A 217,474-nucleotide genomic window follows, 5' to 3' on the forward strand; every position below is an offset into this window, starting at 1 on the left:
GGCATTGTATGCATATATATATATGTGCATAGGTTTATCATAAATTTTACTGATGTGAAGGATATATAGCACACAATTTACGAATGATAATAATAGTATGCAATTGCAAATGCTCTATAACCAACTGATTCTCAGGAATCCTCGCATTGGTTTTGGTCAAACTCTTGTATGGGTAGCCAACCTCTGGTTTCAATTGACCAAGGAATGCAGCATGAATGTTAGCTGATGTTTTCCTCAATGTCAGTGTAAGAGGAAAGTGAAAAAAATAAAGACGGTCTCAACTGTCAATTATGGGAGTGACTTGCTTGCTGAATCAGAAAACGGTTTTCAAATACTGAAAGAATATTGCCTTAATTTTTGTGCTATTCACAATGTGATGGCTATGGCATAACACATTAAATTTAAAGCTGAATTGCTAACTTTTCCTCTCTCGCTTTCTTGGGGCGCCTGGGTGGCTCAGTGGGTTAAGTGTCTGCCTCCAGCTCAAGTCATGACCAGTGAGTCCTGGGATGGAGCTGCAGTGGGGTAGTGGGGCTTCTTGCTAGGCAGGGGGTCTACTTCTCCCTCTCTCTCTGCCCCTCTTCCCCAGTCGTGTGCTCTCTCTCCCTCTCTCTCCCTCAAATAAATGAATAAAATCTTTAAAAAATATATTTCCTTATTTTTTGTGCTATTCACAATGTAATGGCTACAGCCATAACACATTAAAACTGAATTACTAACTTTTCCTCCATCACTTTCTTCAATCTAGATAATCGACAAAACAATAAATCAAGGCACTGATTTGTAGCATTTGCTGACGTCCGTGGTGTAAATGCTGCCACCATGGTTGATTTCAATCTTCAGAACACAGTTACTGAATAAGGAGTCAGAAAGAGGGGGCGCCTGGGTGGCACAGCGGTTAAGCGTCTGCCTTTGGCTCAGGGCGTGATCCCGGCGTTATGGGATCGAGCCCCACATCGGGCTCCTCCGCTATGAGCCTGCTTCTTCCTCGCCCACTCCCCCTGCTTGTGTTCCCTCTCTCGCTGGCTGTCTCTATCTCTGTCGAATAAATAAATAAAATCTTAAAAAAAAAAAAAAAGGAGTCAGAAAGAGATGAGCGGTAGCATACCCTTATGTGATAGTTTCATTGTACAGATACAATAACAACCCCAGAAACAAAGGTAAATAATAAGAGTAAAATTATTCGAAAGTGATGAGTTTTGAAACTGTTTTCCCTTTGTTTTAAACATCATTTGATTATAACTGTGTGTAATTTAATTTTGAATAGTGGCTGTGTTTCACAACTGGCTAGCAAAATTCCTGAAATTTTAACAGTTGGCTTTCACAGTCCTGTATGAGCCTGCTCCACAGCACCTTCATACCTCAGTTTTCTCATCTGCAAAATGGGAACGAGGTCGGCTGCTTCACTTCCTTGCAGACATGCTGTGAAGATCAAATAAGTTAAAGCCTGCTGCATAGGAGGGGAGGGAGAAGACTGGACTGGAGACAGCAGGCAAGGAGATCAGTTAGGAAACCATAGCAGTTGTCTCCTGAGAGATGTCGAGGGATGCAAGAGGTAAGGAGGAAGGATCAGCCAGCAGAACTTAGCAACTTTGTACTTGAGCGTGCATTGGAGCAAGGAGGGTGTGAGTCCTGGAGCCAGAGAGAGCTTTTTATTTTTATTTATTTTATTTATTTATTTTTTTAAAGATTTTATTTATTTATTTGACAGAGAGAGAGACAGCCAGCGAGAGAGGGAACACAAGCAGGGGGAGTGGGAGAGGAAGAAGCAGGCTCATAGTGGAGGAGCCTGACGTGGGACTCGATCCCGTAACACCGGGATCACGCCCTGAGCCGAAGGCAGACGCTTAACTGCTGTGCCACCCCAGGCGCCCCTAGAGAGAGCTTTTTAAAACGGAAATTTGTCGGGGTGCCTGGCTGTCTCGGTCTGAAGAGCATGCAACGCTTGATCTCAGGGTCATGAGTTCAAGCCCCACGTTGTGCGTAGAGATTACTTAAGAATAAAATTAAAATTTAAAAAATAAAATGGAAATTCATCTATAACCCGTGATTATAACCCTTTGTGGTTTCCCATCGTCCTTAGGCTGAAGGGAAAACTCCTATGGGGTCCTGTGTGATCTGACCGCTGCTTCTGTCTGGCCTCATCTCTCACCAGCCCTCACTTTGTTCTCTCTCCCCTGAAGTTCCGCTAGCCCCGTGCAAGGCTCACACACACATGGCCATTACGTAAGCTATTCCCTTTTCTCGAAGGGCTTTTTCCTTCTCTTTTTGCTTAGTAAATGCCTACAAATCCTTAAGTTGAACTCACTCCTCACTCCCTCAGGGAAATCTCCCTGCCTGGGTCCTTAACGTCCTCCTCACCCAGCTCCCAGACCACTCCTTTGTCGCACTTACGACACAGCTGTGAATTTGCATCTCTCCATGGGGTTATTTGATTAAAATCTGTCTTCCCTACTAAGCTGTAAATGCCACAAGGACAGGAGCCAGGTTTGCTTTTTGCCCATCATGGACTGCCTGTCCATCGAAGACGCTGCCTGTCACAGAGTGGACCATTGAAATATAAGCGTGGGCCGGTTGTCCAGCCTCATGCTTTGCAAGGGGCTCCTGACACAAGTTCATGTCTAATTCTGCACGGCCTGAAGAAGCTGAAGCTCAGAGAGTTATTTACCTAAACTCACACGATTTGAAAAGGTGCAGTAGCGTTCAAAACCACTCCCTCTCCTTCACCTACTTTGCAGGTGTCACTCAGATTTCTGAGAAAAGAAGAGTAATTGCTATGGGATCAAAGAACACCTGAGGCTTAAGAAGACCACCCAAGACCCCTGGCTGTCTCTGGAAAACCTCCCTGGCCTCAGAACAGAGGAGCCCACGAATGCAAGGTCTGTAGCTCTGCAGCGCCCTCTGCTGTCCAGCTACTTCCTTGGCCTGGGAGGGAAGCTACGTCCCCTCCTGCCGTGTCCCCATCTGGGGTATCTCCACTGCGCCAGAGCTCACGGAGGCACGGGAGAACACACACAAGCTCTTTCAAAGGTAGAGCAAGGAATACTGCCTTTCTCCATTTCCTTAAGTGTCCGGCCTGTAGCCCACGTCCTGGGAAAAAGCACTGAAAATGAAGCTTCAAGCGCAGAAGTATTATCTCTGTATGAGTTGGATTTGTGTGTCTTTGTTGAACGGGTGTTGTGCCTACACATATTTCTTTCACTGAGGCCTATCTAGGTGGTGCCTGAAGTGGTAGGGCCCTAGTTTCAAAGGTTTGGGGAGAAAAACTCAGAACCGAAACCGGTGCTCAGCAGTGGCCGTTCAGCAATGGGCTAGGCCTTGACGGTGCAGTGATGAGGGAGACAGGGACCGTCCCTGCCCCCTGGAGCTTGCCGGGTACTTGGAGTCCTAATCACACCATTTCCTGGATGGATGACCAAGAGCAAATAATCTGGTCTTTTTGAACCTGTGTTTCATTGGCGAAAAGGTTTCAATAACAATCCCCCTCCAGGGGCATTTCTGGGGTTAAATGAAAACTTACACAGAAATGCTAAAACACAACACATACGTTAATAGTTATTATTATGAAAAGCTTCTCAGGGGACCAAAACAATTATTATTATGTCTTCGTATAGTGTGTTTGTGGCCTTCCGCTAACAGTAACCAGTAAGACCAAGAGCTTGGAATGGGTGTCCTTTCCCCTATGTCCCTCTCTCTCAGCACACAGAATCACAGGGGCCGAGGAGAGAGCTATGCATGCGCCATATGGGTCTGACTCCGCTCACCGGCGTCGTGGCTTTGAGAAGGTCAACTGTGCCAGCCTGCAGTTTTAGTTTTAGTTTCCTTCTCTATCGGAGAAAGGTCCGGGCTAGAACCCATTCCAGTTCTGCCATCACAGGGGTTCTGCTGGGGGGCTGCCCTCAAGCCCCTCCTCTCCCTCCCATTCTGATGTTCCCAGTTGGGATCCAACGCAGAACTGTTTGCAGAGCCCACCGGTAAAGCAAGGCGAGTTTCTAGACACCATCACCTGTCCCCTCCTCCATCTAGTCAGGGCTCTGGGACGTCCAAGGTGTAAGGGAGTGGGCAGAGCAAGAGAGGAAGAAGCCAGGAGACAGCTTGTGTATGTGGGACCAGATCTCCAGGGGGTGGGGAGCACAGCAGGGATGGAAGACGGCGGGAGAGGAAGGCGGGAGCTTTGTTCTATGGCTACCTGAAAAAAATCCACACCTTCTGGGGCGCCTGGGTGGCTCAGTCAGTTAAGCGTCTGCCTTTGGCTCAGGTCGTGATCTGGGGGTCCTGGGATCGAGCCCCACATCAAGCCCCACGTCAGGCTCCTTGCTTGGTGAGGAGTCTGCTTCTCCCTCTGCCTCTACCCCTCCCTGCCGCTTGTACTTCTCTCTCTCTGTCTCAAATGAATAAATGGAATCTTTAAAAAAAAAAAAAAAAGCACTGACACCCTTCTGGACCCAAGGAGGTGCTAACTCGACCCCCGACCACCAGTTATTGTGTCCGACGAAGGGCAGGATGTGGGGGATAAGAAAACTGGGGGGGCAAGAGAGATTAGGCAGCACCTTGTCATGAAGACAGGAAGACAGGACTTAGGACGACAAAATAAATGTGGAAGAAGCAGAAGCAAAACTTTGTTCACTCTCTTCTCCCTGTCCCCACCACACACACACACACACACACACACACACACACACACCATTGCTGTGGTTGTTACCCAGAGCTCTGGGTTTGAGTCTCAACTTAAAGTGAGCCGCTAGGTGATCTCGGGTGAGTCTCTGAGCCTCAGTGTCTGCATCTGTGAAATGGGGACAAGAATATTGAGCTTCCATACGTGTTCGTGGGGAAGAGTCATTGAGTTAACGCACACGAACAACGGTTCATAAACTGCCACAGTTTGTACAAAGATTGGTTGTGGTTATATGAGGCTCCCTTCCCCACCCTTGCCACCCCCAATCTCAAATTCCAGTTTGGCAGCACTGTGTCAGGGGGGGTACCGGCAGCCAGAGCGGATTGCCAGGAGCCACAGCTTGGCCCTTCATCATGCCCGTCGCAATTGCTGCCAGGAGGCTGAGTGGAGCAGAGGGGTGGAGAGAGGGGCACGAGCTCATCCGCGGTTGCTATGGCGCCCCATCCTGGATTTGCCCATCTCTCCTAATGGAGCAAAGGGCAGAGGGAGGGAGGGAGGGAGGGAGAGGACGACTGGTCTCTTTCTCTCCCCTCCCATTTATCTCTCTCTGGAGCTGATGTGGGGTGGGGAGTGGGGGAAGGGAGTCTAGATGCTGGATGAGAGGCGGAGGGAAGAGGGGTGGTGCCAGGATTAAGAGGGTTTGCAATGAGGGGGTCACACTGAGAGAGGAGGGGCAGAGCCCTCATGCCTCCATCCAGAAGCCAGCTGATGACGTTAGAGAGAAGGAAAAACAGGCAAGACGGCACAGCGTGAGAGACAGAGAGAGAAAGGGAGAGAGGAAGAGAGAAAGCGAGGATAGGCGGCGTGGAGCCAGCCAGCCTCTGCCTGGGCTCTCCTGAGCCACCAGATCCCCCAGGCAGCCTGGACCCCTGGGGACCCGAGAGCTGCCCTGAGGATGGGCACCAGGGCATTGGTCATGCCCCACCCCGTGTGGGGGCTGCTGGGCTGCTGTTTCCTCTGCAGCTGGGCTCTGGGGGGTCCGCGGCCCCTCCGTTCTCTGCCACCTCTGTCCTCCCAAGTCGAACTGGGGTCTGTGCCCACGGGAGTGCCCCCAGAGGGGGCTGAGGCAGCCCTGGCTTTTCTCTACTCTGGAGATGCCCAACAGCTGTGGGGGGCTAATTGCAGTGAGCGCTACGAAGCCCTCGGCGCAGGAGCCAGACCAGGGCTCCCCCCAGTGCTATGGAGGGCAGCAGGCACCCTTGCCCAGGCCGCTAATTTCCTCAACATGCTGCTGCAGGCCAACGACATCCGCGAGTCCAGCGTGGAGGAAGATGTGGAATGGTACCAGGCACTGGTCCGCAGCGTGGCCGAGGGGGACCCAAGGGCATATCGGGCTTTTCTGACCTTTGACCCTCCACCAGGGGCCAGCCACCTGCCCCTGGCCCTGCAGGCCACCCGGAAGGGGGAGGAGACCATCCTTCAGGACTTGTCTAGGAGCAGAGCACAGGTGGAGAGCCCAACCGGGGCCCCGGACACCTCTGCCCTACAGAAGCGCGTGCTGACCAATGACCTAGGGAGCCTTGGCAGCCCCAAGTGGCCGCAGGGGGATGGCTACGTGGGGGACATGCAGCACGTGAAGCTGTCTCCTCCCTTCCTGGAATGCCAGGAGGGCCAGCTCCGTCCTGGCTGGCTTATCACACTTTCTGCCCCCTTCTATGGACTCAAGCCAGACCTCAGCCCAGAGGTCAGGTAAGTAGGTTTGTGCAGGCCTTGACGCATTGGCGGGTACGTGGGGGTGGGGGCCCCGAGTCCAGCCAGCTGTGCGTGGGCCATTTGGCACGCACACATGTATCTGGGGGGCACAGATGCGTCTATTTGCATTCAGCTGTGTCTATTTGCAGTTGACTCTGGGAATCCGTAACTGTCTGTTAACACATTCAGGTGTGAGTGTACATAGTGCGTAGGACTCGATCCACTTTTACGGAGATATATCCATATGTGTGCGTACAGCCGGCCATAGGTCTTGGCCCCAGGTTTGGGTGGTGGGTAGAAGGCAGGAGAGGGCTTTAGTGTGGGTGACAGGGACAGGCCATGCACAACATCTCGGAGGAACCAGGTGGGCATTCCAGGAGTCAAGCCTGCTGCTCTCTAGCAACCGAGAACTATGAAGGGAGGCTTCTCCAAGGGAAGAAAAGTTCTCAGGGTGGGGGAGAAGCTTGGAACCACTCATTGCCCTTTCTGTCTAGGAGTTGACCAGGTCCCCAGGGTCACTCCCAGTGGCTATATTCTTACATCAGGTAGGTTCCAGTCCTGCCCACCCTGACTGGTACTCTTCAAATAACTGACTTCCTCCTTCAGCCGGAATAAAGAGGTGATTGGGAGCCCTGGTGGGAAGGGGCAGCAAATGGGCACGGAACTGCAAGGCAAGGCGACAATCAACATCCTTTCTCCAGCTATGTGTCCCTATTCATTGCTCCCAGCAGGCTTTCCCTCCCGCCAGCCAGCAGCCTGGCCCCTAGTCAGCTCTCCCCACTCAGCCCAGAGCAGGGGTTGGGAGCACTTTGGCCACACAGCTCCATTCCACAGTCCCTTTGCTGTGCTCAGTTCAGATCTGGTTTGGGCAGAGTGAGGGGGTGGTTAATAGCTGAGTTCAGTGCCTTTGCATGTGTGTGTGTGTGTGTGTGTGTGTGTACACGCAGTGGATAAGTGTGAAAATCCATTTCAGACAGATCATCCAAGCCCCAGCTCTCACATGTCTTGACATGCCCCCCTCCGTTTTCCCATTAATAGAAACAGGAAATGCTAGGATGTTGGAAAGCCGAGGGATGTCGGGGAACAACCTACAGAGAACAGTGTTGCCCACAGGAACGGTGAGGATTAGGAGCACTGGAGAAATGGAATGCAGGTGTGTCCTCTTTCCGGACACACTGCAACCACTTTGCTAAAGCTTGCAAAGCTTGCATTGCTCCCTGGTCTGGGGCCCAAGGACACATGTCCACCTCGGCATCCTTCACTGTACCCCTAACTGCCAATTCTCTGCCCTAGGGGGCAGGTGCAGATGGACGTAGATCTTCAGAGCGTGGACATCAATCAGTGTGCCAGTGGGCCAGGCTGGTACTCTAACACACACCTGTGCGACCTCAACAGCACCCAGGTAAGGACGGTGGGGTGGGGCACTCGGGTCCTGCCTCCCTTCGCCTTTCCTATCCCTGCCACCACCCAGCTCCCAGGAGCAGCTGACCAAAACATACCAGCCTCAGGGCTTCAGGGGAATCCCTAGTGATGAGAGAGTCGGAAATGAGATTCCAGTCTTTTAAATTTTTTTATTTTTATTTTTTAAAGATTTTATTTATTTACTTGAGATAGAGAGTGTGTGTGTGCACGGGGTGGGAGGAGGGGCAGAGGGACAAGCGGACTCCCCACTGAGCAAGGAGCCCATCCCAGGACCCTGAGATCATGACCTGAGCTGAAGTCAGATGCTTAACGGACTAGGCCACCCAGGCGCCCTGAGATACCAGGCTATTTAAAAGTGAGGACACTTACTGTCAAAAAAAAAAAATACTTCAATAAAAAATAAAAACTGAAAAAAAGAAAATTCAGAAATGATATGTTGATGGTCATTTCTGAAAAATTCCCAACTCCTCCTGCTTGATACATAATAGGCACTTAAAGTTGAAGAAATAATAAAAAATATGAATCTTGGGGAAAAAAAGTCAGGGGCGCCTAGCTGGCTCAGTCCATACAGCATGTGACTCTTGATCTCTGGGGGCCTTGAGTTCAAGCCCCACATTGGGCGTAGAGCATACATTAAAAAAAAAAAAAGTGAGGACACTTACAGCCTACTCCCCAGTCCCCCCTGGAGATAGCCCCCCACATTCCTTGGAAATCTCAGTATGCCTCCCTGCCTGCTCTCCCTTTTGGTACTGGGTGCTCTAGGATCCACCCCCGGACCACTTCCTGAGCCCCTATTAATCATTCCCTTTCCTTTTCCTGGACCACATTCTCTGTGTCGACAGAGCTGGGTTCCTAAGTGTAATTGTTGGCTGGGGTGCGGGAGGAATCTAACCAAACAAGGAGCTTGAAGAGCTCTGGGACTGGTAAAGGTGATAGAACCCAAGCCAGATGCCAACAGACTCAAAGCCATGGATGCAAGAGAATCTGGATAATGGAAAGCAATGGCTGGTAATCCTGCAAGCCCAGGACTGAGAAACTGGGAGGCCAGTGAACTAATCTACTCCACGGCTTCACTTGACCGCATGTCGTTCCTGAGCTGAACTGAAGCCAAGGCGAGCCCTGCAGCCTGCTGGGAGGTGGGGCGGGTTTGGGCATCTCTGGCTCTTTAGGGCACATGTTTTTGGAACTTTAAGTCCAGGGATGGAGAAGGGCTCCATTATTCAGTGCATTATTAAACCCAGCCACATCACGTCTCAGTACACATTGGTCTGATTGTGCAGACGGTGGCAGGAACATAGAGCGTTCTAGTGCTCCAGGCGAGAAGGGAAGCTGGGCCACAATTTCAGAAGTACCAGCCTGTAACTTTTCTAGGTGAAGCCAGGTGCTTGATATGGAACCTCCCAGGGCGAACCCCTTCCTTTGTCCCACTGTTAGGTCTGTCCCTAACCACTGCCCACAGCAGAGCTGACCTCATCCATGTGCTCATCTTCCCTGCCCGGCTCTGAGGTCAGCTCCGTCCCCTGCTGGGCAAACATCAATGGACGGAGGTGGAATAAAGAGCTGGCCTCGGCATCCCACCAGCCTGGCATTAGCCTGGCATTAGGGCTGGGGAAAGCAGTCCTGTGCCAAAGCCAGATGGCCCCTGGTAGGGGAAGCTGCTCCTCTGTGGGGGCCTTTTCAACCCACCTGCGAGCCAAAGAAGGAGGCTGATGGGGACCCTTTGAAGCAGGACGTTGGCACACAGGTGTGATTGGACTCCAAGTTCTCCCTATTTCCACCTCCCCCAGCACCTCGGCTTAGCAACAGCTGGGCACTGGGAAGTGGGACCTGTGAGGCTCCTGTCATTGCCGGTCAGAATAGAAGGGTGATCTATCCCCATACTCTGTTGAAAAGAGGTAATGGCGGGGATAGAGTAGAGTTTCCAGAGAGGGAAGGCTTCCTAAGGACTAGGGAGGCTTTCTGGTGGGGGTCCCTCGTACGGAGCAGGTGCCGTGGATAGGAAGGTACATGGACCCTCCATGTCTTCCCAGGAGGGAAAGCCCCATATAAATACCTGTGGTGTTTGTCATCCCCACAGTGTGTCCCCCTGGAGAGTCAGGGCTTTGTCCTTGGCCACTACATCTGCCGCTGCCGACCTGGCTTCTACGGGGCAGCCCGCTCTGGGGGTATGTTAACTGTCGTGAGGGCCAGGCTGGGCTGGGGGAGGGGGCATCTGGGGAGAAAAGGCTGGGGTGAGACACTGGGAGGGGTCTTGGGGGGCAAGGGCAGGAGGTCAAGAGAAACAGGAGAGGCAGGCAGGGCAATGAGAGGTGTCCGCGCCTTCCGAAAATGAGCCCATAACACGCCAGTCTGATGCAAGTTGAGCCTGCAGTGAGCCCTCGCCGGGCATCAGCTCTTCCTGCTACCCGGTCCTCCCCTGGGAACACCCACTTCCTCATTCTTCCCCCTCGCCAGCCTGACCCCGGTGGTGACAGACCGTAGGAGGGCAGGGAGGGGGCCATGGTGACCAGTGGGAGAAGACGCTGCCTCGCCCCGCCACGACTCTCTCCTTGCACCCACCTTGCTCTTTATAGGGTCAGAAGACGGTGCCGCCCAGCCTCCTGGGCAATTTGGCTCCCCTCGCGGCAGCTCGGGGAGGCTGCTGCGGTGCGAGCCGTGTGCTGAGGGCTGCCCCAGCTGCATGGACGCCACGCCGTGCCTGGTGGAGGAAGCCTCGGCCCTACGGGCGGCGGTGCTGGCCTGCCAGGCCTGCTGCATGCTGGCCGTCTTCCTGAGCATGCTAGTGTCCTACCGCTGCCGCCGGAGCAAGGCAAGGAAGGCCTCGCATCGCTCTCCTACGTGCGTCCTCCCTAGCTGGGGTCCCTAGCATTGACGAGGGGCCAGAGTCTCCCTAACACTAGAACTCAGAAGAAATGGGTTCTGGTCTTAATTCTACCCACTAGGTGGCACTGGGCAAGGGACCCCACTGCCTTAGATTTGTTTCCTCACCTGTAAAATACAGGCATTGGACTTGATTTGAAACACTGTGTAGGTGCTAGGGAGACGTGATCTAGAGCTCCCAGGCTGGACGGAGGAAGCAGGCGTATAAAGAAAATAACAACCCAGCAGAACAGAGGCAAGGATGGAAGTGTGTGTTGGTTGCCATGGCAGCTCAGAGAAAGGACCCAGTTGTCCTGCTTGAAATGGCCTGGGAAAGCCTGTCTGGAGAACGTGACATTTGAGCCAGGCTTGAAGGTCAACGGAATGGTTACCAGGCAGAGAAGAGGTTACCTAGACAAAGAAGCAGCCTGACTCAAAGTTTGGGGGAACGCGTGAGAGCCCTTCTAGCTCCAGCAGCTTGTGTTGGAGCCCAGGTCTGCAGCCAGGCCCCGGCTGGGGGACAGATGCTATGTGCAACCTTGGTCTTAGCCTGGGGTGGGAGTGGGGGGCGTGGCTGTGGACGGAGAGGGCAGAGCTGATATTACAGGGTGAGGCCTCAGCCCAGGGCCACCGAGTGACCCCTAAAACAGGCCTGAGATTCTCCCCCACCATCGTCCAGGCTCTGCCCTCCCACTGCCCTGCTCACATGCCTCTCTTTCCTGGGTTCACAGAGGATCCGGGCCTCGGGAGTCGTCCTGCTGGAAGCCATCCTTTTTGGAACCCTGCTGCTCTACTTCCCTGTGAGTTTGTGGCCAGAGTCTGACCCCACGTGATCCCTGCCTTGCACCCTCCAAACCCCGGAATCCTTCCTCCTTTCTGCCCTCTTAGGGAGATTCAGAGACCTCAGCATCCCCGTATTCATATCTACAAATGGCAGGCTGGCCTGGTGAGCTCTGGAGCCAGAGTCCGGGCTGTAAAGAGCTCTATGGCCTACTGTGTGACTTAGGACAAATGACCTAACCTCTCTGATACTTCAGCTGCTTCTCTGAGGAATGGAGGTGATGACACCTCCACGGGAAGGCTGTTAGGAAGATCAGCGGATCGGATAGGGGAAGTGCATTGGAGAACAGCAGCTTTTGTTCCCCGCCCCCCCAGGTCTTCATCCTGTACTTCAAGCCCAGTGTATTCCGCTGCATCGCTCTCCGCTGGGTCCGGTTGCTGGGTTTTACCACTGTCTACGGCACCGTTATACTCAAGCTTTATAGGTAGGGTCTGGGGCAGACCTTGCCCTGGTGCTGCTCACTCCAGGCGGCCCCAGCTCGTTTGCAATGCAGTGGAGTTCTTCCCAGCCAGACCCTTAACTGCTCTATTCCCCTGCGCACGACCCCCTGCCCGCCGCCCCTGCCCCAGGCCTGCCCCATCACCATAGCCCTCCCCAGCATGTAACATTTTGGGGGGCAGAGAGACAGCCAAACATGGAAAAGACAGGAGGACAGGCACGTGTGGCGGAGACCTGGCCCCCTCTCCTTGGTCCTCCGCCTACGCCCCTGTCCGCCACCCACACCCTTGCAGGGTGCTCCAGCTGTTTCTGTCTCGCTCGGCCCAGCGGGGGCCCCACCTGAGCAATGGGCGGCTGCTGCAGCGGCTGGGGCTGCTCCTGCTGCTCGTGCTGGGCTTCCTGGTGGTGTGGACGGTGGGGGCCCTGGAACGAGGCATCCACACGCCCCTGGTGACCCGAGGCCACACTCCCACGGGCCGTCACTTCTACCTCTGCCATCACGACCGCTGGGACTACATCATGGTTGTGGGTGAGCTGCTTCCACTGAGCCCGCCTCGCCCTGGCCCTCCACTCTGCGCCTCCAGGCGCCCTCCCGACCTCCCGGTCCTCCTGCCTCGCCGCCGGTCCCCGGCCCAGGCTCCCCACCCCCGGCTCGCCACCCCCAGCACAGCCGGCACAGAAAGGGGCCGCGTGGCGCCTGACTCTCGCCCCGGGTCCCACAGCCGAGACGCTGCTCCTGTGCGGGGGCAGCTTCCTCTGCTGCGCCACCCGGGCCGTCCCCTCCGCCTTCCGCGAGCCGCGCTACCTGGCCATCGCCCTGCACAATGAGCTGCTGCTCTCTGCCGCCTTCCACGCGGCCAGGTGAGGACAGGCCCTCCGGCCCCCCGCCTCTCCCAGGCCGGGGAGCCCCATCCCACAGCCGGCCTCGCCACCCGGCTGCCCTGGCAGGACGGGGCAGGCAACCCCCTCCCCCATCTGTAGCTCTCTCCCTTCCCCACAGCTACTCTTCCTGCACCCCAAAAGAGGAAGCATGCCCACTCCTAATTCTTCTCTTGTTCCTAAGCCACATCTCCAGCACCTCCACCATGCCCCTTCCCACACATGCTCAATTCTCCCTGCCTTTCACCCTCTCACACCTCAGCCGATGCAGCAGCAGGTCCGCTGAGTGTTCACAAGGACTTGGCCCTGTGGTGGGGGCAGAATCAACCCCCAGGGCGGTCTATAACAGAACTGGGGAGCACGAGTCTGTGCTCTAGGCAACCAGAGAAGAGTAGTCTAGGACTGCTTCTCGGAGGTGGGGGTTAATGGGAGCCTTGAGGTAGGACCTACATCCTCCACAGGGCAGGAAGAAGGAAAAGTGCCCTTTTCAACCCACCCAGAACCTCCACAGAGATCAGGGCTGGGGCTGGGGCTGGGAGGTGAGCCAGTGAGACAGGTGAGGGGGAAGGGCCACTCCCACCCACAGCTAACGTCCCCCTACCTCCCGCCCTCAGGTTTGCGCTGGTTCCCTCCCTGCACCCAGACTGGACCCTGCTCTTCTTCTTCTTCCACACCCACGGCACCGTCACCACCACACTGGCTCTGATCTTCATTCCTAAGGTGAGGTCTTCCCCCTCCTGGTCGTGAGCCAGACTCCAGCCCCTTCGCAAGGGCACCGTGGATCCGCTGCCGCCGCAGCGCCCTCCCCAGGCCAGAGTGAGGATGACACCCTGGGGTGAGCGGGCTGAGCCACAGGAGCCTGAGCGAGGAGCTGGCTGGGGGGCGAGGGTGGGGAGGAAGCCGCTGTTACCTCTCTGCCTCCCATCTCAGGGCAAAGGAAATCAGAGCTAGGGCTGGAGGGTCCTTGTAACCTGGCTGGTAGTTTGGTTTGGTAGCCTCTGAAAAATCAATTTAGAAGCAGTTACAGAGAGGTCAGGGAGCTGAAGCTAGGAATTGTGGGGGCAGCTGCATGGGACCCCACACTCCCCGGTCTCTGAACTAAAGAAAATCAGGGAGCATGAGGAGGAGCAAAACTCTTCGTGCCCTCGGAATTGCACATTAGAGAGGGGGTGAAGATTCCCAAAGTAAAGATGGATTCCACGGGGCAAGTGGCAATAGGAGTAAACAGGAAGCCAAGCTGACTCTTTTCCCCTCCATCACACCCACCTGGCCAGTTCCAGAAGCCGGGCGCTCCTCCCCGAGAGGAGATGGTGGATGAGGTGTATGAGGACGAGCTGGACCTGCAGCGCTCAGGCTCCTACCTGGACAGCAGCATTGCCTCAGCCTGGAGCGAGCGCAGCCTGGACCCCGGAGACATTCGGGTATGGGCCGCCCTTTGGATGTTAGCTTTGGGGGACTGGGCCAGATCACTGCTGCCCTGCCACCTGGGCTGTGCACCACCGCAGGGCCCCTGAGCTGCCCCTCGCTTTCCCTCTCTCCACGACCTGCCTCCCTCCCTTCTCCGCCACTGCCCCAAGCCTCGTCCCCTGACTCTGTTCAGATGAGGTCACACATCATGGAAGTGGAAAGACTGCCGGAGGCCCAGAACCCAGATCCCTGAGGCCCAGGCCACTTGGCAAGTGAGAGTCAGAGCCGTGGGTGGAGCTCCAGTCCCACCCAGCAGGGGCATCATGAGGGGCAGCACACTGGGGCAGTTGGTGACCCTAGGGCCAGCTATGGGGTGTGGAGTTCAGGCGGTTAGTGACTACCAGAGATTTCCACAGCGGGATACCTGTTCCCCGGACTCGGCAGTCTTAGAGAAAGGAAGTTTTTCCTGAGTCTTATGTCAGGAGGGCATCTTTACCCTCCTTTTCCTGCTTAGGGGTGTCATAGTCACGGACCCCAGATCAGAAGCTCAGTGGGTAGGAAATAAGGAAACCTGGTGGTCTCAGCCTGTTGTTTGATAAAATCTAAGGTGTGGGACAACCTCGGGAAGTCATTTTGTCCCTTCCCTCCATCTCCACTGGGGCCTCCCTGTACACCTGACTTGTTTACATCTCCCAACTCCCTCCTTGTCCCAACTGCCTGCGCCTGTCTTTCCCCCACGTCCTCCTCACCATCTGGGCTCTGCCACCCCCCCCACACCCGGGAAGAGGCTGAACCGAGGCCTCAGTCGAGCAGAGAGGCCAGGGAGTGTGGAGGCGCCCAGACACAGCAATGTCACCCTGCACCTCCTACTTTCTGGAGCAGCACCCAGTCTCTCTCCCGCCGCTGGCTCTGGGGAGAAATCCAAAGGAGAAGCCTCTCAAAGTCCCATTCCCTCACTTGCACCTGCACAGGGCACTTTTCACACCATCGATCTCATGTGGTCATCCTAAGGAAGCTAGCGGTAGGCAGCCAGCTCTCGTCAGTTCAGAGAAGCAGAGACTCTGAGAGCTCAAGAAAACAGCCTTCAGACACAGGCTGGGTGAGCAGCCTCGAAGCCAGGCGTCCTGCCCCCCAAGCGGGTGGCTTCCCCAGAGAAAGGAGCGCACCCCGCATCCTCAGAGCCGAGCAGGTGTGGCTCGGAGGGGAAGGGTGGATTCTGAGAGTTTTCCAAGCAGGGAAGGGACACAACCTGGTGGGAAAGAAAGGCTCCAGAGAAAATGGTCCAAGTAATGGCCGGAGGGCAGGCGAGGCAGGGCAGCCAGGGACTGGAGAGAGCTTCCCCATCCAGCTGACAGGGGGCTCTGCTCCCCTCGCGCCCCCCCACCCAGGACGAGCTGAGGAAGCTCTACGCCCAGCTGGAGGTCCACAAGACCAAGGAAATGGCTGCGAACAACCCGCACCTGCCTAAGAAGCGGGGCGGCTCGCGCCAGGGCCTGGGCCGCTCCTTCATCAGGTACCTGGCCGAGTTCCCCGAGGCCCTGGCCCGGCAGCACTCCCGGGACTCGGGCTCCCCCAGCCGCAGCAGCCTGCCCGGCTCCTCGCGCCGCCGGCTGCTCAGCTCCAGCCTCCAGGACTCCGAGAGGCCCCCGGCCCTGCGCAAGTCCCGCAGCACCTATGACCACGACCGCCAGGGCCACCGCCGGGAGCAGGACCCGCCGCTCCTCGACTCGCTGCTGCGCAGGAAGCTGGCCAAGAGGGCCTCGAGGGAAAGCAGGGAGAGCCGCGAGTCGGTGGAGGGGCCCCCTGCGCTGGGTTTCAGGTCAGCCAGCGCCCACAACCTGACGGTGTGCGAGAGGCTCCCCAAGGCCCGGCCCACGTCCCTGCAGAAGTCGCTCAGTGTGGTGGCAGGCTCCAGGGAAAAGGCCCTGCTCGTGGCCAGCCAGGCCTACCTGGAGGAGACCTACCGGCAGGCCAAGGAGCGAGAGGAGAGAAAGAAGGCCGAGGCAGCCTTGGCGAGCCCAGTGAGGAGGCCGTCGGCCAGGAGGCTGGAGCGAGCTCAAGGGCCCCCCCTGTCAGCCCCACCCTCCCCAGCCAAGAGCCGCAGTGTGGACAGCTCCCACACGGCTGCCAGGAGGCTTCAGGAGGAGGCTGCGAGAAGGCTGCCTCACCCACCGGTCCAGCACCAGGTCTCCACACCCATCATGGCCCTGTCTGGAGCCTGGCCCGGAGAGCCAAGGATGCTATCCCCCACCTCCACCTTGGCTCCAGCTCTGATGCCAGCTCCAGCTCCAGCCCCAGCCCCAGCCCCAATCCCAACCCCGGTCCCTGCCCTGGCACCAGTCCCCGTACCCCCGCAAAGCCCCAGCTTACTCACCTTCATCTGCCCCTGGGAGAATGCAGAACTGCCAGTCAAGAAAGGAAGCGTGGCTCAAGAAGGCCCCTCAGGGCCAGAGCGAAGCAGCCTCTCCCCTGCCCCAGCTCGGGCCAAGCTCTGGAGAGCCCTCTCTGTTGCAGTCGAGAAAAGGGGCACTGGGGAGAATGCAGTGGACACAAAGGATGGACGTCTCCAAGGGGGAGCTGATGAGGGGGACGAGGACAAGCCCAAGGTCTTCTCGAAATCCCACAGCCTCAAGACCCCTGCTCAGCAGGGTTCCATGCACAGTCTAGGCCTGGCTATCAAAGCTCTGACCCGTTCTCGGAGCGCTCACAAAGAGAAGGAGAGCGGGGAAGGGAGTCCTGAGACAGAGGAGAAGGGCAGAGCTGCAGGAGAGGGTGTGGGGGCATGCCCCAGATCCCCCAGGCTAGGCCGGCCCAAGGCGGTGAGTAAGCAGGCCGCCCTTGCACCCTGTGACGATGAGGAGTCCCTCCAGAACCAAGAGAATGCTCACACCAGCAGAATGCTTCAAGTCTGCCACAGGGAAGGCAGCAGGGAACAAGAAGACAGGGGCAGGAGGACATCCCACAGTCGAGGGGAGGGGAAAGTAGACAGAGCAGGTAAAGCAGGGTCTCCTACACTGAGGCAAGCCCGGCAGGGCACAGTTGGGGACAAAAGTGCTGAGAGCGCAAAAGAAGCCCCTGTTGGGTGGCAGGAACTGCCCCAAACTGGCCTCCAGCCCCTGGGCGGTGCTGACCGTGGGATGGCAGAGATATGCCCCAGGGAAGTCCCTGAGTCAGAAGCGGGGCAGCCTTACTGTGGCTACAAGGCCCAGATCTGCCCCTGGGAGGTGAGCGAAGGGGCCCCTGAGAAAGGGGCTTTACGACAAGATCTAGACGACTCCCGGGAGAGAGGGAAAGCCTCGGAAAAGTCAGAGCCCCAAAATGTGGTTGTTGTTGCTCGGAAAAAGCCAGAGAGGCTGGTCAGGGGGCAGGAGGCCGTGTGTCCCTGGGAGGGTGCCGATCCCGGGAGTCCGTCCCCTCAGTCAGCCTCTCAGGACTCTGACAGAACCAGGGGCAGGTCTGAGGCGGTGGGCACGAGAGAAGCTAGAGAGGTGGAGAAGCATCAGCGGGAAGCCACAGGCCCTGACATTGCCAAGGCAGAACTCTGTCCCTGGGAGGCATGCGAGGGACAGAATGGGAAACCATACCAGGAGGGAGTGAAGAAGCTTCCCCAGGAAAAGCGGGAAACCTCCAAGAAAGCAACCTTCTGGAAAGAACAGAAACTGAGTGGAAACTTGGAGTCTTTTGGTCCATGGGAGAGGACAGACTTCCGGGGCCCCTCAGCAGTCTCTACTCCGGCCCCGGGAACCCCTGGGTGCTCCGGGAGTTTGGGTAGTAGCATCTCGGAGGTGTGTCCGTGGGAGGCAGGAGATGCTCCTATCAGGAAAGTAGAGATCTGTCCCTGGGAGCTGGGTCATGAGGTAGTAGGGAAGGAAATGCTGAGTCAGGGGACAGGGGGAGAATTTCTCCAGGAAAAGGGGAAAGCCTCCAGAAAAGGGCCCTTTGGAGGGATGGGAGAACAAACTGGGAAAGCGGTGCAGAAAAGTGGTCAAGAGCAGGAGTCAGTGTGTCCCCGGCACAGCTCAGGCCCTGGGCCCTCCAGCCCATGTCTAGATAATTCCTCAGCCAAAGCTGGTGGCCAGGTCCTTAGCAACGGAGGAAGCACAGCAATGCAGGTAGGTCCCCGGGAAGATCCCAGGCCACAGCTGAAGGAAGTAACACCTGCCAGGGCAGAACTCTGTCCTTGGGAGGTAAACGAAAGAATAAGAGAGGACTGGACATCGGGCCAGACAGCCAAAGCAGGAGAATCTCAAAAGGACAAGGAGAAAGCGCCTGGAATGTCAGGGATCAAAGATGGCACAGCTGGGGAAAAGCCCGAGGGACAGATCCAAAAGCGGGAAGCAGTCTGTCCTTGGGAGAATGTGGACCCTGGCAGCTCCTCCGCCCAACCAGGTCCTCAAGACATAGACGGACCCAGAGCCAGTTTCCACATGTCGGGCAGCGTGGGAAGCAAACCCGCCGAGATCTGTCCATGGGACATGGAGGACACCATGCCTGCTGAGAAGGCTGAGGTCTGTCCCTGGGAGGTGAGTGCTGGAGCAGGGCAAGAAAGGGCTTTGGGAGTTGAGGCCATTAGGAAATTTCCAAACGACACAGGAAAGGCTTCTGCACGTCCTGGACCCAGTGAGACAGCTGTTACGGCTCCAAAGAAGCCAGACAGGCCAGCCTGTCCCTGGGAAAGCTTGGATCCAGGCGGCTCCTCTTGGCATTCAGACACGCTGGGCACAGACAGACCAAACGCTGGATTCCAGGAACTGGACCACGTGGGCTGCAGGGCAGCTGAGGTGTGCCCCTGGGAAGTGGAGGAAGTGCCGACCAGTGAGAAAGCCAAGATCTGTCCCTGGGAGGTGAATGAAGGAGCTGCTGGGATGGGATTGGAACAAGAGAGGGGCGGTGACTCAGCACGGCAGGGGGAGAAAACTCTAGAAAAGGACAGACTCACCTCCCTGGGAGAAGACACATCAAAATGGGAGACAAAACTGAGTCAAGGGCAGGAAGCTATTTGTCCTTGGGAGAAGGACTTGAGGGAACCTTCTGCACAGGGCCCCGAGGTCTCAGACTCGTCCCTCAGCATGAGTAGCAAAGCGGCAGAGGGACATTCCTTGGAAGTGAGGGATGAGGCAGCAGAGAAAGGGGGCCCGACACAAGACCCAAAGACGGGCTCCCTCCCAGAAAAAAACCCATCTTCAAAAGCAGGAGAATTCACTGCTGAAGACGGGGGGAAAGCAAGCAACGAGCTACAGTCTATCTGTCCATGGGAAGGCACGGCCCCGGCAGACGCTTTCTCTGACCCGGACGGTCAGGGCTGTGACCAACCTAAAGCTGGCTCTCAGGCACCGGCCAGCGTCAGGGGCGGGCTCGCTGAGGTGTGCCCGCGGGATGCTCCCGCCTCGGATGCGCCGAAACCAGACGGCGGCGCCGAAGCCGAGATCTGCCCCTGGGAGGTGACCGAAAGAGCCCGTGATGAAGGGACAGCAAGCCAGGATGGAAAAGGGCAACCTCAAGAGAAGGGGAGAGCCCCCGGAAGACCAGAGCCCAAAGCTGTGGCGGTTCAGAAGCCAGAGAAGGCAGATGGGAAACAGGAGGCGGTGTGTCCCTGGGAGAGTCAGGATTGCAGGGAGCTGTCTCCACAACCAGCCCCGCGAGCTCCTGACAGAGGCCGTTCTGAGGCAGCAGGCAGTGTGGGGGCCAAGGTGGCAGAAGTGTGTCCGTGGGAAGCAGAAGAGGCTCCATCTGCTAAGGAAGCGGAAATCTGCCCTTGGGAGGTGACTAAAGAAGCTGCAGAGAAAGGGGGACTGGAACAAGAGGTGGACAGAAAGTCCCAAGGGCAGGGAGAAATGATCCTTCAAAAGGCAGCATCTGGAGGGACTGAAGAACACTTTTGCAAAGAAGCAGCAAAAGCCAGCGGAGAGCAGGAGACAGTCTGCCCCCGGGAAGGCACAGGTTCGGGGGCGCCCTTCCCCCAGCCAGATGCTCCCAACACTGGCCAACCCATAGGCAGTCCCCAGGGAGCAAGCGGGGTGGGGAGCAGGATAGCAGAGCTGTGTCAGTGGGAAGTCACAGACCCAGAAGGGAATAAGATAAAGGGCACCATGGCAGACATCTGTGATTGGGAGGGAACTGGAGCCCCATCTGAGGAATCCGGCCTTCTGGCTTTAACAGCAACTCAGACAGAGATATTTTTCCCCACGGTCCCTGAGAACCCGCCATGCCTTTTAGTCCACAGACCTCCAGGTAGCTTCCTTCCAGAAAGCAAAAGCCCCCGCCCTCAGGTGAGCAAGGCAGCCAGTACTTTCACTTTGGAAGGTGTCAGAGAGCTCCAAGGAGCCTCAGGACATGGGCCGAGGACCAGCTCAGCCCCAGAGCCACGTCTCCAAGAAGGGGAGGCGCAGGAGTCCTCCTCCTTAACTGAAGACCAAGGAGAAGGGGCTTCTACAGCTCCACAAGAACTCTCCCCTCCAACTGTCTATCCTTGGGACTGCGAGTAACAACTCCATCACATGAGGTCAAACGTCGGGTGGCTGGTTTTTAGGAGCCAAGGTCCTTTCCAAGTCCTACGTGTTCCCGGAGAGCTGAGTCAGAGACACTGGGCCACTTCCCCTCTCCAACAAGGCCAGAAGTCAACTCATTCTGAAGACGACCTATACGAGACGGGTGCAGCTCAGACCCCAACAGAGTCTCATCCTCTCTTTACTTCCCACTTTTGTTCCTGCTCCAGAGAGCAAAGACCAGACCCTCTGCTTCTAAGGAATCCTCCCATCCAGCTAGAGGACTCAGCACGAGCTGTGTCTGGACACCTGCCTGAGCAGCCAATGTTAGGGATGAAAGGAGTCAGCAGGCCCAGCCCACATTTTCTCATAAAGAGACCTCCTTTTCTGACTAGTTTTTGAGAAGAAACCAAACCACGCAAGGCACTGGCAACACTAGGGACTGAGGAAGTCTGTAAAGGTGACCATAGGCAGCTTGAGAAGCCACTTAATTCAAGCTCAAAGATAAATCCCGGGAAAAACTTAAATGGCTCAGGAGGGGCCTGAAATGCCTTAACGACCTTGCCATCTTGACTTTGGATCTCCAGTTCCTGACACATTGATCCTCACACCTGTCCCGCTCGGCTGCTGACGCAGAGCCAATCAAGCACTCTCACTTCCTTATCAACACGTGGCATCCAAAGCAACACCAGAGACGGAGAGCACAGGAGGAAAGGCAGCGGCTCCAAGTCCTCCCCACGCTGGCCCAGGGGGTGCCCTCCCTCCTAGACACCCTCTCCATTTAAGGAGTGTGTCCCTTGCTAGCTTTTTCAGATGGTTCCTCCCCACTTCTGCCCCATCTTTTGCATCTCGAGTTCACCTCACTGGCTCGTTCTCCTCCCAGCCTTCCAGGGCTGTCATCTAAGGGACCCCTCTCTCTTGTCAGTGCAACCAGACCCAGGGGAGTTTCTGGTTCTGATGTGAGAACCACTCCAAGTCATTCGCTCAGTAACAAGAGGCCCATGTACTCCCAAGAAGCAAGCCAGCGGGTCCTGTTTACAGCCGGCACAAGAACTGCCCTCTGTGGCATCTCTGCTTGATCCTCTCAAGGCCGTTCAGGCTACCCTGGCTTAAGCGGTCCTGGAGAACAGTGCTGGAATGAGAGGATCTATCAGAGGGAAAGGAGGAAGGAGAAAAGCGCTGGTCAAAATCCCGGCATTGGCAGGGGTGAGGCGGGGGGAGGGAGCAGGCAGACTAACACGGCAGAGCTTGGCAGGGGCCCTGAAGACGGCAGTAAGCCCACCCTCTAACTGCATAGATCCTGACGCCATTCACGGGGAAGAATAAGAAAACAAGGAGACCAAATACCAATGGGGAAAAAAATGAGTCTGCATATAAATACTCTGGGCAGCTTCAGGACTTCGCCAGAAAAAGCAGCAAAATGCTCCATTTCCAAAAACAGGGAATGGAAAAATCCAGTCTTTCAGGGACCAGATGCCCTTGTTCCCGTATCTAGCCCCTCCCACTTACCTGGTCCCTTGCCCTGGGATTTCAGAGCAGTAATTAAAGCGTACTGTTGCTCTGGGCTCTGGCTAGTTAACTTCACCGCTTCTAAGCCAATGAGAATTTTGCTGACCACACATCAGAACAAGTTAATTGGGTCTGGTCTAGCTGGGAACAGAAAAGCTGTTCCTATAACCCCTGCTGTGAAATAAACCATGGAGAAAAAAATAAAAAATGCTTTTCCTTGACCACTGCAGTTAGTTCTAGCTTATTCATTATGGTGATTTTCTTTTTCCAGCGTTTTTAAGCGGGCACAGTAGATAGGTAGGGGAACAAGAGTAAGCCCGAGGTAACCACACTGCAGCCTTCAGGCCTTCGGGGTGGTCTGCCTAATTCTCAGCTAGTCCCCAGCTCTGTGGCTGGCACTGCAGACGGTCTCTGCCCGGCCCTTCGAGCCAATCCTCTACATCTGGGCCATTTGCTCCGCTGGATCTAATCCCAGGGGGAAATGGAAATTGCACTTATCCTCTGGCTCCCGGGGTGGCAGCTAGTACTTAGCTGCTATTCAGGATTATCCGGAGACCCCCGAGACAGATCTAGGGGAGTGGGGGCAACAGATCATTTGCAGCACTGTTTTTCCATATTCAGAGAAATCAATCGGTCATGTGCCCGATAAGTGCCGTCTTTTCATTTCTCCGCTTCCCTACCCTCCCTGGATCACTTCCCCTTACTCCGTACTCCCCAGCTGTGGGTCCTGCCGAGAGCACTTGCCTTCTCATTTTGCCTTAATCCAGGGCTCAGGCAAATAGGATGTGGCCAAACCTCACTTCAGCAGAAATGCTGCAAACTGATGTACATTTTAAGCCAAAAGGGTTGAGACTTAAGTAGTACGATCAAGAGTGGCTGGCTGCTGTGGACTAACCCACCAGTGCTGTCTCTCCCCTAGGCATACACATCTCGTTCCCGTAGTCTGCACTCAGTGGCTGTTGTAAAAACATCAGTTTTCCCCAGTGAGGACTGGTCTGTTGGCTGCTTTGCTGAAATGGTAGTTTCAGAGAGACTGAGGAGTTGGTTCTTCTTTTTTTAAAATTAACTTATTTGAGAGAAAGAGTAAGAGTAAGAGTGTGTAAGTGGGGGGAGGGGCATAGGGGGAGGGAGAGAGAGAATCCCAAGCAGACTCCCTGCTCAGTGTGGAACCCAACTTGGGGCTCGATCCCAGGACCCCGAGATAATCACCTAAGCTGAAATCAAGAGCTGGATGCTCAACCGACTGAGCCACCCAGGCACCCGAAGGAGTTAGTTTATTCTTGACCTGATTCTAGTTTCTTTGGATTCTGCTCTCAGGATAAGGTCAGAACAGATTAATCCTGGGGCGCCTGGGTGGCGCAGTCGTTAAGCGTCTGCCTTCAGCTCAGGGCGTGATCCCGGCGTTCTGGGATCGAGCCCCACATCAGGCTCCTCTGCTGGAAGCCTGCTTCTTCCTCTCCCACTCCCCCTGCTTGTGTTCCCTCTCTCGCTGGCTATCTCTCTCTGTCGAATAAATAAATAAAATCTTAAAAAAAAAAAAAAAGAACAGACTCATTAAGTGACAGACTCATTAAAAGAAAATTCTAGGCTGGGAAGATAGAAAGTATGACAATAAAGGTCCTGTTTTTTAAGGGGCGCCCACACTGGGCTGATTAAAGTAATAGTACAAGCCAAGCTTGCTGCTGGTACAGAGTGATTTCCCTTGTCATACCTCAGATCACCCAGGACACACAAGCAGGTGAAGTCCCACACCCTCCTCCTGACAGCCCAGCTAGAGCTCAGAACAAGGAGGGGCGAGGTTGCTTCGCTCAAAACAGGTTCATATTCCAGTACATTTGCCTTACCAATGGGGGCTGGAAAGAACAGTCACCATCTCCAAGAGGTGCTAGAAATCAGGGAACAAAGTCTTACAGATGGATTTCCCAAATGCATCACCTCCCCCATGGTCCCTGCCTCCTCCCAGGCTTCCTGGGACCACACTAGGACGCAGCTAATTGAGAACACAATCCAAAGGCTGAAGAATAAATGACAGCTTTGGATTTACATTCTTCTATGAAATACAAATGCTGATTAGGTGAGTCAGTATACGAGAAAAGACCCTGAATCTTCAATGAACACTAATTATGTTTCCCACGTCTGGATTTCTTGGAAGCCACATCCCTCACAGTTCAGCCCATCTTCCACTTCTGCCCTCTGGTCTACTTCTAGCCTAAGCCCGGGGACAGGTACACAACCCACCACAGTTTGTCCAACACCCTGACAGTGTTTTATTTTAAACTCTAATCCCTGCATTGTAATTAAAAAGAAAACTCTGCCAGTTTGCTCCTGACAGTCTCTGCTGCAGAAAAAACAGGTATCCGAAACATACTTTCCATTGAGACTCGGAAGGTAGATATACAATTTAAAAAGGAAGAAGTAGTGGGTTCACGGCTGTATCAGCCACCCACCCACCTGGGCCCAGCCATCAGCCAAGGTTGCCAAGGAGACGGCTGGAAACACCCAAGCAGGACAGGAAAGGACAAAGGTAGATCTTTCTACAGCATGATGGAGAGATGATGGACTTCACAGCTCCAGACTCCACAGCGTCCAGCCACCTCATCCCCATGCTTCAACCCTGGAGTCATTTTTGCAGGATAGCTGAAGCTTATGGGGCCACTCTCTGTGGCTCTTCATAGTCTTCCCAGGGTTTCAGCTGGGGCCCAGGAATCATCACCGTCTGAAAGAGCAGGAAGCTGAGTTACCTACCATCCTAGCCCATGACTTACCCAGAAGAGATTCACCCTCACCTCCTCCACGGAGGATGCCCCTTCCCTGGTGCTGCATCACCACCTCTCTCCACTAGGTGGAGCCCAACAGGAGTGGCTTAAGATGGCATAAGCACAGCCCCAGCTCTCTTAAATTATGCTTACCTTAAGGATGGGCTGCTTAGGGGGTGCCCATGGGGGAATGATCTTGCCATGCATTCTCCAGCTCCCATAGGGATTTACCAGGTGCTTTTCAAACACAACATACTCGAGGACATCCTTGGGCACATCTTCCTGTCCGTACATCAGCCGGCCAAACCGGTCATAGATGGCCAGAGTCTGCAAGGATGAAAGCAAATCTGGCCTGTTAGTACTCAGAGCTGGTTTTCTTGTTTTGTTTTTCCTTTCCTTTGTTTTTAATTCGTTTTTTATGCCACACAACCATTTTATTTTATTATTATTTTTTAAAGATTTTATTTATTTATCTGACAGAGAGAGAGCACAAGTAGGCAGAGCGACAGGCAGAGGGAGAGGGAGAAGAAGGCTCTCCATTGACCAGGGAGCCCGATGCGGGGCTCGATCCCAGGATCCTGGGATCATGCCCTGAGCCGAAGGCAGCCGCTTAACTGAGCCACCCAGGCGCCCCCCACACAACCATTTTAAAACAACCATAACAAAAGCTTTTAATGGGTAGAAAAATTTATTTCAGAATTCTGAATCTAGACTAAATAAGTGATGGACTACAGACACTTTACTCTTGGAGGGTTTTTGACTAGGGCTGGGGAGATGGGGGAGGATCAGGAAGGGTGCGAGAGAGTACGCTCACACCTGTCTTAGCCGAGCTAACATCTAGCAGTGGGTAGAGCACGCTGACTGAGCAAGGAAGACCACAGTGAACCTTTCCTTAGAGCCCAGTCTTGGGAAGCTGTCCCCAGGACTCCGGAGATAGGTACCCAACCTGAGAGTGCAGAAAAGCTAGGAAGAAAGCAGACGGGTGCCTCTACCTGCCGGGTGTGCATGCGGACAGTGACCTGGCCATATATGTTGCCCTGGTTCAGCATACTCGAACAGCGAACCTGAACCACCTGCGGTGGCTCTAAAGATTCTATGAAGCTCCAGCGGACGGTCTTATAGGTGATGTCCCAGACCATGTCCTGAGGGCAGAGGAGAACAAGGTCAACTGGGGTTTCCCTTTCCTTTAGGAAAGCTGGTGCGTCCTTCCACACCTGTTCTCACCTCCGGCAATAACTACAGCTATCGTGCAACATATCCCACCAAAGGCTTTCTTGTGCCTGTTGTTTCTCTCCTTCCCAAGTTTTGATCAAGCTATTGCTTAAGCCAACCTCGAAATGACCCTTTTCATCCAAATCAACAACTCAAGACCCACCTACCTTAAGGAACCTTCCCCAAATCAGTGAAAACCAGACTCCAAAATGCCAGCTTATCTAATATACCATTACCCCCTACACTTTTTTTAAATTTTTTTCTTTTTTAAAGATTTTTTTTTTTTAAGTAATCTCTACACCCAACACGGGGCTCGAACTTACAACCCTGAGATCAAGAGTTGCACACTTTACCGACAGAACTGGCTGGGCACCCCTCCCTTACACTTTTATAACCTGCTAGTTATTGCACATATTATCTGTTGACTGCATATATGTTGTTTTATCCCCCCTCACCTGCTAGCACTGAAGAATGGGATTTCACAGGAATAGAAAGGCTAGCTTGCAAGGACCAGGGTCCATATGTGGACCACAGGGAGATGACGCTGAACTGATAGAAACTGAAGCTCTTCTTGAACCACAAAGTCCCCATATTGGGGCATGGCCCCAAGTACCTAGCAACCTGGTTAACACACTATGTGAGCCTCGTGAACGCTTGCTAAACCCTTTATCATACTGTAGGCACACACAGGGCGACCTAATATGGTCCACGCCCTGACCTCAGCCCCCATAGCCTGAGGTTTCAGCACTGCTCGCTGTGGGACTTCCTCCTTCCTCATCCGCATGGCCCTTACCAAAGTCCAGGTCAAGTCCGTACCATTCAGTCAAAAACAATGGGACCTCAGCTTTTGCCTTAAACTTCCTGTACTCGCGAAACCAATCCTTCTTAAGAAACCAGAGGTGATGTCTAGAATCTGCCCATTCAGGCATCCCACCGTTCGAAGGAGGCTGAGGACCTACCGGAAAACAGTTTTCAGTTACCAAGGTATGAAGCCGGTCGTGGTCTGAGCTAAAAAAGAAAAAGATATAGATCACTGGCTGCTGCTTTATGATACCCCTTCCAAAAGTTGAAAATGACCCTCAAAAATGGACAATTCTTTTTACAAACATTTTTCTGCACACTTACAGTAAGCCAGGATTAATATGCTAAGCCCTGAGCACACAAAGATGAACAGGGTTAAAGGACCCTGAGCTCTAACTGCAGAGTGAAGTTATGTTTGAATCTCAGGAGCAGCAACAAGTTCCTCGGAAGTTACCATACATTCTCAGAAGGGCAAGAGACCCCCCACAAATCTACCACAAAAAATCAAAAGCTCATCTCATCTCCTCTTACCACAGACACATCATCAATACCAACTGGATTGGCCTTGCACCTTATACTTTTTTTTTTTTTTTTTTAATAATTTCTACCACCAACATGGGGCTCAAACTCACAACCCTGAGATCAAGAGTCACATGCTCCACTGGCTGAGCCAGCCAGGTGCCCCACATCTTACACTCTTTTTTTTTTTTTTAAGATTTTATTTATTTATTTGACAGAGATAGAGACAGCCAGCGAGAGAGGGAACACAAACAGGGGGAGTGGGAGAGGAAGAAGCTCACAGCAGAGGAGCCCGATGTGGGGCTCGATCCCATAACGCCAGGATCACGCCCTGAGCCGAAGGCAGACACTTAACCGCTGTGCCACCCAGGCGCCCCCCCACATCTTACACTCTTATCTGTGAGCTTAGCCAAAGATAAGCAGCTGTCTTTTCTGGTTCTTTCCTTCCAGCCCACCCCACATCCGCCAGTCTTTACTGCTACCAGAATGACCCAGTCACACTGATTCTATGCAGTAATAGTAAGAAAACTGACGGCAAACCCCAAGCTCCTGGACATACAGGATTTTAGAAGGTTCCTAGCTGAGGGGTTTCAAATAAACCTAAGATCAGGCATGAATTAGTGAATACCTTTCAGATACACATTCAGGACTTTTCCCCCACAGTTTAATACCTCCTGGGAAGTTTAAATCTTTGTTCCTTCAAACAGTCCTGTCCCTAATCCCAGAGTGGGTAAGGGATTAGTTCTGTCCGCGTGCTTCCCTTGCACCTCTACTCCTAACAGAAAAGGTCATTTCCCCCCCTGTAGCTCTAGACTAGACTAGACTGGACTAACCTGAGTGGTGATGACAGCCACCATGACCACCGGGCCTGGCACCTCCCAATGAACTCTTCCTCCTCACTACCCTGGCCTAGAGATGTTCAGTAGAAATAAATTTCCTTGTCTAGGAGTTCATTTACCATTTACAATAGAACTTACAACGGAAAATAAAAGGAAGACATCTGTTTCTGGCAACATAATGGACTGAGCTCATGTGAAACTACTCCCACTATGAACATCTAGAAATGTTGGACGGAATATAATACACACAAACACAGATACATTTTAAAATGCTCTAGTCCCCAAGAAAGGTAAGTTTCCTAGATGCTAAAAGGAAAGAGAACTAAAACCAGAATGGAAAGAATACAACCTGACATCATGACAGCATACGGGGTGATTAAAGGGAGGTAGAAATAGGATCTGATGGTTAGGAACAGACTCTTCCTAAACCCTTGAACCCTCAAAGAGCAGGGAGTTGGAATTGAGATCCCTGCACAAAGCTCTGACCCTCAAGTGTCCTGTACCTGCAACAAAGGAAGATTACAAAAATAGTAGAGAGATAAAGCTTCTCTCTAGGGCTGAGTGGCAGGGGACTAAAAAAATTAAAGTCCTAAGCCCACGTTATACACAGATGTGGACACGGAATTTATGATACCTGTATGATGTAAGACTTCCTAAGATAAGAAATTAACATTGAAAACTGAACCTGGGGCCGACTGGCTGGCTCAAACACACACCTAGCCCTATCTAGGTCACTCTAGAACTCTTAACCAAAGGAAAAAAATCTGTGCCTAGAATAACAGCCACTGAAAACAAAACAGGTATAAGATAGAATTCACTTACTTGTTTAGACAAAGGTGAGCTTCAATAAAAATATCCTTAGCCTTTTCAGGGAAGTCCTTTATTTTAAAATTTGGATCATGTTCTCTTATCTTCCGGATTCTGTAAAATTAAGTATGAGAATCATTTCTTTTTTTTCTTTTCGTTGTTTAAGCAAGCTCTATGTGGGGCTTGAACTCACGACCCCGAGATCAAGAGTTGTATGCTCTACCAACTAAGCCAGCCAGGCACCCCAAGAATCATTTCTAAAGACTTCATATAATATCCATAATTCATAGCTATGTTAACTGTCTTTAACGTCTGTCCACTTATTCAATCATCGTTTTCTGAATGTGCCAAGTCCTATAAATTCGACCTTCTAACTCACACTTAAATCATTCTAAAGAAAGACCAAGGCTTCTCATTGTGAAATTTCATAATTCTGGCATCAAAGAAAACATCCTATAAACACTAAGAAAGAAAACACAAGTTTTACACAAAGGCTCAAGAATCAGAATGACATCAGGCTTCTAACTAGCAACATTAGAAGTTACAAAAACAATGGAGCAGTGCTATTAACTGAGGAAATTATTTTTAGCTCAGAATTGTACACCTGGGCAAATTATAAATGAAGTGGGAGAGTAAAAGAGTGTTTCTTAGACTTGAATGATCTCATGTATCTACTATGCGCCCTTTCGCAGGAAGCTGCCGAGGAATGTTCTCCACCAAAATAACAGAATAAACCATGAAAGACAGACATAAAATCCAGGAAATAGGGAATACAACACCAGAGGGACAGCAGGAGTTATCAGGAGGATGAGAGAAGTAGATCCCAAGATGTACAGTGGGCCTGAAGAGCAATCGGTCCAGATAGAAACAGGTAAGAAAGGTCCAGGAGGGATTTCTTCTTGAAGATGAAATTAATAAAATACTTAATGTTTTCAATGCACTGAGAAGAAATTTATACAACTAGAGGCTCTGTAAGCAAATGAGAAAAACAAAAACAAAAACACACTTAACTCCAAAAAAAAAAATAATACGCAGGAAAAGTCATCACCATGTACTGCACGACTCAGCTGTCAGCAGTATTTTCATAGTTACAATAACGTAAACAGGGAATTCTAATCTCTTCAAAGTGTTAAATATATTGGAGGATGAGAAATACTGTAACCAACTGAAATTTATTCCAGGAATGCAAGGTTGGCTTAACATTCAAAAATCCATTAATGTAACACAACGTATCAATAGAATAAAGGACAAATATCACATGATCATCGCAATAGACACAGAAAAAGCATTTGACAAAATCTGACACTCCCTTCGCTCTCTTTCCACCTTAGAGCCTTGCTTGTGCTGTTGTCTTCCTAGAATGTTATTCCTCACTACACCCCTCTACCTAGCCAACTGCAAGCAATCCTTTAGGTCCCAGCTTTAAATGTCATTTCCTCAGGGAAGCTTTCCCTGAACTCCCAGATCAAGTTATCTTTCCCTGTCATGTGATCCCACAGCACTCATACTTCACCATACCTGTAATTATTTAATTGTGTGCAATCAGTATTTAATGGCTGTTTTCCTCCCCTAAATGATAACTCCATGATAAAGCCACATGTGCTGTGTTCATCATCATGGACCCTACCACCAAAGAGGTCACAGTCCCAGAGAGGAATACATGAGAGGAAATCATCGCAGTACAATTATTGGAAATAGTAAGTGCACAGTTAGAATTACAGTAAAAGCAGCTCGAGGGAGATGGCTTAAAAGGGAAGGCTTAAAAGCAGACATGATGCTCAACTGGTTCTTGAGAAATGCGTTGGAGTTATCAAGTAAAGGAGGAGGAAAAAGACATTTTCAAGGCAAGGGGAAGAATGCACAAAGACACAGAGTCATAACACAATACTGTCAAAGAACTGGCAATTAGTTTGGAAATGCTGAAGTTTAGGACGAGAAAAGTGGAATAAGAAGATGACCGTGGAAAGGAAGACAAAAGCCAGATTTACAAAAAGCTGTGAATACCACTGAAGTCTGGATTTTATTCTTCAGGTAACAGGGAACCAGAGAAGAGGCTTAATGGAAAGGTGATATAATATCTGTATTTAGAGAAATAAATTATGGCTACATGAAGAATTAATAAAGACTAAATATGCTTCTACACAGAAATCTATAAACAATCCCACAGAACCGCTGAATAGTAAATACTAAATGTTCCCATCCTTTCAACTAAAAAAGAGACTACGAAGGTTTTGGCTTCTGCTCCTTAGTTAAGACCTAGTTAGCTCCATAAAACACGTCTGTCTTTTTGACCCTTTTTGGCTTTTTACTCTCTATAGTTAAACTTTAAGGTACTTCCCATATAAATATGCTTTTATTATTATTTTAAATTTTAAAATATGTGATCAAAAAAGTGTTCTACAAACTTCCAAGTCACCTCCCTGATATGACAAAAATACCAATGAAGGCTGAGAGGCTAAGAATCAAAAAGCCCACATTCTTCTACATTAACTAAATTCTACTACAGAGAAAAATATATTGTCAAGTTATCAAAGGAGTTATGTCCAACCCAATGCACCTAAGATGGCCTGCCGGGAATAAAGCAGCAACAAGATATTTGTGTTCTAATACTGATTTCCAGTTTTCTCCGACACCTACGACAATTGTGATGCCACCTTCTTCTTCAATCGCTCACTTCTCTGTGCCAGTCCTTCCTTCCCAAGAGATGACAAGCGAGCATCACCTTCTGGAGGAACATAGGCGTCAAAGATACCAGCTGTAATGAAAGAAGAAAAGAAGGGGTTCCTGGGTGGTTCAGTCGTTAAGGTCCGCCTTCGGCTCAGGTCATGATCCCAGTGTCCTGGGATTGAGCCCCATATCGGGCTCCCTGCTCGGCAGGGGAGCCTGCTTCTCCCTCTCCAATTCCCCCTGCTTGTGTTCCCTCTCTGTCTCTCGCTGTCAAATAAATAAATAAAATCTTTAAAAAAAAAAAAAAAAAGAAGAAGAAGAAGAAAAGAAGTCATTGAAAAATTGAGGAAAAAGTCATCTTGAGGTCATATAAAATTGAGAGGTACATGGCTATAAAGTAGACTTCCACACAGAGGGAACTATGTTACATTAGAAAAAGCAGAATAAGATAATTTAAGTCTTCTCTCAGACCCTCAATTTCTTCTTGTACAAAATGGAGAAATTTCACCCTTGCCTTCTGAGAACAGGTGTGTAAGCAAGATCAAAGATGACCTCAAGAGAGGCGCCTAGGTGGTTCAGTCGGTTAAGCAGATGAGTCTTAATTTTGGCTTAGGTCATGATCTCAGGGTTGTGGAATCCAGCCATAAATCGGGCTCTGAGCTCTCTGGGGAATCTGCTTGAGATTCTTTCCCTAAGACCCTCCTCCCACTCATGTTCACATGCATGCTCTCTAAAATAAATAAATAAATATTTTAACAATATAGTATACATAAAGTAAATCATTTTGGGGGCTGAGCTGATTTTGTAGTTAGTTAAATACAGTCAATCATAGTCCAAATCATTCCATTTTCCAGAATATCTCTGACAGGAGGAGATTCGGCCAGGGTCTCAGAAATACCATGCCTCACCTGTACAGGCCAGATGTAAGGGACGCTCCAAACGTTCTGGAGGAATGACCAATCCTGCTTTCCGGGCAAATTCCATAAACTCCTTTTCTGAATTGAATTTGGGTTTATAAGCAGGAGGTGTGAAACGTTTCTTAGTTCTCACTGGAACTACAACTGTGGACTGAGTCACCAGGACTGGCTGTAAGAAAGGGAAAGGTTAGGATAAAGGTGACCTGGAAAGAAATCTATCTTGAACAAACTCTAAGCAAAGATAGAAAGGGCACATCCAAAGAATGACTTAGGAACAATTATAAAGCCACATATCAGGGGGGAAACACTCATGGATGTCTTAACTAGAAGCCCCTAAGCAACCTTTACTAACACCACTCAACATTTACTAAAGGCTTTCCTCTGGTACGTTCCATAGTACACGACTATGCCAAGTCCCAGGGATGCAGAGTTGATTAAAGCAAGGCTTCTGCTTTCAAAGAACCTTCAGTCCATGGGGAACTGAAACATCAACCCAACACTTAAAAGAGAGGAATGCTATTATTAAAGCATAAGAAAAGTCCTCTTCTTGGCATCTCCTTATATTTACTCGGATTACATCCTGCTCATTCTATTGGGAGCCTAACTGTAAACTTTATTCTGTCATTCTAGCTCCCAAAAGATCAATAACGTCTTTAAAGGCCAGACCTCTTTTCTCTCTGATCGTGAGTTTTGCTCAGTCAGGTACACTGACAATACGAGACTCCCTCCTTTCTAACTGTTCAATTTAGAGCATGCATAAGAACCACGGGGAAGCAAGCCCAGCTTCTAAACCATGACTTCTTTCCCCTTTAATACCTCCCCGCCAGACAGACCCAGAGCAAACTGTAGAAACTTCATCCCCGAGAACTTGCTTGTCCTCGTGGCCTTTACGGGCTCTCCGCACGCCGCCACTTAGCTTAGTAGCTGGGTCCCGTGGACCACAAACTCTTCCGTAACTGGGTGTGACTTGGATCGTCCAAGCCCACGAAGGACAACTGCAAAGCGAGTATTCCCCTCTACTCTGTGGTCCTCCTCCAGCCTCTAGAATCCTACCCACCCGGTCCCTACCCACCTGACGAGACCACCATCCTAAAGCTTTGGATAAACAAAACAACCCCCGCGGCATGGGGGCTGCCATTTTGTTCCCGCAAAGGCCGCTGGGATGGGGACTAAGAGTTAAGTGCCGAGGGCACAAGAGAGGGCGCATAGGGGTGGAGCTTCCCCGGGTGTGGAATTTTCCAGGGCGCGCGCCCTCCGCCAAAGTGTGAGCGGCGCGAACGCGCTCGTGCGCGTTGTGGGGTGAATGGGTGGGTAGAGAACGGGCTGCGCGCGTGCGCACTAAGAGTCGTTGGGGGTGGCGTGGAGCGCACGGCTGTCACGCGCCGGAGAGCGCTGGAGCGCGAGCTGCGCCTGCGCTCCAGGCCTTCTGGCTGCTAGGGGTTGCTGCATTCTTGTAAGATTGGGGTGTTGCTGCACCTTGCTTGCATTCCCTAAAGAATGAAAAGGTATTGCCCTTCGGAGACAAATGTTTTTCTTCAGTGCCTACTTTGGTCACAGAGAGAACGAAAATGACTAGTTTCTGGATCTGTATCTGACCTCAATATGCTGTGTAACCTTAAACAGCGCTACTTTTCCCAATCTGAACCGTGGGAAGAAAATTCTTACTGTCAAATTAAAGAGATTAATGCCTACAATGTTTATTAAACAAACATAATACTGTGTTTTTGAAGAAAAAGACATATGGACTGACAAAAACATTTCTTGTTTTCCTTTTGGGAAAGAAGCACGGGTTTAATCATAACAAATGATAGCTTATACTTAGAAATGTTTACCAGGTGCCAAGCAATTTTCTAAGCTTTTTGCATATATTAACTCAATCAGCCCTCACCACAAACAAGAGTAATACTCTTAGGTATGAGGTTGGGTCACAGAGAAATTAAACACGTAATTTATTTAAGGTCACACGGCTAATAACTGTCAGAACTGGAATTCAAATCCAGGCAGACTGAATCCAGAAACCATGCTCTAATTACTATGCTGTACTGCTTCACGTTCAGTTGTTAAAGGATTTATAATGTTGGGATCATCCTGGAAAATCCAATGCTGTAATCATTCCTGAATGCCAAACACTTTCCACACTTAGCTGTAGGTTCTTATCTTATTCCGCCAATTCGTGTTTATTGAGCACTTACCTAGAATATTTTGCAATGAGTTAAGCGCTTGTGGTATGCACATACAAGAGCTTACAGGCTGGAATAGAACTGTCACGAAAGTCCAGATAAAATGCTATGGACTATCAAAGGAGAGCGATTACTTTTGGGTTTCAGGATTGCCTTAAATCTCAGCTTCTCAATTATACTGTAAATTATTCAAGGGTAAGATTGTCCCTTCCAGCCACAGCCCTGAACTTATAGCCTGACACATTAATAGTGACATGCAATTAGGTGCTATATGTATGTGTTAAAGAATGTATATTATTACGCATTTAACTGAGAGCGAGCTCTTTATTTCTTAACAGACTCTATGCCCAGAAAATAAAATGCGATTTTTTTTTTTTACTGGTCTCCCTACCAAAGTGAGGAAACTCCATTCCATGATGAGTGGTTATTAATACAGAATACTGAGATGGTCTATCCGAGATTATCTCCTACATCACTGAGTTTTATATTGGCTTTACATGGTAGCCAATACATCCCAGATCACCTCTGTCTGCCCTTTGATCAGTTTCTTTCTTTTTTTTTTTTTTAAGATTTTACTTTTCTTTCTGTTTTTTCTTTTCTCTCTCTCTCTTTTTTTAAGGTTTTATTTTTAAGTAATGCCTACACCTGGGGCACCTGGGTGGCTGAGTCAATTAAGTGTCTGCCTTTGGCTCAGGTCATGATCCCAGTTGTTGGGCTCTCTGCTCAGTGGGGAGTTTGCTTCTCCCCCTCCCTCTGCCTGCAGCTCCCCCAGCTTGTGCACTCTCTTTCAAATAAATAAATACATAGATATCTTAAATAAAAAAAAAGAAAGTAATGTCTACACCCAACATGGGACTTGAACTTACACCCCCTAGATCAAGAGTCACATGCTCTACTAACTGAGCCAGCCGGGCACCCCTGTGATCAGTTTCTCAGGGAATGCAAACTTATTCTATATCACCCTGGATGAAATAATAAGGGGAGTTGATAGCAATTAATTCATTCTGAGAGGAATCATAAGTGGGACTTTTTAAATAGCTGCTCATTTGGAAAATTCATATTATCTTCCTACCTCATTAACTCCCTGGAAAATTGGGAGCTGTCTGTCAGAGAAATAACACCAAACACCGAAAGGATATTTTTGAATCCTACAACCCTAGTAGTTCGCATTTCTAAAAAGGCAAAATAAGAGCAACTAGAGGAAGGAGTAAGGTGGTTGGGAGCTCAGCCTTGCAAAAAACAGTCTTGCACTTAGTAGATACTCAAACATTTATTTATTTTTAAGATTTTATTTTGTTTATTTATTTGACAGAGAGAGACATAGCAAGAGAGGGAACACAAGCAGGGGGAGTGGGAGGAGGGAGAAGCAGGCTCCCGCTGAGCAGGGAGCCCAACGAGGGGCTTGATCTCAGGACCCCGGGATCATGACCTGAGCCAACCTGAGCCAAAGGCAGATGCTGAATGACTGAGCCACCCAGGAGCCCCTCAAATATGTATTTATTCAATAAATGGATGAGTGGAATCCCAGATGGGATATGATAAGGCAGAGAGCAAAGTTGATTTCCTGTTTCTCCAAATACAGGGGGTTCCTGGAATCCCTTGTTTTCCTATTGAAATTTTTCAATGGAGCCAAAGAGGTTGGGATCTCCCTTGAGCAGTGGGACATGTACTTGCATTTTTTTTCCTCCTCCCAGTGGCAGATGACATCAGAGATTGGAACTTCTGCAATTGTGCCTGGTGACCTACATTCTAGGAGAAGCACAGTTGAATTGAACGAAGAAAATCCTTCTGGAGAACTGGAAGATTCTGATTACAATATTTATTGATTACAGTAAACAATGTGATACTTGGATTGGAGCAAGTAATAAGCTTGCCATGTGTTTATATTGTACTTCCCTCTCTTGAGTGAAAGCATGAAAAGCAAAACAAGTGAGTTGTTCAAGATAAAGTGACAGAGGAAACCAAGATTTCTGACTTATCAAGAAATGTTCCCAACTAATCTTTAGCTAACAATGTTAGCAAAGCTTCCCTGTCATTCTGAGAGTTAACAGTCTACAGATTTCACATAGTACTTAAGAACACTATAGTGCCTGAATTTAATCTTAGCTCCACCCCTTTTTCTTACCTATAGAAAGGGAATAATTAAATACCTAAATCACAGGGGTGCCTGGGTGGCTCAGTCCTTAAGCATCTGCCTTCGGCTCAGAGGGGAACCTGCTTCTCCCTCTGCCCCTCCCCACCCCCTCCCGCCCATACCCTACCTATCTGTCAAATAAATAAATAAATAAACAAAACCTTTAAAAAATAAAAATAAAATAAATACTTAAATCATAGAATTGTTAATAACTCATTAAATGAGCTAATGCACGTTCCCACTCTGGTTAGTTATGGCCGCTGCTCCCAAGCCTCGTGTTGGTCCCGGAAGGTATACACAGAGCCTAGCAGAGTCCTGGTAAGTGTAATTGCCCTTTGTTCTGGACACAGGCAACATCCCTGCCCCCAGAGTCCATCCCAGGGCACTGTCCCTAAAGCAAGGATATGACACGATGTGTCCCTTAACCTGGATATGAACTGGAAATCCTCAGGCGAAGCCCTGTGTGTTAGCTCTTTTCCCCTGGGTGTCGGTTTTCACCTCTGTTGAAGCTAAGACCACCAAAATGCAGGTAGTTCCCAAGCCCACAAGTGACCTTTTCTTTCTGTGCTGCCCACCTTCTGCTCGCTGTTCTTTCTCATCCATCCTCCGCTCATCCCCGCTGCTGAGGACAAAGGCCGTTTCCTTTTACCTTTTTCTACCCGCCTCAGACTCTGTATTTCTAAAGGTATGTTTAGGAAGAAATATTGCTCATCGGGCTCCTCCAGAAAAGAAGCCCCTGTATCCTGCTGTTCAAGCTCGATCTAGGAGTAATACCTTGCCTCTTCTTGCTCCCCTTTCACCCCAGCTGGCTAAATCAAGCAATAATCCTAAAAGGGAATTTCAGGCTATTTGTGACTTGCCCCTCTACCCGCACCCCCCCCCCCCCCGAGTGCCACGTTCAGGGAGGAGAGGGTAAAGCCCCTGGATCAGAGTAATCTGTTTCTAACCCACTTCCGTGCTCAGGGATTACCTCTGCAGGAGGAGGGAGACAGAAATATATCGAACACCTTAGCGTCGGGAACCCGGGGAAGACGCCCCAGGAGGGCTGCCTGGAGGGCCATAAGCATAGGGTTCCGGAGCTTGGGAGCCTATTCCCCTGTGCCGGGGCACCCTGGGGAAGGGTCCACAAACTTAAAAAGCAGTGCCTAGAGTAATGTTTGGCAATAATTGGCACTCTATACACGTGATGAACAAAAGAAGGCAAAGTGTACAGATTGCGGGCGGGAAATAAATTGTGGGCAAAAGCAATTCCCTGATCATACATACAACTTCATATCCTTGTATGCACACTGACTTACGGCTAAAATCAATCAACCCACAAATAGGGGAGCATGATGAAGTGGAAAGAAGGCAGGGTTGGGAGGCAGGAGACAAGGATATAGCCCCACCATTGCTGACATCGACTTCCGCTGTGGCCTCAGGCAAGTCATTTGGTGTCTCTGATCACTAATTTTGCCCATTAAAAGAAAGTCACTTTCTAGAGCCATTAAAGCCAAAGTCCCATGCGCTGTGTACTGAGCTCCTATTAATAATGTAAAGGTCTGCGTTCTTTATATACCAGCGAGGACTCCCTTTAGAGCCCCCTGTCAACCAGGAGCTCAGGACCCCTCCCCTCCAGCCTGGATTCTTTCCTCTGCCCCCCACAGACCCTGACATAGAAACATATATCTTCCCGCTGACCATTCTTCTGGGACGCTCTCCAGGGACTGAATGAGGGCTTCCCTCCCAGCAGTTTGGGGTTGAAGCCAGGGAAGCTGTGTGAATGCAGAAAACTTCCACTAGAGGGTACCAAGGCTGCGCTGGGATCTCAGGCTGCGGGGAGGCCTAGCAATCCTAACTGTTGCAGGATTTTCAAATACCTACGTTCAGAGATTTAGAGATCTCTGCTCACTGTTCCTTACCTGTTCTGCGCCTGCCTGCTCCTTGGAAGGCTTCAGAAGCCTCCACTCCTTTCACATCATTTTGATTCGATTTGACTTCAAATCGAAGGCAGCTTGGGGTAGCGGAATCCATGAGGGCTCTGGCAACTGATACAGACCTGGACCCACCACTTCCAAACTCAGTGCACCCATCTGTGAAATGGGGATCATAGAACTGACCTCGTCGGACTGCTGTGAGCCCTGAGTGAACTCACACAGGGAAACGTGACTGGTAGACAGTAGGTGACTAACACTGCTCTCGCCCTGGAGGAGAGTTCTAAGAATTGCCACAAACTGGAAATGGCGCTGAGGAAAAGAGAGATGGATTTGTCAGAGCTGAGTACCTCCAAACGAGAAATGTCACCATTTGCCATTTTGCTTGGAGGCTTGCAGGTTTCCAGGCAGGTGCTGCTGGGTCTTCCTCAGGCTTAGCCCTCAGTCGCGTTCTAACTACAGCCCCCTCCCCAAGACTCCCGTGTCAGCCCACGGTTCCCTTCTGCCCTCTTGTTATCCTGCTTTCCCTGGAGGTGAGTTCAGTTTCTGCTTCCCGCTCACCTCCGAGACCAAAGCCTCTTGTATTTTGCCCTGTGTCTTCTGGAACATCACTTCTCCACCTGGTTCTGTTCTTCCCTTTTCCTCTCTGTTCTCTCATAGTCACTTCTAGGGTGGGACGTGCCATCTGGTTCTGGGCCGGAGCAGAAGTCTGGGAAAGGGGGAGGGAAGGCCTGTCAGGGCTTGCGTGTCAGCAGACACGTTACAGCTGCAGGGCAAACCAGGGTGAAACCGCAAGCCAGAGGCCTCAGGGCAGGCGGCCGTGAGGCCCGCCCCTCAGCAACTCTCTCATCTGTCTCACCCCAGAGCTTTCCTGGCAGGAGTGGGAGAGGTTGGTATCGAGTCCTTGAGCCCTGACTCATTCCCTGACCTACTTGGGTGTTACCCAGTTATCTCCCAAATCTCTTTCCAGAAGCCCTCTTTAGCAACAGGACCGTGTCATCCCAGGAGGCAGAAGGGACAGAAGAGGAAAGCAGACCACCTACTTACTTCATCCTCATCTGAGGATCCCCAGAAACAAAGAAGAAGGTCTTCATGGCTTTATGTTCCCCCCAGGAGGTTACATTGGTTATAAAATGAACAAAATCCTCTCACATTGCTACACTATGGGATTGGCTATTTTCCAGATTGCTTTTATAGAAATAATCACACTTCGCTTTCTCAAGAGAGAAGAAAATCATTCTTTTGTTTTATTCCGACAGCGACAGGGACAGGGGAGAAGGGAGAAGGGGACTGGAACGCTGAGCCAGGAAGTGACTGGTCATTATCACATAGTGAGTCAGGGGCCTATCTGGGGACTGAAGTCAGGTTTCCTAACCCCACCCCAAATTCCATTCTCTTTCCCTCAGCCTAGTTACTGATGCAACGTTCTGGGCTTTCTGGACTATACGAAAGTTCTTATAACCCCCAAATTCCCGAGGGTTCAATAGGAAATCAATGGTAATGTGCTTCTGGGTGTCATACGTGTCTCTGTCACTACCTGTCCTGTGGAAATGTGAGTGGATTTGTTGCTGCCTCCACAGGCTGTTGGAAACGCTCTGAGAGTTATCTAAGACTCAGAGAAGACCAGCGTGGTCGTCTGTGTGAGGTTACGTCTCAAGACCGAAGATTCCATTTTTAAATCATTTTTTTTGGTATTTAGATCCTAATATCCTTGTGAGTCACTGTGCCAGTGGACGCTGGACATTATTTTCTTACCCTCCCCTTTATTCAAGGTTCCCAATCTCTCCCTAACTAGGGTCATGCTTCCTAAAGACATTAGCTGGTTTCCAAGAAAGCAGATTTTAGCTCTATCCCTTGGCAGAGAGAACGGAGTCATTGCACACAGGCCAGAACATTCTGCCAGAGCTCCCCATCTGGAAGAAAAGAGAAAAAGAGTTTCAGAGTTTCCATAAGGGCTGCCTACAGGGGAGGAAGGGAGAGTGAGCCATAGGAAGGGAAGAAGAAAGCTACAGGGCTATTACCCCAAGCTCCATAGTCTGAAAAGAATATCAGATCTGCAAACCTAAAATCCCAGCCCAGCCGCACCACACCTTCCCCTTCCTCCTAACCCTGAGCCAGGATTTATTTTCCTCCCCATTCTTATATCTTTCTCGTGTACTTATCTGTCCTGGCTGTCCCACCTCAGAATTTTCTCTTTATTCTTTGTTCCCGGTGTACCTCCCCCCTCCAATTTTGTGCTCTCCCTTAAAGATGTCTCAGAATGCAGGATGGCCAGGGCACTCAGGAATCTTGTACGTTGTGCCTGTACTGGGTGTCTAGCTGGAGAAGATGGAGACTGAGGCTGGTTCAGGGAGAGTCTCCCACTAAATACAGAAAACTCTGCATATCCCCAGTAGACTGTCCGCCCGGCTCTACCTGGGCTCTCTCAAGGACAGGGAACCTAGAACTGGGCAAGGCAGTGAGCATCTGATTGTGACAATTGCCTTCCTATATTGCTGTTATATTTGCTTCCCCTGGTCACCCAATGACTCTCGTTGGCTCTCTTCTACATTATAAAATGAGGCTACATCCTCTGCTACTTAGGTTGATGCACATGAAATTGCCGTTTTTATAGATTACAATGGTCGAACATTGTCAGTTTCCTATTGTTAGCCTTATACTTGACAAAGTAAGCTATTTGAGGACAGCTATTATTTATCCACATAGCTGATATCTCTCAACTCCACTAATTCTTCCTCCCCTGGTAAAGTTACTGGGTCCTTCTCCAATCGGTTCTCTCAGTGGGCATATACTAGTTCATTGATGTCTTTTTCCGTATGGGGCATGTAGAACTGGCCAGTTTGAAACACGGTGAGACTGTCACCTCTCTTGAGTTGACATGGTGTTTTTTCATATGAAACTGTGACCGCATTGGGTTTGGTGAATCCTAAACCTTTTTCACATAAAATGCTGCCAAGCTTGGGGCGCCTGGGTGGCTCAGTCGTTAAGTGTCTGCCTTCGGCTCAGGGCATGATCCCGGTGTTCTGGGAATCGAGCCCCACATCAGGCTCCTCCGCTGGGAGCCTGCTTCTTCCTCTCCCACTCCCCCTGCCTGTGTTCCCTCTCTCGCTGGCTGTCTCTCTCTCTCTCTGTCAAATAAATAAATAAATAAAATATATTTTTTTAAATGCTGCCAAGCCAGTACCACTACTTCCTGTACAATTGATTTTTTTTTTTTAAACCTAAATGTAAGTCTTCACTTGATCCCTGTCAAATTTCATCTTGTCAATTTGGGCCCTTCGCTCCAATCTGTCAAGATGATTTTAAATCTCACTGCTGTCATCCATTCTATTAATTATCTCTCCCAGCTAGATCATCATGCAAGTTATTGATTTTTAAAAATGTTTAATAGGACAGTGAGGCCTCTCTTTGTTGATATCAATCTTTTAATCAATATCCTTTGAGTTCAGTTGAAAGGCTAGTTAAAAATCTACATAACTGTTTATCTACGCACAACTCCTTTGCCTCATTTTCTTAGCCCCATCTTCCTGCTCCTTTACCACCTTTCTCTGATGTGCCCCTAGCCCATGAAGCAAACCAAACCCACCCAGGCACCACACAACCACAAATTTCTATATGGATAGCCACAAGCACCAGCTGTTTTTAAAAGGAATCATCAAAGACCTTCCCTCTTGCTAATACCCCAGCTGCTCTCATGGGGATCTTTCCTCCATGCAACTCTTATGGGAGGTTTTGTGATACCCAGTCCTCATCACCCCCACCAGCCACTCCAAACATGATGTGTCTATATTCCTCTAAAATGTAGACTCTAGCTTGGACTTTGGCATGGCTCCTCCCATTGGCTCTTGGTGCTTCCACTCTGCCCACAATAGAGCTGTCTTTTTTAGCTTGGGTACTATTCCACGAATAGTGTTATAACCTTGCCTTTTTCTTTGTAGTGGCTACATGATATTCCAATATTCCATTCCATTCCATTCCAATGTAGATATGCTATGTTGATGGGCACTTAGGTGGTTCTGAAGCTTTTGGTATTACAAACAAAGAGGCCATGAATCTGTTTGCAAGTACTAAGGTAGGATAAATTCCTGGAAGTAGAATTGAAGGGTCAAAAGATATGTACGTTTTAATTTTGATAGCACCAAATTGCTCTCCAAGGAGTTGTACCATTTTACTTTAGTGGTGGTTTAGATCTCAGCAACATCAGGAATTTCAAATCAAATAGGCCTGTTCTTAAAAGATACCTTGCGATTCTACTGGTGAAAAATTGAAATTGCTTTTAATTTTTCCCTTCTCCCTCATTTCTCCTCCTTATGCTCTCCTGTGATTGCTCCCCTACCCTGCACTCCAAATTCTTCTCATTCATTTGTGCTAAGTAATTCTGCTATCTCCAGACTCCCTACTTAATTCTGCCCCAGCCCTGCATTTGCACGCACAAACCTCGTCAGGGTAAACTTGTTACTATCCAAAGCCATCTTCCTTAGTCAGAACACTACGGAGCACTAACATGTAGTAACCTATTTAATACTTTCACCAACCTTATGATGCAGGTACCATAAGGTATCATGAGGTATCACCTACTTCTTGGGTGAGAAAATTGAGGTATAGAGAAGTTGAGTAGCTTTTCTAAGATCACATGGTTTAAAAAGTGCAAAAACTGTTTGAACCTAGACAGGAGACCTCTAGAGATTATGCTCTTAACCCCTGCATACAGATAGATACCTCTCTTGGGAGATTAGTCCTACTTAGGTCCTCATCAAATTCTAACCTTTCTTAGCAATGCCCGTGATACAATTCAGGCTCCGGTATTTACCCTGATCCCTATCTAGCCCACAGCCTGTCCTATTAGCAGCTCTGCCCCCACAGTAGTGCCTGGAAAAAACTAGTTTCAGGACAGCTTTACTTCGCCTGCAGCAGAGGAAAAAGTATGGGGTGGGATCGCAGGCAGAAGGGGACATCAGTCAAGCCCTTTCCCTTTGCAGAGGTGTGGCTGCCCGGTTCTGGTCTCTGGGTGGGTCTCCCCAGACAGGAAGGGAGCAGCTGGCTTAGTGAGTCTCATTTTCCCTGGAACTCAGCGCACTGTGAAATTCAGGAGATGCCTAAGGCCAATTTAGGCAAGTTCCATTCAACAATCATTCATTGAGTCCCAACAATGGGCCAGGCGCTGTGCTGTGTTTGGGTACAACATGAATGAGTCACATGCTTTAGAGGTGAAGATAAGCTCTTCCATTGCCGGTTACTACAGTGTGATAAGTACCCCAGTACTAAAGACCTGAGTGTATTGTCTGGAGTGAGAGAGGACAAGAGGAGAAAGGGAAAGTATGGACAAGGCGCTCATCCCTGGGAGTTTTGATTTTAAGAACACAATCCTAGATTAGGGAAAGAAAGATCACTCGGTCTCCGTAAGGATTTCTGGCAGGATGGAGGCACCTCCATGAGTGCGGAGTTCTTCAAACGCAAGTGAGGTCAAATACCTTGCCTGTTTATCTGGAATGATGGAGTGGGGGTGAGGGCACGAGGGCAAAGGGCAGTTGGGAAACGTTCCAAGGTCCATAACAGCGCGGGGGAGGGGGTTCTATGAAATGTGAATTCCTGCGTTTTCTTGGCAGTTTTTCTGGAAATTGTGATGACAGCTGGTGATGGGAAGAATCCCGGAAATCTCGCCAGGGCCTGCAGCCATTTCCCTCCTCTAGGTGGCTGGCTATCACCTGAGCCATTCCAGACGGTAGGCCGCTATAGATTCTTTATATTTTTTCTCCTGCTTATTTAATAAAGTGAGGGTAGTACTGGCTTTTTTTTTTTTTTAAGAAGTAAAAGGTGGGAAGGAAGAGAGAGGTTCTTTTCCAAGAGCAGTGAATAAGCAAGCCACATCCTCTACACCAATCAGACGGCTTCTTGTCGGAGGATAAAAAGCTCCGGACGAGAGACTCGGCCAGCAGAGAGACCCAGTTTCTGGTTTCAGATCTGGCCCAACTGACTGAAAGCTTTGGAAATTCAAAACCGATCTGTACATCCAGTTGCTCTTTCACGCTGTGGGAATAATACATTCTTGTCTCTCAATGATATTGTGAAAAAGGAGAGACAGGAATGACAGATAAACATTTAAAGGCCTCAGGAAGTAGTACTCTGTAGAGACGTATTTTATTGTTTTTAATAATTTCTCAGACTGTTTCAGAAAAAGTAAAAAGGCCATGGCTGATATGCTCTTTTTTAAATGGAGGATGAGTGGTGCTAAGGGGCCTCTCTTGAGTAACTTCCTCCTCTTAATTGGGACAGAAATTCTGGCCGTTAAGAGACACATAGAAGGGCCAAAATAGAACTGAAATGTTCTACAACTTCTGGTTCTCAATAGACTCCACTTAAGCATTTGGTTCTGTCTGCAAAGTTTAATCCTTACAACAAAGGCCAGTTCTAATGAAAAGCGTACTTACACGGGTAACACAGAGAGAAGAGGCAAGGAAAAAAAATCCCTTGAACTACAAGTGGCCATGAAACCTGGAAACATAGGCGAATATACATAACAAAAGGCTTCTAGATATTATCGTACATGCTGTGTTCAGTAACATTACATCATAGGGTCAATAGAATGCTTACTTCAATGTCATGGGCCAGTCCACAGTGCATGCAGTGCTGAGTTCCCTATCAATGCCTGAAATGAGTCTGTGATGCCTTGTCTTGTGTAATTTAACTTTGACTTTCACTTTCACTGAATACCCCAGAAGAAGTAATCAAGGGGGTTCAATCTGTCGCAAGGGAGCTTTAGCTATGTTTCCAGGCTTTATAGCTATCTTGTAGCTTCCACAGAGAGGAACATAGAGAATAATGAAGAACAGTAAAGCAAGGAGGATGGTAAAGAGTCTAGAGAATGATAGAGGGTAAAAGTAGAAACACAGAATGTGACCATGGAAACAAAACTGGGGTGGGGAGGGGCGGATATCCAAATCCAGGGAACAGAGAGACAAAGAGAGAAACATCCTCTGGAAAATAATGCAACATATCAAGGGGAAAGGAAAGGACAGTGAGAACAGAAAGGCAGGTCAGAAAGGAAAAAGCATTCTTTTTTTTTTTTTTTTAAAGTAATTTAGGATTTACTTTTGTAAAAGCAAGTTGAAAAATATTAAAATGTTATACTTGCATTTCGAACATCATAATATAAATATAAAACACAAAACATCCAAAGTTAAACACTGATCTCTCATGCTGACTTAGATTTAGATATTGAGTATATCACATTTCACAGAAAGAAACTTTTAAAGTTTTGTCAGAGCTTGCAGTAGATACTATTATTAAGGGGAATTTCCTAGACGTCACAAACTGTTAGATGCAGCCCTCATTAGCCAAAGCTGATAGATGGGAGCATAGTAACTTTTTCTATAGAAAAATATAATTTAAGAACTAGAAAGAACTTGGGGCACCTGGCTGGCTCAGTCAGTGGAGCATGCAACTCTTGATCTTGGGGTTGTGAGTTCGAGCCCCACGTTGGGCATAGAGATGACATAAAAATAAAATCTTGAAAAAAGAGAACTAGAAAGAACTTTAAGATTTTAGTTGTTTATTTGAGAGAGACTGAGAGAGAGAGAGAGCACAAATGGAGCAGAGGGAGAGGGACAAGCAGACTCCCAGCTCAACAGGGAGCCCAATGCGGGGCTTGATCCCAGGACTCTGGAGCCAAAGGCAGATGCCCAGCTGACTGAGCCATCCAGGTGCCCCTAGGAAGAAATTTAAAGATGATCCAGTCCAACACCTAATTTTACAAATGAAGAAACTAAGGCATTGAGAGCCTCTAGAGACAGATAAAGAATTTGGGTGGGACTGCTGGAAAACCAGAAGATTCTGATGACCATCAAGAGAAAATCCATGCCTATTAATAAGTTTTTAATATTTAAATGAAACAGGTGATGAAAACTTGTCTGCTCTTCAGTGGGCCAAGTTATGCATCATGTGTTAGGGAAGAACGAAATGGGAACTTGAGCTCTGGTCTTTTCTTGATCCAGCCATTCTTTGGGTTGAATTCTATCAGCCCTGGAGTTGACGGAAAAAGACCACGAGAAGCTGAGGAGAAAAGATGGCCCGTTCAGAGTCAAGCTGACTCGGGTACTTGCGCTGGTTCTGCCAGTCACCAGCCACTGAGATCCCAGGCAAGTCAGTTAATCCACGCATTTCTCAGTTTTCCAAAATGAGAATAGTAACATCTGCTTCATGTGATACTTGGGGGTGTAAGTGAAAGAATACAGAGTGTAAAGTGCACAGCGATTCACCAAAGCAATAAAAATGGCCAATAGGAAAAAAAAAAAATTCTTCCTGAATTGCATTTCAAAGAAATGCAAAATAAAGAGCGATGAGGTACCATTTTCACCTACCAAATTGGCATAGATGAAAAGAAAACAGAGCTAATAACACTCTAGGGTGTGGAAGCAGGTATTCTCATACATTGCTGAAAGGAATGTAAACCGGTACGTTTCCGGAGGTCAGTTGGGCAATGTGTATTAAGACCCTTAAAAACGGTCATGCTGCTGGGGCGCCTGGGTGGCACAGCGGTTAAGCGCCTGCCTTCGGCTCAGAGTGTGATCCCGGCGTTCTGAGATCGAGCCCCGCATTGGGCTCCTCTGCTGTGAGCCTGCTTCTTCCTGTCCCACTCCCCCTGCTTGTGTTCCCTCTCTCGCTGGCTGTCTCTATCTCTGTCAAATAAGTAAATAAAATCTTAAAAAAAAAAATGTTCATGCTGGGGTCCCCTGGCTGGCTCAGTCGGTCAAATGTCCAACTCTTTTTTTTTTTTTTTTTTAAAGATTTTATTTATTTATTTGACAGAGATAGAGACAGCCAGCGAGAGAGGGAACACAAGCAGGGGGAGTGGGACAGGAAGAAGCAGGCTCATAGCGGAGGAGCCCGATGTGGGGCTCGATCCCATGATGCCGGGATCACGCCCTGAGCCGAAGGCAGGCGCTTAACCGCTGTGCCACCCAGGCGCCCCAAATGTCCAACTCTTGATTTCGGCTCAGATCTTGATCTTCTGGTGGGGATTGAGCCCCAAGTTGGATTCCACACTCCGCACAGGGTCTGCTTGAGATTCTCTCCCTCTCCCTTTGTCCCTCCCCCCAATAAATAAATAAATAAATTAATTAATTAATTAATTAATAAAATCTTTAAAAAAATGTTCATGCTCCTGGGGTACCTGGCTGGCTCAGTTGGAAGAGCATGTGACTCTTGATCTTGAGGTCATGAGTTCGAGCCCCACATTGAGAGTAGAGATTACTACAAGAAATAAGTAAACTTAAAATAAAATAAAAATAAATAAAATCTTTTTAAAAATGCTCATGCTCTTTGATTTAGGGTTTTACTCTAGACATTTAGCCTAAGGAAACAATCACATGTGTGTGGGGGGAGATATATCTGTCTATAAGTTTGCTCATATGGGTGCTTTATATGTAAGGAAAAAATACAATAAGGATGAGTTTTCACAACTTTCCTCTCTCCCACGTGGCAAGAAGAATGTTTTGCTGCTAAATGAGTAAAATGAGGGTCCTGGAGAAAATTAGATACAGCTTTAATTTAATTGACATTGAAAAAGGTAGATATTTACAGAAACGTGACACGAATCGTACCAGAACATTCTGGGGGTGGGGAGGAAGAGATGATGGGAAAAGGAAGGAAGGGAAGGGGGAAGCGGGAAAAAGGGGCTGGTTGAGGGAAGTTTCAAACAATCAACCTGTGCATAAGGTGTTAAAAAGGAGAGAGGAAAAGAGGATTTTGAGAAGTGCTATGTCTTATTAATGCAATCTGGTTTCATTTTGTCTTTTTTTTTTAAGATTTATTTATTTTGGGGGCATCTGAGTGGCTCAGTTGGTTAAGCATCCAACTCTTGGTTTCAGCTCAGGTAATGGTCTCAGGGTTGTGAGATTGAGCCCAATTGGGCTCCACGTTCTGCAGGGAGTCCGCTTAGGATTCTTTCCCTCTTCCTCTCCCTCTCCCCACTTGTGCTTACGTGCTCACTCTCTCTCTCAAATAAATAAATAAAATCTTAAAGAAAAAAGATTTTATTTTTAAGTAATCTCTACATCCAATGTGGGGCTCAAACTTAAGACCCCGAGATCAAGAGTCATGAGCTCTACCAAGTGATCCAGCCAGATGCCCCCCACTTTGTTTTCTTATTGCTCATCTAAAATTCCTGAATTCACTATGTTGAGCAAGTAATACTTTTATACACAGAAACTCCCTCACAATAAACTTTGTTTTTGAAAGTGAGAAGCACAAGAACCACACAGCTTCTAGAAAAAATGCAGAAAAACATCTTTGCAACCTTGAGAGAGGCAAAAATTTCTTGGCAGAACACTGAAAACACTAACCATAAAAGAAAAAATTGAAAAATTGGACTTCATCAAAATTAAAAATGTCTATTCATCAAAAGACACCATTAAGAAAATGAGTAGATGGGGCACCTGGGTGGCTTAGCTGGGTAAGTGTCCGCCTTCGGCTCAGGTCATGATTTCCAGGTCCTGGGATCAAGCCCTGTGTCAGGCTCCCTGCTCAGTGGGGAGTCTGCTTCTCCCTCTGCGCCCCACCCCCAGCTCATGCTCCTTCTCTCTCTTTCTCACTCTCTCTCTCAAATAAATAAATAAATAAATAAATAAAATCCTTAGGGACACCTGGGTGGCTCAGTCAGTTACACGTCTGCCTTTGGCTCAGGTCATGATCCCAGGGTCCTGGGATAGAACCCCATGTCAGGCTCCTTCCTCAGTAGGGGAGTCTGCTGCTCCCTCTCCTTCTGCCCCTCCCCCTGCTCATGCTCTCTCTCTCAAATAAATAAATAAAATCTTTTTTAAAAAATCTTAAAAAAAAAAAAGAAAACAAATAGACAAATGAGAGACTGGGAAAAAATATTCATAGTATATATACTTGACCAAGGATTCATACCCAGATAATATAAGGAATGCCTATAAATCAAAAACAAAAAAGATAGACTACCCAATTAAAAAATGGGCAAAAGACATAAGTAGACACCACACAAAAAAAGAAACATAAATGGCCAGTAAGCCATGAAAGGGTGCTTGTGGTAAATGCTGTGATATATCACCCAGATTTTCCTTTGGGAATGAAGGGCTTATTCTTCTGCTGTTAAAAAGGCTGCCAACGGATGGCCCTCAACTATCAGTTCCTCTCAGGGCTTGATTGGCTCAGCTGAAGAGCCCTGGTCTGCCTAAGGTCACTCCTTCTTTACACAGTGGCATGCATCCAATGACTCATCATCCTGGTCACTTGCCCAAACTCGAAACATTTTTGAAGGGTCACCCCAGTTTCAGCGCTCTCTGTAGGGTTAGCTGAAGCCTCTGAGACTACATCACAGCTCAGCTCTTCCTCTGCCCAATCATGCTTTCGTCTTCCATGCCACCAGGGTTGAGCCCTGAAAAAACCTCCTGCTGACTAATCTCCCTCTCAGTCTGCTTCCAAGGGAACCCAAACCATGACAATGCTCAACATCAGTAATCATCAGAAAAACGCAAACGAAAACCATAGGGAGATGCCATTTCACAACTAGAAGGGCTTTGAAGAAAGACTGATAACACCAAATGTTGGTGAAGAGGTGGAAAACCCGGAGCTCTCATACACTGGTGGTGGGAGTATAAAATGGTACCATCATGTGGGAGAATTGTTTGGCAGCTTCTTAGAAGGTCAGATATACATCTAACCTATGACCCAGCAATTCCATTCTTAAATATGTACCCAAGAGAAAAGAAGGCATGTAGCCAAAAAATGGTACAAGAATGCTCATAGCTAGCCTTAGTTATAATAGCCCCAAGTTGGAGGGGCGCCTGGGTGGCTCAGTCATTAACCATCTGCCTTCGGCTCAGGGCGTGATCCCAGAGTCCTGGGATCGAGCCCCGCATCGGGCTCCTATGCTGGGAGCCTGCTTCTTCCTCTCCCACTCCCCCTGCTTGTGTTCCCTCTCTCCCTGGCTGTCTCTCTCTCTGTCAAATAAATAAATAAAATCTTTAAAAAAAAATAGCTCCCAATTGGAAATAACCCAAATGTCTATGAATAAGAGAATGGATAAATAAATTATAGTCCTATAATACTACTTGGAAATATAAAGGAATGAACCATTGATACATACAATATGTGTAGACCAAACCATTAGGTTGTATAAAAGAGGCATGTGCGTGCACACACGCACACAGACACACACACACACACACACACACACACCCCAAACACATACTGACTGGTTCCACTGATAGGAAGTACAACAATAGGCAACACAAATCTATGGTGATAGAAAAACAGAAAGTAGTTGCTTGGGTGAAGTGGGGGCAGGGGTGGGGATTGACTGAAAAGGGCCATGAAGAAACCGTCTAGGGTGATGAAAAGATTCTGTATCTTATTTTGAGCGGTAGTTACGTAGTGGTTACAACTGTCAGTAGGCACCGACCTGCAAGTTCAGGATTTGCCCATTTTTGTGTCTGTACATTATACTTCAGTAAAAGCTTACACACAGCAAGGGGAGCACACACTCACTCAATAAATGTTTAATAAAACAAGTGGAGATGATTTTTCTGAGGAACCAAATGATTAATTATTATAGAAAAGATTTCCTTTTCCTGGGTTATGGTAAAATGTGAGAGTCTCTTGGGATCCTCCTTGATTAAAATCTTGTGAATATTTATTCTTCACAGTGGGTTTTTTCCCCCTCCCCCATTAAAATGGTTAAGCTTTGATAGCTACAGGAGTGGCAGAATCAGGTCTATAATGTCTGCCTGCATCATTTGCAGGTGAGTGGCAACGCTCAAAGTATATCAAGATAGTAACAGGGCGAGAGAAAGAAGTCAAACACCCTCACCGCTTTCCCAGTGCGGTAGATCCGCATTTGGCTGCTCTTCCGCACCATCCTGCCAACATCACTCTCCAAGCAATTTCTCTTATAAAATATGGCACAATCCCCACCCTATTCTGAACATGGGTATTTCATCTCAGAAAAAAGTATTTAAAGTATTTGAAATGTTTGAAGAGACCAGTTGATTTTAATGGAGCCAGTCGGTATGAACCTATGCTGTTTTCCATGAAGGTTAATATCTTAGGGTACGAGGAAATGAGAAGGGAGACAGAGAATCCTTTTGGGGGTTTCATAGCCTAAAAAACTAAACATGACAGAATGCCGATCGGCTCTCAAGAAAAAAGATTTTTGCAAACACACGAAGCTATTTTAAAATTCCCTTTTATAAAATCAAACAGTGCAAAAGCCGTTGGCTGCCATCTTCAAAATCTGAAAGTAGACTGCTTGGTGGGGTTGCCAGATTTAGCCAATAAAAATACAGGATGTTCAATTAAATTTGACTTTCAGATGAAACAATGAATAGTTTTTAGTATAAGCAGTCCCTCCAAATATTGCGTATTTTTAGCATGAACATGTCTCACGAAATATCTGAGACAGATTTATACTAAAAAAACTATGTATTATCTGAAAATCAAATTTAACTAGGCGTCCTATACTTCATCGGCAACCCTAGCCCTGGGCAGAACAAGAGACCCAACCTGGCTGAGGCAAATGTGTCTTTAGGGTTACTACATGGAATTACAAGGTTAATAGTAGTTATGAGAAAAGGAGAAGGACTGAACTTTTCTTGTGCTCCTGGATTTCTACTTTCTCTGTCACACTTTTTGAAAAATATTGTGAAAAGCCTTTAAATGCACTTCCAATTATTTCAAGTGGTCATGAATTAGTTATACTAAATACAGGGTATACTTGATATTGGGTCTCTACGGTTTGTGTGGGGGCTAAGAGCCTAGGATTAACCAGATGGATGTGTCAACCCCGAGAACTCATTTCCCTTGCTGGGTTTGCTTTTCCTAGTGAGGAACGAACAGACCTGACTTTGTAAAGCAATTGGAAGACTGCAAAATTGCTGTGTGAAAGTATTTTTGATTACCCCCACCCCTTTCACTAAAGGATCACCCACACTGTTTTGCTTTATAAGACTAATATTATGTCAGAGAGGTCTCAGCTATTAGGTTTCCAAGGTAGGAAGCCTGCTTCCGATGGAGGCTGGAGTACTAGTACTCCAGAGGTGGGTTGAAAACAGCAACATTGCTGAGTCTGTTTTAAACGCTCATGGAGAGAGCATTCTTTTCAGCATCAGCTGATCCTCTGCGGCACAGGATTCTGTTACCCTCATTTGAGCTGCCTGGTTATTCTAGCAATCAGATCTTTCTGTCTCCTTCCTGTTACCCGGGCTTGACACCAGCTATCATGTGCCCTCTTCTCCTTGACTCCCAGACACATGATTCTTTCATTTTCTTTCTTTTTTTAAAATAAATATTTGATTCCTCTTTTTTTTTTTTTAAGATTTTATTTATTTATTCAACACAGAGAGAGACAGCCAGTGAGAGAGGGAACACAAGCAGGGGGAGTGGGAGAGGAAGAAGCAGGCTCCCAGCAGAGCATGGAGCCGGATGCGGGGCTTGATCCCAGGACCCTGGGATCAGGCCCTGAGCCGAAGGCAGACGTTTAATGACTGAGCCACCCAGGCACCCTGCTTCTTTCATTTTCTTAAAACTCAAATGCCAGAATATTGGAATTTCTAGCACAGTTACATGGCTGCAACAACACGAGAGAATAGGTGAAATCAGGACTGTCCTGTAAAATCTAGGACATGTGATCTCTCTAATATTTCAACACTTGTCCTCTGACAGTTACCCACGACGGCAAGGATATTTGGCAAGGAGGTGGGAACAACAGTCAGGCTTCTCATCGTGGCTTTAATCTCTGCCTTGCAGTTAACCTTGGGCAAATATTACCACACCTATCTCTGTCCTGTGCCAGTTTCTTATCCCCTTTTATTTGAAGCCCCCTCTACCAATAATAATAAAAAAAATGAGCAAAAAGGAACTCATATCCAACTTACTTTGCCTATCCTTAAAACTTAAGTTCGAATCCTAGTGTGCGTAACCTGGTTTATTGGGTTTCTCTGTCCCTTTACCATGAAGGGGGAGAAGTTTTGGAAAACAAAGGTCTTAAAGATTTTACCATTCTATTTCCTTGTTTAGGAGAATGAAACTTGTGCCTGCTTTCGGGACAAGTAATTTGTAAACTTCAAGTCTGAATCTAACCTGGCTAGAACCCATAATATTCTAATTCCTGGAAAATATTAAAAGGGGCTTATAAATTAAAGAAAGTGATTTACCCCCTCAGACAGTAAGGACAGTACTTTCTGTGAGATAGTGACTTGTTTTTTTGCCCTGCACCTTCTCATTTCCTTTGATCCTGTGACCACCCCTCCATATAGCGATGTCCTCTTAAATTGACACAGGACAGTCACGGATCACTTTAGCAAAAGTACATAGGGCTAAACAAAGATGTCATATTTTGGCATCTCTTGTCACTAAGACATATCAGGAGAGGGCACAGCAAGAGTTCAGGGTTTCCTGACGCAGAGTACCTAAAATTGTGGTCTCTGCTTCATAGTTAATGTATGTTTGGGGCAGGAAAAATATAAATGTCTCTTGAATGTTTGAATGGTGCCTTGTTGCCCAAAGAGTTTTGTCTTTTTTTTTTTTTTTTTTTTTGGCCTGCCCTAATTCCTGATGTCAGGTCCCTAGGGTATCTGTGCTCTGTCTCATTCTCAGTGAATGTATATTTTATACAGTGTGATCGCACTTTGAGCTAAAATAGATCATATCTAGAAATCTGCTGGTATGGTTTCCCAGGATGAAAGAATTTGAGCAGTTTGAATTGCTTTTTGTCTCTTTGGCTTCTTCCTGAGTCAATTCACAATACAGAGATGTCACCATATAGATTTTATTTGGGGGGGGGGAAGGCACCATAGCCCAAAGGCTAGTCTCTACACTGAGACTATTTTCCCAGAAAATACAGAATCTCTGAAAATGAAAGAGGCTTAGATACACTCCTTAAAGTCTCCCTGGTATTACTTGTTTATTGGGGACTAGATGACTTTCAGTTCAGTCCTATGCATAAGCAGGCCACAAGCCAATTTCTGGCTCTCCCTACACTTTTTAAGTGTTTCTTAATCTTGGTTCCTATGCAAATTCTGTAGGGAGGCTGGCAGCAGCAGATTTTTTTTTTTTCATCCTCACTCATTTAAGATTTGTGGCTAAAACTCCAAAGCAAATCGCTCTCATAAAATCTCACTCCACAAGATATGATTCCAACAGATTGGCAAACCTTAATGTCCTGGGTCTCTTTTCTGCACCCCACCCTTAACCTAGGGCTGGACAGAGGTTGAGATTATGAATCTCTTCGGTAGGCACAGCATCAAGTATTGAGTGAAGACCAATCCTTTTGTACATTCTTTTTGTCAGGGATTTGAAAAGCAAACAGAAATAGAGCCAAGGGTGGAGAAACTGAGTCTGACTGATGCCAAGCTGCTGAGACTTCTAATCCTCTTGGCTACTCCACCGGTCTCGTTCAACCCGAGCCTTCAATTATTTTTCTGGATGTGAAGTCAAGGCAACAACATTGCTAAATCAATTCCGGCATGCCAGCTCTAGAACACTGTAACCTTTAAAGACTTGGGATTCCATGAGACAAGTTGCAGCATTCCAGAGATCCACGCATCAGACACAGACATCTGCATTCTTACCTGCAGCAGAAGGTGTCGCTTTTACTCCCTAACTCATATTCCTGTGGGACTGGTGGCTAACCCTTCCTAAGAGCACACGGCCAAAGAGGCTCATTTCAATATGAAGATCACCAACGAAGGGCTTAGGTTTAGTCATGTACTTGTCAGTCACTTGGGATTGGTAATTAATCCTTGAGTAGTGCTTGGGGAAAAGGAAGTTGAAGTACTGGAAAAAAAAAAAAAAAAGCTGGGAGGAGCTAGGAAAGAAGTTAGGTAGGTGGAAAAGTATGACATTTTCAACTTCCTGATGGAAAGATACCAAGAGAAATAAAACTCTTTCTGACTCCGAGGACCTTTTCTGGGGGCCATACTTGGATGGACATAATGTCATATTGCCACCCTCAAATATATATACAGTTGACCCTTGAACAACACAGGTTTGAACCGTGTGGGTCCACTTACGCATAGATTTTTTTTTCCGATAAATACAGTACTAAAGTGTATTTTCTCTTCCTTATGATTTTCTTAATATTTTCTTTTCTCTAGCTTTATTGTAAGACTACAGCATGTAATACATGCAACATGCAAAATACGTGTGAATCGACTGTTTGATATCAGTAAGGCTTCCAGGCAATAGTAGGCTATTAGCAAACTTTGGGGGGAGTCAAAAGTTCCATGCAGACTTGCAACTCACTGGGTTCTGTGCCTCAATCCCTGCATTGTTCAAGGATCAGCTCTATTTAGATACATATGCAGACACACAAGCACATCACCTGTTATATATAGTATCCATCAGGATAGTATACATTTTTTTTTAGTCTAGTGTACATTTTAAAGCATATGGAATTAATCTGCTTTCCTCAAGAAAAACACAGGATGGGTAGGCAACATTCCATCTACTCCCCACTTTTCCAACAGTCATTCCAACAGTCATTTTAAGTTACAAAGAGTCAAAGCTGGGATCTCATGGCATCAGCCTCCTACGGATTGCTTTCTAGCTTTTTGTGTCCCTGGCTTTGGGAACCCCCTCACTGTCTTCTACAGGTAAGATTCACATTAGTGAAATTGCAGTTATAATTTCCATGCTTGAAATTGACATTGAAGGCCATAATTTCTAAGTCAGGGAGGCTATATACTAGCAGTAATGCTTAGTTTTGACCTAATATGGTGGGTTTTGTAATGGTCTCCCAAATTCTTCCACATCTTTCTCTTCCCCTTTCAATGTTCCACAGCCAGGATGTATTTCCCTCCTCCTTGAATGTTTTGGCTTCCTGTCCCAATTCCTTTATATTCTCTTTGCTTCAAAACATCTCTTTCAACGATTTACATTTGTTCTACATATCCTTTACTCCAACTCTATCTAGCACTCCCTGCTATGAAGACCATTCTGACACCAAGAACATGATAGACTTCTTTTAGAAATTCCTAAACCACAGGTCACGTAATATTTTTCTTTGAGGAGAGCGTGCATTATGCACTTAACTGCTTTATAAATGGAGAAACTGCAGCAGGGAAATTATAAGACTTGCTCTAGGCCATAGATAAAATCAGTGGTAAGATTGGGACTGTGTCCTCAGACTCTCAGACTAGTTAGTGCGTAAAAACTAAAGACAAAAGTGCCTAAGATTAGAACAACTTTATTCTTTTTAAGATTTATTTATAAGTAATCTCTACACCCAATGTGGGGCTCCAACTCACAACCCTGAGATCAAAAGTCACATGCTTTGGGGCGCCTGGGTGGCACAGCAGTTAAGCGTCTGCCTTCGGGTCAGGGCGTGATCCCGGCGATCTGGGATCGAGCCCCACATCAGGCTCTTCTGCTATGAGCCTGCTTCTTCCTCTCCCACTCCCCCTGCTTGTGTTCCCTCTCTCCCTGGCTGTCTCTATCTCTGTCAAATAAATAAAATCTTTAAAAAAAAAAAAAAGTCACATGCTTTACCGACTGAGCTAGCCAGGTGCCCCTAGAATGACTTTAATTAGTTTTTTCTTTCTTAACTTTTTTATTGAAGTATGCAATTTGCATAGGATTTTTAATTGAGATTTTCAAGGGCTTCATTAAACAAGAAACCTAGAAATCTGTTAGAAGTAAGGCTAATGACCTTGAGACATTACTCAAATCCCCCCATTCATTTTTTTTATTTTGAAGAGTTATTTATTTGAGAGAGAAAGAGAGAGTGCATACTGGGGAGGGGCAGAGGGAGAGACTCTCAGGCACATTCCAAGCTGACTTGGGACTCGATCTCATGACCCTGAGATTATGACCTGAGTCGGTCCTTAAACAACTGAGCCACCCAGCTGTGCACCGCCCTTCCACCGCCCCCCCCCCCAACTCCTTTTGAAGCATCATGGGGGAAGTGAATTTCCAAGAGCTCTTGTGTTCTTCATTTCAGTTATTCCAGAGAAGACTGCCTGGGGTATATTTGATTGTTAGCCAGTCTTCTTTATAAGAACTGTATATACAACCTTCCATTCCCTAATCCCAAGTTACAGGTAGTATCCGGGTTCATTCCTATCTTGCTGAGTTGGAATTTCCTGGGTCATGGGACTAGGGATAGGGCCAGGTAAGGTTCTCCCTTTTTTTCTCAGCAGGGTGACATTTAATGTTGTTATGAAGTCTATGGCCTTGGTGATTATTTTTTATTATTTATTTATTTTTTTTTTAAGTAGGTTCCATGCCCAACGCAAGGCTTGAACTCACAACCCTGAGATTGAGAGTTACATGCTCTACCGACAGAGCCAGGCAGGTGCCCCTAGGTTTTCTTTTTGTTTTTTAAATCGTTTCTTACCTCTAGTCTTAGGTTCACATAATTTCTCTGTGGGACACAAATCTTGTACATAAAGGAAAGGCTACAGACTGGGTAAAATATTCTCTTGATCAATTGGTTAGCTGGGTCAATAACAGTTGAGATGTACTTTGTTCAGAACTCAGTTCTGACAGTTATAAAGGAATTAGAAGTACATCTTGAAAAGATATCCATATAAAACAAATTAAAAGTATAATTACAGTAGGATGCCTGGGTGGCTCAGTTGGTTAAGCGTCTGCCTTTGGCTCAGGTCATGATCCCAGCGTCTTGGGATCGAGCCCCACCTGGGGCTCCCTCCTCAGTGGAGAGCCTGTTTCTCCCTCTCCCTCTGCCTTCCACTTTCCCTGCTTGTGCGCTCTCTCTGTCAAATAAATAAACAAAATCTTTTTTTTTTAAAGTATAATTACAGAACAAGTACAAATAAATCAGCAAAAGCCAGTACTTGGGAGCTGACAGGAAAGGGGTTAGAGTTGAATGGAGTTAGTCAATGAGGGCTTACTGGAAAAGGTGAATTTTGAAGGAAAGGGTATGGGTTTGGCCAAGAGGATAAGGGGTCTTTCCAGCAATAAAACATGACAATGGTAGAGAAGAGGGAATGAGCAAACTCTAAGGGCCAAATGGCATACAGGTTAGCTTGCTAAGACTGGAGAATCTATGTTAAAGGGTAAGAAAAACAAGTCTAAGAACAGTTCATGGAGAGCCTTAAATGGTAATAAATCAAACATGCTTTAACAGACAAGAGGTAACCTTATGGGTACTTGCATAATGAGAATAACTTCGTAAGAAGCTGAGATACAGATGGACTAGAATAAAACGAAACTGGAGAGTTAGAAAAATAGGGAAGCTGCCGTGAAATTTTTGGGGGGAGAGAGCTGCTGGGTCCTGATGCCAGCACTGCCATTAATTAGCTGTATGATTTTGGGCAAGTCACTGAATCTATGTGTGCCTGTTTTCTCATTGTAAAATGGGCATTATGGTGTCTGCCTAAAAGAGCTGTTGAAAGGATTAAATGAATTAAAATATGAAAAGTGTTTAGTAAACATGCAATACATTATCATTCAATTATTAATTCAATTAACATATTATTAAAATTATTCTTATTATTATTTCTATGACCTAGAAGTGGTCATAGAGATGTGTAACAAAAGGCCTCACCTCACATCTTAGTTTCAAAGGATTGCAGCTGTTCAGTATGTCCTAAAAGGTATGCAAGATTCAGAAGACTAGAGGGGAGGCCCAGTGTCCAAGACAACGGTCCCTGGTCTCACAGGGCAACTGAGCACCAGAAATGTGGCTAGTCAGAATTGAGATGTGCGATGAATATAAAATACACACTGCATTTCAGAGCCTCAGTATGGAAAAAAAAATTCATTATTTTTTATTTGATTGCATGTTGAAATGATAGTTTAGATATGTTATGTTAAATAAGATGTGTCAATTTCACTTGTTTCCTTTTTTTTTTTGATGTTTTACTAGAAAATTTAAAGTTACTTAGTTGGCTCGATTGTATTTCTACCATACAGTGCTGGTCCAATATATCATTCAGCATTGAGCTTTGGAAATTCAGGGGTTCTACATGAGAAGGTTCTTTAAAGGAATGTGGGGATTATGGATTAATGTCTTGCCCTTGACACTTAAAAAAATATAAACATCTGATACATATTTATATATAATTAATATACATTTATGTTAAAATATGTATCAGCCCAACTTGTGAGATATCTACAGAACTAGCTGAACCACAGTTAAAGAGGCCATAATTGGTAAAGGGTCTTTTAGTTTAAAAAAGCAGAAATAAAGATGAAACGGGAAAAAGGTGAAACATACCTTATTTTGAACATTAAACTATGGAAACAAAAATCTTCCTCACTTCCGAAATCACTCCCTCCAAGGTCCAGATCGCATTGGTCTAAATAACCTGGATTATTAAAGGTTTTCTGACAAATTTTTTCATAACCATCTCTTGAAGTTGCTACTTAAAATAGGAATAATTACTGCCAAAGAGCCTCCAGTCAGTGCTTTCTGCTGATCTGGAGGTAAAAATCTAGTTTGGGGTTTTGCTCCCAATTGATGTTTTAACATTTTACCCTGACTTGTATCGGCCAATTGCATAGGCTTCAACTTCCAAGTACAGCTGGGGGTGGGAGTGGGTCCTCACACGCCTTCCCTCCGCTTCTCAAATCCTTCTGGGCTCCTTCCGGCTCGCTACGAGTCCGCTCTCCCCAGTGGCGCCGACAGGTGCAACGCAGGGAGCCGCCTCCCGCCCCCAGCACGCGCCCGCGACCCCGCACCCTCTCGCCCAGCCGGCCGCGCCCTCGCCGCTCCGCCCCCTGCCCCGGCGCGCGCGCGCACACCGGCGGGGGCGCGCCCGGCCCGCGGGGCCGCGCACGCAGCTGCCGCCGCCACCGCCTCCTTCCCTCCCTGCAGGCCCTCCTCCCCTGCCCTCCCCTCCGCCCCCTTCCCCGTAGGCAGCCAGCCCGCCCGCCCGCCCGCCCGCACTGCCTCCCTCCCGGCCCCGAGCGCTCCGGCTGGGTCTCTCCCCCGCCCCCTCCCCCAGGCTCCCCGGTCGCTCTCCTCAGGCGGTCGCCCGCGCTCGGTGGATGTGGCTGGCAGCCGCCGCCCCCTCCCTCGCTCGCCGCCTGCTCTTCCTCGGCCCTCCGCCTCCTCCCCTCCTCCTTCTCCTCCTCAGCCGCTCCTCTCGCCGCCGCCGCCGCCTCCACAGCCTGGGCCTCGCCGCGATGCCGGAGAAGAGGCCCTTCGAGCGGCTGCCTGCCGATGTCTCCCCCATCAACTACAGCCTTTGCCTCAAGCCCGACTTGCTGGACTTCACCTTCGAGGGCAAGCTGGAGGCCGCCGCCCAGGTACGGCGACCCTTGGGCGCCGAGGGCGAGCTTCGGGGCAAGCAGTTAGGCCGCGGGCTGGGCTGGGGGCCCGGCCGGAGGGCGGGCGGGCTGGCGGGCCTGGGCGCTGAGGGCCTGGGGCTGGCGAGGCCGGCTAGGGGACCGGCGCGCCCCTTTGGAGCGGCCGCGGGGCGCCCGGGCCGATGTGCTCTGCCCTGCTGGGCTGGGGCCCGGGCCGCGCTGCGGGGAGCGCCGAGGGAGCAGGCGGGCCCTGCCCGAGGGCCCCCCCGATCCCCCCCCCCCCGGGAGGGCACACCTGTGCGGGGCGTCCCCTCCCCGACCCCTGGCCCTTCCGGGCTTGGTAGTGTTCTGGGCGAGGCTGGAGGCTGTTGGGGGAGGCCAGAGGGGTCATCGGAGTCCACGCTCTGTCTCAACCTCCTGACTCAGTTCTTTTCTCTGGTTCTCTCTACGCCCCACGGAGGACACATTGGAAGGGGGCGGTCATCTGGGACTCCGGCCGCCGCGCGTTAGCGAGGAGGGGAGATTCTAGAAGGGGGGAGAGGGTGAGAAGGAGAATGCTAATCCCAGGCAGCCTTGCTGAGTTCTCCCCGCCTGCTCCGGCCCAGGGGCTGGGTTTCCAAGATGATCCGCCCCCTCCCCCTTCCCCTTCCCCTCAAGTGACAGTGCAGCAGTGACTTTGTTCTCTCCTAACCTCTAGAGAAGCTGAAGGAGGACCCCATCTCCGCTTTTCCTCCCATCTTCCTAGCTTTGCAGCCTGTGAAGCAGGTGGATTTATTGTTACAGCGATGGTTGCTTAGCAGTACTCTCCTCTGAAAGAAGCTGCTAGTTTTAGCATACCACTGTTGAAAATATTCCATTACTCTCCATTGCAGTTTTTGGTGAATCATGCTCCCCCCCCAACATTATCTGAAGTATTATTTGATTTTGGAGACTATTAGTACTGATGCCCCATAAAGATCCCGAACAATAGACATTTGTGACATACTATGTTATATGATGTATTATGTGAAGTCGGTGATGAAAAATGGGAACTATTTAGTAGTTATTTTTAAAAAGAATGATGGTAAATATATTGTTTCATTTCTTTTTCTACTGCAGTCAGAGAGGAAAAACCAGTAGGCCTCAACCTTAAAGAACAGGGTGTATATAGCAGTGAAATGAAAGAAATGTATAGTGTTGGAATGAATTGAAAGTTTGAAGTTGTCTTTGAAAGCTGAGTACTCAGATTGAAAATATGTCTGAAAGTGTAGAATTAAAAAGTGTACTGTCATATATGGAGTGCTTGTGTGAAAACGTGAGGGCCCTAGGGTCCGGCTGCATCAAAAGGCAAAACTTACCCCTTGGAAAGTCAAGTGATTTTAAAAATTTCCATTAAGAATATGAATCAGAATGAGTGTATCTTCGGTCTAAATTAGGATTTGAGAGGGTTATTTGGGAGACTTTATTTAAGCCAAGTGACTAGAGTGTTTGATATATATTGGCAGGGGGCAGATGGGAGGAATTGTAAACAGTAGTGTGTCTTGTGACTTGGCAAGCCTTCGGGAAGAAGGACCTATGATGAATGAGTTCGCATTATGTGAAAAGACTAAGAGGAAAAAAATCATTTATTTCTTTACCTCATTAGTTAGTGTCACCGGTTCATAATTTTGAGAGGTATATATATTTAGAGAAAATTTTCAGGAAAAAAATTGTCAATAAAGATTTTTAAGTGATTATTAGGAAGTGATGATTTTAAGTGTTAGGACAGAACAAGATGTAGTGACATGCTTCTCCTTACCCGGTTTCTCCTTGTTTTTCCAAAGTAATGAGAAATATGTGGAAGGCTGCTTTGGGCCATTGAGGGAGCACATGGTAATATACTAGATATTAACAGGGAATTGTTAATTTGATATAAGGAAATAAATCTTTTTTAGTAACAGGAGCTTTTCAGAGCAGTTCTTTTCAGAAATTCTTTTCGGGCTAGGTGGCCACACAAATGAAAGATGGTATGAAAGTGAATTCTAACAGGTTTTATTAAAGAATGATTGGACTTTTTAATTGTGCAGATTGCCACCTTTGGGAGAGTAAAGGAGTTAATGTTGGTGAAAAGTTAACAGTAGTAAAAAGCATATATTTGTGTTTTTGAGATCCATGGATTGGAGCAGTAAGTTTGAATTGTGGCATTAGATGGTGTCTTATTGTGGAAATCTAAAAATGTGGACAGGATTATATCTCTAGAAATCTAGATTTATAACTGGTGTTGGGTCAGTTTCCTAACAGTTGGAATCGTATTACACAAAGTATACAAGTTGCTTGGTTGCTTTAGCTGCAAAATTTTATGATAAGCCCAGAGTATTTGTACAGGTTACATATTAGAAACTTAGTGGATTTTTAACCTGGTCTGGGGTGTGGACTCCTGGGGAAGGTGAAGAAATTAGTCAGTGTGCATTGACTTTAAAAGTAGTTGCCTTTTACATAAGTGTGTGTGGTCTAGGTCAGCAAGTTTTGCAAAAGTGTTACCACGGGCCTAGAGAAATAGGACATTGTCACCCTTCCCCTGCACCCCCTTTACGTTAGGATACTTGAGAGCAATGAATTTTTGTTAACTATTTTGAATTCAGACTCTCTTGCTTTGTGGATAATTCATTAAAAAACAGATAAGATGTTTGTATGAGAGTGGCTACAATTCCTTGTTATGAGTGTATTGTGGTTGATGCAGTAATTGGGCTTTCTCTTATGGAAATATTTAACCTGTGCCAAAAAAATTAACTTCATCCTTTAAGGCCAGAAGTCAGGATATAGTAGACAATCCCTGGCCTTTGCCAACAGAATATTCATGTTGGTGATGACTAAATTGGCACTTAGAGGAGAGTTATAGATATAGTAGTTTGTTTGGCAGGCTAAAACTTGGCACCTAAATGGATGTTATTGTCAACCCTGTGTTATGGCATTTTCTGCCCAAATTCTGCATATTTTCTTCTTCTTTTTTTTTTTTTTAAGATTTATTTATTTATTGAAGAGAGAAGGGGGTATTGTAAGTGTGTGGGGGCAAGGGAGGAGGGGGAGAGGAGAGGGAGAGATAAAGCAGAGTCTGCACTGAGTGTGGAGCCCCACATGGGGTCGATCCCATGACCCCGAGATGACGACCTGAGCCAAAACCAAGAGTTGGTGCTTAACTGACTGAGCCACCCAGGCACCCCTTGCATATTTTCTATGCAGTCATTTTGGTTGTTTATTACTTAAAAAAGTGATAAAATTAATAACTTGTGCAGCATTGTGCTAGATCACTAAATGGTCTTAAGTTAAATTTGAGGGGCGCCTTCTGGGTGGCTCAGTTGTTAAGTCTGGCTTTGGCTCAGGTTGTGATCCCAGAGTCCTGGGATCAAGCCCCTCGTTGGGCTCCCTGCTCAGCAGGAAGCCTGCTTCTCCCTCTCCCACTCCCCCCACTTGTGTTCCCTCTCTCTCTCTGTCTCTTTCTCTGTCAAATAAATAAATAAAATCTTAAAAAAAAAAAGAAAGAAATTAAATTTGAAAGATTGGTGATAAGAAATTGAACTTGTTCAGATCTTCTGTTGTTTCTTGAAATGTGTATGAGGAAACACCTCAATATAAGAAACTTTCATATGTTAAGCTTTATCTACTATTCATCTGGCAATGAGTTTTGCAGTGAATTTTCTAGATAAATGAAGCTTACCCTTTGAGGTACTTAGACTTTAAAAAATATTTACTGATTTGGATGGAAATGTTCCAAAAATGTATTATTTTTTTTAAACTGTAGTTCCTTATAATCTAGGCTTATTTCATTTCTTCTTTTTTAAAATACTGGACATCATCCTGGACATCTGTCACTGATACTTGTAACCACAGATTACCCAAAACTATGCACTGTAATTTATTAGTTTCATATCTGTTCTTTAGAGTTTTTTTGTTTGTTTTTCTTACTGTTAGGTTATTACTTCTTGCTGCTTACTATGCCTTGTTGCTGCCTATTGTGCAATTTATTCCCTCTTCTGTCTTAGTGAACTTGATCTGAAGAGGTCTAAGTAACCAGATAAAAAGCTTGTGTGGCCTTAAAAAGAAATTTCTAAATGAGGGTTTGATGGACTCTCTTCTGTGTGAAGGGAATGAGCTTTATTGTATGGACTTTGTATCATCTATTCTGGCTTTTATACAGGCCCTTTTCTTTCTTTCTTTCTTTCTTTCTTTCTTTCTTTCTTTCTTTCTTTCTTTCTTTCTCTAACTTCCTGGTTCTGGATAATTGATATTGTCCAATACAACCTGGACAAATGTGATCATGAGTAGTAAATTATCTATGAAACTTCTCTGAACTTTGCTACATAAACAAGCCTGTTCTTACTATAAAGTAGATCTTATTCTAATCTGTATGTGAGTCAGTGGCAAAGGACTGAGTCCTTCTGATAGCTCTTTTATTGTTAACTGAGATTAGTTCTCTTGATCTTGGAGATTCAGTTTTGAACATCATTTAAGCATATAGCTCCTGGTTTATTTGGCTACTTGTAATCACTTTAAAAATTTACTTCAAATTAGGAAATATTTAGAAATACAGAAAAGTAACCCACCACACAGATTTAGCAGATATTAATGTTTTCCCCCCATTTGCTTCAGAGTGTGCCTGATGTTTTTTGGGTAATAAAATGTCACAGATACCACTAAAGTCCATTTCTATCTCTTCCCCCCCCCCCCCCCCACTCCCAGAGGTAATTTCTCTCTTTAGGTAGGTGAGTATTATTCCTGTATCTAGTTTCAAAGTTTTACTGCACATGTAAGTAGCCACAAACAATAAATAGCAATGTTCTGTATGTTTAAAATTTTTACATTAGTGGTACTATGTTTGACTTTCTGCAACTTGCTCTTTTCAATGTCTCTTTTGTTAGAAAACTTGGCTCAGTTTGTGTTTACTAATTATTTGCTCCTTATTGTCTTTAGAAATTACAGCCCTAGTCCACAAAGGCAATGATTATTACAAAATTTTAACGGTGAAATTGCTTGTAAGGCAAAGTGACTCAGGCTTCAGACTGACTGGTATTTGGAGTTGTCACACTGGAGATTTCCTTTCACTAAAATTCGAGGGCTTTGACAGAGAAAAGCCTCATGGGTCTTACTTACAGTACCCATAAGATGTATTTCTGAGTGATTATAATAAAGACTCATTCAGGAAAAAAAAAAATCTCATATTGCTGCCTTCCTAACTCATAGGAAACTTCCATTGTAAGATTGTTACCACTGGTCAAGCTGCCTTCAGTAGAGCCATTGCTTAGTGTTTGGTTCAGTTGAAGTGCAGTCTGTATGGGGCTCCAAGAAGACTTACCCCTGGGTTTGAAACAAGGAAAGGAGACACTGTTGTTCCATTCTTTAATAGCATCAAACAGAGAAGTTGAAAATGAGCTTGTTATCCAGTATATATGCAACTTTAACATTTTGCTTCTATTTTAAGCTTGCAGATCTTAATGCTGAAATTCCTTTGAATTATTACCTGTATTTTTGGTAGTGGAACACATCACTAACATGATGATGTTAATATGTGAGAAATCATGTACTGAATCATCAGGTCAGTGCTATTGTTGGGAAAACGTCAAAAAGAGCAATGTTACAGTGTGGTAGCGAAGCACTGAAGTCCATAGATATTTTAAATCTGTACACGTATGCTGATATCCAAAGTACTATATAATATAGCACATAGTTTTTAAATTTTATATCATTCTGATAGACACTTTATAAACTGTTAGGTGAATGCTGTTAGATGATATTCAGAGGAACATCTTTATGATTACAGCACATTTAATCTTGGTCTCTGTATGTCTTTTTTTTTTTTTTTTTAAGATTTTATTTATTTATTCAGAGACAGAGAGAGGCAGAGGCAGAGGGAAAAGCAGGCTTCCCGAGGAGCAGGGAGCCCGATGGCGGGTCTTGATCCCAGGACCGCGGGACCACAACCCAAGCTGAAGGCAGACACTTAACCGACTGAGCCACCCAGGCGCCCCTATGTGTGTGTCTTAATAACAATATCTATTAACTGATTACTGTGAATCAGGCACTGAGGGCTAAAACAAGCACTTTCTGTCCTGTTTAAAATGCATGTCTAATATGAGGCAAAATGTACTGTCAGATTTTTAACATTTGAGTAGCATTCTATTACTAAGATAAGTATTTTTGTTCCGTTGGTTCTTCCCTCCTACCCTTCCAGAAATGGCAGCATCTTAAAAAAAAAAAATTAGTAGCTATTCAACAAGCAGCTTAATTCAGTAGTATAAACAGGTGGGTTTTCCCTAAACACAAGAGGAGTTAGAATGTACTTGTAAATGGATGTTGTAGACTGTGTCTTTCCAAAGTATGCAAACACTTTCCCTCAGAATGTTATAGTAGCAGGGAGGCGAATGTCATTTGGCATATGTAGTGTTGTACAGGTATCTTGACACTGGAGGAAGCAGTTACCATTAACTTCACTGTAGATGTTGATGGATGGAAATACGGTTGCCTAGATAAAGATGAAGATGTGTAACTAAACTACTGTTATTATCCTGTTGGCATAAACTTCAAACCCTGGAAGGTTTTTATTCATTTTACCTTTTGGAGACACCTCCCTGCAGCCCACCCCAGCCTCATTAAGTGCTTCATTTCTCTGCATTGCTGAATTTTTTTTAAGTGAATTTATAAATACGCAGAGGGGCCTTTTTTGTTTGTTTGTTCAAATGTAGTGCTATAAATGGCCGGTTGGGACAGAAGAGTTTTAGTGCTATTTAGAAATGTTCCTAATGAAATAAACAGTATGAAGGAATATTACCACTTACAAAATTATTTGTTTGTTTGTTTATTTATTTAAAGATTTTATTTTTAAGTAATCTCTGTACCCAACATGGGGCTGGAACTCACAACCCCAAGATCAAGAGTTGCACGCTGTACCGACTGAGCCGGCCAGGTGCTCCTACCACTTAAATTTTTTTTTAAATTCATTAGGGGCGCCTGGGTGGTTCCCTCAGCTGAGCATCTGCCTTGGGCTCATGTCATGATCCCTGCGGATGGGATCGAGCCCTGTTGGGCTTCTTGCTTAATGGGGAGCCTGCTACTCCCCCTCCCTCTGCCTGCTGCTCCCCCTGCTTGTGCAAGTGCTCTCTCTCTGTCAAATAGATAAATAAAATCTTTAAAAAAAATTCATTAAATGGCATTTTTGTTCAGAAACAGAGATTTATGAAAAAGATTTTTTTTTTTTTAACTAAGCTCTACACCCAGTGTGGGGCTTGAACTCATGTCCCCTAAATCAAGAGTCTCACGCTCTACCAACTGACCTAGCCAAGTCCCTGAAAAGGATTTTTTTTTAATGAGCCAAAATAGTTCCACGTTATGTGTTAGTGATTTTGACAGTCTGTTACAGGCTTATAAACATACTATCTGTAATTTAGGTCAGGTAATTTTAGTTTGAGATTAATCTTGTTTATTTATTGGTTATTAATAAAATGATTACTCTTCGGTATCATTTTTTCATACAGATATTATATTACTCATGTGTCCTTAACCTAGTTCTGTGGTCTGTTAGTGATCTCGAGGCACTATTGACCTACATGTGGGTTTTGTTTGGACTGCACAGTGTTTTTGCAAATTTTCTATTAGTTGCCATCAGTTACAATTTGGGAGATGGCACATAAAATCTAAAATTTGTGGCTTTTCTTTTTTCTCCAAGTGATCTGTCCAGTATGGGTCTCGAACTCAGACCCAGAGATCAAGAGTTGCGTGCATTACCAACTGAGCCAGCCAGGAGCCCCTGTGGCTTTTTTTTTTTTTTGTAATTGGAAGATCTGTCAATACTAAGTCTGCTTCTCAGTATAGCAATAAATTGATTGGCTCCAAGAAGTGGCTACTTCCCCTTCTTTTATGCATAGCCTTCACCTGGCCTACTCTACTCACCTGTTTGGCTGGCCTCTGTAGACATTTGTTTGTGACTTAGGGTATCTGTACTTTATTTTATTTTATTTTAAAATTTTATTTATTTATTTATTTGAGAGAGAGAGAGAGAGGGAAAGAAAGAGCACTTGCGTGTGAGCTGGAAGGGGCCGAGGGGGAGGGAGAGGGAGAAAGATCTGAAGCCCACTCCACCTTGAGCAGGGAGCCCCATGCAGGCAGGACTCCATCTCACAGTCATGAGATCATGACCTGAGCCAAAACCAATACCCGAAACCAATACCCGACTGAACCACCCAGGAGCCCCAGTATTTTTGTTATTTTAAATTTAGATCATTCAAATGAATGGTCTGCAAATGAATTTGAGGTTCTGTTTAAATGCAACAAGTATATAAAACCAAGTCTACCACCAAATTTGAAAAGTGGACAAGGGTTATGAATGAACAATTTGCAGAGAAAAAGCAATGGCAAAAAAAAAAAAAAAAAAAAGGAAGAAAGAAAGAAACTAAAAAGAGAAGATTCTTAACCAGTGTTACCAGTAATCAGGAAAATTCTAATTAAAGCAATGGTGGAATTCCATTTAATACCCATCAGATTGTCAAAAATTTTTAAGTTTTTTAGAGGATGATGAACATTATTCTTTGCTCACGGGAGTGTTAATTGAAATTACTCTAGAGCATAATTGGGATATTCTCGGTAAAGAAAAATGTGCATAAGAAAACATGGACAAGATATTATGGTACTATTTTATTTTATTTTATTTTAATTAATTAATTAATTTATTTATTTATTTTTTAAAGATTTTATTTATTTATTCGACAGAGAGAGACAGCCAGTGAGAGAGGGAACACAAGCAGGGGGAGTGGGAGAGGAAGAAGCAGGCTCATAGCGGAAGAGCCTGATGTGGGACTCGATCCCGTAACAGCGGGATCACGCCCTGAGCTGAAGGCAGACAATTAACCGCTGTGCCACCCAGGCGCCCCTATGGTACTATTTTAAATAACAAAAAAGTGGAAATAATCTAACTTCCTTTAGGAAGGAAATGGATGAATAACTGTGGTTGTTTATAGAATGGAATACTACTCTGTAGGAGTTAAAATTAAAAAATTAGATCTACATCTGTTTGCATTTACCCATCTTGGAAACAATGTTAAATGAAAAAAGCAGGTGTAAAGGTTATATACACTTTGATACTATTTGTATAAAATTAAAAACATTGTTTGCTGAACTTTATATATGTAGCAGAAGTACTATACATACATGAGAAAGAGCTACATTAGCCTTAGGAGAGTGGTTTTCTCCATGTAATGAGGAAGAGAGGATGGGGCTTTTTTCATTATATCTGTATTTTATTTTGGGGCATCTGAAGCAAGTAAGACAAAATCTTAAAAAGTTTATTTAATTTTGGTGGTGAGTCATTAGTGTCTGTTATATCCAAAATGTTACTTTGGTAAGAGAAAAAATTGAAAGAGTGTCTTACGAAGTTTTGACATGGTTTATGATATCACTTTTCTTCCTCTATCCTTAAAGGTCTTATGATGGGTTTGATGTGTAGGTTGAAATACATAATAAATTGCAACATATGAGAAATGTTTCCTAATTAATTTTTAATTTGAAAACTTTTAAATGCTTTCATTTAGCTCATTGGTCAGATGTTTAAATTCTGTAAAATACTTAAGTGTTTATTTTTGCTTTTAATACAATTTGGAAAATGTGAATTGCCTTGGATTACTTAAAACTGCGGATTTATTTTTACCATTGATGTGTAAATACTCAGTCTAGGTTTTAGTGATGTCTGGGTTTCAAAAAAAATTCCCTGTGACATACATTAGGCCAAGATGAAGATGTACGTGTTATTAATCTTGGCTATTTCTGACACTGCTGGTTTTTCTTTTCCCCTTAGGTGAGGCAGGCAACCAATCAGATTGTGATGAATTGTGCTGATATTGACATTATTACAGCTTCATATGCACCAGAGGGAGATGAAGGTAAGAACTGTTTTCCATTTAATTTGCTGTGTGTATGATGTGTGTGTGGTGATATATACATTTTCAGATTAAGATATCAGTGTTTGTTACTTTAGAAATAGGAAACATTTTTAGATGTTCATGGGAAATATTTTAGTAATCTGTACTATGAGATAAAGGAAATGCCACATTCTAGTTCTACTTCAAACATTAACATATTTTGTAACCCTAGGCAGATTACATTTTCATAACTGTAAAATGAATATAATACCATGCATATAAAGCTGAAGAGTTATTTTTTTAAAGATTTATTTATTTATTTTAGAGAGAGATAGAGCATGAGTGGGAGGGGCAGAGAGAATCCCAAGTAGACTCTGCGCTGACTGTGGAGCCTGACGCAGGGCTTGATCCCATGACCCCGAGATCACAACCCGAGCTGAAACCAAGAGTCAGTCACCCAATCGACGGCACCACCCAGGCACCCCCAAGCTGAAGAGTTATTTTTAAAATAAGTGCTTTGAACATGAAAAATTGGTTCATCAAGGCGGGTTAGTTCGTATGTGGTTTTCTTAAAGTTTCTTTTTTTCCCTCTTGAACAATAGATTAAAATTGGGGTTATGAATCTTACTCATAATTGAGAGAAAAATATTTGCCTTATGGGATGGAATGTGGAGGTTAGAAGCTTAGAAGTTAGTTACAGAGTAAGAATATGTTAAAAAGAGACATTCTGTAGAATGTGTGAGAACTCAATTAGCATCTTTTAAAATGAGAACTATTTTAGACATTGTAATTACAACAAGGATTAAATTGAGTAGTCAGTTTTGGCCTGAAATCTTATTCCCACCTAAGCTACATTTTAAAAAGTTGTCATGTTTGGCATGAACTCGCAAGTGTATTAATATTGGAACTGAAGTGCTTTTTACTTTTGACAAAATGATTTTTTTATTAGTCTGCACTACTCTGAGACTTCCTCTGAGAAAATTTTTTCATTTGATATCAGGATGCCCGGCTGGCTCAGCTAGTAGAGTATGCAACTCTTTTTTTTTTTTTTTTAAAGATTTTTTATTTTTATTTATTTGACAGAGATAGAGACAGCCAGCGAGAGAGGGAACACAAGCAGGGGGAGTGGGAGAGGAAGAAGCAGGCTCATAGCGGAGGAGCCTGATGTGGGGCTCGATCCCGGAACACCGGGATCACGCCCTGAGCCGAAGGCAGGCGCTTAACCGCTGCGCCACCCAGGCGCCCCTAGAGTATGCAACTCTTGATCTCAGGGTCGTGAATTCAAGCCCCACGTTGCATGTAGAGCTTACTTTAAAAAAAAAAAAAAAGAAAGAAAAGAAAATCTTTTCATTTGATATCAAATAAGTTACAAATTTGACCTTTTAGTTTGCATTTTGTATTGCTCTTTCTCCTCTCCTTTACACTGAAAAGAAGCATACAAGTAACATTTTAAGGCCGGGCAATATTTATTTCATGAATTTTTCTTAAATTATCTTGTCCATAGAAAGACAAAAAAAAAAAGCAGTTGAGCAGAGTATTGCCAAGAAGTACTTAGGTTCCATTGTTTGTAAATGAGATCAAACTGCTGTGATTTTAAGTTAGAGGAACAGATCCTTCAAGTGGACTTTGAGGGAGTGCCAATATTAAAAAAAATGTTTGGTAAATGAAAGAGGGGTTATTTAATTTCTTTACCTGTGAAGAAAAATATAAGCACCTTAGCCAAGCATATCAAGACAAGCTTGCTTTGTTGTAGGTAGAGAACATTTAAATTTGATACAGAGTTTTAAGATGGTGCTGAGTATAGATAGGAAGAGATAGTAAAATACATGGGTGCCCTCCGGTTGGCACGGTTTCAGCTCAGGTTTGTTTTTATCTCCCTTTACTAAAATGCCAGGAAAGAATTCAGAGAACTCAGATGCTTTGAGTATGCATAACTGAGTTGTGCCAAGCTGATAATAGTCAGAATAGCAGTGTTTGCGTTCTGACTAACAGGGTCGGAAGAGAAATGAAAGCTTATAGAAGTGAAGGGGATTTGGGGAGAGATTCAGAGAAAACATTACTCTTTTTTAGGTACATGAAATATTTTCTTCAAAACTAGCTAAGGGATATTTTCCAACTCATTTCTCCTGCAGCAATGGGAAAAACCTAGAGTCATGTGTAAGCTTATCTAATTTTAGAGTAAAAGAGAATGGGAAATTGTATTAATGTGGAATTTTAAGGTTTCAGTCAGAAACAGATTTGGCCTTCCAGACACATACACAGTGTAATTTTATCCTTGGGCATAGTAGCATTTCTTGATTTTTACCTTATGGAAGAGTACAGCATGTTGTTTCTTTAGAAATTAGTAGTTGCGAATTTGACCGCCAGCTCCTTCCTGGGCGGTATGGTTTGGCAGGGGAATAATTGAGTCAATAGGAAAGGTACCATTTTTTAACTCAGCTAATCTCACCTAGTACAGTACCCATTCATACTTACTATTGCCTTCTGCAAGACCGAGTTACATGTGTGTAGTCACTAAATCTTGGTACCTTAAGGTAAAAATCAGAAAATCATTCGAAGGCACAAAATTGTTGCTTCTTTGTGTAAGTTTTTAATTGATGGGAAAAAAAGCCATCTTGTGGTTTATGCAGTGACCCAGAAAGACCTAGTGGCCTGTGTCTCTTTAAACTAAGGCACTGCCTTTTCCACAGAAATAACTTATTTTAAAAACCGAATTGAGTCTTTGTAATATTTAAAAAATGAGAAATCGGTAAGAAAAACGGCTGAACACTGTTTTTTTACTGTTCTGCACTTCAAGGGTTGGTGAAATCAGTAGCACCTAAGCCCCAGTGCAAGGAGTGCACCTCCTACACAGTGCAGGGCTTAGTGCGGTCACCAGCTTCCGCAGGAGTGCCTGGACTCAGGTCCTGACAGGTAAAGAGACTTTTAATTTGTCGTGAATAGATGGCTCGGGCATAACCACACGGAGAACGATCACTTGAAAGTTTTGTGCCAACTTCCCCCTTAGTGTATACTGTGTCAGGTGTGTTTGTTGCATTAGCTGTGGAAGGAACAACATCTTCGCTATTGCGTACGGAGTTCTGATACATAGCTTCGGATCCACCAGCATCACCTTGGCTTGTCCGCGTGAGGCATGTAAATCTTAACACGGTTATTCTTGAAGCAGAGTTACATTTTTCAGTGTGTGCGGATGAACGCATGCATGTGTTCATTGAGAGGCTGAGACGGCTGGTCAGAAATACTGCCAAATACTAACAATTTGGAGCAAAACTGTTAACTTGAGAAAAAGGAGTGGTGCCTCACACTTGATCATAGACCTTTATCATAAGCTTCCGTAGGCCTTTGTAAGCCTATCAGTGATATAGATTCCGTCATGCAGTTAAGTGCGGATTAGGAATAACAGTAATAAACCACCATCTCTTTCCCATAGTTGTTTTTGTTATCGTTCTGAGAGTACATGCATGACTAATTAAGTGCTAGCTCTCAAATCTGGAAAATGGAAAGAGGAGAGAAAATATCCATTTCTCATACAAATGTATTCAAATATGATACAGAATTTCATAAGGAAATTTTAAGTGAAAGGAGTCAAAGTATAAGTTTAGTTGTACAAATAACAATACAGGGTAGGGGGCCTCACCCAAAGTTACTGAGCGAATTGGACTGGATGTAGGAAAGCAAGAATGTTGGGACAGAGGCCAGACTAAAGAATGTATGTCTCACATAAACGTATTCAAATTTTACAGAACTTCTCTGGCCAACAGCACATTTTTTTGAGCTACATTGACTTTTGTTGAATTTGTAACCTACCAGGGAACTGTGTGTTATGCATATTCTTTATCACTTGGACATGAAGATAAGACTTGAGCATAGCTGTCTCATTAAAAAGAGCAAAACCCCTTATGAGATTCTTCTAGATTCTTAATTGAAACTGATGTATAAAATGCCGTATTACTATTAAGTATATTCAGCAAATTGTTTTAGTTTGTCATGCGTGTTCCAGTGTATATCCTTTTTAAAGATTCAGAATACCTGTTTTTAGGTAGCTTTTAGAGTTTTTGAGCACTATGATGGCCTTATTTCTGAGCTCTTGTTTTTATTTTGTCTCTACTTTATTTACGAGTCCTGAGTATGTTGAGCTTTGGGGATTTTGAACATAAAGTCTGTTACGTGCGATTCTTCTTCATGTTAATGCATAGGCTAACCACTATTCCAGGCTATATTGAGGAACCAAATATTTTCTCAGGTCTTTGGTAACTTTCAGGGTATTCTGTTTTGTGAATTAAATGGTGATTTTAGGGGCACCTGGTGGCTCAGTTGGTTAAGCGTCTGCTTTGGCTCAGGACATGATCCCGGGGTCTTGGGATCGAGCCCCGCGTCAGGCTCCTTGCTCAGCCTGCTCTCCGTCTGCCTGCTCCCCCTGCTTGCATGTGCGTGCTCTCTCTCTGTCAAATAAATAAATAAAAATCCTTTTAAAAATGGTGATTTTATTTTTCATACTAATAAACTTTATTTTTCAGAGCAGTTTGGAGTGAAAAGTACAGAGATTTCCCATGTATTCCTTGTCGCACCCATCCCCCTCTTCCCTCATTATCAACATCCTGAACCAGAGTGGTACATTTGTTGCAGTCAATGAACTTACCTCAGCACCTCATTAACACTCGAAGTCCATAGTTTACATTAGGGTTCACTCTTGGTGTTATACATTCTGTGGGTTTTAACAAATGTAAAACGGTATGTATTCACCATTACAGTATCACACATAATTGTTTCACTGCTCTAAAAATCCTGTGTTTATCCAACCCTCCTTCCCAACCCCTGGCAACGACTAATCTTTTTACTGTCTCCACTGTGTTGCTTTTTCTAGAATGTCCTATAGTTGGAGTCAGACTGCAGTATGTTGCCTTTTCAGATTGGCTTCTTTCACTTAGTAATAATGCATTTAAGTTTCTTCCATGTTTTTTCACCATTGCTTGAGAGCTCATTTCTTTTTAGCTCTGAATAATATTCCATTGTCCGTATATACCAGTTTATTTATCCATTTACCTACTGAAGGAGTCCTTGGTTACTTCCTGGTTTTGGCAGTTATGAGTAAAGGTGCTGTAAATATCCATGTGCAAGTTTTTGTGAGGCCATGTTTTCAGCTCCTTTTGGTACGTACCAAGGAGCATGGCTGCTGGATGCTATGATAAGAGTATGTTTAGGATTGCCTGGCTGGCTCAGTAGGTAGAGCATCCAACTCTTGATCTTGGGGTCATGAGTTCAAGCACCATGGTGGGTGTAGAGATTACTTAAAAAAAAAAAAAGTGTTTAGTTTTGTAAGAAACTGCCAAACTGTCTTCCAGAATAACTGTATCATTTTGCATTCCCACCAGCAATGAGTGATGTTCTTGTTGCTCTGCACGCTCCCAAGCATTTGTTAGTGTTTTGGATTTTGTCCATTTTAATAGGTGTGTAGTGGTATGTCATTACTGTTTTAATTTGCAGGTCTCTAATGACATGATGTTGAAACCCTTTCATGTGCTTTCTTGTCATCTGTATATCATCTTCAGTGAGATGTCTGTTCAGGTCTTTGACACAATGTTAATTGTTCTTTTTCTTATTGTTGAGTTTTAAGAATTCTTGTATGCTTTGGATAACAGTCCTTTATCAGATGTGTCTTTTTTTTTTTTTTTTAAGATTTATTTATTTATTTGAGAGAGGAAGAGCAAGAAGGGGGAGAGGCAGAGGGAATCTTCAGGGAGGCTCCCTGCTGAGTGCAGAGCCTGACATGGGGCTCAGCCTCACAACCCAAAAGATCGTGACCTGAGCTGAAACCAAGAGTCGGACACTTAATCTACTGAGCCACCCAGGTGCCCCCAGATGTGTCTTTTGCAGATATTTTCTCCCAGTCTGTGGCTTGTCTTCTCATCCTATTGACATTGCCTTTCTCAGAGCAGAATTTTTAAATTTTTATTAAGTCCAGGTTATCATTTATTTCTTTCCTGGATTATACCTTTGGTGTTTTATCTGGAAAGTCATCACCCATACTCAAGATCAACTAGGTTTTCTCCTATGTTATCTTCCAGGAGTTTCATTTTACATTTAGGTCTGTAATCCATTTTGAGTTAATTTTTGTAAAAGACGTGAGGTCTATGTCTGCATTAGTTATTTTTGCATATCGGATGTCCAGTTGTTCCAGCATCATATGTTGAAAAGATAGCTCCATTGTATTGCATCTTCTCCTATGTCAAAAGTCAGTTGACTGTATTTATGTGGGTTTCTTTCTTTCTTTCTTTCTTTCTTTCTTTCTAAGATTTTACTTATTTATTTATCCAAAAGAGAGCGTGCACATGTACAAAAGCAGGGGGAAGGAGAAGCTGGCTCTCTGCTGAGCAGGGAGCCTGACGTAGGGCTCGATCCCAGGACCCTGGGATCATGACCTGAGCCGAAGGCAGCTGCTTAACCAACTGAGCCACCCAGGTGCCCCTGCATATAAACTTTAGAATCAGGTTTTCAGTATCCATAAAATAACTTTCTGGGATTTTTATTTGGATCGGGATTGGATCTCTAGATCAAGTTGGGAGGAACTGACATCTTGACAACATGGAGTCTTACTCATGAACATGGAATATCTCCGTTTATTTAGTTCTTGGGTATCTGTTATGAGTTTTGTAGTTTTTCTCGTATGGATCTTGTATATATTTTGTTAGATTTATACCTAAGTATTTAATTTTTTAATATGATAATGTAAATGATAAAGTGTTTTTAATTTCAAATACCACTTATTCATTACTGATACATAGAAAAGTGATTGACTTATGTATATTAATCTTGTATCCTGCAACCTTACTATAATTGCTTATTAGTTCCAGGAGTTTTTGGCTGAGTCTTTTGAATTTTCTACATGACCGTGTCATCTGTGAACAAGGACAGTTTTATTTCTACCATCCCAATATGTATACCTTTTATTTCGTTTTCTGGTCTTACTGCATTAGCAGCTAGGACTTTTCAGTACAATGTTGAAAAGCAGTGGTGAGACATCTTGGCTTTGTTATTCATCTTAGCTGGAAAGCTTGGAATTTCTCACCATTGAGTATGATGTTAGCTATAGGTTTTTTTTTTTTTCCCCAAAGATTTTATTTATTTGTTCATTCGACAGAGATAGAGACAGCCAGCGAGAGAGGGAACACAAGCAGGGGGAGTGGGAGAGGAAGAAGCAGGCTCATAGCAGAAGAGCCTGATGTGGGGCTCGATCCCATAACGCTAGGATCACGCCCTGAGCCGAAGGCAGACGCTTAACCACTGTGCCACCCAGGCGCCCCAGCTATAGGGTTTTTGTAGATGTTCTGTATCAAGTTGAAAAAATTCATCTTTATTCCTGCTTTGTTGAGAGATTTTATCATGAATGGGTATTGGATTTTGTCAAATGCTTTTTCTACATCTTCTGATGATTGTGTGATATTTCTTCTTTAGACTGTTGATGTGATGGAGTATATTGATTGATATTTGTATGTTGAAACTGCCTTGCATACTTGGATAAATCCCACTTGGTCATGGCATTTAAGTCTTTTTATATACTGTTGGATTCGATTTGCTAATATTTTGTTGAGGATTTTTGCATTTATGTTCTTTAGAGATATTGGTCTATAGTTTTCTTATATGTCTTTTGTTTTGATATTAGGGTAATGCAGGCTTCATAAAATGAGTTAGGAAGTATTCTTTCTGCTCCTATGCTCTGGAACAGACTGTAGAGAATGCATATCATTTCTTAATGTTTGGTAGAATTCACAAGTGAACCTATCTGGGCCTGTGCTTTCTGTTTTGGAAGATAATTATTGAGTCAATTTCTTTTTTTTTAATTTTTAAAGATTTATTTATTAATTTTAGAGAGTGTGTGTTTGTAAGTGGGTAGGGGAGGGCCAGAGAGAGAATCTAAAGCAGACTCCCCACTGAGCGTGGAGCCCAACGCAGGGCTTGATCTCACGAATCTGAGATCATGACCTGAGCTTAAACTAGGAGTTGGACACTCAACCAGCTGAGCCACCAAGGTGCCCCTGATTCCATTTCTTTTAATAGATATACAGCTATTCAGATTATCTGTTTCTTCTTGTGTGTGTTTTAGTAGATTGTGTGTTTCAAGAAGTTGGTCCATTTCATTGAGGTTTTTAAATTTGTGGGCAGAGACTTGTTTATAATATTCCCGTATTATTTTTAAATTTAATTTATTCATTTTTTGAGAGGGGGGAGGGGCAGAAGAAGAGGGAGAGAGAGAATCTTAAGCAGGCTTCACACCCAGCACAGAGCCCAATGCAGGACTCAGATCAGGACCCTGAGATCATGACCTTAGCCGAAATCAAGAATTGGTCACTTAACTGACTGAGCCACCCAGATGCCCCTCCTGTATTATTTTTTTAATGTCCATGGGATCTGTAGTGATGTTCCCTCTTTCAACTCTTTTCTTTATTTTTTTTTTAAGATTTATTTATTTATTTTAGAGAGAGAGAGGCGGTGGAAGGGGCAGAGAGACTCCCAAGCAGACTCCATGCTGAGCATGGAGCCCTATGCGGGGCTCGATTCCATAACCCTGAGATCAAGACCTGAGCTGAAACCAAGAGTCAGGCACTTAACTGACTGAACCACCCAGTCACCCCCCTCATTCAATTCTGATTTTAGTAATTTGTGTTTTTTCTCTTTTTCTCTTAACCTGGCTTGAGGCTTATTGATTTTGTTGATTTTTTTTTTTTTTTTTTTAAGAATCAGCTTTTGGTTTTGTTGATTTTTCTTTACTGATTTTCTATTTTAAATTTCATTGATTTCTACTCTAATTTTTTAAAAAAGATTTTATTTATTTATTAGAGAGAGTGAGCGAGAGAGAGCATGAATAGGGGGAGAGGCTGATGGAGGAGGAGAGGCAGACTTCCCCGCTGAGCAGGGAGCCCGACAAGGGGCTCAATCCCAGGACCCTGGGATCATGACCTGAGCCAAAAGCAGCCTCTTAACTGACTGAGCCACCTAGGCATCCCTGCTCTAATTTTTTTTTCTTCTGCTTCTTTTGGATTTAATTTGTTCTTCTTTTTCTAGTTTCCTAAGATAGATGCTGAGATGATTTATTTGATTTATTTTTATTTATTTATTTTTTTAAGTATGCTCTATGCCCAGTGTGGGGCTTGAACTCAAGCTCTACTGACTGACCCAGCCAGGTACCCCTAGATGATTGATTTTAGATCTTCTTTTGTAATATATGGTTTCAGTACTATAAATTTCCCTCTAAGCACTGCTCTCCCTGAATTTCACAAACTTTGATAAGTTGTATTTTCATTTTCGTTTAGTTAAAAATATTTAAAGATTTCTCTTGAGGTTTCTTCTTTGACCTATATGTTATTTAGAAGTATTATAATTATTTAATTTCCAAATATCTGAGGATTTTTCCAGCTATTTTTCTTTTTCTTTTTTTTTTTTTAAGATTTTATTTATTTATTTGACAGAGATAGAGACAGCCAGCGAGAGAGGGAACACAAGCAGGGGGAGTGGGAGAGGAAGAAGCAGGCTCATAGCGGAGGAGCCTGATGTGGGGCTCGATCCCACAACGCCGGGATCACGCCCTGAGCCGAAGGCAGGCACTTAACCGCTGTGCCACCCAGGCGCCCCTCCAGCTATTTTTCTGTTACTGATTTCTAGTTTAATTCCTTTGTGGTCAGAGAGCAGGCATTTTATGATTTCTATTTTTTAAAATTAGTTAAAGTGTGTCTGTGACCAAGAATATGGTCTGTCTTGGTGAATGGTCCAAATGAGCTTGAGTAAAATGTGTAACACAAGCTGTTGTGTGATGAAGTCTTCTATAGATGTCAATTATATCCAGTTGATTGATGATGCTATTGAGTTCAACTATATCCTTACAGATTTTCTGCTGCTGAATCTGTTTATTTCTGATGGAAGGGTGTTAAGGTCTTCAACTCTAGTAGTAGATTCATCTGTTTCTCCTTGCCATTCTGTCAGTTTTTGCCTCATGTATTTTGATGCTTTACTGTTAGATAGGTAGACATTAAGAATTGTTATGCCTTGCTGAAGTATTGCCCCCTTCTCATTATGTAATGTTCCTTTTAACTTTTCTTGCTTTGAAGTCTGCTCTGTCTGAAATTAATACAGCTGCTACTCCCACTTTCTTTTGATTAGTGTCAGTGTATCTTTTTCTATCCCTTTACTTTTAATCTGAAAAGTTTTTTAGTGGTTGCCCTAGAGTTTGCAATATATATTTATAATTAATCCATTCACTTTCAGATAACACCATAGTGCTTCACAAGTATTACAAGTATTTTATAATAACAAAATATTTCCGGTTCCTTCCTGCCATCCCTTGTTTCATTGCTGTCATTCATTTCACTTATGCATAAACACACACATACACAGAAGCCAACATAATCAAATACATTGTTACTATTAATATTTTGAACAAACTTATCTTTTAGATCAATTAAAAGTGAACAACCATTTTTATTTTACCTTCATTCATTCATTCTCTGATGCTCTTTCTTTATGTAGATTGGAGTTTCTGACCTATATCATTTTCCTTTTCTCTAAAGAACTTCTTATAACATATCTTGCAAAGCATGTCTACTCAACAAATTCCGTCAGTTTTTGTTTGTCTGACAAAAGTATTTCTTCCCATTTTTTTTTTTTTAAGATTTTATTTATTTTTTTGAGAGAGAGAGAACGTGAGCAGGGGAGGAGCAGAGGGGGAAGGAGGGGAAAGAATCTTAAGCAGATTCCACATTGAGCACGGAGCCCCATGCGGAGCTCCATCTCATGACCCTGAGCTCATGACCTGAGCTGAAACCAGGAGTTGGACACTTAAAAACTGAGCCACTCAGGCGCCCCTCCCCCTACTTTTTTAAAAAGACTTACTTTTTTCAGAGCAGTTTAGGTTCACAGAAGGAATGAGAGGAACATTCTCTTTCACTTTTGAAAGATCATTTTGAAGGATACAGAATTCTAGTTAGTTTTTCTTTCTCAGCCCTTTAAATTTTTCATTCCATTGTCTTCTTGCTAGCATGGTTTCTGAGAAGTTGAATGTAATTCTTATCTTGCTCTTCAATAGATAAAGTGTTTTTTCACCTCTGGCTTCTTTCAGGACTTTTTCTTTATATTTGATTTTCTAACGTTTGAATATGATATGCCTAGGTTTAGGGGTTTTGGCATTTATCCTGCTTGGTCTTCTGTGAGCTTTGTGGATCTGTGGTTTGGTGTCTGACATTAATTTGGGGACTTCTCAGCCATCATTGCTCCAAATATTGCTTCTGTTCCTTTCTTTTTCTTGTCCTTCTGGTATTCCCATCATGTATATGTTACACTTTTTGTGGTTTTCCCACAGTTCTTGGATATTTTATTCTGGTTTTTTTTTTTTCCCCCAGTTTTTTTCTTTCTTTCTTTCTTTCTTTCTTTTTTCAGTTTTGGAGATTTCTTTTGTCATGTCTACAAGCTCAGAGATTGTTTCCTCAGCCCATGAAGGCATTCTTTATTTCTGTTACTATGCTTTTGATTTCTATCATTTTTAAAATTCTTTTTTAGAATCTCTATCTCTCTACTTACATTATCGATCCATCCTTGATGTGTCTGCTTTTTTCGTTAAAGCTCTGAGCATATTAATCATAGTTCTAAAAAAATCTAGTCTGAGAATTCCAACATTCCTGCCGTAACTGACTCTGGATTTGATGCTTGTTTAGTGTCTTCAAATTGCATTTTCTGCCTTTTAGTATGCTATCCAGGATTTTTTGAGAGGCAGGCATGAGGTGCTGGGAGAAGGAACTACAATAAAATAGGCCTTTATTTTATTTTAAAGATTTTATTTATTTATTTGACAGAGAGAGACAACAGCGAGAGAGGGAGCACAAGCAGGGGGAGTGGGAGGGGAAGAAGCAGGCTTCCAGCAGAGGAGCCTGATGTGGGGCTCGATCCCAGGACTCTGGGATCACGCCCTGAGCCGAAGGCAGACACTTAACTGAGCCACCCAGATGCCCCTAAAATAGGCCTTTAATAACGCTATGGTAACGTGAAGGGGTAGGGAAATTATTATATAATTCTATGACTAGGTCTCAGTCTTTCAGTGTCCCTGGTCTGTGAACTTCACTAGTACTTTCAGGTTTTCTCCCCCACTGGTGGGACAGGATGGCTGGTGGGGCTGGAGTTTGTTCTTTCCCTTACCCCAAGTAGGTTAGGCTCTGATAAAAACCAGCAGGTTAAGCTCTGGTAAAATAGTTTCTCTTGAAGGCAAAGTTTATTAAGAACAGAATGCCCTAGCATATTTCAGAATAGCTCCTTTTCCTCTCCTCCTGCCAGAAGCATGAAGGGATTTTTCTCTGATATTCACTGTTAAGACCTGGTAACTCCCAGAGGTAAAACTCACAAGAGTTTGTCGGGGGGGAGTCCCCCTTCTGACCAGGTTCTTCTGGAATTTTTTAACTCTCTGACTTGTCCACACTGCTCCTCCTGGACTTCACCAGTTACAGCACAGGTCTACTTACCCCAGGGTAGGAAGCAAAAACCTATGGGTTTTTGCCCAAGTAAGTTGTGATTCTTTGTGTCTGCCAGTCACCAATCCTTTTGGCAGTGGTTTATCCCGTGACCTCACCTCTCTGACAGATCTAAGAAGAGTTGTTGATTTTTCAGTTTGTTTAGCTTTTTACTTGTTGGTAGGTTGAAGTAGCAACTTCTGAACTTATTATATGCAAGACCAGAAATTCTTCTGGTGATTTTATTTTTATTTCCAATATAAAAGGTTGTGTTTTATTTTATTTATTTTTTATTTTTTATTTTTTTTAAAGATTTTATTTATTTATGTGACAGAGAGACAGCCAGTGAGAGAGGGAACACAGCAGGGGGAGTGGGAGAGGAAGAAGCAAGCTCATAGCGGAGGAGCCCGATGTGGGACTCGATCCCGGTACGCCGGGATCACGCCCTGAGCCGAAGGCAGACGCCCAACCGCTGTGCCACCCAGGCGCCCCTAAAAGGTTGTGTTTTAAAAATACACAAGCAATTTATGCCTTTTTGTGGGTGTATGCGTTCATTTCTTTGGGTAGATCCTGGGAATACGATGGCTGCATCATATGGTAAATGGAGAATTTTTAAACAAACTGTCAGTTTTCCAAAGTGGTTGTATCATTTTATATTCTCATTAACTGTGTTCCAGTTGCTCCACATCCTTGTTATTTTTAAGTGCTAACACTTTTTAATTTTAACTATTCAAGTGATTATGTAGTGGTATCTTGTTATGGTTTTAATTTACATTTCCCTAATAGCTAATGATGTCAAACATCTTTTCATGCCCTTATTTATCATCCTTATATCTTCCTTGTTGAACTATCTATTCAGACCTTTGCCATTTGTCTGGGGGTTTGTTTATGTGCTTATTGAATTTTAAGAGTTCTGTATGTATTCCAAATACAAGCCTTTGTTGGACAAATGTTTTGCAAATATGCTTTCCCAGTTTTGTGGCTTTTCTTTTTTTTTTTTTTAATTTTTTGTTTTTAAAGATTTTATTATTTGTCAGAGAGAGGGAGAGTGAGCACAAGTAGGGAGAGCGGCAGGCAGAGCAGGCAGAGGGAGAAGCAGGCTCCCCACTGAGCAAGGAGCCCAATGCGGGACTCAATCCCAGGACCCTGTGATCATGACCCAAGCCAAAGGCAGATGCTTAAATGACTGAACCACCCAGGTGTCCCTGCCTTTTCATTTTTGTTGCAGTGTTTTTTTATGAGTATTAGTTTTTAATGTCAGTGAATTCCAATTTATGCATGTCTGTATGTATGTATGCAAATTCTACTCTGAATGTGGGGTTCAAACTCACAACCCTGAGATCAAAAGTCGTATGTTCTACTGACTGAGCCAGCCAGGCACCTTGATGAATTCTGTTTGATTGAATTCTTCTTTTATAGTTATATATATCTTTTGAAGATTTTATTTATTTGTCAGAGAGAGAGAGCAAAAGAGTACAAGCAGGGGGAATGACAGGCAGAGGGAGAAGCAGGCTCCCCGCTGAGCAAGGAGCTGGATGAGGGACTGGGTCCCAGGAGTCTGGGATCATGACCTGAGCCAAAGGCAGACACTTAACCTACTGAGCCACCCAGGTGTCCCTAGTCATATTTTTTTGTGACCTGTTTAAGATGTTATAAAATTTAAGAACATTAAGGTTATTTTCTGTGTTTTCTTCTAGAAGTTTTATAATTTAAATTTTTGCAGTTAGACCTTTGATCCATTTTGAGTTAAATTTGGCATATGGTATGAGATATAAAGATAGAGGTTCTGTTTCTTAATACTTTATTTACTGGTATACAGCTGTTCACTTTTTCTAGCACATGTGTTAAAAAGATTACTCTTTCCCTTTTGAATTTCTGTACTCTCTGTTCTGTTCCATTTTAAGTCTTGAAATTAGGTAATATAGGTCCTCTATCTTTGTTCTTTTTAAAAATGATTTTGGCTATTCTAGGTCCCTTTAATTTTCATATGAAAATTTTCATATGAATTTTAATTCAATCTTAATTTAATTTTTCATATGAATTTTTGTCAAGTCTTACAGTAAAAGCTATGGGTATTGTTATAGGTATTGCGTTGAATCCATTGAGGAGAGCAATATTGAACCCTCTCATTCATGAAGAATATATATTTTTCCACTTACTCAGATCTTTCTTAATTTCTGTCAGATTGTAGGAGTTTCTACTTTAGCTCATTCTAGAGAAGAATTAATTTTCTGCTTTTTTAGGGGGAGAGGACAGACAGAATACAGCCAGGTCAATTTTTTTTTAATTGTGGTAAAATGCACGTAACGTATAATTTACCATCTTAACCATTTATAATTGTACGGTTCACTGGTACACATCCACATTATTGAGCATCCATCACCACCATCATCTCCAGAACTCTTTTTATCTCGCAAAACCAAAACTCTGTTCCCATTAAAAATAACTAATTCTTCCCATCCCTCTGCCCCTGGTAACCTCCATTCTACTTTTTGTTTCTATGAATTTGACTATTCTGGGTATCTCACTTAAGTGGAATCCTACAGTATTTGCCATTTTATATTTTACTTGTTTCATTTAGCATAAGTTCAAGATCATCCATGTCGTAACATGTTTCAGAATTTCTCTCTTAAGGCTGGATAATATTCCATTGTATGTAATAGATTGCATTTTGTTTATCCATTTATATGTCAGTGAACACTTGGGTTGCTTCCACCTTTTTTCGTTTAAAGATTTATTTATTTATTTTAGAGAGAGAGCACGGGTAGGGAGGGGGAGAGGGAGAGGGAGAGAATCTCAAGCAGACTCAGCTGAGCACGGAGCCCCACACGGGGCTCAATCTTACGACCCTGAGATCGCAGCTGAACCGAAACCGAGAGTTGCACACTTAACCGGCTGCACCACCCAGGCACTCCCGGTTGCTTCCACCTTCTAACTGTTGTGAATAATGCTGCTATCAACGTGGGTATACAAATATCTCCTTGAGACTATTTCAGTTCGTTTGGATATATATCCGAAATGGAATGGCTGGATGATATGGTAATTTTATTTTTAATTTTCTGAAGAATCACCGTACCATTTTCTGTGGCAGCTGCACCATTTTACGTTCCCACTGATTGTACAGAAGGGTTCCAGTTTCTCCACATCTTTGCTATAACTTGTTATTTTCTTTTTTTGATAATAGCCATCCTAATTGGTATGAAGTGGTATCTCATTGTGGTTTTGATTTGTATTTCTCTAATGATTAGTGATTTTTTTTCATGGGCTTATTGGCCATTTGTATATCTTAGGAGAAATGTCTAAGTTCTTTGTCCATTTTTTCAGAAGATTTATTTATTTATTTTAGAGAGAGACAGAGCATGTGCACATGTGCAGGGGCAGGGGGAGAGAGAGAGAGGGAGAGAAACAGACTCCCTCTTGAGCACGGAGCTCAGTGTGGGGCTTGATCCCAGGACCCTGAAATCATGACCTGGCCGAAATTAAGAGTCAGACGCTTAACCGACTGAACCACCCAGGTGCCCCATTGCCCATATTTTAATTGGGTTTTTTACTTTTTTATTGTTGAGTGTGGGAGTTCTTAATATATTCTGGATATTAACCCCTTATCAGATATATTATGCAGATATTTTCTTCTTCTGTAGGTTGCCTTTTTACTCTGTTGATTGTGTCTTAATGTACAAGTTTTTTATTTTTTATTTTTATTTTTTATTTTTTTAAAAAGATTTTATTTATTTATTCGACAAAGATAGAGACAGCCAGCGAGAGAGGGAACACAAGCAGGGGGAGTGGGAGAGGAAGAAGCAGGCTCATAGCGGAAGAGCCTGATGTGGGGCTCGATCCCGCAACGCCAGGATCACGCCCTGAGCTGAAGGCAGGCGCTTAACCACTGTGCCACCCAGGCGCCCCACAAGTTTTTTATTTTGATGAAGTTCAGTTTGTCCATTTTTTTCTTTTGTTGCCTGTGCTTTTGATGTAATATCCAAGGAATCATTGCCACATCCAATTTCATAAAACTTTTGTATTTTCTTCTAAGAGTTTTGTAGTGTTAGTTCTCATAATTAGGTCTTTGATCCATTTTGAGTTCATTTTTTTTAAATTAAGTTTTTAAGTTTAATTCCAGGATAGTTAACATACAGTGTTATAGGGATGCCTGGCTGGCTCAGTCCAAAGAGCATGCAACTCTTGATCTCAGGGTTGTGAGTTCGAGCCCCATGTTGGGTATAGAGATTAAAAAAAAAAAGTGGGGGAAGGGAACCTTACAGTGTTATATTAGTTTCAGGTGTACAATATAGTAATTCAACAGGTTCAGCTTTATTCTTTTGCATGTGGATATCCAGCTTTCCCAGCACTGTCTCTTTTTTAAAGATTGCCCGTTCCCTGTTGAATGATCTTATTGGCACCCTTGTTGAAAATCATTTGACCGTATATGCAAGAGTTTATTTCCGGGTTCTCCATTTTATTCCATTCATCTGTATCTCTTGCTTTATGCCAGTACCACACTTTTTTTGGTTATTGTATCTTTGTAATCAGGAAATGTGAAACTTCCAACTTTGTTCTTTTTTCAAGATTGGTTTGGCTCTAAAGGGACTTTTAAGATTCTATATGAACTTTTAGTGGACTTTTCAATTTCTGCAAAAAACATTGTTGGGCTTTTGAGAGGGATTGTCCCGAATCTATAGATTACTTTGGATATTATGAACAATTTTTTCAAGTTTTTAAACTTTTTAAAAGATTTTTTAAATTTATGGGGGGGGGGCATGAGTGGGGCAAGGAGCAAAGGGAGAGAATCTTAAGCAGACTCCTTGCTGGGCATGGAGCTTGACTCGGAGCTCAGTCTCACAACCCATGAGATCATGACCTGAGCTGAAACCAAGAGTTGGATGCTCAACTGACTGAGTCACCCAGGAGCCCCAAGTTTTAAAAAAATTTTTAAGTAATCTCTACACCCAACATGGGGCTCAAACCCACAGCCCTGAGATCGAGTTACATGTTCTACCAACTAAGCCAGCCAAGCGCCCCATGGATATTATGCACACCTTAATATTGACTTGTAATCCATAAACAAGGGATGTCTTTCCATTTGTTTCTATCTTCTTCAACTTTTTTCAGCAACATTTTTTAGTTTTCAGCATTCAGGTCTTTCACTTCCTTGATTAAATTTGTTCCTGGGTATGTTATATTATTTTTGATATTATTGCAAATGGGATGGTTTTGTTAATTTCCTTTTGAAATTGTTCATTGTTAGTGTATAGAAATGCAGCTAATTTCTGCATGTTGATTCTGTGTCCTACAACTTTGCTGAATTCATTTATTCTAACAGTTTTTTTTTTTAGAACCTTGAGGTTTTCCTACATATAAGATCATTTTGTCTGTGAACAGAGATAATTTACTTCTTCCTTTCCAATTTGAATGCTTTTTATTTTTCTTTCTTGCCTAATTACTCTGACTAGAACCTCTAGTACTGTGTGATTAGAAGTGGCAAAAAACAGTCCTCCTGTTTTATTCCTGATCTGAAGGAGAAAGTTTTCGTTCTTTCACTAAGTGAGATCATCTTGATCCAGTTGAATCTGTTTGTTTTTTCCAAGTTGTTCTTATTCGTGGTTTGTAGTCTGGTCAAGGGTGTTTACTAAGGTTTTCCCTTCCCTTCTGGGCCCTGAAATCCAGTATTTAATTCCCTCCCATCATAAAACTGCTGAAATATAGGAGTCAGCAAATGTGTTGAAGGAAAATTGAATGGAGAATCTTAGACTTTATCTGTTATTCCATTTTTCTGGGATGTTGGCCATTTGAATCCTGGCAGCTTTGGTAGTCCTGAATTCTAGTTTTTGTGTCTTCAGCCCCATAAGACTACCACAAGCTTTATGACTCTTCTTTCTTCATTGGCCTCTGTGTTCTGCTTAGAAGTCAGAAAATGCAGCAAGGGAATAAAGAACCCATGAATACAGAGCTGATCTTTTTGTGATTCCCATTCAAACACTTAAAAAATTTTTTATCGGGTTTTTATAATTGTTCTGATACCACCTAAGCTGTCATAGCCAGAAGCAGAAGTCTAGATTAAAAATGTGAAACATGGGGGGCGCCTGGGTGGCACAGCGGTTAAGCGTCTGCCTTCGGCTCAGGGTGTGATCCCGGCGTTATGGGATTGAGCCCCGCATCAGGCTCCTCCACTGGGAGCCTGCTTCTCCCTCTCCCACTCCCCTGCTTGTGTTCCCTCTCTCACTGGCTGTCTCTATCTCTGTTAAATAAATAAATAAAATCTTTAAAAAAAAAAAAAAAGTGAAACATGGGCCGCCTGGGTGGCTCAGTCAGTTAAGCATCTGCCTTTGGCTCAGGGCATGATCCCAGGGTCCTGGGATCAAGCCCCATGTGGGGCTTCTTGCTCAGTGGGAAGCCTGCTTCTCCCTCTCCCTCTGCCTGCTGCTCCCCTGCCTGTGCACGTGCTCTCTCTCTCTCACTCTGTCAAATAAATAACTAACATCTTAAAAAAAAAATAAAACCATTCTTTTAAAAAATAAATAAATAAAAATAAAAATGTGAAACATAATTGGGGCCTGGCTGGCTCAGTCCATTGAGCATGCAACTCTGGATCTTGGGGTCGTGAGTTCAAGTCCCATGTTGGGCATAGAGCTTGCTTTAAAAAAAAAAAAGGTGAAACATAATTCATTACCAGATCTGTAGTAGAAGATGGTATTTCATTCAGCTATTTGTAGGTATGGAGGTAAGATTGTTATTAAAGCTTAAAATGCTTTTGTAAACATTTTACAGGAATGCTTTTTAAAATGTAAAGAATTATAAAACAATGACAGGTATATATTGTTTTGCTTATTTTTTTTTTATTACAAAAGAAATACATGTTTGTTGTCATAAAATCAAACAATATAGACTATAAGATAAGAAGTCTCTTTTTGGGGCGCCTGGGTGGCTTAGTCGTTAAGCATCTGCCTTCGGCCCAGGGCGTGATCCCGGAGTCCTGGGATCGAGTCCCACGTCGGGCTCCTCTGCTGGGAGCCTGCCTCTTCCTCTCCCACTCCCCCTGCTTGTGCCTCTTCTCTCGCTGGCTGCCTCTCTCTCTGTCAAATAAATAAATAAAATCTTAAAAAAAAAAAAAAAAAAGTGCTCTTTTTTCCCTGCTGTCATTGTACCATCTACCCCTCCAGACCCAGAAGTAGCCTCTGTCAGTAATCTGATATGAATTCTTTCATACATGCAAATTTTTCCATTTAATTGCAGAAGTGAGATTGTGATATACTGTGTTTTGCAACTTGCTTCTTTAACCTAATGTGATATTCACTTTTTAGACTATATACAGATATGTCTCATAAAGACCTAGTATAAATTTGTCATTTTATGAAGCCATTTCTTTTCTTTTTTCTTTTTTTCTTAAGTAGGCTCTGTGCCCAGGGTGGGTCTTGAACTCATGACCCCAAGATCAGGAGTCACATGCTGTCCTGACTGAACTAGCCAGGCACACCTAAAGCCCGCCCTCCCTCCCTCCCTCGCTCCCTGCCTTCTTCCTTTCTTTCAAACATTTACGTTTATTTTTTTAGTAATCTCTACCCCCAACTTGGGGCTCATACTCATGACCCTGAGACCAAGAGTTGCATGCTCTTCCACTGAGCTAGCCAGGCACTCCCCTAAAGCCATTTCTTAATGCACCTTATTATCCTTCCCTTTTTTGACTGTTGTGAGCAGTCGTGCAAAGGACATCTTTTGTGCACCAAATAAATTGCATCAAAAATAAGAGAACTGTTTTAAATTTTTAACATATTAAATTATCTGTTGTAGATATTATTATCAAATATCCTTGCTAAAAAGTTGCATCATTGTACATGCCCATCAAGAGTGTGAGACTGTTCATGGGAAACCTGGGTGGCTTAGTCTGTAAAGCATTCAGCTCTTGATTTTGGCTCAGGTCATGATCAGGGTCGCCAGATTGAGCCCTGTGTTGTGCTCTGCCCTGGCTGTGAAGCCTGCTTAAGATTCTCTCCCTCTTGGGGTGCCTGGGTGGCACAGCGGTTAAGCGTCTGCCTTCAGCTCAGGGCGTGATCCTGGCGTTCTGGGATCGAGCCCCACATCAGGCTCTTCCGCTATGAGCCTGCTTCTTCCTCTCCCACTCCCCCTGCTTGTGTTCCCTCTCTCGCTAGCTGTCTCTATCTCTGTCGAATAAATAAATAAAATCTTAAAAAAAAAAAAAAAGATTCTCTCCCTCTCCTTCTGCCCCTTCCCCCCACATGTGCTGTGTGCTCTCTCTCCCTCAAAAAAAAAAAAAAGTATGCGACTATTTACATCCTTATATAGCCATTTGTACTGAGTGTTGTTATCAATCTGTACTACCATTACACTAAATATTATCAATCTTTCTGTTCTAAGAAATGAAAAATACATTGTTTTTATTTGAACATTTTATTGTATATCTACAATATATAAAATGTATGTTCAAAAGCAACATAAAGTTGGTCAAAAATATCGCAGGGGCGCCTGGGTGGCACAGCGGTTAAGCGTCTGCCTTTGGCTCAGGGCGTGATCCTGGCGCTGTGGGATCGAGCCCCACATCAGGCTCCTCTGCTATGAGCCTGCTTCTTCCTCTCCCACTCCCCCTGCTTGTGTTCCCTCTCTCGCTGGCTGTCTCTGTCTCTGTCAAATAAATAAATAAAATCTTTAAAATATATATATATGTATATTGCAGATATACAGTTGTTACAAAAAAAGCAAAAGGCCAATAAGTATGTGAAAAGATATTCAACCCTATTAATAAAAGGTTCATGGAAAGCAGAGTCTCATACTCTTGTTTGGGCATGTAAAATGATGCAACTTTTTAGGAAGGGTATTTGAGAATCATATCTATAACAGATAATTTGATATGTGTTAAAAATTTAACAGTACTCTTACTTTTGATGCAGTTTATAAGATTAAAATCTTAAATTTCTAATTCCTGATATTAGTGGGATTTCTAAGTTTATCTATGAAACTGTGATGCTTTCTATGCAAAATGTATGTATTTTAAAATAAGTAATTTGTAAATATAATTAGTTCAAACTGACATCAGATTGAATATATCCTTGCCTTAGAAGGAACAAATGATACTGTTAGTCAACCCTTTTATTCGTTTTTAGCACAAGTCAGAGATAAAAAAAACATGAAGTTTATAATTGTACATACTTGCATTCTTTCACTTTCACTTTAGTTGGATTTGAATGATAACAAAAGGTTCTGATAAGGAATAGTCACGTTTCCATAAGGTTATGTACAAATAGAAAGTATATGAGTATATAATGGTTTAAAATTTATCTTATTTGTATTTAGTAAATTTTTTTAAAGATTTATTTCCTTGAGAGAGAATGAAAGAGTGTGGGAGGGGAGGGGCAGAGGTAGAGAGAGAATCCTAGAGAGGACTCCTCACTGAGCATGGAGCCCGACTTGGGGCTAAGTCACAGGACCCTGAGATCATGAACTGAGCTAAAATCGAAAGTCTGATGCTTAACCGACTGAGCCACCCAGGCACCCCTGTATTTAGTAAGTTTTTAAACATTAAACAGCTTTAAGGTGGTATGGATTGCTTTAGTGACTGTTTTCACACATTTAGATGACTTATCATTTGATTATAGAAGATACACTGGTCTTCCTAAGTTAGGTTCCCTAACTTAACCAGCTTAGAGGCCCAATCCTGTGTATCATTTTTTATAATAATGATAATGTTTAGTAGTAATGATAAAAATAATGAAGAATTCACTGCCAGGAACTTAAGTGCATTACATATTCGTATAGACAGCAACCTTAGGTACAGAGAGGTTGTGTAACTTAGTATAGGTCGCAAGACTGGTAACTGATGCAGATCCAGGTAGTTTGACTTCTAGGGTCCATATGCTGATCACCATAGTCTATTGCTTGTTATTAATTTAACCACACCATGTTATAATTACTTGTTTGTATCTGCACTTCTTACTAGAATCTAAGTTCCTTAAGAACCAAGAGCCATGATTCATTCTTTTTCTCCTGTGGTCTTTGATGGTATCTGATGTAGAGTAGGGGTTCCATAAATATTCATTTAGTAAAATAAAGTAATATCTAAAGAGATGGAGTAAGTCTGTCATATTTGTTAGGCCTGAATTTCTTCATATGCTTATCCTATTGACTTTTATGGGTAACAAACAAAATTACATTATATTTGGGATTATTTTGTCATTAACTTTAATTTGTGTTTTATTCCCTTTGAGGAATACATCAAGGTATTTACTAATTGTAAAGATTCTGTGCAGTGTTTTAAATTAAGAAAATGAAGAGCATAAAAATTGTAAATCGTGTTATTTTTAGATTAAATGGAAAAGAAGAAGGGATTCCATAATGTATCATAATACTGTATTATGCCAGGTTTCTTCCCCCAGTTTTAGTGAGGTATAATTAACAAATAAAAATTATATATATTTAAGATAAACAATTTGATGTTTTACTATACATATACATTGTGAAATAATCATAACAAGCTAATTAACATATCTATCACCTCACATAGTTAATTTTCTTCATTTCTTTTTCAGTTGTTTTTTTTTTTTTTTTTGTGGTGAGAACACTTAAGATTTACCTTCTTAGCAAATTTCAAATATACAATACAGTATTGTTAACTGTAGTCACATTGCTATATATCAGATCTCCAAAAGATCTTGCATAACTGAAACTTTATACACTTCGACTAATGTCTCCCCATTTCCCCATCCTCCTAGCTCTTGGCAGCCACCATTCTGTGAATGGTTATTTACTTTGATTATTTTAGGTTCCACATACAAGTGATAATTGTATAGTACTTGTCTTTCTGTGTCTGGCCTATTTCACTTAGCATAATGTCTTCCAGGTTCATCTGTGTTGTCACAAATGGCAGGATTTCCTTTTTTAAGGCTGAATAGTATTCCATTGTGTATATACACATGCTTGCAACCCCCCCCCCCCCCCATTTTCCTATCCACTCATCCAGCAGCAGATATTTATGGTTGTTTCCATATCTTGGCTATTTTGAGTAATGCTGTAATGAACATCAGAGTTACTCATTTCGTGTCCTTTGTGTATATATCTAGAAATGGGATTCTGGATCATAAGATAGCTCTATTTTTAATTTTTTGAAGAACCTTCATAACTGTTTTCCATAATGGCTTTAACAATTACATTCCTACCAGCTTTATACAAGGGTTCTCTTTTCTCCACATCCTCGCCACCACCTGTTTATTATCTTTTGTCTTTTTGATAATATATGTGCTGTTCTTAAATGCAAAACTGGTGGAGTTGTTCTCCAAATCAGTGCTTCTTAACTTTCGTCCCAAGACATTCATAGAAAATGATTATGTTTTCTTGGTACACTGGAAAGAAGAGGCTCACATGAGGAAGGTGACAGAAGTATCTCATTGTTCAAGTGCTATCTGGCCCAAGGGCCAAGGAAATCAGCATCTTGGTAGACCTGCAATTCATATTTGGAGCTGCCAGAGAACACTGGGAAAACTCTGCTGTAAATAGTTTCGACGTATTAGCATTACAAAGGATCTTAGCTATCACATCTCTTATAACAAAATATCATTTTACTTATTTATTTTTACTTCTATATATTTTACTTCTATATACATAAGTAATAACTTTATGAACTTATTACATTTATATGTAGTTGACCCTTGAACAATGCAGGGGTTAGGGGCACTGACCCCCTGTGCAGTTGAAAGTCTGCATATAACTCGACTCCCCCAAAACTTAACTACTAGTAGCATACTGTTGACTGGAAGCCTTACCGATGACATAAAGAGTTGATTAACACATACTTCGTATGTTATACGTATTACATACTATACTCCTACAATAAAGAAATCTAGAGAAAAGGAAATTTATTAAGAAAACCATAAGGTGGGAATGCAGTGTGGTGCAGCCACTGTGAAAAACGGTATGGAAGTTCCTCAAAAAATTAAAAATAGAAACAAATCTTTTTAAAAAATTAAAAATAGAGGGGCACCTGGGTGGCTCAGTTAAGCAACGGGCTCTTGGTTTTGGCTCAGCTCATGAGCACTCACCAGGAAGCCTGCTTGAGATTCTCTTCCTCTCCTTCCCCCTCTGCCCTTCCCTCTGCTTGTGTGCTCTCTCTAAAATAAATAAATAAATCTTTTTTAAAAATTAAAAATAGAATTATCATATGATCCAGTAATTCCACTACTGGGTATTTACCTAAAGAATATGAAAACACTAATTCAGAAGGATATATGCACCCCTATGTTTATTGCAGCATTATTTACAATAGCCAAATTGTGGAAGCAGCAAAAGTGTCCATTGATAGATGAGTGGTTAGAGAAGATGTGGTATTTATCTACAGTGGAAAGTTACTCAGCCATAAAAAAAAAAAAAATGAATTGTTGCCATTTGCAACACGCATGGAGCTAAAGAGTAAATGCTAAGCAAAGTCAGTCAGTCAGAGAAAGACAAATGCCATATGATTTTACTCTTACGTAGAACTAAAGAAACAAACAGAAAAAGGGGGGGAAAGACAACCAAGAAACAGACTCTTAACTCTAGAGAACAAACAGATGGTTACCAGAGGGCAGGTGGGTAGGGGGGTGGATGAAATAGGTGAAGGGGATTAAGAGTACACTTACCTGGATGAGCTATATATGAGAAATGTATGGAATTGCTGAATCATTATATTGTACATCTAAAACTAATAGAATGCTGTGTGTTAACTATACTGGAATTAAAATAAAAGTTAAAAAGTTAAAAATAAATTAAAAAAGAAAACCATAAGAAAGAGAAAATACATTTAGAATACTGTACTGTATTTATAAAAAAAAAAAATCCGTGTAGAAATCAACCTGTATGGTTCAAACCTGTGTTGTTCAGGATCAACTGTATTTTATTTACTTGTGCCTTCTCTTTTTTCCCCCTCAATCCCCAAATCTTTATCAATTTTATTGGTCTTTTCAAAGAACCAACTTTCGATCTTAAGTTCTCAGTTGAATGTTTATTTTCTATTTCCTTAACTTCTGCTCTTAATATTAGTGCCTTCTACTTTCTTTGAGTTTGTTTTGCAGTTATTTTTAAACTTTTTGAGATGAATACTTGGCTTATTAATTGCTTTTATAGTATATTCTTTTTTTTAATTAAAAAATTTTTTTAATTTATTTGAGAGAGGACGAGAGAGATAGCACAAGCGGGGAGAGGGCCAAGTCAGAGGGAGAAGCAGATTCCCCGCTGAGAAGGGAGTCCGATGCGGGGCTCAATCCCAGGATCCTGAGATCATGACCAGAGCCGAAGGCAGAAGCTTAACCGACTGAGCCACCCAGGTGCCCCTAGTATATTCATTTAAAGCTATAAATTTTCCTCCAAAAAATAAACCACTTTTAGGTCACCCCACACTCTTTCTGGTTTGTTTTGGGGAAAAAGTCTCCAAGCAGCAGCTGTGACTGCTGCTGCTGCAGCTCCTCTGCCTCCTCTTCTTTTTTTCTTTTTTCTTTTATATAGCTTTATAAGGGTTTATATAATATTTAACATGTAATAAACTGTATATATTAAAATGTATGATTTGATACTTTTTGACCTATGAATACAACCAAGATAATGAATATATCCATCACCCCCACAGTGTTTCCTTGTGGCCCTTTGGGATCCATCCTTCCTGTTCTCTCCCATTTCCAGTCAACCACTGATCTGCTTCCACATTTTTTGATATATCTTTATCATTCAGTTCAAAATATTTTCTGATTTCTGATCTAGGGAATATTTAGATTTACCTGGAGCTTTTCTAGTTTAAAGATTTTATTTTATTTAGAGAGAGGGTGAAAATGCAAGCAGGGGAGGGGCAGGGGGAGAGAGAATCTCAAGCAGACTCCACACAGAGCACAAAGCGTGATGTGGGGCCTAATCTCACGACCCTGAAATCATGACATGAGCCAAAATCAAGAGTTGGACCCTTAACCGACTGAGCCACCCAGGCGTTCCAGCTGTTGTATTTTCTTAAAATAAGAGAACGATGAAGTTTGCTGCATTGGTTGACTCTTCCATTCATGGATGCTTTCTTTGTAGCTCGTGATAACTGTTTGATAGCATTTTACCCGCAGTAGAACTTCTTTCAAAATTGGAGTCAGTCCTATCAAATCCTATTGTTGCTTTATCAGTGAAGTTTATGTAATATTCTAATCTTTGTTGTTATTTCAACAGTCTTCAAAGTATCTTCACCAAGAGTAGATTCCATCTTAAGAAACCACTTTCTTTGCTTACCCATAAGAAGCAACTCCTCAACTGTTCACATTTCATCATGAGATTATAGTGGTTCAGTCATATCCTCAGGATCCACTTCTGGTTCTTTGCTATTTCCATCACGTCTGCATTCAGAATATACACAACATTTATTAAGTTTGTGGTCTTATATGGGCACAGTTAATGGTACCCCAAAACAATTACCATAGTAGCATCAGAGATCACTGTAACAAATATAATGATAATGAAAAAGTTGGAAATATTTTGGGAATTATCACAATGTGACACAGAAACATGAAGTGAGCAAATGCCTTTGGGGAAAAATGGTGCCAATAGATTTGTTTGACACAGGGTTGCCACAAATCTTCAATTTGTAAAGAAAACCGATGAGTATACCTATATGATTTCAGTCCTTTGGAATTTAAGACTTGCTTTTGCATTATGGCCCAGGATTCGGTCATTTTTAAAATGCTTGTGTGTGCTTGAAAAGAGAGTGCTTTTTTGGATGTAATGTTTTATATATGTCTTACTAAATCAAATTTGTTCATTCTGTTTAAATCTTCATTTTTACTGATTTTTTCCTGTTTTTATGAATTATTGGTTAGTGTTTGCATGTCACATCTTTTCACATTCTTTACCTTTAACCTCTCTGAATTATTATGTTTTAGGCATATCTCATGTAAACAGCTCATTGTACTCTTTTTACTTTTAGTTCTAATCTGAAAATCTTTGTCTTCTAAGTAAAGCATCTGATCCATTTACATTTAATGTAATTGCTGTTATTTGTCTTTAAATCTACCATATCTTATGTGCTTTTTCATATTCTTTTAATTATAAAGGTTTTGTTTTATTTATTTATTTATTTATTTTTAAAGATTTTATTTATTTATTCGACAGAGATAGACACAGCCAGCGAGAGAGGGAACACAAGCAGGGAGAGTGGGAGAGGAAGAAGCAGGCTCATAGCGGAGGAGCCTGATGTGGGGCTCGATCCCATAACGCCGGGATCACGCCCTGAGCCGAAGGCAGACACTTAACCACTGTGCCACCCAGGCGCCCCATGGTTTTGTTTTATTTTTATTTATTTATTTTTTTTAGAGAAGGGGAGGAAGGGTGGGGTGGAGGATGAGGGAGAGAATCTTAAGCAGGCTTAATGCCCAGTGCAGAGCCTGATGCGGGGCTCAATCTCACAGCCCTAAGATCGTGACCTGAGCCAAAATCAAGAATCTGATGCTTAACTGACTGAGCCACCCAGGCACCCCTTAATTAGCAGTGCTTTAAGCAATTTTTTTTTGTTGTTGTTGTTTGGGCATATGTCAGTACCCCAGGAATTACAACAACCATCTCTGACTTCAGAAAATCCAGTGTTAATCATTTTACCATTCTCCTGTATACTACAAAGATCTTAGGAGCACATAATCTTCATGTACCTCCATCTGATTTACATGCTATCATTGTGGCATAGTTTAATTTTCTTTTATATATTCTTTATTTTTATTTTTTATTTTACTTTATTTTTTTTTAAAGATTTCATTTATTTGAGGGGGGGCATGAGTGGGAGAAGGGCAGAGAGAGAAGGAGAAGCAGACTCCCTGCTGAGCAGGGAGCCCGATACAGGGCTCTATCCCAGGACCCTGGGATCATGATCTGAGCTGAAGGCAGATGCTTAACCGACTGAGCCACCCAGGTGCCCCTTTTTTTTAAGTCATAAGACATTATTGTGTTATATAGTATAATGTTTATTTAGCTTTACCCAAATATTTGATATTTTTGTTCTTCATTACAGCAATCCTTCTAGAATCATTCTCTTTTTGTTTGAAGAATACCCTTTGTACTGTTTAGTATGAGTCTTTTGACGGCAAAGTCTCTGTTTTTGTTTCTTAGAGCATATTTTTGCCTTAACTTATTTTGTAGCCTTTGCTTTAAATTCCTACTTTATTGACGTATAATTCACATACAGTAATATGTATTAGTTTTTGGTGTCCATCTTGTGTTTCAATGAGTTTTGACAGATGTGCATACCAGTGTTATATCATCCATTTAAAAAAAATTTTTTTTTTAAGTATGGTCTACTCCCCAACATGGCACTTGAACTCATGACCCCAAAATCAAGAGTCTCATGCTTTACCAACTGAGCCAGCCAGGTGCCCCATAACATTCATTTTTGAAGATTATTTTTCGTTGTCATAAAATTCTAGATTGACAATTATTTTCTTTTAGTAAACTGGCTATTTTATTCCACCATCACCGTCCTTCCATTGTTACCCTTACAAAGTCAGCTCTAGGCTATTATTTCTTAAATAGCAGTCCTCCCCTCAAACTCTCTGAGCCCTCAGTTCCAAGTTCTCTGTAGGCTACCCTGTAATTCCTCCAGAATGGTGTATTTTCTTTACCATTGCAGAACAGTTTTAGTTTTTGTGAAGAAACAAATTATGTTCCAGGTAGCAGGTGGCTATTGCAAGCCTTTGGTGAACTTTGAATTCTTTTTCGTTGAACCAAGAACTGCTATCTAAAACCACAGAAACTATGGTAGGTAGGCTGCCATCTGAATAAATGAAACAAAATAAAACTGAACCACATATTTGATTCAGTATTGAACTATACAGGCATATGTGGGTTATCTAGAGTTATGTGGGCTAGGTTGCCTGTTACAATACAGATGTGGCTTGGAAGAAATGACATTCTGAGTTCCAAATAGACCTTTTTTTCCTTTTTTTTAAAGTTTTTATTTAAATTCCAGTTGGTTAACATATAGTGTAACAGTCTCCGGTGTAGAACTTAGTGATTCAGCACTTACATACAACACCCAGTGCTCATCAGAACAGTGCCCTCCTTAATTCCCAGCACCTATTTAACCCATACCCCCACCCAACTCCCCTCTGATAATCAGTGGTTTGTTCTCTATAGATAAGAGTATAGGGGTGCCTGGGTGGCTCAGTCAGTTAAGCATCTGCCTTTGGCTCAGGTCATTATCCCATGGTCCTGGGATCCAGCCTCGCGTCTGGCTCCCTGCTCAGTGGGGGAGCCTGCTTCTTCCTCTCCTGCTCCCCTTGCTTGTGCATACACTCTCTCTCTGTCAAATAAATAAAATCTTAAAAAAAAAAAAAGTTTGTTTCTTGGTTTTCCTCTCTTCCCCCCATGTTCATTTGTCTATTAAATTCCACATACGAGTATTTGTTTTTCTCTGATTGACTTATGTCACTTAGCATAATACTTTCTAGCTCCACCCACATCCTTGCAAATAGCAAGATTTCATTCTTTTTATGGCTGAGTAATACTCCATTGTGTATATGTGTTTGTGTATATATGTGTGTGTATACACACCACATCTTCTTTATCCATTCATCAGGCAATGGACATGTGGGCTCTTTCTATAATTTGGCTATTGTTGATAATGCTGCTATAAACATCAGGGTGCATGTGTCCCTTCAAATTAGTATTTTTACATCCTTTGAGTATATACCTAGTAGTGCAGTTGCTGGGTGGTAGGGTAGTTCTATTTTTAACTTTTTGAGGAACCTCCATACTGTTTTCCAGTGTGGCTGCACCACTTTGCATTCCCACCGACAGTGTAAGAGGGTTCCCCTTTCTCCACATCCTTGTCAACACCTGTTGTGCCTTTTGTTTTTAATTTTAGCCATGAGGTATGAGGTGATATCTTATTGTGGTTTTGATTTTTGTTTCCCTGATGATGAGCGATGTTGAGCATCTTTTCATGTGTCTGTTGGCCATCTGTAGGTCTTCTTTGGAAAACAGGTCTCCAAATGGACCATTTACAAAGGAACTTTTGAAGTACAGTTCAACTGGAACTCGTGTTATTAGAATTTTTAGAGGATTGTATATTTGTATCTCAATATAATACCAAAGCAAAATCCACTAGAAGCTTGTGTAGATGATGTAAGCTATAACAACTTTGATGACTATGTAACTTTTTTTCTATTTCAGTCTTTTTAAAAATGTTGCCTTCTGAATATACTATCTTGTATTTCTCTGTACTTCCTTTCCTGCGATTAAATTTCATAACGTTTAAACATAAAGAGGAAAAAAAGTGTTTCATGGCCTAACTAATGGTATACCTTTCAGTGCACAATTAACATGCTCAAATATTAATATAGGATGACTTTTTTGATAGAGAAAGAGAAGGCACATATAGAGGGCTAACATTAAAAAGTTAAATGGAGTGGGGTGCCTGGGTGGCTCAGTCGGTTAAGTGTTGTACTCTTGATTTCGGCTCAGGTCACTATCTCAGGGTTGTGAGATTGAGCCCGTGTTGGGCTCCGTGCTCAGCAGAGTCTGCTCAAGACTCTCTCGCTGGGCGTTGAGACTGCTTAAGATTCTCTCTCCCTCTGTCTCTCTCTCTCAAAAAAAAAAAAAAAAAAAAAAGTTAAATGGAGGGAAGAAGAATGTAGCATTTGAAGAAAAACTGTACTTTGCTTTTTTGGAGCTTGTTATAAATAGCACATATAGAGCCTCCTCATTTTTTTATGGTTAATTCGTATTCCATGCAATTAATTTATCATAATTCATTAAACGGGTCCACTGCTGATGGATATTTAAATGGAATTCTCTGCTGCAGTGAGTAGTATATATCTTGCATCATTTTGCATATGAGAAGGTATTTGGGATAAATTCCTGGAAATTAAATTGTTGGGTCACAAGGTGTGTATATTTGTAATTTTGATTGATATTGTCAGATTGTACTTTTAGAGCCTGTACCAATATCCACAAGCTTGTTAAACACCCTATTCAGTACCATATCATCTCAGTTTTTTTTAAGTTTTTATTTATTTATTTGAGAGAGTGAGCAAGAGAGCACACAAGCAGAGTGGCAGAGGGAGAGGGGGAAGCAGGCTCCCCATGGAGCAGGGAGCCCGATGCAGGGCTCGATCCCAGGACCCCAGGATCATGGCCCGAGCCAAAGGCAGATGCTTAATTGACTGAGCCACCCAGGTGCCCCTGCTTTTTGCGTCTTAAAAAAAACTTTTTCTAGGGACACCTGGGTGGCTCAGTCAGTTAAGTGTCTGCCTTCAGCTTAGGTCAACATCCCAGGGTCCTGGGATTGAGTCCCACATCAGGTTCCTTGCTCAGCAGGGAGCCTGCCTCTCCCTCTGCCTGCCACACCCCCTGCTTATGCTCCCTCTCTTTCTCTGACAAAATAAATAAATAATTTTTAAAAATCTAAAAAAACCCACAACTTTTTGTGTTCCAACATCATGAAGATATCATCCATATTGTCTTTGAGAAACTTTGTTTTGACTTTCATAAACTACTCCTTAGGTACGGTGTGACTCCAGGTCCAGCTTGGTTTTTACCCCGCAAAGGAAATTCTGCCGTCCTAGTACCACTTATTAGAACATTATCCTTTCCCCACTCCTGTATAGTGCTCCATTTGGTAGTTCATGTAATAGTAATGATACTTCTAGTATCTGTTGACTAAGATTTTGGTCAACTTTCTATGAGGTTAGTACTACATTAAAAATAGACTTGATTTTTTTATTAAGTTTTTAAATTTAATTCCAGTATAGTTAACATACAGTGTTCTCTAAGTTTCAGGTGTACAATATAGTGATTCAACAGTTCTGTACATTACTCAGTGTTCATCATGATAAGTGTATTCTTCAGTCCCCATCACCTATTTCACCCAACCCCCCACCCACTTCCCTTCTGGTAACCATCACTTTGTTTTCTGTAGTTAAGAGTCAGTTTCTTGGTTTCTCTCTCTTTTTTTCCTCTGCTCATTTATTTTGTTTCTTAAATTCCACATATGAGTGAAATCATATGGTATTTGTCTTTCTCTGACTGACTACTTCGCTGAACATTATACTCTCTAGCACCATCCATGTTGCTGCAAATGACAAGATTTCATTCTTTTTTTATGGCTGAATAATACTTTCTTTGTCCATTCATCTATCAATGAACTCTTGGATTACTTCCATAATCTGGCTATTGTAATAATGCTGCAATAAACATAGGGGTGTATATATCCCTTTAAGTTAGTATTTTTGTATTTTGGGGTAGATACCCAGTAGTGCAATTCCTGGATCATATGGTAATTCTATTTTTAACTTTTTGAGGAACCTCCATACTGTTTTCAGCTGTGGCTGTACCACTTTGCTTTCCTACCAACAGTACACGAGGGTTCCTTTTTCTCCACATCCTCACCAACACCTATTTCTTGTGTTTTAGCCATTCTGACTGGTTTTGGGTGATGTCTCATTGTACTTTTGATTTGTATTTCCCTGATCATGAGTGATACTAAGCATCTTTTCATGTGTCTGTTGGCCATCTGTATGTCTTCTTTGGAGAAATGTCTATTCATGAATAGTCTTCTGCCTGTTATAGAATTAGATTATTTGTCTTTTGGGTGTTAAATTAAAATAGGTTTGATTTTTATGACTACTAATATTATTTAAAATGGAGAAAAATATGAGATACTTCAATATGTAAATAGTGTTTTATGCTGATGTTGTGAATGCAGGAGATCAGAAAATCAGTGAGACCTACAGGAGACCTGTGGTTCACAGGAAGGAAATACTGTTTTATTTATTCTTTATATTTTACACTTATTGCTATATGTAGCATAGTACTGATTGAATAAAGTTGAATAGAGATGTTAGGATTGTTAACATATACAAACATATTTAGCAAATTTTCACTTAGGAAAATCAGAGCTAGATTTTATTAAGGAAAGCAGGAGTTACCTTATAATTACCGATTGTGTTAATCATTGATAATACAGATTGGCTTTCGTAACAGAAGCTCCTTCATGGAGGTATGTGCTTATTACAGAAAAGATATCAGCTACGTAAGTTGGCGGCCATCATGGGCTCAGACAGTTTATGAAAACTGAATATACAGCCTTAAAATAAAATATGGATCTGAATACCCAGAAGCACCCCCATTTGTAAGATTTGTAACAAAAAATTAATGTGAATGGAGTTCAGAGTTCTAATGGAGAGGTGGACTGAAGAGCTGTATCAGTACTAGCAAAATAGCAGAGTTCATATAGCATCGAAGGAGTCCTGCAAGAGCTTCGGCACCTGATGTCTAAAGAAAGCATGAAACTCCCTCGGCTGCTGGAAGGACAACGTTACAGCAGTTAATCAAAAGGAAGAACCACAGCCTTAAAATTTGATTCAAGCAGTCTTCATTTTCCACAGTGGTAAATTTTCTAGATATATCTTGTAGACCTCAAAGTACTAGAAAGAAAGCTCCCATTCAAAGGCAATTTGTGTTAAGGTGCTATCAATGATACTCATTTTTTTTTTCAATTTGCAATATGTAAGTTGTGCTATAACAAGCAAAAAAGAAAGAAAAGAAAAGAAAAGAAAAGAAAAGAAAAGAAAAGAAAGAAAAGGTATTATATGCATCTTGAGGCCTGTAATGGCAGAAGGGAAGAACCACACTTAACATAAAAAGTGACAAGCTGTGAAAGGTCAGCAGAGAGAGGCATAATGACAATGAGCAAGTAAGGCAGATGCCCGAAGGGGCCGTGGAAGCTGAAGCATTTGTTGCCTGAGGACCCTGGCGTTCTTTGTGGAAGGGAGTGGGGTAATTTAAAAGAAATCTACTGGACCAAATAGCATGCTTGCACAAATGTTGAACAGAAAACAAACTGTAGTCTGGAAGAATGCATGTAAGAGAGGTTCTGAAATTTGGGCAGGGCCTAAATGGCACAATGATTAAGAGTGCTTGCTTTCTTTTTGTTATAGTTAGAACATTTTGCGCATCAAGGACTGTCACCTTTCTGTGGAAAGACTGGCCAATTTTACAAATAAGATGAGCCACTTCACCTTCTGTGTTCTCTAAGGAAGAGTATGTTTTTTAAATTATGGCTAGTCCAAATCCTAGAGACCTAGGCAAGAGTGCCTCCTTGTCTGTAAACCATACTCGGAAAACCCAGAATTGGAATACATATTCATTCGATTTATTTGATAAATAGGCTTGCCATAACAATGTGACCAGGATCTCAAAAGAAGTACCTTTAAAAAGATTTCTTAACATTTAAAAAGTTTTCATACTTAATATATACACAATGTCAAATTCAAAGGGTGTCAGTGGTATACAGTACAAACTAAGCCTCCTTTCTTAGCTCCATAAAAGAGAGAAAGTTACCAGTTTCATATGTATCCTTCCTCAGATGTTTTATGCATTCACAGACATGCATGTTTATGTATGTACACATGTAGAGTGTATGTGTGTGTGCTCACAAATGATAACATGCGTATACATAGGACATAACTTTTTTAACTTATAGTCAAAATTATATCCTAATTACTTTTTAAAAACAAGACATTTAAAACTCAGTTATAGGTCTATCTTGTTATGAAATTTGTAGGTCTGTTTTGTCATGAGTAAATTTTTATTATCAAAATGAATCTGTTTGCAGTAGTTTTGAGTAAAAGATTTTTCTTGTCACAAATTTATACATACTTTGGTTACATTCAAATTTTGCTTCTGTTTGGTATACTGCTAACAAACACACGCATGCTTATACCCAGAAATGTGTATTTATATCCATAGATTTGAAAATGCCAATTATATTTAAAATATTTTTTTTATGTGTAGCACTCTATAAGTAATTTCAGCAAGAGTCCTTATTTATACATATATAATGAATTAGTTGCAGTTGATCAATACAGAATTGTGTTAGATACATTATCTAGAAAAGAGTATTATTTTATAATAATCATGACCACACACTGTGCTAAACATTTTACATAGAGAATGTTGTATAATCTTCAAATGACTAAGAAGTAGGTAATGATTTTAATTTTATAGCTGTGGAAACAGGCTCAGATTGTTGAATAACCATATATTCTCTCCTGTTCTCTCATATATTTTTTAAAGATTTTATTTGTTTGTCAGAGAGAGAGGGAGAGAGGGCACAGGCAGGGGAAGGAGCAGAGAGGCAGGCTCCTCGTTGAGCAAGGAGCCTGATGTGGGATTTGATTCCAGGTCCCTGGGATCATGACCTGAGCCCAAGACAGATACTTGACCAACTGAGCTATCCACGCATTCCCTTAAAAAAAAAAATGTGGGGGCGCCTGGGTAGCGCAGTCGTTGAGGCGTCTGCCTTCGGCTCAGGGCGTGATCCCGGCGTTCTGGGATCGAGCCCCACATCGGGCTCCTCCGCTGGGAGCCTGCTTCTTCCTCTCCCACTCCCTGCTGTGTTCCCTCTCTCGCTGGCTGTCTCTCTGTCACATAAATAAAATAAAAAATTTAAAAAAAAATGTGTATATATGTGTGCGTTTTAAAGATTTCATTTGTTTATTTGAGAGAGAGAGAGCAAGTGAGCATGAGCCCGCATGTTGCGGGGAGGGGCAGAAGGAGAAGCAGACTCCCTGCTGACCAGGGAGCCTGATGCAGGGCTCCATCCTGGGACTCTGCTATCATGACCTGAGCTGAGGGCAGACGCCTAACCAACTGAGCCACCCAGGTGCCCCTCTCTAAAATTAATTAATTAATTTTTTAAAAATTTATTTATTCATTTGACAGAGACAAGGCACAAGCAAGGGGGAGTGGTAGACAGGGAGAGGGAGAAGTAGGCTTTCTGCTGAGCAGGGAGCCAAGTGCGGGGCTCGATCCCGGGGACCTGGGTTCATGACCTGAGCTGGAGGCACACACTTAACTGACTGAACCACGCAGGCATCCCTAAAAAATAGTTTTTAAAAATAAATAAAAATAAAAATAATATTTTTAAAAGATTTATTTATTTGACAGAGAGAGTGTGGGGGGAGGGGCGGGGGAGAGGAGGAGAGAGACTCCTCAAGCCTAGTCCCAGCTGAGCACAGAGCCCAGCCCTGGGTTCCATTCCAGGACCCTAGATCATGACCTGAGCAATGATCAAGAGTGAGCCACTCAACTGACAGCCACCCAGGAACCCGAAAAATAAAAAATATTTTTAAAAGTTTTTTGGTCGGGGGCGCCTGGGTGGCGCAGTCGTTAAGCGTCTGCCTTCGGCTCAGGGCGTGATCCCAGGGTCCTGGGATCGAGCCCCACATCAGGCTCCTCCGCTAGGAGCCTGCTTCTTCCTCTCCCACTCCCCCTGCTTTTGTTCCTTCTCTCGCTGGCTATCTCTCTCTGTCAAATAAATAAATAAAATCTTTAAAAAAAAAAAAAAAAAGTTTTTTGGTCAAGATGCCTGACTATCTCAGTTGGTAAAGCTTGTGATTCTTGATCTTGGGTTTGTGGGTTTGAGCCCCACATTGCACGTAGACATTATTTAAAAAAAAAAAAAAAAGGTTTTTTGGTCAAGGTTAAGTTTGGTCAAGTTTAATTTTATCATTTCTTGATATAGTAAAATGTCTATTTATAATGCTTAATTTACATATATGCATCTTAAATGTTCTATAAAACATTATATTGACATGTTAGTATTAGACTAATCTAAACATTAATTTGAAAGTATAGCTTTTTCTTTTCTACTTCTGTGAAGCATATTTATTCAGACTTTTCATGTGTATCTTTAGTATATAAATGGCTTTCCACTCTGAATAATCTAATAGTTCCACAGCAAATAGTATCTTCTTAAGTATTTGAGATAGATCCCTTTTTGAATCTATATACTGTGTTGTAGCTGAAAATTTTATCCCTAGCCATAAGTCCCTATTTATATAACATTAGTAAAGGTGGTATTTTGTTAATATATCTAATATGGGCGGTATTGATGATCTCCATGACACAGTCACTCAGTGTATTGCTTTTTGAAGTAATTCATTCATTCTGCTAATACTTGACTGGGCATATTATGTGCCAAAAACCATTCTAGCATTGGAGGTAGAGGACAAAACCAAGAGTCAACATTCCAGACACACATATCTGATTTGGAAAGATAGACAATAACAAATATGTAAAGTTGTGGTAAGTGCTCAGAAATCACAATAAGAGGATGTGGAGTGAGGATTGTTCTTGAAGTTGATGAAGCAGATCTCTAAAGAAGCGATTGACATAAAATATGTAGATGTTTGAGGAAAGAACCTTCTAGGTAGCTGTAGAAACCACGAGGCTAGAGAATTGCAGCAGAATTTGAGGAACAACAAAGGCACTGGCAGCAAAATACCAGTTGTAGATTCTCTATCCTCGATAACATTTTTGTTTTCATGCCTTTTAGATGTACCCATTCTTGTGGGTGTGTGGTACTATGTCATTGTGGTTTTAATTTGCATTTGCCTGATGACAAATGATGTTGGGCATTTTTTTGTTTGGTTTTTGGCCATTTTTCCTTTGTGAAATTGTTTGAGTATTCTGCCCATATTTTAATAGGATTGTTTTTATTCTAATATGCTTTATTTAATAGAATTCTTTTTATCAGAGAGATGTAGAAGTTCTTAGGTATATTCTCTGTAAAATATTTTCTCTTGGTCTGTGGTTTGCCTATTCATTTTTAGTGTCTTTTGATAATCACAAGTTTTAAATATTAATGAACTCTGATCTATCAGGTGTTTTTTTTTTTTTTTCTTCTTTTATGGTTTGTGCTTTTTTGGTCCTAAGAAATATTTACCAACCTCAAGCAGACCTGGCTTTTCATTCTGAATATTTTGGGACTCCGTGAAAGGCTTTGATCTCACTGATTACCCTGGCTGCTGTGCGAAGAATAAATTATAAAGCAGCAAGTGCGGAAGTAGACTAGTTAAGAGGCTACGATAGTGGTCTAGGAGAGAAGTAATGGTACGTTGGACTGGGATTGTAGTGATGGGACATGGAAAGATCTGGAGGTAAAGATAACAGGCTACTGAATTTGCTTATTTGGAATGTGTTATGAGAGACAGTCATGGAGGGAAGCAGTTAGGATGATTCCGTATTTCTGGTTCGAGCCACTGGATGAATAGTGGTGCCATTTACAGAATATCCAAAGCTACAGTTGACCAAGGTTATTTTAAAGTCCAATGTATGTTTGTCAAGTAGTATGTTGTTCAATATAAAGTAATTGGAAGAGTGTCCCATAGTACAAGAGACTTTTTAAAGAAATTCAGATATACGATTATGGAGCACCCTGGGGGCTCAGTCGATTAAGTGTCTGACACTTGGTTTTGGCTCAGGTCGTGATCTCCTGGTCATGGGATCAAGCTCCAAGTCGGGCTCTGTGCTCAGCCCAGAATCTGCTTGATCCTTTTCCTCCCCCTTTGTCCCTCTCCCTGCTCAGGTGCACACACATGCTCTCTCTCAAATAAATTTTAAAAAAAATTCAAATATTTGATTACTACCCTCATTTCTAAAGGAGAATTTTAGAGGAAATTTTACTCTTTTTTTTTTATACATGTAATAGAGTTGATATGCATATTTGGAAGCATGTGCTAGAATGGAATCTAGCAATACAATACTTGTTTCAATTTAAAAACTGCTATTCTTGGGGCACCTGGCTCACTCAGTTGGTGGAGCATGTGACTTTTTTTTTTTTTTTTTAAGATTTTATTTATTTACAGAGAGAGAGCGTGCATGTGTGCACAAGCAGGGGGAGAGGGAGAGAGAATCCCAGGTAGAGTATGTGCTGAACATGGAATCTGATGCAGGGCTTGAGGCAGGGCTCAATCTCACAACCCCGAGATCATAACCTGAGCCAAAATTGAAAATTAGGCACTTAACAGACTGAGCCCACCAGGCACCCCACATGTGACTCTGGATCTCAGGGTCCTGAGTTCAAGCCCTACATTGGGCATGGAGCCTACTTAAAAAAAATAAAATTAAAAAAAAGTTGGGGCGCCTGTGTTGTTCAGTTGGTTAAGCATCTGCCTTCGGTTCAAGTCATGATCTTAGGGTCCTGGGATTGGGCCCTGCACTGGGCTCTCTGCTCAGCAGGGAGTCTGCTTCTCTCTCTCTCACTCTGCCTCTGTGCTTTCTCTCTCTCTCTCAAATAAATAAAATCTTTAAAAAAATTTTTTTTAAAACTGCTATTCTTTTGTTTTTTTTAATCTTCATTACCAATTTGAAGCCTTTTTGTGCATTTATAAAACAAGTTAGTTTTACTAATCCTTTATGGAGATGGTCTTTGATTATAGGCCATAATGCTATTTTATATCTTTGTCAGAAAAGTACATTCTTAAGCATTAAGGTGATTCTTGGCTTCCCTGTAGGCTTAAGTATGATTCTATATGTGGGAATCAAGTCGGAGCAAATCTTGAGTTCTTGCCATCAAAAGTCATTGTTTCAGTAGTGATTTCATCAGTATTGTATATATGCCAAGTTGTGAGTTTCTTTTCAGATTTATAGGAGCTAGTTTATGGTAGTAGAAAGAATTTTGGAATAGGAAGGGAACTGAATTCTAGTCCAGCTATGTGAACTTAGGCAAATCATTAACTTTATATATCTCATTTCTTCATCTGTAAAATGAGGAATAATTGATTAAAGTTCTCTTAAAATCTGAAATTATAGTTTCTTATTGGTTTTGTAAAGATTTAGCTTTATAAAGATGTTTGAACCATAATGGTATTAGAAACATTGAAAATTCAATCTTAGGATGTTTCATAAAAAGAAATGAATTGTGGACATCTTGCCTGGCTCATAGAATGTTATTAAATCTGAATCACTGTTACCCATATCAAATTTAAGTCCATGACGAATAAAGCTACCTTTCTCTTTTAATAACAGTTTCATTGAGATACAATTCACATACCATACAATTCATTCATTTAAAGTGTACAATTCAGGGGGCATCTGGGTGGCTCAGTTGGTTAAGTGTCTGCCTTTTGCTCAGGTCGTGATCTCAGGGTCCTAGAATCAATCCTTGTGTTGGGCTCCCTACTCAGCAGGGAGTCTGCTTCCCCTCTGCCCCTCCCCCCACTCATGCTCACACACACTCTCTCTCAAATAAAATCTTTTTTAAAAAGTGTACAATTAAGGGCACCTGGATGGCTCAGTTGGTTAGCGTCCAACTCTTTGTGGTTTCAGCTCAGGTTATGATCTCAGGGTCATGAGATCGAGCCCCAAGTTGGGCTTTCTGCTTAGCCCACAGAGTCTGCTTGAGATTCTCTCCCTCTCCCACTGTTGTACACGCCCGCACACATGTGCTCTTTGTCTCTCTCTCTAAAATAAATCTTAAAAAAAAATAAAGTGTATTATTCAGTGGTGTCTAGTATATTCAGAGTTGTGTAGCCATCACCAGAATCCGTTTTAAACATTTGCATTACCCCATAAAGAAAGTACCTTTCTCCTTGAACTGCCAGCCCTAGGCAACCACTGGTCTACTTTTTGTCTCTATAGATTTGCCTATTCTGAACGTTTCTTATAAATACGTGGCCTTTTGTGTCTGGTTTCTTTCACTTAATATAATATTTTCAAGGTTTATCCCTATCGTGGTATATATCAACGCTTTATTTCTTTTTGTTGTCAGACAGTATTCCATTGTATACCACATTTTATCTCTTCATCATTTGATGGACATTTGGGTTGTTTCCACTTTTTGGCTGTTATGAATGCTCCTACGAACATTGGTGTATACATTTTTGTGTGGACATACATTTTTATTTCTCTTGGATATATTTATATATCCCCACCAGGAGTGGGAGTGGGATTTCTGGGTCCTCTGGTAAGTCTATTTAATAATCATTTGAGGAACTTCCCAGGCTGTTTTCCTAAGTGGCTGCACAGTTCAACATTCCTACCAGCCATGTATGAGGGTTCCAATTTCTTTACATCCTCCCTTACGCTTAGCATTATCTGTCTTTTTGATTATAGTCGTCCTAGTGGGTATGAAGTGGTGTCTCATTGTGGTTTGATTTGCATTTCCCCGATGGTTAAGAATGTTGAGCTTCTATTCTTGCACTTATTAAGGCTGGCTCTTTCCCTAAAGTGTCAGCTGAGCATTCTGAAATATCAGATAAGCAATGTCTTCTCACTCCTGCTGGAGAGTAAATAAAAGCCTAATTTAATCCACACATCTGTTTTCACCTTTATTTCTGTAAAATGTAACAACGAAGAATTTAATTGGAAGTAAGTATGACCTGTATTTTAGTTGGAATTGTTACCTGTGTTTGGTTGGGGGACAGAACTTTCATTGATATATCTTTAACACTGAAATTTTGGCAATTTGCTCAATCTTTCAAATGTTCATGAGTAAAACTGCAGCATAGAAAACAGTATCTTAGTCACACAAAGATGGGAATGAATTACATCTGGAAATCTGGCAGAAAACCTTTTCACATTTATAGTAGCCCTATTTCCCTTGTATCGTAAAAGTTTTGTGGGGGGAAAAAGGTTTTGTGAATTAATACAGGATGTATAATTGTGTTTCAGGAGCATATTTAACTTAGGATGTGAACTAAAATGGGTTAGTTTGAAATGACACTTTTGTTAATAGAAACTTAATTTATTAAATTAAGAATATTCAGTTTTAGGGGCACCTAGCTGGCTTAGTTGGTAGAACGTGTGACTCTTGATCTCAGGGTCTTGAGTTCAAGCCCCACTTTTGGCTTGGAGCTTACTTAAAAAGCAGGTGGGGGGGAGGGCGCCTGGGTGGCTCAGTTGGTTAAGCATCTGCCTTCAGATCAGGCCCTGGGATGGAGCCCCACATCAGGTTCCCTGCTCAGCGGAGATCGTGCTTCTCTGTCTCCATCTGCTGCTCCCCCTGCTTGTGCTCTCTCCCTCTCTCTGTCAAATAAATAAAATCTTAAAAAAAAAAAAAGAATATTTAGTTTTAGTAGAGATTTTGCTCTTAAAAATGTTAATTGCTGCAGTCTGGATTTTGTCTTAGTCCAGTCAGATTTGTGAAGTAATGTTTTTTTAATTTCCATTCCAGAAATACATGCTACAGGATTTAACTATCAGAATGAAGATGAAAAAGTCACCTTGTCTTTTCCTAGTACTCTCCAAACAGGTAAGAGTCATGGCTTTTGTAAAATCCCATGATGAATAGTGACATCTTATTTCTTCCAAAGAAATTTGTTGTATGCCATTTTAAGACAGAGCTTTTGAAAGAGGTTCATTGCAGCTTTTAGGCCACCAGGAAAAAAGAAGACCAAAACTAATGATCATTCTACCCTAGAACATAATGCATTGTTTTTCACCTTTTCAGTCTCAGCTTTTTAAAATATAGTTACCCAGCTCCATCTTCCAGTAGTTGAGTCCACATTGAGATGAATGCCCCACAGTTGATTTTGATGTATAAAAGTATAGTGAGGGCATGGAAGGAAAGATTTGTTGATGTAATACTTTTATTAGGTAGGGGCGCCTGGGTTGGCTCAGTTTTTTGTGTCCACTCTTGATCTCAGCTCAGGTCTTGATCTCAGGGTCGTGAGTTTTCAAGCCCAGTCCTGGGCTCCACACTGTGTGTGGTGCCTACTTAAAAAAATAATAATAATGATAATAATCCAGATTCTGTTATTAGGTATAAAAGCACAAAGGAAAATGAAGACTTTCTGGCTTAATGTAGAATAAGAAATTGTATACAAATCAATTGTTAAAGCACTAAGACTTTGATTAATGATCAGTTGAAAAGCAACAAGTGGAGTGCACTTGTCATGATGAACACAGGGTGATGTATCGAAGTGTTGAATCACTGTATTGTACACCTGAAACTAATATAACACTGTGCGTTAACTAACTGGAATTAAAATAAGTAGTTGAAAAAAAAGTAACAGGTAATTTGTATGAAAGGAAATGCAAATGACTAAAACACGTGAAAAGATATTTGGCTTCCTAGTAATGAGAAATGTGAGAACAGCAGTTACTGATATACCAGTTTTTGCCTGTGTTGTAAGCTAAAGTTAAAAAGTTCTCAGTGACTACTTTGATATTACTGGTAGGAGTGTAAATCCATGCAATGTGTTTGGAAGGCAGTCTGGCAGTCTGTATCAAAAGCCTAAACATATTCATGTCTTTTGACCCAGCAATTTTGGTAATAGGAATATATCCTAAAGAAAAATCATAAATGCAGAAAATGCTTTATGCCTAGAAATGTCTATTGAGACATTACTTAAGGTAGTAAAAAATTAGAATGGATGTATTTGTCCAACACTAAGGGAGTAATTATGACATCAGTATGGTGGAATATATATATATAGCAATTAAAAGTGAGCTTTATGAATTCTTAACACTGTGAAGTGCTTATTATAATGTAAAATTGAAAAGCAGAATACAAAATTACATATACAGGGTGATGAGTCATATCTCTAAATTGATATAAATAAAACGATATGTCTGGTTTTTGACATAATTGAATATACCTTATGCTTATTTATATCTTAATATAATAGTTTTAGAAAAATTTTAAATTGGAGTTTTATCTTTTATTTCAGTTCTCTTTCATTTTGCCTTCTTTGAACTAGGATTTCTTGTAGGATTTCTTGTATGAAATTATTATAAAAATAAATGTTTTTCCATGAACATGTATTAAAGATACCAAAGAATATAACAATTTAGATTTCTGTTTTTCTGACCCCTTCCACTTCCATTGTCTTGTGAACCCTTCCAGAAATATTTTGTGTGTATATAAGTATACCCATACATTTAATCCACAAGTGGGATCAAAAATCTCCGTGGCTTACAACAAATATTTCCTGCTCACACCTGGCCCTGAGGACTCCAGCGGCCATATCTCCACCTTTGCTTAAGAGCTCTGCTTAGCTCACAAGTCTTCTCATTCCAGGAGCTGTAGTGAGCAGCTACTGTCCATAGCGTGCTGTTCTCTCCCATGGCAGAGGGCAGAAGCTCAGGGATGGGGACAGAGACAAATCACAAAGATACATTTAAGGCTTCTGCATGGATGGTGGTAGACTTGATGTCCATTCACATTTCATTGGCCAAAGTAAATTGCATGGCCAAGCCCAGAGTCACTAGGGCAATTACCAGAGATTTGAGTAAACTTCTACCATGAAAGATAGAGTAAAAAAGCCAAACAATAATAGAAATATAGGAACTTGTTTAAAGCAAAGACAAATGAAAAGAAAGTCTCAAAAAAAAAAAAAACCCACAAAACAAATTAATATTCTTAGAAATACTGTTAATATCACATTCATTAAACAAGAACAGGACAGGGGAGCCTTGGTGGCTCAGTCAGTTAGCGTCCAACTCTTGATTTCTGCTCAGGTCATGATCTCAGGGTCATGAGATGGAGCCCAACATGGGCTCCACACTTAAGATTCTCTCCCTCACCCTTTGTCCCTCCCCCCACCACTTGTGTGCTCTCTGTCTCTCAAAAAAAAAACAAAAACAAGAATAGGACAGAACGTTATCAAACAGAAAGAATTAGAGCAAGAAAACTTTTGCTTTACAGTAGATATAAATTCTATTTCATGAATTTCTATTACAATACAATAGAAATAAAAAAACCTAATAGGAGTTTTGGAAGATGAAAAAGAGGAATCTTACACATCGTAGGAAAATTTGAGGACCAATCTAGCAGACAACATCCATCTAGTAAAAGAAAGGACAGAGAAAATGAGAAGAGAAAATTATTAAAGATACAAAAGAACATTTCTTTGAACTGAGGTGATTGGAACCTTTAGTTTGAAAAGGTGCACCACTAAAAAAAAAAGAGAGAAAGAAAAGAAAGTTAAGAAAGTAAAAAAAGAAAAGGTACACACCACTGAGAGGAACTAACTCAATAAATGTAAAAAATCCCATACCAAAGCAAATTTTAGAACTTTCAGGGATAAAAGTGAGGCTCTCGAGAGGAGCCTGGGTGGCTCAGTTGGTTAAGCATCTGACTCTTAATTTCATCTCGGGTCATGATCTCAGGGTCGTGGGATTGAGCCCAGTGTCGGGCTCCACACTCAGTGTGAAGTCTGCTTGGGATTCTCTCTCTCCTCCCTCTGCCCCTATCTCTTCTCAGACTTGCTCTTGGATGAATGGATGGATGGATGGATGGATGGATGGATGGATGGATGGATAAAGTGAGGCTCTCAAAGAGTTTTTTTCTCAAGGGCAGGGGGTTGGGAGGAAGGAGGGGAAGCTAGCAGGTTGCCTTCAAAGTTCAGGGATCAGAATAGCAAGAGAGTAGGCTGGCGGGTGGGGGGTGGGAAAAATGGGTGAAAGGGAATGGGAGATACAGGCTTCCAGTTATGGAGTGAGTAAACCAGGGATTAGAAGTACAGCATAAGGAACACAGTGGTATTGTAATAGTGTTGTAACAGGTGGTATCTGCACTTATGTTGAGCATAGAAAGGGTATAGAGTTGTCAAATCACTATGTTGTACACCTGAAACTAATGTACCACTGTCTATCAACAATACTTGAATGAATTTTAAAAAAAGGAATAGCAGTAGACTAACCATCAGGAACAATGGAAACTAGACTCTAATGAAGCCATTCCTTCAAAATTCTGAGTTTATATGATTTTCAGCCTAGAATGCTATGCTTAGCGAAATTGTGAATTTAAAGAGGAGGTAAAATAAGGATATTTTCAGATTCGCAAGGTCACAGAAAATTTACTTCTTTGTAAAAGATGTAGGAGGGAGAGATGTCGTTTGGCTAAAACTTCACTTTCTATAGTAAGAAGAAAGTAATGTGTGAAATTGAAAAATGAAGAAATAGCTATATAAGCAAGGTATTTAGAAATCACAGAGTTGCTACTGGGGGCATTGTAGGGAGTAAGGTAGCTTTGGGCAGGGGCCTGCAGCTTATATATAAGCCTATATTACTTTATGAGTTTTAAAGTATGAACTATTACTTTGATAGAAATAAGGTAAATTTTTTAAAAAATTTAAAATATGGCTCATTACAGACCACATTCTATGATCATACTGTGCAAAGATTAAATTCAGTTGCAAAAGAGAAACAAAAAAAATCCCTTCTCATATATTTGGAAAAATTACACCTCTGAAAATTAATGTCAAAGAAGATTTGTTATGGAAATTAGAAAATATTTAGAACTGAATAATGAAGTTATTACATAACCTGTAGGATGCAAGTAAGACATTACTCAGCACTTTTAAGAAAGACTGAAAATTAATTGAGCTAAGCATCAGGATCAAAGTTAGACAAGAATGGGTAAGTTGAAAAAAGCAGAGGAGAGAAATAAAGATTTAAGAGCAGAAATTAACTAAAAAATGGAAAGAAGCAAAAATATCTTTTTTTTTTTTAAAGATTTATTTATTTATTTATTTGACAGAGATAGAGACAGCCAGCGAGAGAGGGAACACAAGCAGGGGGAGTGGGAGAGGAAGAAGCAGGCTCATAGTGGAGGAGCCTGATGTGGGGCTCGATCCCGTAACGCCGGGATCACGCCCTGAGCTGAAGGCAGACGCTTAACCGCTCTGCCACCCAGGCGCCCCAAGAAGCAAAAATATCTTAAAACAGGTTTTTAAAATCATCCCAGAAGATACATAAACCTAGTGTTTGTGTGTGAAGATAATAGATTCAATTGTTCAGCATTAGGAAATATGACATTATTTATTAAGTCAAAAATTTCAAGATACTAGATTTATCAAAAGAAGTTAGGATGTATTTGCTAGAATTGAGCAGGTAAGAATAAATAGAAACTCCTAGAAGGTGCATGTGTGTTATATGTACACATGTGTACATGTGTATGTATATATGTGTGCAGGTATAATACATGCGTGTTTCTGTTGAATGCTTAATTTGTGCTAGGTACTCTTTTATGTGCATCACAAATACTAATTTATTTAATCCTTTTTGAGATAGTTTCTGCTCCCTGTACTTTATAGATAAACTAAGGCACAAAGATGGTCTAATTAAATAACTTGCCCAAGGTCAATAGGTATTAGGTGGCAGAGCCTGGATTTCAAACCCAAGCAGTTTAATCCAAAAGTCTATACTTCTAACCACCATATTGTGCTTTTTATTTTCTTATTAAATATTATAAAAATATAACACATGGTTTAAAATACAAATGATGGGGCGCCTGGGTGGCATAGCGGTTGAGCGTCTGCCTTCGGCTCAGGGCGTGATCCCGGCGTTATGGGATCGAGCCCCACATCAGGCTCCTCCACTATGAGCCTGCTTCTTCCTCTCCCACTCCCCCTGCTTGTGTTCCCTCTCTCGCTGGCTGTCTCTATCTCTGTCGAATAGATAAATAAAATCTTTAAAAATAAATAAATAAATAAAATAAAATACAAATGATACATAGTGGAAATGTGTTTGCCATCCTAGCCCTTTCTTCCTCTCTCAGCTCTTCTCAGAAGCAACCAGTTTTCTATGTATCCTTTTAAAACTATTCAATGGTATTGTAAGCATTTCTGCATATACTGTTTAAGAACACAGGAACTAGCATGCCATGTATCATATTTTGCACCCTTCTTTCCCCCGTGTGTGTGTGTGTGTGTGTGTGTGTGTGTGTGTAAATAAAAGAGATCAGGGGCACCTGAGTGGCTCGGTTGGTTGAGCATCTTACTCTTGGTTTCCACTCAGTCCATGATCTCTAGGTTGTGGGATCAAGCCCCACCTTGGGCTCCGTGCTCAGTGGGGAGTCTGCTTGCGATTCTCTCCCTACGTCCCCCCCCCTCTCAATCTCTCTAAAATAAGTAAATAAATCTTTTTTAAAAATGGGTCAGTTATCAGTATATAAGAGCTTTGTCCTTCTTGATAAGGACTATTTACAGCAGACATTGTAAATCGTGAAGTCATTTCTAATAAAAGCAGGGACAGGTCAGAGAAGGTTATGACTTTTCGTATACTATAATTCAACAGAGTTTTGGAGGTTTTTAGTTAATATAGCAGTATAAATAAATAACTGATATAAATATTAGAATTAGAAGTTATCTTATTTGAGGGGCACCTGGGTGGCTGAGTCGTTTGGGCTCTTGATTTCAGCTCAGGTCATGATCCTGGGGTCGTGAAATGGAGCCCTGAATTGGGCTCCATGCTCAGCACGAAGTCTGCTTGTCCCTCTCCCCCTGCTCCTCCTCTTTCTGATGCTTACTCATTCACTGTCTCTCAAATAAATAAATAAAGTCTTTCTTTAAAAAAGAAATTATCCTATTTGAGATAAGACTAATATTGATTATTGAACATCTATAAATGACTGTTTGAAAATTATTGGCTTTCACATTTTTCCCAAGATTCTCTGGAGCACAATTACCCAGTCATTCTTTGCTTTAAAAATGACGTCCTTATTTTTTCAAGTTTCAGTAGGTTGTACAAGTGTTCTACCTTGTAAGGGAATAAATATGGAGCATATATTGAAAAGACATTAGTAACCTTTGTGTTAGGCTCACCAGACTTAACAGTCATGCCAGCTATTTCATAGCTAAGCAAAAGATTTTCTTTTCTGAAGTTGGCACATTCTAGAACAGTGGTTAAATTACCATGATCATTGTAAGCTGACAACAACTTCAGAATCATCTGTTAAGGATCCTACGGAGTGGTGTTCATTTGGAGAAACGCTAGGTGATATTGACATTTCTAAGAGTGAAAAACCGGATCACAGGAAATGGTGACACAAAGGCAGAGACCTTTACTCCTTTTTTATACAAATTAATCTGTCTTTAATTTTTTTAGCATTTAGAAGGCTCATTAAATTTTTATTGAAGTATTTCAAGATCTGCTTCAGGTTTTACAGCAATTATACTCTCCTAAGCTTTAAAGAAAGAAAGTTTTTGGTAGAAGTTGCAATTTTCCAGTTGTTTTAATTTATAAATGAGCTTATTGTATGTTTTAAAGGTTTATCATCCCAAGCAGATAAATATTGCATACAATGGATATTGAAATAAGGTGTCTAATGTGAGGAGGCAATGTAAATTAAGTGGGCAAACAGGTGTAAAATTAGACAGTCTGGCAATCAGTTCTTCAGTATGGTGTAAATTTGATAAGTTGACGTTTACTAAATCTTTTTTCTCCTGTTTTTGCCCTATAATTCTACTATATTAATAGTAAATATTTTGTAATTAGTATTGTATAATATAACACTAGTTAAATATATTAATGATTTTTTTTAAACTTTAACTTGTGTTTTGTTTGAATTTCAGGTAATAACCTTTTCCAATACTTTGTATTTTGTTTAGTATGTCACTTTTTTGGAAGTGGCCACTATCAATCAGTATCTTGTTATGGTTTGATGGCCTTGGAGATTTAAAACCGAGTAAAAGTGTAAGCAGCCTTTCTTATTTAGTTATGAGTTTTAAATCATTTTATTCCAAATAGGAAAAGGCAAAAGTAGATTCCCCATGGAATGTTAGTTGTGTAAAAGAAATCTTAAGATGTTAGTTGCTTTAGTGAAAACAGACTGGCCAGTTGCATTTATGGAATTGCAACATAAAATTCCATCAGACACTTCTCTTTAAAGGTAGTGGGTTTTTTACAATCTACTAGATACTCCTTGTAAACTTTATTAATGTGAATATATCTGCTTTTTTAAGGATTAGTGAATTCCTAACGAAAATAGGGAGAAATTTTATATTCTAGTTAAATTCTTTAGTATCAATCATTTTCACATTCTTTTACTATATTCTTATTTACTGTTCCAGGAATCTGTCATTCTCTTTAAGAAAGTATTCATTGTCCCCTTCAAACAGAATGTCTGATTTTAAAAAAATAAGATTCACAAACACTTATTCAAATGAGCTTCAGTTTTTTTGTTTTGTTTTTCCCCGGTCATGATTACATTAATATGGCCCTTTTGGTGCCTGGCTGGCTCAGTCAGTAGAGCATGCAACTCTTGATCTCAGGGTTCTGAGTTCAGGCCCTACATAAGGCACATTAAAAAAAAAAAAAGAATATGGCACTTTCTTTAGTGATGATGACTTCGCTACAGAGGTCTGAAATTTTCTCTTGAAATTACTTTCAGAACCAGTTTGAAGCACATATGAAAATCAGTTTAATTACTTAATTGGCATACTTAATAGACAACAGCATTTTGTCTAGAAACAATTTGCAGTTTGTCTATTCACTTTTTCTGTAGACTTGGACTCTTCGTGACTTTTGGCCCTTTTCAAAAAAGTCAATTCAGTTTTGGAAGGTGAAGATCTGACTGAGAACATCCAAAAGGATATGTCAGAAAGAGAGAGAGTTAAGAACATTTTGAACAATGTTAATGTCATTGCTCTATGGCATTCCAAAATGACAGTTTAAAACAGTATATAAAAGTTTTGGAATGATTGCCTAATTACTTTATAGTCATACTATGTCTTTGATTTGTTAGATTCCCATGCTCTAGATCCTGTTATAAATAGGCACTTTAAAAGGATCAGTTAAAAGTCAACATTTTTCTGGCTGGTGTTTTGGGGGGATTTAATTTGTAAAATGTAGTATGGGATTATTGTTTTGTCATGCATCTGAATTTAGTAGATGATTAATAGTTATAATTTTTTTCTGTTATGAAAGAAGGTATATATACTCACAAAACTCCCATTTTGGTTTTGCCCTCATACAACAATAGAATATATATTCAGGTTGCATTTTTATTTGCGTTTAGTAATTATTGAGTAAATGTGTTTCTTTAATATTATCATTTCAAATGATTGAGGTGACAGTAAGAGTTTTTTTATGCCCGTTTGCCAGCCAAATCATTGATCTTCCCTATGTAGTTCCTTTGAAAAGTATGGAATCAGTGTTCCATTTGGATTGAACAGATAGGGTTTTGTCTTAATGATAGAGTAATTGGCATGAAGTCCTCTAAATGGACCAGTTTATATGGCATTGGCAGAGAACATGAATTTTGGATTAAACAGGCCTAAATTTTTTATCTCGTTCTTGCTACTTACTAATCATGTGACCTCAAGCAAGTTATTTAACTTTTCAGCCTCAGTTTCCTCATCTGAAAAATGGAGACTATACCTACTTCCAAGTTTCTAAATATTTTTAAAGCACCATGCACAGTAGCATGTCATACATTTAATAATATATGTTACTTTCCTTTCCTGTTTTTATCTTTATGTATTGGTGATTAGAGATTAAAGTTAATAAAGTTAAAGATTACGTTCTAAGCAGTCACCCTAAATATGATGTTTCGGTTTACTTTAGGATTACTTTGCCATTTACTTTAGTAAATACTATATTCTCTCCATTGCCAGAAGTGTTTGAGAAAGGAAAGAATGATTTGAACGTTGTAAATAGTCAACTAAGTTAGTGTCTTAAGGATATATTTTTGATAACTTGTACTTAATATCTGTATTAAAGTAGTTTTCATTCATCTTCAATCACAGGTACAGGAACCTTAAAGATAGATTTTGTTGGAGAGCTGAATGACAAAATGAAAGGTTTCTATAGAAGTAAATATACTACCCCTTCTGGAGAGGTGCGCTATGCTGCTGTCACACAGTTTGAGGTATGGTATTCTTCTCGAAAATGTTATGATCTTAAAGTCGATATTCCGACAAAGTTCTGTTCCATTATTTGCATGATTATTTCAGGCTAGAGGCCTTTGGCCATAATTATATTAATGATTTTGGAATTTTTATTTTATATTCAGCCAGTTATCTCCATTATAGAAGGAGAGAATTAGAGATTGGGCTGGAGAATTGGATACACACACGCACGCGCACACACACACACACACACACACACACACACAAAATAGCATTACTATGTCCTAGGAAAAGCCGCAGAAATCAAATACTAAGAAGATAATTTTAATTAAAAAAGGAACATAGTATAGAAGCAATTCAGGTATTGAAATTCTGTTACGTATGTATGGGTGGCTCAGTCCGTTAAGCATCTGCCTTAGGCTTAGGTCATGATCCCAGGGTCCTGGGATCGAGCCCTGCATCTGGCTCCCTGCTCAATGGAGAGTCTGCTTCTCCCTCTCCCTCCGCTCCTCCTCCTGCTTGTGCTCTCTCTCTCTCGCTCTCTGTCTAATAAATAAAAATCTTTAAAAATATATATATTATTCTAAATTATTCTAATACTATATATTGTTAAGATCTGTAGCAGACCTGGGGCGCCTGGATGGCGCAGTGGTTGAGCGTCTGCCTTCGGCTCGGGGCATGATCCTGGCGTTATGGGATCGAGCCCCACATCGGGCTCCTCCGCTATGAGCCTGCTTCTTCCTCTCCCACTCCCCCTGCTTGTGTTCCCTCTCTCGCTGGCTGTCTCTATCTCTGTCAAATAAATAAATAAAGTCTTAAAAAAAAAAAAGATCTGTAGCAGACCTAATTCCTGGATTATTGCTTGTTTCTGTTTGTTTTTGCATTGTTGATGTGGCAGGGGTAGTAAGCCCCATGTTTTCTCTGTAGTCACTGCCTAGGGTGTTGCCTGGCCCGTAGTAGAAAGTTAATATGTAAACAAGTGAAGGAATGGATGATAGAAAGAAAGAAGATGATGACGGTTACTTCATGAAATAGTTGGTTAGGTTAATTCAGTAATATTTATATTTCATATTCTTTTCTTAAGGCTACTGATGCCCGGAGGGCTTTTCCTTGCTGGGATGAGCCTGCCATCAAAGCAACTTTTGATATCTCATTGGTTGTTCCTAAAGACAGAGTAGCTTTATCAAACATGGTATGTATGTGTTTGTAAGTATATGTAAAATCTGAACAAGCTTTGAGAATATTTGGTTTGCTGGTTAGATGCAATCGCAAGAAACCACCTAGCACAGTGCTTGATGCATCACAGAAGCACAGACATTCGTTTTCCTTATTTCCAATAAGCCCTCTTTTTTTAAATTGCCTTATTTGGAGTTTCCTTCCTTGTGGAAGAAATTTCTTATAAACTTTAATTTGGAAAACTAAAAAAGTGATGAGTTTAATAAATATTGCCTAAAAAAAAAAATCTGACTTTCTTATTAGATACCAAAAGATACAGCCCTATCATGAAGTGTGTTTAGGTTTCTGGTTGATTGTATTCTTAGAATATGCTCTCTTCACTGATGTCGTTATCTCTTCCATAAAGAGAGTAAGCATTTACTACTTGAAATATTTTGTTTAAGACAGAGTACCCGATAGCTTGTAATATGAATCTGGGGAACTTGGAAAAGCCTACTGTACCTGCAGATAACTGGCCTTTGCCTCCTTTATGGTGGAGAGAATTCCATAGAGAGAATGCCATTCTCTTCTCAAATATTCCCAAAAAGGAGGCTAATATATTAAATTGAAATGTTATTTTACAGTTTAGTATGAATGAATTTATCAGGTCTGTTCTTGAATAAGTCTTCCTTGGAAGAAAGAATAGAGAGATCTTGAGGAAGTGGAGATCCTGAATAGGAAAAAAAAAAGGGGGGGGGGTAAAACAAAAAAAAAATTAGGAAATCGGTAAAGTGGAGATTCCTGCACAAATTTGCTTAGAGCCAGCCTTGGTATAAAGAATTCTCTAAATTTAGATATCTGTACCTTTTGAAATGTAGATTTCACCATTACCCTTTATTATAATTATTGCCTTCTATCCTTATTTCACTTGAAAAGTATTGAGGTCTTACTTAAAACATCCCAGTGCCTGGAATATAATAGGTATTCAAGAAAAGTTGCTTCTTTTCTCTTGTAGATCCTTGGTAGTTTTAACACTTTAGCCCCTAACTTCGTAGTGTTTCCTTTTAATAGGAAAGATTCTGATGGCATAAAAGCAGTGGGTGAGCTGGGATAGATAAGTAAGCAGTGAGGGAAGGGGGAAGGAGAGGCAGCACAGTTTTTGGCTAGTATTTGCTTTAAGGTATTTAATGTAAATCTGTTTAAATTTTCTCTCTCTCTTTTTTTAAAGAATGTAATTGATCGGAAACCATATCCTGATGATGAAAATGTAGTGGAAGTGAAGTTTGCCCGCACACCTGTCATGTCTACATATCTGGTGGCATTTGTTGTGGGTGAATATGACTTTGTAGAAACAAGGTCAAAAGATGGTGTGTGTGTCCGTGTTTACACCCCTGTTGGCAAAGCAGAGCAAGGAAAATTTGCGTTAGAGGTAAATGTACTTGAAGAGGATTGTTCCAACAGTCCATAACTCCAGGTTGGGGAATTTACATTTCTGATCAATTATTAGTACAATTATTTATAATTTAGTCTGAAATTTGTTGTGTACTTTGGTTTTATTTTTAATAGAATTTTGAAACTACCAACCTTGGTGTACATTAGCATTTTACAAGATAATGATTAAGAGAATATTACAGTGGAATTTATTTATCCACAGAGTGGGTGGGAAAAGATGTAATATATTTTTCATACCACTGTATTATAAATGGATTAAAGTTTGGCCAACATTAACAAAAGCCAAAGACTTTTGGAGGTAGGGTTCCCCGGGGTTGGTTCCTAGTAACTTGAGATGCTTTGGCTTGCAACAGGATTCCTTTGTGGATTTCTATATGAATCACAATAAAATATTTATCAGGTGGTTCTTTTGTTTATACTTTTATAGGTTGCTGCTAAAACCCTGCCTTTTTATAAGGACTACTTCAATGTTCCTTATCCTCTACCTAAAATTGATCTCATTGCTATTGCAGACTTTGCAGCTGGTAAAGTAAATTTCATTTTATTGCTGAATTGTAATAACTTTTTTTGGATTTTGTGATTTTGAGGAAGAAGTATGTACATATATCAATAAATGTTTATATTTATTTTATGAAGGTGCCATGGAGAACTGGGGCCTTGTTACTTATAGGTATGTTAATGATGCATTACCCTGCCTTATCTTTTCAATCACTGATTTCAAAAGAGCTTCACTCCTAATCACAGTTGAGTAGCTTCTGCTTTATGATGTGCTGTAAATTTTCCTACCTCCCCCACTTGTGTGCACATTTCAGGAATGCAGATGAACACCCTCTGGTGCTACTATCTGAGATTGTAAGATTTTAAAGTGAGCATCTGGCATTAGTAACATTTTTAGATCTATTTTTGGCTGAGTTTCTCATTTTGGTGCCTTCTCTTCCTCCCAGGAGTTTCATAGTTATTTTTCCAGCTTGAAGAACCATCTCTGCTTTAATGTTTTCTAGCCAAGTTTTTACATATCTGTCACCACAATACAAACATGTGGGTTGTATAATTTTTAAAGCAGGGTCTGTAAACAAGGTTTTGCCCCGCCTTCTTTGATGAGTTAAGTTTTGGACAGGCTGCTCAGTGTTCTTTTTGGGACTGTGGAATGCAACTTCCCCGCACTTGCCACTCCCCTTCTTTTAATGGAAGGACTGTCTCTACTCTCTCTGTCTAGCACAATCATCCCTAATCCCTTAGACAAAGTTTTTTAAAACTTTTAGGCAGCTGTCCTATTTACAAACTGGTGGTTAAACTTGTGTCACACCTTTGATCTTCTGTTTTATGAATTCTGTTGGAAGAGTCTTTAATCTTCCCGGAACTTTTTCTATTCTGTACACTCAGAGGAAATGTTTTCTTGACATCTCTAAAGCCTAATTTGACCATCTTATTTACTGTTTGAATCTCCCTCCCCCGTTTGTGCATGCTTGCTTTTATTGCAGTACTTAACATTGTTTAAAAAAAGTTTTTTTTAACACAGGGAGACTGCATTGCTTATTGATCCAAAAAACTCCTGTTCTTCATCACGCCAGTGGGTTGCTCTGGTTGTGGGACATGAACTCGCCCATCAATGGTTTGGAAATCTTGTTACTATGGTATTTAATATTTTTAAGTGCTCCAATACATTTATCTTCATCCTGCTGCACATTATTTTGGCTACATAGTATTTCAGGTTTGACTGGAACGTAGTGCTAAAAAATAAATGAATGATAGAAGATCTTTATTTTAGAAGGTCCACTTTGAAGAGTATCAGAATCTCCGAGTCAATCAAGAGCATGTGGACAGTCTTGATTCAACACAAAATACGTCCTAAACTGTTGTAGAATTTGCCTGCAAGTGGCAAAGTCACGATAACAATTTGGGTGAGAGAAAGCGATACCTGTTAGGTACAGAGATTCCAGGCTGCTATATAGTTTCTTGACTGTATTTATGATGTAGTTCAGTAGGTGAAAAGGAATCTGATGAATAACAACGCGATCGATTAGGTTGAAATGTCTGTGGGAGTCAATTTTCTCATTGCCTAAAATGTTAAGTTGAAATTTGATAGAAATGAAACTAGAGAATAACTATAAAATATATTAAAATTTCCAGCTGTCCCATTGAAATTATTGTTTATTACATTTGCAGTGAACTTTGCAGCGTTTGTAGTGAATGATCTCTCTTCTTAAGTCTTGACCTTTCCGTCTTGCTCCAAATAAGTACTATCCATGTCGGCTAGCTGTGTTAGAGCTTGGGAGTACGGAGTTCAGTGAGTGAACCCGAAGTACCTCTGCAAAGAAAGAACTGGAGATTCTGGAGCCCGCCAAATTCCCTGATAGCATTTTAGGCTGCCAAGGAGCAGAACCTGACTTGGTTGTTAGTTGAGTCCATATGTCACGGGAAGAAGCAAGAAAGTTACGACATGTAGCAACTATTACATGCCTGAGACAGTTTTTAAAGAAAGCCAACCCTTGAAATTAAACCATTTCCTTTCGCTTTGGGTGTTTAAAATTTTACTTAGAGGTGAAAAAAAGTTTGAAATAAAATTTCATGTGCAATTAAGTATGCTGGTACCTGTATTCAAATATGTATGGAATATTCTCTACTCCTAATGTAGCAAGTTTGTTGCTACCAAACAATTTTGTGTTAGCTTTGAGCAGTCTTCATTTTTTTATGATTTTTAAACTACCAGCAATAGATTTTAGTAGGGGAGTTTGATCGCTTCTCGGCCTTTTGGCTAAGATCAAGTGTAGTAGGGGAGTTTAAGTCAGCTGTTTCTTTAACTGAAATTTAAGGGTTCATGATAGGTTGGTGAATAGCTAGCTCTGTACCAGCTTATCTTTGTGGAAGCTACTAGTTAAGTAAGTGCACAAAACACTTAGATAGCCTTTCATCACTTAATATTGAGAATATTTGATCTTTTCAGAATTTTAAATGCCTTTTTGCTTCTCACCATCGCATTAGTCCTTTAGCGTCTATCTTGGGTTCTTATATTGCTTTCTTTTTGTACGAGATTTAATCAACTTTAATGAAACTTAAAGTCTCTTTCTAAAAAGTTGATTTTTTTAAAAAGTTGGTTTTATCTGTGACTCATTTATATTCTTTGTCCATTCTATTAATTCTTACTAGCCGGTGAGAATTTGGTATACCATAAATACTTAAACACTGTTCATTACTAAACTATTTACTGCCATGATACTTCGGTTAATTTTACCTAATCTTTACAAACAGTACTGCTTTTTTGTTTATCAAGAAAGTTTAACTCATCAATCAGTCATTATGGAAATCCTTTCCAGTTTTCCTTGTTTGGTCCTGGTGGCTTTCTGGTTTATTAAACTAAATTTTACCTAACAATATAGGCTCTTGTCTACATTTATCTGCTCTCTTCCCCTTTTCCATATAAAGGCTTTCTCTCCTCCCTCCCTCCCTCCCTTTTTCCTTCCATCTTTTCTAGCTTTGGTAATAAAAAGTTACTTAGCTATGTTTTGAAATGTCCCTCAGGCCTAATGCCAACATCAGCAGTTGGCCTTTCTTAGCACCTCTTTTAAGCATCTTTTTTGTTTAGAGATGTGAGTTATTTACTGAATGGTTTTCACTGAATTTTGGCATATTAAGTTGTCAGTTGTAGAGTATAGTGAAAGGGACATGTGAGTTTTTCAAATTAGTGGAATGATAAATATTTTGTTTTCTTTACACCTTTCTTTCTTTTGTTTTTAGGAATGGTGGACTCATCTTTGGTTAAATGAAGGCTTTGCGTCATGGATTGAATATTTGTGTGTAGACCACTGCTTTCCAGAGTATGATATCTGGACTCAGTTTGTATCTGCTGATTACACCCGTGCCCAGGAACTTGATGCTTTAGATAACAGCCATCCCATTGAAGTGAGCCACACGTTTCAACCATTGGCCTTTGCTCTCATTGCTAATGAAATAAGAAATTTGTTATAGAGATATTAGGAGCCTGAAAAGAAAATTGCACGGGCAATTCACTTGTTTTTATAGCTCAGATTTTCAGTCTTCAAAATCTCACAGGACTAAGTACTAATTATGTTTGTTTTTAAGGTAGGCAGTATAAGAATTTTATCTTTGTAGAGGCAAGTGCTATATACCCGTAAGCATTCACTAAATACATTTTTATTGAATAATATGGGACAACCATGCCTGTTGGGCAGTATGCACAAGAGAACATTATGATTCCGTTGTTTGTTTCAAAGAAAATTCTGAATATATTCTTTTATTGTTGTCATTGTCTGTTTTTATATATATTTTATTTCTCTTGACTTAGCCTGTCCTTATTTTGGCTAGTTTATATGAACAAATCTTGCCTCCAAAGAACTAGACTTACGGTCTGCTTTGACATATTTAACCAGGGTCCTATGTAATTGTAAGCCATTACAGTTAGTTGCAAGAAATCAAATGTTTCTCATCTCTCCCTTCCTCCCTCTCCCAATTCCTCAGTAAAAAGATCCATGGTGACTTGCCTCCCAGCCAAGCTGAGCCAAGACCCGCAGAGATGATGGGGGTCGTGTTATCTATTCCATTTTATTAGTGTCAGTCACCACACTCGTTTTAAGGATCATCATTATGCATTTATGAATGAGCTAAAGGCAGAAAAGTATCTTACGAGTTAGGAGGGTTTTCCTAGAGAGCTTTTTATGTAATTCAGTATTACAGGCTGTCTGCTACCTGTCATAACTGAATCACACTGTCTGCCAGGTCAGTGTGGGCCATCCTGCTGAAGTTGATGAGATATTTGACGCTATATCGTATAGCAAAGGTGCATCTGTCATCCGAATGCTCCATGACTACATTGGGGATAAGGTAAAAAAGCGATTTAAAAAAGTCTTCCATCCTTTTATGGTGAATGAAGTCATAGTGTTTTGCATGGGGAAAAAAAGGTGTCTACTTTTATTTAGATTAAGTTCCTAAGAAATTTTTCTAGACTCCAGAAGGTTATTACCCTGATCTGGCTTATCTACTTTTCTTTTTATATTGACTCTTGTGGTTTCTGAGATGAACGATGTGTAAATGTGTTTGGGGGACGTGTGGGAGGCTGGTATGAAACTTAAAAACAAACGTAGAAGGTAAAGAGTATGCATTCTTAAATAAAAGACAGTAGACATTAGAGGGATACATGTTTTTCAGTAAGTCCGACACTCAACTAATTTGAGTAAATTAGCTTTTGAGTACTAATATGCAAATACACTATAAATTCCAAGGTCTTAATCTCCTGGATTTTAAAAATTGTGTTTTCTCAGGACTTTAAGAAAGGAATGAACATGTATTTAACCAAGTTCCAACAGAAGAATGCTGCCACAGGTAATCTTTAATAGCTTGAGATAGCAGTGAAGAGAAGGTGTTGGCACTCTCTCCAGAGCGGGACATTTACTTTTTTTCTAAATGCTTAACCTTCCATGTGATAGGAAATAAAGTTGACCTATTTGGTGCCATGTGTTAAGTCACGATCAGCATGAATCAGAACCTGTTATCCTTCTCGTCCCCTCCGGCGCTCTGCTCTCCGCAGCTCAGGGTCCTGCCGCTCCAGAGTCCGAGGGGTTGGGTTTTCCTTACCAGAACGTGTTCTTTTTGGTGACTCATTGGTTTTATTGCCCTAAATTGACCATTGGCCATTAAAATTGCTGCAAATTAATCATTTTTTTAGGGAACTTGCGGAACTAGTTCAGTGTGTTCGGTGAAGTTTTAAGATTTTTAGTGTATAGTGGTCTATAATGTATTGTGTACGGGAGTCAGAAGAAAGAATGAAGGTGTAAGAGTTGACTGAAGGTGAAAAAGAGCCAGAGTTGGAGTTTTGAGTTCTTCAGTGAACAGAAATAGTCTAAAATTTGTGTAATGTCACTGGTATCTAATAGAATGACAGAAGTTCAAAGAGGCCTGGCCCTGGGCTTTTCCTGAGGTTTGTGACCTGTGAATTAAAAGTACAGTATATCAGCCTCTCTGTTCAGGACATGATGTGACCCTGACACTCTCCCTTCCAACCCCCTCCATTTAGTTTATAAAAGAGAGAGAGGCATTCTGTTCCTTAAAGCAGAGCCACAGAAAAATGTGCTCCTGCAAGTTTTCTGAGTCTCTAGCATGCAGGAAAGAACCTTATAGTTCTTACACTGTAATGTACATGCAGTGACCCAGGGTCTGTGAAAATGTTTCTAAATCACTAGGTCTGGGGTGGGACCTGAGGACCTGCCTCACAAGCTCCCAGGTGAAGCCAGTGCCACGCGTTTATAGGCCACCCTTTGAACAGTGATGCCTACCACATACCTTTTCTTGGTTTGCTTTATGTTATGAAAGACAATTGGCAGTTCAAACACAGTGTAGTCACCACCCATGGTTTTGATCCTCTGTCTCTCCTTGCTCCCCTTGCCTTAATTCATGCCTTCACAATCTCTCTCCTGAACTCTGCAGTTGCCTCCCAGCTTAGTACTTCTTGCTTGCCCCACTCTCTCCGGTTTTCTCTCTCACTCTGAGTCTAGCCAGGGTTATCTTTCTAAAGCAAATCCCTGACTGCATCGCCTACTGAATAAAAACACTCGAGATACTTCACCGCCCTGCGCAGTAGAGCCGTCCAGAGTCTTAGCGGCTCAGCCCTGGCCTGCTGTCCCGCTGTCCCAGCCTCATTGCCTAGTGCTCCCACACCCGGGCCTCTGTCTTCAGCTTATTGAACGTCTGCTGTTACTGATATTTTCTGTCTTTTCTTAAACGTTCTTCTTTGTACATAGACCATTTATTCTGTCTACCTGGATTGCCCTTTTCCCTTTGTCAGCCTACTGAACGACTCTCTTCAAGACGCAGACCAAAAGCCAACTCTTGTGAAGCCTTTATTTTTCTTGAAGGGCTTTTCTCTGTTCATGTCCCCATTCTAGTGTGTATCACATTGTAGTGCTCTTTTGTTTACTCACCCACCAGTGTTGTTTGACCGTGTGAGTTTTACTTCAACCTCAAAGCATTATTTTTTAACCTCTGTTAATCGAATGGGTATAATGGTTTTAAGTTTGTGGACGATTGTTTAGGGGTGATCTTGAAGATGTTTCTATTTGTTTGTTTCTGTTTCTTCTTGTTTGAACTCACCTGTTTATCTTTTATTATAGTTTGTGACTTTTTTTTTTTTTAAGTTAACTCTAGGCCCAACTTGGGGCTCGACCTCACGACCCCGAGATCAAGAGTCGCATGCTCCACTGACTGAGCCACCCAGGCACCCCTATAATTTGTGATTTTTTAGTAAATTGGAACAATTAAGGACAACTTAGACTGTAACACCAGTTTTTGTAACAGAGTTTATTTAACGGGGGGGCGAGGGGACATTAATTTGACTCCCTGCTTATCTCCTGAACCTAAAAGAACCAAAGAATTGGTTAGCTACGTAGTGTCAGGAGTTACATAAAATACCTGGTTTGTTTAGGAAAACAAAAATGTAAACATTATAGATTTTCATTGTTTTTATCTTCTAGAGGATCTCTGGGAAAGTTTAGAAAATGCCAGTGGTAAACCTATAGCAGCGGTGATGAATACCTGGACCAAGCAAATGGGATTCCCCCTCATTTACGTGGAAGCAGAGCAGGTAACCCTATAAAAAGTGCCCCAATTCCCCTGCTACTGTATTAAATGAAATTCAGTCAGTGTTACAAATGTGCTTTTCTGTACTTTAAGTATTCTAGGTAACATTTAAATCAGCCCTTACATTGTTTTCTCAGTGATTTTTTATCTCTATACTAAATGGTTTGCCCCCCACATCACTAAATCATATATACTTACAGCAGAAAACTTTTACTGTCCCCAAGGAAAACTCTATAAACTTGTTGATATATTCTTTTTTTTTTTTTAAGTTTATTTATTTACTTATTTATTTAAGTAATCTCTGTACCCCATGTAGGGCTTGAACTCATGACCCTGAGATCAAGAGTTGCTTGCTCTTCTGACTGAGCCAGCCAGGCGCCCCTCGATATAATTCTGAAATGAACAAGTGAGGTTTATTCCAGGAATGCAAAGTTGGTTTAACAGTTAAAAAAAAACAATCAGTATATTGATTCATAATCACTGCATTAACAATATAGGTGAAGAACCACGTGATCACTTCAATAGTGGCAGAAATAGTATTTGTTAAAATTCTATACCGATTTGTAATATTCTTTAAAATTAGTTGGGTTTTTTTTTTTAAGATTTTATTCTTAAGTAATGTCTGCACTCAACATGGGGCTTGAACCTACAACCCTGAGACCAAGAGTTATATGCTCTACCTACTGAGTCAGCCAGGTGTCCCTAAGATTAGTATTAATGTTGGTTGAGTGGCAGTGTGATTTTGATTAGAATTGCACTATTATTAGTTGAACTGTTACCCGAATTCAGAGAGGTGTACTTCAAAATGAGCTGTCCCCCCAACAGGACTAAGAGTTATACATCAACCTTCAATGCCTACCAGAAAGTTAATCTTAACTTAGTTTAATTATATGAAATTGTGAACTTGTTCTCTTATATTTCTTTGCCATGGTTTTTTGATCTGCACAGAGAATTAATTAATGTTCATTTTTAGGGAGGAAGATTCATAGCTCTTTGTTTGTATATGTCTGCTCTTGTGGTTCTTCACTGTCGATAAAACTAAATATGTTTTGCAAAGATTTTCTCAATATAGCATTCTTAAGTTAATAAATTTGGTTTTTTGTACTGTAAGAATTCTAGGTGACACTTAAACTAGCCCTTACTCTCAGAATGCACCCAGTTCACATGATGTGTTACAGTGCTTGCAGGGTAGCCTTGTGGAGCCACATCTTACCCTTAAACGTGATTATATTTTATAATAAAGTATACCCATTTGAAGACCTCTCAGACTGAGCATTTGAAAAGGCAGTTTAGGGAATGCAATCAATCATGTCCCATTGGTGGGAAAAGATACCTAGAAGTTTAGTGACCTGCTATTACGCCATTATGACCACTTGTTTGTTTCTACTCTTCTTCCTCCACTTTGGACTAATCTGTTAATACGAGATGCCTGATCAAACTTGACATTCACATTCCATATTGACTAACAAGTAGTTTTCATTTTATCTGTTTTAAGAATAATGACATGCTACAAAGATGATTGTTCTCCCCCCCCCCCCCCCGGGGATTTCATTCCCTCAAAAACTATCAACACTTCAAAGCTATTAAGCTATGTAGTGATTACATGTAAAGCAGACTCTTAGGCCATATTTTTTTCTTCAAGCAGAACACACTTTTAAGGTATCAAAATACTAATACCTGACTTCCTCTCAGTGTTAGAGACTAAATTAACTTTTCCATCAAGCTACTTTCAAGGTCTTACTTTCTTTGCTTTGTTGTTTTTTGTCCACAAACACAGCCAAACTCATCCTCCATTTTACAGTATAATAAAAATAAAAAGCCTATTTATGACTCTTAATTCCTTTAAAAATAGGAGAGCACTACAGCATATAATACCTTGGTTAGGATTTATTTCTCACTTTATATTCCCTGAATGTAAACATTTTTTGCTTTATTTCTGAATCAATTTAAAAGTCACCTTTCAACTTTTTTGAGGAAATCTCTACGACACAATTTAATCAGTGATGCAGCGTTTAAGTTCATTAGCAAGTTCTTTGTGGCATCAAAGTGGTCATTGCTTTTCAGTTCTGTCTTGTGTAGTCAGTTTATCCGTAAACGTCATGGCCTAATTTTACATTTGATGTGGGTGGTGCTAAATCTGTTGTATCTCACATTATTTAAAATGTCCCAGCATGTATTCACAAATGATAAGTAAAACAAGTGATGCATACTATTGAAGTATTTTTTTAAATATGTACTTGCCTTTGTTTCTTCTGGCTATTTTCCCCCCACCACTTTTTTTGTGTTTCATTGCAAAGCTCAGCCTTTGAAGCAAGGTGTGTGCCTCTTTCATGTTTATTGGTCCTTTTCATGTTTATTGGTCACTCTAAAAACGTGAATCCCTAACATGCTAATCTAAGGCTGCCACTTTTTAGAAGTGGAAGAGTCTGAAGACATAACCTCCCTCTATAAAGATTAAAACAGCTTGCATAGTATTATTTATTGTTATGTCTCCTTGTGAAAATGGAAATACTTTAAAATTCTTCTCTGCATATATATCCCTTCGTTACATAGAACACGGCCTTTTATGTAAAGTATTGTTATTTTGAGGCCTCAGTGAGAAGTGGTGCCTTTCCTCCCGTTCTGTAGTATCTTCTTCATCACGGTTGCACTTGGATTCTCATGAGACATCTGGCTGTACTGGTTTCACCTTCTACTTTGTCACAGAAGTGTTGCCCCCTCCAAAAAAAAAAGTGTCAATGCTATTAGCTTTTGTTTTCCTTCTTTAGGTAGAAGATGACAGATTATTGAGGTTGTCCCAAAGGAAGTTCTGTGCCAGTGGACCATACGTTGGTGAGCAAGTGGCTATAAGTGGGAGCTGATAAATGAATTTGGTTACCATATGAGTAGTGTTCCAATTCATAGGAAATAATTATCCATTTTTAAATATTTTTAACAGAATTAAATAAAAACAAGCAAACAGTAATAAAATACAAATGAAATCAGGAAATCAAAAAAGGAGATTCATGAGATATTTATAGTGTTTTGACTTCTTTGATTTTTTAAATTCCATGTCTCTGTGTCTTATTGGAAGCTGTAAGGGATGAATTGGGGTAGGAATACCCAAGCAGTATTGTCTCTAGCCTTCATTCCTTAAAGAAGCCTTGGTGCACATTTGTGTGGGTAGCAAATTTTTTTTTCTTTAATTCTTGGGCATCCTAAGTAAGTAAACAAGTAAATAAATAAAGCCCAGTGATTATTTAGCATTATTATGTGCCAGTTACCATGCTAAGCAGTATAACTGATCCTTATTTTGCAATCTCAACAACCCCATTAGGTAGATAGTATCATTTCTTTTTTACAAATGAGGGAGCTAAGGCGTAGCTGGGTTAGTTAAGTTGCCCAAGGTCACCTATCTAATGAGATAAAGAATAGGAATTCAAACAAAATAGTTGGATTCCATGAGTTTATACTTTTAACCACCACTCAACTCTGGTTTTCAAATATTTCTACAGGTCATTGATTCTTTTGCTCAGGAAATTAAAAGTGTTTCTCTGCACCTTTCTCACCTCCTTTAAAACGATAATTCTTTTTTTTTTAAGATTTTATTTATTTATTTGACAGAGAGAGAGAGCACGAGCAGGGTGAGGGGCAGAGGGAGAAGTGGGCTCTCCGCTGATCAGGAAACCTGATGTGGGACTCGAACCCGGGATTCCAGGATCATGACCCGAGCAAAGGCAGACGCTTCACCTACCGAGCCACACAGGCGCCCCAAAACAATAATTCTTAATAAGGGGAGATGTATATTAGAATCACCAATACCTTTTCATGCTTTGCAAAAACCCTCTAAAACATGGTACACTCTACTAGGGTTAGAGGTACAGCCTTCCATCTTTAACCTTCCTTAGCATTTAGAATTACTCTTTAAATAACTGTCTGACAAGTCAGATGACAGGTTTATTATCCAAAATAAATCCCAAAATGTTACAGTTTCTGTTTGCTGCCTCATACCAGTCTGCATGGTAGGACTGACAGGTTTTGCAGTTTTTTCAAATACTCTGTGACCAATATAGGCAGTATTAAAACCTGAACTATCCCAACATTAGGGGAAAATTCTAATTTGTGGTTTAGCCCAATAGCATAAAGCTATATAACTTATTAATAGTTACATTAGTGCATTGGGCAATGACTCTCTCTTCTGTTTGATATCTTAATTCAAAGTCTGTTTTGCTATCTGATACCTAAAAGACAGTATGTTATCTGCCTTACAAAAGTTTTGACTTTTAGCTATAACTTTTTAGTGATGGAATCCATCACCTCCAGGGAGTATCATGTCTATCGTAGAAATAAAATCAACCCTTCAGCGTTTCAGCAGTATATATACCTGTTGAGGACTGCACCTGAGAATGTTTTTAAATGCTACATGAGAGCTTTCACCTACTTGAAGTTTCTTTCAACAGTAAAATCATTACTGTCTCTGTTGCTCTGTAAAGGGAAAATGACAAATTAAAATCACTATATTTGTGATACTACAACTGAATAAGCTGTTCTCTTTTTTTAGGCTATTGTAATTTTGTTAATAAATCCTCTCTTCCTTTGTACTAGTATTATTCAGGTTATGGAAGAATTTATTCGCCATTGAAAATGAGCTGTTGACTTAACAGTTAGACTCAGGCTCATCTGCAGGACACCTGTCCTCTCTTTCCACCTTACCCTCTGTTTCTTCCAGTGACAAATTATTTTTCAAGTTTCCTATTTGTTCTTCTCTTGCTTAAGGAGAAGACTGTCCCCAGTGGATGGTTCCTATCACAATCTCTACTAGCGAAGATCCCAACCATGCCAAACTGAAAATTCTGATGGACAAGCCAGAGATGAACGTGGTTTTGAAAAATGTCAAACCAGACCAGTGGGTAAAGGTGAGTCTAGAAATGGCCTGGCCTTTTTTATCTGGCCTAAATTAATTGATTTCTCTCACTCCCTTTATGCACATTATGCCTAGCTCTAAATTCTGCTCTAGTTTAGACTAGGACTTGCAAAGGCAAAAGCATTACTAAATTTTCCTGTGTGAAATATAGCACCAATTTTCAAATAATATGGTCTAGATATCTTCCATTATGTCAGTTAAGGAAGTGATAGATAAGCAGATATTAAAGGATAGGATCAAAGGGGAAAAAAATAGTAGATTATGTGTAAAGTCACATTAACCAAAAGATTTGCAGTCTTGCAACTTCAAACTGCTCTGTCATTGTAATGAGATGTTAACTTCAATGATGTGTTGTCATTGTAAATGTACAGCTATAATCAAGTGCTATCAGACATATAATAATAAGTGTGTGTCACTGAAATGTGAAATTCCTATAACTGGTGTTGGAAAACCAATTCACAAAAAATAACAGTTGGTTCAGGTGATTTTTCATTATCCTGTACTCTGTACCACTCACGATGAAAGTATCTACTACACTTTTTTCCCAGTTGTAGTTTCCTAATAGGAATTATACGATGTCTCAGACTTCTGTGCTTTTCTAAAAAGAACCATTGCCCCCTTTGCTTTAATACACATTTATAAAATGTACTTAGTGGAATACTGTATTACCATTTGAAATTACATCTGGAAGATTATGTAGCTATATGAAATTTTTCTTATAAATGAGAAAAACATACGTACGCAGTGGTTGTAATTGAGTAAATAAAGGTATTTTTCCTGCAGTAAAAGGTAAAGGGAATCAATAAAACAGCAGTTATATTATTGTAAGGTGATTCTTAAAAAATAGTTGCATATAAATAGTAAAATACTTATATCTTATGCTATTATTTTACCTTTAAGGCATTTTGTATATAAATATTACCGAAACTATTTTTGCCCGTTGGTAAATAGCCTGTAGAGGTAATGACAGTCCATGATTACCTCACTCCACAAATCACATGAAATTGCCTTTGTAAGTCCACGAAATTCTTTAAAATCTAGGACCCGAGCATTGTTAGTCTGTTGAGACTCTAGCTGAATAGATGAATGTAAAGGCTTAGTCCTCCTCAGAGATTCCACTGTCCACGCGCTCTTACATATAGTAAATATTTCCTGTAAACTTAAAACTGTCCACTGTGAGCAGATAGAAACTGGCCCATGTGACTCCCTCTCTCCCTACCATCAGCCTCAGTTTGGAGCCCAACGTGGGGCTCGATTGCTTTTAAAAAAAAAAAAAAAAGGCAACTGTTTAATTAATAATGCCTATTGGGTGTCTTTTCAGTTAAACCTGGGAACAGTTGGATTTTATCGGACTCAGTACAGCTCAGCCATGCTGGAAAGTTTATTACCAGGCATTCGTGACCTTTCTCTGCCCCCTGTGGATCGACTTGGATTACAGAATGACCTCTTCTCCTTGGTGAGCCTCTCTCAAGTAGTATGATGGATTTTGTTGATTAAAGGATTTTGTTTTTCCTGGAGTGTCCGACTGAAACATAATTAGAAGAATATGGTTCTTCCTGAAGGTTGAACACCTTTTGGGACTAGAGCAAATGACTAATTATTAATTAACAGGACAAGATTGAACCTATCTAATTTACCAGAAGCAACTCCCATCTCACTACTCCTAAGCCAGGTTTTACAACTAAAACTATCCTTTGTAAGGCAGAAATTCTTTTCAGTAGGAATAGGTATGAGCCTTGAAGAAATTTCTCTACTGATGTGTTTTTTTTAAATAATTAATTCAGAGTGATTTATATTTTCTAAAATAGTGATTGTACTTTGCTGGAAACATCTAGAATTTTTTAACATTCCATTGCTACTCAAATAATAATAGCCCATTAGCTTTAGAATTATATTATATTTGGCTTTGTTCCAGAAAGGGTTTAAATCAGCAATTAGTAGTAGTATCTTTATGACTCCGACATAGGTTAGATAATTTCCAGATGTCTGTGATAAAATTGTCAGATTCCTCCTAGTGTTCCTTTCAATTGGACTTGAAATTTTCCCTCCCCTCTGCAGTAACGGGTTTTGGATTCCTCCTTTGTATAAACACAGATTAGCATTGATGCACAAAACCTCACATCTGCTGATCTCATTGCTGAGAGAGACCTGTCCCAGGAGAGTGGTGTGTTTGTGCAGTTGGCTGCTGTAACAGAAGTTCTTTTTCCTAGCTCTGTTAGTTAATTCTGAAAGGACTCTGAATTTGTAGTGCCTTCCAGTTTGCCTTCCTTTAGAAATGAGTAAAGGACAGGCTGAAGTTGACACAGTTTGCAGGTCCAGTTTTGAAAGAGCCTCTGTCAAAAACCAAAGCCCTAACTATTTTTGCATCTTTTCTGAAAGTATGAGAATTTTTAAAGTAAAAACAAAGCCAAGGCTCCAGACACTGGGTAGAAATAGGAAGTTAACAGTTTTCTTTCTTGTTTGCTTTTTTCTTCCTTCCTTTCTTTCTTTCTTTCCCATTGAGGCATGGTTGACACACCATGTTATGTTAGTTTCAGGTGTACAACATACTGATTCCACAAGTCCATACGTTATGCTGTGCTCACCACAAGTGTAGCAACCGCCTGTCACCAAAGTGTGCTTTTTTACATGGCTCTTTTATAAATAGCAAAAAAGTAAATAAGGAATGTTGTCATGATAGGATTTTTATTCTAATAATCTCCTGAATTTTATATAGTCTCGTTTGCTTTAAACCAGAGATACGACTAACTAGCAGTAGATAATGCTGAAAATGCATGCTTGTATTTTTTTGCTTTCGTTTTTGTTTGAAAACTAGATTAATTTATGTTTTTTCCTATCCCAGGCTCGAGCTGGAATCATTAGCACTGTAGAGGTTCTAAAAGTCATGGAGGCTTTTGTGAATGAGCCCAATTATACTGTATGGAGCGACCTGAGCTGTAACCTGGGGATTCTCTCAACTCTCTTGTCCCACACAGACTTCTATGAGGAAATCCAGGAGTTTGTGAAAGATGTCTTTTCACCTATAGGGGAGAGACTGGGCTGGGACCCCAAACCTGGAGAAGGTAATGGATGTACTGAATGAGAAATTGATCCTTTTGTACGCAGCTGTGGTTAACGGTATCGGTAGCATCTCTGTTACCTGCTGGATGTTACTGTGTATTCAGCTCGCCAGAAATTAAATCTTAGGGCTTTTAAGTTTATTGGTGAAATTACATGGATCACAACATAAAAACAGTGGTGAATATGTGTATTCACTGCTAAATATGATTTGTAAGCAAAGCAAATGGTGGAAATAGAAATCTTTTACAGAGTTCCAAAGGCCCATCTATAGTCAAGAAAAGCTAAAGGGAATTTTGAATTAATTTATTTATTATTACCCTAAATACTAGGCACCTTATATGTACAACTTGTAAAGATACTGAGCGACAGGACCTGAATTAAGGAAGTTACTTACTTTCTCCATGTGTTCTCTCCTCTGATTATTTCTGTAATCGTATGTTTACTCTTTTTGCTGTACTGTAAATGTTGGGCATGGTGATCTGAAGGCTATATATATAATTACTTTCTACCATCTGCAAATAACTAAAGGTGGTATTTCCTCCCGAGCAGTCTTGATCTGGGAGGGGGTCTTTTGCAATAAGAACAGCAGTAACAATTACCTAGCGCTCTGTGTTTTCCCTTCATTGATTCAACAAATATTTATGCACCTAGTAAATACCAGGTACTATTCTGGGAGCTGGTGGTACAGCGGTGAAGAAAGCATTGCCCTGTGTGGCTTAACATTCTCATGGGAGACACAGCACACCATTAAATATATGATATTTTAGGTAGCAGCGGGTATCATGAAGAAAAATGCAGTTAGGTGAGGTAGACAGAGAGGAAGGGGCCGGTAGCTCATCGAGAGTTGTCAGCGCAGTCGTCGCCAGTGATGAGGTGGTATGACGGGGAGCTAGGAGGCTGTCGAGAGGGAAATGGTCCAGACAGGGAGCAGCCGGTGCAGAAGGCCTGCGGCAGAGCGTGCTCGGCCTGTTGTAGTAACAGTCAGGACGGAGTACGTGAGGGAGACCGGGTGGGAAGCAGCTCAGCTCCTGTGGGACCTGTGGGAGCTAGTACAGCATTTTGGACTTTCACAGTTAGTGGTACGGAAAGTGGCAGCGTTGAGAGTTGAAGCAGAACATGACTGGATGTACTCAGCTGTGTGAAAACGAGACTGGAGTCGGGGGGCCAGGGGAAGGAGCCGGGAGACAAATTACTAAGCTGTTTCAGTAGTCCGCGCGAGGCGCTGGTTGCAGCTCGCACTCGGAGGTGGTAAATTCTGTGGGTGTTTTGAAGGTAGAAGTGAACCTGTTTGGTGGTGGATTGGCTGCGTGGAGTAAGAGGAGCCCCCACATTCTGGCCTGAAGACCGGAGGAGCGAAGTTGCCATCTCCAGGAATGGGGAAGACTGCCGTAGAAGCAGCCTGGGGCAGAGGCAATCTGGAGTTGGGTTTGGGACACAGGAAATGTGAGGTCCTTTTAGACAGCCTGGTGGAGAGTATCGTGCCTAGAGGTCTGGGCTGAATAAATCCAGTCAGTGTGCAGATGGTATTTATAGCCATGAGACTAGATGAGATCACGTGCGGCCTGAATGTAGGTGGAAAGAAAAAAGGTCTGAGGACTCGGTCGTAGGCGAGGCTAGGATTTGGAGATTGGATGGAAGAGGAGAAATCGGCTGGGGAGACTGGCTGGCCAGTCAGGAGGGATGAGGTGTCCCAGATGTGTTAAGAAGCAACCAGAAGGAGAGCGACCCACCATGACAAATGCTGCTCTGAGTCAGGCAAGACAAAGGAGGATCGATCATTACATTGGCACATTTTGTGGCGCGCTGGAGACCAGTTTTGTGTTCTCCGGACTGGGAGTGGGGGAAAAGGAGACAGTACATTCAGACAACTTTTTAAAGGAGTTTTACTTTAAAAAAAAAAAAAAAAAAAAAAAAGGTAGTCTGGAGAGAGATGGGTCAGTGGAGGCATTTTTTTTTAATAAAGTGGGAGATTTTATAACATGCTTTTGTGCCAATGACAATGGTGGAGTGGTAATAGAAAAATTCGGGATGTGAAAGAGGGGAGTAATTGCCGGAGCGAGGGCTGAGTGATGGAGAGGAGTCGGGGACCAGTGGAGGAGTTGGCGATAGAAGCACAGATCCCAGAAACAAGACAGGAGAGAGGGTATGTGGAGACAGATACAGGCACATCGGTGGATGCCGTCCTTCTTTTTCATGGTGGTAATATGTAATACTTCTTGGGCTCAAACCCAGCTTTCTGAAATAGGGAGAGTGTCTTCAGCTTCCTAGTTTTATAGATGGAAGAGTCAAACAGCAAAATAACAAAATGTTGCCTTGCACCACATAGCAAGTCAGTACCAGAGCCGGAATTATAAATTGGTTCTGCACTAACGTCCTCTCGTGTTATCTGTTGATCTCCTGTGGTTTTCTTAAACTTACTTTTTGCCGAGTTATGATTTAAATGTAGCAAGATTTACAAATTAATTGTTACAGTTCAGCGACATTTGACAAATGCACACAGCGAAGGAGGTTGCCTCGGGCCCCTTCTCGGTCAGTCCCTGCCACTCAGTTGCCCCCTGCCCGTCCCCTGCAGGCAAACACTGTTCTGCCTTCTTTGACCCTAGATTAACATTACCTCTTCTAGAACTTTATATAAATGGAATCCTAATATATATTCTGCTCTTATATCTGGCTTCTCTTGCTCAGTATAATGCTTAAGATACATCCAGTGTGTTCATTCCTTTTTATTGCTTAGTAGTATTCATTGTCTGACTATACCATGACTTACCTGTCCATTTTGGTATTGCAATCCATCATTGCTGGTGTTAACTTTTTTGTTTTTGTTTTTGAGATATAACCAGTGTATCATAAAATGGACCTTTTTAAAGTATACAGCTCCGTCTTTTTTAGCTTGTTCCCAAGGTCGCACAATTATCACCACTATCTAATTCCAGAACAATTTCTTTAGCCTTAAAAGAAACTCCATATCCGTTGGCAGTCACTCCCCATTCGCTGACCACCCCCGTCCCTGGCAACCACTAATCTGCTGTCTCTATGGATTTGCCTACTCGGGGCATTTCGTATCAGTGGACTCGTACCCCATGTAGCCTTTCGTGTCCCGCGTTTTTCACTTAGCAGAATGTTTCCAGGGTACATCCATGTTGCCTTGCACATCAGTACTGCACTCCTTTGACAGCTGAAGAACATTCTGTTGTATGGGCGTACCGCATTTTGTATATTCATCACTTGATGGGTGTTTGGATGGTTTCTACTTGAAAACAGTTGTGAATACTGCTGTGAACATGTATACACAAGTTTTTGTGTGGACATAACGTTCATTTCTCTTGGGTGTATACCTAAGAGTGGCATTGCTGGATCATATGGTAACTCTGTGTTTAACCTCTAATCGCCAGGTTAACTTCCTAATCGCCAGGTTGTTTTTCAAAGTGGCCGCAACATTTTACACTCCCACCAGCAATGTATGAGGGTTCTAATTTCTCCACGTCCTTGACAGTGCTTGTTACTGTCTTTTTCAGTCATGCTTGTGGGTGTAGGGTGGCAGCTCACTGTGGTTTTGATTTGCATTTCCCTAATGACCGATGTTGAACATCTCTTTCTGTGCTTATTGCGTATTTGCACATCTTTAGAGTGAATAGATCCATTGGAGGTTGATCTTTTTAAATGTAAGATTTCAGTTTATTGACCTTTCTCTGAATCTTGGGTCAAATCTGCATGATCTAAGCCTGTTCCTTTCACATACAATCCTTAGCAGTGTAATTACCTAGGTGGAGTGAACATTTAATAAATTCACATCTTTGGCATTTGTAGACAAAGTGGGCAAATTCATTTGCTATTTGGTCTGTTTAGCACTTCATTTTACTCTTACGATGTGAATAATGTAAATCAGGTGTTCGCTCGAGTACTAAGGTAATTGATTGTGTTTGTTCAAGCTGGTAGACATAGTATAACACAATTACAAGATAGCCAGGGGGCATATTTGTGAAAACAGGATTTTTAAGCAGTTTCGTGTCTCTCTTCCTTCTTAATCAGGTCATCTAGATGCACTCCTGAGGGGCTTGGTTCTGGGCAAACTAGGAAAAGCAGGACATAAGGCAACGTTAGAAGAAGCCCGTCGTCGGTTTAAGGACCACGTAGAAGGGAAGCAGATTCTCTCCGCTGATCTGAGGAGTCCTGTAGGTTTTCACGATAAATAACCTTGATTTCTAAATGACCGCATCATTCTGTGCAGAGTGTGGAGTGTGTGTAATGGTGACCAAAAATGACCTAAGTACTGACCCACAAATCATGCCTGACTCTGATTTGATAGGTGCCATTTAGGTGGGTTTTAGCCAGCTTCTCCTTTGTTTAAAGTTCCTCAGACCGCACTCTGGTGCTGGAAGGTCATCGTCAGTGCACATTTCCCTGAGACAGCCGGTGTGCGCTGCCCCTACTACGTGCTGTCCGCCTAGCTGGTTTTCAGTCGCGGCCTCTAAGCTCTTTGCCACAATTTGTATGTAACATCCACACACAGCGATTTATAAGTTTTTTCACTCGCTTTATGTCTTTTCTAACATTGGACTATTTGGAACAAGGTGTGTTTAATCAAAGATGCCTGCTGTTTTGTCCCTGTACTCTCTTGTAGGTCTATCTGACTGTTTTGAAGCATGGTGATGGCACCACCTTAGACATTATGCTAAAGGTGAGTAAATTTGGAAAGGGCTCCCATTTTCTGCTGTTGAACTTGGGTTGACACAGAGATTATGAGCTTTAGGTGGTTAAAAGTCTGCTCGCAAAAGAAATATATGCAGATACGCATACTGGAGACAGGCAAATACTAAGAAACTATGGGAGGAGCGCCTGGGTGGCTCGACCCTTGATTTCAGCTCACGTCGTGATCTTAGGTCATTAGATGGAGCTCCACGTTGGGCTCTGCACTCAGCAGGGATTCTCACTCTCCCTCAGCACCACCCCCCCCCCGCCACATGCACGTGCACACACGTCTCTTTTTTCTCTCAAAAAGAAAATAAACCATGGGAGAAATATATAATGTCTGTTGGTGTATACTACCAATACAATCCCCAAAGTCATCTGATTTCTTCACTTTTTTTTATTCATAAGTTTATGCAACTTAAATCTAAAAATTGAAATGTTCGTTTTGATTATTAACATGTCAAGTTCTTAAAATTTTTCCCTTCAGTGTAAATTTACTAGGGTACTTCCCATTTTAAAGAAGAGGTTTGTGTCTGGGCTTAAGGGATAGATGATCAGGTGTCTCCAGGGTTTGAGCTATGCCAGTACCTTTTATGAATGGACAGGAAATTAATTGACCTGCCTGTAGTTTTCCCAGGGTGGTTGGCGTATAATTAAACTCTGATACTAATACTGTGAAACAAGTGCTGTCTCCAGTCCCTGTCCTTGTAGTTATCAATCTAAGAAACAACTTGACTATTCTAGTTGCATCAGAGATGGAGGGAGCTGAATCTATTAGCATCAAATAAAATGTGCAGAATGTGCCTAAATACCCAAGTTACCTGTCAGACCTATAAAGCCCATTCATTTAAAGACCCTCACTTAGGGGGGAACAAACAGAACAGGAGTGGGATGTGCTTTATTACTTCCATCTTTAGTGGATTAAGATCACTTTTCTGATCTCAAGTGGATCAGCGTTGCAAATCTAATTTCTAGTATTAGTTTTCAACAAATCCTGTTTAAATGATTAGAATATGTTGAAAAAGTTTATACTTTAATTAAGAAACTCAAAATGTGCCACTTTAACTACTGATCTTGTACAAGAGTTTCCTTTCTAATAATACAAAATTATACTTTGGGTTTACCCTTCAATTAAATGACATTGAGGTCCTTTCTTATTCTTAATATTCTGTGAACCTGTGCATTATAAATCATGTATTTCTTTGCATATGAAATCAGGTATTTGTGGGTTTTGTCTTTTCCATAAAAGTATAGAACAAAATAGGGGTTCTGGAATTCTCATGACAGGTAACCTTGACATTTTCATGTCCTGGCATACACTAGTACTAGTATGTATAGTTAATAAGTGTTTGCATCTTTTAACGCAAGGGAGCTGAATGTAATTCTGCTTTACTATAGGGAGAGCTCTTATGAAGGCCAAATTAGGTTTCTTCAAGGAACCAGTTGATGGGAGATGAGGAAGATTGTTTTCTGTTGGTAATTTGGGAATAATGAGGCAGGATTTAAAAAAAAATAACTTTTAGTCCAAAGTGTATTTAGAATGTGGTGTTATGGTGCCATCTAGTGGACTAGTGTAACAGGTTCTCCTTGGGGAAAACAATGCTTCCTGAAAGCCAGCGTTCAGACCTTGGGTATTTGAGCTGAAAAGGACCTTAGAAATTATCTTTCCACCCCGCTCATTTTACAGATGGGGAAACTGAGATCCGGAGAGGTTAAGGACTTAGTCAAAATCACACAGCTAGTTAGAGGCAAAATTGGGACTAGAACCCAGGTCTCCTGACTTCCTATTTATTTTACCCCACTGCTGCTCAAAAGGGTCCAAAGGAAAGGAAGAGGAAACTGGGACCTGTGCTGGGGTCTGCAGACTCTGGTCAGTGTAGAATCTTCAGTGGGAGAGAAGATCAACAGAGACTATAGATTAAGTTGACTTGGAGAGGTATCTCATATAACTTTGTAATTCTCACTTTTTTTTTTAGTATTTTTTTATTATATTATGTTAGTCGCCATACAGTACATCCGTGGTTTTTGATGTAAAGTTCGATGATTCTTTAGTTGCGTATAACACCCAGTGCACCATGCAGTACGTGCCCTCCTTACTACCCATCACCAGCCTATCCCATTCCCCCAACCCCTCCCCTCTGAAGCCCTCAGTTTGTTTCTCAGAGTCCATAGTCTCCAAGATCTACAAAGAACTTCTCAGACTCAATACGCAAGAAACAAATAAACAAATTGTAAAATGGGCAGAAGATATGAACAGACACTTTTCCAATGATGACATACAAATGGCTAACAGATACATGAAAAAATGTTCAAAATCATTAGCCATCAGGGAAATTCAAATCAAAACCACACTAAGATACCACCTTACGCCAGTTAAAATGGCAAAAATTGACAAGGCAAGAAACAACAATTGCTGGAGAGGATGTGGAGAAAGGGGATCCCTCCTACGTTGTTGGTGGGAATGCAAGTTGGTACAACCACTCTGGAAAACAGTGTGGAGGTCCCTTAAGAAGTTAAAAATTGAGCTACCCTATGATCCAGCCATTGCACTACTGGGTATTTACCCCAAAGATACAGATGTAGTGAAGAGAAGGGCCATATGCACCCCAATGTTCATAGCAGCATTGTCCACAATAGCTAAATCATGGAAGGAGCTGAGATGCCCTTCAACAGATGACTGGATTAAGAAGTTGTGGTCCATATATACAATGGAATATTACTCAGCTATCAAAAAGAACGATTTCTCAACATTTGCTGCAACATGGACGGCACTGGAGGAGATACTGCTAAGTGAAATAAGTCAAGCAGAGAAAGAAAATTATCATATGGTTTCTCTCATCTATGGAACATAAGAACTAGGAAGATCGGTAGGGGAAGAAAGGGATAAAGAAAGGGGGGGTAATCAGAAGGGGGAATGAAGCATGTAATTCTCACTTTTTAAATGTATAATAATGTTTTGCTTCTGACGATTAAAAAAAGACTTGGTATATTCACTATGGAAGATTTAGAGACTACAAAAGTATAAAGACAATAAAACTTACCTGTAATTTAAAAATTTTTCAAAGGTCACAAAAAAACAGGTATAAGATGATCTTATTTCCAATTTGAAAATGTACATACCATAATAACTTAATTTTTTCTCTTTCTTTTCCCTTAAGATTTTATTCATTTATTTGAGAGAGAGAAAGAACATGAGTGGGGGCGAGGGGCAGAGGGAGAGGGAGAAGCGGACTTCCCACTGAGCAGAGAGCCCGACTGATTGAGCCACCCAGGCACCCCAATAATTTAATTTTCTCTTTATGCTTCTCTCTTTTCCTGATTTTCTGCATTCAGCATGTGCTGATTTTTCAGTTGAAAAATGTGAGGGGCGCCTGGGTGGCACAGCGGTCAAGCGTCTGCCTTCAGCTCAGGGTGTGATCCCGGCGTAATGGGATCGAGCCCCATATCAGGCTTCTCCGCTATGAGCCTGCTTCTTCCTCTCCCACTCCCCCTGCTTGTGTTCCCTCTCTCGCTGGCTCTCTCTATCTCTGTCAAATAAATAAATAAAACCTTAAAAAAAAAGAAAAAGAAAAATGTGATAATACAGAATCCCAGTGATCAGAGACTCATGAATTAATGTTAGCATTTATTTTTTACTATTAGAAATTAAACTGATGACCTTCAATGGTATTAGCGATGATTGGTTTGTTCATCTAACATAGAACGTTAGTCAGACATCATACCCCTCAGAACTGATGACAAGCCATTCACACAGTACACACTTACACTAGTGACTTACCATGATGTCATGTGATAAATGTAGTGCCTGAACATCTTGAAAAGTATCATCGTTTGTTAACTTCGTGCCCTGCAATCTCAGCCAGCGAGACTATAGAGCAAAAGTTTGGGGGAGAGGCTCACACAAGCATATGCATAACTTCTAGGGGAAGGTTAACTATCTCTGTCTTTGTTTTTCACTGTAGCTTCACAAACAAGCAGATATGCAGGAAGAGAAAAACCGAATTGAAAGGGTCCTTGGGGCTACTCTTTCACCTGAATTGATTCAGAAAGTCCTCACGTTTGCACTTTCAGTAAGTTCCAACGAAAACTGCATGTAGAGGGAGCTGTAACCCACTGATCTGTGGCGGGGTTCTCTGACTCAGTATCGTCTTGATCTGCTTTACCCCTGAACTAAGGCTTCCTCTTAGTCTGGGGGAAATGGAGTGGGCTTTTGCTACTGACCTGTACATCTCCCTCTGCTGGTGAGAATCAGAGTAGTTGGAAGCAGAAATAAACTGGAAAGCCTACTTATCCCTGTACCTACCTTCTGTCTCTTCCTTTCTTTACCGTGTAGGAACCCGAGCAAATACCTGTTGAGCACCCTGTTCCTACCCGTCTCAGTGCCTCATTCTCAGTTTGGCTCCTCTTTAGGTTAAACATTCTCCTCTTTGCTGGAAGCTTCTGGTGCCAGTTATTCCTAAAACATGGAGTGAGGGTCTTCAGTGTGATTACTCGAGTACCAACTAAAAATCAAAAGCGTAGATTTTTAGTTCTCTTTCTATTTTTAGGAAGAGGTACGTCCACAGGACACTGTATCAGTAATTGGTGGGGTGGCTGGAGGCAGCAAGCATGGAAGGAAGGCTGCTTGGAAGTTTATAAAAGACAACTGGGAAGAACTTTATAATCGATACCAGGGAGGATTCTTAATATCCAGACTAATAAAGGTATGTGAAGATTTTTATTTTGAGTACCTTGTTAATGATGGGTGTTATTTGGAGACATCCATGGTTCACTAGGCCTATAGACTATGGTCTTTGTGCTTTAATAAGAGTTTCTTTAAAAAAGAAGAAAGAGTTCCTTTAATAGTTACTAGCTTTATTAAAGGGCTTGTCCATCACACATCCTGCACCCTCTAGAATATTCTGCAGTTGGGAGAGAATAGAATGATTCATTTATAGGATAAATGGAATTTTGTTCCTAGCCTCTTTTAGTTGCATTTACTGTTTAAACTGTTGTTTTTTCAGCTATCAGTTGAGGGATTTGCAGTTGATAAAATGGCTGGAGAGGTGAAGGTAAGCAAAGTGCTGTTTACTTTTTACTTTTCAAGCTAGTAAGTAAAAACACTAATGAGCCAAATTGTGATCATACAGTGTTGGGATAATGCTGTATTTATCCTCGTTTTTGCTTAGAAAAAGACAGCTTGGGTTGTGTCTTTAATGCTTGAAGAATTTGGGGTTGGAATCATCTTTGAGGGCACTGAAATATGGTTGAAAGAACGTGGAACTTGAAATCAGTCAATCTGAGTAGAAATCCATGCCCTGCCCTGTTGAGCTATGTGACTTCAAGCAAGTTTTTAACCCCCATGAGCTCTCTATATCTCATCCTCCATAAAATGGAATAAGACTATTATTTAGAGAAACATAGTGGGACTGGAATGGAGTAGTAGGTCCTTGATAATGGTTCTTTTTTTCCTTTCTAATAACCTTCATAGGTCTGTCATATGCACAGGGAGACAAGATGGCTATGTAGGGACTCTCCTCTTAGCCTTTACAGAGCATAATAATCAGTTAAGTGGTCAAGTTCAGCATTTGAGGAGGAATCTGCACTGATTAGGAAAATCTTAACTTGAAGCCTTCCATTGCACTTAATTATGAAGTACTTTCGAAATGTCATTTCCACCTTCATCTTCTTGAAAGCAGTGGAGTCATGAGGTGTAAATTTGGAAGTTCTGAGAGGTATAGTGTTGTTTCATTCATTCCACAAACCATTGTTAGGAATAAGAGTTTAAGATTTCAGGTCTTGAGGAAACAGTGGAAGACTTGATCTGTGCCTTCATTAGTTTACGTTGTATATTGTGCAGACCGTCCCTTGTCGTAAAGGGTGTAAGTGTCCCGAAGGAGAAGTACACGTGCTGGGTTTGGAGGGGAGGGGCGGCGAGTGGTGGAGCTGAGGCTGGTAAGATCGGTAGAGGCCAGACTGGAGGACCTTGTAGGCTGTATGAAGATTTTCCCAAGAATGGAAAGCCCTTGAATTGCTTCTAAACAGAGTGAGTTGATGTGATTTGTTTGATAAAAGCTTCCGTCTGGCTGCAGTGTGGAGAATAATATGGAATGGGGAAGAGAAGATGTTGGGACGCTAACTCTCCAAGCAAGGCTGATAAAGTAGCTTGGGAGAGATGGAGGAATGAAATTCAGGGGGCTTGATTTTGTTAATCTTTAGTTCAACAAATATTTACTGAGTGGCTTCTCTGTGTTGTGAACCTGGCAGAGGAAGAAGGAAGAGTTGAGGATAATTCCCAGGTTTCTTATATGTAAATGGTAGTGGTATTTGTTGAGATGGAATGAGGGGAAGTCCTGTATCTTACTCAGGCCCTAAGGAGCTTTGGAGCAGGAGCCATTGTCATCTATGTAAACAAAATAAGGTTATCGATTTCTAAAAGTTCTAGACTTAATCTGTTGAATTAGTCATTCTCTCTTTTACACCTGTGATGACTAGTTCAAAGTAAAGACCCCCATCCTTTTGCTGGTTGGTACTTAAGAGGTGCTTTGTTTTCATTTTTTAAAAAGATCTTATTTATTTCAGAGAGAGACAGAGTGAGTGAGAGTGAGAGAGAGTGGGGGAGGGGCAGAGGGAGAGAGAGAATCTCAAGCAGACTCCCCACCGAGCCTGCAGCCTGATGAGGGGCTTGATCTCAGGACCCCGAAATTGTGACCTGAGCTGAAATCAAGAGTCGAATGCTTAATCGACTGAGCCACCCAGGTGCTCCAAGAGTTGCTTTGTTTTCTGTGAAACTTGGTATACTTCATTAGAAAATAGTTTATTGCAGGGGCGCCTGGGTGGCTCAGCGGTTAAGCGTCTGCCTTCGGCTCAGGGCGTGATCCCGGCGTTGTGGGATCGAGCCCCATATCGGGCTCCTCTGCTGTGGGCCTGCTTCTTCCTCTCCCACTCCCCCTGCTTGTGTTCCCTCTCTAGCTGGCTGTCTCTATCCTGTCGAATAAATAAATACAATCTTTAAAAAAAAATAGTTTATTGCATCTTTAGTCAATAAGCTTTGTGATAAATTATAATAAACTCAGAAATAGTCTTGTTGCATGAAAAATGTGAGTCTGTGGAGCAGTAATCGAAACGTTGTGGTTTTATCATCCTTCTCAAATTAATCTGTATTAGAAGCAGCCAAATGTGTTTTGAGTCCTTAAGGACTCTGCCTGCCAACTATTATGTTAAAAGTTTATATGGATTTCTCTTTAATCTTCTGGAGTAAATATTTTCTCATAAATGAGAAAACAGAAGAGTTAATTTAACTAAAAGTCATAGGCTAATACATGACCAAGCCTAGATTTGAGTCCCAAGCCTAATTCCAAAGCGTACACTAACCACTAGATGATGAATCTGAAAGAAAGGCCATAGGTTCTCTTTATTAACTTGCGATTCGATTTTAAGCATATATTTGGAGAAGAATTCCTACATGTAAGTTCAAGGAGCTGCTTGTTTTCTCTTAGCCTGGGAGTGGCAGTGGTAAATTTTCATGATTGAAGCTTTTGAATCCTTTACAGAACAGTGGGTATTTTTTCATGACCTGGGATATTATTACCTTCTTACTATCACTAGTAATGATCCTACATTCTGTGTTGATACCAGGCTTTCTTCGAGAGTCATCCGGCTCCTTCAGCTGAGCGCACCATCCAGCAGTGTTGTGAAAATATCCTGCTGAATGCTGCTTGGCTAAAGCGAGATGCTGAGAGCATTCACCAGTACCTCCTTCAGCGAAAGGCCTCCCCACCTACCGCGTGAGCCCTGAGCGCGCTGCCTGCCGTTCTGCTGCTTGGCTGCGGGGGGGATAAGGTGGGGCTACCGAACAGCTGATTCACATGCCGAGAATTTGGAGTCTTCTTTCAAACCAGTGGGGGTTGGACAATGAATGTAGTTAACTGGTTCCTGCTCACACTCCAGAATTAAATTCTATTGAAAAAGGAAAATCAGCAATTCAGCAAAAAAATAAAAATAAAAATAAAAAATAAAAATGTAAATATGATAGTAATAAAATAGAGCATAACGAAACTGTGAAACTTCCTGAAGCCTTGTCAAGTGGTTAAAAGTATTTAACACTCTCCTGTTAATGACAGATGTTCTGTTTTTATAACCTACCAAAAGAAAACTAGAGGCTTCTGGGTGAGGAAGATTTTGTGTGAAGTGGGTTCTGCAAGCAGCCTACAAGCCAAGGGTAGTGTCCATTGCTGGGAATGGTTAAACGTGAAAGGCTGATAGCTGGTATAACATAGATCTGTGCATAATTCCAAGTGTTTTTTGGTTTTTTTGGGTTTGTTGGGGTGTTTTGTTTTGGTTTGGTTTTTTTTTTTTTTTTTTTTTTGGTTTGGTTTTTTTTTTTTTTTTTGGCATGGGGACTGATCAGGAGGATATATTTTCCTGCATAACTCAATCTGAACCAAGGATCATAATTTTCCTCCATGCCATCCCTTCCGTGTGACCCCCCTGGCCAAAAGGGAAAAAAAAAAGGTTAAAAAAACCCAAATCTATCCTGGTCTGGGTTTTTTCTTCCTCTTACTTCCGCCCCCAGCCCCCACCCCCGGTGTCCTTCTTAGAGATAAAGAAATAATAAGGAAACATCGTTTATAGCCACATTAAATAAGAGAAACTGATATACATTATTTTTTCTTTCTTTTTTAAGATAACTTTTAAGAGCCCTGAGATGCATATAGGTGAGACATAGAAATGGAAGGGTTTTCAGCCAGGCCGTCCTGAAGGAGTTACTCTGCTAAAAAAAAAACAAACAACAAAATGGTCGTAGTTGTCCGACAGGCCAACAGTTAAACCTCTTCGTGACAGTATCAGCACTGGCTTCTCCCAGTTCCCCGTGGACATGGAAGAAGTCAGTGGCCGCCACTGCGGGGGCCGTGTATTAGTGGTGACTGGGTAGAACAGCAAAGACCGGAAGCCTGTGTGCCACTCTTTGCTTTAACAGTGTATCCTACTAACAAGCCTCACCTACCCGATCCAGTGAGTTTTAACTCTACACCTCATTGCTTTCCTCTGCCCCTACCTTTCTTCCTTTTCTTTCTTTTTCCTCTTCTTTTTATTTTTCCTTTTTAAAAATATTTGTTTTGTGTTATTAACAGGAATTTCATATTTGGTGTGGCTTAACTGTATTTCAGAAGGTCATCAGATTGTGAGACTGCTTCCTTGAAACATTTTTGTGCTATTGTTTTAAAAAAATAATAATTAAAAAACAGTTGGCGTTAATAAAAATGTCAATGTGAAATTGATGTCCTGATTTCTTTTATTCTCTTTCACAAGAAACTATAAATTTTCCTGTCATTCATTAGGATTATAAGAAGTTTTACGACCATAGGATTTTTTGAGTCTAAGAAAATCCAGTTTCTGAATTCCTTTTTTTTTTTTTTTAAACATTTTATTTATTTATTTGACAGAGGGAGAGAGCACAGGCAGGGGGAGTGGGAGAGGGAGTAGCAGGCTTCCCACTGAGCAGGGAGCCCGATGCGGGGCTCGATCCCAGGACCCTGAGATCATGACCTGAGCTGAAGGCAGATGCTTAACTGACTGAGCCACCCAGGCGCCCCAGTTTCTGAATTCCTTAATGAATAATACCTAAACAGAAAAATCCCAAGATTCCTTCTAAATTCGTTCTGGATGCTCAGAAATCTGAGATCATTCGAGTTAGCATTTGGGAGTTAACTTGAGACTTACCAGTTTCCATTTATTGAGGCTTTCCTGTCCAGGGGCCACACTGACGGCTGCGTTGGAGGCCATCCAGGCATGTGTTAAGGCACCAGCAAGGCAGGGACACCAGAAAGTCTGAGAAAAGAAATCTGCTTTATTAAAGAACGCAAGGGCACCTGGCTGGCTCAGTCAGTATATCGTGTGACTCTTGATCTCGAGGTCGTGAATTCAAGCCCCGTGTTGGGGGTGGAGCCTATTTAAAATTAAAAAAAAAAACACTCAGAAGTTTATAATTAGAAGTTCTAAAGAGAAGGTATTTCAGTTTCAGCATACATGCAAGTTTTGTGTTTAACAGTTTAGTAGTTTGAATTTTGCTGGGACAGAAGTGGTGCAGGAGATCTTCTGTGTCCCCTCCAGAGCTGCTCTCCGTCCTGTTCTGTGCACCAGGAGGGGTTGGCCCATATGGACTGCATTAACAGGTTCCTTTGCCCTCTGACATTAGGCTGACACATCCAATTAGTGACACCTTATTTCCCAGGCTTCCTCATCCCCAGGTCACAGGGCTTGTCTGTGTCCCTCTACCAAAGACCATGGCTCCTATTAAGCAGCCCTTTCAAGCTTCTAGCTCCTTCACTTTGCCCCTTCAAATCTAGGGATAGAAAGAACTATTCCCTTACTAGCTCTGGATTACTCCATTATTCCTTGTTGGTTCCCTTGAACTTTGCCCATGTCTTTGTAAACAGTCTGTTTATTAAAGCTTCTTCAAGTTACCGAGGTTCAAGTGTGTTCTCTGTTTTCTACTAATATCTTGACTGACTCTGGCACTGGAGTCCTGATGATTTGAGTCTCTGAAGGTCTTAATTCAGCCTTTTCAGTGTCAGATGTTTTACTTTATTGTTTGTCTTCTAAGTAGCTCCCTATCGGGTAATATACTCATTTTACTGGTGAGAAGCAGGCTCAAAAAAATAAAGTAGTTCTACAACGAATAATTTAGAATCCGTGGTCAGCCCGAGCTCACTGGCCTCTAAAACCCATGCTCTTCTTACTAATTGTCACGTCTCCACAGTTAGAAGATCATGCAGTCAGACTGGATCCAAGCAACACTTTTAAGTATATTGAATGATTTTCTTTTAACCCTAAGACTTAGTAGAAATCAGAAAGTTGGAAAAGAAGAGAAATGTGGGGCACCTGTCTGATTCAGTCAGTAGAGCATGTGACTCTTGATCTCAGGGTCTCAAGCTCCTCGTAGAGCTTACTTTAAAAAAAAAAGTATTTGCAAAAAAAAAAAAGGGAGGGGGATGAATGGGTTGATACTATTATTTTTAATTAATGGGAAGCAGTAAAGCTTTTTGGAATAGTACATGGTGGTGGGTGAATTCTTAAACTTCCAGTTTTTAAGGATGGGTTTCAGGATGCAAGGAACCCCCTTGAAATTTTTTGTAAAGAAAGTATCTCTGTAGTATGCAAGTTAGAGGGTATGAGAGGAGTTCTGTAGCTTTAAAAGAGTTCTTTCAGTTCTATTACCCAAACAGGTCCTAGAATGTTATCAGAAAGACTTGGAGCCACATGTGTAGGGTAAGTGATTATTTTTCTTAGCAAGGCAGAAAATAAAAAAACAAGCTTTTGATCGTCTATTTATAGCACCGAATCTCTACTTACAGCATCATTTTTGACTGAATAAGAACTTACTTGGTGAGAAGTGAATCTCCTCTTACTACATTAAGTTTCAGGCTCTTACTACATGGTTTTAGGCTCTCAGCATTGTTGTCGTTTAATTTTTCATAAGACTGTCTTCTCTTTTGTGATAATACAAAAACTCACCCAAGGTGGACCGTACCTTCTTGTACCGCCCCCAGTAGACGCAGACTGGTCAAGGTGTTTGGTTTCAAACACAAGCACAAGAGATGGGAGACCCCCACATTAATAAAACATGAGGCCAAACAACTGCTTTCCCTCGGAAACCAAATCAGAGGATTGGTTGGTCCACTCGTACATGCGACGGCAAGTGTGATCGATGGCGGGGTCAGAGGAAGGAGAATCGACTGGGCTGTTAGTGGCACTTTGTAAAAAGGTCTGGTTGCCCCTCTGTTGCTGGCATCCGGCAGCTGTAGCTTTCACCATTGACCTTCTGGTTCCGACACTGGGCTAGAATTAGCAACAGAGGAGAAACATAGCTTGCTATTCATCGATGCTTTCCCAGGGAAGTGGCTGGCAGCTGACGGCAGACATGCTGTATACCAATTAAGATGACTACCAGGAAGAAAAAATAAATCTTGAGAAAAGAAAAAAAATTAAATCTTGCCATAGTTTGGCCGTACCAGCAGAGTCCTCTGAGTCACCTGCCTCCCCCTCCGCCCCCAACCAACTTTAACCTTTATCATTAATTTGACAAATTGTGCAGGTGTGTTACATTATACTGCAATTTCAGCCCACTCTATCATCTGATCATCTACTTTGCATTATATATACTAATCTTATGGATATTATCAGTGTTATCTCTACTATTTAGAAGTCTAAGAAGTTAAGGAGAAGAAGAAAACTAAATATTGAATGGCTAATGATTTAATAGAAGTCTCAAGAACACAGAATGCAAGATAATGAAGGGGAGATGGAGAAACAGTTTATAAGAAAAAGTATAAAACATTTAAAATAGTTGACATGAATGAGGATGGATGAGATGATTGTTGCTTTCTTTTTCAAGATTTTTTTTTTAAAGATTTTATTTATTGATTTGAGAGAGGGAGAGGGAGAAGCAGGCTCCCTGGGGCTCCATCCCAGGACCTCAGCCGAAGGCAGACGCTTAACCAGCTGAGCCACCCAGGCGCCCCATAAGACTGATTTTAGAGAAAGCACGAGTGGGAGGGGCAGAGGGAGAGGGAGAGGGAGAGAATTTCTCAAGCAGACTCCATGCTGAGTGCAGAGCCTGATGCACGTTCAATCTCAGGACCCTGAGATCAGGGCCTGAGTCGAAACAAAGAGTTGGATGCTTAACCGACTGAGCCACCCGGGTGCCCCAATTGTTGTTTCTTTTTTTTTTTTTTTAAGATTTTATTTATTTATTCGACAGAGATAGAGACAGCCAGCGAGAGAGGGAACACAAGTAAGGGGAGTGGGAGAGGAAGAAGCAGGCTCATAGCAGAAGAGCCTGATGTGGGGCTCGATCCCATCACGCCGGGACCACGCCCTGAGCCGAAGGCAGACGCTTAACCGCTGTGCCACCCAGGCGCCCCCCAATTGTTGTTTCTTAATAGGTCAGTTCCCTCTTCTAGGAATAGAGCACTTGAAAGTCAGGGGAACGTAAAAGGGCGTGGTAGGATGAAGTCAATGCCGCGGCCTTGAAGAGTGTAAAGAAGTACCTTCTCTCACTTGGTTCTTTTTCTTTTATTCTCCACCCTTCTCCACCCTTTGGGGTTTCCAGCAACCGCCAATTTGTTCTCTATATCAATGAGCTTGGGTTTTTTGTTGTTATTTTTTTAAGATTTCACAGTTAAGAGAAATCACTCAGTATTTGTCTTTCTCAGTCTGATGTATTTCACTTAGCATAGTGCCCTTGAGGTCCATCCATGGCAAGATTTCATTCTTTTTTATGGCTGAGTAATATTCTAGTGTGTGTGTGTGTGTGTGTGTGTGTGTGTGTGTGTGTGTGTATGCTACAATTTCTTTATTCATCCAGCCATTGATGGACACAGGCTGTTTCCATATCTTGGTTATTGTAAATAATGCTGCAATGAACACGGGGGTGCATATATCTTGAGTTAGTATTTTCATTTTCTTCAGATAAATACCCAAAAGAGGAATTGCTAGATCATATGGTAGTTTTATTTCTAATTTTTTGAAGAACCTCCATGCTGTTTTCCATAGTGGCTGCCAGTCTACATTCTCACCAACAGCACACAAGGGCTCAGTTTTCTCCACATCCTCGCCAACACTTGTTGTTTCTTGTCTTTTTGATACTAGCCAATCTGACAGGTGTAAAATGAAAGCTCATTGTGGTTTTGATATGTGTTTCACTGATGGTTAATGATGAACATCATTTCATGTGCCTGTCGGTCTTCATATCTTTGAAAAAATGTCTATTCAGATCTTATGTCCATTTTTAATTGGATTATTTGTGGGGTGTTTTTTGCTATTGAGTTGTATGAGTTCTCTATATATTTTGGATATCAGCCCCTTATCAATACATGATTTGCAAATGTTTTCTCCCATTCAGTAAAGTTTGCCTTTTTGTTTTGTTGTTTTCCTTTGCTATACAGAAGCTTTTAATACGATGTAGTCCCACTTAACTTATTTTTGCTTTTGTTGCTTTTGCTTTTGGTGTCAGGTTAAAAAAACATTGTCAGGACCTATGCCAACTATGTTTTCTTCTAGGAGTTTTATGGTTTCAGGTGTTATTTTTTTTTTAAGATTTTATTTATTTATTTGACAGAGAGAGAGACAGCAGCGAGAGAGGGAACACAAACAGGGGGAGTGGGAGAGGAAGAAGCAGGCTCTCAGTGGAGGAGCCTGACGTGGGGCTCAATCCCATAACGCCGGGATCACGCCCTCAGCCAAAGGCAGACGCTTAACGACTGCGCCACCCAGGCGCCCCTGGTTTCAGGTGTTATATTCAAGTCTTTAATCCACTTTGAGTTAATTTTGGTGTATGGTGAAAGATAGTGGTCAAGTTTCATTCTTTTGCATGTGGCTTACCATTTTCCCAACACGGTTTATTGAACCTCCTTTCCCTGTTGTATAATCTTAACTCCTTTGTCATAAATTAATTGACCACATATAAATGGGTTTATTTCTCGGCTATTTTGTTTCATTGATCTATGTGTCTGTTTTTATGCCAATACCATATTATTTTAATTATCATAGCTTTGTAATATAGTTTGAAATCAGGGAGTATGGTACCTCCAGCTTTGCTGTTCTTTCTCAGGATTACTTTGGCCATTCAGGGTTTCTCACTTCCTTCCTCGAACAGTAATAGAATATACAGAAGAGCTCTGTACAGACAACAAAACAGTACATGACTTATGTGAGACAACATGGCTACCAAATCTGGTCTGCTCTCCCTGCCCCTGCTGACACTCTTCTTCCCAGCAAATGGAAGGTTCTAGAGCTGTGTGTCTAAGTACAGTAGCCTCTAACCATATGTAGCTATTTAAGTTTAAATTCAAATAAATTAAAAATTAATTTCCCCATTTCAAGTGTTCATTAGCCACATATGGCTAGTGGCCACTGTATTGGGTAACACCAGGTACACATCATATTCCATCATTGAAGAAAGTTTGTTGGACCACCCTGTTCCACATCAAGTGTATGCAAGTGTATTTTTTGTTTATAGTAGAAAATAGTTACATAATATGTGTTCTTTACCAGCCTCATTGTAACATTGCTCTCCGTCTAAGAACATTGTATCACTAACCCCTGTCCACTTAAAATTGTAATCTGTTTACAAATGTAATACAGAGGCGCCTGGGTGGCTCAGTTGGTCAAGAGCCTGCCTTCAGCTCAGGTCATGATCCCAGGGTTCTGGGATCGAGCCCTGTGTCGGGCCTCCCTGCTCAGCAGGGAGTCTGCTTCTCCCTCTCCCTCTGCCCCTCCCCCCCACTTGTTTTCTCTCTCAAATGAATAAAAAAAAAAAAACTTTTTAAAAATTTAAAAATTAAGGGCACCTGGGTGGCGCAGTCGTTAACGTCTGTCTTCGGCTCTGGGATCAAGCCCCACATCAGGCTCCTCCGCTAGGAGCCTGCTTCTCCCTCTCCCACTCCCCCTGCTTGTGTTCCCTCTCTCGCTGGCTGTCTCCCTCTGTCAAATAAATAAATAAATAAATAAATAAATAAATAATCTTTTGAAAAAATAAAAAGTGAAAATTTAAAAATTAAAAAAAAATGTAATACTCATTTCTTAAATTTTGAAGGGAAAAAAGTGACTATCTCTTCTTATAAACCTGCCTCCCGAAGACAATCCTGATTACAGATGAGTTTGGGAAATAGCCCTCCAGCTATGTTTTTACACTCTATGCATTTAACTATTTTTTGGTCATGAAGATGGGTTGTGCCCCTTTGGCTTGTTCCCCTTTGCAACAGATGCCGCCCGTTTTCAGTCTTTGCCGTAGGAAGCTACGTGTGCTGGGCTCCGACCTGCGACCCCTGAAGTCATGCTCTCAGTCCTGACAAGATGACTGGAGAACAAATAGGCCGTCGGCAAATGCGACCCTTGAGAAGCGTTTCTTCCTCGTTTACATTCGCTGAGTCCCGCGTGTTTCCAGCCCGGCTGCGTGACGTGAACTGCCCGGTTCGCGGAGCGCGCATGTGCGGAGCGCGGCTCGGGGCTCCTGGCTCAGTTAGCGTAAGTGGTTCGTGTCTGAGTTCGCTCGGTGTTCTTCCCGCCCTGGCGGTGTGAACGGCACTCCCTCTGGGACTAACGCCTGCAGCCCTACGCGCCGCCGCCTGGGTGTTCGGTGACGGATTTGGGGGGGTTCTCACCACGACCTGGACGCAGGAGGCTCCCCGGCGATGGATTTCCCGGAGGCTTTGCTGAGGACGGATGCAGCGGGCCTGCGGGGCGGCGAGGAGAAGGAGGAGAAGTGCCCCTTCTCACAGATGGCAAGCGTGGGGACGTCAGCGCGCCGCGCTTGTTGCGCCGAGGCCGCGAGGTCCTCCCGCCGGCCCGGCTTGCCTGCCGAGCACCTGCCGCGTGAGCGCGAGCAACGGCCTCGCTTCCGCCCGCGGGGCGCCTATGCCTCGCCGCTTCCGACAAACGCAGGTGCCGTCCATCTGTAAATGACCCACGTGTGCGCCAAACCGAGGTGACACCTGAGAGAGGAATAGTCCGGCACCTTCAAATGCCCCTGTCACCCGTGATCCACACCGGACCACCCCCAATACGGTGGTGCACAGAGGTTCCCCTTGGTAGGCGAGCAGCACGGAAACAACACAAGAGGTGAGAACAGCGCCAGCCCTTCCTTTCTTCAAGATCTTGTTTATTTATTTGTCAGAGAGAGAGAGAGAAATAGAGAGTGAGCACAAGCAGGGGGAGAGGAAGAAGCAGGCTCCCCGCTGAGCAAGGAGCCCAATGCGGGACTCGATCCCAGGACAGCGGATTCACGACCTGAGTGGAAGGCAGACGCCCAACAGACTGAGCCACCCAGGCGTCCCAGCACCACCCTTTTCTAGTAATTGTCAAATGATACAGTGGCACTGTGTTCTAACCTCACAACCTGCTGTGTGATGTGGGAGGTGTGCTTTTTTTTTTTTTTTTTTTTTCTTTAAGTAGGCTCCACACCCAGCACGCAGCCCAACGTGGGGCTTGAACCCATGGTGCTGGGATCAAGACCTGAGCTGAGATCGAGAGCCAGACGCTCAACCAACTGAACCACGCCAGGCGCCCCAAGGGAGGTGTGCGTTTTGATCACCAGTCAAAGGATTGATGAAAGACCCTGAAACATTAGTGAAATAGTCAAGAAGAAGCCTGTCAGAAAAGCCTGACGGAACTGGGCTGAAGGGCAGTAATCGAGGCATGATTTCGATGCATTATTCCCATGGCTGTGGAATCTAGACATCGGGCAGTGGTTACAAAAGCTTTCAGGACAAAAGGATATTGTACTAGGCACTGAGGCTACAGAATCTAATAAGGCAGATTTGGTCTCTGCCTCATAGAGCTTACCACCTAGAAGAACAAGAAATAGGGAATGAGGGCCGCCTGGGTGGCTCAGCCAGTTAAGCATCTGCCTTCAGCTCAGGCCATGATCCCAGGGTCCTGAGATCGAGCCTCGCATCGGGCTCCCTGCTCAAAAGAAAAAGAAAAAGAAATACTGAAGGAGTACTTCCAAGTGTGATGAGTCCTTGGAATAGGAAGGGCCGGGTGGTATAGAGGCCATTACTAGGGAATCCAACGTCACCTGGATAGTCAGGAAAGGCTCCCATGAAAAATGATGTTGAACGGAGGCCTGGAAGATGAGCAGTCGCCAGCCAGGCAAAGAGGAGAGGGAAAGATGTTCTAGGCAGAAGAAATAGCATGTGCAATGGGCCTATGGCTGAAAAGAACCTGACCTATTTAAAGAACCAGAGGAAATCCAGAATAGCTGGAACAAAGAGAATTCTTGGGAAAAGTCGTGGAAGAGAAATCTGGAGAGGCAGGCTGGGGCCAGACTAGGGAGGGACTCAGGCCACATTAAAGATTCCACACTGGGGCGCCTGGCTGGCTCTGCCCGTGAAATGTGTGGCTCTTAATCTCGGAGTCATGAGTTTGAGCCCCACGTTGGCCATAGAGATTACTTAAAAAAAAAAAAAAAAAAAAAAAAAAAAAAAGGTAGGTAAAGGTTAAGGGTGAGAGGTTAAGTAAAGGACAGTAGGAAACCATGAGTTTCTGCATCTGTGCACTGAGAATAATAATCCTCCTAGAGGCACCAGGGAACAAAATGAGAAGAATACAGGTGAAAGGTCTTTAGCGCTATAGGAAAACTGGTATGATATCATTAGTTGTCATAATATGCTGTGCCGCTTTCTTAGGTAATAGAAGTAATGGTTCAAATCCCCGTCTAAGTGGGAATATGAAATAGTCCATAAAACCCTGACTTACCCAAGGGAACTGATGGAAAGGTCAGAAGTTTATTTCGGTCGAAATTTCCAGCATGAGGTTCCCGAAGCCCAGGGATGAGCTCGGTGGTTTGGAGCAGGGTCGCACCATTTATGGCCATGTGTATTTCCCAACCCCATTCCAACTCCCCAGCGCCACTTCCAGAACAGATCAGCATTCGGCTTCCTCAAACCCACCAGAGCAGAACCACTCAGACACCCCGCCCTCTTGATTTCTTCCAGTCAGAACCTGGGCCCGGCATCTCCTTAAATCAGCTTTTGTAGACACTCCCCCCGTTCAAAAACATGACACTCCTCTGAGCTGTTCATGGCAAAACGATGATCCCACTTAGCACCTGCGTTACATTTAGGGAAAATTGCAACACCTTTCCAAATCTGTGACGTTTGATTCCTACGATGCTTCTGCAACGTAGGCACCCCAAAACCTCGGGATGGATGCAAAACCTGGGGTTCACCTCCCCGATGTGACCAGCACTGATACACTACGATGGGGGACTTCATCTGCTCATTTGGGGCCATTTCTTCTCTGCCTGAAACATACTATTATCCAGGTACAGAAGGGCAACATATTAACTATTACCCCAGTTACCCCAGGGAGGGTAGAGGCTCTGCAGGTGATTGCGGCCCCATCACCACAACCCCCTTCCCAGCTCTGGTTCAACAAACCAGACGCAATTCTTCCCTAGAGGTCACTGACTACCATACGTGCTCTACCGTGCTACACACCCGAGGCTGCAAACTTGTATTTTCTCTTTGACCGACATAATGCTTTTTAAATCTTTTTGAAAATGTAAATGCCAGTTTTTAAAAACCACGACATTTGGAGCGCCTGGGTGGCTCAGTTGGTTGGGCGTCTGTCTTCGGCTCAGGTCCTGATCTTGGGGTCCTGGGATCGAGCCCCACATCGGGCTTCCTGCTCAGCGGGGAGTCTGCTCCCTCTCCCTTTGCTCCTCCCCCCCATGCTCTCTCTCTCTCTCTCAAATAAATAAAATCTTTAAAAATAAATAAATATCACAACATTTTAGATAAAAATCGAGATTTCCATCTTATCTTGAATAATCAGAAGATCTGGAAGTTGTCCGGGGCTCAGTATTGACTTATGACCAGCTTATTATACCACAGTCCCCAGTCTGCCTCCATCCTTCAGGGAGGTGGAGTGACAGGCCCAGAATATCTGAGTTTGTGCACCCACTCCCATATGGACCTAGTATTATGAGTATCATATCCCTCCTTTGTGACCCTTTCATATGTGAAGAGCTTACTCTGTTTCAATATAACTTTGGGAATGTGTAGGCAACAAGCTTTGGCCACTCCAGTCCAGCTCTGACGGCTCTTAGGTTAATTATTTGCAGCTACTTCCACAGGGTAAGGATGAAAAGCTTTATTCCATCAAACTTATGGTAGGTCACTCTATTGGCTCCCCTTTCCATTCTGGCTCCTCTGTTCGTTCATTCATTTATTCATTCATTCATGATTCAGAACTTTTTTTTTTTTTTTTTTTGGTGATACTTAGGAAGGCAGTAGGCAGTGTCCTCAAATCATTTTTGGGTGGAGAATTTTTAAAAATATTTTATTTATTTATTATGTCAGAGAGAGAGAGAACACAAGCAGGGGGAACAGCAGGCAGAGGGAGAAGCAGGCTCCCAGCCGAGCAAGGAGTGCCATGTGGGACCCGATCCCCCGACTCTGGGATTCTGACCTGAGCCCAAGGCAGACGCTTAACCGACTGAGCCACCCGGATGTCCCTGGGTGGAGAATTTTTTTAAAATGCACTTACTGGGAGTCCCCGCGGCTGCTGGCGGAGAAAGGCGGTCATGGTGTTCTGCACCCAGGTCCCTACCTAACCCGCCCGCATAAGGTGCTGCGGCTTTACCGGCGGGCTCTGTGCCGCCCCCTGGAGTCAGATTGCGTCCACAGGGACAAACACCGGGGCTTCGCTTGTTTGATGCGAGTCCAGGGTGAAGAACAGAAGAATGAAAAGGATGTAGTGAAGGCCACAGAACTGCTGAGGGAGGCGGAGGAAGAATTCTGGCACAGTCGACATCCTCAGCCACACATCTTCCCGGAGTCTCCAGGAGGGACCTCCTACGAGGGAGACGAGTGTCACAAGGTTTCTGAGCGATGCTTAGGGGACTGGCAGCCCTCCGTCCGAGGAGGCCAGGTATCCTGACTACTTTGCCGAGAGAGAGAGAGAGAGAGAGAGAGAGAGAGAGAGAGAGAGAGGGGGAGAGAGAAGTGGAGGGAAAGCTGGGAGCGGGAGCTCAAGCGGCTGCAGGAGGAAAGCCGCTCGGTGGTCCCAACCCTGCGGTTGTGCACCCCCCCTGCCCCCGCCCAGAAGGAAGGGGATTTGCCCCACCTGTGGTGGCACACTGTGACCAGGCCCTGGGGGGCGGCCCATGTCCACAGAGAGGAAGACACCTCACCGGTCAGTCACACTGGCAAGGGAAGTAAGTTACAGGACGTATACACACTTGCCCTAGTAAAAATAACTCAACATGGGATAATTAATTAATTAACCAAGTAATTAATATGCATTACTGGAATCCCACTTTTGGGTATATACCTGAAAGAATTGAAAGAGACATGTGCACACCCACGCTCATTCAGGGCAGCATTATTCACAACAGCCAAACCTGGAAAGCAGCCCAAGTGTCTGTCTGGTGGGTGAGTAGATAAATAAAATGGGGTGTAGACATAGCAATGGAATATTATTCAGCTTTAACAAGGAAGGAAATTCTGATACAGGCTACAACACAGATGAGCCTTGAGGACATTATGCCGACTGCAATAGGCCAATCACACCAAAAATACACACACACACACACACACACACACACACACACACACACACACACACTATGATTCCATTTACAGCAGGAATCTAGGCACAGAAAGTGGAATGGCAGTTGCCAAGGGCTGGGCAAGCAGAACACGGGGAGTTGTTGCTTAGCCCACATGGAGTTTCAGTATGGCAAGACTAAAAAGTTCTGAGGGGAAAAAAAAGTTCTGAAGAGCTGTTGCAAGACCGTGTGGATATATTTAACACTACCATTCTTGAAAATGGCTAAGATGGTCATTTTTTTAACCACGATTAAATTTTTAAAAGCGCCTCACTGGAGGGCGCCCGGGTGGCTCAGTGGGCTAGCCTCTGACTCGAGATCTCAGCTCAGGTCATGATCTCAGGGTCGTGAGGTTGAGTCCCCCCGTGGGGCTCCGTGCTGGGGGCGGAGTCTGCTTGGGATTCTCTCTTTCCCTCGCCCTTCCCCCACCTCTCAGATAAGTAATATATGGGGGAAAAATGCATCACTGGAGCGATGGGCAAAATGGGTGAAGGGGAGTGGGAGATACAGGCTGCCCGGTAGGCAGTAAGTCACCCACGGACTGCAAGGCACAGCACGGGGAACACGGTCAGCGGCACCGCAGTAGCATGGTGTGGGGCCACATGCTAGCCGCCCTCGTGGCCAGCACAGCGTAACGGATAGACGTGTGGGATCACTAGACTTGTTACACCAGAAACTAATGCAGCCTGGTGTGTCAATCACCATTAAAAAAAAATGACATAAAACAACAAAAAATAAAAATCAATCTATTTTAATTAGTTAATTAATTAATACTTCACGTGCATCCCTGGGTGTCAGGAGACCCCGGTTCCACTAGAGGCTTCAACGCTGACTTCTATGACCTTGAGCAAGGCACTCGCTGGAACTCAGATGCTTTTTGGCAAACTGGGAGGGCGGAAGAGATGGTCATTAAAACACCGACCTCAGGGGCGCCTGGGTGGCACAACGGTTGAGCATCTGCCTTCAGCTCAGGGAGTGATCCCGGCGTTCTGGGTTCGAGCCCCACATCAGGCTCCTCCGCTATGAGCCTGCTTCTTCCTCTCCCACTCCCCCTGCTTGTGTTCCCTCTCTCGCTGGCTGTCTCTATCTCTATCGAATAAATAAATAAAATCTTTAAAAAATAAAAAATAAAAAAATAAAACACCGACCTCAGCGCGGGGCAGACCCACGTGGACAGCGCTGGGCGAGGAATTGAGCATTCTGCGTATGAACGGTCCCCGTCCCAAACTGTGCTTTCTGTGGCGACCCAGGAAACCTCAGCTTTAAAAGAGAGAGCAGGCCAAGGTCTGCGTCAGGCGCCAGAACCTTACAGAGGAAAGTACAAGAGGCTGCCCTCCAATCGCTCACAGTCTAGTGGAAAAATAAAAACGGAACTAGAAAAACACTGCAATATAATGGGTTCGGGGTCAGTCTGACATATGCTGAACGCAAATTCACCCACACCCCTTTCCTATAACTGGATGAACGTTGGGTATAAACAGTGATGTGTTGTTTGAATAAATCAAAAGGTCAGTCATTAGGGGTGCCTGGCTGGCTCGGTGGGTAGAGCAGAAGACGCTGGATGGGGGGAGGTGGTGAGTTCAAGCCCCACACTGGGCAGAGAGGTTACTTAAAAAAAAAACGCCAGTTCTCAAATGAGTTAGCAGCACATACATTTAAAGCTTCAGACAATCTTTCTAAGTGTTTAGTTAAAAAAAAAAAAAGTGTGTATATACTTTTGTCCCCACAGCCTTTTGCTTAGACCCAATTTCCTGATAGCCATTTTGATTCAACAATTGAATTTGTGAATGTATTCATTTGCTAATTGGATTTAACGAACTCAATTCCTATTTAACCAAAAGAAACCCCGGGATACCTGGGACAAAGAGAGCTCCTGCGGGCTGGCAGGCAGTCCCCAAGGAGGAGAGCCCATGCGCTGGCGTTGGTGGATATCCATATAGTTTCCACAACTATGCTGCCATAAACATTATTCACAGCCAAGCTATTTGGTCTACTATGATTAAGCTTTCTTTCTCAGGTTTGTTTGTTTGTTTGTTTGTTTGTTTGTTTGTTTTTAACTTCCCCGGAGTTAATGATTAATAAAAACAAATTCATTTTTATTTGCTCGGTGTTCCGTGGCCCTGTAAGGAATTCATCCTCCACCATCACTAAAGTATAAATTTTTCTTCTATTCGTTTCATCTGGTTTCTTGGAGACATCCTTTCCAGGGCCTTCTGTCCTCCTGTCCCAATCTTAATTGATTACTCTCTAGGCCTGCTACCAAGCCATCTGTCACCCTGGGATGTCTCTTCATCGTCTTGGGGATTCTCTTCATGTCTCACCTGTGTTGAATATTCGGTTTCCAGGATCACATGTCTTCCTGTTTCTTGAGTGTTTTCTCTCTCATTCTGGTGTACCGTATCCTCCAAGAGGTTACCTGAGAAAGCGTCCATGGGTAGGAAGCAAAGTTTTTAAGATTTCACATGTCTGAAAATGTGCTTACTTTCCTGAATTCAGAATGTGACTAATTTGTAAAAGTACAGCTCATAAATAATGTGGAAGTGCCCTCCGCTGTCTTCCAGCACGGCTGAGGGGAAGCATGCCGCCATTGTGATGGGCGTGCCTTTGAACGTGACCTGGTTTTTATCTCTGGGAGGTTTTGGTGACCTTCCTCTATTTACTCACCGATCTGAAATGTCATCATTTCTTTTTCATCCATTATGTTGGGCACTCGGTGGGCCTCTCATTCTGGAGATCTAGGCCATTCAGTTCTGCAATGATTTCTTGAATTATTCCTTCCATGCTTCCCCTCCATTGTTCTCTGTAACTCTTCGGAGTTGCATATTAGCCCTCCTGGGTTACCTCTAGCTTTTCAAAATCCTTTCATGCCTATTTTCTTTTTTCTTTCATTCTTTTTTTTTTTTTTCTTTTAAGTAGACTCCACACCCAGCGTGGAGCCCAACTTGGGGCTTGAACCCACGACCCTGAGATCAAGACCTGAGCTGAGAACAAGAATGGAATGCTTAACTTGATTGAGCCACCGAGGCACCCCTCATGCCTATTTCCCGACTTTTTTTTTTTTAGGTTATTTCCTCAATTTTATCTGCCAACACTTTGAAGTTATTGGTTTTCATATTTTAGATCTGTTTTATTCCCTAATCTTCTTTTCAAATAACCTTCTGTTCTTGTTTCATGGATGCAACATCTCCTTATCTCAGAATATTTATCTTTTTAAGATTTAATTTATTTATTTGAGGGAGAGAGAGCACTAGCTGGGGGAAGGGCAGGAGAGGGAGAAGCAGACTCCCCCGCTGAGCAGGGAGCCTGATGCGGGACTCAATCTCAGGACCCAGAGATCACGACCTGAGCCAAAGGCAGATACTTCACCTAGTGAGCCACCCAGGCACCACTATCTTTTTTTTTTTTTAAGTTTAGATTTTGTTTTGTTCTGTTCTCTGTGCCATTACTGTATGCTCCAGTTTCCTCTTATCTTGTTTCTTTGTGCGGTTTTTGTCTTTCATGTTAGAGAGTTTCTTCAATTACCTAATGATCCCTGACAGTCCATTCCTAATTAAGACAGAGGCACTAAAATTGTCTGAAAGTTCTGTGTTCATGAGACAGGGCTCCTCAGTTGGTGAGCATTCCCGTAGTGAGCTGATCTCAAAGCTCTTGGTGTCTGTAGGGGCTTGAATGGGGGCCCCCAGAAAGAAATGTCTACATTCTAATGCCCACAACCCGACAATACGACCTTATTTGGCAAAACAATTTTTGCAATTGTAAATAAGTTGAGGATTTTGAGACAAGACCATCCTGGATTATCTGGGTGGCCCTAAATCCAATGACAAGTCTCTATAAGAGACCCGGAGAGGAGAGGGTTACGTGAAGACGTACCTACAAGCTCAGAAAGAGCTGGAGCTACCGAGGCCGGAGGGACAAGGACAGGAACATTCCCTCAAGCCTCCGGAGGGAACATGGCTCTGCTGCTACTTTGCTTTCAAATTTCTCGCCTCCATGACTGTGAAAGAACACATTTCTCTTGTTTTAAGCCTCCGAGTTCTTGGGAATTTTCTATAGCAGCTCCAGGAAACAAATACAGTATCCGTGGGCGTTTTCTCCCTGGCTTGTCAGTTTTCCCAAAGAAAAATCCTCCGATCTACTGGTTGTAGGGTATTGGCTTGGCGGGGAGAATCTTAGGGCCAAGGCGACAAGGGGGCTAGGAGGTCTCACTGTTGGGTATTATGTTGTCTTTACCTAATTCCTTGCTTTTCAAAGTACAATGCAATGCTTTGGCTAAGCTATGTTAAGCATTCAGAGTTCAGAGTTTTTCTAGATTAACCTTTCAAGAAGGTGTATTAATCATGGGGCACCTGGGTGGCTCAGTCGTTAAGCGTCTGCCTTCAGCTCAGGGCATGATCCCGGCGTTCTGGGATCGAGCCCCACATCAGGCTCCTCTGCTATGAGCCTGCTTCTTCCTCTCCCACTCCCCCTGCTTGTGTTCCCTCTCTCACTGGCTGTCTCTTTCTGTCAAATAAACAAAAATATTTTTTAAAAAAGGTGTATTAATCATGTTTTGTTTTGTTTTTTTAACTTTGTCTTTCCTGATGCTTTGACACCTTGGGACCTGCTGATTCTGGAGAGACTGCCCCTCTCAGGCTAGCCAATTCTTAGAGATAGTAAACTCTTCCCCCTTCAGTGCCCCTTTTATCCACAAACCCACCAATCCAAAGCCCTTACCTCAACTACCTGCCTCACCTTGCTCCCACAAGGGTCACTATTCCTCTGCCCTCATCACTCCAAGGCCAGGTAGCGACAATTAGAGATAGTCCCTATGACCCAGGGTCCACTGAAGTTGTTCAACTAGCCAATCCTAAACCTGTTTACCCTACGTCACCTGTTCCTTGCTGTGTTGACCACAGTGCAGGCTCCGGCTGGGATGTGTATCCGTACAATGGAATACAACGGAAAGGAATAAACTATGGATACGTGCAACACTGACAAATCTCAAAAATATGCTGAGATAAGAAGCCAGCCACAGGACAGAACGTGCTGCATGATTTTATTTATATAGAGTTCTAAAAAAACCACAAAATAAAAATGTGAGAAAGACCATGGCTGCAGGACGGAAGGTTGACTGCAAAGGGGAGCGGTGGCACTGGCAAACTGGTTCTCAGAAGAGAAAAAAGCAAACCCTGATTTGTGGCACGTGACGGGTTTCTTCGGTGGAAACACTTCCACCACGGCCAGTTTTGAGCTACTTACGTGATGTCACGAATCCCGTGGTTTTGAGGAGGCATGCACATAACTTGGCTCTCCCAAGCAGCTCCTCGGGTCCTGGCCAGCTTTGACACACCACAGGGAGAGGAACACAGGTGATGAAAATGTTCTGTATCTTGGGGCGCCTGGCTGGCTCGTCAGCCGAGCACAGGACTCTCGATCTCAGGGTGGTGAGTTCGAGCCCCACGTGGGGTGTACAGATTACTTAAAAATAAAATCTTAAAAAAAAACGTTCTGTATCGTGATTGTGTTGGTGGGAGCACGGGTTTATACACTCGTCAAAACGTATCAGACTGTACCCTTGGACTGGGTGCACTTTATTGCACGTAAAGGATGCTTCAAAAAATTGATCACGACATTTCAAATAAAATATGAACAACCAAAATGCCCATAAGAAGGGACTGGTTAGGATGCAGCCATTCAAACAACTTAGAAGATTTTAGCAACATGGCAAAATGCTTTGCTGTATCATGTTTTGTGAAAAAGTCAGAACAGGAAATGTTATTTTTATCATGTGTTTGCCTATGCAAATTCTGTAGGCAGACAGATAACGTCCGGCTTTTTTTTTTTTTTTTAATGAGTTGGTTTTGTGTGTTTATAAAAGCAGTAGATAGAAAAATGGTTGAGAACCTAGAATCTTCACTGGACTGCCTGGGTTAGGGTTCAAATTCCAGATGTCACTTCCCTGGGTGACCTCTCGGAGCCTTAGTTTCTTTTTCTTTTTTTTTTTAGATTTATTTGAGAGAGAGAGAGAGAGCACAAGTGGGGGGAGGGGCAGAGGGAAAGGGAGAGAGAGAATCCTAAGCAGACTCCATGCTCAGCTCGGAGCCTGATGTGGGGCTCAACTTCAGGACCCTGAGATCATGACCTGAGTGGAAATCAAGAGTCCAACACTTAACTGACTGAGCGACCCAGACACTCCTTGGAGCCTTCATTTCTTGACTGTAGAAAGGGTGTGATAATAGTACTTCTCTCCTAGGGTTGTCATGAGGATTAAATGAGTTAACGAAAAGCTTAGGACAAGAAAAATAGTAAGGGCTTTATAAATATTGGCTGTTATTTTCATGAGGCGAGGACGCTGTCTGGACAATAAAAGCGCTGAGATTTTAGGGAGTACAGGAATTTACAAGACACGGCCTCCGACCGCAGCAGGGAGCTGTGGCAGAGTTTCTGAACTGCAGGGGGTAGGGGGGCAATTTTTGCCATCAGGGGACATCAAGCCAGGTGTGGAGGTATTGGTGATTGTCATGACTCAAGAAGGGAGTGCTACTGGCGTCTAGTGGGTAGAAGCCAGGCGTGCTACTAAAATATCCTGCAACGCACTGGACAGCTCCCCCCCTCCCCCGACAAAGTATTTGGCTCAAAGTATCAATAGTGCCAAGTGTGAGAAACCCCGGGTTATGGTCCAATAGGGGAAAAAGATAGATGTGTGCATACAAAATGTACAAATGCGGGATAATAGAAAAAGATATATATTGGTCTCTGCCCCTGGTTCTTGGCACAGAGCTCCTAAAACCCTTGTCAATTCCTAAGTGATAGGAGCACTAGGAGAGTCTTTTGTTCTAATGAGGTGCCTGTGGATGGGCTCCTGGATGGAAGCTGCTCATCAGAAAGACCAAGCCAGGGGCGCCTGGGTGGCGCAGTCGTTAAGCGTCTGCCTTCGGCTCAGGGCGTGATCCCGGAGTTCTGGGATCGAGCCCCACATCAGGCTCCCCCGCTGGGAGCCTGCTTCTCCCTCTCCCACTCCCCCTGCCTGTGTTCCCTCTCTCGCTGGCTGTCTCTTTCTGTCAAATAAATAAATAAAATCTTTAAAAAAAAGAGAAAAGAAAGACCAAGCCATCCCAAGCAGCTTAGAGTTTTCAGCCCTACCCTCCTCCCTTCTCTAGAGCGGAGAGGGGCTGGAAATGATCACGCCACCCATGAGGAAACCTCTATAGGCATCCCAATAGTAGGGGGTCTGGGGAACTTCCAGGTGGGCGAACACATCCATGAACCACGGGGACAGAAGCTCCTGCACTCGGGGCCCTCCGTGACCTCGCCCTACATACTGCTTCACCTGTATCCTTGACCATGTCCTTTGCTAAACTGGCTAATGAATGCCTTTCCCTGACTTCTGTGAGCTGCTCTGGCAAAGTAACTGAACCCCAGGAGGGGGCTGTGGGGACCTCTGATTCGTAGCCAAGGAGAAGTCGAGGGGGACTGGGGACCTACCACTTGCAGCTGGCATCTGAAATGGGGTGGGGACAGTCTCATGGGATTGAACCCTCACCCCGTGGGATCTGACGCTGTCTGCAAGTAGAGTGTCGGAATTGAGTGAAACTGTAGGACAGCCAGCTGGTGTCAGAGCGCTGCCGGGGGCGGGGGCGGGGTGCGACCCACATCTGGAGTCAGAAGTCTGTGTATGGCAATCGTGTGAGAATAAAGGAGACACACAGGAAGAGAAGAGCTGGGTTTTCCCCCAAACAACCAAGCAGATCATCAAGATTGAGCATGTACTCAAATAAAGGAAAGAAGAACAGGAAGATTAGAAGAGTTTGGGCCCAGAACACAGGATTCCCTGTAACACCTGGCCAGGAAGAAAAGCCTCGGTGAGCTCTGGGGTTGGTGGGCATACTTCCGTGCTCTTCAGTTTTTCGCTTATTCTCTTGGCATTTTAACAGCTTAAGTCAGAGTTAAAAGGCCTCAGTCACCTCTGCATTACACTACCCGTGTCAAAACCCATTCAGAGCCAGTTCAGATACATTGAGTTTATACTATTTTTTAATGCAAACTGATAAAGAGTCAAACCAATTTAAAAACCCTAGAAGTACATTTTTAGGTGGGGGAAAAATGTTAACATAGTAATGTTTTGGTTCCCAACTGAAATGGAAAAATATGCCAGTAATTTCATCGTGGATATAATTTGGGATTACAGGTGATTTTTGCTTCTTATCTCTTGATGCGTTTCAAAATTTCCCCAGCGAGGACCACGTATTACTTTGGTAATCAAAAAAAGAACAAAGGAAGGGAACAAAGGAGGACTGAAGAAATGAAAGGAGAAAGTGGCTGAGGGTGTCTGGTGTGCCCACAAACACGGCAGGGGGCGGGGGGAAGGCTGATTAAATAATCTGCTCCACTTTCCACACTTTGCTCACAGGCCCTCCTGACTCAAGGTTCACGAAACTTTTATCTCTATATTTCATGCCTTTCTCCTTCTCCTTCTTCCTTCCATGTCCCCAGTACTGAGTCTGTTTCTGCTTTGGGGGTGGGGGGCATAGAATACAAAAAAATCATCACCTGGGCACGCCTGGGTGGCTCAGCTGGTTAAGCGTCCGACTCTTGATTTCTGCTCAGGTCATGATCTCAGGGTTGTGAGATCGTGCGGCGTTGGGCTGCACACTGGGCTATGCTGGGTGCGGAGCTTTGCTTAGGACTCTCTCTCTCCCCCCTGCCCTAACCCCATCCTCCCCACCCCGCCCACGTGCACGCATGCTCTCTAAAACAAAAACAAAACTTTCTCCCTACCCCTTTCCCTTGATTTTTAAAAACTAATTTTCAAGATTTTTTTTCTGATCAAAAAAGTAACATCTGTTCACTGAAGAAAAACTGGAATACACAGAGAAGAATCTAAAAAGAATATAAAAATCATCTCTAGTACTACCATCCAGAGACATCCGTTATTAACATTTGGTTTATACACTCCCAGTCTTTTTCCTATTCAGGGATATACAGATATAACTTCTCAGATATAACATATCTACAGGATATGCTTCTCTTCTTTGAACAAAACAGGACTTCTGTTTTCAATGTGCAAAACGTTCTTATTGACGTATATCATACCTACAGACAAGTGCATAAAATGCATGCATCTTAAGTGTACAGCTTGATGAATTTTTAATACCTATAATATTATAACTTGCTGTCTGTACTTGGCAATCTATTGGGAACATTTTCTATGGGATGAGATGATCTTCTAGCTTAATTTTTAATGGCTAACTACCATTAGAAGTCACCATACCAATGTATCATGACTTGTCTAACCCATCTATTATCGGTAGAGACTTGGGTTGTTTCTATTTGTTATTCTTGCATTCGTTTCCTTTTGCTGCTCTAACACATTACTGTAAGCAGGGCCTTAAAGCTACACGAATTATCCTCTCATGATTCTGGAAGAAGCACATGTTTCTTCTAGATGCTCTAGGGCAGAAGCTGCTCCTTGCCTCTTGCAGCTTCTCGAGGCTGCCCACATTCTCTGGCTGCTGGCCCATCACTCTGGCCTCTACTGTCATCGCTTCACCTTCCCTGACTCATCCTCCTGCCTCCCTCTTATACTGTTGTGATTACGTTGGGTCCGCCCAGATAACCCAGGAAAATCTCCCCATCTCAAATGTTTGATTTAATCACCTCTGCAGGGTCCCTTTTGCCACATAAAGTAACACATTCTCAGGGGCCGGGGATTAGCAGGTGGACATCCTTGGGGGAACATTATTCAGACTCCTACAACTATAAACAGTCACCCATTTCTTTTCCTACCTCTGGTGTTCCTTCTCTTCCCCCTCTTACTTTACTGCCTACCAGTTTGGAACCCCACTTCCATTCCCCAAATCTTTTGCTTTTGTCTTTATACAACGTCCTTCAAGACATAATTTACTCTTAGGATCTCAAGGAGTGTTTCCGATCTGTTGACCTCTGACTTCTTTTTTGTTGTTGTTGTTCACCTTCTAACTTCTTACTCTGGAAGCACCAGCGTTTCCCCAAAGTCCCAATCAAGAGTGCCTAGTTTCCCTCGGATGTCTCCTTATGCCCTTAAAAATTAAATGTTTTAAAAACTGGATTCATGACCCCCCCCCCCGCTCTACCCCACCTTGCGGCACCAACTCAGCTTCCGTACCTGAACTTGTTCTTAACATGACCCACTCTCCTCAAGCTGGAGACCGAGGCCTCACCTTCCAGCTTTCCTCTCTTCTGTATCTATCAGCCACTAGCTCCCATCAATTCCTTTGATTTAGCATTCTTCTAATAGGGCCACCTAATGTCTTGACTGTTGCTAGACTGTATAATCAGAAGCCTTTCTCCCATCCAATCATACGACTTGTAGGGGTGAATTATCTTCTCCAGGAAGCCCTCTGTGACTGCCCCTTCCTAGGATACCATCTTCCCCTCCAGAGGAAGTAATCCATAATTAAGGATTCACTATGTGCTCAGCTTTTTCAAGCACTGAAAAATTTCACCTTTATAATTTTTATTCTTTAATTTTTTTTAGAGAGAGAGAGAGCACACCCGCACATGTGCGTGTGAGTGGGGGAGGGTGGTGGTGGGTGGGGAGGGGCAGAGGAAGGAGGAGAGAATCCCAAGCAAGCTCCACACCCAGCATGTAGCCCAACACAGGGCTCACGACCCTGAGATCAAGACCTGAGCCAAAATCAAGGGTCAGATGCTTAACCAACTGAGCCGCTCAGGTGCCCCCCAAATTTAATCTTTAAAGTATGGTTTTAGGGCGCCTAGGTGGTTCAATCAGTTAATCATCTGCCTTCAGCTCGGGTCATGATCTCAGGGTCCTGGGATCCAGCCCCGCATCGGGCTCCCTGCTCAGTGGGGAGTCTGCTTCTCCCTCTCCTTCTGTGACCTCTCTCGCTCTCATTCTCTCTCAAATAAATAAAAATCTTAAAAAAAATGTTTGTGGGTTGCTCAAATGCTAACCTGAGGTGCGCTGTGAGCTGTACCGTTACGGGAGTTCCGAGAACACCAACACCGATAATGACAGGTAACACCTACTAAACCCTCATATATGCCAGGCCCTCACTGTTCTGAAAAATGTTCATGTATTAACTTCCTAGGACTTTTCAGTAACCCTTTGAAGCAGTCAGAACACATTTTGCAGGGCTCCTTGTTCAAAAACTATTAAGAACTTCATATGGTGATAACAGAGCATTATACCAAGGGAGGGGCCACACTTCTAAGCGCCTGTGTGACTCTACAGGTCTCGTACCCATACGCCAACCCTGGCTAAGGCTCTTATCCTCATCTCGCAGATGAGGAGACTGAGACATAGAAGCCTCAAATAAACCTTCCCAAGATAACATTATCAGTAAGCAGAGAGATCAAGTTGGAGAAGGCTTCCTTGCAATCTTTAATCCTCTCCAATCCTCCACGGTTCAGCTCGAATCCTCCCTTGCCTACCAAGTGTCCTACCTAAGCCAGGAACCACGTCCCTTCCTCCTCCGAGATTTCAGCTCCATGACAGCATTTGGCTCATACTTTTCTTACGGCCATTATCATAGACCCATGTTGTACTTGGAATGCCCGGGGAGAAGGGAGCCCCAAAAGTAATGTAGTCGGATGAACTAATTAACAAGAGTACCGCCTTGAAGACAGAGAGGGACAAAGAGGGAATTCCAGGTGGGGGACAGGCCTAGGACAATGATTCTGCAGGATACAGTGACATGGCTGGTTTGATTGGACCAAAGGTACACATGGGGGCCAGTATGGCTAACACTGGAAGAGCGGGTGAGGTAAATTATAAAGCACCTTTCACACACACAGTCACTTGCTATAGGCCACAGGACGTGTCACATGTGTAGTTACTGCTTCATCCGCTTTACAAATACTTGAGCACCTACTATGGCGGGAAGCACAATTTTTTTTTTTTTAAAGATTTTATTTATTTATGTGACAGAGAGACAGCCAGCGAGAGAGGGAACACAAGCAGGGGGAGTGGGAGAGGAAGAAGCAGGCTCCCAGCGGAGGAGCACGATGTGGGACTCGATCCCGGAACGCTGGGATCACGCCCTGAGTTAACGACTGCGCTACCCAGGCGCCCCCGGGAGGCACAATTTTAAGCAACAAACAAGACGGACAAGACCTTGCTCTTGTGGACCATCATTCTAGTGGGGGTGGGGACAGACAGCGCCAACAGGTCATTTCAGGTATGGAGGAGCTCTGATGATCATCAAACAGGGTCCCATCACAACGAGCATCTGTGCAAACTACCTTAGATGGGGTCATCCGGGAACGCCTCTCCGAAGTGACATCTGAACTACGAGAGGAAGGGGAAGGAACAGCTGGGGGTAGAGTGGCCCGGATGGAAGCGGCAGCAAATACCAAGGTCCTGAGACTCACAAATCAAGGTGTGTTCAAGGAACAAGAAGGCTAGAGCCTAGTGAGCAAAGGGGAAGGGCTGTGGGGAGGTAAGAGGATTGTTTTATGATGACGGCATTTCTGCCCTGAGGACTGCAGAGGAAAGAGCAGTAAATCTCAGCTGCTTTTCTGCAAGTGATCTCTTTCCTTCTTTTCAAGATTTTGTTACTTATTTATTTATTTTAGACAGAGTGAGAGTGTGTGTACGTGCACAAGCTGGGGGGGGGCGGTGCAGGGGGAGAGGGAGAATCCTCAAGCAGATTCCCAGCTGAAATCAAGTTGGACCTTAACTAAGCCGTTCAGGAGCCCGTCAAATGATCTCTTTATTACTTGGAAGGAGTGTGGTGTGGCAAGTCAGGAAAAAGGCAATCAAGTTTTCCCCGTTACTAATGGGGGGGGGGGCACTCAGCTCTCCAGATGTGGTATTCACCTCCATTCTTCCTCAGCACTGAGGAGGCCAAGGTTTGACCCCTCTCGGGTCCATCAGCTTTGCTCAGGAGGAAAGGGCATCGGGTCACAGCCTGCCTGCTTCTCCCTTGGCAGTGGGTCTTCTCACTCATGTGCCCTGTGGGATGGGTGAGTGGGTGGGGAGACGCCAGCAGGTGTCGTCCCTACACGAACACGCATGCTTCAAAGACACCGGTGACCGTCTCCCAGCACAAGATGCTTGCACTGAGCGGCTCCCATTTGTGCTCAGATCACCCAGCGGTGGGGCGGTCTCCCATTTCACAGATCCAAAAGGTTACGTTACTTCTTCCAGATCATACAGCAGGAAGGGGCAGAGTAAGCCTGACACCCAGTTTTCCTCTTTAATTTCAGAATTTGTCCATTGGACGTGAATATTCTTTTTTTTTAAATATTTTATTTATTTATTTGACAGAGATAGAGACAGCCAGCGAGAGAGGGAACACAGCAGGGGGAGTGGGAGAGGAAGAAGCAGGATCATAGCAGAGGAGCCTGATGTGGGGCTCGAACCCAGAACGCTGGGATCACGCCCTGAGCCGAAGGCAGACGCTTAACCGCTGTGCCACCCAGGCGCCCCTGGACGTGAATATTCTTGATATGCAAAAAGTTACAGAGAATAATATATTGAAACCCACGGACACCATCCGCAGCTCAAGAAATACAAGCTGAAGCCCCTGTGTACCTGTGCATTTTAGCAAACCAGGTGGCCTCCAGTTCCTCTTACATGGGAAACACTGCAAGGGCATCACATCGCCTTCCATTGCATAGTACAAGCCGGAAATCCAGTGGGCATGAGTGCCACCGCCCTCTTCTTCCCATCAATTACCAGGTTCAATTCATTTTGATACCTATTCCTATTTCCACTATTACTTCTACCTCTCTCTCCTCTCTCCACGTATCCTCTCTTACCTAGAATGTTGCAATGGCCTGCTCACTGATCTCCCTGCGTCTCCTCTTCCCTCTTTCCACATTACAACCCTCTCCACATTATAACCACCAATCTTCTTAAGACCTTTGAGTAGCGGCCTCTGCTCTTGGAATACAGACAAAATCATATGCATGGCATGCAAAGTCTCATATGCCCTTTCCGCTACTCAACATTCCAATCTTATCTCAATCCCTTGTTCTCTGTGCTTTGGGGCTACTGGCCCTCTTGCAGTTCCTTATAATCCCTGTGCTCCCTCCCATCACCCATCACAGGGCCTTTGCACATGCCGTTCCTCCCTTTTCCACCTGAATAACTCTTCCCTTTCTCAGGTAAACTTTCCCTGAGCCCCCTGACTGGGTCACTCTTTGGCATGTCACTTTTACAACTTTACATTTGCTTGTGAGATTAATTAAAATCTTTCTTTCCTACTAGGCCAAAGCCTAAGAAACCACTCACTTAGTACAAAATGCATGCTTAATAGATAATAGCCAATGTATATATGGCATATATAACATGCCAGGGAGTGTTCCCATCACTTCACACGTATTAACTCACTTTAAGGTCTCCCAAAAGCCCTGTATGAAGTAGGTACAACTACTAGCCCCATTTTACATGTAAGCAAAGTAAGTCACACAAGCTAAGAAGTGGCACTGCTGGATATGAACAGAGGCAGTTTCTGGAGTCTGTGTGCTGAACACTCGTGTCATGGTGCCTCGCTAGCCTTTGCTGAATGCGGGCTAGTGTTGAGTGCTTTCGAAAGGGACTGGACAGTACCATCAGTAACCTTAGTTCAACTAAAAAAAAAAATCATTTCACTTGGGTTTTGGCAAGGATCTTATGTTTGACTAGAACTTTGCTGCAAAACATATTTTCTTCCCAGCATTTTATTCCAGGTACTTTACAAATCCATTTGCCCTCCCTGGTGCTATCATGTGGAGCAAACTGCTGGGGGGCAGGAGGAAGCTGGGTTGGAGTGAGGCAGAATTGTGGATCATTTGTAGTACGGGGAGTCCACAAAAGGACAATTCCAAAGATTCCTCTTACTTCATCTTCACTGATTCCAGATTATTTACACACACGGGACAGTTCTCCCTTAGGTAATAGATGAGGCAAAAGGCTGAGGTTAGGAGGGCTGCTAAGCCACAGGAAACCAAGCAGTCACAGGACGGGGTGAGAATGGTGCCCAATTCTAAGCTGCAGAAGTGCAAAGACTTCTCTAGCAGAGGAAGACCTCCTCCTCTTTTAAGGATTGAGGGCGACTAGCCAACTTCTCCTAATTCTTGGGTGGAACCTCTGAGCGAGGACAGAGTCCCTCCTAGGTTTTCCCAGTACGGCTAGAGTAGGGTAATTATTCTGCAAGCTAAAGCTACACAGTAAACAGCTCTAGAAACTAGCCACATCCAATTAACTAACTCAATATGGTGAAAATGTAGTAATTCAGGAAACTCTTCGCCAGGAGCCCATGTACCAATCTCAAAGGAAGTCAATGCATGCACATTTTATGTGCATTTTGCTACAGAAAGGCTCTCATTAATTTCTTGCAGGATTTGAAAAACGGCTAAGATCTTGCTACAATCCTTTATGCCAGCAAACACATTCCTTCTGGTTCACGAGTGTGCCTTCATAGGGATGCCTTCGCAGGTCGAAAACATTTCTATTCCTTCAAATAGCTGGTAGCTATGCCTGGGGGCATCCAAATGCCCACCCCACCTTAGTTAGGCCTCAAAACTGCATTAGCATTCACCTCCTTGAAGGGGAAGCTCAGTGTAAGGCCAAGGGCGGTCAGGAGCGCTTAAGGCCAGTCCCGAGCAGGCCACTAACCGACTGTGTAATCTTGGACAAGTTGCATACCCTCTTTGGGCTTCAGTTTCCACACCTGCGAATTCGAAGTTGAACCGCATGGTCTTCAAGGTCCTTTCCAGCTGAGAGCCTGGTACCAAGTAGGCCTGGCCAAGAAAGCAGCTTCCTGTGGGCGCGGTGCGAGGCTTTAACGGTCCCCCCCTCCCCCGCTAGGGCCCGCGAAACCCTCAACACGCCCCTTGGAGTGACGGCGCTTTCCCAACCGCAGCCCGAACACGGCTCCGCCCCTTCCCGGGGGCGTCCCATCGTGCCCCGCGCCAGGCTCCTGAAGCGGCGGGGCGCCTCCCGCCTTTCCGCGGCCCCGACCCCGAACTCCTCTCCCCAGTCCTCCCGGGCGCCCTATCCTATCAACGTCTAGTGTCCCAGCCAATCACGCGGACCCGGAGTCTCGTCTTTGGTCCACCCTCCTCCCAGCGCTCAGCCGGTCTGCGCTCTAGGCCTTTACCAGGCCAATCCAATCAGCGGCCGGCTCTCGCCTGCCCCACCCCAATCTCCCTCCCTCCGACCAATCCGCTCGCCTCATTCCGCTGCCCGCCCAGCCAACCCGGGCCTTGAAACCAGCGGGCGAATGGGCGCAGGGCGGCCCTTCAACGCTGACCGCCGGGCCAATTGGGGATTCCGCGTGGCCACGGCGGCAGCCAATCGACATGGAGCGCGGTGCCGCCGCGGAGAGGTCCGGCCCGAATATCCCTCCGCCTTCCTCCCTCCCTCTCTCTCCCTCCCTGCGAGCCGCCGTTCACTTACCGCCTCCCTTCCTTCTTTCTCCCTCCGCCACCCGAGCACCAGCCGCGCTCTGAGCTACCCCCGGGGTCCCTCCCCCGCCGCCAAAGGAGCAGCTGCCGCCGCCGCCAGCAACAAATTAGGAGGGAGGAAGGAAGGAAAAGAGGAAGGAAAGGGAGCCGGGGCGACTACCAAGAGGGAGCCGGTGAATGGGCTTGTGGTGACCCCCGCCCCCCACCCCACCCTCCCTTCCCACCCGACCCCCAACCCCCATCCCCAGTTAGAGCCGCCGCCCGAGAGGCCGGACCGTCGTCTTAGGAGGAGTCCCCGCCACCACCTCCGCCATGGAGCTGATCACCATCCTCGAGAAGACCGTGTCTCCCGGTAGGACGCGGGGGCCGGGGGTCGGGCTGAGGTGACCGGGTGGGGGGAGGGGAAGCCCTGGCCCCTCTGACCCTGTCCCCTTCCCACTTTCCTTCCCCCCAGATCGGCTGGAACTGGAAGCGGCGCAGAAGTTCTTGGAGCGTGCGGCCGTGGAAAACCTGGTGCGTGCCACCCCGCCGTCCCCCATCCCGCCGTCCACCCATCCCCTGCGTGCGGGCCTTCCCGCCCTCCCGGAGGCCCAGGCCTCGGGAACCCACCCCGCCCCATCCCGTCCCCCTCCCCCCCACCCCGGTCCAACCTAACCCCGCCATCGGGAAGCCGGTGGGTGTGTCCCGCCCCGGGCCCCGGCAGCTGGCCAATGGCGCGGCGCGCCGGGGTGACTGCCGCCCAATCGCCGCGCGGCCTGAGGGCGGCGGTGCAGCGGGAGGGAGAAAGAGGGAGGGAAGGGAAGTTAGGTTGCGCGGCGCTGCGTGTTCAGCAAGGGTGGGGGTGGGGGAGCCGGGCCTAGGGGCCATGTGGAAGCTCCGAGCCCAGCTGCCCGCCCTGTTCTGACCCGGCCCGGCTTCTCCTTCCTGTCCCGTGTCCCCTGCGATTCTCTCCACCTACTTCCCAGAGTCTACCGTTTCCTATGCCCCTTGGTACTGTGCTCATGGCCAGGCCTGGCACCCGAATACCTCCTAACCGACTCCGGCAGTATTTCTCCCTTTCCTGCCTGGGTATTCCTCTGTGGGTTTATTTTTTGGTAGGGGTTGGTTGGGGTTTTTTTGTTCTGTTTTGTTTTTTTACTTCGATGGGTAGAGACTGAATCTACCCATACAGCAGGCTGAGGCTCATCCTTGATCGGGCCTGTTTCCAGATGAAATCACAGAGGAAAGTTCCTCATTTTCGTATTTTCAAATTGAAGGGGTACAGAAAAAATGAAGAGAAGTCCACGGGACTGGACCTCTGTACAAAAATGTGGGATGGATGGTTGAAACAGCCTGTGTGCCAGTAACGTTTCTCTTTGATGCCCCTCTTATTGCGGGGGATGGGGAGCAGATGGAAGGGTGGATGATACTTGACATCTTTTAAAGGTAATAGGTAATAAGCCTAAATAACATTGTAACCCAACATGATCCCTTGTACTCTAGACAAGATATAAGCAAGAAAGTGACAGGGCTTATTTTATACAAATGCCTTAAATGACTTTTTTTTTTTTTATCATTATTGCTCTCTTACGTGCTGACTTTTACTACTTACCTTTTTATTCTTAACTTTTCATAGAAAGGATTTTTTTCCTAGTATAGACCAATAATACTTCCATTTGGGGTATATTCCTGTTTCTGCCTCTGCTCATTTACCAGAAGCTTTTTATCCTGTTCCTAACATTTTATCTCCTTTCTGACATTCCTGACATTCCTTAGTGGTACATAATTAATAAAACTTTTAATATTTATCTTTTGCGGTGATTGCAGGACTTGTTAGTAGCAAGAAACTATCTGTTTTTGGTTTTTCCTGTTAACTTCCATTTGGCCAGAGCTTTCTGCAGGGAAGAGGAGTGTGTCTTAAAATTTTTAAACAGAGGGAGGTTTTGGGGACCTGTGCATCATGAGAGGTTGAGTAAGCTTTTCAGAAATGCACCGTGTTCAGTGGACAGCTCACATCCAAAATGTTTAGGAGCTCTGAGTGTGTTAACCATTGACTGTTAAATGTACAATCTTTTTTCTTGGCAAATTTGTCTTGGCATTTTTATCTTTCCCCTTTTTCCCTGTTTCTAAATGTTATCAAATTTATACATACGTCTTTTTTCATTGTTGCTCCCTCGTTGAACACAACGCTAAAGCAGAGGACTAGCCTCCTAGATCTATGTTTCGGGTTTGTGAGTATTTACCTCTGTTACGCAAGATTACCTGCCTACACGAGCTCAAAAGCCGCCTGAATATTACTCATTTTGGACTAAGATATTTTAAATTTAGGGAAGCGGTTTTACATTCTACCCTGTCTTCACATACTCATTCATTTAACAGATGTTTATTGACTGTCAGGCACTGTTACAGAGAAGAATCCTGACCACTAGATTGTCAAGCTTACTTTATTTCTGGGAGATCTAATGTGAAGATTTGAGCACTAAGAATGATGTTGATAGGAAAATCTGTACCTCCTTGTTTAACGCTGAGGCTGCATGAGAGGATGGATGACTTGTGTACCACGTAACATTTTTATAGGAGTCTTGGAATAGATATTGTAGCATTTTCAGGTATGTTATGATATGTCCTAAAAACTTAGGTTCGCCCAGTGTTCTGGTGTTCCGCAAGCCACCCTCAGTTGTTAAAATTCCCAAGAGATACTTTCATTCACAAATGCGTCTTCTCTTTAATAGCCCACTTTCCTTGTGGAACTGTCCAGAGTGCTGGCAAATCCAGGAAACAGTCAGGTTGCCAGAGTCGCAGCTGGTCTACAAATCAAGAACTCTTTGACATCTAAAGATCCAGATATCAAGGCACAATATCAGCAGAGGTGGCTTGCAATTGATGCTAATGCTCGCCGGGAAGTCAAGAATTATGTAAGTAACTTTATCTCTTTTTGGTCATGTTAGCCTCTGGGAGTAAGAAGCCTCACCCTCCACCCACCCACCCCATCCTCTCCTCCTGGACCTCCTACAAGAAACATCTTGGTCAGTTTTTTTGTCATTCACATGGGATAGAGTGGACAGTGTAATAGGTTTCTGAGACTTAAGCTTCACTTGAAGATAAAAATATTTGGTTTAAATTTTCTCTCTCAGATTAGCTTGTCTATACTGTGCTGTCATTTCCCATTAATGAATGCATTGGAATTCTTTTCAGAAAACTAAGGTAAACTGGAGCAGTTTGGGGAACTTTTAACTGGATGCCAGAATTTGTAGACTCTGTGGGGAATTGACGTAGTATACAAATTGGTCATTCCCAAACTCGAACTCTGAGAATCACCTAGGGAATTTGCTAGCAATAATATATTTCCAGACTCCCTCCAGAGATTCTGTTTTGTTGGAGTGAGGCTCAGAAATATTTTTTAGCTATTCCTGTCTTCCTAAGTGATTTTTTTCATAGTTATCCAGTCCCTGCTCTTATTAAACTTCTGCTGTAGATAATTTTCATTGTTTGGTGGTTTAGGCATGGCACTATGTGGAGTTCAAAGGGGAACTAAATAATCTCTTGGGCCTTTTAAGCCCGAAGAGTTTGTGAAATAAGAATATGAAGTTAATGGTGCTTTTATCTACTTAGCAGATTATGAAAAACTTTGTTTAGAAACATCTGGCTTTTAATCAGGGTGTTTAAAGAGGGGACTGATGAGTTTTGAGGAAAATTGACTGTCCCTTGCTCTGCATCATGGAGGTCTTGTGACTTTGTTGTTGAGTAAAAATCCATAATTCTAGCCACAGCAAAAGATACTCAGAATATATGGACAGATGTCCTCCCCACCCCCCAGTTAATGAGGTTCTTGAGCGGTCTGTCTTATATGGATAAGGCTCAGAAAATGGTAAGTCAGGCAATTGGTCCTTGGTATTTGAGGGGAAATCGGTGTGGGGGGGGAGGGGTTCCCTAAATGTGTACTTGCACATGTCATCATATTTGCTATTTCCTGGTTCGAGGTATCAGCGTTAGGTGAATTTGTGCCCCCGTAAGGCAACAACATCTCTTTCAAGTTATACACCCCTTTTTTCTCTAGTCTTGCATGAAGGTACTCATGACTGTGGGAACTAGGTTATGAAAGCCAACTTATTTTGAATCTTCTTTGGAATATGTAGAGCTATTTCTATCCACATTGGGTCTGCTTATGTAATAACATTCTAATCTTCCTTTCAGTAATTTGATATTATTGAAGTTTATTCCATCAATCACTGGAAATCTTGGTGCTTGTAGTGCCCATTCAGTTTCTCATCTTGCTCGAATCATGCAATAGTAAATGAGATGAGACATGATTGGAACTGTAATTGACTCTTTTTGGCATATCAGTCTTAACACTTTTTAAAATTTGGATAAGACTTTGTATATGTGCTGTTGAGCTCTTCTGCGTGAAAGAAAGTTAATCATGGCCTTTTTCCCCCTTTCATAGCACCTCTGGTAATGAATACCTTCTCAGTGTTGATGCTTATTTCTTTTTTGAAATGTGGGTCTTGGACATAGTTGACAGTCACTCCTTTATTCCTCTTTTTTCTGATAATTGATTATTATCATTAGGGTTACCCCCTAGGTTTTAAAAACAAAAAACAACCTTACTTACTGTACTTAAGAGCTGGACCTTTGTCTCTAAATCACTTCAAATACTATTAACGAGGGGTCTTCCAGAAGCCATTTAAAGGAGGAAAGGTAATGGTACTGTGGCATTCCGGTGCTCTCCACATCTGTACCAGGAGATGGTGTGATACAGTGTAAAGGCACCCTGAACTGGGACTCTTAGTCAGACTTGGGATAATACGTTCAGCCCGTGCTGTTTTAGACCGGTCATCGCATCCCTGCCTCTCCACTCCATGTTTCTGACATGCAGTTTTTCTTAAAGTCCATTCTAGCTCTGGTAACCCTAGAGAGCAAAGCCTTCATCTAGAATCAGTCAGAACAGTTTGTTACTGGGCAGAGTTGTTGGCAGTGGGGGCGGGCAGGGATGATGGTACACTGTATGGGGGAAAGATGGGGAGTTCATTATTATTAGCTACAAAGCAGGATACTAAGTGACCTGACCCAGTCAGCAGAGCTGGCCTGAATATCTGGCAGCTACGCTTTGTCCTGTGTTCATGCCAGGAACAGTTAACTGTTTGCCTTTTGAGTGGACTGGTGATTCTTAGTGAGTTCATTGACTGAATTAGCTGATCGTGGTAATGATTAACCTTGGGTCAGTTGTGGCTTCATCCTTTATCTGTACCTGTGCCTTTACCCTTTACATAAATCCTTATACGATTATCATTTCAAACAAGACCTGTTTAATGGTAAGCGGATCTCGTTTTAATTGGCATATCTAACTAGTTCTTGGTATCTGTTGATGGAGAGAAGAGTTCTCCAATTCTTGGGCAAACAGAACAAATCCTTCCAGATTGGAAGTTAAGTAAGGATTCATTCTTAGGTGTCGGTAACGTCAGTAACTTAGTATCTGCATCTGGTGATGTTCCCTGACCAAGGCCTTTCTATGAAAGTCACCCCAGGTGTTAAATTGTCATTGACCATAGGGAAGAAGGCTTGTTCCACATTTCATGAGTTGGAAGATCTCTTCCGTAGATCAGGCTAGACCACGGTCTACTGTGACTCAGACCCATTTCAATGCCCAGAGTTAGCCTCATTCTGAAGTTCCACATTTTCTGTCCACAAAACAAGGCTGTGAGCATCCTTCCATTCTACCTCCAACAAGGAGCCTAGAAGGTGAATTTTGTCCTCTCTTTTGCCTTCTAACATTATCTCCCTTCTAACTGTCACTTTATTGCCTTGCATTGAACACTGACATGAGACGTCTGGCTTTGGAGAAGTCCTTTTGGAAGTAGGGAGCGACTGGTTTCATTTCTAGGCTCTGGAGCAATGTCGATTGTGCTGGTGTTGGTAGTGGGGCAGGTTGTTTTGTCCGTTTTGTTTTGGGGTTTTTTTTTTTTTTTTTGACAGCTGACTATATTGTATATGCCTTTTTCTACTTTTGTGTATTGCAGAAAATTCAGACTATGTGTAAGAGGTGTGGTGGTAGGCAAAAGGTGTTCAAATAGTATTAGAAATTGATATCTTTCGTCTTGTTTTTGTGTGTGTGTGTGTGTGTGTGTGCGCGCAGGTTTTGCAGACTTTGGGCACAGAAACTTACCGGCCTAGTTCTGCCTCACAATGTGTGGCTGGTATTGCTTGTGCAGAGATCCCAGTGAACCAGTGGCCAGAACTCATTCCTCAGCTGGTGGCCAATGTTACAAACCCCAACAGCACAGAGCACATGAAAGAGTCGACATTGGAAGCTATCGGTTACATCTGCCAAGATATAGTAAGTACTGCCTTCTGTATCCAACTTAACATCGCTGTGATTCCCTCTAGTTGTGCCATGCATGGTATTAGGATTGTTCTTACGTGATGGAGAACACCCAACTACTACAGGGTGTTCTGCAAGTAGGACTGCTTTATTTAATCTAGACTTCTATATTGGGATAGCCGACTTATCCTCACATTGTTAATCATGCCCTAAAGTAAGGAGAATTGAGGATCCCAAGCTCAGAGTAGAAATCTGTGTGCTTGGAGAGGTAGAGATTCTAGGCTTTTTAAAAAAATGATATGCTCTATTGTGGGGCATCCCTGACCTGGGTCCCTTTCTCACGATTCTCAGTGTACCATGGATGCTGTGTTACATTTATTTTCTATTTCACAAAACACTCGGCCAGCCCTAGCCACGGGAGGCCCAGCGGTTTGTGAAACGTAGCCCTCCTGGGACTGTGGCTGCTGCTGAGGTTACCACCCTTGGTGTCTGTTTCCATAGACAGACTTGATGAAGCAAGGGAGTCCACACTTGACGTGGACTTAGACTGCCTAGGTGTTGTGCCTGGGCATTGATCCTTGGCCCTCAGAAGCTTTACCTCAGTTGATACAGATGGCCTGGAAAAAACACCAGACTGCCGTTTCCCTTTGCACAGAAGGGGGAAGAAAAAGCCAGCATTACCTCAAGCCCAGAGTCACTATGCTAAGAAATCAGATGAAGTTGATGAATTTAACTTGCTTCAGTTCAGTTTTGGACTACTGGGCCCCCAGGATATTTTGCAGGTGGTTTGTCCCTAAATGGAAATGTGTGGAAAAAGATCAGAGAAAGTCATGATACTCATTCGAGTGGATTTCACAGTTAAAAGGACTGCTGATTAGTCATGAGCTCATTATTTTACTCACTGCACTTCTTTGCTTGTTTCAGGACCCAGAGCAGCTACAGGATAAATCCAATGAGATTCTGACTGCCATAATCCAGGGCATGAGGAAAGAAGAGCCCAGTAACAATGTGAAGCTGGCGGCTACAAATGCACTCCTGAACTCCCTGGAGTTCACCAAAGCGAACTTTGACAAAGAGGTAAGTCTCCTTTGGCAAAAAGGTATAGGTTCAGAAGGTAAGAAGTTAGAGTTAAATGAAAGGGTTTTTTTTTTTTTTTTTTCTCAAGTGTGTGGTCTAAAAAGTACCATCTTGTTTAGATGCGCTCATTTCCATTCTAGTTAGGATTTGTGTTGTGTGAGAAATGGCCATGGAGTAGGTGTTTGCTGTTTCTCACGAGGGTTTTGGGAAAAACGTGATCTGAAGTGTTTCTAAGCTTAGGTTTCTCCTTTTGCAGATCAAAGTGCGGGTATGCTCTGAGATTTTAAAAAACATAGAAGTTGGGGCACCTGGGTAGCTCAGTCAGTTGAGCCTCTGACTCTTGGTTTCGGCTCAGGTCGTGATCTCAGGGTCACGAGAGCCAGCCCCACGGCGGGCTCCGCGCTCAGCACGGAGTCTACTTGAGATTCCCTCTTCCTCTCCCTCTGCCACTCTCCCCACTCACACAGCCACACTTTCTCTCTCTCAAATAAATAAGTAAAATCTTAAAAAACACAGAAGGTTGTAGAGCTTACGTTAAAAAAAAAAAATACAAAACCAGCAGCTGGCTGGCTTAGTGGTGATCTAACTCTTGATCTCGGGTCTTGAAGTTGAGCCCTTTGTTGGGCATAGAGTTTAATTAAAAAAAAAAAAGTTACATAAGTTGGGCTATTTCATAACTCCTTGAAAGGTGCTTTTGAAAATTCATATATAAAAAAGTTTATCTTGCCTGGAAGTATTTCCCCCTATTAAGTTGTGTAAAAATACGTGTAATAACATAAAATTTATTATTCTAAGCATTTTTAAGTGTCTAATTCAATAGTGTTAAGATATTCATGTTGTGGGGCGCCTGGGTGGCGCAGTCGTTAAGCGTCTGCCTTCGGCTCAGGGCGTGATCCCGGCGTTATGGGATCGAGCCCCACGTCAGGCTCCTCCGCTATGAGCCTGCTTCTTCTCTCCCACTCCCCCTGCTTGTGTTCCCTCTCTCGCTGGCTGTCTCTCTGTTGAATAAATAAAACAAAATCTTAAAAAAAAAAAAAAAAAAAGATACTCATGTCGTTTTACAGCCAGTCGCCAGAACTTTTTTCATTGTGCAAAACTGAAACTCTGGCATTGAACAACTCCCCGTTTTCCCCTTCCCAGGCCCTGGCAACCACTTTTTTACTTTCTGTTTCTGTGAATACCTTGTTTAAGTGGAATCAGTCGTACGGTATTCGGTTTGTCTTTTAGGCTGGCTTGTTTTACTTAGCCTGACGTCTTGGGTTAATACATGTTGTAGCCTGTGTCAGAATTTCCTTTTTCAGGCTGAATAACAGTCTGTTGTATGTATATACCACATTTTGTTTACCCATTCATCTGGCAGTGGACTTTAGGGTTGCTCCCTTTCATCTCCTTGACTGTTGTAAATAATGCTGCTGTGAACACTGGCGTACAGAGAGGTCTTTGGGGCCCTGCTTTCAGTTCTTTTAGATCTATACTCAGAAGTGGAACCCCTGGATTATATGGTCTACAAGTATTTTTGTGTATTTGTTTGTTGACACTTGAGCTGTGCTTTTGCCATTCCTTGGTCTTATTGTGGACAAAGTAGGAAGGTCTAAGAGGCCAGAGCAAATTGCAATTCTGAGTGCTTAGAAAACGGACTTTTTCCTTCTACATTTCAGAAGACTTAGGAGAGTAGCAGACAATTCCATTGCTCTGTTCTCCTGTATCTTACCATGTTTGATGGGGATTTGCCACCTCCCAGAAAACAAATTTGTCTTTGAAGTAAAGCAGATGCTTTGAATTCTCTTAAATTTTAAATATAAAGAAATGGGTTTTCCTAATGTAGAGTTGTGGGTTTTTGTGTTTTTTTTTAACCATTTTTATTTAAACCCTGTGACCTACATTTTCCTATTTACTTCTCCTTGGAGTCTTGTTAGTGAAGGTCATTTTGGGGATTAAAAGATTAGGGACCTCTTTAGAGGGCAGGTCATATAGTAGACGGGGGGTGGGGGGGGTGGGCAAACTGTTGATAGCCTTCACGGTGCCCGTACGGTGTCAGGGAAAAGCTGCTTGATTGGTTCAGGGTTATGGGGTCCCTGAGGGGAGTACAGGGTTTTCCCTGAAGAGGTAGTCTAGCAATCTTCATATATATATGGTTGGTACTCTTCTTATTCTCTTTATTTTTTGTTCTTCCTGCAGTCCGAAAGGCACTTTATTATGCAGGTGGTCTGTGAAGCCACACAGTGTCCGGATACAAGGGTGAGTGTGAGGTCAGATGAAAAATCTGTCTTCCGTCTTTCCTAGGAAATGCCATCTCTAGTGTAGTAGTTTGAAATGTTGGGAATCGGGTGACTTCAGAAATAAGGTTTGGCTAATACTGTTAATAAAAGAGGGAAAAACAGTACTTGGAGAGTTAACATAATGGAAGTTGCCATCCTCTTAAAAGGTTTAAGGAAGAAGTGGTTTTTGATCACCCTTGCTACTTAATTGCTGCAAGTTATACAAGTGATTGTTTTTCATTGTAGCCATTGAAACAGCTTTGTTATGGCTGTAACCTAAACCTTGACCCTTGAAACAGGTGGGAGTAACATCCAGTCTGAGTGGCACTGGTGAGGTTAGTCCTCTGTAGGTTCCACAGGCACCTTTAAAGTAAAAAAAAGGGGGGGGGGATAAATAAGGATGGTGAAAAAAATTAAGGGAAGATGGGGCGCCTGGGTGGCACAGTCGTTAGGCGTCTGCCTTTGGCTCAGGGCGTGATCCCGGTGTTCTGGGATCGAGCCCCACATCGGGCTCCTCTGCTGGGAGCCTGCTTCTTCCTCTCCCACTCCCCCTGCTTGTGTTCCCTCTCTCGCTGGCTGTCTCTCTGTCAAATGAATAAATAAAATCTTTAAAAAAAAAAATTAAGGGAAGAGATTGATTTTGGCGAAATGTTGACGTTACCCAAATGTACCTCAATTGACCCTACAGATTACTGACCCATTTATGTGACTTACCTTTGTCAGACTACCTTGTTAAACTAAATAGCAAACTAATCTTTTCTTTGTAAAAGGTACGAGTGGCTGCCTTACAGAATCTGGTAAAGATAATGTCCTTATATTATCAGTACATGGAGACGTATATGGGTCCTGCTCTTTTTGCTGTAAGTATTTCTGTTTTACGTATGTGAGCATGTAGCTAGTTACAAAACTCATCATTCTTGCTGTTTTGTCATTTCTGTAATTTTTTTTACTTAATATTATGAAATCAAGGAAATTCCTTAAGTCTGAGTGTTATGTTTAAGCCATCAGTAATGTGCCAAGATTTGTACTGTCTTTGTGCTGGGAAAGAGTATATTTTAAAAATCTGTTTCCTGTTTCTACCTTTCATTTCAGACCCAGCTTTCATAAATCTACATTTTTGACATTTGAATGTTTGTGGTTAGAAGTGGGGGGGGTTCTAACTTGAACCCTTACTTACTTGGGTCTGGGATGTCTTTTTTTTTTTTTTTTTCCCCTCTTAAGATCACAATTGAAGCAATGAAAAGTGACATTGATGAGGTGGCCCTACAAGGGATAGAATTCTGGTCCAACGTGTGTGATGAGGAAATGGACTTGGCCATTGAGGCTTCCGAGGTGAGCCTGGGAGAGGGTCGGTGCGGCAAGAGTTGTTTCTCGGACATAGCTCCTTTGTGGGCATTAGTCTCCTCTGGGAAAACTTTATTCTGACTGGGCTTAGAGGGCATCTCCATTTGTAGAGATTTTGCTTTCTCTGCTAGCCAGAGCCCCTCAGGAGGGAGACAGCCATAATGAGGCATTTCATGCTTTACCAATCAGCCAGACATGATTTATTATACATGTTGGTATTAGTGCCATGAACACAAGGGGGCAGCAGGCAGTCACAGTTTAACAAGGTGACGTCCAAAGCTGAATTATTTCCTTTTGGAAGTCCTAATGAAAGCATGGGATGCATAATTGACAGCTTACTAACTCTGGTGAAGAAATTCGGTAGAGACAAAGGGGCTAGATAGTTCTGCACTTTGCAGTCTTTGAACTCAAGCTTTGCTTCCAGCCTTAACTGTCTTGCACACTTTAAGAAACAGTTTTATTTTTGGCATCATTACGTAAACTTAGTACATCTCTTGATCCAAAGGTTAGTTAGATGACAGCTTGTTAATATGAATTGAGCTTGTGAAAAAGAAAGGTAGTTCTTAAGGTTGCCTTGGTCCTTTAAGGTAGATTATATGTATGGCCTAAAAGAATCCCATTGAAGTCGACCAAAGAAGCGAGCACCTCCAAAGATCACAGCGAATGTTACATTTGCTCTGTGTATTTCTGTACAAACCCCTGGGTAGCTCTCATTGTATGCCTCTAGTATCAGCCTGTTTGCTGCCGTCCAGAATTTGCTTTTATGTTTCTCCTCAGGCAGCAGAACAAGGACGACCCCCTGAGCACACCAGCAAGTTTTATGCCAAGGGAGCACTACAGTACCTGGTTCCAATCCTCACGCAGACACTAACTAAACAGGTGAGTTACCTCGCAAGTCAAGCCGGTTAAGGTGTGAGACATTGGTTGAGGGTTGGTTTACTGTGGAACAGTTTGCATGAAGGAACTCGGCAACTCTTCAGCTGGTTGATTTTCTGTTATAGATGACTGGGAACGGCCGAACTGGATCTCTAAGATCCTCTAGGCTTGGAGTTGTCTGTGAAGGAGAGCTGGGTCTGAGCCTTTCAGCCTCGATCATGCGCAAGCTACACGCACGGATCCCTGAGTGCTTTACCTTGTCCAAAGTAGCGCAAGGACAGCACACTGTTACAGTTGCAGTAGAGAAAGATTGGCAAGAGGGGGGTGCTAGTTTTAGGCCACTGGAATATCTGCTAATATCTGAGTTATTTTCATGAGTTCACCGTGTGTATATATACATTTAAAATGCCGATGAAGGGTGCCTGGGTGGCTCGGTTGGGTGTCTGCCTTCGGCTCAGGTCATGATCCCAGCGTCCTGGGATCGAGCCCCACGTTGGGCTCCTTGCTCAGCGGGGAACCTGCTTCTCCCTCTCCCTCTGCTTGCAGCTCCCCCTGCTTGTGCTCCCCTTTTCTCTCTCTGTCAAATAAATAAAAAATCTTAAGAAAATAAAATGAAGTAAAATGCTGATGAGGTTGGATAAGAATTATTCTGGGTGTGCCTGGGTGGCTCAGTCTGTTAAGTGTCCCTACTCTTGCTTTTGGCTCAGGTCATGATCTCAGGGTGGTGAGATCATTAAGCCCCACGTCGGGATCCATGTTTGGTGTGGAGCCTGCTTGAGATTCTCCCTTTCCCTCTCCCTCTGCACACCCCTTGCACTCTGTTTTTCTCTCTTAAAAAAACAAAAGGGGCGCCTGGGTGGCACAGTCGTTAAGCGTCTGCCTTCGGCTCAGGGCGTGATCCCGGCGTTCTGGGATCGAGCCCCACATCAGGCTCCTCTGCTGGGAGCCTGCTTCTCCCTCTCCCACTCCCCCTGCTTGTGTTTCCTCTCTCGCTGGCTGTCTCTCTGTCAAATAAGTAAAATCTTAAAAAACAAAAAACAAAAAAATTAATTTGATCCTTCATGATCATTAACATCAGAAAGATTCAGGACAAAATAAAAGTAATAAGGCTTCATGAAGATGTGGGTCTAATGGGTAAATAAATTCTTTTTATAAGAAGTGTTTCTTGGTTGTCATTGTTCCCTTTTGACTTTAGGCTTCAGTTTTCCTTGGTATGGTGTTTGGAAAGATTCTTTCTGTCTCTCCTCTCCTCTGATGCATGTGAAGTATTCCCAGAGAGCAGGCGGTGCTCTGAGGAAACACTGCTGTGACTCTGAGCACTGCGAAATTTCCCTGTACACAGGCATGTCATTTGTGTTTAAGAAAGTACATGACTTTCAATATAACAGTCTCAGAAGATAAGTAGAGATGCCTTTGGTTTAAAATGAACTGGGTGTTCTCTCAAATTTTCATCTCCTTGTTCAGTTTTACAGTTACTTTTTTGTGTCTTTTGACCTTAGTATCTTCACTTTTGTGTATTTTTGTTGTGCTTCTCACATTGGGGAACAAATCATTCTGTAGGTATGTAATATTCTGAAGCTGCATAAGGCAGCCTGCCTTAAATTGCTATGTGGTATGAGTAGTCATGATAAGGAAGATAAACCTTGAATTCTACTTTCAGGGGAGATCTGAATGGAGTCTTGTTTTGTTTTGTCTTTGTTTTATTTAACTTCTCATTGAACTACGATTACTAGCGCACCAGAAGCCACCTCATGCCTTCTTCCTAGTCATTCATTGCCTCCCCTTTACCGCCAGAGATTAATTTTGATTGATTTTGGGCTTCATATAACTAGAATCATATAGCATAAACTCTTGTTCTGCCTTTTGCTCTCTATCTGTTCGATTTTCATCCTCCTTGTTGTGTGTAGTGGAGGTTGGCCCATCTCGTTGTATAGTACTAAGTAGGATTTCTCCTCCATCTGCATCTTATTTAACAAAAGCTACATGTGATGATTCTTTGTAGAAGAAATTAAAATATAAAGGTTTTCTATTTTATTTATGTCCCCCAAACTTAAGTTCCAGTGGCATTTGGGAGTAGTCAGAAGATCTTTTGCGTTAATAATTCGGTTTTTTTTTTTTTTTTTTTTTTTGAGTTAAAGTGGTTCTTGTACAGAAACTTAACTAGTGCTACACTCTCTCATCAGGACGAGAATGATGACGATGATGACTGGAACCCCTGCAAAGCGGCAGGCGTGTGCCTCATGCTCCTGGCCACCTGCTGTGAGGATGACATCGTCCCACATGTCCTCCCCTTCATTAAAGAACACATCAAGAACCCTGATTGGCGGTACCGGGATGCAGCAGTAATGGCTTTCGGCTGTATCTTGGAAGGACCAGAGCCCAATCAGCTCAAACCACTAGTTATCCAGGTGAAGCTGAGGGAGTTTTGGGGTGGAAAGTGAGATATTTATTGTTTGAACTTTTTCCTTGAAAGTGTGCCTGTATTTTAAACACAAAACTGTACGTAGTCATCCAGAAAGGTTATTCTGGATTGTTATTTGCTGTCAGTGAAGGGAGGATAAAATGTATTTCTTGATTTTTTTCTTTCTTTTTTTTTTTTTTTTTTTTTTTTAACGAAAGTCATGACTTGAGGGGCGCCTGGGTGGCACAGCGGTTAAGCGTCTGCCTTTGGCTCAGGGCGTGATCCCGGCGTTATGGGATTGAGTCCCACATCAGGCTCCTCCGCTGGGAGCCTGCTTCTTCCTCTCCCACTCCCCCTGCTTGTGTTCCCTCTCTCGCTGGCTGTCTCTATGTCGAATAAATAAATAAAATCTTAAAAAAAAAAAAAAAAAGAAAGAAAAAAAAGATTTTTTCATGACTTGAAAAAAATGCAGAAAAGGCCAAAAAGAAAAAGTCACCTTCAATCCCACTGCCCAGGGATAAACGTTGTTAGCTCTTAGTATTTATCTGTGTGACGTTCTTCTGTGTGCACGTCTGTTTGTGCAGCAGGCTGGAGTTCTTACTGGGCAGTGGTCTTAGCACTTGATTTTTCACTTACTGCTGTATCATAAACCTTCCCCATAATTTTTTAGCAATGTGATGATTCTATCCTTAGGACAGAATGGTATCTGTTGTAATGAAAAGTCTGTGGAAATACTGGGTTTATTTTACTATTATAAATGATACAGGAGTCCATTGTAATTGAGTTCAGTGCATATGGAAGTCAGCCTTTCAGAATGTAGCCAGATGCCCTCACAGCTGCATTGAGATATATCACCTGAGTGATTCAGTAGAAGGCTGTGGAAGCATTCATACAGACTTTTAGGCAAACTCTATGCCGGGATTTGGTGAAGAGAGGACTATTTCACTTTTCACGTTAATTTTATTACGCTGTCGGATATGTGACACATGTGTCTTTTAAAATGACAAGCCATCTTGATGCTTTGGGTTAAACCAAACCATTAGGGGGCACCTGGCTGGCTCAGTTGGTCTAGACCCTAGACCAAGGGATCATGAGTTCAAGCCCCATGTGGGATGTAGAGATTATTTAAACAAAACTAAAAAAAAGGGGGCGCCTGGGTGTCTCAGTCGTTAAGCATCTGCCTTTGGCTCAGGGCGTGATCCTGGCATTCTGGGATCGAGTCCCACATCAGGCTCCTCTGTTGGGAGCCTGCTTCTTCCTCTCCCACTCCCCCTGCTTGTGTTCCTTCTCTCGCTGGCTGTCTCTCGCTCTGTCAAATGAATAAATAAGGTCTTTAAAAAAAAAAAAAACTAAAAAAATCCCAACCATCAGTATTTTCTGTTTAGTCAACATGAATTTTATTCTGTGTTTTGCTCTGCTAATAACTGCTGTATTTGCAGGCTATGCCCACCCTAATAGAATTAATGAAAGACCCCAGTGTAGTTGTTCGAGATACAACTGCATGGACTGTGGGCCGAATTTGTGAACTGCTCCCTGAAGCTGCCATCAATGATGTCTACTTGACTCCCCTGCTGCAGTGTCTGATTGAGGGCCTCAGTGCTGAACCCAGAGTGGCTTCAAATGTGTGCTGGGTAAGGGTTTTTCTTCCTACTGAGATGGAGCAGGGCTGAGCCATTCGCAAGGAGGTAGGAGGTGTGGGAGAGAAATGGGTCTACCTCACTGGAAGGCCTTTTCTGAATAGCATCTCCTTCCTAATTTCTTCAGTTAAAATGTGGGGGATGCCAATTGCATGAACCAGTGGGAGCTGTTGACTCATGGTGACTGGTTCCCAAACCATTTAGAATAGTCATGCTAACCCAGTGGGAGAACTGTCTGGACCTGGTTTTCTTTCTGTTAGTTGCTTGGGGACAGGACATTTTGATTAAGGTAGAGAGTTGCTGGCTACAGAAAGTAGCATTGCTGAGAAGGGGGCAGAAGAGAAGGAAGGTGGGCGGACCAAGTGCAGAGTCAGTACAGGCTGCAGGTAGTTCACTAGGGCCCTTTGGGGGTGTGGGGGAGGAAGTTCAGATAGGAAGGAGTGGGGCTAAAAGCCTTTCTGTAAGTGGAAAAAGAAGTAGTGGCAGGTGTTTGTGGTAGATAAAAGTACTCTGCTGCTGAGAGTTTGGGGTGGGACAAACAATATAAATAAATAAACAAGTATTTAATTTTAAGGATGGCTGTAAAGAGATTGTCTTGAGATGACCTTGACAGGAAAAGTTGAGGATTCGCTAGCATTGCTTTATTCTTAGATCAATTGGAAAGGAACACTGCCCATGGTATGTTAAGAAAAAATGAGGTTATCCTGAGGTAGGGTTCTTTTCAGGCCTAACATTAACTCTGTCTGGACTTCAGGCTTTCTCCAGTCTGGCTGAAGCTGCTTACGAAGCTGCGGACGTGGCTGATGATCAGGAAGAACCAGCAACCTACTGCTTATCTTCTTCTTTTGAACTCATAGTTCAGAAGCTCCTGGAGACCACAGACAGGTGACTGATGCTACACAGGAGCGGTGGTGTCTTGGCATCCAGCTCCTTTTGCCCTGGGTGAGGGGCATCGAGCCTAATCATAGGAACATAGTAACAGGAAGCGTTAAAAGAATCGTATAGTAGATGATTTGTTTAAGCAAGAAGGGGCACCTGGCGGCTCAGTCGTTAGAGCGTGCAGCTCTTGATCTTGGGGTGGTGAGTTCAAGCCCCACATTGGGCTTAGAGATTATTTTTAAAAAAGAGAGAGAGGAAATATAGATTATGTCTACCTTAGAACGTTCAGGTTACAAGTCAAGTCAGAAAATAGTCTCCTAGAAAGAGGAGTTGATCTGGGACACTGGCGTGGCTTAGTTGATTTGAGTGTCCAACTCTTGATTTTGACTCTGGGCATGATCTCAGGGTTGTGGGATTGAGCCCCGCATCTGGCTACATGCTGACGGTGGAGCCTGCTTAGGTTTCTCTCTCCCTCCCTTCTCTCTCTCTCTCTCTTTTTTTTTTTAAGATTTTATTCATTTATTTGAGAGAGAGACAGAGAGAGGAGCAGGGAGGACAGGGAGAAGTAGACTCCCCGTTGAGCAGGGAGCTCGATGCAGGGCTCAATCCCAGGACCCTGAGATCATGACCTGAGCAGAAGGCAGATGCTTAACAGACTGAGCCACCCAGGCTCCTGCCTCTCTCCTCTCTCTCTCTCAAAAAAGAAGAAAAAGGGAACTGATCTTGAGAGGTCCCTTCATTTTGCAATATCTACAGTTAACAGGAGTATTTGACTATTGTATAAGGGAAGTAGTGGCTCTCATCATGAATTTGGTTGCCGTGCCAGATCATTAATCACTATTTTTGATAATAGATGAAGAACTTTGCAGAAAATACAATTGTTTTGTAAATGAGTTTTTAAATTTTTTTAAGGTTTTTTATTTTTAAGTCATCTCTACACCCAACATGAGGCTCAAACTAAACCCCGAAATCAGGAGTCACATGTTCCACCGATGGGGTCAGCCAGGCGCCCCCGAAATGTAGTTTTAACGGGTTATAAGTCGGGACAGCCTTTAATTATTTTGGTTTTACGTGAGCTATACCGAAAGCCGTGCTCAAAAGAAACCACGAGGAAGGAGGCTGGGTATAAACTCTTCCATGCTTAACTAGTTCCAACTCTGCTTCTCCGACCAAGATTATGTAAAATACCATCTCTCGAAGACGAATGCAGAAAATTGAGCTTTTTTCTTAGCTATTTAGGTGACCTTGTCAGTTGTCCACATGGATTCTTCAACATTTTAAACTAGTTTTTTTCCCTAAAATTTCAGCCCTTTTTCATAGAGCCATTCTGAAGTGTAACCAGGTCTGCAGGCCCATCACGAACATAGCCATTGGCTCAGCAGTTGAAACTTTGGTTCCTGGTTGTATTGTGTTGCCAGATTCAAACCAGGTTCACAACCATATCGGTTTCTGGATTCCTTATTTTCAGTGAGACAAGGTCTATGTTATAACAACTCTTCTTCTCTCTCGGGTAAGACTTTCAGATTGTCGTTGTGTGTTCCTTCCAGACCTGATGGGCACCAGAACAACCTGCGGAGTTCTGCATATGAATCTCTGATGGAAATTGTGAAAAATAGTGCCAAGGATTGTTACCCTGCGGTTCAGAAAACTACTCTGGTTATCATGGAACGACTGCAGCAGGTGCTGCAGATGGAGGTGAGGCCAGGCTGGCGGGGGCGGGGCCCCGTTCTCTCTTGGTGGTGGTCACGTTTACGCGGAAGTGTGTATTTTCTCAGGAGGGTAGAAGGCTTGTACAAAAACTGTTGCCACTTAAACTTTGCGTTGCCCACCCCCGTTTACTTGCACATGTAGCACAGCACGTACTTAGTAAGTTTGCTTCTTTGCTGCAGCAGCATCAGCAAGGGTTATTTAATGGTTCTGGCAAACCCAGCACAAAGGGAAGCATCGAGGGAGTGTAGCGCTCTTTTAAGAAGGTGTTTATTCAGAATATGATATTGTTTTCCTTGTAGTCGCATATCCAGAGCACGTCTGACAGGATCCAGTTCAACGACCTTCAGTCTTTGCTCTGCGCAACTCTTCAGGTACGATGGTGCTCGGTCACTTACCAGTTCTGATGCCGATCAGAAACTCTTCTCGAAAGGCCTTCATCTGTGCTTGGTTGGGAGAATGATCTTCTATTTTCTTTTTTTCTCTGTCCATAAATTTGTCTTTCGCACAGTGTAGGGAAGGAAGCTACTTGGTCAGTGGTGGTCCTCCCAGCTGTACAGGAATTTTGTGCTGGCAGCTTCTAGTCTTTGGTTTTTCTTGGGATGTCCAAATGTAGCCCAGCCAGATTTGGTTCCCAGCTGTGGTTCGCGTGGCTAAAAATACAGACTTGAGTTTCTACCATCTTGTGAAACAACAGTTCCTATCAGAAACTTTATTATAATTCAAATCATTTCTTGTACCAGTGGTTCAGAGTAGACTTTTTTGAGGGGAGACTGGGAAAATTAAAGTCACTCCTCATTCGTAACTCTTAAAGTGACTGAAGTGCTATTCCCTTTTTTACCAAAAATCAGGACTACCCTAGAACTTGTCTAAGGCTTAGGTGGGTACTAGGTTTTAGTATTGAGTGATGCTAACTAGGTCATCTTCCCTGTGAACTCGCTTCTCTTTCTTATCCAAACTTAAAAAAAGCCCATCTGCTTTTTTAAAATCTTGACTGCTAAGGTCTTTCCTTAGTCATCAAATACAGGAATGATCTGGTCACGTTAGTTGAAACAGATTAAAGGGTAAAGAGGGAAGTTTGAGGAGTATTGAATTAAGAGAATTCAGGTTGGCTTTCTTCTATCAGAAATATTTCTTGACCGTCATCAGTAAATAGGATATCGGAGGGATTGCTTTCTTGTTTTATGAGTAAGAACTGTAACGTAACCTGTCCTTCTTAAAAGCTGGAATAAATTCAACTGCCATTCCAGAAAGACTGGAATATGGAGGAGGCTGCTGATGGGTTTGTCAGATGGAAAAGAAATGGAGAAGAGATGACTCTATGTACCACGGGAGATCATCTCGCATTCGTTTTGAGTTGGAAAATAGAAGTGATATTAAAATGTATGTTTTGTTGCAGATGGTTTACACCGTCAAAGCTTTTGAGTGCAAAAAGTGTGTTTGGTCTTTCCAAAAAAAGCCACAGGGCTTAATTGATTTTTTAAAAAGGTTTATAGAGCGATCCGATTGGCGGGTTTGGAATCAACGGATCCTGAACTCTTTTTCATTTCGCAGAATGTTCTCCGAAAAGTGCAACATCAAGATGCTTTGCAGATCTCTGATGTGGTCATGGCCTCCCTGTTAAGGATGTTCCAAAGCACAGCTGGGTCTGGAGGAGTGCAAGAGGATGCTCTAATGGCAGTTAGCACGCTGGTGGAAGGTCAGTGAGCCAAAATCGGGCAGGGCGTGTCTTTAGGATGCAAGACTTCCAATTGCTATGGGGAATTTTCGGCCTCAGAAAGCATAGTCCTGTCTTCTCATTTCCTGGGGCATGACTTGAGTGCAAAGTTGGATTGAGCATAAGTGTAAATTTGTGCATAAGTGCTTTGCCACTGTCCTTGAAATGAATGGGGAGCAAGCTGCAAATGAGATTGGCGACGTTTTTGGGGGAAAACGGTTATCATCTGCGTCGTGTTTGTCAGGTTCTTTTTTCCCCTGAAAGTCTCCTCGCTTTATTGAGGTTTGCCTCCTTTCAAGGATGGAGGAAACAAAGGTTTTCATTTTCTTTCCTGGCACTTGATACCTCCTTGTTTGGGCTGTAATGCTTTGGACTCGAGGTTGACACATCGTGGTGCTCAGAATAGGATGGAGTGAAACATCGAGAGTTGTAGGAATTAATTGGTTTTCTGGTTGTTACATGTCTGACTAAACAAAATTGCTTTGAGGAAGCCATGTCTGCTTAAGACTCTTTGAAGGGCCATTAAAAGCACATTAAAGAGCACTTAAGAAACCTAGAATGCTTCTTCAGGGTTGGCCTGTGTGGTGTAGACACGGACCAAGGCTGCTACCTGAGGACCAGACCTATTTCTGTATCAGGAGCATATGTTCAGCTGCATTAATCGGGCCACTTGTAACCACCCTGACCGGGCACGGAGTTCACTTTGGTCCCTGGAGTGGCTAATTCAGAAAGAAGCCCAGTCTGCTTTTCCTGGCTAGCTTGTAAAATAAGTGCTTGTTGGACTTGCCCAGGGATGGACCCTGCTTTAAAGCTGGCCGCCAGAGAAGACATGCTGTGATCAGATGAAGAGGTGGCCAAGAGGCAATATTGTTAGCTCATCCAATCCAAAATGAACCCTTGAAAAAAAAACCCTTGGTTTGTTGGTTTGTCTTAGCCAAAGTGAAATCCCACTCTGGAGATCGGGCATTATCTTCAGGGCATAAGAGTCAGACCCTTCCAGCACTTAAGAATTTGGCTTGTCTGAGACAACCTTACTGTTCTTGTGATAGAATGAGTAGTGAGGGGCGCCTGGGTGGCTCAGTCGTTAGGCGTCTGCCTTCAGCTCAGGGGGTGATCCCAGAGTCCTGGGATCGAGCCCCGCATCAGGCTCTGTGCTCTGCTGGGAGCCTGTTTCTTCCTCTCCCACTCCCCCTGCTTGTGTTCCCTCTCTCGCTGTCTCTCTCTCTGTCAAATAAATAAATAAAATGTTAAAAAAAAAAAAAAAGAGGAATCAGTAATGAACTCACACTCCCCCCAACCTGTTGATTGGAGTGAATACATTTTGGGAGAGCTGGCATGGTTATTTTTGCTCACTTCTGTGATATCCTCTGGTGCTAACAGTTTGTTTCTTTACAGTGTTGGGTGGTGAGTTCCTAAAGTACATGGAGGCCTTTAAACCCTTCCTGGGCATTGGATTGAAAAATTATGCTGAGTACCAGGTAATCTATGCTTTTCAAAAGAACACATTTATATTCTTACTTTTTCCTGATAACTGCCTCATGGTATAAAGTCCAGGTAGTCTCTCTGTTGTCTGCGGGCATGGAACTAGAAGTAGTCCGTGAAAAAACCAGGATAGTAGATGCCCCAGTATTGCACCCTGCGAGCAGGGCTTTTTCCTTCTCTCTCTTTTTTTTAACCACCGGTTCTTGCCACCATCATTCCCGGTGAATATTGTCATTTCTGTCCTCTCTTAATGATATTTTGGAGAGTCTTAGCTCTTTTCCTGCCGTACAGATTGTTAAAACAAACTAATGTCCATGCGCCTGGTTGGCTTAGTCAGTTAAGCGTCTGAGTCTTGATCTCGGCTCAGGTCTTGATCTCAGGGCTAAGTTCAAGCCCTGCATTGGGTTCCATGCTGTGCATGGAGCCTACTTTAAAAAAAAAAGACAAAACCAGGGGAGCCTGAGTGGCGCAGTCGTTAAGCGTCTGCCTTCGGCTTAGGGCGTGATCCCAGCGTTCTGGGGTCGAGCCCCACATCAGGCTCCTCTGCTAGGAACCTGCTTCTCCCTCTCCCACTCCCCCTGCCTGTGTTCCCTCTCTCGCTGGCTGTCTGTCAAATAAATAAATAAAACCTTTTTTAAAAAATTTTTAATTTAATTTTAAAAAAGATATAAAAAATTAAAAAAAAAAAAAAAAAACCTAACCAAAACCGAACTAATGTCCGAAAAGAAGGATGTTTCCTTCTTCAACTCTAGGCTCAAGTGATAAAGGACCAGCGGCTAAATAAAAACAATGCCTTACCCTGCGGGTGGCCTGTTTGCGAGATCATTTCCTTGATTCTTTGCAGGTTTGTTTGGCAGCTGTGGGCTTAGTGGGAGACTTATGCCGAGCTCTGCAGTCCAATATCTTACCTTTCTGTGATGAGGTGATGCAGCTCCTGCTGGAGAACCTGGGGGTGAGTGTCTGTACACACAGTCTGATGAACTGGTGTTTGAAGAAATCTGGAAGGATGCTTAAAAATTAAGTGAGAGGGAACTCTCAGTTGCCAGAATGTTGGCTGTAGGCTCATGAAGAGGGAATTGCTCATTTTCACAAGATGATTCTATAAAGTAGGGTTGGTAAAATTAATTAAAGGAAGGTATGCTCAATGCATGAATTGGGAGGGAGGGGGGAGCAGGGAGGTCAGTAAAGTGTATGTGTCCAGAGAGAGCCACTGTTAATTTTTGTGTATGTCCTGAAGGTCTGTACAAAGTGTGTTAGTAATTGTTTATTATAAAAACAAGTTTTCTTTACAGAAGATTTTGGCTTTTATTAATTTTCTCTCTTTTTCCCCCCCCCGGTCAGAATGAAAACGTCCACAGGTCTGTGAAGCCACAGATTCTGTCCGTGTTTGGTGATATTGCCCTTGCTATTGGTGGAGAGTTTAAAAAATATCTAGAGGTTGTCTTGAATACTCTTCAGCAGGCCTCCCAAGCCCAGGTGGACAAGGTAAGCTTCAAGCTATCTTTTAAATCCAGCCCTGATGGGACGAGTGGGACTTCTGACAGTCCTACAACTAAAGGCTCTGGGTATGATGGAGATTCTGTTTGTCTCTTACAGTCAGACTATGACATGGTGGATTATCTGAATGAGCTAAGAGAAGGCTGCTTGGAGGCCTATACCGGAATTGTCCAGGGATTGAAGGGAGACCAGGAGAACGTGCACCGTTGAGTATACAACCCAGTGGACTTAGTCCAGAGTTCATGTAGCCAAATGGGCTGTCTTTGGTTCTGTAGCTTGTGACCTAGCACCTATTGCTTAAGGGAAGGGGAGAAGGAACAGGACCCTCATGAAGAGAGGAGCTTTGGAAGAAGATACAGTCTTTTCCATTTCTGCCCCCTCCCCCTTCCTCTACTGCTTTGTCTCACCTTTCTTGAGCCTTGAAGGGGTGGGATCCAGCATGGCTGTTGGTGCCGGTCACATCTGCACCAGCCCTGCGTGGCCGCTGTTGAGCACAGGCACAGCTCCAGTGCGGTTGAATTAAAGGATTGGGAGATCACATTTTCTCTCTCAGCTGATGTTTCTGTTATTGATTGGGCAAATATTTGTCCTTTACCTCTTTTGATATCATGGGCCTAGAGGAGGGGTTCCATTTGTTCTTTCTCTGGTTTTCTGCTTGTAATAAGAGGAATATCTGCCTCTTCTGTTGGCATGAAGAATGACATCTTAATTTGAGGAAGAATAGTTCTAGTTCGGTATAACTATATGCAACTAATTCTCCAGCCTGAAGCCTGCCTGATGGGGGGTAGTGTATTTGGAAATTCTGAAACGGGGTGTAGTCCTGCCAAAGGTGGGACAGCTTCATCAGACCTTCTCTTTTTATTATAGCGGATGTCATGCTGGTACAGCCCAGAGTAGAATTTATTCTGTCTTTCATTGACCACATTGCTGGAGATGAGGATCATACAGACGGAGTAGTAGCTTGTGCTGCTGGACTGATAGGGTAGGTTAAATCCTGTTTCCAACAGCTGACTAGAATTTCTCATGGCAAATGAGAAGCCCTGTGGTAAAGGACTTTGAGGGTAGCCTGGATGGGAATTACCCACTTCTTTGATACGGATATTTCTTTAATAGAACCCCTGGTGTCCTGTTCAGAGTTCTCACAGATGATCATTCATTCCAGACCTTAGCTCTAGTCTCATTCCAGACCCCCCAGATTTCTAATTTCTCTTCGCTAAACTCTGAGAGAGTTCTCAGAGGTCTAGAAGCAGCATGAGATCTGTATCCATCCCATATTCTGAGGTTGGTCAACAGATGGCCTGTGTTTAGCCTCCTCTATTGAAAGCTTGAGGCATCAGTAGAAGAAAGAGCCGTGAGTTAGTTGTGGAACTCAGGGTAAGTCATCCTGACTCTTCGGACCTCATTTTTCGCATCTGTTTAGGGCAGGTGCTGAACTTATCCCTAAAATTTCTTCCAGCTTTAAAAAGTAGGTGAAGTCTAAGAGACCCACAACTAGCTTAGCACTGGCTCAAAACAGGATAGCGGGAGGAGGCTGGGAGCTCATTCTCAGGTGTGTTTATTTTGCACAGGGACTTGTGTACAGCATTTGGGAAGGATGTACTGAAATTAGTAGAAGCTAGGCCAATGATCCATGAACTGTTAACGGAAGGACGGAGATCGAAGACTAACAAAGCAAAAACCCTTGCTACATGGGCAACAAAAGAACTGAGGAAACTGAAGAACCAAGCTTGGTAAGAGCTTGTCTCCACTGCCCTCTTTCTTCTTTCTCGGGGAGGAGGCACAGTTTCTTCAGACTGTTCCAACAAGGGCTGCCTTTCTCTTGGTATTTTGTTTTATACTCTTTCCCATATAAATGCTTTTGAGCCAAGCCTTTGTTCCTCAGGCTTGTACTAGTGGAAGGGTCGGGCATCCTCAGTCTTTCCTTGAGCCAAACGTTTGATTACTTGTGGTGACGAAGAACAGAACTTATGTAACTAGAATTCAGTGAAGTCCCCAAATGATTTTGGGCCTTAATAAAGTTATCGGTAATGGCATTTTCCCAAAATGCTCTTTTCTACTTTCTATTCCCCTCCTCCTGCTCCTTACTTTTTTTACTGCAGTGCTGTTAGACCTTGTGTGGCTCTGCAGAAGGTAGCCAAAGTCAGGAGTTGTCTGGCCCCTGCTTTCAAATGTAGTTTTAATTTATTTTCCTCTCACATGCTCATCATCTTACTCCAAAGATCTCAGTAAAACTGGCTATTTTGAGTTTTATCTTTTTAGTGTCCCTGCCACCCTGTAATGTAGGTGCTAATGAGAACAGGTAGCTGGCGCATAGAAAGACAAGAAAAATAATCTTCGAAAAGTTGACGGATTCATTTTGGGTTTATGAGCACTTAAGTTTGGGAATCAGAGAAGCGTTTGGCTCTTCTGGCTCTTTGATCTCAAAGTTGACCTGTTTTCCATCTGTGTTTTTAGATCTGTTACCATTGGGATGATAACCTGAGACCCCCACTGGAAATCTCCAATCTTTTGAAAAACCCGGAAGTGAGGAGTGTGCACGGATGCTGAATGTTTGGGAATGAGAGGATGAGTGAGTGAGGCTTGAAAACACACCACATTGAAAATCCTGCCACAGCAGCAGCCGCAGCCGCCAACAGCAGCGCTGTTAGTGAGCTAAGTAAGCACTGACTTCGTAGAAAACCATAACGTCGGCCATCTTGGAAAAGAGAAAAACGATGGATTTACTTGCTTAGGAAAAAAAAAAAAGAAAGTTATCTCTTCCCAGGAGAGGCTAGAACTAGCTTTTCTGTCTTTTGGCCGGTGCCGAGTGGAGTGACTGGTTGGGAGAAGAGGAGGGACTGGGTTCAGCTGTGGTGCTTTGTTGTAAAAGGCAGCCTGGCCTTTGCTACTGATAAGAGAGATGGAGCCTGGGTCTCAAGCCCGCCTTTGGTGTACCTTTGCCACACGGTACTGTTCGCGTGCCGGCTAAAAGGAGGGTGAGGGACCCCTTACAGTCTGAGAATGAGTGTGTGTGAGTGAGGCGGTATCCACATTCTCAACTTCAAGTCATTGCAGTTTCTTTTTCCCAGAAAAAAAGGGGTTAGATGTTGCATTTCATAAAACTAACCGAAGTTCTGTCTACTGATGCAGCACAAGAGATGTGTAAAAAAAAAAAAAAAAAAGGAAAAAAGGAAAGACGCTCGTTAGGTTTTGTTTTTTGTTTTGTTTTCTTCCTTTCTTTTTTTTGTTTTGTTTTGTTTTGTTTTTTAATTATCTTCTAGGGAAAACACTGACGAATGGTCAGAGCTCCCGTATCCTGATCTTTTCATCAAGGCGCCTTTCCTAATAATATGGTTCAACTGTGAATGTAGAAGTGGGGGGGAGGGGGGAGAAAAAACTCTGGAGTTAGAGGATCTAGAACAAATTAAAATACAGTTGTTGCAAGTAAAGAACGCAAACTTCAAAACAAAACAAAGCCACAACCCAAACAAACCAAAATTTAGATGCTCAGAATTGGCAGCACCAAAAGAGAAGTCTCTCCTGACACGTACCGGGGTAGTCTGAGCACCCCCAGAAAATTGTGCCAAAGAGTTTAGAAAACAAATACACAACGAAAGAACGCACGCACACACACACACACAGCACACTTGAGGTAACTATTTTGGATTGCAAACGAGGATAAATTTAATGTTCAAACAATCTGATAAAATAACCATTTGGAAACTGCTTGGCCTTCTGTTCTCTTTTATTTGATTGACTCCAATGCGATATTGGTCTCTTGCTGCACTTCAAAACCAACTAACCAACAAAACAAAAACCAGAAGTATATACATACTAGAACTCTTGTGATGAAAATGGCACTTGGAAAAGGTTTTATTTTTCCACTGAAGGTGAAGATTCATAAAATGGTGTCACACGTTCCCCTGGTCACACACACTAATGTTGTTTTAGAAGTGTGATGTGCTGTGAGAACCACAAATCAGACTTAAGTTATTTTCCCTTTTACGAGGGAACAGGGCACCCTGAATTTTGGTTTTAGAATCTTTCAGCAATAAGGAGGGGTGTCGGTGAGCTTTGATCCCCTTTTGGTTTTGCAGTTAGGAGTTTTTGCTGGCATTCTGAATACGCTGCTTTCAGAAACCCCAAGGAAGATTTTTAATTGCTTCCTGGTATTTGGAGGATTCAAACACAAGACCTTAAATTCCCACTTCCATTTCCATTCTAGCAAAAAATGTGGGCTTACGTTTTTCTCTTTGCCATTTTCCCTTTGCTGTCCAAGCCGTCCATTCATCAGTGGGATTGGCTCAGTTTTGCTCATCCATATGGCAGCGTCTCTAATAGCTCTTGTACAGGGTATCAGATATTGTGCCTTTTGGTGCCAGGTTCAAAGTCAAGTGCCGATCTATGAACCAGTGTACAAAAAAAAACAAAAAAAAAAACAGGTGTTTGAAGGAAAGACTCCATTGCGAATAGAGTTTGCACCACCTCCTAAGCCCTACTGAGAAGAGACCTGGCCCTCTACTGCCTTGTTTAAATTCTAGTTGTTTCTTGATGGAGAGGAGGATACACTAACCATTCCTGATAGGTAGGGGTTGGTCAGGGCTTACGGAGGGGGCAGGAATATTGGGGAGAAAAAAAAAAATCTGATCATTCCTCAGTGCTACCCATTTCTGTCCTGTGTGGGCTGGTTAGCTAGACAGCAGGAGAATAAAGTACACCGAGAACCATAATGGAAACAAAACCTTCCGTGTGTTTTGTCATGTTTTGTTCCAGGGAAGCAGTTGACAAGTGCTGTTATTAACGCTTTCTCCCAGATCCATTCAGTGATGGAGGAGGAAAGTGGGCCGGTTGGACTGTGGTCTTGGTGCCTTGCAGGCGTTCTACACTGGTTATGCATTTAATCCTCCCTCCCAATTACCTTTGGCTAGTGGGTTTTCCAGAGTCTGGGTATTTGCCCTTAACTGTATCACGTAAGGCAACCTGGATGCAAGATGCATTCTGTCCACTCACTGTCTGGACCTTCCCCACCTTAGTCTCGGCACATTCCTTCAAGAATGTAGTTACGGTCCGCTTGGGAAGATGTCAGTGCAAATGTGAAGCAAAGGGGCATCGGACTAGGCTTTGGTTTGCCACAAGTGGCAGCTGCCTCTGTCAATTACGATTACACTTATTAACTTGGCTTCTCATTTTCCCAGCTCCCCTCTGCTCCCCTCCGCCGCAGTGCTGAAACTTTGACTGTCAGAGGTAACTGTAATATTGCCTTCGGGACTGGTGGAGAAAGGGAGGGGATTGCTCAGTGTAGTGTTTCCACTTCCAGAACCAAGTAATCTAGTCACTCTGATATTTAAGTGCGGTAGTCCGACTTTTAAGAGAAATCTCAACTCCATCAGCTTTCGATAGCATCTTGGTTTCGAAACAACTTCCGTCTGTAATTGGCATTCAGAATGCCCTTGGCATGCCAGTCTGTGACGGCATTAAAGACCTGTTAAAACACTTGAGCCCAACTTTATTAACCAAAACTGATACACCACCTTTATCTTCTGAATAAAGTCCGCTTTATTTTTATTTTCAACATTTTGCCGCTTCATTTTTGGTTCCACATGGTGTCACCTTGGAGGTAAAATGAGTGGTTTGAAAGGCGCTGGAGTGTGCGGTGCTGGTGTGCGTGTGAGCTGGGGAAAGGAAGGACACGTCTGTCTGGAAAACGGACTCCGCGCGGTGTGACGGGAAATGAATGAACGGCCTGCCTCCAGCGCGGTCGGTCGTGAGCAAGCCGTGTGGAGGAGGCTTCTGCCCCGAGTGCTTCTGAAACTGCTGGAGATCGTCCTCTGTCTGGTGCATATTTTTCAGGCTAATCTGGTTTGTTTAATGGCTCATCCAAAATTGGCTTTTTACGTAGCTCGCAGCGTGTATTTAATTTCTCCTTCCACTTTTCCTCCCCAGAAATTTGTAGCAGAGAGAACACTAACTTGGGATTTAAGAACTAGGTCCGTTCCTTCACTCTGTTGCTTATTAGCCTAGTGGCGCCTGCCGGCTACTTTCTGGAAATAACGCACTTTCTTAGTTTCTGTTGGGCAAGTACAATGAGGGCTGACCATAATTTTCTTCCCTTAGCCTCTACGTGGCCTTTTCACTTTTCTGATTGCACCCCTGTCAGAAATTTTTGATCCTGCATACCCCATGTGTTTATAAATTATAAACCTGTACTACTGTACCCATATACTGTGTAACATAAGACACAAAAACAGATATTAAAAAGCGATTATATGAAAAATAAATATAAACAGAAGTTCTAATATTTTATTTCTATGCCCAATTTTGGAGATTACTGGGTTATAAAGGGTAACTTGTAATTCTTCTAAGACTGCATTAAATCCTGAGTGATGGCGGTGGGCCAAGAACATTTCTCCACTGAAGGTGCCATGAGAGGAAAGAACGCTATCAGTTCATGACTCAGGGAGGGGCTGCTTCTCCCAGGAACTTTTTTTTGTCCTTTTCAGTAGTTCTCCAGGTAACTCCCTGTTCCCACATACCCTCTCCCCAACAGACGGAAAGAACACACAGTACGAGGTTACAGTTCCACCTGGCCCCATCGAGGGTTCCAGCTCGACTTGCCAGAAGTGAAAAACACTGAACACAGAAAATGTTATATGTTCAATTCTCACAGCAACCTTAACAATCCCTGTTCCCGTTTTACTGATGAGCAAGGAGGCGCACACCGACTGATGGGTCAGACCAGGGTCACATGGAGCTCGAATTAAACCCAGGTCTGTCAGATACCAAAACCCAAGCATTTCTCATGCTTGCCCTAGACAGATGCTGTCAGCATCCTAGGGACGCAAAACAAGGGTCTGCGCTGTCCATATTTATGATGTGCCATCCATCTCCTTCATGGCACCATCTAGAAGTATTTTAAATTGTTATTTATTGCCCGTTTCCCCAACTATAACGTAACCGCCCTGATGCAGTGACCTTGGCTGGCTGTCTTACCACCGTATCCTCAGTCTAGAGCAGTGCCTGCCATATAGTAGACCTTCGATAAATATTTGTTGTTCTGGGAGTTTCTGGAATAGCATCACTTAGCCTTTGAAAGGCACAGCATCCAGAAACCTGGGAATGGCAGGGCCTCAGGAGATCTGGGCTCCTAGCTCTTCCCCCCTCCTCATTTGCTGGATGACTTCAGGCTAGCTTCTTCGCCTTGGGTTAATGGGAGGAATGGGAACAGGATTCGTCAAGAATGAGTTATTACACTGGTGTCTATTTTGTGCACTGACCCAATGCCAGGCTTGTGATCAAGCATCTTACATAGAGGGGTAAAAGTAATCCTGATCAACCCTAACATTAAAGGTACCATTTTAGTCCCATTTTACAGGTGGAGAAACAAGCACAGAGGGGCTGAGATCCTTCCCGAAAGTCATGAAGGCCTAGCAAGCGGTGCTTGTCCCACCGGGCTGTTGCAGACCGTGGGGGGTGCGGGTTAGGGGATGAGCAGATGAGCCTCCGTTCCCAGCGAGCTGACCCTGCGTGAGCCAGGAGAGCCCTGGATGAAGTGTTCTTGGAATTAAACAGCAAAGCCCTTTTGCCTTAATTCAACAAGGAGACCCACCGTAAACCTTTTGACAACGGTCAAACTCTTCCTTTAGGTGTCGGGGCTGGCATTTTCCCCTCCAAGTCAACTTTCCTCCCACTTGGGAGTTTAGAACCATCTCCTTGTACTCACCCATCTTCCCACTGAGCTAGAATCTTCTGGGGAACCGGGGCTGGGGGAGGGGCGGTGGTGCCACACAGCTGTTGCGGAAGCCCCACCTCCGAATTACCCTGGCGCTGTCACCTGATCCCGGGCAGCACGGCCTGAGCTGCTCCCTCTCCCAGGTGCTCCTCAGCCAGAAGTTCCTGAGCTGAGCTCTCCTCCGTGTGAAATGTACCTTGTGTGAAAGGAAAGTACATCTCAGCTTTGGCCCCCCGGGCCCGCGCTCTGGACGCAGGGGGCAGCCTGTCACCTTCAGGAGAGCAAGAGAATGAAGAAATGACTCCATGTGAATAAGCCCTCCAGAGCAATGGGCGGGGTGCCTGTTATTTTCTGAGCGCTGCCCTTCAAAATATGGTACAGCCTTTTGCATCTGGCCTTGGGCAAAGTCTTCCATTTTCCTGATCCTCAGTTTCATCGTGTATAAGACAGAGATCCCAGTGGAAGAGAACCCATCCAACGTTCTTAGCACAGTGCCTCACCAGGCACTCATCAGTTATCAACTATTACGGGGTACGTGCCAGGCACTGTTCAAGGCGCTGGGAGCACAGCAGTGAACGAAGCAAATGAATTCTCCTGCCGATGGAGCGCACAGTCTAATGCGTAATAACAAAGAGCGGTAGTCAAAAATTCAGTATAATCATTTTTTAAAATCCTGCAAAAGAAATCTGGGCAATAGCAGAAATGAACATGGTCATGGACGATATGAAGCACGAATAGTTATTTAAAAACACGACACCACAAAAACTATTTCCACCCAAGCCTTGCTCATTTGATTACAGGATGTGGATGACCTCCGCAGGAACTTGGGAATTTGGTGAAGGAATGGGGCTTTCCATCACCTCCCAAACTTCTGATGTGATGGGAGACCAGCAGCGGCAGGTGGAGTTCCGGGACGGTTCCGCAGCAAACCCTCATTTTCTAAGGTTTAGAACCGAGGGCTAAGGGGGCACCCGGATCCTACATTGTCGCATGTGTCTAATCACTTTTCCTGCCCACCTGCTTCTTCTTTTTTTTTTTAAGATTTTATGTATTTATTTATTTATTTGAGAGAGAGAGTGAGAGAGCAGCAGAGGGACAGGGAGAAGCACAGGTTCGATCCCAGCACTCTGGAATCGTGACCTGGGCTGAAGGCAGACACTTAGCTGACTGAGCCACCCAGGCGCCCCATGCCCACCTGCTTCTGTTTGAGTTATCTGGGTTTTATTTGGATTCAGTCTCTTTGCCGGCTGCTAATACCACCTCCTCTTACTCTTTTCAGGCAAAGTTGGGACAGGACAAAGTTATTCTCCAGAGCAAGAGTCCTGGGAGCGGGAGACAGGCTCTCCCTGACAGTTTCCAAGGAGGAAATAGGCAAGGGCAATTCGGCCCTGCTTTGGCAGTCCTCTCCTACTGGGCCTGTGGATGCCATTTAGAAATTTGTCACCACTCGGGCCTGACCAGCTGCCCACCACACTCCCTTTTTTCCTCCCACCTCACTTCCCCTTTCACCAAAGGGTTTTACCTTTTCCTGTCTCTGTTATGATGAGCCCTGATAATATCATGGGTGCTTAGAAGGAGTTCAAACCAATCTCTAGCTTTCTCCGATGAAGAAACAGGCCTGGAGAAGTGAGCTAACTAATCCTAAGTCACACTGCCTCATTCATGTATTCATTCAACCAAGAGCGCTCCTTCTTACCATGAAAGATTTAGCTCAACAGCCCAAGCGTCCATCAACAGATGAATGGATAAAGATACCCACACACGCAGACACACACACACAGGGATATCACTCAGCCATTAAAAAACAATGAAACGTTGCCATTTGCAACAACATGGATGGATCTAAAGAGTAAAATGCTAAGTAAAATATAAGCCAGTCAGAGAAACACAAACACCGTGTGATTTCACTCATATTGGAATTTAAGAAACAAAACGAACGAAGGAAAAAAAAGGGAGAGAAAGAGACAAATCAAAAAAGCCAGACTCTTGGGGCTCCTGGCTGGCTCAGTCGGTGGAGGTGGAGCCTGGGACTCAATCTCGGGGTCATGAGTTCGAGCCCCCTGTTGGGTGTGGAGATGTCTTAAAAATAAAAGCTTAAAGAAAATGAGTGGCAGAACTTAATAGATTTTTTTAAGTCTGCTGAATTAATGTATAGTGAGCGGGTACCATCAGGGCATCGGGGAGAGGAAGATGGATAGGCTACACTCCCTGCTCGCAGAACTGTCTGGAGCAACAGAACCAGAAACAGGGAGAACGCGATGAGATCAGGTCCAGATGGGGGGGGGAGGGGGTGTGTGGCATTTTAGGATCACCGAAACCAGGCCTAATCTCTGCTGGGCTTTTGCCACCAAGCACCCAGAATCCAGGATAAACCATTTAGCTGTGATTGAGGCCTGTACCCTGAGCAGCCCAACAGCAAGGGTGGACAACTTATTCTGTGGAATGAGGGCTCAGACCCATTACGCTTTCCAGTGAGGGAGGGCTTGCCAGGTTCACAGGTCCAGCGGCGGCCAACCCCACACCTTCTAGCCCAGCCTCTCATCTTTTCTTCTGCTTCAGAAGACAACCTTGTGCAGCATTAAGGAAGGTAACACTCGCCTACCCCTCGGGATTAGTGCAGCGGGATGGATGTCCCAGCCCAGCAGCCTTCATATCTAGAGGACAGGTGGATTGTTCCATTTGGCTCTGAGAAAGCTTGTGCCTCAGAGAGCAAGTGGCTGACCTAGCCTTCCTGTTCTAGACTATAAAAGGAACCCAGCAGGAGGAGGAGGAAGGAAGCCAGTTAAGAATCCCCTCTTTGTAGAGAAAGAGTCCACAGCCCCTGCCGGCTCTCGCAGGAGGACAAGCTCACCCCTAAATCCCATCTTCTCCCTACAGTGGGGCAAGATCGAAGCAGCTCCGGCTGTTGCTGCTTCTCAAAGCTCCCAAGGAAGAAGCCTTTTCTTTCCTCCTCTCCCCTTTCCAGATTCATCCTTCCTCCCTCCAGTGAACAGAAGAGAAGGCTCTGGTTCCCAGCAGCCTGAACCTTCCCTCCGGGATGGGAGGCTTCACAGCTAAATGCTGAGCCTACCAAAAACCTACACCCCGTTTCCAGGGTTGGCCTGTCAGGAGTCAGCCAGAGTCCTTCAGAGTTTCCCCTGATCATTCACTACTTGCAGCCAGGCTGACCATGCCTCTGCCCACGTTTTTTAATCCATCAAGGAATAACCGAAATGACTCATTAACACCTCCTGAAGACTCACAGAGCACCTTCAGTTCCGATTCCCCATTCTTCCTCCCATGGTTACCTGGGTCGGGAATTATCTCCAACTTTACTCAGAGAGGTTAAGTAACTTGCCCAAGGTCACACAGTGGGAAAATGGCAAAACAAAACAAAAACAAAAAGAACCTCGTGTCTCC

General features: G+C 43.1%; 4 protein-coding genes and 2 pseudogenes across 8 annotated transcripts; 5 read left to right on the plus strand and 1 right to left on the minus strand.

Moving 5' to 3' along the window:
- Positions 1-7,665: 7,665 nt before the first annotated feature.
- Positions 7,666-22,423, plus strand: GPR179 (G protein-coupled receptor 179). Its single transcript, XM_026513015.4, has 10 exons — positions 7,666-7,769; positions 9,867-9,954; positions 10,363-10,598; positions 11,380-11,448; positions 11,804-11,913; positions 12,221-12,456; positions 12,650-12,788; positions 13,421-13,526; positions 14,081-14,227; positions 15,602-22,423. The coding sequence occupies exons 1-10, from the start codon at positions 7,674-7,676 to the stop codon at positions 20,696-20,698; spliced, it is 6,324 nt and encodes a 2,107-aa protein (XP_026368800.3). The 5' UTR covers positions 7,666-7,673; the 3' UTR covers positions 20,699-22,423.
- A 2,027-nt stretch (positions 22,424-24,450) lies between these two features.
- Positions 24,451-39,600, minus strand: MRPL45 (mitochondrial ribosomal protein L45). 4 transcript variants are annotated; one of them, XM_057318111.1, is made up of 8 exons: positions 39,514-39,600; positions 32,717-32,894; positions 31,779-31,896; positions 29,157-29,255; positions 27,135-27,183; positions 25,956-26,105; positions 25,117-25,290; positions 24,451-24,923 (listed from the first exon to the last, which is right to left on the minus strand). In XM_057318111.1, exons 1-8 carry the CDS (start codon positions 39,559-39,561, stop codon positions 24,852-24,854), a joined length of 888 nt encoding a protein of 295 aa, XP_057174094.1. In that variant the 5' UTR covers positions 39,562-39,600; the 3' UTR covers positions 24,451-24,851. The 4 variants fall into 4 exon arrangements, with proteins under 4 accessions (XP_057174094.1, XP_057174096.1, XP_026368802.3 ...); XM_057318113.1 differs by lacking the exon at positions 39,514-39,600 and adding an exon at positions 39,303-39,398; XM_026513017.4 differs by lacking the exon at positions 39,514-39,600 and adding an exon at positions 33,798-34,067.
- Positions 39,601-60,687: 21,087 nt separating this feature from the next.
- On the plus strand, positions 60,688-154,979 carry NPEPPS (aminopeptidase puromycin sensitive). The gene is made up of 23 exons (XM_026513018.4): positions 60,688-61,182; positions 70,979-71,063; positions 113,475-113,552; positions 122,776-122,897; positions 123,962-124,069; positions 125,261-125,461; positions 125,912-126,008; positions 126,121-126,154; positions 127,004-127,118; positions 129,220-129,384; positions 130,219-130,323; positions 130,761-130,821; positions 132,966-133,075; positions 135,840-135,903; positions 137,827-137,966; positions 139,296-139,430; positions 140,817-141,036; positions 145,064-145,206; positions 145,656-145,712; positions 149,686-149,793; positions 150,271-150,426; positions 150,727-150,774; positions 153,341-154,979. Exons 1-23 carry the CDS (start codon positions 60,922-60,924, stop codon positions 153,491-153,493), a joined length of 2,766 nt encoding a protein of 921 aa, XP_026368803.1. The 5' UTR covers positions 60,688-60,921; the 3' UTR covers positions 153,494-154,979.
- LOC113265658 (ubiquitin-conjugating enzyme E2 variant 1-like) lies at positions 102,739-105,991 on the plus strand (annotated as a pseudogene).
- LOC113265723 (U2 spliceosomal RNA) lies at positions 128,220-128,382 on the plus strand (annotated as a pseudogene).
- A 28,079-nt stretch (positions 154,980-183,058) lies between the features above and the next one.
- KPNB1 (karyopherin subunit beta 1) lies at positions 183,059-210,072 on the plus strand. 2 transcript variants are annotated; one of them, XM_026513019.4, is made up of 22 exons: positions 183,059-183,546; positions 183,649-183,707; positions 185,906-186,088; positions 189,307-189,507; positions 190,417-190,569; positions 192,748-192,807; positions 193,598-193,687; positions 194,049-194,159; positions 194,949-195,050; positions 197,231-197,455; positions 198,888-199,079; positions 199,840-199,970; positions 201,512-201,659; positions 201,974-202,045; positions 203,226-203,370; positions 204,784-204,866; positions 205,715-205,822; positions 206,212-206,355; positions 206,467-206,572; positions 207,235-207,349; positions 207,936-208,097; positions 208,822-210,072. In XM_026513019.4, coding segments are annotated over exons 1-22 (2,631 nt in total). In that variant the 5' UTR covers positions 183,059-183,506; the 3' UTR covers positions 208,823-210,072. The 2 variants fall into 2 exon arrangements, with proteins under 2 accessions (XP_026368804.1, XP_057173842.1); XM_057317859.1 differs by having other exon boundaries at positions 183,148-183,546; positions 207,936-210,072.
- The last annotated feature ends 7,402 nt before the right edge of the window (positions 210,073-217,474 follow it).

Source organism: Ursus arctos, unplaced genomic scaffold (assembly GCF_023065955.2).
Source record: "Ursus arctos isolate Adak ecotype North America unplaced genomic scaffold, UrsArc2.0 scaffold_24, whole genome shotgun sequence".
Classification (NCBI taxonomy): Eukaryota; Metazoa; Chordata; class Mammalia; order Carnivora; family Ursidae; genus Ursus; species Ursus arctos.

What these genes read in the sequence shown, in the direction of transcription:
- GPR179 (XM_026513015.4), top strand. Translation starts at nt 7,674, where the DNA reads ATGGACGTAGATCTTCAGAGCGTGGACATCAATCAGTGTGCCAGTGGG. An exon ending in GCGACCTCAACAGCACCCAG is followed by an intron (nt 7,770 to 9,866) that starts GTAAGGACGGTG and finishes TCATCCCCACAG; the next exon opens with TGTGTCCCCCTGGAGAGTCA. An exon ending in CCCTGCTGCTCTACTTCCCT is followed by an intron (nt 11,449 to 11,803) that starts GTGAGTTTGTGG and finishes CCGCCCCCCCAG; the next exon opens with GTCTTCATCCTGTACTTCAA.
- KPNB1 (XM_057317859.1), top strand. Translation starts at nt 183,507, where the DNA reads ATGGAGCTGATCACCATCCTCGAGAAGACCGTGTCTCCCG. An exon ending in TGGCCATTGAGGCTTCCGAG is followed by an intron (nt 194,160 to 194,948) that starts GTGAGCCTGGGA and finishes GTTTCTCCTCAG; the next exon opens with GCAGCAGAACAAGGACGACC. An exon ending in CGCAGACACTAACTAAACAG is followed by an intron (nt 195,051 to 197,230) that starts GTGAGTTACCTC and finishes CTCTCTCATCAG; the next exon opens with GACGAGAATGATGACGATGA.
- NPEPPS (XM_026513018.4), top strand. Translation starts at nt 60,922, where the DNA reads ATGTGGCTGGCAGCCGCCGCCCCCTCCCTCGCTCGCCGCCTGCTCTTC. An exon ending in TGCACCAGAGGGAGATGAAG is followed by an intron (nt 71,064 to 113,474) that starts GTAAGAACTGTT and finishes TTTCCATTCCAG; the next exon opens with AAATACATGCTACAGGATTT. An exon ending in AAATGGCTGGAGAGGTGAAG is followed by an intron (nt 150,775 to 153,340) that starts GTAAGCAAAGTG and finishes TGTTGATACCAG; the next exon opens with GCTTTCTTCGAGAGTCATCC.
- MRPL45 (XM_026513017.4), bottom strand. Translation starts at nt 33,932, where the DNA reads ATGCGCCCTCTCTTGTGCCCTCGGCACTTAACTCTTAGTCCCCATCCC. An exon ending in CTTACATCTGGCCTGTACAG is followed by an intron (nt 31,897 to 32,716) that starts GTGAGGCATGGT and finishes CTTTCATTACAG; the next exon opens with CTGGTATCTTTGACGCCTAT. An exon ending in TAACTGAAAACTGTTTTCCG is followed by an intron (nt 26,106 to 27,134) that starts GTAGGTCCTCAG and finishes CTCTGCCCTCAG; the next exon opens with GACATGGTCTGGGACATCAC.